At 39.8% G+C, this 245,705-nt stretch overlaps 12 protein-coding genes across 25 annotated transcripts; 5 read left to right on the forward strand and 7 right to left on the reverse strand.

Annotated features, from left to right (window-relative positions):
• Positions 1–756: 756 nt before the first annotated feature.
• Positions 757–9,224, reverse strand: znf592 (zinc finger protein 592). Of its 2 annotated transcripts, none has more exons than XM_082539085.1 (9): positions 9,149–9,224; positions 6,302–8,553; positions 5,670–5,848; positions 5,400–5,573; positions 5,153–5,312; positions 4,366–4,629; positions 3,082–3,194; positions 2,856–2,997; positions 757–2,772 (listed from the first exon to the last, which is right to left on the reverse strand). In XM_082539085.1, exons 2-9 carry the CDS (start codon positions 8,531–8,533, stop codon positions 2,272–2,274), a joined length of 3,765 nt encoding a protein of 1,254 aa, XP_082395211.1. In that variant the 5' UTR covers positions 8,534–8,553; positions 9,149–9,224; the 3' UTR covers positions 757–2,271. The 2 variants fall into 2 exon arrangements, with proteins under 2 accessions (XP_082395211.1, XP_082395210.1); XM_082539084.1 differs by lacking the exon at positions 9,149–9,224 and adding an exon at positions 8,965–9,138.
• Positions 6,729–20,158, forward strand: slc28a1 (solute carrier family 28 member 1). 2 transcript variants are annotated; one of them, XM_082539086.1, is made up of 19 exons: positions 6,729–6,765; positions 9,114–9,262; positions 11,715–11,794; positions 11,868–11,950; positions 12,740–12,831; positions 14,690–14,879; positions 14,976–15,117; positions 15,327–15,440; positions 15,894–15,968; positions 16,054–16,134; positions 16,233–16,313; positions 16,429–16,554; positions 17,509–17,639; positions 17,743–17,911; positions 18,461–18,658; positions 18,750–18,831; positions 18,932–19,030; positions 19,124–19,229; positions 19,372–20,158. In XM_082539086.1, exons 1-19 carry the CDS (start codon positions 6,734–6,736, stop codon positions 19,490–19,492), a joined length of 2,151 nt encoding a protein of 716 aa, XP_082395212.1. In that variant the 5' UTR covers positions 6,729–6,733; the 3' UTR covers positions 19,493–20,158. The 2 variants fall into 2 exon arrangements, with proteins under 2 accessions (XP_082395212.1, XP_082395213.1); XM_082539087.1 differs by lacking the exon at positions 6,729–6,765 and adding an exon at positions 11,200–11,439 and having other exon boundaries at positions 9,245–9,262.
• Positions 20,159–20,309: 151 nt separating this feature from the next.
• Positions 20,310–33,964, reverse strand: alpk3a (alpha-kinase 3a). The gene is made up of 15 exons (XM_082540432.1): positions 33,673–33,964; positions 33,088–33,358; positions 32,142–32,263; positions 31,620–31,737; positions 30,184–31,531; positions 24,494–26,849; positions 23,919–24,066; positions 23,242–23,369; positions 23,102–23,137; positions 22,736–23,010; positions 22,543–22,631; positions 22,216–22,433; positions 22,066–22,114; positions 21,636–21,974; positions 20,310–21,379 (listed from the first exon to the last, which is right to left on the reverse strand). Exons 2-15 carry the CDS (start codon positions 33,213–33,215, stop codon positions 21,346–21,348), a joined length of 5,388 nt encoding a protein of 1,795 aa, XP_082396558.1. The 5' UTR covers positions 33,216–33,358; positions 33,673–33,964; the 3' UTR covers positions 20,310–21,345.
• Positions 33,965–35,099: 1,135 nt separating this feature from the next.
• Positions 35,100–44,239, forward strand: malt3 (MALT paracaspase 3). 2 transcript variants are annotated; one of them, XM_082542537.1, is made up of 15 exons: positions 35,100–35,226; positions 35,419–35,498; positions 35,622–35,749; positions 35,849–35,987; positions 36,072–36,247; positions 36,378–36,474; positions 36,961–37,008; positions 37,130–37,333; positions 37,881–38,058; positions 38,177–38,251; positions 38,416–38,543; positions 39,890–40,039; positions 41,037–41,191; positions 41,808–41,924; positions 42,012–44,239. In XM_082542537.1, the coding sequence occupies exons 2-15, from the start codon at positions 35,462–35,464 to the stop codon at positions 42,333–42,335; spliced, it is 1,956 nt and encodes a 651-aa protein (XP_082398663.1). In that variant the 5' UTR covers positions 35,100–35,226; positions 35,419–35,461; the 3' UTR covers positions 42,336–44,239. The 2 variants fall into 2 exon arrangements, with proteins under 2 accessions (XP_082398663.1, XP_082398662.1); XM_082542536.1 differs by having other exon boundaries at positions 35,101–35,226; positions 35,437–35,498.
• A 363-nt stretch (positions 44,240–44,602) lies between these two features.
• On the forward strand, positions 44,603–115,805 carry frmd5a (FERM domain containing 5a). Of its 5 annotated transcripts, XM_082541799.1 has the most exons (17): positions 44,603–44,699; positions 44,796–45,034; positions 45,496–45,627; positions 92,543–92,647; positions 95,506–95,548; positions 96,351–96,429; positions 99,078–99,175; positions 99,802–99,925; positions 100,821–100,908; positions 101,062–101,150; positions 101,825–101,888; positions 102,001–102,092; positions 102,876–102,950; positions 104,956–105,024; positions 105,203–105,309; positions 110,508–110,860; positions 111,040–115,805. In XM_082541799.1, the coding sequence occupies exons 2-17, from the start codon at positions 45,026–45,028 to the stop codon at positions 111,085–111,087; spliced, it is 1,575 nt and encodes a 524-aa protein (XP_082397925.1). In that variant the 5' UTR covers positions 44,603–44,699; positions 44,796–45,025; the 3' UTR covers positions 111,088–115,805. The 5 variants fall into 5 exon arrangements, with proteins under 5 accessions (XP_082397925.1, XP_082397921.1, XP_082397924.1 ...); XM_082541795.1 differs by having other exon boundaries at positions 44,604–44,699; positions 110,508–115,805; XM_082541798.1 differs by having other exon boundaries at positions 44,604–44,699; positions 102,010–102,092; positions 110,508–115,805.
• Positions 115,806–115,853: 48 nt separating this feature from the next.
• On the reverse strand, positions 115,854–124,789 carry blm (BLM RecQ like helicase). Of its 2 annotated transcripts, XM_082541779.1 has the most exons (22): positions 124,426–124,789; positions 124,134–124,194; positions 123,461–124,043; positions 123,234–123,369; positions 122,693–122,793; positions 122,469–122,583; positions 121,735–122,378; positions 121,299–121,475; positions 121,099–121,217; positions 119,951–120,064; positions 119,732–119,830; positions 119,486–119,634; positions 119,254–119,360; positions 118,803–118,963; positions 118,457–118,652; positions 118,179–118,369; positions 117,950–118,094; positions 117,631–117,830; positions 117,167–117,362; positions 116,958–117,080; positions 116,384–116,582; positions 115,854–116,252 (listed from the first exon to the last, which is right to left on the reverse strand). In XM_082541779.1, the coding sequence occupies exons 1-22, from the start codon at positions 124,518–124,520 to the stop codon at positions 116,075–116,077; spliced, it is 4,089 nt and encodes a 1,362-aa protein (XP_082397905.1). In that variant the 5' UTR covers positions 124,521–124,789; the 3' UTR covers positions 115,854–116,074. The 2 variants fall into 2 exon arrangements, with proteins under 2 accessions (XP_082397905.1, XP_082397904.1); XM_082541778.1 differs by having other exon boundaries at positions 123,461–124,194.
• Positions 124,790–127,129: 2,340 nt separating this feature from the next.
• On the reverse strand, positions 127,130–130,296 carry ctsh (cathepsin H). Its single transcript, XM_082541810.1, has 12 exons — positions 130,093–130,296; positions 129,875–129,906; positions 129,610–129,715; positions 129,452–129,522; positions 129,266–129,370; positions 128,794–128,880; positions 128,646–128,701; positions 128,476–128,557; positions 128,298–128,366; positions 128,109–128,215; positions 127,560–127,685; positions 127,130–127,472 (listed from the first exon to the last, which is right to left on the reverse strand). Exons 1-12 carry the CDS (start codon positions 130,154–130,156, stop codon positions 127,403–127,405), a joined length of 975 nt encoding a protein of 324 aa, XP_082397936.1. The 5' UTR covers positions 130,157–130,296; the 3' UTR covers positions 127,130–127,402.
• A 552-nt stretch (positions 130,297–130,848) lies between these two features.
• On the reverse strand, positions 130,849–156,222 carry LOC309711449 (ras-specific guanine nucleotide-releasing factor 1). 2 transcript variants are annotated; one of them, XM_082541780.1, is made up of 27 exons: positions 155,081–156,222; positions 150,567–150,673; positions 150,191–150,338; positions 147,906–147,998; positions 147,578–147,831; positions 145,853–145,932; positions 145,546–145,739; positions 143,843–143,952; positions 143,443–143,561; positions 142,834–142,994; positions 142,094–142,157; positions 141,681–141,823; positions 141,499–141,581; positions 141,162–141,410; positions 139,326–139,696; positions 139,101–139,220; positions 137,591–137,761; positions 137,402–137,508; positions 137,073–137,185; positions 136,899–136,968; positions 136,121–136,224; positions 135,953–136,037; positions 135,657–135,854; positions 135,491–135,570; positions 135,276–135,393; positions 135,127–135,195; positions 130,849–133,728 (listed from the first exon to the last, which is right to left on the reverse strand). In XM_082541780.1, exons 1-27 carry the CDS (start codon positions 155,354–155,356, stop codon positions 133,636–133,638), a joined length of 3,780 nt encoding a protein of 1,259 aa, XP_082397906.1. In that variant the 5' UTR covers positions 155,357–156,222; the 3' UTR covers positions 130,849–133,635. The 2 variants fall into 2 exon arrangements, with proteins under 2 accessions (XP_082397906.1, XP_082397907.1); XM_082541781.1 differs by having other exon boundaries at positions 136,908–136,968; positions 155,081–156,221.
• Positions 156,223–194,495: 38,273 nt separating this feature from the next.
• ankrd34c (ankyrin repeat domain 34C) lies at positions 194,496–206,658 on the forward strand. 3 transcript variants are annotated; one of them, XM_082541804.1, is made up of 3 exons: positions 194,496–194,551; positions 203,582–203,631; positions 204,526–206,658. In XM_082541804.1, exon 3 carries the CDS (start codon positions 204,576–204,578, stop codon positions 206,163–206,165), a length of 1,590 nt encoding a protein of 529 aa, XP_082397930.1. In that variant the 5' UTR covers positions 194,496–194,551; positions 203,582–203,631; positions 204,526–204,575; the 3' UTR covers positions 206,166–206,658. The 3 variants fall into 3 exon arrangements, with proteins under 3 accessions (XP_082397930.1, XP_082397929.1, XP_082397931.1); XM_082541803.1 differs by lacking the exon at positions 194,496–194,551 and adding an exon at positions 203,290–203,311; XM_082541805.1 differs by lacking the exons at positions 194,496–194,551; positions 203,582–203,631 and adding an exon at positions 203,946–204,049.
• A 78-nt stretch (positions 206,659–206,736) lies between these two features.
• LOC309711459 (retinol dehydrogenase 13-like) lies at positions 206,737–216,520 on the reverse strand. Of its 2 annotated transcripts, none has more exons than XM_082541809.1 (7): positions 216,443–216,520; positions 212,110–212,250; positions 211,835–212,026; positions 211,327–211,488; positions 211,067–211,183; positions 210,759–210,963; positions 206,737–207,492 (listed from the first exon to the last, which is right to left on the reverse strand). In XM_082541809.1, the coding sequence occupies exons 2-7, from the start codon at positions 212,219–212,221 to the stop codon at positions 207,396–207,398; spliced, it is 885 nt and encodes a 294-aa protein (XP_082397935.1). In that variant the 5' UTR covers positions 212,222–212,250; positions 216,443–216,520; the 3' UTR covers positions 206,737–207,395. The 2 variants fall into 2 exon arrangements, with proteins under 2 accessions (XP_082397935.1, XP_082397934.1); XM_082541808.1 differs by lacking the exon at positions 216,443–216,520 and adding an exon at positions 213,496–213,735.
• Positions 216,521–216,590: 70 nt separating this feature from the next.
• idh2 (isocitrate dehydrogenase (NADP(+)) 2) lies at positions 216,591–234,192 on the forward strand. Its single transcript, XM_082541807.1, has 11 exons — positions 216,591–216,807; positions 221,582–221,673; positions 225,532–225,697; positions 228,619–228,779; positions 228,872–229,015; positions 231,092–231,228; positions 231,456–231,607; positions 231,723–231,835; positions 232,047–232,144; positions 232,231–232,323; positions 233,789–234,192. Exons 1-11 carry the CDS (start codon positions 216,690–216,692, stop codon positions 233,871–233,873), a joined length of 1,359 nt encoding a protein of 452 aa, XP_082397933.1. The 5' UTR covers positions 216,591–216,689; the 3' UTR covers positions 233,874–234,192.
• Positions 234,193–235,037: 845 nt separating this feature from the next.
• Positions 235,038–241,274, reverse strand: znf710a (zinc finger protein 710a). 2 transcript variants are annotated; one of them, XM_082541789.1, is made up of 5 exons: positions 241,212–241,274; positions 237,671–239,167; positions 236,693–236,884; positions 236,424–236,598; positions 235,038–236,021 (listed from the first exon to the last, which is right to left on the reverse strand). In XM_082541789.1, exons 1-5 carry the CDS (start codon positions 241,254–241,256, stop codon positions 235,852–235,854), a joined length of 2,079 nt encoding a protein of 692 aa, XP_082397915.1. In that variant the 5' UTR covers positions 241,257–241,274; the 3' UTR covers positions 235,038–235,851. The 2 variants fall into 2 exon arrangements, with proteins under 2 accessions (XP_082397915.1, XP_082397914.1); XM_082541788.1 differs by having other exon boundaries at positions 237,641–239,167.
• Positions 241,275–245,705: the final 4,431 nt, after the last annotated feature.

A 245,705-nucleotide genomic window follows, 5' to 3' on the forward strand; every position in this document is an offset into this window, starting at 1 on the left:
ATACATAACTCACCTGTCTAGTGCCTGCTCTCCTTGTGTTTGTTGGGCAGTTTTCAGAATATGGATGAGGAGCGCCTGCAGGTCTTCCACTCCGTGCAGAGGTCTCACATCTCTGCCTTCAGCTGTATCTTTTATATTCTCAAAGGCAGAATTCACAAAGGAACTATCCACAATGCTCTTCTTGCCCATGAAATGTCCTTATTAAATGAAACATGCAAACTCTCTGTAAATATTGCATTTTCAAACAGAACAAAGAAACAATCATTCAGCAGTGTAATTTTTAACTTACCCGTTGCCCACAGATTCCCCCTGGGATTCACCTTGAGCTTTGAAACTTTATTTCTCAGCTCAGTCAAATCAAGAGTCATTGAAGTTGTCAAAGCAATGTATGAGATAAGGATGAAAGAAGACAGGAGTCCTCCCCTGCACATCTTTGTCACAGTGCCTTTCATTTCTCAGATGTGCTTCCAATTAATTTGGAGCTGGTCAATTAAAAGAAATCTCTTCTGTTACTTTGGGTACAGGCAGTTATACTGAGACAGGATCGGCTTAATATTCTAATGGGATGAAGTCATCCATCTGTGGTTGTTGCTTATTGGATGCATGATGCACATTAGAGTGCCTTGTGCCTTTCTGACTTGCTGTGACGATTTTAAGCACGTGACCTCGTCGCAAAACTACTGATTATCACACCCCGATTACATTAAATTCTTTCAACCCAGCAGGTCTGTAATGAAAGACAAGACAGAGCAGATCTGTAATTAAATGCACCAATTTATTTGTAAGTACTTTAATGTAACAGCAAGGCACGTAGACCACTGCATGCTGAACAGATGAAATGGCTTAAGAAATGCTGTAAATCCAAGTTTAATTGGCTACTGTAGGTACACAAATTCTTAACCAAGTCCTCACTGTACACAGTATCAAAAAGTACAAATATCTTTCGACAAGCATTACAAAAAGACAAACAGTGAACAAGTAATTCCTCTCAGCCCCTGCAGGTAAGCAGCTGCAGTGTGGTGATTCGAGGGCTTACAGAGAATCAAAGAGCTCACACAGCACTTTCATAGAAAAGTTCACTTGTCAGTTGAGTCAATATGACCATAAAAAGACTTAATGTCATTCCCAAAATAATTTATAAAATTTATTAATGTGGGATAATACATTTTTAAAACTAATTTTTTTACATTGCACTGAGATTAACTGCAACTTCTCGAAGCCTTTCGACGTTTAACAATCACTGCCATTTACCACGGAGGTAGGAACTGTCACGTAGTCAATACAAAACGAGGTGTCGCTTCACATATCAGAGCCTGCAACCGAAAAGTATCCCCCTTTTGCCAAGTGCTAATCTAAGATATTTTTTTATTTTAAGTCACTGCATTCCCATTCATGTTCCCAGGTGCTGATTCATAAAACATTAACTCTGACATGCTGATGAATTTCACTCTCACACCTTCTCTGGATCATCCTCAACAAATGTACCCTGATTTGACGTAACATTGACCGTTCACTTGCTGGAAAAAAAAAACCCCAAAAAAACAAAACAAAACACTTCTGGCAATTTGAGGTATTTTCAATACAGCAATACTGCTGCAGAACACATGTAATACCTCTTCGTTTCTCCCAAACACGTGAAAGAACACCCCCAAAACAGACAGTATAAAATTGTTTTGTTTTTTTTAAAAAAAAAAAGGCCAAACCATGAACTTGTAATTACTGCTTTTACATGAACAATCAATTATACTGTGTTTCGTAAAAAATAAAAACCTACTAATATTAAAAAAGCAGCCTGAATCCTTCAGGATTTAGTGTGAGGCATTAAATAATTTGAAACAATACCTGAAACTCTACCAATACACTGTTACAATAATCAATACCAGACCGTAAAACAAACACACATTCCTGAGTCTCCTGCCAGGGTGGATGGAAAATGTTAAGCAAAAAATTTTGACGAAAAAAGAAAAAAACAGAAGGGGGAAATGTTTAACCGTAGTATGAGTGATGAGTGCAGTTATATGTGAAAGGCAAGATTAATATATTACCAACATACAAGGTTAAATTAAAAAACAAAAAAATAATATGAAAATATTTGTTCTGTATTAAATATATGTATCTGCTGGAATATACTGCACCGCCTCTAAATAGGTTGTCCAAATTAAAGGCATTACATCTTTGTACCACCTGCCTAAAAACATCAAGCATCCCTTATGACTTTCACATGAAAACTGAGGATATTAAAGCAGCTTTAAACAGGAGCTGAGGTGGCTCTCACTGCTGGAGAGAGACTGCTTGTGTCTGAGAGTGAGTGCTCAGATTTAAGTTACAGTCTGTGCTCGTGGAGCAGTGCGGACTTTCTTGCTCTCCGGCCGGTGAGGGATCAGATTTGTTTAGCTGGTGAAACAAATCGTTTTCCTCATCAGATTCTGCTGATCCAGCCAGCTGATTATCCTGCTCCTTCTCTTTAATATCTCCCTCTACTTTTTTCTCCTCTTCCTCTGGATCTTTGACTTTGTGTACGATGAAAAGATGTCTATTGAGAGACAGCACGGACGTGAAACACAGGCCACAGTGAAGGCACTGAGGAGTGTTCTCGTCGGTTTTATGCTGAGGTATATGCTGCTGGAACTCTGTGCTGTTGTCTGTGACGAAGCCACACTTCGAACAGCGGAACTGAGTTTTCAGACGCTTAGCTGAAGGAGCCTCGAGACTACCCGCAGGATCCTGAACCTCCATCTGTGTGCCCACATCAGGTGTTGCTGATACAAGCCTCTGGAAATCACAAGTTATGCAGTTTAGACCAGTGAGCAGATTGGAAGCATTTATGTTTGTGTTGAGAAATAATAAATTGCTACCTTGTCCAAAGCATTTTTGTCTACTTGGATGGGCATTTTTGGCATTTGGCTAAGATCAGGATTTTTTATTCCATGCATAAGGCTGATGTGGTTCTTCAACATCACACTTGACGTGAATATTGTCTTCTTGTCCATGCAATACCTAACAAACAGGGATGGAGCAACAATTAAAAACTGCTTTGTGGCCAAAGTTACTATTATTATTTATACATTTTCAAAATCTTACCAACAGGTATAAGTCCTCTTTTTCCCATCATGATCATTGCGAATGTGTCGTCTCAGACTGATTGCAGTGTTGAAAGACAACACACAGTGTCGACAGGGATACTTCTTCACGGACTGTTGACAAAAAAATAAAAATAAATAATTTGTAGGAATGACAAGATGAGCTTAAGTGAATTATTTAAGCATCAGCCTTGAAACAGACAATTTTGGATCTAACTGGGAATTCAAACCAGAATAAAAATGCATCTTGCTTATACTGGTTGACCTAAAAACTCTGACTTAGAGGTACAGGACTCATTTCTGCCCTACTGCTCGTTGGCTACTCACAGCTGTGAAATACTACTGGTCCAACTAATAGTATTTCCCAAACACGTACTCAACTAAGTATTTTTTTCTACTGGTTCAATTACTTTATTTCCATTACGCACAAAAACAAAATATGTTCATAATAAACATAATAAACCTCACCCACCCCTTCTATTTTTTTATTTTTATTTAACTTGAGTCACAGTTTACAGCACAGGGGACTCTCATCACTTCTGTTATTTTTATCTACTATATTTTTATTTTATTCTGTATTTCATTCTAACAGAACAAACTAGGAAAAAGTGTTTGCTTTGAGAACGTTATTGTTTCAGTTTCTTGAGCTGGAAATTCTGTGCTATTTTGGTGTAGTGATGAAAGCTCTACAGCTTTCTCCATGATCCATCTCGAGCTAAACGTGTTGCATAGTAATATGTATAACAGTATGGTAAAATATGTAAAGCAGTATAGTAAAAAGAAAATAAACAAAACAGAGCAGTGTGTATGGGGAATAATTTTGCATTTGTACTCATTTGGTAGCAGGGTAAGACGATTTCTACTCAGTGTGAACTGAGGCCCAATGAGTCTAAAAACTCACTGTGTATCCTGGAGAAAGCAGAGGGCATGGGAAAAAAAGGAGGGTGGTGGTAATTGGCAAGCTGCTCCAGAGTAATACTGTATATTCTACATGACCCAGTTTCAATTCAAAACACAAATTTTACATTCTTAAAAAAATAAAAATAATTGTGTTTATATGGAAAAATGCCAATTCAAGGCATCTAAACCCAGGTACCACAGTTTTAATACAGGAACCCAGACAAGGCTTTACATGATTTACTGATGTTGCTGTCTGAGCGGTCTTCTGTGGCACACTGTCGGTATATCTGTCAAGATTTTAAGACACCAACTCAAGACATAAGAGCGCAACACTCAGTAATGTTTTGCATCAGCAGACGTCAGTGCGGGGTCAGTGCACCCTTACCTTTCCGTGTGTGGTCTTCAAATGGGAAACGTAGGCATCTCGCTCAGTGAACTGCTGCAGGCACTCGTTACATGTCCATCCAGCGGGTTTCACACGATTTAGGATTTTGCTGTCTTGCTCAGATTTCTCTCTAGTAGCAACTGTTTGTTTAATAGGGTAGTGACTCTTCTGTTTTTGGATAGACTGAGACTCCTGGTGCAAGTCAGCATGCTTAGTTTCTTTCTTCTTCTCTGTCTCTTCAATCGTGTTTCCTACATGCACACCCTGCAGAACAGGAAACACAAAATTCACATTATTATGCTCAAACGTATTTACACAGTAACATTTAACTGTTTCTTTGCTGGTGTTTTAACAAAAGAACACTACTGCTGGAGCATAAGTTAATGATTTCCCGTGTTGATTGATCTGTATCAGGTGTATGGTTTTAAAGGTTTTAAAAAAAAAAAAAAAAAAAAAAAAACCAAAAAAGTAAACATGATAGGACACAGCACCTTACTTTTACTGGATGCACTTTATAACTCTTCTATGGACTAAGGAACCTTTTTTTCCCCAGATGTCTGACAACTTTAGCACAAATCATTTTAGATAAGAAGTGTGGCCGCAAATATAAACTCCTATAGACATCCTAAACTCCTAAAGGATCACTTGCAGGGAATATATTAAAAAAAATACTGACAACCATCAGTGCTACACCTCACCAGTGCTTACTGACCACTTTTTATGTCTGAGAGGTAAAAATGATAAACATGTAAAACATCTAAATAAAATGCATATATTTAATTCTAACCTTGAAATGCTGCATTAATAGCAGCTTTTGTGGAAAGACTGAGTTGCATTCTGGACACTTAAATACAGACGTAACACGCTTGCTGGAATTCTGATAGAAATGCTGAAACAGTAGCTGCTTTTTCTTGAACATTTTCTCACAGGAACACTTTAAGATTAACCTGCAAAAAGAAAGCAAAAACTGTTAAAGCAGCCTATGAGGAGAAGCCCACAGTTTTCAACCGTCAGGTCATGAGATGTTAACTTACTCTGGAGTTGTTTTGCTAGTACTGTGTTTATTTTTCAAATGCAGTTCACAGTTGTCGGAGGTCTTGAATGCAACCGGGCAGATGGAGCACTTGTACAAGACCTCACAGTGTTTTTCTTCGATATGAGTCTTTTGTCCTTGAAGGGTCCGGAAAACCATATCACAGTGAAGACATCTGGAAGAAAAGGAAAACATAATTGTTGCAACAGTGCACTGTACACTGTGGGTTTTTTTTAAAAAAAAAACCTGCATTTCTTGCCAAGTTACTCACTTGTACCAAGCCTTGCGAGCATAGTGCAGGCAGTTTTCCCTGACGTGCTTTTGGATGTCTGCAGAACGACACAGGGAACCACACTCAGGGCAGCAGTAAGGGGACTTATGTGCATGAATGCGTAGGTGAGCTCTGAAACTGCACTTGTTGGGCAGCAGCATTGAGCAACCTTTACAGATCTGGTATTTCACAACAGAACAGAACAAAAAGACAGTTTTGAGTGGAAAACAAACAAACAGTGGTGCCATTAAAAAGGACAAATCTGGTGATAGAGAAAATACATTTGTTTTTATAGAAAACAATCCAATTAACAGCTACAATGAAGTAAGTAATTATACAAAGCAGTATTCTCTCTTTAGCTAGAATAAGCTTACTCATCTGTACCTCAGTAATCAATCAGAAACAGATCAGATAAATTATCTACAAAGTGGCACCAGGCATCGTGTTGCTTCATTATGATAAATCTATGCCCTGAAGCGCACTTTTCTACTTTGATTTGAGTGACTTTTACAGATTAAAAACATTTAAGAGTAAGCACTAATAGGCTTAGATACTTGCTAAATTCTGCAAGGTGGTCTTCTCAAGTGATTTGTTGTCACCCTTATACTTGAAAATGTCAATTAGCTACTCACCAGTTCTTCTGTATCTTCTGACAGCTTCTGGTAATGGCCTGCGAGTGCTTTGTAGTCAGGCAACTGCTTGTTACACTCCAAACAACGGAGTCGATGGCGGATGACGCTTTCTGGATACAAGGGCAGGACAGGCTCACTTTTAGGCAAGACTAATGGCGAGGAGTAAGTGCCCACACTAACCAGTTCACTACTCAGGGGTACAAACATTTTTTCTTCTGCTATGGGCTTCAAATTGAGCTGTGTGCACTGCATCACTGTGCCACCGTTCTTGTGTTCCCTTGCATGAGCCAACAAGGCACACTTGTTAAAAAACACCAAAGTCTTTGCGCAGTGTGTACATCCTACTTCAATGTGGACACTCCTCCTACTGTAATGAAATGCGAGGCTCTTCTCCACCCCAAAGGAGTCCCCACACTCGAGGCAGCAGTATCCATGTGGTGGAAGGTTGATATTGGTTCCCGGAGGTGGGTTCAAGTTTGGCACATATGTAGGCACAGGGTTGGCACTGTTCAACAGTCTGTTTAAAGTTCCCGCAGATGGGTTCGGATTAGACAGGTGGGGATAAGAATTGGCTGTTTTGACCTGATGCACTAATGGGACAGTACTGTACACTGTGGAGGAGAGTGTGCGTTGACTTTGTTGATAGGAGGTGGTTCGTGCAGCTACTGAAGCAGCAACGCTGTGAGGGACAAGGTTTAGACTAGCTAAGTGCATTGCTTTTGGAAGGAAGTTTGTGGTAGTTGCATGGCCTGTAGTGGCTGATACTCTCTTTGGTTTGTGCACTTGATGTGCGGCAGATCTTTTGACTTTAGTATTACGGACTACTGGTGCAGAGCGCATTACACCTGACCTCCGGGAGTTTTCCTCCGACTTCCTGTTTGAAACTTTTGCCGAAGCTGTATTGGCTGCATTACCTTTACTTGGCACCCCAACAACACCATCAGGAGCTTGAGACTGATGTGGAGATGCATTACAGTATGAATCATCACTAATCATACTCTGCGATGGAGAGGATTCGTAGGCAGAATGCACGTCTTCATTTTCTGAATCTGGGAGCACACTGGTGACGGTACGCTTGATCTGCCCAGATGTGGTTTTAATGGTCTTAATCCTGACCTTAGGTATGGCTGGAGGTGAACCAGATACCACTGCAGGGGATGCTTTGCCACTACTGTCACTGCAGATACTCACAGGGCTATCAGGTGGTTTCCTTAATCGTTTTACTGCTTCAAGTGGACTTCTGGGGCTTCGTGGGGATATGGGGACCTTGGGGCTAGCTTTCATGCAGTCACTTTGAACAGCTGGGGATTCTCTGTGATCTGTCTGCTCATTGGGATCTTTTCTAGCATTCAGAGCCACCAGAGCATCAAGACAAGAGGATAATTTACATGTCTGTGACTTGACATGTGGATAAGGGGCAATAAGGGATAAGGGAACAGTCACTGGTGCTCCTGAATTCCAGTTGGTTTCAGTGAAGTTCTGGTTTCCTAATTGTGGAGGAAATTCACTGTGTAGTCCAGGTGTTTTCTCTGCTTCACTACTACCACAGATGTCAGAAAGCTCCTCGCTTCTACTACTTTCTGCTCCTTTAATCCTCTGTATGCTTTCGTAATTATTAGAGTCCTTGGAAGAGTTATCAAACATGCTAAGGTCCATTCTTTTGGGATTGTGACAGACTGAAGTGTCCAAAACTGAAGCTTCTGGGAAACATAGTCTGTCTTCGTTTGGAAGTATTTCCTCTCTGCTTGATTGGGTGTTTTCATGCTCAGGACTGGAGACTGGACTTAAATCTGAAAGTGCCTGAGGAAACAATGGTGCCTCATCTGGTATAGGTGGCTTTCCAGAAAGCTCACTTGAAGCCTTCCCATTCAATGTGGACACAAATGATTTGGAGAAGCTGGTATTAGTTGTCTCAGCAGAGGTCACAGAAGTGTCTTGTCCCCTAAATCCATTTTGCAATGTTGGTCCCGAGTGAAGTCTATCACTAAATTCTTCAAGTAACTCCTGCCGACTTGTATTTTTCACAATAACACTTACAGCTGGGACATCTGAGGGTGGTATAGCTTGGTTAGTCAGTAAGCTGTCATCCAGACACATCTCTGTGTGTTTCAGCTGACTTTCTGTTTCCTCATGACTCCCCTGGATGGGCTCTTTGGCATCCAATCCAGTGGCATCTGGGATGTCAAAAGCTGCCAGGAGATCATCAAAATCTGGGGTCTTCATGTCACCCATGGCCGTACAGTCTCACAAACCTACAGAAAGACGCAGCTGTGACTTAGCATGAGCATAAAGAACTGTTACAATAAAAAACTAAAAGAGAAAAAAAGCTGTTTTATAAACTGAAGAGTAACTATTTAGCAAATGAGACGCGTCATATGTCAACGCTAGCTTTAGCCAGCAAGCTAAACGTGGGCAACATCTCCAGCGCTAATGCTAAATATGCAATAAAACACGCACAACACAAGCGATTTAACAGATAGCACAAACTTTAAACCCACTCACTGGACAAATTATATGACAGATGCACACAGGAGCCAGCTAACAAGCTAGCTGTAAAATGGAGCTAAGCTAGCGAGTTATCCCCCATCTTAGCAACATGCTACAGCGTAAATAATTCAGCCAAACGAGTAAAGTCGCCACGTAATGATACACAGGGTGCTCACCATTTGATCCGAGTGTGTTAAACAGCTCTAGTAAACTAGCTACTCAGCCATTTAACTGTCTGCACTAAATATTCGCAGGCTAGGCTGTTTTAATGTTTCATAGCTAGGCTACAAGCTACTAACGTTAACTTCGTTTTCCTTTTCCTCAGTGGGAAATTGAAACCCTCGGCGCTGTCTTACAGACCTGAGGTTGCAGCGGGAGTGACTGCTTTCAACGACAGTACTAAAGGTCCACCAAAATATTTATTCAGGTTCAGGACGGAGTTGCAACTCACAAACGACGAAGCTTCGGTGTTCGGTAAGGTTGGGTAATGCTAACAATATTAAAATTTAATGCAAATAAAAACCTTGAGTCCGGGTGAATGTATAATGAGGCACTAAATCCTACTAATAATATTGAAAATGCAAACAAATAACATTATTATAGGTGTCGGAAAGCTTGTTTCGAATTCCCTAAAGCTCTTGTCTTTGGTTAATGAAAAGTAAACACAGAAATATAGCCTTGTCCTCCTAATTTGGGTGAATTTAAAAGAAAAATTCAAGCCCCAAACGACCCAAAATGCAAAAACAGTGCCTTTCATCAGACACGTCTGCCTGGCAAAGATCTCTCAGCTTCAGGGGATGTGCAAAATACTATGTATGCTCAAAATACCTTTAAATTACGGTTTTGTAAACCGTGATATCTGTATACAGCTATTCATAGACATAAAACTAATCCTATCAGAAATATATAAACATCCCTATAACCACCAATTACCAAGTTCATTTGGCTTCCAGTTATTTGTTAAAGTGTTCATCAGATCCATGCTGTGAAATGTCACAAATCATGCTCTAAACTGGAAGTCATCCCAATATGTCTGTGGTATTAACACTTTATGGGCTAATAATGGGTTTTTGGCTGTAATTAAGATGATAATTTGGTGAGGAGGGTGATCTTCTCTAAAGATCCATGACCTCAGCAGCCTCTGATTTGGGAAACTGCCAGTATTTTAGTGAAGAAGCTATATAAACGTCCTGTAAGACATAACTGAGGGCATTAAAGCTCTACAGCTTCCTTCCCGCAAGTCAAGGTTTCCAGAAGTGACAGCAGTTCGCATTAAATTTATAGGCGCATGCACTTAGTCATCAGCTAACAATAAATAAATAAAGGCTTTATTTAGTGTAAACGTAATAGAAGTAACATGCTATTGATTGTATGCATTTAAGAGATGAAACAAACTTATTTTGCTGGTTTAAAAAAAAAAAGATACTTAAATATAAATTGACAGACTTATCAAACTCAGTTTAATGCTGGATGAAGTAGAGGGCTTCTTATTGAATTAATGGTACATTATTCCCACTCCACTGCCAATCTGAGCTTGCTAGGGAAATTAACATAAAAACAACTCCTCGGGCTGCTGATTCAGTCTATTTAATGTTGCGTCACAAAATCTGTTACTGATCATTAATATCTGTTAATGGATTTCAGGGTGCCAAGCTTTCTAACTGAAGGCAAATGGGCTGCACTTTTAAATATTAATTATTCTTTATCACTTCCTCCAGACAGACTGAGTCCCCACTGAGTGTCACCAAGCATGCACTAACTCTATTTCAAAGGAATCATAATTTTTTATGTGTTAGACAAGATTATATTTAACCAGGTGAAAGCGGAACAAACAGCTGCCACTACACCCAATCGTGAATCATCACCATGAAAGTAAAGTACGGGTTGCGCTGCAATATACTTAATTGACCAGATAACAGCTGCAGCTGAATTCCAGGCTCTCTGATTCTGAAGTACTCAGTGTGCTTACTCTTCAAAATAATCATAAAAAAAAGGAAGAAAAAAGATTTAATACAAGTTAACTTGACACTGCTGACGCTGACTTACCAAAAAGTGTCTTATATATCAAAGCCTTTCAGGGATAAAATAGTTGCAGTCAAATGTAAAGTGTTCACTTTTTGAGAGTTATGCTATTTTTGAAGGGTTATCAGCCACATATTGAGCTTTATTTTTAAGGTAGGCTAATATAACTATAGACTTATTCTGTTTGTGATATAAGGGCTCCTTTCTGTTATTAATCATGTTGATTATTCAGAAGCTTGTGACAAATGTATTTTTAGATACCCAATTTTAGTTTTCTATGACTTATAGGTGCTAACAACCTCCCAAAGATAAAGTCATGCCTGACCTACTGTGTTTCTTAGGAAATGCCTCTTAAGAGTCAATTCAAGACTCATCTTCTGTCGTTCCAGCAACTTAGGAAATGCAAAACATGGTCAGCTTCACGTCTCAAAGTATTGCTTCATAAGGCACATTAAATCATTCCTCCTGAATGACACAAACGTCTCCGTTGTGTACTTCCTGAGAGATTGGAGAAGTACGCTACGTGTCTGTTAATTAATGATAAGATGTTTCATTGAGGGCAGAGTATTCCCTGCGGTGTATTTTACAGCACAGCATTTGACAGCTGGGTCTAGGAGGACGCACAATGAGTAAGCCATTAACTCTGCTTTTCCTTGTATTAAGCTGTTTGTTCTGCAGTTGTGAATTTGTATTTTTGTGGAACAATTTTCATATAGATTCGCATAAGATTTCAGGATTATGTGGACATATGTTAAGCTTTCTTTATCTCACAGAGCAAAAAGCAAAAAAACCAAAAAAATCGAGATTTGATTTGTCACTTATTGTTCCTGCTCCTGCTTGTTCAAGTTGCAGCTGCTTTCCCACAGGCAGCTGGATAGAAGTGAATAATGATCCTGTTTTTCAGCGGACCAATACGATGTCCACCTCGAAAAGATAAGCCAGAACAATGGAAGCGGAGTGGACAACCATGCTTATGAAATAGAGGTATGTGTTATGTTGTCCTGTATTTTACTTTCAAATGAAACATGCTTTTAATAAATTACCTGTATTTTCCTAGGAGAATGACATTAATCACTACAGCAGCATAAAAAGTGAGACCAAAAAGCCTAAAAAAAGACTGGAACTGGGATCATACGTAAGGTGTGTCAGTTCAAGTTGTTTCTGTTTATAGAACTAGTCCTACAGTTTTATTGTGAGCGCTGTAATGTAAGTTTTTATAGCATGTGCCTTAGGCCTCTGTGCTGTATTTGTTTACTCGACAGTTTGTGTGTATACTTTACACACATACAAAACAAAATCTGTAATGGATAAGATTCTTTTAATCCAGTATATGGCTAAGATTTATCTAATGTTGTATAAAATAACCTGTGTGGACAAAAGTATTTGTGCCACACCGCTTAATCTTTGAATTCACGTGTTTTCAGTCTAATTGCCGCTGCTAAAGTTGTTGAAATAAACACCTGTTCGTGCATTCTGCCTTTAAAAACATCTGTTGAAGACAATTTTAAAGAGTTCACTGAATTTGACCATAGTACTGGAACACAAGGTCCATTTGTGAAATTTCCTCTGAAAGTATTTATTGCACTATTTATTGCATTGGTTTTTAGGAAACGTAGTTCAGCAACAAAGTGGCTAAAGAGTGGGGTAACCAAGAGCTCTAAAGATCACCAGCACCACTCAGTAACAGCACAGCTCCTCTGCCATTAATGTCAGCACAAGAACTGTGTGCAGGGAACTTCATGGCCTGGGTTTCCATAGGTCGAGCAGCTCGTGTAGGAGTAGCGTGTAGCTGACCTAGTACTTTTGTCAATATACTGTATACACAACTTGAAAATAATTTGAAATATGATTCTACTTACTCAAGAGAATTGCAGTGAACAATTGCTTTTGACTTTACTTCTGATTTTTGATTTTATTTCTCTACTTCAGCAAAGTTTCCGGACCAATCAATGCCACAGAGAATTACATCAAGGCTCATTCAAAACTCTTCAAATACATTGTCCTGGGTGTACTCGGAGCAGGTAATAATTTATGAAACATCAGTTTATTCAGCAGATATGCATCAGAATCAGAATCAGCTTTATTGACCAAGTATGTGTAGATGTGCAAAGAATGGGGCTTCATTTTTTTTTTTTTTTTTTGCTCTCACTCTATTTACCCAAATAAACAAACATACAATAGCAACCTGTACAGCACATTTATATTCATATATACAGTGGTGCAGAGTGCAAAGATGTTGGAATACATTATGGAATAAATAAAAGATTGATTACAACAACAACAACAACAATCATTATTTATAGAGCACATTAAAAGCCAGGGGCATGCCAAAGTGCTTTACATAAAACAATAAAATGATTTACACTAAAACATCGGAGTCATATAAGTGTGGGATTATGTTCACAGGTAAAAACCACTAATAGGAATAATCTATAGCACACAGCTATAGCAAAGTAGAACTGTACCATCATACACAGTGATAGAGAACATAGACAACGCAACAATAAAATAATAAAATAATTAGCACTATAACGTCAGAGTCATATAAGTGTGAGATTATGTTCACAGGTAAAGACCACTAATAAGAATAAACTATAGCACACAGCTATAGCAGAGTAAAGCTGTACCATCAAACACAGTGATAGAAAACATTGACAGTGCAGGACAATGCAAAACAACCAGACACATTAATAGAATAACTCACAAGAAGCGAGGCGAGAATTTAACTAGTAGAAAAAGCAAGTTCAAACAAATATGTTTTAAGCCGTGATTTAAAAGATTGAATAGAATCAGACGCCCGGATGCCAATCGGGAGATTGTTCCACAGCTCAGGTGCGGCTAGAGCAAACGCTCGATCACCTCTAGACTTCAAGCGAGATCTGGGCTGAACCAACAATAACTGTGAGGAAGATCTTAAGGCCCTCGTAGGAAGATATGAATTTAAGGGTTCCTTAAGATAACTTGGCCCTGTGTTATTAGTAATTTTAAAAGTAAACAACAGAATTTTGAATTGAATACGAAATTTCACAGGCAACCAGTGCAGATCAGCAAGGACGGGAGTGATGTGAGCAAACTTCTTAGTTTTAGTTAGAATGCGTGCAGCGGCATTCTGGACTGTCTGTAATCTATGTAAAAGGGTAGAGTGGAGACCATAATAAAGTGAATTACAGTAATCTAGTCTTGACGTTACAAAGGCATGGATAAGCCATGGACAAGTCATTGTGCGGGATGTAGTGTTTGGCCTTGGAAATAAGGCGAAGTTGGTAGAAACTAGATCTGACGACAGCAGATACTTGTTTATCAAGTTTAAATGAGCTGTCAAGTAGCACACCCAAATTCCTAACAGTGTCAGGGAAAGAACTAGTGAGAAAACCAAAAGCATCATGAAGTTTGGCACGAAGAGCGTCACTGCCAAAGATCATAATTTCAGTTTTCTTATCGTTAAGGATAAGAAAATTTGCCAGAAGCCATTGCTTGACCTCACACATGCACTCTCGAAAGTTACTCACGGACATAGCTAGATCATCATTCAGCTCAAAATAGATCTGGATGTCATCGGCATAATAGTGAAAGGCAATGTGGTATTTCTCAAAAATGACACTTAAAGGAAGCATATACAGTGAAGAACAGGGTAGGGCCTAACACAGATCCCTGGGGGACACCACAGCAAACAGGTACTACTGCTCTACATGCAATATGCGATATGCATGGGAAATGACAGTATTATGAATAGTATATAGGTATCTACAATGGTATATAGATATATACAGCAGGGTTCTGCATGGTATCCTTTACACAGGCAAAGTTTGTGACTTTTCTTTGAGTAAACTAATTTCAGTATAGACAGTGATCATGATGAATTGCTTTTCTCTTCTGTAGGTTATGTGGCGTACTTCATTGCGGCATGTGTCCTGGATTTCAAGAGGGCTACTGCCCTTGTAGTCCTGACCTGTTTGGCTGTTGCTGCTGTATCACTGGAACTTTTGAACAAGTACAAGGGGAAAAGCATCAGTCGCTTTTTCAAGCCCGCCGTCAGATGGTTTAAATCAAACTTGAAATGGATAAAATGGTGAGTGAATTTAAAGTTGGTGAAAGAACAGACTCTTTGTGAAGAAACTCCTTGTGACTATTAAGTCATGATGTGTGGCTTTAATGTGTTTTCCAGGGTTTTCATTTTGGTGGTTGTGGTCTTGCTTGTGGTGTGGCTCGCTTTAGACACAAGCAAGCGTCCTACCCAGCTTATCTCATTTGGCGGAGTTTGCGTGTTCATCATGCTTATATTCCTTTTCTCAGCACACAGGACAATGGTTAGTTTTCCACTGAGTCACAGCCTTTACTGTGATGACATCTCTTTCGAAACATTTTTGGGCATCGTATCTCAGATTATCTCTGTCCTTGTGCCCCTATCATCTTACAATTTAGTTGAGTTGCTTGCATGGAATAATTCTGAATTATATGGAGACTGCTTTATGTATCTCATGGCCAAAGCATTTCTTTTTTTCACATTTTGTTTTAGGTATCATGGAGGCCTGTGTTTTGGGGTCTCGGGATACAGTTCTGCCTTGGCCTTTTTATTATACGAACGGAGCCTGGATTTATAGCTTTCGACTGGCTTGGAAAACAAGTGCAGGTATTATATGACGATGAGCATTTCATTGTCAATCAAATTATAATTTAGACACCACAACTATTCAGCATAACACTTCCAAGTAACATTAACACTCATTCAGTTCTTTTATCATTTATTTACCTTCCATTTAAATTGTAGATGTTCCTTTTATGACACAACAGTGTGGACTCATGTTATTTTATTTACCACACATGCTTATCTTTAGACCTGCTTTATTACAGTATTCACCTTTACTCTTTGGTCCTCCGAGGGTTGAGTGTGTACACGCACGTGGCCTGCTAATTAATATACAGTGTGTTTGACAGCTTATAATCTCTAATAATTGGCGACTTTATTTACCTTAATAAAATGTATTGGTATGTGCATCAAAAATGTCATGAATTCATTTACTAAGCAAATGAATAATATATGAAATCTTATCCTGAGTTTCCATTTTTACAATTGTAATTTCAGATATTTCTCGACTACACCAAAGAAGGTTCATCGTTCGTTTTTGGCGATCTGATTGGAAACATTTTTGCCTTTCAAGTAAGTAAATGATTGGACCCTCAACCATGATTATGAATTATTTAACTTGAGCATTGCTAACCCGAGTTTTATGATTTTCCCTCAGGCTTTGCCCATTGTTATTTTCTTTAGCAGCGTGATGTCGGTCCTTTACTACTTGGGGATTATGCAGTGGTTCATTTTGAAGGTAAAATACACTGCTTGCAGCATCTTCAATGCTTCTGTGCTCCTATTGCTCATGTAGTAATAATCTGCTACTAAGGGCCACGATTTTTGTCCATGCAGATCTCGTGGGTTATGCAGATAACAATGGGAACGTCTTCCACAGAGACCTTGAGTGTGGCAGGCAATATATTTGTTGGGCAGGTACTTCTTGCTTCAACATTTTATTCAACACTATTTTACGAACATCATTGTTTGAACTTTTGTGCATGTACCTGTGAATAAGTGCAGAAAAAATTAAATGTTTTTTGTACATTAGACAGAAGCACCGCTGCTGATCCGCCCCTATTTGAAGGATATGACCAAATCAGAGATCCATGCTGTTATGACTGGTGGATTTGCCACAATTGCGGGCAGTGTTATGGGGGCATTCATCTCATTTGGGGTGAGATAAAACTTTTAAGATAAACCTATTTTCATACTAGCATAATGTATCTTATCCCATACAGAAGCATACAATAAAAACGTAACATGCACAAAAAAAGACAAAGATTCAACTGTAAGTTAAAGAAAACCCAAAGCAATTTAAGCTCTGAGTGCAAAACAACATCTTAAAAAAGTTGCAGTGAGGGGCATAGCCAGTACTGATTTCTGGCTCAAGGACCTTTGTTGTTTTATTTAAACTCCTGAGAGGGAACAAGCACAGCACTGTTTCTCAGTTACTGTAGGAACACAAACTGTGATAAGGCACCTGATTACTCTGGACTGAGGCTATGAAGTTAGTTGCAAACAATTTTATATAAAGAAACATTAAAAACCCTCATGGCAGTATTAAAAAGAAAAAGGAAAAAAATGGGCCCCAAAACTGAACACATACTTAGAAATACACCTGAATACCTAATGCAGATTTAACTCATTCCACTTTGGTCTTAGAGCTGAGAGAAAAACAGCCTTTGAGGTTTCTGAGAGTACAGAGTAATTTAAAGTTTTCAGTAGTTCTGCTGACAAGCATCATGACCCAGATTTATATAGGAAAAGATGGTAGCTGGTAGAGACATAGGTGTGGCTCCTTATCTTATCTAACGTGAGGTTTCTATCTGGGTAAAAAGCTGAATGAGCATTACAAAAGGATAATGAGGACTAATATCAGTGATTGTGTTTACCCAGGTTTTTCTTATAGCAACAGCTTTATTGCTGTCAGCAATTTGTGATATAAGAAAAAGGGAACCTTAAAAACAATTTACATGACTTGATATGTGGTATGTGTCTGTCTCGTTGATGGGTGGTTTTAATAAGTCACAACATATTCAAAGCATGCAAATGTATATTACCGACAGCGTTGCTAATCACTGCTGTAATTACCCTAATCAGTTACATGTTATTTAATTGTGTTTCACAGATTGATGCATCTTCCTTGATATCAGCCTCTGTGATGGCTGCTCCGTGTGCTCTGGCAATCTCTAAGCTTTCTTACCCAGAAACAGAGGAGAGTCGCTTTAAATCAAAGCAGAACATCAAAGTGGCTTCTGGGTGTGTACACAATTGAATTTCTTCTCATGATGTTGTCTTTTCTTTTTTGTGTGTGTTCGGTTCAGAATATCTTGTCTACATTTATTTATTTTTAACATTTCAGTGATGAGCAGAACATTTTGGAAGCAGTCAGCAGTGGAGCATCTGCATCAATAGGGCTTGTTGCTAACATTGCAGCAAATCTTATAGCCTTTCTTGCTATCCTCGGATTCATAAATTCAGCTTTGAAATGGCTTGGAGGAATGGTGGGATATCCTGATGTCACATTTCAGGTATGTTTTAGCAACAGAAAGTTAATGTGGTATCTTGATCATTTTGTAAACTCCTTAGATTTTAGAATTATATTTTTATATTATAACATTACAATGAAAATTAAGCTAAGTAAAGTTATCTAATAATAAATACTTGTGTTTGATCATTTAAATAATTATATCATAACTGTATGACGTGTAGTATTTTAATATACTTTGACTTGTATTATGACAGTGTAAAATAAATACCCAACTACTTATTCTGACAAATGTATTTAGATAAGTTAAGAATTTACAGCATAAACTTCCTATAATAGTGATTAATGTTTCTGACCCCACCCAACAAAGATAAACCATCTCTGGCTTGTGTTTGCTGGGTGGGGTGAATATGAGAAAGAAACCATAAAGTTAAAGTTGTCTGCTTATTTCCGTGTGTTTTATCTTAGGGAAACATTAGTCCGTTATGCACACAAACTTTGCTTGACATTCTGATTTACTGTGCTTTCCTTTTTCTGAGAATTTAAGATATCAGTCTAACAAATTTCAAATAACCTTATCTGGTCTTTGTAGTTAATTTGCTCTTACGTGTTTATGCCTGTGGCCTTTATGATGGGAGTGACATACGACGAGAGTTTCGTTGTGGCTAAGCTAATTGGGACAAAGCTCTTCCTCAATGAGTTTGTGGCGTATGAGGAATTATCTAAATTGAAGCAAAACAGGCTCGACGGACTTGCTGAGGTTATTGGAGATGAAAGGCAGTGGATATCTGTGAGTATATGTTTTTAGTTCTGAATATATTTTAAATTTTGTCAGTATGAATGTGAGCTGGAAATCTTTTTTTTTTTTTTTCTTGTTTCAGGTCCGATCAGAAATCATCACCACTTATGCTCTTTGTGGGTTTGCCAATTTCAGCTCACTGGGCATTGTGATTGGAGGTCTTTGTGAGTATTAAATCATATTATTGTCACATTTTTGCCTTGATCCAGAATGTGTTCTCTCAGTAATGGATTCTCTAACACTGTGTGTTTTCTTTTCTCCAAGCATCTATATGCCCATTAAGAAGAAATGACATCTCATCTCTGGTGTTTAGAGCCATGATCACCGGGACATGTGTATCTCTCATCAATGCTTGCATTGCAGGTAAAGTTCTGTTAGTTTGTTTTGTTTCCAGTGTATCTCCACAGCATCTTTCTGTGCAGTTTTTACAGAGCAGCTCTCACTCTGATTTTTCAGGCATCCTCTTTGTTCCTCCATTGGACTGTGTGGAGGTTTTTAACGGATCACCCTTCAATGCCACACTTTCAGACGTTGCAGAATGCTGTCAAGAGCTCTTTCAAAGGTATGCATTTACATTTTCATTAAAAAGAAGCTTGCGGGTGGCTAAACTAATTGGAAGAAATCAGATATGCACTCAGGCTATTAAGTATGACTTTGTGATATCTCGTTATTTTTATTTACATGTAAAATTAATTATTTTGCAGCACCATAAACAACGGGACCGTCTCATTTGAAGGATTCTGGGGCAATGTAGCAAACGCCACCATATTTCTCTCCAAATGTTGTCAGTGTTGTGGCTTTCCCGATGTGGATGTTTGTATTTAAAGAACAACCCGTAGCAGTCGTATGCAAACCACATGCAAAACATTTCTACAAGTATTTTCAACCTCTGTTCAGCTTTCCTGTGAGGTTTGTAAGTACAATTTGCTTGACTCACCAGTCTCTAATTGGACAAAGTTGTTGTGAATCACCACAGAAATTGGCAACGGGCCACCTGATCCACTTTGATGAGTTTAACACTGTCAAAAGTCATATTAAAGTACCAAAACAATAAAATATTAACTGAGTGGATTGACATAAAATGCCTTTCTATGTGTTTTGTAAACAGATATGAGCTGTTACCAGAAGTCACGGCCATTAGTACATCAAAAGCAAAAAGATTACAGTATATTGTGCCACATTAAAAAAAACAGCGAAACAAACAACCTCTTAGTAAACTGTCACATAGCTGTGGTGATTCATGTGCTGGTAAACAAGTTTCCCCCACTGGAGCTCATTTGCATACTAGTTTGTGTATTTGTGTCACATTTATTGTAAAATTGTAAAGCCTGCAGTACATGCATAACGTTTTTGAGCTGATTTTATCTTTTATGTATTATATTGTAAATCGGTCTTATAAAAGCCAAACTGGGAATCAAAACAAATATTTTAATATATATTTTAATAAATATTCTCAAAGCATTTTGATTAATGTAAATTTGTAAATTAATGTAAATTATATCTATATCTATCTATCTATCTATCTATCTATCTATCTATCTATCTATCTATCTATCTATCTATCTATATATATATATATATATATATATATATATATATATAACTACTATAAAACATATGGAAATAAAACTCATGACTGGACTTGTTTTATATATTTATTTCTTTAGAAAAGCGAACACAGTGTGACATACCAAACATACCAAAGACACATTTATTCATTCACTCAGTCATTCACTCGCACCCTCACTCATTTATTATTGTTCTTCATGTTACTTTGCATATTTACTCCATTTATTTATGTACACATTATGTATTATTATTTTGTTTTTTTTCACATATTCAATTTAAAATATTTCCGTGCTTTCTTTTCCTTCATCTATAAGGCTTCATGCAGTTAGTGAATACACAAATGACACCAGCTGACATGTGCTAGTTTGGACTCTTCTGAATATCCTTATTAATCATTAATCAAGACACAAATTCCCAAAGCTTGCTTTTCACACAGGTTTGGTGTTATTTGTAGGAGAGAACTGACCTCTGTTGGACTTTAACCAAGAATACAAAGTTAATGTGATAACTGAGCGGGTTTTCATCTTTATCGTCTCCAAATGTCCCTGCTGGCCTTGCGCAAAATAAGAATAAAAAGGTTATGTTAATGAAGTTTCTGCCTAATACTGACCAGCGGTACACTCCCAAAACAGCTCTTTTCTTTGAGATAAAGTATAGTTTTGCCATCTAAAATGTGAAAATAATGGAAAGGGACTGGAAAAACAACAATCAGTCACAATAACTAAAAAAAAAGCCCAAAACAAAGTGCACACAAACATTTTTTTTATCTAAAAATGGTGCTGTTAATCCACAGCATGAGCTCAACTTTGCTGTGAAGAAAGTTTAAATACTAGCAATAAATATTAACCCAGAAATGAGCACACCTTTTACTTGATACACATTCTGTACATGACGTGAACATGCAGCATCTACGTATAATACTTATAATACATTCTAGAAAGCGAGTGAAACATACATACATTGTGGCCATGTACATTTTATACACGACATTTAAATGAAAACACCTTAATGTTGACATCTCCTGTTGGCTTATTTGGCAAATATTGCTTGGAGAGTTGTTTGTCCACTCATAGAGCTGATAATACTCTGAGGCAGGTGTTCAAAGATTCTTAGAAAAGCTGTGTCAGTTCAGTGATTCCTCTTCTATAAAAGTAGAAAAGCAGACTATGAGGTTTAAAAATCGCTGTGCCCGTCATGCCAAACATTCTCACAAACCTTTTAACTACGCTGAGGATGGACGTCTCCTCACAGGGGCCAGATATTCATAATACGTTTTTACCACGTCAAGCTGACAAATGACTCTTTTTCTCTTGCCGCCTTTGATAACTGGAAAGTAACACTTAACACTAAACCAATAAAAGCAATGAGATATTGCTAGAACAAAAGCCCTTTTTCCTACCTTTTTTCAACAGTGGCATCAGTAATTTCTGCTGGCTTTGGTTTTGCACTTGATTTATTGTCCTCTGTCTCCTGACCCTTTCTAGTCACCTTTGGGCTAGAATTAGCTTTTCTAGCAATTTGAGGGCTGTGTCCTTTTCGCTGGAGCTGTGGGCTGGTAGACCCCGCTTTGCGGCTGAGCAGAGGGCTTTTTGAGCCCTTCGCTTTGGCGGGCTGCTGCAGACTGTCCATAGTCTTAAGCGGGCGCAGGCCAAGAAGCCCGCAGTAGTAGTTGCATTGATGGAGTGTCAGGAACTGGTTGAACACCTCAGGTGAGCCACACTCAGTTAATCCTTGGTATCTGAAGAACAAAGGGAGGTGGGGGAGGGGTTATTGCAGCTATTTAGCAGCAAACAAACAATAATTTTGCATGTAGGGACTGCGATACAAACCCTTTTGACTTGGTGACAACTCTCACGTTTGTAATCTTTGTTTCAACACCTAGAAAAAAAAAACAAGCCTTAGAGAATCTTTAATGGTCATGATCCCGCTAATATTCACTTTAAATGATTGCCTTCGTGATTATTTTATGTGTGGCGTACCCTCGAGCTGAGTGACCAACAAATTGCCATGTGTCCACTGATGGATCCAGTGCTGGAAGCTGCAGCATTTCTGCTCTATCTCAGAAATCTTTTGCATAACCAGTTTCCCTTTAGCATCCATTGTGCAATACTTAAGGAATAAACCAGTAAGATCAGCCTCCACTGTGGCATACGGCACAGAATTTGCTGGCCGGTACATCAAATAGCGAGGAATCACTCTGTGGGCAACATGAAGTAACAGTGGGATGATCACAAGCAGTAATATACTGTGTATAGTATAATTTTAATGGATTTAATTATCAGAACAAAAATATATCTGTTGCTTACTCTAGTGAAGGCCCAAAGGTTTCAATAACTCTTGCTTCAGCTGAGAAGATTTTGCAGTATTCTCGAATCATGTTTTGGACTTTGCATTCCTAGAAAACAGAGATTTAAAAAATAAATAAATAAATAAAGCAGAAGGAAGCACTATTTAACCATATATACTAAAATGTAACAAAAGTTCCTCAGTGAAACTCACGTGCTTAGTAATTTCTAGATTTCTCTCTGCAAGGTTGCTCTCCTGTTTGGTCCCATAAGTGATGGGGCTTTGAACTTTAATAATACAAGTGCTTCCGGACTCAAAGACGGGATCCAGGCCATAGATGACCTTCACCTGGCTGGCTTTGTGCATGCAGCCCTCCCCAAGGTGCAACCTCTCTGTCATGATCCGACCAAAGTACTTGTCACCCCAAGTGCCAGAGTCGACCAAGCCTTTGGTGAACAGGAGCGGGGTCATCTCTATCTCTTCTCCAACTGAAGCAAAAACAGAGTTACTCTGGGAATCCAGTTAAAAATAGTGTATAAACAAAGGCTCAGATGCATATAGTGTTTAACCAAAAAGTACCTTCCAAATCATCTTTTAGCAGTATTTCAGACATAACTGTAAGAGAGAAAACAGACAAAACCTTGAATAAATTGAATTTAATATTAGTAAAACACTCTAAATTTCAATTTCGATTTTTTTCTATACATGCTGTTTCTTACTGTCTATACTGAGGAGGAAGTCAGTACTGTCCGTCCCGTATTCATTAGTGATCGTGCAGCCATATACACCACAGTCTTGGTTGGACGCGAGAACAATTGCCAGTGCTACTTGGCTTTCATCTCCTCCACTTGAGCATAAAATAAAGAAAAAATAAAGAAAAAAAATCCACACACACAGTCATGAACGCATTCAATCGAGAGACTCCAATTCCCCAACAACCCACAAGATGTCACTGTGAGACAGATGCTCGTGCTGTGTGGCAGCAGACTGCTGACACAGCAACCATTCGCACATATATAGACTTTTAATGCACCCTGGAGATGGGAAAAATATTGTGTCAGATTACAGTTTCTGTGTCTAGCCAGAGATTCACCTCTCTGTGTCACAGCTGTGGGGTTCACAGTCACATGAGCTGGACATCTTTTGCAGTGAGAATATGAGAATGACAGAAGACCATGGGATGCACTCAGGCCCAAATAAATCCTGCTTATCCTTGAAGCATTATTGTTTCATATTTGGAACCCGCCCATTTGTCATTTTGGCTGGAAATCCTCAGAATAATAGCAATGGCAAAGGTGAAAAGTAGCTCTTTTAATACCTAAAACAAATTGAACATGTGATTTTACAGATAGGTAGGGTGGTTATGACCATAAAATGAGTAAAGGTGAAAACTAACCTTCTTTTCACCTCTAGAATTTCTTCCTCATCTCTGTACCACTTAATGGTGGAGTCGCCGAGCACGTTAAAGAACTGGCACCAAAGCTTCAGGTGTCCAGAGGCATCTGGGAATGGCTCTCCCCGCATCTTACGGATAACCTGCGGAGCTGGTGATGCATGGAAAGGAGAGTCGAGCTCATGTGATGTTTCTTGTTTCTTAAGTGGCAGTTTATTTCACATTTTTTGCACTGATGATATATTTAATATAAATGATATATTTTGAGAAAAGTATGAAAACAAGGAAATTAGACAGTCCACTGTGATTTAATAGATAATTGCTTGTAACTCCATAGAGGCTAATTATCCATCTATCCATCCATCCATCCATCCATTTGTCTCCATCCATCCATCCATCCATTTGTCTCCATCCATCCATTTGTCTCCACTTATCCAATCCATGGTTATGGGGGGAAACTGGACAGGTTGCCTCATTATTTATTTATATTCCACGCATATATTTAGTTAATATGATAAAAAAAAAAACCCTCTTCATTTCATTATACCTTTGCTAAATTAAACAAAAGAAGACTTTACCTTTCAAAGGATCTATCTTTTTTTCAGCAGGTTTCTCTTCTCGTTTGGTGCTGGCCGGCTCTTCTGTGGGAGTCTCCCCCACCACTTTTGGCACCTCCAAGGTGGACTTTCGGCGATTCAGCAGCGGGGAGCGTCTCTCGATAGGTGGGGTTTTTTGAGCCTGCAGTAACGATGCCCTGCGGGCCTGGCTGGGTGACATGTAACTCAAGATCCCTTGAGTATCTAGTGCTAGTGTCCCATCTATGTCTTCTTTAGGTTTTGGGATGAAGATTTTGCGACGAGCTCCAGAGGCCAACTCCTCAGGGGTGGCAGAGCGTATGAGAGTTAGACTGTCTCTGCGTTTCATTCGGGGACTGCTTTCACAGGAAAGGGATGACGTTGGTGTAGACCCTCCGCTTAGATCTTCAACTGCCGCAGCCTCGTTGTCTGAGTCTGCAGCAGCTTTGGATATTAATTTGCGGAGACTAGCTGGACTTGTCGGGGGCTTGGAGCTGAGTCTCTCAACAGAAAATCTATTTTTCTGGGGATCTTCAACTGACACTGAATTCTCTGTCTTGGCATCTTTGAGGGATTTGGGTTTCAAAGTTTCAGGGACAAGGACGTCCACTGTTGTTTTGCTGAATAACGAAACACTGTCACCGACTTTTGGTTTCAGAGCTTCATATAGCACAGTGGGAGTGTTCTCTTTGACACTTCTTTCGTCAAAGTTAGGTCTTCTATTTTGAGCACTTTCAGGCTTCACAGCCTCATTTTTGTCACTGTCATTCTTTGTTCCGCTTTGCGTGCCAGCTGAAGTTTCCATTTCTGTCGGCTCAGTGTAAGTGGGCAGGCTGAGTTGTGGTAGATCACTTTCATGACAAGTGACAGAAATTGGTGGTACCACAAACAAAGGCCCCTTTGGAGTTTCAACAGCCTGCTTTGTGTCTGACACATGGTTGTTTAAACATGCATCACCCTCCTTATCATCAGTGAATGAAACATTTATAACAGGAATTAATGCATAGCTCATCTGAGGGGGCTCTTCCCTCCCTTCCACCTGTGTATTTTCTGTCTTGCCGTCTAATTGTGCAACATCTTCTACTTTCTCCGTAGGTGAAATGTGATCATCTTTCTGCATACCTTTCTGCGTGGGCAACAAGTCAGAAGCAGGAGTTGCATCATGTTTTTGCAAATTGCTTGAGTCTGGCTTGTCTAGGGCCAAAATAGTTAGTGGCAAAGTAGACTCTTTGAGCTCAGCCTCCATTATTTCAATTTTGGGGATTAGAAATTGCTCACTTGGGCTCAGATCTGGCACATTTGGTTTACTATCAGGGATATCTTCAATAGTCGATATCTGGATTGCTGGAATATTCTCTGAATGCACACCACTCCAGCCACTCCCACTCATGTTTTGATGTGCAGTATTACTCTGCTCCTCCATTTGCTTTATCTTTGAGTGAATCGGCTCTTCTGCGTTCACTGGAGTCTGCTTTTCTGTCTCCGCTTCAACCTGTAAACTCTCATTCTTCACTTCAGCGCTCTCCACTTCTAAACACACTTGCTCCTGTGTTTTTAGACTGTCACACAGATTATTATGTCCTTCTTTCTCTAAAATAGAATTTGCCGCTTTGTTTTGCTCATATCTTCCCCCGCTTCTTGTAAAACCAGAGCTTGAACTTTGTGTAGCACTAACATCGCCGACTTCTGTGATTTCCTGTGACCTAGTACGAGTGGGTTTATGTTGCATTTTTAGGTCAACCTTGTCTAAACTCTCAGGGAGTGTAGTGGGCGGAAATCCTGTATTCATTTCCTGAATCAGTGAAGTACATTTGGTCTCCTCTTTTAGACAATGTGTCTCTGCACTGAATGATTCCACATCAGGAAAGTATGAAAGCACCTGATCAGGCTTTTTAGATTCGCACGCCTCTATTTGGCTTTCCAGAGAAGATGTTGACAATTTAGTCATCTCAGATCCGTTTATACCTGAAAATCCCTGCTTCTTTGATTTCACTTCGGCTTTCTCTTCCTCATGTAACTCATTAAAAGAGCTAGCCTCCTCCATGTCAACTTCACCTTGCTTCCCCTCTTCTTGCAAAGTTTCAGTGGGCGTTTCTCCAGGACTGTGGCTTTCCGCTGCTGAGACGATGCTGTGAGGGGGAGTCCAGCATTCTCCCAAGCTGGTGAGGGTGGGCGTTGGGGTGCCCCCTTCTTTATCAGCCAAGTCTTGGGTCTGTGGCAAGGCAGACTTATCATCCTCTGGAACAGACTCATCTTTCTCAGCCTGCTGATTACGCTGTGGTGAATCTAGCTCTTGCTCAGTGACGTGAACCTCTTTGATAACCGAGAGCACCTCAGTGTCTTTATCTTTAAAGTCAGCCTGATTGAAAATAGAAAAATCATCGTAATGGCATTTTCAAGTATAAGTCACAGTCAAAGTCACATTTATTTATATAGCACATTTAAAACAACACCTGTTGACCAAGATGCTGTACATGTATTATTATGTTATGTTTCAGAACTCCCTCTAAAGATGCATTATGTTGCATGCTATGGATGCAAATATTTTTACCACTTTCATTTACTAGTTATAGAGGAACTGTATGTGTTTCGGTCTCAAGTGTTTTTTTTTTCTTCTTGTTTTTAAGAATCTTGTTAAAGCGAATTTACACCTCTAACTTGTGACTATGTGTCATAGATTCTGACAAGTTTTTGTGCCATGAATTACAAAACAACTACAGGAAATCTGAATATTTGTAACTTTTTTGACCGGTTAGCTTCTTTTAGCCACATTTTTTTTTTAAACTGCCTACAATGTGCAAGACAGCAGTTTACATTTGTGAGGGTCCACTAAAATTGCTAAAAAAGTTTTTTATTCTTTCCTTTGGAGCTTTAACTGATTAACATTTTACGCCAACCTTCACTAACCTTCTGGATGAAACACTTCAAAGTTATGAAGTGAAATTCCACTGGCTTTGAAAGTGCACTTGTTTTGCTCTGAGGTTGAAAGATAAACAGGGGATTTCCCGCATAAGCTGACATTGATGTGCAGTTTACACAAAAGTATTTGCTAGGTGGTGAATGAATGATAGCTTGTAGCTCAGCCAAAGAGCAGTCACACATGACAGATAGAAATCTAATGTAAATATTGGGTAGCCTCAAGCCTCAACAATAGCCGATAATTAAAAAAAGAACAGAATTTGACTCTGAAGAGCAAAAGTCCTAATTAGAAAGCATAGATCACAGAGTGGTCAAGCTTTGAGTTACATAAAAAAGTGTCATTAGTTTCCTTTTGTTTTTTCCCGCTTAGAGCGCGTTTCCCCTCTGTCCTCATCATTAAAATGTATACATAGCTGTAAAGCAACCATGTGATGCCTCGTGACAATAAGTGTGGCCGGCAGTGACTGCCAAAAAAAAAAGAAGTTGCAGCTTTCGATGGAAGGGAACTGGAGTCGCATTCAAATTAAAGCTGAAGCTATTTGTCACCATTGTGTACATTGTGTGTTAAAAAAAGGTCACAATCATGTGAGAAAAGATTGTTCAGATAATAGTTACAACTTCCTCTCATTATTCATTTAAAGAGCCTTGTACCTAACCACAACATAGCAAAGGTACAGTTGTAGTTCCACATTATGGATATGCAATCACTCAGCAGGTGGATGTTTAAACATAGCTACTTCAGTTCCCTTTTCCACATATCATTGTGCACCGCTTGGACATTAATGCTACGTTACAATTAACAAAAACACACACAGGAAATTTATGAATACAACTACAAACATTTGTTTGCAACCGAAGAAGTTGTAATTACTTACTTGTCAAAGCTATTAATACTTAGTGGCATTTTAATGCGGCTCATAATACCCATATAAGGCTTCTTAAGTTATCACATATTATCCCATAAATATTCCCCTTCTTCTCAAGCAAACAAAACATTTAAAAAATGCACAGAAAAACAAAAGCTGAATAAATAAGAGATTAAAAAGTGCAACTAAAACTATGTAACTGTCACTGTTCTGGGTCGGTGACCCAGTGTTTTGAGTTTCTTGTGTCTCTGAGTTTTTGTATTACGATCTTAGTTCTCTTTGTTGCCCCAGTTTATTCTTTAGTCTCGTGTCTTAGTTTGGCTTTCTTGTATTCTCTTTAGTTTTCTGATTATTTAGTTAGCCGCCCTCTGTGTCTCCCTGTTATTGTTCTCTGTGTTTCTTAGTTGCTCTGTCTCCCCTAGTCAAGTCTGTGTCTATGTTACATTTCCTGTTTTACTTTGAAGGACTGTGTCCTACGTGAATGTATTGCGTTTCGCTTCCCTTGGGTCTCGTTATGTTCGATTTCTCCCAGCTGTGCTCCCTTTCTGTGTCTCATTCCCCTCGTTATTTCCCAGTGTATTTAAGCCCTGTGTTTCTCTGTATCAGTGTCGTGATCTCCTTCATGCTGTGTGTTTCGCCCTGTGACTCTTGTTAGCGTCTTCTCAGTTTAGGTTTTGTAGATGTTGTTTGTTCAGCAATAAAAGCTGCCATTTTGAGTTCAATCCTGTTTCTAGTGAGTTTGCGTTTGGGTCCAATTCCTGCCTGCACACAGCCGAAACATGACAGTAACACCTTTTTCTAGTCTGAAACCTTTAAAGGTAACAGTGTAATGCTTATTGGGTAATTTCAGGTAAATATCAATACACTTGTGCTACATATTTAACTGTGTAACTGATAAGACAAACTACTAATGAAAAACTTCACTTAAAATCAAAGAATTGTGTGGTGATCAGTTTAAGGCTGCTTGCTGTAAAGGCCAAAGGTCAGACACATAGACTGTATCAGTTTAACTCTAAAAAAAAACACATTTCTAACATACATGTAGCTATTTGACAAGTTGGACAGTGAGATGACAGAAGTGCTGCCTTCCTCTCTCTTGTCTCGATGAGGAAAGGGTTTATTTTAAGGTATGGGGGGCAGTGAGGAATGTGTCCCTTCCTTTCATGCCGAGACCTGCCGCCGGACTCACTATACTACCGCTGAACCTCTTTAAAGCAAAGCCCTGTTTGTAATGTGAGACCCGCATCTGACATTCAGGTTTCATCATGATCTCTGACGCACTCCTGGCCCCATTCACCACAGCCAACATGCGAAACCCAACATGCAGCCTATCTTACAGTGCAGATGCACAACATCCCCTGCCCCTGCATGTAACTAGTGAAATGCATCTTAAGCTTCCCTGTTTCTCCCACACTGTTTTTGTGTGGTTTATCTTTGCAGCAAAACAGTTGTGTCACACCCTTATGCTGACTCACTCCTAAAAGTTGCTGATCACTAATATTATGCGTGTTTTTAACTGTCTAGAGACTCATGATTACAACATCTAATCATCGTTTTTGCTTCTTTACCACTTCTAAAAACTTTGTGTATAAATCTGATTGAAAACTGAAAGTTGATTTTTTTTTTCAAGGATGTTAAAAAAACTTAAAAACTGATAAAATTTTGTTCTATAGTGAAATCTTAATCATTTTATCTAGGTGTTAATTTTTAGTACAACTCACTGATACTTTATTTGGAGATGAAATAACCACGATCAGACACTCACACAAAGGCACTTCTTTCCCTCTAATTTTCTTTTTAACGATTTTTGTGTGGGGTGGTGAGGAAGTTCATTTTGTGCTCAACTCGTGCTCTTTTGTATTACACGAGTGGATCTAACGTGCTGCTGTGGAAGACCCCTGTACATACCTCTGTGACAAATTGAAGCCTGGGCAGTGGCACTTCTTCACCTGCGCTGCTGCTCTCCATCCCCACAGATACCTCCATGGCTTCCACGGCTTCCTCACTTTCTGTCACACTCGGACTTGTGGACTCCACTTGTGGCAGTTCATGTGATGGTGGCAGGGCCGAGTGTTGTGCATGGTCTTCATACTTAAATGTATCTGGCTTTACTGACGGTGGCTCGTGTTCTGTAGCCACGGTAGTTTCTGAAGGCTCTCTGGGTTTATCCATTTCCACAGGCGCGACTTCCTCTGTAGGAGGTTTGGACATGTCTGGACTGTGTTCTTCTTGCAGCTGAAATGATGGTGGCATTTCTGGTTCAGGAGCCTCCACTGAGTGCTCAAAATCAGCCTCTTCATTCTCAGTGTGACCATGAGTGCTTTTCTTACTCTTACCAAAGAAGAAGTCTTTGACTGAGTGGAGCATAGAGGAAATGGAGGTCTGGATGTGGTGGTGGTCGTGATCCTTATGGCCCTTGCTGTGATGTTTGATGTCTGGGCCATGTTTGCCATGGGCTGCTGTGTGCGACACCTGGGGTTGCCTTTCTCTTTCTTTTTCCCTTCTGATGGCCAGTTCTTCCTCTCTTCTTTTCTCTTTTTCATATTCCTCCTGTAGAGCTTTTTCTTCTTCTTCTCTCTTTTTTTGCAGCTCCTCTTCCTCCTTCTCTTTCTCTTGATTGTCACACAAAACAGCTTCTTCCACTTCTTTATCTTTCTCGGCTTGAGATGAATTCTGTTTTTCCTCCACAGCCTGGGACTGAAGAGTCTCTGCCAAAAACTGTGCCAAACTGATTCCTCCATCATAACAGTTTTCACCTCCAACTCCCATCATATGGCTTCGGCTACTATTAATTCCAGCATCTATACCATTTGACATCTTTATTCTTTTAGTGGCCAACGTCTCGTCTGATGGACCTGTCTCGTCCTCAAGACCTCTGTCCCGGGATGCCAAAGAAGCTGTTTCCTCATTTTCTGAGCTAATTCCATTAGGTTCTGCAGTAGCTCCCAGTTCCTCTATAGCCTCAGACTCTTTGGCTACTTCCCTCTCCTCTGGTGGTGGGACAGCCCGTTTCCTCTGAGGGTGTTCTGGACTAATCAGTGGTTTCACTTTCTGAACATTTTCTTTATTCTCCATCTTGATCTGCTCCTCTGCATCTTTTCTCTTCTTTTCTGCTTTTTGTTTCAGCTTAGCAAAGAAGCGCTGGTGGATTTTGTACTCATTCATGGTGCCAACCTCCAAAACACCAGAGCAGGAGACAATACCTTTGCTATTGCTGGCTGAGACTTGGTAGATGGCTGCATCGTCTACTGTGCAGCTAGAAACAGAAGCTCTTGTTAATGTCATTAAAACAAACAAAGAGCTACCTCTCTGCAGTATGATTAATGCAAGCCTGTCTTACATACTTGTAAATATGAAGGGTATGAGTTTTTCCATTTCGACGAATTTCATATTTCGGGAGTCCACAGTAGCGATCCATTTCCATATCGTCTTTATACCACTTTAGTTCTGGAGCTGGGTAACCTGACATGGAAATGATATAATGAACACCTTTCCTCTGGCTTGTAAACATTACACTCCCTGTGCTACACTGTGCTGTTAATGTGCAACAGCTAAATTTCTCATATATTAAAAATAATGACATGCTTAATAAAACACAGTGTGGAAGCGTTCACTTGAATGTATTTTGGTTATTGCATCATGTTGGCCCAACCATCTAGCTTGCCTGAGGCCCAAAAATTCTTGAAAAACGAGCTCAAAATTAAGCTGTGCTGAAAAAGTAATACAGGAAGAAGTGCTGCCTTCGAAGCAAAATCCTTTGTTTTCATATTAGTCACATCCTGCCACTTCACACCCAGCTCAGTCTGAGAGGTTTCAGTTATTCCGGAAAACAACAGGGCACAGACGCTACCTTGACGTAAGCCTACCTGTTACCACACAGGTGAATTTCACATTGCAGTTCTCTGAGACTGCCTTTGACTTCAAGGTGGTCTCGAAAGATGGCTGTATGTCCTCAGTCAGCTGAGCCATGACACTGCACAACGTGCTCCTGAAAGGAATTGCTGATCCATTAGAAAGTCAGCTTCTTGCTTCAAATAGAAATAGTGGATACTTTTATAATTTATCTCAGTTAATCAGGTGAACCCTTTCATCTTTAACTAGTAGGCTCCAATTACTTTATTTCTAATTTTTAAATTAAAACAACAGGAAAGGATGTTAATGGGAATTTCTGGTAGTGACATGGATGTCAAAGGTTGACACAAACTTGTGAGATGTCAAGCAAAACAAACTTGCCAACCCAGCACTGAAACCAATGTTGGTCAGTCAAAACTTGTGTGGGTTTCATTCGTGGAGTAAACCAGTTTTTGCAGTTAAGATGTTAGTGGGTAGAAGTGTTTTAAAATAGAGATTACCTCGCCGGCCTGTAGTGAGAATACCTTGAATAGCTATTCAGAGAGGAGGCAAACGAAGCAACGACAGTGATTAATTAGGGTCTGCGTATTGGGACTCTACCCCAGTAAAATTGTTTCACAGCTGTCCTCCTCCTACAGTTTATAGATAATGCACATGCAATTATTTGTGTGATATATCTGATTTTATCTGAAAACTTAAGTGGTTGTGTTTAATTTGGCAAACTTCATCTAATGGGTCTAGTTTGATCAAGTGTTATACCAGTTAAATGACATAAAAGATACAAAGAAATGTTTATTATATTTTATGATTTTTTTATTCGACCTGCCAGACCAAGACTCTTTTTCTTGATCACTGTGCACTTTATATCTTCTTCTTGTATCAATCTGTATCAATACAATATCAATCTGCTTCACCAACATGATCTACAAACACATAAAGAATACAGATAAGACTGTCTACCTGTTTTCAGGCCGGACATTTGAGAGGTAAGTATTGCGGCCATTGAAAGATGGAGCCTCGTCTTCACTGAAGCTGCTTGTCCTCCCATTGCCAGAAAAAGATCGAGTCATCAGCCTTCTAGAAGTCATTGTCCACTATGGTAGCGCACCAAAAACTTACAATCCGAGATAGCTGAGATAAATCACCCAGGCTAAAAAAGCACTCTGCTTTCACATCCACAGCTTTCCAAGATCAAGGCTCAGATTAAATGTTGCTGTCCATGCAGAAGCTCCTGGAGAAGATAAAAGAAACACTTCAGAATTACAACAAAACCTGTTGGTTGTTAATTAAAGAAAGCAAACGACACACTCTGTGTTATTTACCCATACAAAACTCAAACACACATTTCAGCCCTAGTGCTCGTCCTTTCTGACCAAGCAAAGCAATTGCATTGGAGCAAGTTATAAATAGGATCATGCTATCGGGTTGTGAAAGCGCTGTTAGTGGTCAAACACAAACCTAAGAGAAGTAATTTACTTGTATGTCTTAGGAATACAAGAGATGTCTTTCTTGTTCACGGCAAAACTCTCTAAATTTCCAACTTACCATTAAGGTGTTGTCAGTGTTACTTTGGAGCCAGAGTCTGTGAAGAAATTCTCTGTAACCTCCTATCATAGACATGCATGTGTTGCCAGAGTGGCCCTATTTATAGCAGGCCCACAAATAGGTTCAAGAGCACATCAGATTTTCCGAAACTAGACTTTAGACTTTAGCAAAGAAATCTACAAACAAACTGAATTCAGATCAAAATGTTACCCATTTAACCTAGAACACATTTTCCTCAAATCTATCTTTTCATTAACATTCACAATGCAAAAATCTCACTGCAGTGTTTGGATCCGGCTCAACAAGCTGGAAAAACTTAACCATCTTGGTGAGACACCCTTGTGGATTATATGTAGACTCGATTCATGATGTAGCTGATAACAGCCAATGGTCTAAGTCCAATGCTTTGCTCAGGAGTTCCTAAAGGACAGCCCCTCTACCCCCCACCCCTCCAACACACATATACACTTTGTATTGCAACACATGGTTAAATCACATTGACCTCCTTGTTGCTCATATGGCCTAAGGGGAAAAAAAGGCTTACAAAACCTGCACTTTGATTTAATAATGTTAGGAAGGAAGGAATAGCTATTGATGACTCATTTTTAAAACATTAAAATTACTGTCAGGATTGCTACATTTTACTCTTTCCTCTCAAATGTCTGTCTCTGTTCTCTGTGGGGGTTTTTTTCCCTATCACATTTTATTACATTTATATAAAATGTAGCATTAACAAGCAAATATCCCAAAATTAAGCCAGTATATGTATTAAAACCTAATGCCCCTTTAAAAAAAAATAGAACATAGGCATTCAATCGTACATTTTATTGTGTACTTTACAAAAATAAAACCACATATTATAGATTAGTAAACAAATTGTTGGAATATGTTGTAATTAAATGCTTATAAACAGCCAATAAGCGTTCATGGTCGACCATAATATCTACTGAAACATATAAAGAGACATTTTAAACACTCCGTATTTCAGATTTGTGCTATGACGCAAGGTTTTTGAAGCTTGCTTGTCTTCAACGTGACATTTTTTATTCGCGTTGCACCACGAACAGACATCTAGTAAAGTTTGAGTTAGCCTAACTAACTAACTAACTAACTAGAACTGAAAAACACCGTTTTACTTTGCTGCTCTCCAGACTCTGACCTCAGACAGTGATTATGCATCAGCTGAAAAGGGCCAGATTGCTCATTACCGTAATGCCAGAAAAAGAAGTTTGGCTTTTAATTTAAATAATTTACATCGCTCTAACAGGCACAGAAATGCTCTCTTTTGTTTCTTAAGTGTAAGATATGCTTCAGTATTATAACTAAAAGGAGACTTGGGTTTGTTTTTAGCATGATATGGATTGGGCTTTACTGCTTTGTTGTAAGGGTGCTCCAGTATTACAGACATAACGGTAATGTGTGCGTGCGCCTTCTCGTTCCGGGAAAGGGAGGAAGAGTTCGGGCTATAAATTTGAAGTTATGAAGCCTGAGAACAGGAAAACATATTCTGGCCGAGGGGTGACAGCTTCTCAACTAGTCCGAGGTTGACGGCAGGTATGCAGTAAAACACGTAATAGTTACGGTCATATTAAACACCTAATTACTCAGTTAGGACGTTTTTAAATATATCCTGGAGTTTTTGTACGGTTAACAGCTGACCTGACTAGAAATGAGAGGTTAAATACATCGTTTTCCTTTTCATGCCATTCATTTGGAGTTTCTTTTCTGTACGTGGGGATATTATAGGCAGTGATTTTCTTACAGTTCGGCAGAAGAAGAAAATGCACAGATGACTGGATCCTTCCCCAAGCACACAATGATCAGTGGTATGTTTTAATCTCAGCACCAGCACTGTTTCACTAGTGTTATTTTTTCCAGCGAAACAGAACTAAGTTTGGTTTTATGAAACTGAAGTTGTCGCTTTTTTGTTTTGTTTTTTTCCTCACTAGAAATTGTGATAGTGCGTCATCCTGTCTCTGTGTGTGTACCTGTGAACCATAAGGTGACTCTGAGTGTCCGTGCTCAGGGCACGGGCATCCTCAACTACCAATGGTTTACAGATGGTGCAAAAAAAGAAGTATGTGAATTTAACTTTCAAGAAGTTAGTTTTCAAGCACTCTTGTTGGATTTAGTGTGCAAATGACCGTTTGTTGCTGTCAATGATTTCCTCCCTAAGGTACCTAATGGCACTCTAGCTGATCTGACCATCAGAGCTCAACAAACTCAGCTCTATGTGTGCCGAGTGAATGACCAGTACTATAAATGTGTGTTCAGCAACTGGGTGAAGGTCAAGGTGTTGGACATTGATAAATCAGGTAAATCATCATGCTGGTTGCATGTCATTTTTGTCGTATAGATGCAGTTTTCATTTCAACCCGTCTTTTTCTTTGAATTGTCAGGCTTGCCCATAGACTGGCAAGGTGAGCCTCACATTGCCACCAACCCCAAGCCGCAAAAGATTCAACCAGGTACAAAACTTGTTCTACAATGCGCTGCCTTTGGTGTCCCAGCTCCTTCCTACCAGTGGTACAGAAATGGACAGCCACTGCTGGACATGAAAAGCGGTACACTGCAGGTAAGGAGGAACGGCGGTGAAGATGGAGTGTTTTCTTACCTCTGATCCCACTGTGTAATTCATTAAACAATGTAGTTAATATTTCACTTTTGGACAGAGACACGAACAATGTGATTTATTATATTTGCAGATTGAGCGCGCGACAGCTGAACACAGTGGAACATACCTGTGCTCGCTATCTAACACACTAGGAGAGAGGTGGACTGAGCCCGTCGATGTTGACATTGGTAAGCTGAAAGTGAAACCTAAAACAAAAATCAGTACAGTGATACCTGTCTTATCCCAGTTTCAGGACTGTATTCTTTCCCATTCCTTTACTTTCTCTATTACTAATAAAATGTGTCAAGGAGAAAAATAAATGCTTCACACTCCTTTCATTCCACTGGTTTAGCTCTAAGGCACTAAGTTGTTTCCATTATGCTGGAGGTACTTTCCCATTTCTACAGACTAAAAAGGAAGTTGTTCTCCAAATAGTGCTGGGCTCAAGCCTTATACACAAAACAGGAAAGTGATGTAAAGTGAAACTAGTTCTTGAAGCGATTCTCCTGTTTATAACTTACTTGGAATAAAAGTGACTTTCACAGAGAATACTATTGAATCTTTGAGTTCTATTGTTCTCTATATGCTCCCCAGACAGAAATGCTACTTTAGGTCAGTTTTTTGTTTAACATGAACTGATTTTGTGCTTCCTTTTTCTGTTTTCTTTTTTTAAGCACAATCTCTAGTGAAGAGTGATCAACCTCCTCCAGCAGCGCTCACAGGTAAAGTTTAATGGAAAGAAACATCTTGTCATTTGATGTGTGGAGAGGAAAACTGTCAGAGTGTTTGAGAATTTTCTTGTGTTGGAGTGATTTTTGAATCAGACATTGAACTTTCTTGCAGCCACTGATAAGGTCGCCTTACTTATTGGCAACTTGAATTACTCCAACCACCCGGCCTTGATGGCACCCGTCATGGATGTTCATGAGCTCGGCAACCTCTTGCGGCAGCTTGGCTTCAGAGTCGTCTCCTTGCTGGATCTGACCAGAGAGGAGATGCTTACTGCTATTGAGAAGTTCATTCATCTCCTTGACAAAGGCGTTTACGGTGAGCGTTATAATTTTTTTTTCCTGCCTATTTCTTTTGGAAAAAGCTTTTGTCATTAGCTGAATTTCAGTATTCAGCTGCTGTTCTTAGAAAATGCTGATGCTATTATTTAGAGGTTTATGTGGCACCTAAAGCACTGTAACTTCCTTCGTCATATTCCGTGGTTCTTATCTTGTCATCAATGTTAGATAACGGCTGTATGACTTCATACGTATGTGGGACGGTGTGGCTATTTCCACGTGCTTGTTAAATAACTCGTTCTTTTTATGTTTTACTGTTCCACTTGTAACAGTGTGTTAGTGTTATTAAAAAATAAATAAATAAAAAAGTGTTGGTGTCAATAGCACAGTTTGGAGCTGTGAGGTGATATTATCTGCTTCTATTCTCTCTTTCTGTTGTTAATAATGAAACAAATGTGATTAGAAGTCAGGCATCTTTATGATGATGTGTTACCTCCTCAGATTGACTGTCATGTATTCCAGGACTGCAGAATTACTGCAGCACTTTTGTTATTGTCGTAGTAATCAGATGTGTATTCTCTCTACAGGCCTTTTCTACTATGCGGGCCATGGTTATGAGCATGCGGGAAGGAATTACTTGGTGTCCGTCGATGCTCCGCAACCGTACGGAACCGAAAACTGTGTCTGTGTGCAGAGGATCATGCTCAGCATGCAGGAAAGGCAGACTGCACTGAGTGTAATCCTGCTGGACACCTGTAGAAAATGGTAAGTGCAATAATTAATTTCTGCACGGAGCCGATATCTGGATATGTAAATTTCTTTGTAAAAGCTCAGTTAACATGACATAGATTTGTTATTTGTTTAACTTCATTTCACTCTGTAGGTACAACCAGGGTTCCTTACTATCTGCCATCAAGCCACTGGCACCCAGCGGGAACACAGTTTACGGTTATGCCACGTATGTAGTATTAATTGTTTTGTATTCAACTGCAAATGGGGGGGAAATCAATTAATTGATTTCATGTGCAGCTTGTTTTTGGTTTATAGCATAAAATTTTAGAAAGTCACTGTTGTAGAAAGTCATGCAAAATAAAAATAACCCCTCTCCTTTAATTATTACAGGTGCGAAGATGCTGAAGCATTCGAGGTCCAGGACGGGGGCAAGAGTACTGGGATCTTTACAAAGTACTTGAACAAGCACGTCCTGCAAGCTGAGAAAGTCACGCATGTTTTAGAGAAGGTTTCAGAGGGTAAGAGTTAAATTGGAAAATTAAGAATGGGGTTTTTACTTTGTTTACATGATGATTCATTTCCAAAATGCCTAATATAAAGGGCTGCTATATCAATAGAAATGGCTTTGACTGAGTGAGACATTAATGTGGCTGACACCAAAATCATTTGTTTCATTTTTAAGAAAACCATACATATCAATTAAAAATGTACATTTCCTTCTTTTTGTTTCTGTTCAGTTTATTAGGGATATAAACACATAATTCAGTAGGCTGACAGTTAGAGATGAAGGGTAAACAGCACCGAGGGGAACAGGTTGCCCTTTGGTATACACCACGGACCACAGACAACTTTTGGAATCGCTTGTATCTCATTTTAATGTTGTTTACTCGGGTCCTGTAAGTAAAGCGATGACTGTGCCGATGAAGGGAAGCTGTTCAGTGTGTTTGTCAGTTTGATGGGCCCCCGGTAGAAGAAATTTTCAAAATGCCATTAGCATGTGACCTCATTCTTTGGAAATTCACACTGTTGGATAGAGAAGAGCAAGAAACCTGAGAGCTGCAGAGTGCAAGACAGCTGCTCTGCAGTTTGGGCACTCCCTGCCACTGCTCTCATGGGCTCACTAACAAATTAGACTTACCAGAACAGGACATCCTGCTGACAGCCCTGTCTCGGTGTGTGAAAATATTTAAATGAATAAGTGTGGTGTTGGATATGAAAATTGTTCTTTTTTTTAACTTATTTATTTATTTATTTATTTTAAATTTGTGAGCCTCTTTAAGCCTCTCGTTTGGTTGTTTGTGTTATAGCAATAACCCTCTCATTAAAGGAGTGTACTTGCTTTATTCAGATGACAACTCTAAATTTGTGTCCTATTCTGTGAGCATAGTTTTAGTTCTCCCTGAATATCCCCCGTTTAGTCCTATTAATGACTTTTGTTTTGCATGCTTGACATCTTGTGAATAGGGTTTTTTCCCAAAACTCGTGTCATCAGTAACAGTGAATTTTAAAAATGCCTTTTTTTTAAAAATATCCCAGAGTTCCTCAAATACAACCATGAGATTCTGATGAATCTCTCATATTTGTTTCTGGAACATTCCTCACTCACTGCTGTCCTAAGATGAACAGACCACTAGGACAATTGCAAGGTTGCCAAAGTTTCAAATCAAATCAAATCACTTTTTATTGTCACATCACATGTGCAGGCACACTGGCACAGCACAAGTTTTCAAGCAGTGCTGATTTTCTTAAAGTTGTTTAAACAGGACCGAGTTAAAGGAAGGGGCCAAAGAAACGCTAAAAACGTGTGTAGCTGCTGTATTTCATTGTATTTACCTCCATCTGAACCCCTCCTTTTCTCCACCAGATCTGGGCAGAGATCCTCTAATCACAGGCAAACAGGCGGTGGAGATCAAACACACACTGAAGGAACCACGATCCCTTGCAGATCCAGTTCGAACCACCGGCCACACAAAAGAGCTTCACCTGCGAGATGCCTGCTGGAGACAAGCAAATGGTGAGATGGGAGAACATTTTCCTTCTTTTTTTTTTTTTGTCTTTATCGATGTTACTGCTGGTGACAGAATATGTGCAAATATGCTTTATTTTCCTCTGAAGCAAAACAAATTAACATGCGGCCATGTCGCAGTCTTTAATAAACTGCACAAGCCATGATAGGAAAAAAAATACTCCTCTTTGTCACGGTCAGTGTTTTTCACGGTCAAACATATCTGTTCCTCTAGTTTTTGCACTTGTTTGTAAATTCCCTGACGTCCATTCCGATATTTCAGCAATCCTCCTCCAGGAATTTGCTGACATTTGAGAGCACTTATATCGAGGCCATGATTGTTAGTCTCATGCTGATGAATTCAAAAAAGCAGCTGGAAATGTACAAGAGGGAAGCGACTGTGCCGAACGGGCCAGTAACAATAGTGGCTGTGGGCTTCGTTGACCCGACGTGCTGTTAGTTACATCGGAGGTGTTTGCGGTCATGACGTAGATTTCTCTCGCTGAAACATAAATCCCCACAAAGAGAGTGACTGATACTATTTAACCTTTTTCTCACCTCCTACTCAACAATGTGTGACAAACTAAATCTGCACACTGTAGTTTAAGATTTTTTCAGCATAATTCATGATTCCGTTTGATTAATGCAAAGAGGGAAATGGTTTATTTTACGCTGTGCATTTTCCCCTTTGATGGAAGGAAGTCTGTTTTGACAACTCAGACTTCCTCGTATTTTCTTCTTGCACATTTGCTCAAACTGAATCTTGATATTGTGGATTAATCTAAGAACTCTTCCTAGATGGAAGATAAAAGTCTGTGGCTTGAGATAAATGAGTTGCTGAAAGTCCTAATTTGGTCATGGGCTCTGCAAAATCCTCCTTAAGTAAATAGCATCATGATTTAAAAAAAAAAAATGAAATGTCGAATAAGTTTTGGAACATGTTTTTATGCATGCTTTTTTTCCCTTCTATTTAAAAAAACCAAAAACGTTTCACATCTGCTTTCAGAGCTACCACGGAAGAAGCGGCTGATGTTTCTTTGCAGAGTAGAAGTGGAAGTCAGCTTCTCAGCTTTGTACTCTAATGTTCTCGTAGCTTTTGCCACTGTAAAGACCACAGGCCCCCATACCCAGGACTGCGTGGTCACACTAAGCAGTATACCTGTAAGTATTTCTTATTTTCCACTTCACTGTCAGACTTTTTCACCAAATTCGGCTATCCGAACAAGCCTAAGTAGGCCCTGGAGTACAAAGGCAGGGGCATTGTTAATGGCAGTATGTCTAAATTGCAATACACTGAAATGTAACTGTTACATAACTGCTTTTGATTTTTGGCAAAGCCTATCAGTAAACTCAGGATTTGGATAAAATTCTCAGCTTGTCCCTACACGACAAATTCCACATGGCTCATGGCAAAATGCTTGTCAGTTTCCACTAGACAAAATGAATTTCTCAATGATGACCATTCACACCCACATTTCACATGTGTGAGGAAGTTCTGCCCATATATAGGCTTCCAGCATGCTGCAACCGCAGATGACTCAGGAAGCAGTAATGGTTATGAGCAGCTCTGCTCTTGTGAAATAATTCCGTCAGTTTGGCTGACTTTGACTCTTGCGTAATCCTGACATCTAGTGGCTGATTTTTGAATGTGATACTGCACTTTTTTAGCAACGATTCAGTGCCAAACCACTGTAAATACAGCTGTTTATTTATATTGATGAAGATGGTTTACATATATAATAATAATAATAACATTATTTGTGCTTTTAATCCTCAGACAATGGAAGACATATTTTCCAGGTCTGGCAGGTCAGAGGAGATGGACTCACTACTACTTATGAATAATGTTAACCCAGACTGTACTCTGAGGCTCTGTGCTCTTCAGAAGCTCAAGGTATGTCTCCATATATCTATACTAATACCTTTCTCTAATAGTGTTTACTCCTTACAATAATTGTTTTTGTTTTTTTGTTTTTTTTAGGAGTCTATGGTCATAAAGGTGGATCTACACTATACTCACAGAGACAGTAAACTGCGTCAGACAGAAAGCCAGCAGGTGGACATAGGAAAGCCTCTCGTGGCTTCCTGCAAGCTGTACAGGAGGAATCATGGAGCAGCAGGCAGGACACGAGAAGGCGCTTTTGCTAAAAGCATGGGCAACATCGCTAGCAGCAATCCCCCGCTGCATCAGACTGGGTCATGCCGCCCTTTCACTAGAAAGGCGGTGTGTGCTGCTAAAATTCCTGTTACGTGGAGCAATGAACCTGAAGAGAATGATGAGAACGACTTCAGCTGTCCACATTAAAACTTTCTGGTACTACTTTTGTAAATACTGGTTGGAAATCTCTTGTTTTGTTTACAGTTGCTGTAAACATGTTTGTACTTGTCTATGAATGATGATGATAATGTATAAGTGAGTAAGTGATTGAGGTTTGTTTTTGTCTTACCAGCCTTCAGCTGTTAGATTAGTAGGCACAATAACACTGTAAGCTGATTTTCATCATAAATTATATGCTTAGAAAACATTAATTGTATATAACACTTTTGTTTTTTCCATCAGTGGCAAGCTGGCTGGCCTAAATTATTAAATGAAGACAATACTGTCAGTAATTTATCTAATGAAGAATACTACGTTGATCACTTTTTAAAAAAAACAAAAACAAACAAGCAATTTATTATATCAATATGTTTTGCTGTTGAACTTTAAAATCTACATTTTAATTGTTTTGGGGTTGTTGTTTTTTTTGTTTGTTTGTTTTTCTCAAGGAGCATTTTCACAGTGATGCTTAATTCAAGTTTGTAGAATAAATTAAAATATGTCAGTTTTAACTTCGCTAGTACTGGGTTGGGCCGTCTTTTGCCTTTGGATTGTCTAAATTCTTCATGGCATTAATTCAATAAGGTGCTGGAAACATTCAGTTAATATCTGTTGTCTGTCTTAAGTCTTAAACCTAACGTACATTATCAGATTGTCACTATATTTGAGTAAAATTTGCTTTTAGCTCAAAACGAAGAATTAAAATCTCAAGTAGCTGCTAAGTCTGGAAAAATCAAAGTAGATTTTTTTTCCTTTAGTGCATAGCCTATACCTAACAGATAAATTAATTTTGTCGTATACAGTCTAAAAAATGCTGTGGGTTGCATTATTCGATATATTACTGTGCAAAAGTCTCAAGCCACCCCTCAGTTCTTTATATTGTTTTCAGTAAACTGGGATATGGGTGCTCTGATTTATTGGAACATGGAAATACAGCAAATAAGACAAAAACAGAGTTTGTTCAATTCTGTTGAGCTTGAAAGACAATATTTGCTATGATCACCTTTATTCATCGAAAAAAGTCTGAACTGTCTTAGGCAGCTTTCTTGTAATTTCTTTAGGTAGTCTTCAGTTTATGATTTCATCAACTTTGTTTTTTTCTGTTTTGTTTTGTTTTTTTCATATTTCTTAAGAACATGAGTTTGAGATACTGCTCATCTGCCATGTTTTTGTTTTGCTTTTTAAGCTCACCACTTCTGCCTTCGTCCTCCACTTTTTCAGTTTCCTCTTTTTAAAATGTTATTTTAGTGCAGCTATAAGCCAAGTTTTCAGCTGTCAGGTTTTTGGGAATCACCTTGTTGGTGCAAAAAATATCTTATGGATCCTGTCAAACTGTTCTATCTTTGGCAATTTCTGCAGATTCTGGTAAAGAAATGGGAATAAATTATGTGTTTTTACAACAGGCTGCTATAAACAGCTTAAAAGTGCTTAAAGATGCAATTTAAGATTGCTGAGTCTGTCATTTGTAGACCCAACACTGGTTTGTGCCTTTGGCTAGTTGCATTTTCTTATGCTTGAATGGTTCACTGGTCAGTGTTAAGTGGCAGAACAAGCAAATGGAACAATAGAACAAACAAAAAACCATGGTCTAAAAAAAAAGCTGAAAATGGTGTGAAAATGAGTGTCCAAAAAACTTTGACTCGAGATTATTGCTCAAGATCTTCTTTTTTTTAAACTTACAAAAAGTCTGGCGAACTGGAAACAAAATAGAAATAAGGGGTGACTCGTGAGTTGTATAGTACTGTACTTCTACAATAATGTGATTACATTTTACCATATAGCAGGTGGACATAATGCCCACGGGGGGGCAATTCTAGCTCTCCGACTTCCTGCATAAGAAACGGATATTGTAGTCTTGACCTTGCTAGTAAAAATATCAACCGCACTATTAATTATTGTATATATGTGTGTGTTTATTGGTACATGCTTTTTTTTATATCTCAAGTAGTCTGTTAGTTATGAAAGAAAATGTAAAAAAAAAACAACCCCAAAAAACCAATTACAATTGCAGCTCAAAATAGTCTAGATCTCCTCTAACCTCTGAGCAAGGCACTTTCACCAGACAATTTAGATTTGTGATCCAACAACAATTAGCTTCAAGTGTTTGATTATGAAAAACTCATGTCTTGGACATAAATGTGGATTAGTGGATTAGGCGACGGTTAAAATAAATCAATTTTCGACCTCGAAGCATCGTGATGACGTACTCTACTTAAAGACAAAAATAAGCGGGGTGCAGTCAGTCCCCGTTAGCTCGCCGTGATCGTATAGTGGTTAGTACTCTGCGTTGTGGCCGCAGCAACCCCGGTTCGAATCCGGGTCACGGCAGAGATGTACGTCATCCTCCGGACGGTTTGTTTTTATCGATTTAAATTGTTAATACACTCTTACGCCACTTTAACGTGATTTTGTTGTTGTTGTAATACAAGCTTTGCATTTCCGTTTTAGGCTGACGAAACATTTTCACTCAATTTGCTTGCCGCAATGACAACGAATGGCCTGCAGGTGGCAGCCCAACACATTTAATATCCACCACCTGGGAAGTTGTGTGACACCCGACGCCGCTGGTTTTAGGTCAGCCAGGCAGGAGCAGCTTGATTTCTCTCCAACGTTTCATCGTGAACCTGAAGTCTACCTCCAAAGACCCATTAAAGGATTCACACTGCTCCTCGCACAGCATGATTTGGGTGAATAATTTTAACTTCATACTGAGGGAGTCATAAAAAGAAGCTAACCTTTTAAAAGTTTTCTAATGCATAATTGCTGGTCATGGGAAAATTAGGCGTAAGAAAAGAAAATCAGTATATACTGAAACTTCACACTCCCGTTGGCTCTCTTTGACGTCAGTTTTCATTTGGACCCGCCCGCTTGCTCAAGTGGCAGCAGTGAATGGTGAGAGATAATCCTCAGCTCCACACAGACACACACACAGAGCAGCAGGGCTGAGCAGCCTCTGGATCTGGATGCGGGCATCCTTGGATTTCGCTCTCAGCACGGGCCCACAGCACGGAAAACTTAACGGGACAACAATGGTGCTTGCCTCGGCGGCTGAATCCGTGGCTGCTGGTCGTTCAGGGGACCGGGAAATGCGGTCAATGTGACATTCACTTGCATGCTGGTGTTCGAGTTTATTGTTCTGGTCCTGTAGACGCAGAGCGGCGAAACCTGGGAGAGAAAGATGTTGAGCCGATTTATGAGTGGCAGCGTCAGGAATCTTGAGCGGGAATACAACTGCACGGTCAGGCTGCTGGACGACACGGAATATACGTGCACCATTCAGGTTAGTCACCTGTTTATTCAGTCCACAGCGCGCTGCGATTGTGTCTGACCTGGCAGACAGAAAAGCAAGTGTTTTATCAGGGGGGGTGGCAGCAAGTGCCTGAATGCCCCGCTGCTGCTCCTGCTCCTGCTGCTGGTGTCAACCAAGATAAATTAGACCTAAAATAGAAACGTGTAGTTATTTATTTTGCCATCCCGAATAGGCTTGTGCAAACCTTTTTTCTCCCCCTTTCATGACCTACTATTACCTCAACCATCAGAGAATTCGGTCGTGGGATTAGAGACGTCAGGGAGCCTTGTAGTACAGACATAACTCAAGCTCGGATTGAGTGGTTGCCAGAAGCTCACTATCCTCTTAAAGTAATGAATGAAAGCAGTTCCCCTCCCTCTGTATAATAATAATAATAATAATAATAATAATAATAATAATAATATCCTCTCCAATCTTGAGAAGGGAGGCTGTTGGTAACGCTGTCCATGCAGTTTCCAGCAATGCACATAGGGTATCCCATGAAACATGCCCCCTCAGTTGCACAATGTGCCACTACACTGATAAAACCAAAGATGTGCCATGTGCTGTTGATGCAGGGTTGGATGTGATGATTAAATGGCTGCAGCTTCCCGGTGTTCACGAACGGCACATGTCCTCTTTTAAGAGGGATTTTCCAGAACCCAAAACAAACGATTGATATTGTCAGCGCAGGCATATTTCTTTAAAAACTTAAAACATAATAACCGTCTTTCCCTCCCTTTGGTCTCTCTCTACTCCCAGCGTTGCTTTGATGATGGTGCAGTTTTATGTTCATGCTGATTTTAGTAGTAGGTGAGAGGGCCTGTCACTTCAATTACAAGACAGCAACTGCTCTGTTTGTGGATGCTGTGGAGTTGTGGTGAAGTGATGTAAGGAAACCCTGGGAGAATTCTCCTGATTAGTCAGCGACATGTAGATAAACACACAGCAAAACCATCTTGCAGCATACCGAGGAATTGTTTAACCTGTAATGGGAACAACGAAACCCTAATAAGACGCGTGATTGTTGTCACTTTAGTGTCTGCTGTCACCAGCGGGCTACAGAGCCACCACTCCTCTTTCCCCCAGCGAGCAAGCGTGAAATGCAAACCGCAGCTACTATAGGATCGTGACTGTGTGCCCAGGTTGTAAACAGATCTGCATTTCTGCTCGGAGAGCTGAGCAAGACATGGAGCGGGGCCAGATGGACTGTGAAGCCAGCAGGTGTGCTGTTTGCAGCAGAGTCGTGTGGTCTAGGGGGCTGACGTCACCAGGGTGGAAAAGAGAAGAGTGGAGTGCAAGAGGAGAATGCTGTAGCTCTGCTGTGATTGTCTGGCATCCTGGTTATCTTTCTGCCTAACCTGGCCCAGGGAGGGAGGAGTAAAATCCACCTGACTAGCCACATCGGTTTCATGGCCCACCAGGAAAACAAAAACAGGGGATGCAAACTAGCTCAGGTCATATACTCGTTGAGCCTCTCTTTTACCTGATTTTTTTTTCAATGCCCTTTCAAACTTTTCAAAGGCTCCATATTCATATTTTTACCCTTCTTCCATTCCCTGGCATCCAATCAGGTGACATTAATTCAGTGGAGTGTAACCACCCCCATGGTGTCTGCATAATAAAACCACCTTCAGCAGAAATTAAAAGCACAAAGTACGCATGCACCAGAGCAAAGCAGGGCACCAAGGGCTTTCAGAAGAAGGGCAGGAAATGTGTCCGTCTTTTTAAAGCGGTGGCAGCTGTAATGCACGAACATAAGTTTTGCTTTAATGAATTATGGATCTTTCCACTATGTTTGGGAAGGGAAAGTGAGCACATCTCATTAGACCGCCCTGTAAGATGAGTTCTTGTCTCCATGCAGGTTGATGGAAGTGCCTGAAATCCTCTTTGCCCTCAGGCTTTTTCTGCTCTGTGATTTTAATGTTGCAATGCAATGTTGCCACACAGAGTCAGCCTGAGAATTAGCTGTCTCTCATTTTTGTCATTTCCTGAGAATAAAACATGAATCACATTTTAAAAAAAAAAGCTGTATTATTTTTCAAGGACAGTGGGTGTGCCCACTGTGAAAAGAGAATATACTGTCATTTTTTTTTTACCTTCTACTGAAGCAAAACTCCAGCATTATTATCAGCTTACAGTCGTGTAGCTGATATTGCTTTCACACCATGAACCTCTGTGTGTGTGTGTGTGTGTGTATGTGGGGATATAACACTTGTCACTGGGAAAACAGATTTAGGTCCCGGTAATATTATGTCACCTTTAAAGGACATCACTGTAAAATACACCATGTGAAAAGGACCTTACACCCTCTTTCAGTTATATGGTTTTATGATGAGGACATGATGAAAAAAATCATCTGGTCCTAACAGTTTGAGAAGTGGATAAAACCAACCTCCAGTCAACAACCCCTCAAGGAATATTAAACTGTGTCATTATATATTTAACAAATTTTATCCAAAATGTAGAAGCAGAATGTGGTAGCACAGATTAGGTTTGCATCTAAAAGAACCACAAGACCTCTGGAACAATGTCCTTTGGGCAGACAAGAGCAAAGTGGACATGTTTGGCCATAATACAAAGCACCATGTTTGGCAAAAACCAAACACAGCATATCAACTGACAAGCATGGTGGTGGAGGGGTGATGATTTGGACTTGTTTTGCAGCCACAGGACCTGGGCACCTTGCTGTCATTGAGTCAACAATGAACTCATCAGTATACCAAAGTATTCTAGAGCGTGAGGTCATCTGTCCAAAAGCCAAAGCTTGGCCATAATTTTGTCATGACAGTGATCTCAAGCTCTAAATCTACAGCTCAGTGACAGTCCATCTCAAAACACCATTGAAATTTCCTGAAATGGTGGGACGTTAAGAGAGCTGTGCATAAACCTCAATGAACTGAAGCAATGTTGTAAAAAATAGTGGGCCAACATTACTTCACTACAATCCGGGGGGGCTGAATCGATCCATCTTTAGTTTAGTGTCACAGGGAGCTATCTCGTTTATTTTGGCTGTTAAAGAACAAAAAAACACAAGCATATATCCATTAAGTTGTTATAGTATGAAAGGTCGAGACTGCTGTCCTGTCCACAGACAGGAGAGAGACAAATAGCCATTGGATCCAATTTAGAATTTTCAAACATGACTGATTTTAGACAGTCGAAGGAAGTCAAAGTATCTTAGGGTGCCGTAGCCATCCAGTGCATTCAAACTCAGGTCCTCCATGCTGTACGTGCACAGTGCTAACCACTGTGCTACCAACGTGACTATGAATTCAATTTTATTTGTAGTTACAGTTTTGCAGAAGTCCATTATTTACATTCTCTCTTTGCAGTCTTGTTGGCCACTTCTGGATCTGCAGATCTATCTGTGGTGGAGGCTGTGGGTTGACAGTCAGACACACACTGTTGGCTAGGTCCCCCCACCATCTCCACCATCTTTTTAGTTGAATTCTATTTAAAGTTCAAGGAGTGCAGAAAAATGTGATTGCTTTTTTGGCACAGTGGAGCAACTGCACAACTCCTCCACTGATAAAGTAAATTATAGCTTATCTTCTTAGAAACCTATGCTTATCCTTTTTTTTTCTAACAGCTGTTTTGTTATTTGAAAACACAGCCAGTCGCTCACAGTCCAGTCTCAATTCTATCACCTACGAGAAAAAAATATGCTAAGAAAATAAAGAGTTTGCTGAAGTTTTATATTCTTTAACCAAAATGAATACAAAGTGAATACAATCAATCCTCTGGAAGTTTTCCTGAGATTTGCTGACCTCTTGGTGAGGAGGCTGCAGGGGGATGGTAGCCTTATTGAGGGTGCTTCACTTTGAAACACAGTGCCAGCAGCTCAGCTGTTGCTACGGGGACTCCACAGTTACTCTAACAAAATGTGAGATCACTCAGTGGTCAGGATTTCTCTTCCAAAAGGCCACAGACAAAGATGTAGCCGTTAGCAGTTACAGGAAGGTAATTTATTCCCTGAGTACTCCCAGAGGACCCTAGTAGTGATTTGACTGTTGTCATGTTTGTCTACAACAGGACTATCATGGGACTGCTCCACTGATGCATATTTACTCTTGTTATTCCCATCTGGTGTTTAGATATTTTATGAAGTCTAAAAGGAATGAAATGGTTTTATTGATCTCCTTATTGCTAATATTTTTGGCCCGTGTTCAAATGCAGTAGCTGATTTTATGCACCTTTTTTCTTGTTTAAACATCTTTGTCAGTAATAAAATTAATTGATGAATTGGTCACTGTTGTGTTTTAGTGGGACAAGTCAAGAATTCTGCTGCAGGAAAAAAGTCTGAGCTAGAATAATACAATCCAACTTTTAATTTAATAATAATGAACAGAGTTATAAAATGTAAATAAACATACTGATATATTGTTTATACCGGTTTGAACAGGTGTTTGATACCATATATTTAATGGATATATTCTTTTGAAATGGTGGGATGTAAAGAGAGCTGTGCATAAACAAATGTCCGTTAGCATGTGGTTTCTTATATTAATTTGAAAGTATTTCAGATTTAAAAAAAATAATAGTCAGGATAAGTTCATCTCAAGTAAAAATCTTCATTGGGGAATGTGGCTAGCTCGAAAACAAATGTTTATTTGCAGCAAGGGGTGGAAAATGTGGCTTTCTGATAGAAAAAGATACTAAACAGTGGATTATTAATGCTTCCATCCAGCTTCATTTACAAATGTAAGTAAATAGAGGGAATGTCCCATCCTTCTTTTCCAATGAGCTTTTGTCACTAATGACACACTTCCTAATTTGAAGTGTGAGTCTACTGAAACAGTGCCAGCAGCACTATGCAATAATAGTGGCACAGCTTTATATGCAGTGACCCAGCATGAAAAATGTAGAAGCACAAGGGTGTGTCTAGGGCAGCGGTCCCCAACCTTTTTTGCGCCACGGACCGGTTTATGCCCGACAATATTTTCAAGGACCGGCCTTTAAGGTGTCGCGGATAAATACAACAAAATAAAACTAGTACCGGTACCGAAAAAAAGAATATTTATTCATAACACACGTGAAAAGACCCAGGAAAACAGAGTTAACGATAAAAATGATAACAAAATAACGCTGAAAAATGATTAAAAACCCCAAAAACCATACATTTCACACCTGAGCCTCAACTCTCGTGGCCCGGTACCAAACGACTCACGGACCGGTACCAGTCCAAGGCCCGGGGGTTGAAGACCGCTGGTCTAGTGAGTGTTCTCTCTCGGTATTTCACGTAAAAGTGTAAAATAACTGGTTAGCACTTCAGTTTGACAATAGCTAAAGTAACTAAACTTTGTAACATGTCTGGAGCTACATAAAATTGCAAAAATAAAATTGCAAAAATATGCTATATAAAATATAAATGGCACTATATAAAATGTTTCTTGCATATTTTTTGTGCTTTGTTGGAAGTTGTTGACATACCAAACCTCCTAAATTGTAGTTGGAAGATGAGATGTTGCTCTTGCTCTCAGACATGCCTGGGCTTGTCCTGTTGCACAGAACATAGATTCATGGCATTGCTATTGATATGACATCACAATATGACATTTTTATATCATGCAAAAATTTATCAAAGATTATACGATATGGCATAAAACTATTCATAGCTATTATAGTTTACGTTATCCAGCATGAAAACACCGTGTGGAGTTTTTGTGTTCTTCCTGTGCCTGTGTGGTTTCCCTCCGAGTACTAAGGCTTCTTCCCACATCCCCCAAACCTGCTTTTTAGGTTAACTGGTGATTCCAAACTGGCCTTGGGTGTGAATGTGAGTGTGAACGGTTATTTGTTTCTGTGTGCTTGCCCTTTGACAGACTGGCGACCTTTTCAGTGTGTACCCCGCTTCTCGCCCTGTGACAGCTGGGATGGGCTCCAGCCCCAGAGCGACCCTGAGCTGGATAAGCAGAAATAAATGGATGGATGGTGTGAAAACTCAGTGATCTGTGATGTCTGCAGTTCGGTCTCTTGACTGACTTTACATTGTGAGGACCCTCAGAAGTGTCCAGCCCAGGCTTAATACACATAGAACCTGTGTATTAGAGATGAAAGATATGCATATGTCTGTGTGCTCCGATCTCATAGAGGCTGATGCTGTTGCAATACTTCATATAAATCATTAAAATCTCTGCTAGGTCTAAATGTTTCATGAGACGTAATCTGTCATTTCTGTTTACCACCATCGGTGCACGCCAGTGTCATGATTGGCTGAACAGATTACCTCGCTATACTGTCTGTCTGTCTATAGTGGCATTCTACAGTCCCCTTGCTGAGGATTTGATACGTGGAAGCAGCTTCTTTTCAGTCACACTTTATCAGTCAGTTTTTGCTGATAATGAAAGAGCTGGTGCGTTGTGTAAAGACTGCAAAGGGCCATTGCTCCGTTGGTACCCTCTGGATGAGGTCTTTGTCTTTCATTGCTGTTTCACACTCGGCTCAGGTGCCCCAACAGAGCGTTACAGTACCTGGATTTTAAACTTAGCCTGACCTGCATTGGCTTGCTGGGATACATGAAAGAGCGTAGCAGAAGACAAGATGCCAGAAGCTTTTGCTACACACTCGTTGAAGTATGAGCTCACACACGAGCAGTTTATGCTTTCTTATAATTGTCAACAGGCCGCTAAATGTGGGTGTATAGCATAGCCTGTTTGGGTCGGTCTAACCGAATGGCTTTCTTATATTCTCCAGTGTCTCTTTGTGTGTGTGTGTGTGTGTGTGTGTGTGTGGGGTGGGGGTCTGAATGGAGAGCAGGGAGGCAGTCTGTCAGTGTGTCAGGAGCAGTGCTGCCTTTGTGTTGTCTGGGATGCCTTGTGTGACAAAGAGAAACAGAGGGGGCTCGAGGTTGTGCTCCACCTGAAAGCATGAATATTAAAACACACTACTACAGCAATATATCCTCGTGGTGACTGGTCTGCTAATGAGAGAAGTGGATGCGAGTAGAGCAGCTAATGATCCCATTCCTCTCTCAGGATTAGGTTCACTTTAAAGGGAGATGGCCTACAGCTATATTAATGCAAACAGATTGCACAGCTTGTTACTTTGATTTACATACTTCACTGGCCTCATTAATGAAATAGTTTGGTGCAAGAAACTCTTGGTAGAGACTGAATTCGAGAGCCTTGGAATATTTACAAGGGGAGAAACAAAGCTTTGATCAATTACAGATAGGGAAGGATGTTTGTAACCTGCAGTCATGACTCAACAGGAATGATGCACCACCACCACCACCACAAGCCTTGGAACTAATCAGATAAGTTCCGCCTTCAAGCAGTGACCTTAAAAAAATGTGCAAGTGCAATATATAATCAAACAGAATTTTAATTGCAATGTTGTAGCGGGCAAGCTTGGGATTTACTGGAGGAGGACAGCAACCTTAATATTTGGATATTGGGTTATCTTTTGTAATGAGAGGGATTTTTGGGGGGGCGGGGGTGAGAGTTGTGTTGTGTAACTGCCTTCTTGTTTTTGTTCTGGGGCCACTACATGCGCAACCACAACTTTGCAAATAGCTGCAAAGGGTATACAATATAAGATTTTATTAATTTTGCAGGGCTTTCACTTAGTACAGAACAAGTTTGAAAATTTTAAATTGAAATTCAGAATATCTCTATAATTGGAACTGGACCTTACTCGGATTGCTTCTGAAAGTTCAGTTAAGCACGTTGCAGAATGCTGCTTCCCATACTCAGGCTTTATTTGTTGTCCTCTCTGCCATGCTTCCTTCATGCTTTCTCTCCATTGCCCTGCTCCTGTTTGTCTTTGGGCCTCAGGGCTCTCTGCTGTATGAGAGAATCAGCCTTTGTCTCACTCTGTACTTCAAGGCCCTGTGCCTCTGCAGACTAATGAGGAAGCGCAGGGACAGGACTCGGACTACTACAATGCAAGTGAAATTAGCACAATGTTGCTTTTTGACTTGGGTTGCACAACAGCAAGTAAAAATGTTTAGTATCTGCAGTAAATTCTTTGCATTTAATATTATTGACATATTGTCTGCACATTAAAACAGGACATAATATAGTTGGTCTTTGTCAGGACAACCGTTATTCTGCTCGTGAGTGATCTCTTCTCCAGCACAAAAGTTGCTTTGTGATGGAGATTTATACCAGAGTGGGTGTCATCAGCATATAGGTCAGGTGCTGAGCTTAAATCAGATGTGATCTGACAGCCGTGACAGTTTTCTGTTGGCCGACGAGCCAACGAAACAGTAAAAATACAGCCGGAGCAGAACTGATGGACAATATGGTAGTGATTAGTTTACTCTTCAGCTCTTAGTTCAGTATTCATCGTACTCAAGATTGATGTGTTACAAAGGAGCATATTTGTCATTTTTTTCATCTTCCACATTTTTCCCCATGTCTCTTTTTTCATCCTGACCTCATCTGCTCCACAGGTCACCTCTTTCTCTCTGTGTCATCGGGATTGTGGTTCAGCTTCACACCGTCTCACTGCAGGATTTTTATGAGCTAATGATTGCCGTTCCTTCCCTCCGTTCTTCATCTCACCTTGCCTCCATCATTGTGTTTTAGTTGTCTTATTTGTCTCTTCAGCAGATTTACATTCTCGCTGTGCTCTGTGAGGCCTCGTCTCTGTAATGTGTCGACTGTTCTTTGCCATTAAAGAAATGGATGATTTGCTGTTGTTGTTCTGAAGGGCATAGCAAGGACTAGTTTATTTTTCTGTCCAGCTCTGTGGTTGCACGTGTGCTGTCATTCAAGTAGACAAGAAAACATCAACAAAAAAACATGATATGATTATCGGACTAGAAGTGGTATCATTTACAGTACTGGGGAAAAATCTTGGGCCACCACTCACTTCTTGATATTGTTCGAGGAAATAAGTAACGATTTCTGATTAAACTTTAGTGAATACTAGATGACTCAGTTGAAGCGTCAGGTACATCTCTCAGGTCCTGTGTCAGGCCTTTGCTTAATTTTTGTCCTGTTTCTTAATGACAGACTTTCAGAAACTTTTCATTTGCTGTAGTTCTTTTAAGGCCTGTCACTTGCTCAGATTCACATTTAGGACAGATATATGTCAAGTTTTCAGCTAAAAGCTTTTTGGGAATCACCTTTTCTGTGAAAAAAATGTTTTATGCCTGTCAGACTGTGTTATCTTTGACATCTTTCATATATTCTGCTAAAAAAACAGGAACAAATTGTTTTGTTTTTTTTTTGTTGTTTTTTACAGCCTAAAAGCCTAAAGGTACAATTTCAAATTGGTTCTTTGCTGCTGTCCAAAGAAAAACTATGAAAGACCATCAGAAAGCTTGGAGAAGCGTTGCTCAAGGCCACTATAAAAAATTACAAGAAAGTCTGGCTCCTTGGAAGCAAAATGTAATGAAGCAAAGAGTGGGTCAAGACTTCTGCACAGCACTGTAATGCCGTTTACTGTTTTTTTTGTTTTCAGTAGGAAGGCCAAGGATGACTTCCTATTTTTCCAAGTTAATGTAAATGTTTTGTGATTCAGAAAGCTCATTTCAAGGATCCTGATCCCTGGAATATAGCTCCAGAAAACTGAAGTATTACTTAACACGTATTAATTTAAAAGGAGGGATGACTTTGCTTTGTCACATGTAATGTATTCAAGAGCTGGAATGTTTATCTTACGGTCTCGTAACGCATTTTCAGACAGTATTCATACACCGCAAATGTGTGGCATCAGTGCGCATTTTGTAAATGGTTCTGTTCACGCAGTTTTTCAGATAGTGAGTTTTGTATAAAGAAATCATAAGTACAAATGTTTCAAGCAATATTTTGTGAGAGCTTCTGAAATCTGAGACATTACTGGCATCCTGAGATTCGATGCACAGCATTTGCCAAGAGTCTGTGTGATTAACAAGGAGCATACTGTGTCAGGTGCCTCTGAATGCACAACCCAGCTACTACCCACTGCAGCTGGAAAAGATTAAACATTTTTCTGATCCTGCAGAGTAACTGTTGCCAGACTGGAATAACTGAATGGGTAACCTGGGATTCATGATCTAAGTATTTATCTGTCCATACCAGAGATTGTTGAAAAGAAAAAAGATGGATAGGCCTACAAGTGAAGCAAATGTGGAATGCCTTACATGTGTATTCTGTCTAATGAAAGCAGAGGACGACCGCTCTGGCTGCAAAAACACTAAAGTGTTGAAGTCTATTTAAAAAATACTTCTCACTTGATTTATAACATCAGGACACATTTTCCCAAGGTTCTTCTTATTAATTGTTAGTTTTACATCTTTTACACCAGTCACACAGATGTAGAAATGAGTCATTAGGGACAAATTTGTATTTTTTTTTTTATCTGGTTTGGTGAGTGGTTGCTCATTGTCACTTATTGTTATGGAGAGGGGTTGCAAAAATGGTTCTGCACCAAAAACATCCTTGTTATTGCTTTGGTGGCCAGCAGATTGCTGCAGCTGAGTATAGATAGCATGGATCACGCCGACTTGTCTGCAAACACACTCAGATACTTTCTGAGTGGTAATAAAACCTGAAAAAGCCTGATGCAAACTAAAAACAGAGAGTGCTCTCATTGAAAGAAAGGAAAAAAGCCTTACTATATTAAAATCAACATATTGTGATGACTGTTTCTGGGTGTGAATTCTCTTATTGAACTGTGGATGACTGAGGCAATCTGCTATTGACCAAAGTAATTGCATATCACGTAGCAGCTTCCAGCAACCTCCAGGAACCACTTGCTGACTGATTGGCAAATACACATTTTTCCCTCTCAACTTGCGCTTGCCTGGGAATCGCCAACCACTCTGCAGGCCAGTATGACGGGAACCAAAAGTGAAACAGAGTAAAATTCATTTCTTAATCCAACAGAATCAGAAGCTTGTGACACAGCCAATGTTTGCAAATAATTGCTTTCTCATGTAATCATTTCTGCAGATAAATTACCAACATGCTGCCATCAGTCTGAATGAACAAAACAATACTATTGACATTAATTTATCGATATGAAATGGTGAAAGAATTGCAGCACTTTGTCCCTAGTCACATTAGCAGTGTTCGGCAGAGTGTGTTTTACAGTTTTGTTTCGTTTACCAGGAAGAAGGCGGCTGGTCTTGTGCGTCATAATGAAAGTGATCATTAAGGAAAAACCATCTGTACTCCAGCCCAACAGTGTGTAGCTCTCCGAGAAATACACGATCCTGTCATCATCCTGCAGACGTGGCTGGGTGCCTGTAATGAGGGCTACTTGAGCTGCACTTAGGGAGTGCAGGGTCTGTTTATTCTGATATCCTCTCCTTTAGTGTCTTTTATCTGTGACAATATACGCTTTCTGTCAGATGTGCGATGACACACAGTTGATGAAAATAACAAAGATAGAGTAGGAGAGCTTTGAGCCAGCTGTGTCCAGCGGTACAGGAAGATGCTGAGATGAGGCGGAGCGGTTGTTTTTGGCGTTTAGAGTTGAAAATTTACGCTTTCAGTGTTTAATTCATCTTTGTCTTATTTTCCACCCACTCTGGATAATTTTCCTCGAGAGAAAGAATTTTCTTTTCCAGTGGGTAGTTCGATGAGTTGCTTTATGAGCGTCAGTATTTTTCTGGATTGTTTGCATTGTTTGTGTTAGCATTTGTACATCATATTTACACGACAAATCGCTGATCTGTCAATATTTTAGTCCATCTTAGGATCAAATAAAAGCCTGGGTGGCTCCTGTTGTTCCACGTGTGTCAGGGACTGCAGATTACATGGACAGCTATTCATGCATGCAATCGGTCTCTTTTTTTCCTTTGTGTGTGTGTCAGCGCAGCAGTCAGAAAAGATGAGCGTCTCTGGAGAGGACATAGATGAACACACACACAGGGGGACAAAGAGGCTGGCCAATGAAAATACACAACAACCCCAACACACAAAGACAGCTGTCCAGTGCAGGTCCTGGTTCAATTCAGCAAATGTGTTTTTATTAAAAGCAGCAACAGTACTGCAGTGTTTGCCATTAAAAGGCTGCTCTGTCTAGTGCAAGAATAATTTTTTTTTTCCCTAATAGTTCGATCCTATTTTGCCCTCTGAACTGCTTTTATTTTTTTACAGCGTTGATTCAACCTGGAAACATTCTTAAGACTCGGTTTCTGTTTCCTGTGTCTGACAGAAAAAATTTCTGATTTCTAAATCACCAAATATCGGTATCGGTCTTAAAAATCCAGTGTATGTCAGGAACTACTTGGTATTACTTGGTAATAGATTTTCTATCACCGAGAGCATCACAAAGACAAATAATTGACATCAACTTTGTCCCATTATGTCTCTACATTACTCCAGTGCAGTGCATTTCCGAGTCATATATTGAGTTTGATTAGCTGACAAAGCTGGAACGAGCTCTGAGACTGCAGCAACAACTGATGCCCGTCACAGTGAATTTCACTGTTTTCTTTTTCCCTCTGCTAACAGCTGGTAGAAATCAGTTAAGGAAAAAGACGTTCTCATTATTTCTGGTTCATTAGTTGTGTGTCTTGCTATAATAGACAACAAGCCAGGATCAGTATATGCCATTTGTCTGTCTTTGTCTGTCGCTCACTATGGTAGAGTCAGTTAAAAGCACCTTTTTGTTAGGTTCAGAAAATGTCACGGCGTGCTCTGTAATGTATGTAAGTATGTAACGAGAAACCATCCTCAGAGCTGACACATGTTAGTGCTAAACGCTTGCACTGCCGTCGTGAGGAAAATGGGTTTTCAGGACAAGTGGTAGGCTCCTAGTGATAAGGGTTTCATGTCTCACGTTTCATGTTTAGCTCTTGTGCATATAATCTTCAGTGTGTGCGTTTCTCTGGGGATGTTTGTTCCATTATTACTGACCGAACTCGTGTTTTCTGCGATTTCCTGGTAAAACTAGATATGGGCCTTGTTTTATTGTTGTTGTTGTTCTTTGCTTTCTAACAAAATCTTGAGAACTCTGATAGCTTGTATACAGTCAGTGTAATGTGTCACTGGAGGAGTGGGTATGAAATAATTGTACCTGACATCTGGAGTTCTTACAGAGAAAATTGTTTGGGAACTGACTATAAAACTGAGATGTGAGACATAAACAGTACTGAAGCTGTTCATGTGTTCAGTCCAGACCAGCTATGAACTATGACGTGCCTCACTCTGTTAATGAATCAGTCTGATAATAAAGCCTAAGAAGTAATAGAAGAAAATAAATAACCTGCAATAATAAACATTTTAATTGAATAAATTAATGAAAAAACATCAAAGAAGTAAGTTTGAATTTGTAATGGGCCAGAATACGAGTACATCAAATAAAACTGAGGACAATGAAATAATAATAAATGTGAATTAATTAAAAAATAAAGAAAGGGTAGATGAAACAAATGGAAAAGACGCATGCGTCATAAAATAGAATAATGTGAACAATCGTGAAAAAGCTACAATCACTGAATAATAATTACTTACAGAAGTTGTTAAATGTTAATACTGGTATGAAACATACACATGGCCACTTCATTAGGTGCACCTTAATAGTACCAAGTTGCCTCCAGAACTGCCTTTATTCTTAATGACACAGAATTGACAAGGTTCTGGAAACACAGGGAGGCTGTGGTGTTTTAACAATGTTCAGTTGGTACTTAGGGGCCCAAAGTGTCCCAAGAATATATTCCTACAGAGTTATGCCACCATCACCACACTGAACTGCTGCTACAAAGCAGGATGGATTCATGCTTTTATGTTGTTTTATCCAAATTCTGACCCTACCATCCAAATTTCACAGCAGAAATTGAGGCTCATCAGACCAAGCACAGTTTCCTGTTTTTGGCTGTGTCACCCAGTGTGGTTTTCTACTACTATACCCTATCTGCTCCAAGGTTCCTCATCCTGTTCTATCAGACATGCTCTTCTGCATACTTTGGTTTTACTTGCTGATTATTTAAGTTGCTGTTGCCTTACTACAAGCTCAAAGCAGTCTGAATATGCAAAGAATATGCTTTTTTGGGGGGGGGGTACATTGGTGCCTCTTCAAGAGTTTGTGCACAAAAGATGAGGAAATGGTTTTAGCTTTTAGTGGCAGCTCTCTCTTTGTTCTGACTTAGAAGACAGACAGAGGTGTGCCATATGGTAGCATAATAGCAGTCTGGAGGGCACTATTTAAACAGTGGTGCTATCCTCTCAATATGTGGGGTTTGCAGAAATCCCCCACTACCCCAAGGGTGGGAGACATGTGCCATTGAGGGAAATAAAGAACTGTTTGCACAGCTACACAGACTGTGCATCTCCCCTCCTATAAAGGGATGAGATTGTGCTACAGTATTGTGAGGAGAAAAAAACGTGTAGTGCTTCCGATACTAACAGCTTAAAAAACCTTACATGTTGCTATACTTTGAATAAATATGCAGCTTTGTTTGTCTTTAAAGGGTCTTTAATGGTTTCTCCTATTCCAGAGGCTTCCCTCTTGCCTATTTCTCATCATAACAGTCCATTGGAAAGCAATTAGGTGTGAATCTTTTTAATCAATATGGTGATCAATAGATATCCTGTGGACTGATGATGCTACAGTCTGGTTTGTGGTGAGCTTAGCTATTTTTAGCAGCAGTCATTCCTGTGCAGGTTTGAAGAGTAAACTCAACAGAAGAGATGGCCTCGGCACCCCCCAGCCCACATGGTGCCTCAAGCACAATGCAAAGGCCATGAATCATGAAAAACATCTGCAACTATCAATATCCAACCTGTCGGTGCCCTGAGCACAAGCGCTCTGGGAAAATTCACTCATATATCTTGGATTGATTGAATTGTTCATACTATGCTGGTGTTTGATTCTCTTTCAAGATAAAGGTATCTAAGAAAATGTTTACCAGGTTACATAACACGTAGCCTATGGCCTCTTTCTCTGATGAATGACACAAAGCGGGTGCACATGCTGCAGGGATGATTGTGACATAATATGAACAGCACGATTGTGATCTAAAGAAACAAGTTGCAAATAAGAAACGCCAAGTGGAGTTACAAGTCCAGCAAAATGGAAAATGTCCAGGCGGTGTTGGAAACAAGCTAAAAATATTTACTACACTCAACCTGCTGCTAATCGCGAGTCTTTTGTTGCTTAGTTTAATTGCTGCGCTTTTATGTTTACTTTACTTGAGTTACAGTGGAGTTTGGTCGTTCAGACATTTACAACAATAGATACAAGTTATTTTAAACTGGCAAAGCTAACGCTTTTCTGTAGGTACTGTAAACAGACGGAGAGCCGCTGAAAACAGGAGTCAAAGCCCTTGTGTGTGTCAGAGCTTTTGGACACCAGAGTTAAGTCAATTGTTGTACACACACTCAGTAGTTAGATCTTTTGTAACACTGCAATGAAGTGGTATTTCTGTAAAGAAGACTGCTTCTGATGCATCTTGTTTTATTATCATCACACAGCTGTTTTACAGGCATTATGGCATCACCTGACTAGTAGTACTGAGGTTTATTTATTTCATTGCTTGCACCTTCTCTCTTTCTCTTCTTGAACAGGAGGGAGTCAGATTTCCCTCCTGAATGAATTGCTGAGTTTAGAGCAGTGGTCATTGAGCCAGCTGACTGCCACCTCCTTTGGGCTTTCCTGAAAGGCTTCTCTATACTATGCTAGGCTTTAACTGGCCTCTATAATTAATGAGGGTAACTAACTGTGGTAGGAGTGCTTTATAGAAAGCCCCTAGGTAGAAGTCTCCTTCAGGACATCCTATTACGACCCCTTTCCTGTTGTTTCTGGCTTGGTAATGTTTGTTGTGTAGTCACAATTAAGGCTAAGGAGTGAGGTAGCCTGTAGGAAAGACAGCTGTACAATGAAGCTTTGATTATGCTCAAAGTACATTTTTCTTCATTAATATACTGGTTATTGATATTTATTCCATGATACAGTTTCCATCCCTCAATCACTAATCTGTATTATCGGTGAAACTTTATAAAAAAGTTTCTGTCCTTGCTCTTTTTGAGATTTTATTATTAAAAAACAGTAGAATGTGTTTAAAAGTTACAATTTCAGCCACCAGGGACTGCATGTAATAGACGATGTGGTTTCTTTCTTGTTATTTTGCATTAATTACGTAATTGCCTTAGTAGACTGTGCCATAAAGTTGCGAGTGGCTGAATAATAGATGAAGGATATGAATTATGTATTGGGCACTGAATGCTGAGGATGTTGCATATTAAGATATCACTGCATTTTAGTAGGAAAGAGTGCTGGCTGCATTAATAAAACTAAATTAGTGTCACTTTGTCATAACTAAGGCTGATTACTGCTAATTGAGCAGAAATCAGCATATTGCCTATCTGTAACATTGAACTGACTTGTAACCTTTTAGTGTGGTGTGAACTCAGTGGTAGTGTTTGAGTCTTTGCCAAGACGTTGTCCTTCTGTGAATGGTGCAGTAATTACCACCCAGCTGTCAGGCCCTGTTGACTCTGTGAATGTTGGCCAGACTCTGCAGTCAATATTTCACTGCCCATTTCATTCAGTGCAAACATCACCTTGGTTTAATGCAAGTGTTTTCATTGTCATGGAAAATGCTCACTATCTACACAAATAAGTATTTCTTTATGTTCGGTGTTGCTTGCTCATATTCTTTGTGCCGCTTGCTTCTTTCCTGTTTTTAGTTTTTGTGGGTCAGTTTTTACCTCAGTATTTGTCTATTGCCACCGTGCATTTTAGAAACTGGAGGCAGGCTTTTTATTGGCTGTTATGCCACTCAGTGGAGTTGCCCTGTAGCATCCAGCTGATTTTCCTCTGGCTGCTTCTGGCAGGATCTTCTAATGAGACCAAGTGCACACGCTCTTCAGCTCTGACTGACTGTGTAACTACAGTGCTCCTCTGCCCTGTAATAGCCAAGCCAATATGAAGATCATGCTGTTAAGAAAGCTGCATGATTCAATATATTTTCATAAAGGCTGAGCAGGGCCTTTTCTGTGGCAGTGGTAGCCAAAGCCCATTTGTTGTTTTTCTAATCATTTGAATCATCCAGCATGCCAAGCATGTACAATTTTTCACAAAGTTAATATGCTAATAATGCTAATGCTATAGGATCATTATCAAGGGTATCATAAAAAGAAGATGGGTGAAATATGAGCAGGTGATCTTTAGATATATATTAGAATCTCTGTTTACTGGTGCATGTGTTGCTAAGCAAATCAAATTCCCGATTTCTCAATTTGTGTGAAGTCGTAATTCAGCGCACGACTTCAATTCTATGCAGATGGCACAAAATCACAACTTCACTAATGTCATATCAGGGCAATTACATTATTGTACAGATAAACTTGAGTTTGCCTCTGAGCAAGTTCGATGACTGTGGGAAGGACGTCTCCTCTGATAGATGCAGGTTCTGCCTCGCCGGAATAAGAAATTAAGTCTTTGTTAATTCTCTCACGTTGTGACTCAAAGTGTTACACTTTAATCATTTTATTTACACCGCGTGTGTATAAAAACATTAGATGGAAACTTGGTAGTCTATCCATTCTGGTTAAAACTGTTTAGCAACCATAAAATCATTGCTGAAAGGGTGTCTTCAGTTTCTTTAATGCATTTGCATTAGATATCCTTCTCCAGCTTGGCTCAGTTGCCTGCTGGGCCACATGACTCATATAGAAGAATAACATTACATTTTTAATGTGATCAGCACTAAGTCTTGTAATAAATAAAGGTGGATCAAGCTTTCTGGACTTCACACTGACATATAGAGACCTGTGTGAGAGAATCAGATTACTTGGTGATGGGAAAATATAATAATTAGTCTTACTATTGAGAATACTGACTCAAATGAATGATTCAGTGATTTGCAGTGACGTGCTCACACATTTAAACAGAAGCACTGCTTCATCTTAGACCATGAGTTCTTTATGAATTCTGTATTGTTTCAACAGTTTACACCTGTACATTTTTTTTTCCACTTTTAAATAGTCTGCTCCTTTTCTCTAAGAACCTGGCCTGCTAATTATCTCACAACATATCATTTACAATTCAAAAATAGGACTCCCTGCAAGACTCCTTACTACCTACAATGCTGGTTATAATTTCCTCTGAGGCTTTTTTGGCCCACGGATGCTTGGCAGTAAAACATACTGCACATTGCATTTGTCTCTCAGGACAGTGGTTGGCATATTGCACTGTGGTGACAGATATTAGTGGAATCGATTGGGCAATGGTAATCCTTTTTAATTTTAAACATGACTATTAAGAACTATTACAGGCCTGTGTTGAAGGTTAACAAGCCAGTCAAGAAGACTGTGCAGGCTCTTTAACCGGCTCGGTACACCATGATCTTGCAGCTAATACTGTATTGAATCTGGCAGTAATATGCTGTATTGCACCAACCAGTGAATCATTAGTATATAAATGCTCGGAGACCTACATAATTGGGAAGATGACAGATGGAGGAAAATGAAGGCCAATGCTAAAGTGCTTTGTAAATCTTGTCAGTGTTGCTATGCCGAGTGTGGGCGCTGAAGGTCGTTTTTCAAGGTTATGGCCTGATGAGTCACCGTGGGGAGGCAGTAAGCGAAAGGGAGTGGGGGCACAGCAAACTGCCATGCCAACAAGATAATATTATTTAAGCACAGTCAGAAATCCTTCAGGATGTCATCACCAAAGAAAGCCAGATGGATGTCTCACTTCTCGTAGAGAATAGAGTCACAGCCAGGCTCCAGGAATACAATACACAAAGAATCACATGTGAGCGATATTAGAAGCTAGTTTCTATTATTCGGCTGTCTTCCATATATGTGATAGATGATAAGGCCACATCCAATATTAAATCACATGCACTCAGTAAATTTCTGCTTTAAAGTTGCAGCTGTGCAGGTTTTAATGCAGGTTTTCTAGCTGTTTCTGCCTCCATCTGCACTTCTGCGCATGGTCCCTTATGTTTAGATCACGGCCCACTCTTCAGGTTTATTTCTCTGTGACCCTGTTCTCATATCCAGTAGTGGGTTATTTCTCTCAATCAAGATGTTTTATGTAACTGCTAGCCTGAGAGGATTATAGAAAAACACGCTGCTTTTAGATTTCAGTCCAACGAGCTGTGAAGATGTGGCCCTACTTTCTGTCGCATGACGAATGTGAATAATAATTCTTCTGGTGTAAAATGTGGTCCATTTAATGTTTCAGGCTCATTCGCGATATCCTTAAACACATCTTTACCTGATTCCTTGATCTTTTGTATTTGCACAGACAGTTCAGTTGAAACTGAGCAGTGCTGTATTGTAATTGCTGTATTATTAATATTATTTTTTCCATCTTTGGTGTTTCTGGAGTGGCAGCCAAGGGGAAAAGAATTACATTTTCTCGTCCTTCGAGTTCTTCGAGGCTGTGCAACTTGATCACCATGGCAACTGCTCATTTCGTCATTGCTTCCCAGGTGTGCTGTGTAGTGTTTGCCCAAAACTATCTCTGCACACAAATATGTCACACTTCCTGTTGCATTTCCTCACTCGCCTCCTCTCTTTATCGTGACAGATCTTCGCGTTATGACAGTCAAGATAAGGCTTAGCTTTTCCCTGCTATTTTCCCACCACATTACCCGGTTTGTGAGCCAAAATTTCAGTTTAGCTGTGCTCTTTCATTCCTTTATGTCCAAAATCGGCATACCAGTAAAGACTGGAGAGTGACAGCAGTTGGCAGGGCGGCAAAGCGAACAATGCATCAGCCAGATGAATATCTGCTTGTTCTGGTACAGTAATTAGAGCCTGAAGGGTGCAGCATTAGCACATTCTGCTAATCCAGCCCCAATGCTCCAGTGGGCTCAGCGCTAGGAGAGTAGGACTGAATCCCAGTGGAGCAGATTGATGACGTAATGTGTAGGGAAGGCTGAAAGGGGGCCCGAATCATTAAAAGGGCTGATTACATGGTAGTAATGAGATCAGCGTTTTGGACTCATGGGCGGTGGGTTTGCAAAAGATCCAGTTCTCTCTGGGTGCCTAAAGTACGGTTTAGGGAACTATTTTGTTATAAAAGGCTTTTTTCAAGTGAATCTCATTCAAGGTTATGTATCTCTTTAGGGAGTTTGTTACCCTCCATGCACTGTGTTATGACATTGCCTCGATCACAGGACATAATCCATGTCATCACTGGATATTAACCAGTCACCTATTGCTTGGGTTACATTTACCAGCCTGAGATTGGTTGGGGTTTGGTTCCTTGTTCAGGGACGGTACAAAGAATCAAAAGGGCCAGACTTAGAAATAATTACGACCTTCTCTTTCCTCTGAGGAATAGCTACTGCTTATGTCTTTTTATGAAGGACAGATTTTTTCCTCATGAAATGTTACCCTAATTTATCACCATCATTCAACCAGCCATACAATGATGGCTGCCTGATGTTTGGGTGTGTGTGTGCGTGTATGCTTTGGATTGCTCGTCTAACTGAATATCCACTGAACCAAACCTACACATGCATGACCTGTGTCCCTCTGGCATTCCCCGACTCCGGTGTAATCATACATGTTTGTGTTTTGTTTCTTTCTTTGACTCCTGTTGCACAGAAATGTGTTTCATGAACGATACATCAGCGTTTCTCTCTTCTTCTTGACATTTAATTTAAAACCCTTGGTAAAGAATAATCGCATACACCCACATTTATTCCAGAAAAGGAATTATAGTTGGATTACAAGTATTTATTAATTAGGAAAACCTTAAAAAAAGAGGCAAGAGCCTTGTTTGGTATGATTAAAACCGCTTAAGTGGCTCTGTTGTTTCAGCTGAACTAAAATAATTTCAATATATTCCTTTTTAAAAAATTCTGTCTTATATTCCTTTAGTTAAAAAAAACATCACAGGATTGAATGTGCCAAAGTGTTTCAATTTTCCTGTACATATTCTTTGTTTTTCATTCATGTATCTTTTTTAATGCAGTAAACCTTTTTCTCCCATTGCTAGTCTTTGTCATTTGCTTGTTATGTAGCCTGGATCATGCTAGAGTCATAAATTTAGGTATGCTGACACATCTACCTGCACATTTCCAGTTGTAGTTTTACTTTGCTGACTAAGGAGATCTTCATCTTATTGTTGATGAGGTTTTCATTTTAGAATAGCTCATCCATCTAGAGCAGAAGAGTAGCAGCAGCAGAGTGGGAGAAAGCGTGTGCCCTTTCCTGCCTGCTTCTTGTTGCTTTATTCTGAAATGATCGCTGTCCGCCTCGGTCACCACATCATATAGGGGTTTTTCCAGTTATAGTATGTGGTATACATTCATATTTAGCCTTTTGGAAGATATATAGCTGAGATTCCTGCCCAGTAATTTTGTGGACAGATGGAATTTCTAGCTTCTCTGGCTCACGTTGCAATTTTCTGTTGATGGCACTTGCTAATTAGTTTTCTAACCGTCTTCCTGTGGGATTTGAGGGAAATGTTTATGCATGTAAGAACACAACAAATGCATCGCAGGTTCACACTGAAGATGAGAAGACAAATTGCTCTCATTTAACTTGTGGAAGGGAACTCGTATTATGTTTGCAGCATTTTTATCAAGTGGAAAGTGTAGGAAACACATCTGTCTCTAAGGCTTTTTTGAATATTTTTTTCTTCTATTTTATGAGAGCCAGTGGGGAGGCTGCACGCTGCCTACAGCATTACATCATTGCACCTAGAGTTGCATGACTGAGTAGATGCTGGAAAGACAGAGGGGGGAAAACCTACAGCAAAGAGCGCAGCCTCCCATGCCGCCTTGGTTCCAGTTACACCGGACCACATGCCATCCTGTGCAGATGAGCCGCGCCATTCTAGCTTCCCCGGAGCAAACAAAGACCCTTTTCAGGACGGTCCCTACTGTGATCATGCAGAGCAGAAGCAATCTGTTCCTCTTCGCTGCTCACTGTGAAGTGGCCCAGCCTTTGTTTTGCACAAGCGGCCAGACCGGTTCTGCTTTTTTGATTCATTTATTTATTTTTTCTTCTTGGACCTGTCTGTCTTGAAAAGGGCACTGAAGCAGCGATGAACCATCACCTCAACTGTCTGTGGCGGTGTGGAGACTCATGGTTTTTGACCTTTAAAGAAAACCATAAATCACAAAAACTATAGTAGGATAATTGGAGAAAGGAAATACCGTGTAGCTGTTGTAAATTGAGTACTTTTTGTAAAAGTTCTTTTTACAGTTTTTAAATGCATTTAATATAGAATTTACTGAGCCGCATATCATTTTCTAGCAGTGGATACTGACATCTAAATCCTGAAGTTTTTTGGTGATATGGAATCTCTTTGTGAGAAAGTGGAATAGAAGCTGAAGGAACTTTACTAATATTTGAGTGACTCTCTTAAACCCACGGTCCTTTTAATGGTTTAGGATGCTCCAGGGCCAGAGTGCTTTTTTGTTTAACTGACAAGATCCAAAGTGGGCAGGCAGGACCAGCATGCACCTGCACTCCAACCAGCCCTCCAGGGCAATGTCATCTCTCCACTGTGTCAGTCAGCAGACTCCTGCATCTTTCTACCTGCAGCATCAATCCACTAACCTCATTCAGTCACGATCAAGCTTTTCAAAAAGCTTTGACCTGCAACAAAAAAAAAAAGGCTTTGAGCCCCGAAAACACAACAAAAAAGCTGCCAGGAAACTTTTTGTTTGCAGGTTCATGATGAAAAAGTATCATTTTCATTAGCAAGGCAAAGGAAAAGTTATAGTGTTATGATGATGTTTAAATATCATTGGTTTCGAGCCTTTGTTAAAAAAAAAAATGAATAGCTGGATAAAACGTATGTTCTATGGATTGATCAATAAGAAAAACTTTCTCCTTGTCAATTTGCAAAAAATTAATGTCTCAGACTGAAAATTGTACATGACATTATCTTTTATCATTTCTTTGGACCAGGTAACTTTTCATGAGACAGGTTAGCATGACAACAAAATTGCAAAACAAAAACCAACCAACCCAGCAATCTGTGAAATCTGCTGTTTTACTCATACTATCTTTGTAGGAGTTGGATATACAAAAGGGGAATACAAGAGTCTCTCTATTTTTGGTCTTACTGACATCACATTTTTTCCACTGTGGGGAAGAGTCTCATTATACCCAGTAGAATGCATTAATTCAGCTTTTCATTGATGTTTAATGATTTTCGTGCTCAGAAAAGATTGAAGGAAGGCAGCAGAGTTATTTGTGCTTCATGTTTCTCCTTCCATAAATCGCTGTTAGATATGTACTGTTCTCTGAGAGTATATGCTTTCAAAATGCCTTAATACTTATGCAAAGTTTCATAGACCAGTGATCTAAAAACAAATCTAAAAAACCTCAAAACTAATCCTTATTTAATCAATCAATCAATCAATCAATCAATCAATCTTTATTTATAAAGCACTTTTCATACAGAAAAAATGTAGCACAAAGTGCTTTACATAGTTAAAAGCAGCCCAGCCCACCCTCCAACTCACTCCCCACACTCTCAATACACATATATCCCCCCACCCCCACCCACACACACATACACACACGCGCACACTTAAAGAGTAAAAATTGGGCTGGGCTCGCATGAGCCAAGTGAGGAAACATTATAACAGAGAGCCGTCTGCACCGGGAGCCGGTCACAGACCGCAGCCTCCGGGCTGGGCACACAGCAGGAGGGAGGCCAAGGAGCCCCCCAACCAGGCTGAGAGGACCCCAGAGACCCAGCAGCCACGGTCAATAACAGCCCCAGTGCAGAGAGCGCCCTCCAAGGAAACACTGGAGATATGACGCAATACGATATATACAGGGTAAAATGATAAAATAAATAAGAACAGGATACAATATAAATATAAATAGAGTAAGAAGATTAAAAAATGAATAAGAATAAAATCAAAAAATATTAGGTAAATCCTAAATTAATAATAGAATAACAGGATAGAATAAATAAGCATAAAAAATAAATAAACGCTAAGTAAAAGCTAAATTAAAAAGGTGGGTCTTGAGCCTGTTCTTAAAAACATGTACGTTCTCTGCGGCCCTGAGCTCCTCCGGCAGGCTGTTCCACAGACGAGGACCATACCACTGAAAAGCTGCCTCTCCGTGAGTATGTGTCCTGACTTTAGGGACAATCAAAAGGCCAGTACCAGAGGACCTCGGGGTCCGCGAGGGTTCGTATGGTAAAAGCAGATCTGAGAGATAAGAAGGCCCAAGACCATTAAGACATTTAAAAACCAATAAAAGAACTTTAAAATCGATCCTGAAACACACGGGGAGCCAGTGCAGCGATTCTAAAACCGGTGTAATGTGGGCCCGCCCTCTGGTCTTCGTCAGCACACGAGCTGCCGAGTTTTGCAAGAGTTGTAAAGTTGAAATATTCTTCTTAGGAAGACCAGAGAGCAGGGCATTACAGTAATCAATGCGACTGGTAATAAAAGCATGCATCAGCATCTCCGTGTTGGCCCGAGAGAGAATAGGGCGGACTCTGGCTATATTTTTTAGATGATAAAATCCAATTTTGGTTACATGTTTAACATGTGGGATAAAACCAAGCTCAGAGTCAAAAATAACACCCAGGTTTTTCACTTGTAGCGAAGGACATAGTGAAAATGCCTCTAATTTAGACAAGAGTTTCTCTCTCTGAGCCTCAGGACCGACAATTAAAACTTCAGTTTTGTCCTGGTTAAGCTGTAAAAAGTTTTCTGCCATCCAAGATCTTATATCCAAGATACAGTTAAAAAGGGCATCCATTGGTCTGGTGTCATCAGGAGACACGGAGATGTACAGCTGCGTGTCATCAGCGTAACTGTGGAAGTTCACTCCATGCCTCCTGATGACACTGCCGAGAGGCAACATATACAAATTAAAAAGTACAGGGCCTAGAACCGACCCTTGAGGCACACCACATGTCATTTTATGGATCTTAGAGGAGCATGTATCCATACTCACCATAAAAGATCTGTCAGAGAGATAGGAAGTGAACCAGTTGTGTACAGCACCAGAGAGGCCCACCATGTGTTTTAGTCTGTTTAAAAGAATAGCGTGGTCTACTGTATCAAAGGCTGCGCTTAGATCCAGTAGCACCAGGACTGAGAGCTTTTGGGAGTCCCAGTTACATCTAAGATCATTTAAAACCTTTAGGAGAGCCGTCTCTGTGCTGTGGTTCACCCTAAATCCAGACTGGAATATCTCCAGGATCTGTCTATCATTGAGAAAATCAGTAATCTGAGTAAAAACAAGTTTTTCTAAGACTTTACTTAAAAATGGTAAGTTGGATACAGGTCTGTAGTTATTAAAATCATTACAATCCAAATTGCTCTTCTTCAGAAGGGGCCTCACCACCGCCGTTTTAAAGGCAGCAGGGAAGACACCCAACTGAAGAGAGCAATTCATCATGTATAAAAGCTCAGCCTCAAAAAATCCATAAAGTGTTTTAAAGAGTGAAGAAGGAATTGGATCTAAAAGACATGTGGTGGGTCTCACTGTGGAGAAAACCTTCTGAAAGTTCTCAGCATTAACCAGGACAAAGCTGTCCAGTGTCTCCTCAGGTACAATCGAGCCCTCAGATGTGTTTACAATCATATCGCGATTAGATAAAATATCAGATCTGATGGCGCTGATCTTTCCCCTGAAGTGGTCTGCAAACTGCTCACAGAGCGAGTCTGTGGGGGTTCTTTTGGAGCTTTTAAAATCAGGGTTAAATAAATGATCTATGGTGGAAAAGAGGACCTTGGGATTATTTTTGTTAATACTGATTATTTTGGTGAAGTATGAATTTCTTGACTTCCTTAATGTATTATTGTACATTTTAAGTTGCTCGGAAAATATTTGATGGTTGATATTATTTGGTTGATATATTATAATGCCCTTAAACAACATTTTGTTAAAAATCTGCTTTCTGTAGTAATGATTCTGCATATTAAAGCAACACGAAAATGCAGTGTGGGTCAGTTTTTAAGTGCAAGCAGCAGTCCTGTATGCTGCACAGTGTATCTGGAAGTTGTGTTCTTCAGTTTTCCAAATCGCCTTAAAAAGCATTTGGCTGCATGCACGCTGCATCTTTAGAGGCTCACTGGGCTGAGCCAAACTAGCATGACAGCACTTGGAGGGTGACAAGCTGAACTGAGAATGTCTGCTTTTTCTGCCAGCGTGATTACTACAGATATATGCGCTCCTCAGAGCAACAACAACATGCTGAAGGTATTGTTTCACTATTTATTATTTTTTTAATTCTGAGCATTATTGCAATAAACAAAGTGAGGAAGCTTAAGACGAGGATACTTTTGAACAAAAAGCAGCTTAAGAGGTTAGTAGAGCACAGCTGTCTCTGTGCCAGCAACAGCTGTGGCTGGAGGCATTATATTTTTGGGCTGTCCCTCTTATCATATTTTTCATTTTACTGAACTCCTTTTGTGCTATTTATTTTGTACCTGTTTTAGCTATTTTGTTTTATGATATTCAATTTATTTGTATTGAGGAAGGAATATAAATGAATGTTGTTTTTTTATGCTTTTGGCTGCTGTGATGAAGTATATCTTAATCTTTATTCTTGTGAAAGTGATACCTCATGAATACTCTAAGGCGGGGGTGTATAACATAAGGCCCGGGGGCCACAATTGGGCAGGCAAAGACTGCAATCTGGCCCATTGGATGGCTTTGGAAAATGTACGGGAAGAAATAAACTTTGGACTACAGCAGCATTTCTTTTTTCATGTAGAAAAAGTGAGACATACTGTTTTGATTAAATGTGTAGTTAAATTTCTGCAGTGACAGAAAGGGGCGTTTCATTGGTCCAGCCCACATAAGCTCAGAGTGGGCTGTATGTTGCCTGCATTTTAAAATGAGTTTGACATCCATTTAATTGGGAAAAAGAAATCTCAGATGAACAACAATTACACTGTATCATTATTTATTTAAGGTATCTAATCCAAAATGCATAATATGTGTGTGAAAAATTAGATACACCTTTTCTATAGGAATCAGGAGGGTAAGTAGCAACAAGTTGCTGCTAATCAAATCCATTAGCATTATTCACAAGTAGTAAACATTGCGGACAGCTGCCAGTATTCCCAGGAGTGGAAATCCAAGCAAATCCGCCCCAAGGTCAGACTGTGTAATGCTCAGAGAACCAAGCACTACATCTCAGACTCCAAAGGTCTCGATTAGTATGTTACATTTTAAAATTCATGACAACACAATTAGTAAAAGACTGAACAAGTATGGCTTATTTATTAGGTTTGATAAGAGAAAATTTCCTCTCTCTAAAAGGAAAATTGCAGCAGATGCAAAGTTGCATCTGAACAAACCACACATTTTCTGGAACACTGTCCAAAGTTGAGGTGTTTCTTCTTAACACACAGCACCATGTTTGTCGAAAACTAAACACAGCATATTAGCGCAAACACCTCATACCAACTGTCAGGCCACGGTTGTGGAAGGGTGATGATTGGTATTGATCTATGGCCGCTGGGCACCTTCCTGTCATTGAGTCGACCATACCAACGTGTTGTAGAGTCATACGGAAGGCCATCTGTCTGACAGCTAAAGATTGAACTGAAACTGGGTCAGGCAACTGGACTCAAGCATGGGAGCAAATCTACAACAGAAAGCTGGAAAAAAGAAAAGCATCAAGGAATTGAATTGGAGGGGGTGTGCCTTTGTTGACATGGCTCTACATGATTTGAAAATAATTTACATAAAAATGTTTTTATGTTGTCCTTTTTATATCATAGCACCTGCTTGTCTCATGATGCTTTACTTCAGTTTTTGGGTTTTTTATGTTTACTAGACTTTGTTGCTCTTTTTCACCGCAAGGTGTCAATTGGCTCTGTGATGTTGAGTTACTAATCTTTGTTTTGGATAAATCTTTAAAATTTTATTTGTTAAAGCTATTCAGAGTTGCTTCTTACTCACTTGTTTTTCCATTTGAAGTCTGGCACACTCAAATCAATACCTTATGTAAGCTGTGTGGGAGACAGCTGAAGATGAATTTGAGACTGAGGAAGACTGAGTGCTATCTTTACATTGTACGTGTCCTGCAACAAGTTGCCTACCTTCATTCAAAGGGCATGAAATAAAGAGCATGGGCCGGACTAAGAGAGGCTAAAAGAGTGCTGCTCATGGATACGGCTGTTGCTATGAGACTGTCAAAGACGTGTTTGAAGCAGGGCACCGTTGTGATGAAAGTTAAAACATATTTGCCATCTATGCTTTGCCTGTTATGTGCTATAATTATGTTAAGCCTTCTTCTGTGACCATTCATCTGCACACTCTCTTGTATTCAAAGGAGCAAGAATAAGAGACTGGTGCTGTAAAAGTACAGAAAGGTTCTGCTCGGCTCTTCTCCTCTCTCATCTTCACTGTCAGCTACTTTATCATCCGCTTTAAGGAACGCTAATGTCACAGGAATACCAGGGAGAGAAAAGGATTGATTTATCCATCAAGGTTTATATTAGATCCTTGAGGGCAGGGCTGCTTAGTTATGGTAAAAATCATAAACACGACTGCTTTGGTCAATACTGAACTCATGATTACTGAACACAATTACTCGTTGGCTTTTTGTACATTATGAATTTTTAAATGTAATGGATAATTTTTAAATGTAAAATCACCTCTCTCACTGACCAAAGCCTTTTTTTTTTTTTTTCTTTTTTGCTATCTTGGCTCAAGCCAAATTTAAGCTGCCACATCCTTGGAGTTTCAGCAAGAAGTGAAGGCGTACTATTTTAAAGGAAAGGTCTATGCTGGATTCATAGCATGAGACAAAATGTTAGGATCATCGCACTATATGTAGTTTAGTGTGATGTTCATTTTGTCTTTCTTTGGTTTCTTGGACATTATCTGTCATGGCTGTGTGGAAACATGGTTACTTGTTTTAGCAGTGCGGTTCCCCGTCTTCTATTGAAAAACGTCTTGATTGCTTACAAACTCATTTAAACACTGCTTTGTCTTATCACATGGTGTACTGGACCCCAGTATGAAACATTTCTAACCTTTAGCTTCTGTGGCTTTTAAGACAATCAGCACTGTGTCTCCCCCAGGAGATCAAGCAAAGCTGCGTGGAAGTGAAAGACAGCCAGAAGAGTTCTCACAGCTACTTTTGAAATTTCTATTTTTTGCTCCCCTCCTGGAGATTCATCCTAAGAGGCTTAATTTATATTAGCTGTACAATCAGATTGCTCTCAAAATACCAGCTTTTAATTAAGCATGCAAACTAATTATGTTCCGGGGTTCTTCATTTTCCTTGCGGTTAACCTCCGGCAAGGTTAGCCACTGAGGCTTGTGCTGTCAAAGGCTGAGACTCTGAGACCTGAACAAGCTGAAGTCAACTTACAGAAAAGTTCTTTCAAGCTGTCCACACAGATGACACAGACATGTGCATCAAAAGATCCCTCACAGCTAGGTGTTTCCTATGACACTTACATGACAGCAGCACGGCTTTTTGCAAATCATCTGTCAAACACGTGTAAAAGCACATTCAGTGCTGTAGTTGTTGTTCTTACTCTTAATAGTTCGCATTTTCTGTCTGTAGAAAATAGTGAAAAATGTCTATTCCCATTTGTAATGATTACTTTTTTTTTAAGATGTCAGCTGCTTAAGAAAAATTCTTAATCCCAGCATGATAGGTTTACTTTCAGAGAAGACGAAAAGGAAGGACTGTGAAGGAATTTGATGGGCTTGAACCAATCATTGCCATTTTTTTCCATGGAAAATGAAAGGGTTGAAAGATTGAGTCAAAGGGTAGAACAGTGGTTGGCACCATTGTCTCATAGTGAAATGATCTTGGGTTCAAATGCAGACTGGAGCCTTTCTGTGTGGAGGTTGCATGTTCCCCCTGTTTGGCGTTATCTTTGGATACGTCAGCTTCCTCCTCCATGTATATCCAAAGATATACGTGGGCTTTGGTTAGGTTAATTGGTCGTAAATTGGTCATTGGTGTGAATGTTTCTCTATTTCATCCTCGCAGACTGGCAGCCTGTCCAGAGTGTACCCCATCTCTTGCCCTGTGGCAGCATGGATAGGCTTCAGCACTCCCATGATTGTGAATTTGATTTTTGTTTGCAAATTGTTTTTTTTTTTCTTTTCTTTTTAAAAAAAAATGCATATATCAATCACCTGGGTCACCTGCTGAGAAAGAAAAAAGAAAACAAGCAGAAGAGAACAAGAGTAATAGAATAAACAACATCACAATGATATATGGGAATATGACAGTAAATACTAAATATTAAACATTATTGTGCAGCACATAAGATCAACAGAAGTGTGCTTTGAGGTAGGAGCCAAAAAGGGTGTAGTTTGTGGGTGTGATCACCCGTGTGTACACCTGTGAGCATGGACGCGCTTGTTTTTTTTTTTTTTTTAAAAGGTTCCTTCATGTAATGATCTGCTAGAGGGTGTGGGGGGGCCACAGCCCCGTCCTCCAGGGCATGAAGCAGGTAAAACTCCAGACATCCAGAGGCCCCCAGAACACAAGAGACCAAGGAAGACCAACAGAGGGGCAGCCGCGCCACTGTCCCAGAAAGAGCTGAGGAGAGTCCCAGATGAGGGCTCACTCAGCAGCCGCGGAGCAGAAGCCAGGGGGAGTTGCAATGACGCGTCCGTGAGCTCCGCCGGCAGCCAGCCGTGCCTGAGTGACCGAGCCCCAGGCCGAGAGGCCGGGGGCACCCCACCTCCGAAGTGGCCCGAGCGAGCCCCAGGCTCCAGGCCCCGATATGCGGCCGCCAAGGAGTGAGCCAGTGTGTACCTGGACGCCCATCCCCAGACACAAAGAACCACCAACGCACCGATGTCTGAGGGAGTCCGCCACTGGCAGGGGAAGTGGTGGTAGGGGGAGATAGGCCTCCAAACCTTGGAGGGCCTAAGATGTCCCCAGAGAGGTGGCGCCTGACACCCAACCTGACATATAGACACAGAAATACAGACACACACATATACAAACATCCATCCCACCCTCATGCTCTCATATGCACTTACTCCACACTCAACCAACGTGGAGACAGACATAAAGAGACGCTGTACACACGATCACACTCCCCAAGCGTACTCTACAAACCGGGTCTAGGTACCCTTGCCCCTGGAGGGGGTTGTTTGCAAATTGTTAATGTTGATTATTAAACTGTTTCAGTTCTATTTTATTTTTAAGAGAGATTAAGAATTTTCACTACAAACTACATTTACTTCAATTTTCGAGTGTTGGTTGGGCCAATTTATTGAAGATGGCATTCGTAAAGCTAAAAAGTTCAAATTTAACAAATAAAGAAAAGATGGGAGAAACACCCTTCAGCCGTGTGATGAGCATTGACTCCACCAGAAGAAGTCACTCTGCACCTTCTTTGTTAGGAGCACATGAGTTTGAAGTGCCACAAACACAACTGTGGAGTCCTTGAGTGCCAAATTCAATAAAAACATAATTAAATGATATTGAATTAAATGTATTAAATAATTCAATGTGCCATTATGTAAAGAACCCACAGCAGACCTGATGACATTCTTATGCTTTTCAGCATTGTTTATTCACACACACTTTTGCACATCGTTGCTGTTGCAAAGACACTCTGTCGGCTGCCACACACATCAACAACACAACAACATTAAACAGTCAGACTTTTAAGCCGCCAAGGCGCGATTGCAATTGCTGTGCAGGTGCGTCCATCTCACCTGCAACATCATCGCAGACTGCGTCCCGCCACACATTACTAAATTAAAATCAATTAATTAATTAAATATGAATAATTGTCAATTCATTTTGTTTAAAACTTTTATTAATTTATTTATTTACAGTTTTAATCAATTGACACTTAATTAATTATTTACATATTTAATTAATTATTGAATTATGTATTTCATTCATGTATTTTGACAGTCAAGGCCCTCCATAAACAATCAGTTGGTTCAAGCAGAACTTGGTGGTAAATCTGTTTGTTTGGCCAAAATATCGGCCAATATATTGGACCAGTTAAATAATCAAATATCAGTATTGCTATTGGTCTTAAAAGTCCCATATTGGCTGGGTTCTCTAGAGAACATTACTTTGAGGGACCATATTATTGATAATGCAATTTTATTTATATTGATCCATTTGGCGTGTACACAGTGATCCAATGAATGAAGGATTTTTGTTTTCACACTTGAAGTTATGGGAGAAGAAATCAGATTTTTTGCGCAATGGATTCCTATTTGTCCAGTGTGTCCAGTTTGGGAGACTCCTCCTTGAAGCTCTATAAATGACACCACAGGAAATCTCTCAAATAGACTGTCACTATAAATCCTGGGCCTAACACTCAAAAGCACCTCTTTAAGTTGGCTCTTTAGTTGCCAAGTACAGAACAGCGGGGCTGCAAGCTTCATGGCTGTCACACTACATAGTCGACCAACGTCACAGTCTAAAAGAGATTGTTCTTAATCTGTGGTAAAAGTAAGTAGAGACGTGCTGGGCTCTCATACAAACTCAGTAAGTAAATTTAATGAGTTTGAAGTTCGTAAAGTCCACCATGAAAATAACCATAACAGCTGATAGGGAAGAACAGATGACATAAAAGCAAATAGTGTAGTATAGTGGGACTATTGCGGGTAAATCTTATGAAATGTCTCATTCACCTTTATCTTCAGTGTACCTGTTGTTTTTGCAGGACACTTTATAAGTATATCAACTGTGTAATGTCATAAAATTGTCATCACAATGGGATCGATGAAGCCTTGTGGCTGTGTTTCCTACAGGGGAAAGATTTGCTACATGTCCTTTTGGCATTTTCAATGACAGGTCAGTTTTATGACACCCCAGAGAGTTCATTGGCATTGAAACGGCCCTTTTGTTTCCCAGAGGGTGAGCAAGCTGTGTATGACCAAAAGATGATTTCCTAATTTTCTATATTATGGTGGAGCCTAACATTACTTAACTTTAATGAGAGCCTGTGATATTTAGTGTAAGATTTCAGGGATAGCCTATAAACTACTCTGAGAGCATGTATGCTTATTCTTTATTTCTTCATTACATCGATTGATAATTTGGTCTGAAAATGGAAAGCTATTGTGCTTGTTTTTTGTAGAAATGCTTCAAACGTTCCAACATTTAGTTTGTTGGAGGTTTAAACTTGAGAATCTACAACTAGTGAGTTTTTACGTGTCAGGTGCTCTGCAAAATCTGCGCATTAAAAAAATCATTAAATCCCAATTACAAAAGCTGTCTCTGTAATTTCTTTTCTGAACTGTTTGAATCAGTCTTCACTACAAGGTATCGACGGGAAGTTTGATGACCCACCTTTGGCATCATTTAAACTTGTCAAACTACACAGAGCAGCATTCAACAAAAACTGTTTCTCTGAATCATTTATTGAAAAGATTGCGCCTCCCTTGGGACTCCATTAGAGCGTTGACACACTGAGGCAGTGGTGGGTCTTTCACGCCTCTGTGCTCAGGCAGCCGGTCTCCGGGGCCAAACAGCTCTCTGCATTTTTATGGCTGGATTCACCACTGTAAAGTGATATTTCCTTGGGCTCTAGAGACAATGGTGAGGGTGAAGTGGTATCACAGAGGGTCACTCTATTAAGCACGAGACATTTTAAATAGCTCAAGGGTGGTAATTCCTTAGCATCTTTTCTCCAGTCAGCCAGCTTCTGTGCTAGTGTGGTTGAGGACTGCTCTTACACACATAGATATCTGGGTATTCAGATCTGTGCACGTTCCTGTAAGTCTGCAAATTAGGCAAATAACTCTAGTAGCTGCTATATAGCCTAGCAGTGGAAGTCTAATTCACCAAGCTCAACAGGCTGTGATTGAAGGGCGATTTAAGGGAAATCCAGGTGTTACTACAATTGTGTTGTTAAATGCCTTTTACAAAGAAGCACTGCTTCTCATCCAGATTGTGTTATATTATTAAGAGCTATCTAAATTTGCATACGTTTACTGTATTGTAGTGTTGTCTTTCTCTCTGTTCCTGTTCTGGAGCCAGAGTTTCTTGTAACTCTCAAGTGGTCTTGAGAGTTTTTCTTTTGACATTGGCTGCTTTTTCACTCATTTTCAGTCCAGTCCTGATCATTTTCACAGGAGGCATTTTTGTTTGGTAAGCCACTTAATACTGACCTATGACTTATTTAAGCTTGAAGAGGCACCAAAATCAAAGGATGAACCAGTGTTGTCTATATATAACAAACAGCTTAGCAAAGAACTTATTTTAAATGGTGTCCTTAGCCTTTATATGTTACTTTGTTACTAGCAAAGTAGCTGTTACTGTTTTTGCACCAGCAAGTTATTTCCCCAAAATGCTTGGTGTATTTTGGCATGGTGTGCAGTGTCCTTAAAAAAAAAAAAAAATAGACAAGTGATGGACAAGAGGAAAGTGTCATACAATAGTATTTTTGCAATATGCCCTTAAAAGAATGTAAGGAAATTGAACAGCTGGAGGGAAAAGAAAAGGTGCCAGGCCTAAAAAACAATCTATAGCAGATGAGCAATATCTGAAAGTCATATCCTAAAGAAATAGGAAAAACATCCAGAAAAGACCCCACACAGAACCTGAGAGATGCATCAGGCCCTTCAGTTGATCTGTTTACTGTCCACTGAAGCTTAAGGTGTCAGCTTTTGATCCACCACACAGTACCATCTTGAAATAGTATGACTGACAGTGGCTTTTTTTTTTTTTTTTTTTTTTAGCAACACATTCCCAAAGCAGTAAATGCATACAGAGTAGATTGGCCTCCCTAGAGCCTGGACCTCATTATTGTAGCAGTGTGGGATCATCTTGACAGAGAACAGAATGAAAGGAGGCCAACATCCAAAGAAGAGCTTTGAATGTCCTTCAGGCTTGCCTAAGTGAGTTCAGCATGTCTTGAAGAATTAAGATGGCCGTGCAACAGATAGTATATTAAATGGACGTCCACTGTGATGTAGCCCATTGGTTATATAAGATCTGTTGTGAAAATTTCTGCCATCACTGTCTTGGTGTTTTAAAAGTGTACATGACCAGTGAGGTAGTGACCAGTAGATCTGACTGAAAAACCAAGGACACTGTATGATTGTTGACTTGATAGACAAGTCATAAGTACTTTGACTTCACATGCAATCTATTTAATTAGATGAGTTTTGTTAAATTGTGTTTTCTTTCTTTGCTTTCCAGCAACTTAACTGTATGCTTTTATATGTCTACTTGGACATGTAAAATGACTTATATCTTACCAATATTAATATAATATAATTACCCATGTAGTGGAGTGTTAAAAATACTAAAAGAGAGAATTTTATTTGGTCTGAAAAGTTGTTTTTGTTGATTGACAGCAACTTCCCACCATCTCTTAAAAAAACAAGTGTGACTCTCGAGCACGTATTATCATCCATCTGGATGTGACTTTATGAGCAGAGCCAGAAAAATGAAGCTTCCGCCTACTCACCAGAGAAAAGCTTGACTTCACTGTCAAGCGTCTCCCTCTTTATACTGACTTTGATGTTTTGCCTTTTGACTTTACAGAAACAATCCTATCACTGTGCTGTTGTTTTTTTTGGTGGAAGATGTGCAGTTTGCTTGCAATTAGGATGCCTCTTTGTATTTGAGGAAGCAGGGGAATGATATCACAAAAACACTTTTAGATGTTTTTTTTAAAGACCTCTGTCAGTAAGCTGGTGTGTTATCAGTGTGCTTTTTGGAATGTAAGGACACTGGATAAGTTGTTTGTGGAAGTAAATATATAAGAGAGTTGTATTAATTAAGTTTCATGGACTATTTTGTATGTGATAAATTAGTCACTCAGTGACTGTTGTCATTGTCTTTGTGATTAGCAGTTATGCCAGAGACAATGAGTCTGTATTTGTGTGCCTTTGTTGGTTTCCTCCTGAGAAAACAATGGTAACCAGCTACATTAGAAGACAGGAAAATGTTATATTGCAAAGCTTCCTATCTAGAACTTCTTCAATTATAATTTAATTCTTATTTGTTTTACTACACCTGCTGTGAAACACAACTCCATCCTAACTCCATTCTTTTTTCATGCTTACTGCTTAACACCCCACCTGTCATCACCTTTCTGGTGGTTGGCTTTATGACAACATGAATGCTTTGGACAAGGTAGCGTCACATAAGACTAACTAGATGTGGCACAGGAAGAGGAGTGAATCCTGGGAACTAAAATCTCTATTGATGGGGCCCTGGGGCTTGTGTGCTACTGCAGTCCAGCTGACTGTGAATCTATCTTCACAGGTATCCAAACAACACAAAGTGATAGCTCTGGATTTTTTTTTTTTTGTAAACTTCTGTGTCTAAGAGTTCACAATCCGCATGTGATATTAAACAAATAATAACTGTATGTATGTTGACCAAATGTTTTTTCTATATCTAAACCACTTTTTTAGATACTCATGGTGTTTGTGAAGTATTACACTCTAGTTTAAATCCCATTATGTCACTGAGACAATACTTTTGACAGTTGTGCTGTTGTAGTTCTCTTCAGTTCTTTTAGTTTTTTTATGAAGTCTTTGACACAGGTGGGTGCAGCATTCAAGACTTGAACTTGAACCAACTTGTTGTTGGTCTTAAAGGCACAGCTCCTTAGCCCCTATTTGGTGTGCTGTACCTCAAGGCTCCATCTTGGGTTATTGTGTGTTTTTTTTTTTTTAATTTATGTTTCCTTATTGATTTCCATGAAGTACAATATTCCCGTTCATGTTATGTTGATGACATTCAAATTTACTTTCTTTCCCATTAAATACATTCCTATTTGGATGCTTGAATCAAACTGCAGCCTGTGTTTGACTGTTTAACTAAATAAGATTGGTTAACACACAATTTTCTTACCCTTAGTAAAAACAAGACTGAAAATATTGTCTCTGGAAATCAAACCTGTCTAAATGGGTTAACTGATACCCTTGGCCCTCTTACTTATTATTTTTCTTATTACTTGTTATTTATCTATTTACTTATTATCTTGGATTGTTTTTAGAAAGTCCTTTTAAATTAGAGAAGCAAGTGACCACAGTTGTTAAGACCAATTTTTACCCCTCAAGCATAAAAGGATGATGGGGTGTTGTCATCACCCTACTAGGTAGATGGGTGGTTGAATTCAGTGATTTTCATACATTAGGATTCATACAATAGGTGCTGCTATTAAAAATCTAGGATGAGTTTGAATATCAGTGACCTCCACCTCAAAGTAAAAAAAAATTGCCAAATTAAAATCCTATCTTTCTCCCATAGACTTTGAAAATATAATTCATGCTTCCATGATCAAAAAAATAAAAATGATACTAATTTGTCATTATTAGTGATGTGGTCACTTTGTGGTTCAAAAGATTATTTTCAATTTGTTTCCTAGCACCTAATTATGCTAAACTCCAGAAATCCTGGTAGATATAACACAAGTCTGCTGACATAAAACAGTCCACTTAAATGATACACGAGCTTCTTTGTTTTATCTTTTATAGAATCTCCGATATTTTCACCATTCGATGGTAATTCTGGTGCATTCAGTCAAATGCACATGTGCAAACGGGCCGTTCCCTTTTGATGTTTTCTCCTGTGCCTTCAGATTCAATCAGCCCACTTGACAAAAATAGAAGAGGCGGCTGGGAAATATCCCTCTGCGGTGGTAACAGAAAAAGACCAAGAATTCAGAAGGGAAATTGCAGTTTGACAGTAAAAAGATATGGCATCTGAGTGAACCCAGAAGTCCCTATTTTCTTCATGCTCTCTGTCTTGTGTGGTCTTGCTTTTCATTAAGGATCTGACAGTAGCGGTGTTATCACAGTAGATACAAATGCTTTCAGCAGCTGTTTTGTTTGTGTCAGCAGATTGTTTTAGTAGGAGCAGAGAAGCAGTTTTGCAAGACAGCTCTTGAAATAGAGAAAAAGGGAGAGAGAGTCATGAAATCTATAAAATGTGTGCACTGCCAAAGAAAAGGGGTAAATATTATTAGCATGTGCTGCTGATAATCACACCAAAAAGAAGGTGCATGGTCATGAAATAACAGGCCTTAAGGGGGCATTCGCATATTTTTAGAGATGGCAGGCTTGAAAGAGTCATTGGTGAAGACGGCCTGAAAGGCTCCGGCTGCCTTTGCCTGATAGGGGGTTAGTGCTGGCAAAGAGAAGGATAATGGAGAAATGATCTAGCTGCCTTATTGTTTAGAAAAAGCCCACGGCTGAGTCTGGTGCTGAGGCACACTGTAGAAGAAGCCTGGGAACAGTGACAGGTAGTAAACCGTGCAGTGCAGCTTTTAACACTTCTGACACGCTCTGGGGTACGTTCTTTTAAAGCCCAGTGTTCCTAGATGCCATCTATGGATTAAAAGGCTGACAGGCACTAAACAGCTGCCCTTTTTCAAGAAATCTATAGAGCAGTACTTATGGCTACACACCCAGTGTAACGACAGATGTCAGTCAATGTGTGAATGAGTCTTCGCCAGCGGCCCAAATGGGCACGTCCGGTAAAATGTGTCATCCTGTGAGCCAGACCTACATGTAGTTGTGATAACGCTGCATGCTATAAGACTGCCCAGTTGTTTCCTTTAGAGGTTAACATTGCATGGGAATAAATGTCAGGGCCGCGGGGTTGATGTAGTCTGAATTTGCCACACTGAGTCATTGCTCGACAGGCTCTCTCTACAGTGGGGGAGACTGCACTGGCACATCACCACCAGAGCTGTGCAAATGCCAAAAAAAAAAATCAAAATAAATAAAACGGGCATTGTTTTCATTATGCTAATCCCAAGCATGACACCAATTGTGCTGCTCATTCAGTTTTGGGGGTATTTGTCACACTTTTTAGTAAATGTTACGCAGTGGGGGAACAACTCCAAGATAACACGAATGTTGTAGTAACCAGGGGATGTACGAAAGAAAATAAAATGTTTGGTTTCAAATAAAGACAACATTTTTTGCTTTGTTTTCTTGCATTGTATTCTTTAAAACCTTCCCTGCACAGTGGTCTAAAGTAGCTGTACGAAGTAAAACCTGGTATCTGCAATATTCACTTGTATGTACAGCTGAGAAATGTGACAGAAAGGCCATTAGAGCAGAGCTGGCAATGAAATCCATCACTGGTGGGCTGAAGGACTAATGACTCAGAAACATATTCATTTCCTTGTCCCCGCAGGCACATTTAGGCACATGCTACAAACAAATCTCCATCAAATATACTTCTAGAGACACTTCAGGTCTAGGGTGCATCGTTTTTGTCACCCAGAAAGCATGTTTGTATAACTAATCATTAATCATACAGTATTGTTATGGATGATGTTCACTTTAAAGTAAGGACATAACCGAAGACTCTTTGCGATCTCCTTAAACAGTCTCCATCCAAACCCTTGTGTTTGTACGGTATAGAAAGAAAAACTCTGGTAAAGAATGAAACCAGAACTGGCTGAAGTGTCACAAAGTTACAATATATGTCCTTATACTTTATATTTTTTTCACCTTAACGCAGTAAATGAATAAAAATAAGCGATTAAAGTGGTAAAAAAGTAAATGCTTTAGAAATTGCTACATTTTAAAGTATAATGTATGAGCAATACATGAATGTATGTGAGCAGCCAACCAAACCAGCCTGTGGTGTTCTGCCAGGAGCATTTTCACGCTACATGCATTTGCATTTGACACCCTAATGGCTATCTAAGGCTTCCCTATTGTTCACAAGTCTCAAACTTTGTCTATAATTACATTTTTCCCACTTCTCCAATCCAAGAAAATCTCTGTTAGTGAGTTTCTACATGGAATAGCCTTCATTAAGTGTAATTTGATTGACAGCTTTGATGATTTTATTCTTCATTATGTTGATTTCTTGACTTAAAAAAATAAATGCACGCTTAAATTTATAATAAACACTCCTGATGGTCTAATGCAAATTTTGATTTTCGCAGAGCATTTGTTACATTAATAATTTAGTTTTTGTGAAATTTTAAAATTTGTGCATTTAAATATCATGTAATATTTTTACATATAAAAGAAGGCATTATAGATATTGTACATCAAGCTGCCTTATATTTAGCAAACCCAGTAAGTCCAGTATTAATGCATTGTAATAGATGTTTTTGTACCAAAGTGCACCTCATAGTGGGAATATTTCATAGAAAATGTTTTTGTGGCCAGGTCAACACTTTTGGTTAATGATGGAATACTTAAAAATCTGGCTGTGTGTTAGTGTTAGTGGTAACTCACCAATGATTAACTAGAAGAAAATTTCACAAATAAATAAACACCTGATTTACTGCTGCTGTGGCTAATAAATTACCCTGTTGAGCTTGTCGTTTGCAGTTTTTCTTACTTGACTTCATTATAATTTTACTTACACTGTGATTCCTTTTTTCCTTTTATAAATACTTAATATCCCAAAGCTTTACAGTGGTTCCTTTTATCACAAATTGGATGATGTAACTTAAGAAATACAGTCTCCCAGGCTGTTGTTGTTGACCTAAATAGTAAGCAGAATGCCAGATAGGTTGCATTTTGCAGACGTATAAAGCACTTCATCTTTTCTTTTCTTTTGTGTGAAAGTGCAGCAGTGTAAGTCAGAACATTAGGAGGAGAACAGCTTCATCCAGGGTCACCTATTCAGGGTCAATTGTGAATAATTTGGGTGCAGTCTTCAGCATTGTGCTAAATACAACATTCTCTCTTATGAGATCCGCTTTCAAATGCGAACTCAACTGTCACCCATTCAGCTGCTGAGAGAGCTTTAAAAGCAATTGTCCGTATCTCTCTATCCGTAGCTCCCTTTTGCTTTGCTTATTCTCCTGATTCCTCCCATTTCTGGGGCAAATCCTTGCACATTCCCATCATGTTTTGATGGCCCACTTTTCTGCTAGTGAGACTTTACTGCAAACTGTTTCCTGGGTTTTGTACAAAGACTCATTACTGTAATGCTGTGTTGCATTATATTAGTGTGTGTTGCTAAACTGCTTCAAAGCTAATGCAGACCCGCTAGTAAGAAAAGAATCTGTATGTTTACTTGCTGTATGTCAACAGAGCAAGTTTTTAGAGATGTTCTTTAAACACTCGTTCATCTCAAAGAGTCTTTTTAGTTTTTTGACCTCAGCTGTCAGTGAATTTTCACTTTTTCTAGGCTTGTAATTAGTCTTTTGTATGATTTTTACAATAGAGCACTGATTTCTTGATATTGTATATTAAATTATTGCTGGGGAAGAAGTCTGATTGTTTCAATTCACACTGGTTGTATTTTTAATCACTTACTCATAGGAAGAACTATGAACAAATCTCCACATGTTCCCAAATTTTGGGACCTAATCTATTCCCATTATCACTCAATGTCACTCACTGGCTTTGTGAGGTCCAAATTGAACTCTTGCCATTTCTTTTTTTGCACTCAGTAGATTTATAGAGAACGAGCACTTTTCCTGTCCTATTCAGCTTCAAACTACTAATTAATAACTCTTTTGAATGATAAAGCTTTATTTCTAAAATCATCCTTGGATACTTCTCTTTATTTTCTGCAACTGAAGTTTAAAACAGTGTAAAATAATCAGAAATGACCTACACCCAACAAATAATCTGCTGCTCCTTGAAGCAAAGACCTGCTAGAAGCAGACTTGATTTCAAACGTGCTGTAAGGATTTGCTTCTTACTAACTGTTAGCGGTTGTGGGTTGCCCTTTGTGCACTCCTTTCCCAGCTGAAGCGGCGGGGTCATGACTTGAACTACAGCAGGAGTCTGAATCTGTCTGAAACATTAACCAGTGCAATACCTCAATCTGCTGGGACGAAAGAAAGCAATCTGCCTATGAAACCAAAGAAATCACCTCACGCCAAAAAGTATCTTTAAGGTTACACTTCTCAAATGCACACACACACACACACACACACACACACACACACTAAATGGCTTTTTTTGTGTTTCCACTCCTCTCACTATAAAGTGATATAATCTTTTATTGATGGTCAGTGCTTATCTGGTGACATGGAGACCGTTTTAATGATTAATCTGAAGAGGAAGTGCTCATTGTACACAGGGAGATCTTTAGGATCTTGGAGAACCACTGTGCTGTTTTCAGTTAAAGACGTGAGAAAGATTGTATTAATTAGAACAGACCATCAGATTGGTTAGAAAGCCTGCGAGAGATCAGGACACAGTCAAAGAGAGGTAACTTTTATCCATTCACTTTCCTAACTGCTTTTAAAATTTAGGAGCCTATCCCACCTCTCATCAGGCAATAAGCAGAGTACCCTCGACAGGTTATCGGTCTACCAGAGAGCTAACAAAGCTCAAATTCTCACATTCACACCAGTGGCCAGTTTAGAATCACAGATTAACCTGACATGCATCCAGACTAGTACCAACCTTGAAATTTTAAAGTTGTTTAACAGCGTTCATTTTGAAAGTTGTCCAAAAGCTAGAATATTAAAAATGCCTGACAAAGGCCTTAAAAATTCATTAAGTAAGCAACCAGAGCGAGCAGCTCCCTAAACCACGTCTTATTATCGATAAATTCAGCATTTTCAAAAGAAGACTGAGGCTGTTAAGCTAAAGCTGAGCTCTACTTTTTGCCTCACCCTCAAGAAACAGCATCTTTATGCAAATTCACCAGTAAGGCTGAAGCAATGAATTGTGAATTTTTAAAATATTTTTAAATATATGTATCACACATTTGGCCACATGCGATTTTTCCTACTAAACAAATTTTCAAAATGACGTGTTCTTACTCCTCTGATTATTTCTAGATTTTTTTTTGTTTTGTTTTCAGAGTTTCAAACTGGGCGGCACGACACGATCAGGCGTCAGAGATCTCAGGGTCACACCTGCTTCCCTGGCTGTGTTGAAACTCTTTCTGCCACAGGTTTATATCAATAAAACCTTTTGTAAGTCTGCTGTGGCTCTTGTAATGCTATATTAAAATTGCAGTCAAAGCGAGGAAGTGGTTCATTAGAATTAATTAGAAATTTCAGGACATTCTTTCTCTCTTGCAATCACCTCTATCTTGTAATTAGAGCGAGTGGTGGGAGGATAATGCAGCTGTGCTGTGTAGAGGGCACCAGGGAGCAAGAGAGATGCATGAGATTGCTGCTGAATACTAAACAAACTTGCTCTTTCCATGTAACAAAAGAACAGATGTCCTGTCTGACTCTTCTGTTAAAGAAGCTTTTTTTTAATGTGTTTGGGTTCTTGCTGTCTGTGGTTTCCTTGAGCTTGGCTCTAGGATCCAGTAATAAAACCAAGATTTGGAATGGTGCCTAAACGCTTTAGTCATTTAGATCATTGTTGCTTTACTTGTGTGTCTGTTTAAGGACTGAAACTCTGAATTTTGAACTCTTGGGAAACCGTGTTTATCCCTAACCCCAAACGCATTTTTGGTGGCATGGATTGGCTCCAGGGCCACTGCAAATCAATATAAAGTTATTCTAAGTGATCAGAGGTCACAGCCACAGTGGTCACTGATTGGGTCAACATATAGGGGAGATTGTGGCGCCATTAAAACGTCAAATGAGTGAATATATTTTGGGAGAATGGTATTAATCCCTCCAGGAGAGATCCAGACTCTTGGAGAATCAGTTTCACAGCACACTTAAAAATTTCTTCCTAAGGCATGTTATTATTGGTTTTTCCATTAATTTGTCAGCCAATGTGTGATAGTGTCCAGGCAGACTGAGGGGTTCCTGCTGTTCCATTTTTCAAACAGGCACGTCAGATCGGTTAGTGATAATACAACAAAGTAATAATCTTGAAGTGACAGTGGCGAGCACCCGTGCAACCCCCCAGTCTCGCTGCATAAAGGTCAGCTACCCTCAGTCGCAGAACTCCAGTGGGCATTTGGCACACAGTCATGGTGGGTAAGCGACAAGCTCGGCATTGACAAGCCTTTTCCTAATGAAGTGCCTGTTATCTGCAGCCGGAGTAATGACATGCAGGGGTGTGCTGCCAGGAACGCTTCTACTTGCCTTCACGGGGCAAAGGAGGAGGAGGAATAAGACAGACGGCTGACTGTGGGTGCTCAACCTTCACCTCAGCTGACCCCCTCATTAGTCACTGTGAGCACTGAGACTTGAATACTAGGAAGACTTCAGTCAATTAGATTCAGGCACAGACACGAGCTGGGTGTTTTTTTTTTTTTTTTTTTAGATTTGATTGCTTTCTTTTAGAGGCTGCCCCCCCCCCCAAAAAACAAACAAACAAACAAATCCATCAAACTAGTTATAAACTAGTTCATAATGAATTCAAATCTGTAATTGCGACTAACAATCTAAAGTTGAAACACCAGAAACGCAGCGGAATTAGAATTAATTTGCCTTGATATTTCCAGCCCCGATGGATATGAAAATACCAATATTTACCGTCCTAGTAGGCCCGTTTGGCTTTGAAACAGCACTCGGGGAAAATATCTGGCCTTTTTGCTTCTAAAAGCTTTCATCAACACACAACTGTGTTGTAGTTCCACTGAATGGCAGTAAATATTAGCAATAAGATACTAAAAGCTTGCAGACGAACATTGTGATCTACCAGTGGGCTTCTTTTATCTGACCTACATTTGTTGTAAAAATAAATAAATAAATAGTGGAAATGTAAGATTTGCTAGGGAACAGCTTTTTTTTTTCTCTGCAGAAGAAGAGCTTTTCACCAGCTTGTCTCTCATTTTTTTCTTATTATTTTGGGTTTTGTGAACAGTGTCCATAGGATTTATTAGCTGAAAAGCATTACGCTCTGCACGTAGACACTGTACAATATGATGTGTAATTTGTAATGCAACTAAAGCAGTGAAGTTATGGTCTAAAGCAGCGGTCCCCAACCTTTTTTGCGCCACGGACCGGTTTATGCCCGACAATAGTTTCACGGACCGGCCTTTAAGGTGTCGCGGATAAATACAACAAAATAAAACTAGTACCGGTACCGAAAAAAAGAAGATTTATTCATAACACACGTGAAAAGACCCAGGAAAACAGAGTTAACAATAAAAACGATAACAAAATAACTGAAAACCGATAAAAACCCTGAAAACCATATTTCACACCTGAGCCTCAACTCTTGCGGCCTGGTACCAAACGACTCACGGACCGGTACTGGTCCGAGGCCCGTGGGTTGGGGACCGCTGGTCTAAAGAACCAAAATAAGATGAAGATAAGAAATGTCAAGCTGAGTTTTGTGTGTCACAAGAGTTGCTCTCTTTTTTCTCTTTTTTGCTCTCTAAGTTCCACAGTTTCACCGATTCCTTTATTTATGGTAAATGGTCTGTATTTGTATAGCGCTTTACTTGGTCCTAAGGACCCCAAAGCGCTTTACACTATACACAATCATCCACCCATTCACACACACATTCACACACTGGTGATGGCAAGCTACAGTGTAGCCACAGCCACCCTGGGGCGCACTGACAGAGGCGACCACCACCAGTAGACAACAGGTGAAGTGTCTTGCCCAAGGACACAACGACCGAGACTGTCGGAGCCGGGGCTCGAACCGGCAACCTTCCGATTACAAGACGAACACCCAACTCTTGAGCCACGATTGCTGTGTTTACAGCATGTTTTAAAGATTCTGTGCTGGAATATGTTTTATACTGCTGGAACTACAGCTACAAGAACACAGAACACACACCAAGAATACCCGTTCAATCAATGAAATTTCGCTTTGATCTGCAGACAACCTAAAGCTACTTCCACATCTGCTTTATGAGGCTGTGGTACAGCAGAGTTTAAATGTATCCAATTTAAAAGTTAAGAACTCTAGTGTGCAACCATCACCTTAGCATTAAGCAGCAGCACCGTGTGCGCACTGAGCAGTAAAATAATTCACTGAAACGTTAATTTCCAGGATTATTATATGTTCTTTAGATTTTTTTTTTTTTTAAATTTAGATTTTATCATCGTCATCTGGTAAGCTCTTTGATTGGAGTAGGCGGAGCTCAAAGGGGTCATACATCAAAGAGTGATATGATGTGTAAAATGCCCATTTATATATGAGTGCGCACAGAGCCTGAAGGAGAGAGAAATTAAATAACCACCATCATTATACCCGTTATCTCCAACTAGAGGTTTAGGTGTAGTGGAATCGCTAAGTCAAAGAAAGCCTGACTTGGTTTGTTTTATACCTTTCTGGACTTGAGGTTTAGGCTTGCAAAAGTTCCACATTAAGTCAACCCTGTGATCTTGTACCTGGCCTCATGTTTCCCAGTCAGGGTGGTAGTTGTTGAGCAGTGACAGCACTGGAGTAGCCTTAGGATTAATGGTGCTGTCTTCCCGATATTGATTAATCACCAACCTTTTAACCTCGTCACATTTACTAGGCGTATGCTCTGATGTAACGCGTTAATACCACAGAAGCCGAGACACTGAAGTGTCGTAGACAGCTCAGTTTCACATGCTTAATTAAAACTTTTTAAATGTACTTGACCTCCTGCCATTTAAGGATTTTGAATCTGCTTAAAATTTCAGCTCTGCTATTTGAGGTTATTTGAGTTTAGCTGCTCAGTTCTTCTGTATTTCCCACGAAATATGCCATGATATTGTACCGTATGTCACCCACGCACTCAATTATTACCCTGCCTGGCTTTCTGTAGCGATGCACACAGTTGTAATAATCACTTTTAATGTATTGGTAAATTAAATCTGCAGGTGTCTGCAGTTGTGTAAAACACTTCCAGTGCTAAACAATTATACTGAGAAACTCTCAGTTTGTTCTTTTGCTTCTTTCCAAACAGCGTGTTCAGAAAGAAAGTCCCCCAATCATCATATTTATTCACTGTTCACTCCACATTTTCCCCCTGGTCTTCAGCGTCCCACCTGTAGTGGCTCTATGCCCCACCAGTGGGCCCTGCTGCACAGTTTGAGAACCATTGCTCTGAGGGAAGCTTCATTGTGAGACTCAGAAATATAAGCAAACCCGAGAAAGACCTCATCACTTTTAATCCTTTCTCTTTTTAAGCTGTGTGATGGGGTTTATTCCAGACACTTCAGATGGCTCTGGCTTCGTATTAATATTAGATGAATCCAAGATATATCTGCTGGAGTGAGCAAAGCATTCTTCTAGCAGGAAATATTTCTCATTTTAAAGGCTTAGCTTTTCTTGGCTGAATTTTTTTGGGGCCATGTGCTCGAATATGTGATTTGCTGCTTTTGAATTTCAGTTTTTCTGCTCTTCTATTGCAGCGGGATGCAAAGGGACAATATCTGTTTGACCTCATCTGCCATAACCTCAACTTACTGGAAAAAGACTATTTTGGCATCAGATATGTGGATCCAGACAAGCAGCGGGTAAGTGTTTACATCTGTGAGTGTGGCAAGAGGTTTTTTGTGTTTATACTAATGTGCATTTCATTTATGGTTTTCTTAGTGAGGTACTTTTCACAAAATTAAAATCTAGTCTGAGAGAAAGAAATGCTCATCCTTGAAATACACAATATCATTAAGGTGAAAGGCATCTGTTTCTTCCTGGAGGTCAGATGAGATTATCTTTAATTAGTCTCATGTCTTTGCACGAGCTTTGAGTCTTGATAGAAAGTTCAGCTAATGCCTAATGGGCCCATTGTTTTACTAGAGAGGGAAATAGAGAACCAGTTAAAGTTGAGATGTTAAAAATTATTTAATTTACTGGAATCATAAACCTCAAATATTTAAAACGTTTTCTATAAATGGTAGTATGTTTGTGTGACATGAAACTCGCCTCATCTGAGTCACACGTTAGTCTGTTGCTAAGAAAGCTGTATTGATGTTGAAAACTTTTGCATTCCTACTTTTTGTGCACATAAAAAAAATGATCAGGGGACAATAAGGGGATTGGAAGATGATCTGACCTTAATAGTGCCAGTGAAATGGTATTAACATCCATCCGTACTTCTTATATGTTATGACATATACATTAACGTGTTTGCGTTAGTTATTGTTAAATTGAAATTGTTCATAAGAAAGGAAATTTTCAGCTCCTCAGACAATTCCTCCTTTGGTATTTTAGATAATTTTCAATTTTATTCAATCTTATTTATATAGCCTCAGGGGAATATATATTGTAATTTGACAGAAAACCCCAACACTCAGACAACTGTGCAAGAACTTAGTGATAGTGAGCGACAGTGGGACGGAAAAACACTCTTTTAACAGGAAGTAGCTTTAGGTTCAGAGAGAGAGCATCTGCAGCAAGTGATCGGAGATGAGAGAAGGGAAACAGGAGACAAAACAGTCTGTGGAAGAGATCCAGAGATTAAGAATTACTAATCATTAAATGCAAAGTGGCTTATAAACTCAAAGTGGGTGAAAAGAGGTAAATGGAGAAGAAACGCTCAGTTCATCATGGGAAGCCCCCAGCAATCAAGGCCTATTGCAGCATAACTAAGGGAGGATTCAGGGCCACCTGATCCTGCTCTAACCATATGCTTTATTGAAAAGGTCAGTGTGGCAGGGTGTGGTTTGTGGCTCAGCTGCAGGGGAGGGGTCGAGCAGTGGGTTTAGGGTGTGGTGTCAGGGGAGGCCGGCTCGCACACCTGACCTCATCACCTAATCAAGTCTACCCTGTTAAGGATGTTGCTGGGACTGGAGGGGTGAGCGGTGTGTGCTACAGAAATGGGGCAGCTGGAAAGACGGAACTTTAAAAACTGGAAAATAAAAGACGCTGAAAAACTGCAACACTGTGGTCGTCGAGTCCTTCATTGTCACAGAACGTTTTAAGCCTAATCTTAAAAGTAGAGAGGCAGTTCCTACTTCTGGTGAAAGAGTATATAGTCTTTGAGTTGAAACTAGAGTGCTAAGTTTTTAAACTGCCTTGTTTTATCTCTGGCTTCCAAACTTTTAAAAGCAGAAGCTGTTGAATGTGAACTAAGAGTGACTTTTTTGCACACATTACTGTGTTGCGTTGTGTCAAAACGACGTGCATGCCTGCAGTTTAAAATTTGAATGTTTTTGATTTAGAGCGAGATTGTGGTCCAGAGTGAAAAGTTGTGTTCTTCGGTGTCTCTTACTCACGCCACCTTGCAGACTGAAGGCCGTCCCAACAGGCGCTTCTGCTGTGAGGCATATAGTTGCACTGCTGGATTCATGAAGTATTAACATGTTCACAGATCGTGTTGTAGCTCTTCAGACAAGAACCAATTTCTGCTGATGCTGCATTTCCTATGCTGTCACTCAGGGCTATTTTGGTGGTTGTTGCTGTGGGTGGGTTGGGTTGGCGAGAAGACAACACCGGAGAAAGATGGAGAGAGAATACGATTCCAGTGAAATGCAGGATCTGAATCTCGCTCTAGAAACACACAAGTGTAGCCACCAGAGCCCGGTATTAGTATTATTGTCATGTGTGTATTTTATTAAATTTTATAATGTAACGTGATAATAATAATAATAATAATAATAATAATAATAATAATAAAAGATCATCAATGTGGCATATTATTTAAAAAATGCAAATAAACAAAACAAAATTAAAGTCTGATTTTTTGGGTAGATAAAATATTACCAAAGCTGCTGAAAAATGTTATTATGATTATTAGTATTTAAATGAAGTATTAAAATGAGATATATTTCTATTGTTGAAACCACATTATGGATCAATTTTAATTATAATAAAATAAAACTGTGTCATTTGTGTTGCTTTTCAAAAATTCTCTTTTACAGGTATAATTTATTTTTTCATCTTTTGAGTACAAGAGTGTAGCTTTAAAATGTTTCTGGCTATTCCTGCCTGCTCAGCCACATTTTTATGCACAAACTGTAAACTTTGTTTAAACTGCTTAACTTGCGGTCATTAATTTATTATGTCAGATGACTGAATAAACTAATTGAAGTATTATTCTATGGAGTAAATCAGAGTTATATATATCTTTGAATGCTTTAATAAAGAATAAACATTTAATATTAAAGGGAATGGGAAACATTATCTATTACTTTTCCATAATTATTTTATTTACCTGAAGTATTTGATGATGTCATTAAAGAAACCTCTGGAAATTCTTTAGGTTCAATGCAGCATTCGCTTATTGCACTGATCAATCTGTACCGCTCTGACACTATACATGGTGTTAGCAGGTTTTCCCACGTAAAACTGTCAGCAGTAACAGCTGATGTGTGGATTACTCTCAGGGGATGTTTGTGACATTTGTATCTGTCTGTTTTTCTGTCAAATGCAGCATTGGTTGGAGTTCACAAAGTCAATTGCAAAGCAAATGAAATGTAAGTACTTCAGTTACTTTTTGTGTCTTTATAATTAAAGAAGCTATTAAGCAAGAAAGCTATTAAGCTATTAAGAAATTAAGTTGGGAAATCTTTTAAAATCGCATACATTATGTAGCAATATGATGTACATTTGATGTAGCAACAGAAAAAGCTAGTTGCTTAGTTTATTAAATTTAAGTAATTTAATGCAATGAAAAAAGATCAATAGTTATTTGTCAGTCTGATCGGGGGAATGTAAACAGTTTGTTCAAGTCTGAAGAACTGTGCTTTACATTTTAGTCATTTGGTCTGATGTATCAGTTGTATTTCTATTGTTATGTTTCTAATAGTTAAATCTTTGCTGCTTCCTTGTTCAGGTTACTCTATACAATGTTTTTATTATCTCAGTAAGACTTTCATCTGGATAAAAAAAAAGAGATTATTATAGATTATAATTGTTATAATCTAAGTTTCCTCGTGGAAACCGTTAAAAGGAGGACTTTCTAACAGTATTTTTTGTACAATATTGCATGTAGATCTGAATATTTCTCCCAAAAAGTCTTCTGCCTTGTATAGTTGAAGAGGTTATATTTTTATTGTACCTGGCCTCATTAAATTGATTAAATTGTTGGTTGATTTTTTTATTTTTAGCAGAGTTACAGAGTGTATGCATCGATCAAGAGACACAAAGACCTATAAATTAATTTGACCAAAGACATTTCTAAAAGCACTTGTCAGATTTCACGTTTCTGCTGATTGTTGGCAATTATTGAAGTTATCCTCGCACATGTCTCAAATATTTCCTGTTTGTTTCCTCCAGCTCAGCCTCCGTTCACCATGTGTCTGAGAGTTAAGTTCTACCCTCCTGATCCTGCTTCTCTCAAGGAGGAAATCACTAGGTATGACCCACTGTGGTGGCTTTCACTTCAGATGAGTTGATAAAGGCTGTTTGTGTTTTCTTGTTTTTCTAAAGCTAAAGTTTGCTAAAGAGGGAAAGAAGAGAGATGGCAGCTGTGCTGGGGCGTTGTTTTGTTTCTTCGGATTAGATTTGTGCTGTGAAACTTCTAGACTGAGCAAACATGCCTCTTTCTGAAACATTATTCATGTGCCTTCATAATTAAAATGCTTGAGCACTTTACCGTCTAAAACGTTATGATGAATATTACACAGAACACCATTACAGAGGAATGTAACAGCCTTCTCTGGCAGTGCTGAAAGTTAATGGTTGGAAGATTAAAAGCAACATCATGCAAGATTTTTGTGCAAACGCACACATTCTCCATGTAATAATCCTCTTCAAATATAGTCCTGTCTTAATAACGTATCACTTTAAATTGGTGAAAGTAACACTTTCACTCGGACCGAACAGCTGTGAGTTCACACGGCGTCAGTTTGCACTTGTATTCATTACTGACAGGAGAGAGGTCCGCTCCGTCTCTCTCTCTGCTGTGTAATAAGATGCATTCATGTTTTCTATTGTACCTAAAGAATAGATGAGTAGATGAGATGGGGGCAAAGGTTTCTAATTGAAAGTGGAAATGAATTAGAGAGAAAGGAGTGAGTTCATGGTTATTATTATAGTGCAGTGGGCAGAGCATGGTGCAGACCACAGACAAGACAAATAATCAGTTGCATGCTCATTCACTGCGTACGCCCACTCATTGAAATTGGACTGTTTGGACACTATGTTAATACCAAATTAAATTCAAGGCAAAATAGGCAGCTTTTTGATAAGAGATAAAAATACACTCACCTGCCACTTCATTAGGTATACCCTTTCAACTGCTTGTTAAGGAGCTATTTCAATAACTCAGTGTATTTCAGCAGTTAAGACGACCCGCTGAAGTTCAAACTAAGCGTCAGAATTGGGAAAAAATGTGATTTAAGTGACTTTGAGGATCGACTATCTTGTTTTAGCTCATTCCGATTGATCGTCTCATTTAGTGTTTGACATTATGTTGACATTAGCTTGTCATTTTTCAGATGCTCATTGTTTTTAGAGTTTTCAGCTTTAAGTGACTAACGCTGCCTTACACACAGTGAAACTGGACTAGATTGCTTTGAGCTTGACCAGCTCGGTCTGATTAGTCTGGATTTCTGCTGTAACATCCAGATCAGAACTTGGTGTAAACAACATGAAAGGATGGATCCATACTGCCTTGCATCACCGGTTCAAGCTTTTGGTTGTGGTGTAATGGTGTAAGAGGACACTTTGGGACATTATGGGCCCCTTAGTGCCAACTGAGCGTTGTGTAAATGTCACACCTTACACAAGTATTGTTGATGACCATGGCCATCCCTTTATGAGCCCGTCAGTATGGACCTCTGTGTGAGGAATGTTTTCAGCACTTTGTTGAATCTATACCACAGTGGACCTTATGAAGTGTCCAGTGAGTGTTATTTGTAGTTACAGGTTATCTTTATTGCAGCATGGTGTTGATTTTCACCACCTACAATAAAACAAAAAAACAACAGCAAAAAGAGCAAAAATGGGAGTACCAGATTAACAACATGGTCGGTTGAATTTATTTTGTAATAACAGACTGGTTTGACATCAGCCTACAGTTTTATTTGCCTCCTGTTTCCTTTTTGGTTTGTTTATTGATGGCAGATGTGAGTCCTTGTGGCTATTCCATGTATAAGCTAATGCAGTGGCGTTTCAATGTCCATTATGCAGAACTGTTCTTTTAGCACAGTTTGGTATGGTTATGGTTATAGCATCTCTCTTCACCTGTCTGCACTTCTACTTTGATTCTAACTTACTAAATATAGGCAATATTTTTTATCCCAGTAACATCCTTGACATCCTTCTTTCAGCCCTTTATAATCACGAGTGAAAATCTGCTATTATGTATAAAAGAATTAGTTGGCTATGCTCATTAGTGCTCATATCAGTGTGCAGATGTTTTGAAGTGTAATCAAAAGATCAGCAGCCATCAGCACCAAATAGCTGGGGATGTTGTTGTGCGTGCAGTTTACTCATCATATTTTTAAAAGGGTCTGTGAATCTGCTGCCATGTGAATAACATGGGATGTCTCCATTTAAAAAAAAAAAAAAAACATTGTGGAAATGTTCTAGACACTAAAAAGAAAGCAGGTCTTGGGGGTTTTTTAGTGTTTTTTCACCTCTAACTATAACAACAGTAATGATAATGGTAGTAATAATAATATTCATCTCTACTATTATTCATCATCATCTTTGCTGCAAATCATTAAGGTTCGCGATTCAGGAGCTGATTGGTTCGATGAGCCTGAAACTAGGCAGGAGATTTTAAGAAAAGCACAGCGGCATCAGTAGCAGCTTCTCCCTCGGGGTCTTTCTGCCATTATTTCACCCAAAACAAAACCCTCATTTCAACTAAATCAAAAAGAAATATTCAAACCACCCATGGGGAACACGAACACAACATGTAGCCTTTGCTCGGGTTTGCCATGCCTGCTTGCTTCATCGTTTACCTGCTAATGTTCACTGAGAAAATCAGCTGTATTTATGACCAGTTTTCTTATAATCAGTGAGAGCAGCTGACGTGGTTTTTGTCCTTTGTAGATATCTTGTCTTCCTGCAACTCAAGAGAGACCTCTATCACGGTCGGCTCCTGTGCAAAACCTCGGATGCGGCTATGCTGGCTGCCTACATCCTTCAAGGTAATGAAAAGTGACAGATGGAAATTACTTGTACCACTCTCTGCTTCTCACTGTGTTCTCAACCTCTGTTTTACTGTGCCTCATAGAGCACCGTCCTGATAAACACCACCAGCCAAGCAAAATAGATTTTCTGAGGATTTTTTCACAAGAACGAAAAATACTCCTCAGAGAGTTCCCTAACGTGATGCAATGAACTTTTCGCTCTATGTGATTTAGCAAACTACTCAGAAACAATGAAAGCTTGTTCTGTACCGTATGATAATTACGTCAGTTGCGAGGTAATGAACAAGAAAATTGCACTCTGTTATAAAGTCTTTGAAGCTGTTATCTGGCATCTTGTCATCTTTGAACCACACACACAGTCTCAGCTGGCTTCACAGGGAGGCAGGTCCTCCTGAGGAGGATGGCCTGATGAATTAAACATAGGCTGCCTGGTCAGCTCCTCTTTGCAGAGAGGAATCAACGTCAGGGTCATCTAAGGGAGAACAAAACGGCAAGAACCACAAACAAATCTGGCCATGTTTAGCCCGACTCCCCTGGCATTTAAATCTAACGTCTATCTGATATGAATGTCTGTGGACATGTTTAAAATGTAAATCTTTTTTATTTTGTTATTCCCCCTCCAGCTGAGATCGGTGATTACGACCCTGGGAAGCATCCTGAAGGTTATAGCTCCAAGTTCCAGTTCTTTCCTAAACATTCTGAGAAGTTGGAGCGAAGGATTGCAGACATACACAAGACGGAGCTGATGTAAGAGCCAAAATATATGACCTGCAATCGCTCAGCCAAAAGAAACACTAGACTTGCTTTGACATTTATGTAATTGACTGGCTTGATGAGGTATCAATGGTTTGCGCTGGGCTGGATAGACAGATTATCATCTGTTATTTGAGCAGATAGCGGAGAAAAGCACTTAGACTGTAGCTTGCCCTTTATTTGAACAATTATTAGCGACGGGTCCTAGCCACAGCATTAACCTGATAAGTAGCAGTGAAAGTGATCTGATGGAGCGGGTTCATGAAGAGGCACAGGAAAAAACACTTTGGAGACAGCTGCTGAGCTGATTAAGCATTTCATTCATTCATCTGCATCATTTTTAAAAATGAATGAATGAGCCACCGTGTTATCTTGCATTATTTTGAGGTTGTTTAATAGTTAAAGGTGTCTGGAACAAATAGGGGGCAAGTAAAACAAAAATTAAAAAATAAAAATCAGTTTAAAGAAATAATCTGAGTCACAGTAGAGATAGAATTGCAAAAGCCTACTTTAGATGCTGTGGGAGGACAAACCATATGAGACACTGCTGCCCACTAGTGGTGTGTCTTTTACTTAATACCATGTAAGCACAGAGCTGCCCTGAATACTTAGGTTAATGTGACAGCCAGAAAGAAGCTGACATCAATAATAAGTGTTTCTTTTTGTTTTTTGTCATCCTATAGTTTATTTGCTTCAATTGATCTTGTGTTCATATTTGATCTGTTTGGGCGCTTATTCATCTTTACCTCTTTTAGTCTCACTAAACGAGTAGATCTCATTATTGGAAATGTATTTGTTCGTTCCTCTCTTCCAAGCCTTTTCACATTTAGACATCTCGATATTTAATTTTTAATGTTTGTGGTGGACTGACACAGAAAATCTCTCTTAGTGGACAGAAACCTGAAACATCAGAGCGAAATTTCCTACAGAAAGCTCAGATGCTGGAGACGTATGGTGTTGATCCACATCCATGCAAGGTTGGGTGGCATTTTTTTAAAATTACTATTTTGCTCTCTTTAGACATGTTGTAAATGCTTTTCTGTCCATTTTGAATGGTTAAATATTCCTTTGGAATCCTCTTCGGTTTTATCTCATTAAGTTTTATTTTGAAATTGTTTTGTGTGCTTCAGGATGTATCTGGGAACCCTGCTTTTCTCGCCTTCACGCCGTTCGGTTTTGTGGTGCTTCAGGGAAACAAGAGAGTTCATTTTCTCAAATGGTGAGCCAAATGTGAAACATTTTCTCATGTGAGCCAATCGCAGCGCACTCCTCGAGTACTCAACTCACAGCAGATCTGTGAGAAGACAAGCATTTTTACTGCGGGCCTTTAGTTAATCTTATTTGACATACATGCTTTTTATGCAGAGTAATCTACATGAAACAGCGTGTGCACAGCAGCTGGATGTACAGTCACAGTCAACAGAGCGACTCCATCTGCCTCTACCTGTGACACGTGCCGGGGGCTCGCATGAACACAGATGGCTAATTACAGCAGCTAAACTGCAAACTAGATCAAGAAAAGATACTAGGAGCTTGTACTTGCAGCTGATTTGAGCTTAATTTAATTCAGGAAAATGCCTCATTGGTTAAATGAAAGTCTACACAGCATGGTGCATTTCTGTTAAACTTTTACCTGCATGCTTTTAAGTCAAGAGGTTACCGTCATGATTATGCAGCCAGACTTATTATGTAATATGTTTGCAGCATTTAGGCTAATGGCTTTGTTTGCTTGCCATCAGCAGCACTCAGATTTCCCTTGCTCTCCATTCCCTGTCTGCAGGGAATATTAACACTTTTTTATTTTGGCATCCAAAACATATCTGTGACTGTTTATGCGAACTATAATGAATATTTAAAGAGGCTGTGGCTTTGTGTGCATTGTCTTTCGGACAGGAACGAGGTGACCAAACTCAAGTTTGAAGGCAAGACTTTTCACATATATGCAAATCAGAAGGAGGTGAGAGCATGAATTGTTGGAAAAAGCATGTTTTGATGACAGTGTGTCTGTAGAAAGTTTCCATCAGAATTTGTTATATTGTCCTGCACGCCCACTTATTTTCAACGTGCAGGACAAAAAGATCATCTTGACATACTTTGCACCCACACCGGAGGCATGCAAGCACCTTTGGAAGTGTGGAGTGGAGAATCAAGCTTTCTATAAGTAAGTCATTTAATTGTTCTTTTCAACCTTTCATCATGATGTAGTTGCTCTGACAGGCAGGGTAGGATTATGGTACCTCAGTATCCTCAGAGCACGTCCCTTCCTGGTTGTTTTTCAGCGAGAAAATGAGGTGTGAGCTGCTGCTGACCTGTAGTGAACGACTGTGCACTGGCACGAGACCACAAGCACTTTCGTGCTCCTTCTGAGATATGGATCCCCTGACTTAGCCATGAGTAACTGTGCGAGTCTCCTCTGTTCTCTGCAGCCCAGGAATCATGGTTAACAGAAAAAAAACCCCCAAAAGCTCAGTGTGTGAGCTCAGAGGCTCCCAGCGTGACCCTTTCAATGACTCCCTGAAGTGGCAGACTGTTAATCTCTTATCAGCCTTCCATTTATTAAAATCTTACTGTTCTTGGAAGTCTGTGGGAGCAAAAGAGGACACACGATAGAAGCAAAAATATCCCTAGAAAGCAACACTTAGTATGACAATATAAACATTGAGTCCTGTATGGAGCCGTGTTGAGGATGCACTGCCCAAAGTGCAAAGAGATGAGATGCATAATTTAATAAAAAGAATATTTGATCCTAGTTTCTCGTTTGTTCTGAGATTCAGAAAACAAAAGATCACAGGCATTCGGGGTTTAACTGTGTGTTCGTATTAGGGTCATATTCTCCCTAGAATATATGGGATATTGTCATTGCTTTCCTTCTTGCTGTCTTTGATTGAATGCTTTACTTTTACTTTTTTGTTTTGTTTTTCTCTTCTTTTCCTTTTTCCATCAGGCTTGAGAAGTCAAGTCAGGTTCGCACTGTGTCCAGCAGCAACCTATTCTTCAAGGGCAGCCGTTTCCGCTACAGGTAGAGTACACGACAAGGCAATATGACTGATGACAGGGAGGGGAGGACACTGCAGAAAACCCCCAGCTGGAGTGGAGAGAAGTGTTCCCAGAAGACTTGGCCCTCCTGGCCTTCTGTGCTTTAAAGTCAGGGTACCTTTGCCTGGAGGAAAGGACTGACACCTACCAAGACAGAGGACACAGAGGGGGAAATGAAGGGGACTGATGTCATGACACGCTTTTTTCTTTGGATCTGTTTTAAATCTATATTACGACATAAAAATTACGGAATATTTAGATACTTGCCAGCCACTTTATTAGGTACACTGTGCTAGTAGCGGGTTTGATTCCCTTTTGCTTCTGTTTTAAATCTTCATGGCAGATTCAATAAGGTGCTGGAAACATTGGAAATAAGGTTTAAATGATACTTAATAAGTACCACGGGGCTTAAAATGAATATCCCCCACAACATTACACCACTGTCGCCGTTGGTACGCAGCAGGATGAATCAATATTTTCATGTTGTCTACACCAAATTTTGAATCTACCTGCTAAATGTCTCATGAGACATTGAGACTGATCAGACCAGGCAATGTTTTTCCAGTCGTCTGTTCTGAGCCTGCCCAAACTGTAGCCTCGGTTTCCTGTTATTAGCTGACAGGAGTGGCCTGTGTGGTTTTTCTGCTGCTGTACCCATCTGCTTCAACATTGTGATGTGCATTCAGAGATGCTCTTTTTTTATACTTTGCTTGTAACGAGTGGTTATCTGAGCTACTGTTGCCTTGCTATTGGCTCGAAGCAGTCTGGCCACTGTCCTCTGACATCAACGGGACTTTTTTTCACTGGAGAACTGATGCTCACTGGGTATTTTCTCTCTTTTAATCCATTCTCTGTAAACCCTAGAGATGGTTGCGTGGGAAAATCCCAGTAGATCAGCCCGTCTAGCACCGACAGCATTCAAAGTCACTTAAATCCCCTTTCTTTCCCATTCCTATGCTCAGTCTTAACCATGCCTACATGCAGTGAATTTAGATATTTGCGTTTGAACAGTTGAACAGGTGTACCTAATTAAGTGGCCAAAGAGTCTAGTTTATTACTCCTGTCTACATTAATCTAATTATAATTCTTGTATTTTTGTTTATACTGTTTTTCAGATATCGATTTTAAGATTTCTGACTCTTTAGTTTGTAATGAAAAATTACATTTAAAATTTGTCTCTTTTTGCAAACATTGTTCTGTTTAAATCTTCTTTTGAAAAGTTATTAGTAAAGCTCCTTACACCAGCGATAAGGAAGCATTTTGGCCATAGTAGAAAATCTTAAACTCTAAGAAAATAAACTTAAACCTGTCTGCATAAATACAGCTGAAGGAATGTGACAAAGCAGTCATAGAGAACTTCTGGGTCTGCAAAAGAAAGCCAATGAGGAAGTGCCTTTAAAATGGCATTTCAATTTTTTTCTCATGACCAGAAAGCATGACACTCCTCTAGTTGCAAAAAAAACAACAAAAAGTATTGAGTTTACAGAAAAGCCTGCTTCTTAATTTATGACCTTTTTATAAAAATTTTCATAATGCATTTATTGTCTTAATCACCAGTTTTAAGTCTTGGTTAATACAACATCATGTTCATTTTGTAAATTATAATCCCATTTAGAAAACAAAGGAGTGTGTATGCTTAAAAGCATGGCTACTTTTAGATTGACCTCAGTTTCTCAGTGACAAGATGGCGAAAACACTCGAGTCAGTTAAATGTGGAGTTCACTTTTAAAGGGCAAACCATGATCATTGTTTTTATATTTTTTGCCAAGAAGTCTGTGTGTGCATTTGTCTTACTGGGTGTAATTCAGTTACAAACTGCTGAATTCACCAGGACAAAATCAATCATGATGCTCATCTACTATACTCATCCACTGCAGTTATAGCTTTCATAGCATTGGGTGAGACCGTGGTGGGTGAATGGTTTTGTGCGTGTGAGCGTGCGTGTATGTGGAACTCATCCTGAGCATCGTCTCTGTGCTTTATAACAGTGGGCGAGTGGCAAAAGAGGTGATGGAGCAGAGTGCCAAAATCAAACGCGAACCTCCAGAAATACACAGGTAGAGTTATGAACTCAGGAGAGGTCAGAATGTTTGATCACAATTTTCTTTAATTTCCTCCATTTTCTTAGGAACCAAGCTACTGTAGATGTCTTTATATCAGCAGCGCCTACTGGCCACAGTACCTTCACTCACAGCTCAGATGTTTACGCATTCCTGTCTGTGTTTGTCTCTGCAGGGCTGGCCTCGTGCCTAGCAGAAGTTGTCCATCCATCACCCACGGGCCGCGGCTCAGCAGCGTACCGCGCACGCGTCGGAGGGCTGTGCACATATCTATCATGGAGGGTAAGAACTGAGTTCCTCACTATTACCGTACCAAGTGCCAGGGGCTGTTCACTTCAATAACTGACATGCAAAATTTGAAATCGTCAATATGAAGATCTAATCTCGATCTTATGGGTGAGATCCTCCTCTTCTTGAGAAATTAAAAAAAAAAAAAAAATGCTTGTACACACAAGCACATGATGTAACTAGAGCTGTTTGGAGCAGTCCATGCTGGTGGGACGTGCTGCAGGTGTGTGCGTCCGTCAGCGTGCCTCACTTCAGTGCAGCATTTTGGAGATGTGTGTATGTTTGACCGCATGTTGTGCCAACACTGTGGCAACTAAAGTCACTTATTCAGCCCACCTGCAGGCCTGCTGGCCCTGAACAGGTGGCTTGAGTGTTTCTGTTATCTGAGATGGACACAGCAGGTGTACACCCCTTTTGTGGGTTAGGGTTAGACCTGGTCTGCCTGCCTGGCTTTTAAGTACATACCACCACTCAGTGGACTCAGAGGTCAGAAGCAGGTGTACCGTCTTAGAGGGTCTTTTGCTGTGGGTTGAAGAAAGCTTCCCGCACCCCTCCTCACCCACCCACCAGTGTGTGTGCTGACTGGGTGACTTGCAGCGGTATTAATACGCCAGCTGAAAATAACCTGGGTCTTTTACTCCATTTATGTCACTGGGTTGGGTGGGGCCAAACCAGGCCAGGCCAATGCTAGTGATTGTAGTACTGGTGTAGGAACCCACTCTTTCACCTCCGCAACTAAAGCAGAACCCTTCGGCCTAACACAAACACACCCTGTGGCCTGGACTCTGGAAAGGGACCATAAGGACAGGATAAGCACGCGCACGCTGCAGCCATGGTGAAGTGTCTGATCCGCATCACCACACGGGTGAATGTCCACCTGCGTATGATCAATCATTGCTACCGGGATGTGAAAGTTCGCGTGCTGAGCCTGGGGCCTCGACTGCTGGGGAAGGCCCTGGGCGTCCTGCCCCTCTACCCTGCCCTGACTGGGCTGCAGGGGTCTGACAAGATTACCCCTCTTTCTGGCGCTTCGCTACCTTCCGTTCAGCCCAGCAATCCTCCAGGTAAACTCACCACAGAACCAGCCAGGAGTGTGCTTTACATGGACTGGCCGGTTCTCTATTCTAAATTAGTCTCTGCCTCCTGAGCGAGGTGAAAGTGATACAAGTCCTGTGGTCTTCTGCGCTTCCAGCTTATTGGACAGGCAAATTTAAGTCGCTGTTGTCATATTTCAAGAGTACAGCACGATAATGTGGTGTGTGTGGTTTCTGTAAAAGTTTTATTATGCTAGAGTGTTCAAAATTTAGAGCTCTAAATATGGCAGATACAAATGGCAAACACATTTTCTACTCACTGGCTCGCTGCTGTAAGCAGAACACAGGATAAGCTGAGGCAGATCTACTCTGAGTAAAGATAGCCGCTGACATTCACACAGCCTTTATGCTGCTTTCTTTTCACTTGACTTAAGTTTCATGTCCGCAGAGGCTTAGGTGCCGGGCATAATCTGCCCTACTTTCTTACAGTTTTTAAAAGGTCCTTTTCGTGTTGTGCTTCCTCATCAAAAGCTGATTTTTAATCCCTTCTCTTTATAGTAAAGGTGTAATGTTGCTGCTTTGACACTGTGGGGAATGTGATTACGTCAGCAAAGATCTCAGCAGCTCGTCTTCACTGACATCTATACTGTGCCTCTCTTGTACTGCACTATGACCAGTTCAGCTGCAGTACTGTATATCTGGCTCGTCTTTGAACCTCTGTTCAATAGTTGCTTGTAGCACTATGGGATGATAGTGTTTTTAGTCAAGTAGCAGCTCTGCTACTGCTAATAAAATGATTTCACAAAAAAAGAAAAATATCACTAGAATAACAGAAAAACTTACACAGATAAGAACCAAATTTCAAAATCAGAGTTGAACCTCAATGTGAGTAGAATTGAAATGAAATCAAAATAAGAATAGAAAAAACTCAACTGTGGGAAATGTGTAGCAGATTAGTGATTTTGACCCAGAAATGGTGGGTTGAAAGAAAATAGTAAACACACAGTAGGACTAGGAGTCGATCATTAGTAGAAAACCATAGTCGATCAGTATAACACGAAGTCAGTTAAACTTCGGGGATATCAGTCTGTCCAGTTAGGAAACAAAAACCATTTTAAATTCTGCTTTGGTGCAAATAAAAGAGACAGCAGGTGCAGTGGGGAGGCAACAACCAGGTGCCACTAAAGAAGGTCTGGACCTCATGCCACCCTCATAGAGTCTGATTCTGGTCTGGAAACATGCATGAGGAGCCTGCTTTGAGTTCATTTTGTATTGCTCTGCCAGTGGTCCTCCTGGGCCTTGTCACCGAAATGAGAAGATACCGCTCCTGCTGTTGGGTTGATACCCTTCACTCTCCAACCCTCTTTGTGTAAGAGCCCGTGTGGGTTGTTTGCTTTGTTGTTGAAGGATATATACATTACATTTGGATTGGATTCAAAATGAGTATGTTAGTAATGTTGGTAATATTGGAATTTCAAAGAGCAAAACAAACAAACTTTATTAGTGCTCATTTGTGTTAATGCACACTGGGTGGAGAGGAGGATCCATATGATATGTTGGCCATGGTTATTTCTATAGTTTGTGTAGACAGACTTTGAAAACACATCTCCCCCTGGGACAATACAGACACTCTAAAATGATTCACATTAACTGCTTGACTGTGGAGAAAGCGTGATCAAATTTCAGCTCTCAAAGTGGAGCCTGTGTGTCTGCATGTCGTAACAGACCTCTGCTGGTCAAACAGAAACCTTTCAACAGTACCAGAACTACAGTAAAGGGTGTGTGTGAGTGCCTCATTAGATGGAAAGTATAACTGACCGCTTACTTTAATAGTAACAAGAGCAAGAAGAAGAACAACAACAAGAACAAGTGAAGAAAAAGTAATTAAAACATTTAAGAGGAGTTAAAAGTTAACATATTAGGTGTAGGAATACTCACAGCACAATGAGGTTAACGGTGAGGAATAAAGAAAATTATAATTCAAAAAACAGTTAAATTAAAACAAATGTGAGGAAGAAGTTAGATGTGAAAACTATGGATGATCTATTCCAGGGATAACATGTGGAGAAAGAAAAAACAGGAGAGGGCCGAGGACAGATCCCTGAGGAACTCCACAGGTCATTTTCATTAAGGATGACTGTGATTTGCCAATATCAACACTAAAAGAGTTATCCTATAAATAAGAATAAAACCACCTTAAAACTGACTGTACCAGAGATGCCAACCTAATGTTGGAGACCATTCAGTAAAATGCAGTGAGTCACATTGTCAAATGTAGCACTCAGATCTAATAAAATACTTTGTATCAATAGGTAACTTCACATCTGAGCAGACAATCATCACATGTGGAGTTCCCCAAGGTTCCATCTTGGGACCCCCTCTGTTTAACATTTACATGCTCCCACTGGCACAGATTATAAAGAACAACAAAATAAACTATCATAGCTATGCAGATGACACACAAATATATATCACAATGTCACCAGGAGACCGAGGCCCTGTACAGGCTCTTGGTAAATGCATTGAGGAAATCAATGACTGGTTGTGCCACAATTTTCTCCAACTAAACAAAAACAAAACTGAAGTAATAGTCTTTGGCGCCAAAGAAAAACGATTACAGGTCACCAGAGAACTTCAATCTATACATCTAAAAACCACAAACCAGGCGAGAAATTTGGGTGTAGTGATGGATGCAGACCTAAACTTAGAAAAACACATTAAGACAATAACAAAATCAGCTTACTATCACCTCAAGAATATTTCAAGGATAAAAGATCTGATGTCTCAACAGGACCTGGAAAAACTAGTCCATGCATTCATTTTTAGTAGGCTTGATTACTGTAACAGCATCTTTACAGGTCTACCTAAAAAATCAGTCAGACAACTACAGCTCATTCAGAACTCTGCTGCTCATGTCCTCACTAAGACCAAAAAAGTGGACCACATCAGTCCAGCTCTGAGGTCTTTACACTGGCTGCCTGTCCGTCAGAGCATAGACTTTAAAGTTCTGATGCTGGCCTATAAAGCTCTGAATGGTTTAGGACCAAAATACATCAGTGACCTCCTGACCCAGTATGAACCTTCCAGATCCCTCAGGTCATCTGGATCCGGTCTTTTATCAGTTCCCAGAGTCAGAACCAGACACGGAGAAGCTGCATTCAGCTTTTATGCTCCTTATATCTGGAACAAACTCCCAGAAAGCCTCAGATCAGCTGAAACACTCAGTTTATTTAAATCCAGGTTGAAGACTCACCTATTCTCAGCTGCATTTGAATAAAGCACCAAATCCACACTTTTAAGCTTAAATTTCAAAACTTACACTAACTACTGATCTTATCTATTTCTGATTTTATCTGTTTTGATTTTATATACTGTTTTGTTTGTTTGTTTGTTTGTTAAGTGGGTTTAGAGCTCTGGGTAGCTCCCCAACTGGGTCTAGACTGGGTCTAGAGAGTATTTTAAATTCAGGGAATTTAAAATAGAAAGTAGCTCGTCCACAGAAGGACTGGTAGCTCCCCTTACGATAAGGGTTCAGATCGTGCGAACAGGTGTGGGATTAGAGCTCTGGGTAGCTCCCCAACTGGGTCTAGACTGGGTCTAGAGAGTATTTTAAATTCAGGGAATTTAAAATAGAAAGTAGCTCGTCCACAGAAGGACTGGTAGCTCCCCTTACGATAAGGGTTCAGATCGCGCGAACAGGTGTGAAATGTGTGTGTTTAGTTAGTTTGTTTGTTTGCTTGTTTTAATCAATTTTAAATCATGCTTTTTATTTGTTTTTGTTTCTAATGTCTCTGTGAAGCACTTTGAATCACCTTGTTGTTGAATTGTGCTATACAAATAAATTTACCTTGCCTTGCCTAATAAAACTAAAATAGGATTTACAAGCATCAGCAGCATCCAACAGATATCACTCTGGGGAGTCTTGTCTCTGTGCTGTGGTTTCCACTAATTTCAGTTAAAAAGACCAATCAAAACTTGGAGTGACAGGCAGGTTTGGAAATTTGTATAAAATAGTCTCAAAATTATTCACGATTGTGCCACTATCATAAAGCCCCTTTATAGCCAAGTTTATATAAGTTCTTTATGTCTAAAATGTGTGTAATATTTCCTACTTCATGTGATTCCCTTGTTTTATTTCCTCTTTGAACTCCTCTGCAGGTCTGGAGTCCTTGCGTGACAGTGCCCACTCTACACCGGTGCGTTCAGTGTCCCACGGGGAATCCTTTATACCACGCTCCCGGAGCCAGGTCGCAGATACCAGCGAGGGGATGGCAGTCATCTCTGACGAGGCCTACAGCCCCTCTGACAGCGTCCTGCCCACGCCGGTGGCTGAGCACAGCATGGAACTAGCCGTATCACGCCAAATCAATGGAGCGCCCTGCAGCATTGAGGAGGAAAAGGAGTCGGAAGCGAGCACCCCTATGCATGGGGAACGGGGTGATTTTGGTGCGGACAGTAGATCTGCACAGGAGGGCGCAGGGGGGGACTCAGCCCTCAGCGAGGTGGAACAGGTGAATAAGTTTGTCTTAAGTGTCCTCCGTTTGCTCCTTGTGACCATTGGACTCCTCTTTGTGTTGCTCCTCCTCCTCATCATCCTCACCGAGTCAGACCTTGACATTGCATTTTTAACTGATATCCGCCAGACCCCCGAATTTGAGCAGTTCCATTACGAATACTTTTGTCCCCTCAGGCGGTGGTTTGCCTGCAAGCTCCGCTGGGTGGGCGGGTTGCTCATTAACAAGTGAGAGTGAGGTCGTAGAGTCCATAAACCTGTTCGGGGGTCTGACAAGACGGTTAGGACTCCGGAGTGATGGAGGGCAGCCTCGTCCCAACCATGAACCCTGCTTCTCTCATCCTCCTCCTGCAGACAGACATACAGCTTGGACCACTCCTGGTAACACCGGGCCAGGATCTCTCTCCCCCTCCTCCACTTTAAGTTGCCCTCACCCACTCAACCCCCTCCTCGTTTCGCTTACGTTGTTCTTTTTTTCCTTTTTTTTTTTTCTACAAAAGCCAGGACACCTTTTTTCTGCAATTTTTTTTTAAATTTTAAGCCATTTCAGGTATTTTATTTTTTCAAATAAAACAAAGGAAAAAAAATTAAAGAGAAAAGCAAAGAACTAAAGGATTTTAAACAGTTCCTTTTACCGGAACAGAAGATGTTTTTTTTGTCGCAACAGATGAACGTTGCCTTCGTTTCTTATTTATTGCTTTTAAACACGATTAGCAGAAGGAGAAGGGGTCGTGAATGGTGATCAAGGAAGTTGATTTTGTCAGTAAAAGATGAAAGTGAGTCACGTCAGAGTCAAAGGGCCTTCTGCTGTGAACCATACATGAGTCAAAGTGGTGTAATAGCGCTTGATATCGATTCATCCCCATCAGAAGTCGGCAGCAGATTAACCTCATTAGAAAAACAAAGCAGTTTGACGGGAATAATAGTGAAGGCGTGTGGAATGGAAAACAGAAAGTGTGGTTAATGAGTTTTTTTTGGGAATATAGAAATTATCGATAGCTTAAGACACAGTTAGACTTCAGTATACATTTGTATACAAGGTTCGCAAGGTTATTTTCTAACACTTTATAAGGATACGGTGAAATAAGTACCAATACCTGTAGTGTTATTTTCCCAGTAGTGTCAGACGTGGTTAGAAAAACGCTCACAATGAGCAAAGATTCACTGGCACCAGTAGATGATAGTCTAGGTAGATGTGCAATGCTGACATGGTTTTAATAATTAAGAACTTTGAATGTGCTCGTTGGTTCAGTTCTTTTGTTATTTCTTCATTTTAATTTGATTTGCTTTTTTTTTTTTTTTCATCACGTTGAAATTCGATGAATTTCAATGATTTCTTTGTATGAAGAATTCTTGATTTATTTTGGTTTCATATCAACCTTGCTCTGACTATATTATTATTATTGTTAGAATAAGAGTAATACTGTACTTTTTGTACAAATTAGTTTGTTTCCTAATATATATTGACACGTTTTCCATGTATATTTTAACAGAACTGAAATGTTATTTTGTTATTGAGATTAAATTATACCTTTTTTAGCGCTGTAAGGTCAGAAGCATTTATGGAAAGATGGAAGGAGGTCTGAAAAAGAAAAAAGAAAAAACAACAAAAACAACAACAAAAAAACAACAACAAAAAACAAACAAACAGGGCTTTTATCCAGATCCACTCAACACTAATCATGCCTCCCATCACTCCACCAGCAGAGTGTGTGCAACTTTAATGACCGTTTAGATTGAATTAAATCTGGAATGTCATTGTACCACCAATACTAAATAATTCAAAAACATATGTCCGACTTTCATAACTTTATCATATCTTATTTTACTTGAAGAATTTGGAGAAGTGATGGAGCCTGACTGACTGGATCTACGTTAAAGGGGACCTGTTTTTTGATATTTAAATATGCTGGATTCTCATGTTTAAGATAGTTGAGTATACAAATGTGCAAATAATCCATGTGAGACAGAAGCTCAGACTTCAGGCTGCTGACAGTTTGATTTTTTTTGTTTTGTTTTGTTTTGTTTTGTTTTTGGGGGTTTTTTGGACCCTTGGACCTGCATGATGTCAGTAAGAGCGGATGTCCCTAATATGGTCATGTTTAGGCACACAGTGCTGGTTGTGTGCGCACATAACCACCACTCACCTGATGGAGTGGGGGAGCTGAAATAGCTCATTTCAGACAGAAGATAAGCTGAAGGGCTGCACTAAAGCACAGAATGAGGTAAATAATAATTATTTTAAGCTGTTTTTCATGCAAAGCTACTCTTAAGGATATAAAAGGTCCTCTTAAAAAAACAAACACAAAGTAATTTGACATTCTTAAAAATTTAACATTTAAAAAAAACTAGGAGGCTGTTTTGATAAAATGAATATTGCATAAAATTAGCTACTATTAATGCAATAATTATCTTTTCTCTGCATTTATAAATACAGTATCTGTTGGTCAGATTAAGGAAAATCGCACTGAAACAATAAATTAATCTAGAATTAACTAATGTGAAACCAGAAATCTCGACTTTGGTGGAGACAGACTGCATACAGGAATCTTTTCTTTATCTGGAGTTTTATATCAGATAACATCTGCTCCTTGATGTCTTGGTCAGGCTTGAGGCTCTTCCGTCTCACAGCTCAAGGGAGCAATAACTGTCGCGGCTGCTGGATTCTGGTTAAAATCGGGGGGGTTGTACCTCCTGCACCAAATGCAGGTGTATGTGTTAGTGTGTCATTATGTAGGAGTGGAAGCAAGAGTGGAGGCTTGGACAGACTAAAGCAGAGAAGGAGGAGAAGTGAGAGGGGTGACGAGAAAGAGATGTAGAGAAGTTCTGAAGGATTAATTACCATGTAAATTCGAAATTGAAGGCTGATCAACGGCTGTACAGGGTTAATGTTTTCTTTTCTTCTTTGTTTTCTTTTTTGGTTTTTTTACACACACCCTCCTGCAGCTGCTCCACTAAAGGCTTGATGGTGCTACTTGATTTGTTTGCTCCTGTGTAATCTGAGCATATAAGTCCTCGGCTATGGCCTGACTGCAGACAGAGTAGCTTGCACACTGGCATTGTGGCTGGATCCACTCCTTTGGCTAATTGTCTTTCACAGGCCATAGTTATCTCTGGTGGAGGTAACAGCACTGACATTTCTCAGCACAATGCTAAAAGGAAACATGGAATCAATACAGCAACACTAGCAAGAACGCTGTTGATGTAGGAGCTTATTTAAGTGAAGAAAAGAAAAAAAAGCACATTTTTTCCTACCAGGGGGTGGAGCGGGGCGGGTGGGTTGACTTTTTTGGTGTACTTTCATACTTCATATTTATTACTTTTTCACTGAGGTCAGTATGACCCTTTAGTCCAGCCAGGCTGCATTGTTGTAGACATCTTTTTTTAAAAGTGTTCCTTTTACATCTCTCAGCATTATGTAGCTTAAGCGGTCTCTCTGAACATGCAACAATTTAAAAAAAAAAGAAAAAGAAAAAGGCAGCATTATTCATGAAGCAATAAACAGCTGTAAGAGCAAAAAGTATGAAAAACATGTATACTAAGATCTAATGATGACTAATGTTTGATGAGCCAAATTTATTCGCCCAATTTGCTGTTGTGCTCACTCAAACAACGATGCTTGGACTCGAATGCTTAGACGCTCAGTTACCTTTGCAATCAGTAATCACAGTTTCTAAAATGGCATTTTCCTTAGAGACCTCTTGTGTGGATGTTTGTTCTGCTGTTTTCTGTTGTTTCACTGTTAAGCAAAACATTGCTCCCTGTGCCTGGATCCTCACTCTGCAGTTTACCAAAGTGGCAAAGATGAAGGAATGGAGACAGAGAGGCGCGACATCTCTTTCGGCTACAGACTTCTCCATCCTTAAATCTCCCAAACCAAGAGGGGAAAAACACTTTTCAGCTCTGTCTTAGACTCTAGTGTTCAACAGGCAGGCAAAACTCTTTGCAAGCTTGTTTCCTGTGACTAACCTGACATTACATTGCAGTTGTGGTGCCACGTTTCCATTTTCTGCAGTTACTTTACTTCATGGGAGATGACAGAAGCTATATCTGTCATTTATGGTTCATAAGGAAAATTGGCTTGTTTGTACTTTTTGAAAAAATATGTGGTTGCAGTGGAAGATGAAACATGAATTTTAGTAAAAGTAAAATACACGTGATGAGAATTAACCCAGTAACATAAGCTGCATGGATTTAAAATGCAATTTCATATGACAGCCAACCACCAGATTTCTGTAAACTTTTGATCGATTGTTATGAAGGCTGTAACAAAAAGATCTTAAGTTTCATGCCTGAGGTTGCTTTTTTTTCATTCTACTGGACTGCACTTTACTGTGACGTGTTATGTTGTCTACATATCTGAGTCATTATTAGCTAAAACAGCTAAAAAAAAATAAATTTAAAAAAATAATCAGAATTTAAGATTTCTGTTGCAATCACTTAAACCAACTTACCTGACCACAATTAGGTGGTTTGTTCTTAATTGGCTTGAGTTCCTCCCTGGCCAGAGCCCCTGTCACATTAATGTGAATGGTGCTTTTCGCACTAAGGGTTTAATGAAACTAACCCAAGACAGCTTGCTCTGCTTTTTGCCCTTTGCTCGCTCCCAGTACAGACCTTCACACAACTGTGCATACACGTCAATGAGTGTATATGCATATCCATGTCTGGTGGCGTGTTCTCTAGTCTGCCTCATTCTATCCTCAGATCGCAGATTGCTGTTTAATTATGTTAAATATAAAAGTATATATACATATATATATATATATCTCCATGTGCCAAATCCAGTTCTTGTTCAGTCTGATCCATTCCAAAACCAATGTTTGTACTGTAGGTAACCTTCTGTACAAGTCAGTATAAAATATTGTTTCTCTCCAATAGTCCCTTGTAACTGGTGCCATTAAATAAGACACTTCAAACTTGAAATAAATGTTAAAAACGGATGCAGCTGCTCGTGTGGTTTTGTGTAAAAACAAAACAAGTTACATCGATACTCATGAATAAAATTTTAATTTATTTTTATTATGAAATAAGATAAGCACAAAAGTGCAGGGAAGGATTCCATCCACAGAAAGTAAAAATGTACAACAATATAAACATGCGATAACTGTACAGAAAATGCAGTTTTAGCTGGTCCAATATGAAGCAGCAGCTTGGTGGATTAGAAAATTAGCTTACTAGTCTACAAAGTCAGATACGGGATGAAGGAGTCCTAGCTCAAGTGTGAAAATACTGGCTTTAAGAACGGACGCTGGCTGCTTTGAGGCATCGGGGCTGCCAATAATCCTGGTCTCCTGGCTGCTGATGCATCACCTGCTGAGCTCCTGGACCCTCGACCTCCACCCCTGGAGCTGGAGGACGACCAGGATTTATTGCTGCTGTAGCCACGGCTAAATCCACAAAAATCACCACAGCAAGACAAAAGAAAGCAAAAAAGAAAAATAGTTCAGTTACAAGGGACGCCTATTGGCAAATATGATCCCCAACTGGATGATGAAATGTGAGACAACACTCTACAGACCCTTTAGAACTGGAGCTTGTGTTGCCACATCCTTTTTTCTTCTTGGAATACTTGAAGAACGGAGCCTTCTTTCTCTTCTGTCCCTGTGCAGACTTATTACGGAAGTAGGTGGAGGATTCAGTGTCATCCTCATCATTTCCACGAGTGCGACCTCGTGCCGTGTCTATCCACCCGTCGCCTCCACTGTCAGCCTGCTCCTCTGATACACAGAAGACATTTAACTTTATTTTTAAATTCACACAAATTGTGTTAAATTAAAAAAAAAAAAAAAAAACTACAGGCAACCACTAGTGCTAGTGGTCAGCCTCCTCATAGACATGCCAAAATCTTAGATGTCTTGATCACATTCACAAGATTTTAAGAAACCTTGACCTCTGACATTGAGGTCACAAATTTAAACTGGTCTGAGATTTTAAGTAGATACAATTTGATATAACTGGAAGCTCCTATGCCGCCTCATTTTCAAGTTATCTTATTCACAAACTCAGGTGAAAATGCTGCCCACCTGCCTGTTAGCACACCATCATGTGATTCAAAAAGTTACAATGTGCAAAACTTCAGTAGGATCTCTTACCAGGTAGCTGCCACTCAGAATATTTCTGTAGGACCTGAATGACTTCAGCTCCATACTTGTCCAGTTTATCTTCTGTTACACCATCAATTTGCAGGAGGACTTCAGGGTCAGAAGAAAGCTTTTCTGAATGTGACAAAAAGTGTGTTAAGTTATAAAATGTTTGCTTTTGAAATTAAATAAAAAGTTCTGTGTCTGAGAAGTTTAATTACCAGCTATCTTTTTCAATGTGGCAGTGGAGAAAATGTTGTAATAATGAAGGCCAAATGCTTTCCCCAGCTGCTTGCAGAGATCCAACAGCTCCTTAAGACACTCCTGCACCATTGCCTCTCTCCGGGAGACGTTCTTCGCCGTGGCAGCTTTATGTTTCCTGATGGTGGACGCGCTCTCAGTCTCATAAAACTCCACCTGGGAAATGATGAGAGCCAGTAGTGTTTTCATTGACTGGCAGCACTTCATTGCATTTTCCTACTCTACCTCTCTTCATGACACTTAAAACGATTGGTGTACAAAGGGCTTTAAAGTAAAAATGACACAAATTCCGATGTTTTAGCATATGAATTTCTAATACACACTGCAAGCAAATTAAAAAGCACCAAGAAAAACAATTGATAATTGATTTCATCATGCCTGTCAGGTCTGTAAAGGCCTTAAACGCTGATGTGCGACCTCTTACCTGCATGTGTCCAGACAGCACATTCATTGCCTTTGTTCCAGCGGAGATATAAGACACAGCTTGCCCACCATTGGTGATGTAGAGGTCTTCAACCAGGACGTTATCCAGAACCAGCTTTTTAAAAAGACGGTCAGCATTGTGTCTGGAGTAGGCTGCTCCAATGCCAAACATTCCTGTCTGTACCTTGGCAGCTTTAGAGCCTGACATAAAAGAACATTTACAGTTTTTAACCACACATAATTCAAACAACTGTACTGGGAATATCAACTTGTCTAGCTGCCAAATGCATTTTTACTGCTTGCTTGTGTATGTACTGTACCTATGAAGATATCCACAAGCATGTTGAGGGTCAGTCTGTTTTGGTTAGCAGTCTTGCCAAACCTTGCTCCGACTTTCTCACAGTTCTCCTGGACAAACCTCACGATCTTTTTCACGTCTTCAGTCACGTTTCGCATCTTGTATTGCTGTTTTTAGGAACATTGATGGCCAATTACAAACAGCTGGCGGTAGGTTACATACATCATCAACATAGAAGAAATGATTCCTACGTTGGGTTTGGTACAGTTGTCGCAGCTGACGTCTGGATGGTCCTTACAAAAGTTTCTGTTGAACTTCAGCTCTCCGAAGTAAGCGAGCAGCTGAATTCTTCTGCACTCCATCACGTTCTCACAGAAGTGCACCATGCTGTGTAGGTTGTTGTAGTGAGTTGCCTTGGTGTGTCTGTCACCTTCTCTGTCCACTGCGATAATGCAAGAAGCCAAAAAGACACTGTGTAAACATGTTAGGAGCTGAACTGGCCTGGACGGTTTGATTTTCTATCACTTACTGCTGATAATCCTCTTGATGCGCTGGACATCGGTGTAGGAGTAAAAGAGAATGCAGTGAGAGATCTCTCCATCCCTGCCAGCTCTCCCCGACTCCTGGTAGTATCCTTCCATTGATTTAGGCAGACTAGCGTGGATCACATAGCGCACATCAGGCTTGTCAATGCCCATGCCAAAGGCTATGGTGGCACAGATGACCTGTTGGCAGCAAATGAAAAAAAGAGGATTTCAAGCATGACTCGAAACCATGATTTAAATTACGCAACCATCTAGTGATCTCGTCTTTGTGGCCGGTACCCAGACTGCTGGTTATGTTCATAATATCTATAATTTGAGTTTTGAGCTGACCTGGCAACCATCCTGATTGATCCATTTGGTCTGCACATACTCTCGGTCACTGTCACTGAGTCCTGCGTGATACGACAGGGCTGATAACCCTGCTCTCTGAAGACTCTCGGCCATGGCATCACAGTCATTACGAGACAGGCAGTACACGATGCCAGAGTCACCTGCATCAGAACAACAGACAGATGCATATAACCCCCGACAAAACACAGATTTAAAAGAACTTAGGGATTTCATTTCTATCCAAAATAACATCCAACAACTTGATATAATAAAATTCTACACAGTAATCCACTTGGCTTGTTGTCTGCAAACTGTTTTGATTTCCCACCTACTGTTCCAGACATGTGAGGGCTTAAAGTGTTCATATACAGTTAAAAATTTAACACAGCAGTTATGACAGTGTTCTGAAAATAGCATGCACCGGGATCAGAGAAAGTACTGAATTATTTACGTGGGTAGTGCTTCTTGATCCAGCTGGTGCAGTCCTCATCCACCTTTTTGGGTTTCTTGGGCAGCACTGAGTACTTCAGGTTTGTTCTGTTGAAGCTCATCGTAAACCTGAAAACACATTAGAAGAAAAATGTTCAGTTACTGTTTTGCTTTTTGATCCAGCAAGAAGAAGAAAAACACGCACGCACACACACGTTTTAAATCTAAGCCAGAGGCTGAAAGTGAAGACATACACTTGGGGTCGACTCATGTTCAGCTGGTTGAGGATGTCTTTCTGCACTCGGGGAGTAGCTGTGGCTGTCAGAGCCATCATTGCCACATTAGGGAACTTCTGACGTAGTTCATGCAGCTTCTTGTAGTCTGGGCGGAAATCGTGGCCCCACTGAAAGATTTAAAATGATGGAATGATTCAAAATGGCTGCTGCTAAAAATAAAAGCATACAGCAGGATTGGGTGTGCATGAAAGCAAAGGAGCATACCTGACTGACACAATGGGCTTCATCTATGACAAACCGAGCCAGAAGGCCTCGCTCGTACAAGTTCTGCAGTGCGGAGATTAACCTGTTACTCGCACTCACCTTTTGGGGGGGGAGTGAGGAATAAGTCAGTTTTAAGCATTACAGAATTTATAGTTACAGACATGTTTAATTATGCAATTAAATCTTTCAAAATTAGTTTACAAGTCACAAAAAGCTCACCTTTTCAGGTGTGGCATAGAGCAGTTTAATAATGGGATCTTTCCTTGAAAGCTGCATATAAATCCTCGATGCTTCACTATCACTTTTATCACCAGATAGACTTGTTGCTGGAATCTGAAATGTAGAGCAATACAATAAAAACAAAAATTAAAAACCAAAAACACAAAACAAACCACAACAACAACACAAAAAACCCCAAAAAAAACCAAAACAAAACAGCAGAAGTATAAAAAACTTCCTAAACCAAGACTGAAATTACTATTCACAATATTGACTCGCAGTTCCATTTCCCATGTAGTGAGGAGCTGTTAGTGAAAACATTAATGCAAGTGGGCTGGACAAGCAAAACTTTTGGTCAGTCTAAGGAAGTTTAACTACACAGTTAATCCCTCCGATATCTTAATATAAGCAAATCAAATGCAGTCTCTACATGACAAAGAAATGCTGCTGTAGTAAATTAAAGACATTTGTCAGCTCGACTCTTTGGACTTAACTTGTGAGAAATAAATGTGTAAAATTTTAGAAAAGGCTGTGGCACTTCATTTCTCAGGCTGTGATTTAACCATAAAGCAGAAAACGTATGCACCGGGATGTCTGTTTTTTCAAAATAATTACTTATTTTGAAAAAAACATTTGTTTCAATTGTAGACAGGATTTTTTCTGTTGTTATTTAATTGTTTATACGTTACCTAATTACTTTTTTCTAATTGAATGGCCATAGGGGAGGTGTTTATCAACAGGAAAAACAAAACTTATTTAAAAAAACAAAAAACAAAAAACAAAACCAAAAAACACAGTTAACAGTACAAAAATGATGCCCTCCTTCACACTTTCCAAGACCTTACTTTGGGCCAAACTGGAGTCTTTGCCTGACAAGTTCTGGCCCCTGGGCCTTATATTGAGATGCATGTTATAATCCAATTATTATCAAGTAATCAAGTGGCAGACAGGGGCCAACTGGTGAAATGAACCAAATCTGACTGCCAAAAGTTAAGATATGAACTGACCCATAGTTTTGAAAAACTGTTAAAATGAAAATACTTTTTAAACCTATTAAATTAACTTATTAAATACATTTTCCAAGTACACGCATAAGCACTTCACACTTTTCTCTGATCAAATATACGAGTGGAAACAAGCATACTTACATCCAGAGTGGTGAGTTTCTGAACTTGGTCTACGATGAGTGATTTGAGTGGAGAAACCACCACAGTGACCCCCAGCGAGACACACGCAGGCAGCTGATAGCACAAACTTTTCCCTCCACCTAAAAAATACAACAGTTTAAGATACCTGGACATCTTCACAGCAAACGCTGCACTGCTACTGTAAGCATGCTTTTACAAACCTGTGGGCATTAAAACAAACGCATCTTCACCCAGCAGTGCAGCATTAATCGCTTCTAGTTGATTAAACCTGAACTGATGAAGTCCAAAACGCTTGTGAAAGATCTTCATCATCTCTTGTGAATGAGGGAAGTTAAAGCCTCTGAAGCGATCATGAGCTGGGTTTTTGAAGGTGGGTTCTGCAAATAGAGACACAAAAAAGACAAGTTCCTTAAAAATCAAATCCTGTGTTTATCAGGTATGACAGACCACCTTTAAAAACATACGTTTTCTGTTAAATATGTAATTCATATGGAGTTTTGCATTTCAGGAGAATGAAATCAGTACACATGGAATGTGTAACAATCTAGAACTGTATGAGATTTGTGGACCAGAGGGACACAATAGGCTGTTCTCAGATGCCTCAAAAACAGATTCAGTGAGTACAAAATGACTTGCCTGGAGAACAAATTGTTGACGGCTTTGGAGCAGAAGTAGGTGTTGTTGGTTTCTTTTCCCATGAGGACTTGCTCGGCCCCCCCTCTTTCACTGCTGTAGTCACAGCTGATGAAGTTTGTGGTTCGTCAAAGTAATCTGGGATATCAGAGTCATTAAAGTCATCTATATCAAAGTCGTCATTATAGAAGTCATCCATTTCTTCATCTTCAGCAGCTACAAACGTTGGGGTGTTGTTCGATTTCTTCTGCGCACCACTCTCTGAGTCCTTGGGTGAGAAGAAGAGGTCTGAGCCATCAAGATCAATGCTTGATTTCTCAGATATATTAAAAGATGGCTTTGTGAACCTGTGTGCTGATGGAGAGTCACAGATACTGTCAGTTTCAACACCTATTGCCCTGCTGTCCTTATTATCCAAGGGCTTTATATCAATAACACTGTCAGAGTGATCAGAGTCATAGTCCACAGAGATGACTGAAGATCTTCTATGCTGAGGAGGCTTCTTGGAGTCCACAGGCACAGAGCAGTTGGATGAAACACCGTTGCTAGAAAAAGATGTTTCTTTGAAGCTGGGTTCAGAAATCACTGTGCTGTCTGGCTGCTGCATCCTAAACAAACAGTCACCGCCAGTTGCAAGAATTCTCTTCCTGCAGGATAAAAGCAGGTGATTATGGTCATAAAGACATTTAATTAAAACACCATGAATAATACCAAAACTACACACAAAGCTAACACACCTCTGGGCCCTCTTCAGTAAAAGTTCATCTCCACAGGACAAAGCAATTAATTCATGTTCAGGGATGGAGTCAACCAGAGCACAAATGGACTCCATGATAGCAAAAAGTTTTTCATCTGAAAAGAATTCAATACATGGAAGAAAAAAAACAACAAAACATACTTTTGAATAAAATGAAGTATAGGATTTTTTTTTTTTTTTTTTTTTTAAAGGTACAACACTCACTTGTTTTGTCTTTTAAGCAGAGCTCGGATGGTTCATGCAGTGCGACGGGGCTCTTTGATTTCACAGCATTGTCTCCAATTTGAGCATCAGCTGATTCAGCTCTGTTTGAAAATAAAGAAAGTCATGTGATACGTTTCTAACTCTTAGAACAACCGTAATTTTTAAAATGACTTTCTTGTTATAATAAATATGACCTGAAAGAGTGATTAAGTTCATCAGCTAAGTATTTATTAAGGTCAAAGATGAGAAACCCACAGATCTTTTCCCCCACAGATAGGAAGTTCAGAGGAACCAAACTTGCTGGCCATTAAAGAAATTCAAGTTTACGCCTTTTGCTCACTGGCACCATCTCTGAAGCCAAGGCTGTCTTATATACTGTCTATATTTAAAACTTTCCCCATCAATCTAACTATTATCACTACAGAGAAGCGATTGCTGGCAGTAACAACTTTTTACAGGATGAAAGAGAACATTCGAGCATTTTGGCTGCTACAAACACAAGTATGATTGGTAAAATATGCAGACAAGTCTAAATTCTGACCTTGTCTCCAGTGCTGAGCCTGCGTAAATGATCTCATCAGGGATGGGTGAAGGTGGAATGCAATCAAGGTCATCTTCAGGCTCAGAGTTGTCATCTATCTCTATTGTCTTTGGGTCAATCCATATTTTCTTGTTACCTATAGAGTAACACATGGTAGCACATAGCGTTTTTTTGTTTTTAAATGTAATCTGTTGACCAGTGTATACCTAAAATAAACACCCAGTTACCTGTGCTTCCTGTAAAAGGTTCCAGCTCAGCATTATTATCTTCTTCACTGTCACTCAAGATATGCTTTAGATGTGCAGGATGTTTTCTGTTCATCTTAATGGCAAGTTCCTCCTCATCTGACCAGTCTGCTGGTTCCTGGTTTAAACTGGGTCCTGGTGAAACTGCAGCGGTGTTGACATTTTCCTCTGGCTCATCTGTTTCCATGCAGGTTTGCTTACCACTCTTGCTAGTTAATTTGGATGTTTTAAATAAGGAATCATAGTTTAGTTTGCCACTTTTCTCTGATACTTCTGAACTGAATGAGTTGTTTTTTCCCTTGGCTGGTGTTTCAAAGTCATCTAAATCATCCCAGTTGTCCACAGGAAAACTACGTGACACATCCAGAGCTGTGAAATTGAATGAATTACTGCTACAAGATAGGCTGTCAGATTTAGCTGGAGCTGGTGCCGACTTAATATCAGAGACCACTGAAGGTGTTTGGGATGCAGGAGAGGCAATATCTGCTGGGCTGATGGTATCCGACTTGCATTTTGAACTTACAGAGAAGTAGTTGTTGATTTTGGATTTTTGAGGTCTCTCAAGCTTGTTTGAAAATGTCAAAGGAGATGGAGTCACCAAACCGCTCTTGTGGACATTGACATTCCTGTTTGCCAAAACATTTGAGCTGATTACCTTGGTAGGGACTTCCACCTTGGTCGTACCTGATGAGGACTTCTTTTTGAAAGAAAAAGCCCTGAAAATTACACACAAAAGGAGCTGAATTATAAAAACAATATGACTGTTAAGACAGCTAGTCTAACAGACAGTCTTACAGACTTTGAGGTGAAAGTGTCGCAATTCGAAACCATATCGCATGCCCAGCACTGTCACCCTAAACAGAGTGTACAGTAAATAACAAAACGTATCCATCCTTTTGCTGTTAGCAAAGCTTACAGTTAGCTAGCAGTTTTTTGGCCATACTTACCCCGGTTTAGGTTTAGCAACAGACTGCTTGCTTTGAGCAGCATTGCTGTGCCTCGCTAGCTGTTCCTTCAAGTTATTTTGTGGTAGACTGGACATTGTTTGTAAGAGGCAGCGCTAACGTGTTAGCTGGCTAGCAATAAGAGCTCAATTCATGAAGTAGCAGCGAGCAGTTTGTTTAGCATTACGCTAGACACGACGTGCGACCTGTCTCCCGGAGAGTCGCTCTTCACTCGTACCCCTCGTTGGAGTAAAGCTCAGTAACGTTCATTACAGTTAAATATTTTTCCCTTTGTTTTGACCGGAGATTAACTCTCTCAATGTGTACCTGTAAACCCAGACAACAGATTTTTGCGCCCATTCAACAAACGGACTTCTTATTGGCCGAGGCTGATTTGGCGTGAGTATCATGGGGAATGTAGTCTTCCGCGTGCACGAAACACATTGGGCCGGTTTCACACGCACATTTTATACTTGTTTATAATGCAAAAGCAGCCTAAAATGTAACTTTGAGCTGATCTAATACCGTCTACGATCGTGTTACATAAAACGCAATGATTTTATGAATACAAATTATCATCCCACCACTGGCTATAGTAGACCGAAGACCTACCTAATAGCGACCTCTGCTGCCCAGTTGCATTAAAAAAACAAAAAAAATCAGAAACCCTAACCCAACAAAATCAAGCTACCGGGTAAATGTTTGCAGCACTGATAATCAGTGTTGGGACTAACGCGTTATTAAGTAACGCGTTACAGTAACTACGTTATTATTGTGGTAACGAGCACGGTAACTAGTTATTATGCCAAAATCAGGAACGCGTTAGTCGTTACTGGGATTTAGATAGGGTCGTTACTCGTTACTTCGTGTGGTGGCTATCGCGGAGCTTCCACAGATTCAGTAACATTAGCAAGTGGTGGAGGCCAGCAGGTGGATGAAGGAAAAGGGACGCAGAAGGAAAAGAGACCCGAGGCAGCCGCCGGTCCAAGTGTGAACTGAACTTCAGGTAAGAAGTTATGACCTGCAGTCTATCTGGGTCAGATATGAACCATGTTTAGGTGGAGTTTATTTTCGTTATTCTGACTTTTTCTGTACTGCGTGCTAGCTAGCATGACGGAGTTTCTATATAGCTGGGTGGGTGCTATGAAGTTAATGATGTTGAACTTTATTTTGTTCATAAGTTATTAGAGTTGCCAACCGTCCCGTCTGGTATTCAGAGAAAATATTACGCGTTTCTTATTGAGGTGAAAAGGAACAGTTTGTCCCGTAATTCAGCTACAATGAAAAAGACACAAAGCTGGAGTTATTCTGTCTTTGCTGCACAGCTGCCTCTTCTTCTCTCTCCTCTCCCCCTCCCTCTCCCGTTTCTACTTCAATCATGAAAACTGATCAATGATCAGCTGATCGTCTCTCTTGTTTGTTTATCGCCCACTTTGCGCCGAAAGAGGAAACCAGCCGATGTCGCGCTAAACAACAGCAGCACTTTTAAGCTTGATCAGCTGTTGTTAGAATTTATTTAATATTAATTTCTAGTATCAGCTGATGTTTGCTGGAGCCACAGCTGTAAACCTGCTGGTCATGATACGGTTTGGATATGTGGTGAGAGGGAAACATGAAGATGAAACCAGGAGATGTCCTTACTGGATCATCAGAGCTGAACAGGTGATGGAGAAACAGGTTTACCTTTTAGGTGACATGAATGAGTTGAAGGGAAGTTATGAACTGTTTCTGAGAGACAAATAACACCAGGATCCTTTTTTAGGTAGCTGACAGCTGGTAACTGTGCAGGGGCGGGTCTAGCAAAGTGTTGCCAGGGGGCAGGTAGGGCATTAACAGGGAAAGGGGGGCACAAGGAAATACTTTCTTATTCTCATTTAAAATGTCTAGCTTTTAAAAAATAATTATCTGAATCTTTCAACAAACGATTGATAGATTGATGCATATATACCATCGAAACAGTGTACATCACTGTCACAACAGTGTTTATTTTCATTCAAAGGCTTTATGATTTTTCCTATAATGGTGGGCCGGTCTCTAGTCAAATTCTCCGGGCCAATTTTCTGTCCCAGTCCAGCCCTGTATGCAGCTCATCTGCAGTCTGGTGTTACCTACATCTTCCTATTCAGAAGGCAGAATTTCTGAGTTCTGAGTACAATCGAAAGCACCACGACTGCAGTTTTTGTGTTGGATGTAAAAGGCGCACATGACTCTGTGACGTAGGCTAGAATCATGGCAGCAGTCAATGACGGTCCAGGCGTGGAATTTCTCTCGTGGGAATATGCACATTATCTTTTCCTTTCTATTGGTAGGTGGCACAGTGCACTTGTGGCAAGTAAGCAAGCTAGAAGACTGGCAAAGTTATGGAAGAAACACATTAACAAGAGAATTCTGAGTAAAACCAAAGTTACTTTCCCTAGTAACTAGTTACTTTGAAAGTAACGAGTAACTTGAAGTAACTGAGTTACTTTTGAGAGAAGTAACTAGTAATGTAACTAAGTTACTATTTTAAAGTAACTTACCCAACACTGCTGATAATGCCCTTCATACCCTGCAACATTCCTGTCACAGTGGTCTAATTAAACCAATGGATAGAATCTCCGATTTTTTTTTAAATATTTACAATAAAATTGTCACAGAGGGGTGTAACATTTGTGTCTCTTTGTTTTCTGTGACTTTTTACTGCAGTGCATTGTGAATAACAACTCGACATATTTAATAGAGTTTATTTGCAAATTTTATCAGAACAGTTTGAATGATTTTCAATGAAGTGATAATTTCAGTTACATTTATTTCATAGTGTAGTGACCTTGATCTTTCTGTCATAGTGCTTGAATGGGGGTTAAGACTTCTTCCCTTTTTTGGAAAAACAACACATCTGTAGATGCACAGGCAGCTGATTTTAAAACAAACTCTATACAAACAATATAAAAAGGAACTGGCTTCATCGTCGGCCCTTTTGTAATGTGCAAACATGTAATAATCACACCACTGGGAATGATGCGCAGGCAGCAAGTCCACACATGTTCTTCCCACGTTCAATGAGGAAATACCTGTGAGAGGACAAAACTGTTACTCTGTTTCTTTGGTTCATAATATTTAGGGAAATTTTTCTACATGTGACTGATTAGAAAAATTACCCGTTCATGCCCCAACTCGATCCCCATGAGTTCTTTACTATCCAGTGAGGAGTACCATTTTCTTGTCCATAGCCGACAGCCAGAACTGCATGGTTCACTTTGTCAGTGGTGTTGTGGCATTCAGTGCTGAAAGCAGAACATGTTTCTTCTGACTCTATATCTTTTATTCAGAAAGAGGAACTAAACCTCTCAAATGTCTGAAAGTAACAGCTTTACTGACATTTTAAACTGAATGAAATACTCTAAACCCTCTTTTCTCAGTTCTTATTTTAGCAGCAGTGGTTGTGGTAAACTTGCTGTCCAAATGAAAAACAGGTTTTGACCATGTGTGTTTATGTGAGCATCAAAAGAATAATAGACTTGATCAGTAGGTTCAAGTAAAGGTCTGCCCCATTCATTTCATGGACACTGCAGGGGAAAAATGATGGGAGCAAACATGCAGGAATCTGCTTACATTTGGTTATAGCAAATATAGTGATCATATAAACACTTAGTATGTTTTAATAAATGTGAAAAAAAGACAAAATTGAAATTATGACATCTTCTTACCTGGTGTACACACCCTGGTGGTAACTCATAAAGTCAGAGGTCACCTCAAAAGCAAAGCTGACAGGATTGTGTGTCCCGACAGCGTCCACCAACTCCATCTCATTGTACTGACAGACGGCAGAAAAATGTCATCATTCACTCGCTTCACTAAAGACTTTTCCTTGATGAAAATCCCTGATGGATACTCACTGCTGTTATGTTCACCACACTATTCACAAAAGCAGCTGCCCTTTCTGGTTTGTACACACACTTACCCTCCTAAAATGACAAAAAGACACAGTTAAAATAAATTAAGCCATTAAACACAACTGTTTGTAACTGAAAAGTCTCTTTTGTTTAATGTTTCTTTTTTTTAGTTGATAGTTACAAAAGCCGTGTATGGATAGTCCTGCTCGGTCATCAGTCCCTTGTTGTACATGATGTATTCAAATGCTTGACTGGGAAGACCACTGAAAGACAAATTAATATGTTATTAAACGAGTGAGCAATTACACGTAATTTTCTTTTAAAGGGGAAGGTAGGAAATGTTTGACTCGCCCATTGCATCCATGGTTGTTGAAATCTTGAGCGCAGTCTACCAGCTGTTGTTCTGACTAGTTAACGCAATAGGCAGTAAAGTTAGTCATTATGCTTTGTCATGAAGTGCAATTTTTGATACGTAATCAGCTAATAAAAAACAAGTCACCAGCGGTACAAGCTTCCCCTTGTTGATGGCAGTTACAGACTCCAAACAGCCAGTGGTGGAAAACGTCCAGCAACTACCACAGCCTCCCTTTGCCGTAAACACACACACACACACACACACACACACACACACACACAAAGATTTTAGGAAAGATTTTATGCACTGAAAGAAATACTAAAAAAACTCAACTTAACACTGGGCCTTTTTCTTACAGCAGACCTGTTGACATGTTTTGTTTGGAGGAACACTGGATAAACTATTTAAGGGCAAACAGTTTTTGCAATGCCACTCAGCAAGTAAGTTTAGTTAACCTGTTATCGACATGCAACAGTAACATTTTTCACTGCATTGTGGGGAAACTGCATCCCCTTAAAGGCTTTCCTTTTTCCTTTTACTATTACTATAATGTTTTTTTTTAATCTACTGTCTGACTGAGCAACCATGCATGTGGATGTCTGAGGTTCAGACTCACCTGATTCTTCACTGGGGTCACATAATTCCCTTTCTTTCTCCAGTCGATGGAGTCTGGTAGCGGCCCATTGCTGCTGAAGTAGTTCCCTTTGGTGGCAGAGCAGTTCTGCAAAAATCAACTTGTCAAAAAACCCCCAACAACAGCTTAATCATCATTGCAAAATGCTTCTTGTATGAGCATCATTACCTGAGGCTCAGACATGAGGAAGGACTTTCGAAATTCACTGAATGTCATGTCTGAAAACTGGTTCAGTGCCACTGCAGGAAGAGAGGAAATGCAGGTGAAAGCACTTTAGGATGAGCCACGTGAAACAAAACGTTAATGCAAACACAAAGAGGTCTTACTTGTGAACGAGTGGTTTCCTTCATTGTGTTTGTCAATCCTCTTCTTGTTCTCTGTGAATATCTGCAGTCTTTGGTAGTACTCCTTCAAGTTGTACCCTTTGTTGTACTGTACATGGAGGAAGGGTGTTGATTTAGACATTTATTTTTAAGTTTGATGCAGTACCCACTTGAGCCACGTTGTTACTATGATTTTCTCACCAGACAACTTCCTCGTAACAACATACTGAGCGCAATCTTTTGCTTATGTCACGGCGCTATAACCTACCTGTGCCATCCATGACTTGAAGTGAAACTCGTCTGTAAATAATCCATGTTAAAAAAAAAATGTTAAAAAGTGTCCGATAAAGAACATGAAACAATAGAACAGACGCCGTGGCCGTAAATATGAAAGCGAAAGCTGGTGTAGCGCAAATGTCAAAGCAAAAAAGCACTAAAGGAATAAGAATGTAAAGCGGACTTTACCAAACAAAAGAAGCGACTTACCTTGATCAGACAGGCGAAAAGCTGACGTTACAGAGGCCGCAAAGAGCACAAGAAAAACGAACATTGTGTCGACTGTTCCAAGTGCCAGTATTTGCAGCAGGAGTGTGAAAGTGAAGTGAAACAGATGAGGCGAGTCACGAGGTGAACAGCTGCTGTTACAACCATGTGGCTATAGTTCTGCGATCCACGGGTAAATGTTTGATGGTTCACGGACTGCGTTTTGCTTTAAGCTATAGTTATTAAAAAATGGAGAGCACTGCAATAAATAATCATCACAATGCACAACAACTGCCTTCGTACAAAATGGTTAAAATAAACATAAAATAAGCGGCGTCTCAACTGTGGCTAAAGTGACATTGTGGCATTAAAGAAATGGAAATTATGTACTAAATGTATAAAGCAGCAGGAAAATAAACGTATATAATCTGTTAGTAATATTTTAGCCCCAGTTTATAGCATGAGCATGCTATAAAACATGTTTAATAGCGTCCTCCTTTTTAATCTGTGTTTGAATATTTTTAATGTGTCTACATTTAAGAATGTCGCTACAAGGGCATATTTTGGTGAAATAATATGGTTTGTATGACTTGAAGCAATCATTTTTAAATAAATAAACAAGATAAACATATGCCATCAAGTTCACTGCTAGAGTCAGACCTGCGTTATTACCAAGTCTTTTGTGATGTTAGTAAATGAAATAAGGAAATCAATAAAATCTAAGTAGACCAGGTATTAAGCTGGTCCCAGGTTTCATGAAAGTTATGATGTGATTGCAACTTGGATTTTAACATTTATTGAATCAGAAAACAATTTATGTCATGTTTAGTTTGTGCATTTGTGAAAATTCTAATTATGATCATAAATATTTTTTTTCATATTAATTCCGGATTTTGCCGGATCACGGTAGGCCGCTGAGCACAGTTGCTTCCTAGGACAGAGAGCTGCTTATAAAGCTAAGAACTTTCAGACTGTATTTTATTTCATCATATTAGATGAGCATGTCAACTGATACAAGATCTACAAAAACACTTGAGACAAAATGCCCCTGAGATAAAATGAATTTATTATCAAGAGGTAACTGGGAAACATATTTTTGTTTATTTGTTGTTATGTTCTTCATCTTCTTTTAATCTTTTTTTTCCTTACAAAACTGGGAATATTTCTTAAGCTGTGGAAACATGAGGGTTGAAAGATAATTTTCATACCATTGGGTATTGCTTACAGCAAAATGTTTATTTGTTTATATACCTTATAAGAGTATGTGCATTTATAAGTGTATACAGTATAAGTATATAGTATTATTCTGTCTGTGAAGGTGTTGCATGCCTACCACATTAGCTTCAAAAGTGTACTGTACATACATAGTAAAAATACATACAAATATTCACAGAATAAGCACTACGTTACTATATTCCTGCTAACAGAAATGGTTATAGACAGGATTACAGTATAAATGCAAAACACTTTGAATTGCTCTCCTACCTCTAAGTTATGGTTTCAAGACCACACTGTTGTAGCGTTTTGTGTTAAGCTTGTGATATAAGTTGTTTTTGAGAGGATTACACTGTTCCACATTGAGAAATATGCCAGGTTGCATGTACAAAATGTACAGCGCATCTCAGTGAAGTGAATTAACAACAAAGTACAAAATACTTTCCCATGTTCATATAAAGAGCAGGTCACTCTCTCTTATACTACTACAAAAATAGTGTTTGAATGCTGCAGGCAGAGGTCATTCACATACATTTTATCATAGTTTTTAACAGCAATGCATATAACAGAGTGATATACAGTCATGTTCCACAATCACTGGAACAGCAAAAAGGACAGATTGTCTTTTGATTACAGAAGAGCAACAAACTTTTACTCTACAGAAGTAGAACCCGAACCTGAAGGTACAACACTTAACCACTGCGTGTGATTTTTTTTTTTTTTCCATGAGTTTCAATTTAACAAGTCAAGACCAAAAAGTTCAAGCATAAAGGGGGAAACTCGTTGAACTGTACTGGTGCACTTCAAGTGTAACAAAAATGCAGGTGACAAATCCGTCACCTTAAACCTCACAAACCTCACTTCTTTAACACTCTATGTTGTTACACAGCTTATAAGTGAACTCAGCAGACTTTAGGCACCTCGTGTGCCAACTGAGAAACTGTATTATCCTATAGCTAAACTTAACTTAAAGAAGAGGTTCCCAACCTATGGATTGTTTATCATTACCAGCTTTAGAACATTTACTACTTGACAGAAAGAAGAAGAAGAAAAAAACTCTACAGGTAATTAAGTGTGTACAGATTGTGTCTGCACATCATGTCCCATTTGTCACATTTGGTCTATATGTATCAGCTATATGTATCAGTATAAATATGTAGACTGAGCTGATGGTTCTAGCAACAAGAGTGCGATTTTTCGCAGCTCAGCCTGAAATATTTTGGCACATCTCAGCACATTTGCTTCTGATTTCAATGATGTCGACAGGGTAAAGCTTACATTAGTGATTTACATCAGTGGATGTTAATAAAATGTCTCAACAACAACAGAGGATAAACTGGTCCATTAACTTTCCAACTTTTAGAACAATATTTACAATTTTTGGTGAATACTTGACTGATTTTTGCAAAACCAATAACATTTCTGTAAGCTTTCAATATACGTTTAGTGCTAATTAGAAAATGTGAGCATGCTAACAAGTTAAGCTACAGTGGTGAGCTTGTTGTTCAGTTAACTTCGCAAATATAGCATGCAAATTTTAGCATTTAGCTCACAGAGTTGACCTTCCTGTGGACTGTATTCATTTTTCTCATTCAGCCAATAACTTCAACAAGAACCTTTACCTTGTATTCACTTTCATATCTGGTTGGACATACTGGACTGCTCCACAGTTACACTGTAGGAAAACATTCAGTGTGGTAAGCACAGTTGGGAACCCCTGTCTTTAGAATAGTGAGCAGAAATGAAGAAACAAATCCTTCTTGTTTTGGTTCGGGAAGCACAGAGACACATATGCTTTGGATACCTTGCTGTCAGTTGCACTGATCACTGTTGTCTACCTTTAATTATATTCTCTGTGCTCTTTTACCTGATTTTATGGAGTATTTTTTTGTTTTAGTTTTTTTTTACAATGCTACATTGGTTGCAGAGAACTTCAGTCATCAATAAAACTCAAGCCAAGAGAACAACAGCCAGCAACACGAGTGCTCGAAGTGCAAATTTGATACAGTATGGCATGATGCAAAATAATGTCATTGGTCACAGTAGAAGACACGGTTGCATGCAGCTAAAGTGACCTCTATTATTGTTCTTGAAATACTCATAGAAATTAAAAAAAAATCCTTCAAGCAGGTGTCATTGTGGAAATGGCAACAACAAAAATCATACACGGAAAAATATACACTAAAATGTTTTATGTTGTCAAACAACTTTAAACATCTACTGTACAGAGGAGCAAGATCTTAAGCATGTACAGCTATACAAATGTTGATGTGCATGTTAACTGATGTGTAATATTAACAAAGAAAATACTATGGAGGGCCACCTTCCCCATCAGTTGGGCACTTTAGGCTCAATTCTGAGTGAGGCTTCATACATGCTTTCTTCATCCAGAACAAAGCTTTTGTCCAGCAGATACTGGGCTACCTAGAATATGGGGGGGGGGGAAAGCAAATTTAAGGACTTTTTTTATTTGATTATATTTACTATTTTCACAGTTTAAACAATACTAAACAGAAGCAAGTTACTAGTTGCAACCCTCAGTATCATTATGTTTATACTGTAAATTTTGATTATGTGAACTAATGAGTTACTTTGGCCTGATTTTGATTTATTTGAATAATATAATACAAACAAGAACACAAAACATTAATCATTATTTGGGCAAAACAGTGCTATGCAATATATCTAAAAGGGTCCCAAGCATTCATAACTTATCTTTTTGAAGCATTTCCACCTTGAAAATTAAAAACTAACATCCCACGTTTTTGCTGTTATTGGAGGACTTTACCTGTTTCTTTCTAAAAAATACTTTGCAAAGATATAGAGGAACTTAGCCTTTGCATTTACAAGATGCAATCAAAAAAGCTCAGAGAGTGCCTATATGAAAGCAAAAAAATGCACCTTATTTAATTTTTTTTTAACCTCTATTCAATGGTGTCTCCTTGCATGGCGATAAACTGCTTCCTGCTATTTTTTGTCCCACTTTATCCAACTTTTATTTATGACTTCATCATTAAACTCAAATCCGTGCTGTGACCAAATGTCAATTTTAGAACACAGGAATTCATTCCTGCTTGTGGCTAACTCGCTGTACAATTCCTCCATTCTCCACACGCTTAATATCACATCATCTACAAAGAAAATTACAAAGTCAATACGATAAAAAGGGCACCTCAATGTCAACTATATATTTAATTTGTGTAATATACTGAGATATTTATATTTAGAGCTAGACTTATTCTGTTATAATTTGTAAGTTTGTATTATCAAATTTAAGTTAGTTATTTCCTGTTCTTACTGTCTTGGAGCAACTGTGACCACATCATTTCCTCAGAGATTAATAAAGTATTCTGATTCTTATTCTGAAATAAGTTCAGTTCATTCCCAAAAACGACACATTAGGTCAGGAGAGACCAAGAGCAATTTTTCTACATTTATGCTTTGTGCACTTTAAGAAGTTTTCTGTCAGTATTTTTAATGTTCTTAAAAATACACTACTTTCACTCTGTGTGTATATACATCACTCTGCATTTAATCTCTATCTCCCTCCTCTCACCCCAACTGATCACAGCAGATGGCTGCCCCTCCCTGATCCTGGTTCTGCTGGAAGTTTCTTCCTGTTAAAAGGGAGTTTTTTGTTTCCACTGTTGCCAAGTGCTTCCTTTGCCCAGGTTTAATTCAGGTACCACTGTTACTTTCTACAGGCCCAGTCTCTGAAATTTTTGATTGCAGCTCGTATATTAGAAATAGCTTCTTCAAGTAGTCAGTTGTCAGAGAGGTTGGGAACTACTGCTCTGTGGTCTTTGCGATTAATTAATTTACCTTTGGTTGCAAGTCAATCTTATATGCTGTTTGTTGAAACTGTCTGATTTCTCTGATGATGTGAGAAATCTGGAAAAAAGGGAAGCAAGGATGTCAGTGACACAAACTTAGCGCAAGTCTTTCATATCAGGAATCGCCTAACATCTCACCATCCTCATCTTTGAGAAGTTGACCAAGTTGTCCTCGGTGTAGTTCGGCGTTCCCTCCTCAATGAAAGCCAGATCAGTGAGATACATCCCCAGATAGGGCACACAGGGAGGATCGCAACTAGAATAAAAAAAAAGAGAATAAAAACCACTTATCATCCACTTGTGCTGCTTGTTTGCTTTGTTGATCCAGTCTGAAACTATGTCCTTGAACTCACTTCTTCAAAGCCTCTCTGAGGTTTTTGAACCTCCCCTCTGATGAGACCAGCTTCTGCAGTTTGTCAATCAGTGCTTTAGTCTAGAAAAAAATGGTGATAATGAACACGTTCAGTGACAATACCATGCACTTCAGGGACTAGCAGCAATGCATATAGAGACACGCACCTGCTTGGAAACTTTGAGCCAAGTTTTCTTGAGACGGAAAACAGAGCTGCGGTTCAGTGATGAGGTGATCTCGAGAACGGCGTTGTAGTTATGTAGACAACGGCAGATATCGGCCACAGCTACCCATTTTTCGATGACTGCTACCCGGGTTACAACATCATCACAGCGGAGGATCTCCGTGGCAATAAGGTTGCTCATCTGACAAAAAAAACGAGAAACAAGTAGTTTAGACTTCATGTTACGTTTGGATAGAAGGGTTCAATATGTGATAAGAGCTCTTTTTGACTGGAGCGTACGTCATTGAAGTGCTTCGTTGTCCTCATGATATACGGCGTCTTCTCATTTTTGTCATTCTTCATCCAGCCTTGGCCAAAGAATTCCCTGTGAGGCAAACCAAGAAAGAAGAAGTGAAGCATGTATTGGTGTGTTCGTGCTTCCTGGCTGTGTGGTGTGATGACACTCACTCGTATGGAATGACCTTGAACACCAGGTGGTCCAACAGAGTGAGCTGCTCTGCAATTTCCATTGCTGAGTGATTCTCGAAGGTCTCAGCTTTCCCTCCTCCCACCTGAAAGACACAAACAGTCCAAAAAAACAATAAAACAGATCCCAAATGATCTAAATTAGCTAACTTGACTTTAGTTTTTTTAACATGACAATAAATAATCTACCAAACAAGGTATTTCTGTAGGTTTTGATGCACCTTCGCCTCTAAATTTTAATTTTTTTTTACTTTTACATCTTCAATTTGTCAAGTGCTGGTAAAATGACTTTTAACTAGACTGAAATGTGCTATTGACTGTCTTATTTTCATAAAAGTTTCTGTGATCAAGGACACCAAAATATATACAAAAGAAATCTTTAACTGTTTTATTGTATTTCAATATTTATTTTTGAATTTGTCATCTTTTCAGGCAGAACCCCCTCCCCCCCCCGTCTAGCTGATAGTATTATAATAAATATACTCAATTACACTTCCTGCAGCTGTATCTAAAAATACTTTGTGGCATTTGTGAAATCACTGCTTGTCACTCTTGAGCAACATTTACATATGTGCAAATTCACGCACCGTCAAGATTCCAGTCTAATGAATCCCATCTGCTAACTATCACATAATGCATTAATTGTTTGCTGAATTTATGTCTCATAACTGATCAAAAATATTCAGCATCTATTATCATGGGAGCAGCCAAGTGAGCAGAGGATTGATTTCAAATAGAGCCACGAACAGCAGCTACTCACTTCACTTACCAGTTGTGTCACGTCTTCTATCGCGATCTGATTGTCACCGTGATCTTCCTGAGTTATAGTCCTGATGACATGAAAAAGAAGGTCAACCTCTGAAAGATGTACAGCTTAATGACCCAGTAAAATGCCTTTTAATCCCTCTTTCACTCAAACAGCACTCAGCGGTACCTGATGATGTTGGCTGCCGCTTTCCTCTCCTGGGTCAACAGCTCAGGGTCATGCATCACTTCCTCCAAAAAGGCAATAACCTTCGTTTTCAGCTCATTGTTGCTCTCAAAGTCCTAGAGAGGCACACACAGCACACACGGATGATAGAAAACTGTAGATTTTGTCATTGATCATCACTGCTCATGAGGTTAGTTTTGAATTAGTTGTATTCTGTGTGGATAATATTCTCAAATTTTTATTAAGTTATTTTCCAAAACAATTTCTTTCCTCTGTTAAGGAGAAAATATGCCAAGATGCTGTGTTAACATCTCTGCTATGAAATGCGTTACCGGAGAGTGTTTGGACACCCAGTGCCGAAGCACATTCAGGACTCTGTTGGTTGCCGCTCGTCTGATCACAAACTCTTTGTCTCCATTTCTCTGATCTGTTGGAAAACCTGCAAAAAAATACATTAAATGAGAGGCACCGAAGGAGAATAAAGTTTAGAGAATTGCCCAACACTTTCTTGGTGAATATACCTGTACTGGCAAGGGACATCCGTCTATATTTTTCCTTGGTAGGGGTACCCTCATTGGCTCCAGCAGTAGCAATAGCAAAGGCGGAGGCAGCAGATAGAGCACTGCGGTTGTTGTCCAGCTCTCGACATGATGACATCACCATGCCGTTGTTGTAGGAAAACAGGGAAAACTCTACACACAAGGACAGTTAAAAAAAATACAAGCCGTAAATGTATATTTATTATTATAACTCAATATACACATAAAGCTGGATGGCCTGTTTTTTTCATTTCACAAACCTCCACTAGGGAGCACTGCAGGCCAATGCAAAAGTTTCCCTCCAGACTTTCCTTTACAAGAGGCTTTGATATTCAAGATGGTTGCAGCTAAATATAGCCACTAAATATCAGCATAACAGAGGAATCAACAGATTCTCTGCACTCCTCGATGTATAAATCCCGGGAACACGGATCATAGGCTGCTAATAATCCCACACATTGCCTCACTATTCCAGTTATTTCACATATTCCAGATAATGCTTCGTTTTAAAAACTTATATTGTATAATTCTGTCATAAGATTTGAAAGGCAAAGATAATCTTGGCTCCAGTGAAACAGCCTCATTACTGGGGGCGGTAGGGAAAACACGCTCTCAGTGTAGTTGCTATGACACAAGTTTCCCTAACACCTACTGAAGCCAAGCGTTGGCTTTCCCCACATATTCATAACCATCGAACGACTGATATTTCATGTTACTTATGTTCCACAGTGGCATATTTTTTTTCAGATAGAAATATGACAGCATATGGCTAAACGGGGTTATTTAAAGAGTAAAACAATTCATCATTCTCCTACAGATGGTAAAATATGCTTGACGGCAAGTATTGTCAGCTGCAAGGGTTTTTTTTTGTCAAGTGCCATCTGTCTATCTGCAAGGTTACACAAAAACAGTTAATCAACATTTTATGAAATTTGGTCAAGACATGGAGCCTGTGCTGAGGAATAAGCTGATAAAAACTGTTGTGGATCTAGATTACTTAAAAGAAAAAGAAGAAGCAACAAGTCATTACTTTTGGCAGAATTTTCTTTCTCTGAGTAACTCTGCAGTTTTTTTAATCTGTCTGTGTAATCAAATGTATTTTGCTCTAGTTCTTTAGTTCTTAAGACTCTATGTGAACAGTTTTGCATTTTTCAAAACTCAAAATAATCTTATTTTATATGGGATAAATAAGGGCCTTGGTGTTGGCCCTCTTTCTGAAAGAAGCCACTTTAGCTCTGCTTACTTTAATTCAACTTTCTTCTGATTGGCTGCTGATTTTTAACAGCAGGCGAGTGTGGTACATGTGCTCTCGTTGAAACAGAATTTTGTGTGTTTTGTATTTTGACACAAGTATTATTTGCGCACATCCTGATCTCATTATTTAGAAATGTAGCTAGGTTAAATACAAGTATTTCCCAGTGTAACAATATAAAGTGATTTATAAGCTCGACATTTCATTTTAAATCATGTACAAGACTAAGACACAATCTACCTGAGGAGTTTTTGCATTTGATATTTTTTGGTGTAGTTGGAGATTTGGTAGGAGAAGCTTCTGGATCCCCGTCATCGCTCTGGTTTTGATCATTATCACTTTCTTCTCGTACAGAGAGATCTGTATTGTAACAAGCAAACAGCAGTAAGTATTAAGCTCTTTTAAAGACATTATTGTAGCAAAGCAGAGTTCAAATTATACTCTGAATGGCTACAAGTCACCCACCTTGTTTGCATGCCGAGGGGTCGTCCACCTTTTCCTTCTTGTCTTCTCCCTCATCAGAGATTTTGCTCGCGATCGGGCTGGACACATACAGTTTGTTGATGTCCAAGGTGGTCTTGCTGAATGGAGACATGGAGGAATACATGCTTGCATAGCCATTTGAGGAGCAGCTAAGGGCAGCCAGGTCAAGAGCTTTGCCCCCAGTGATGATGGGGATATTGAGAGAGAGCTTGCGACGGCGGTTGGGGGATGAGTTCTTGGCAATAGCGAGAGGAGGAGGGGAGGAGAACTTTCTGCTAGCCCTGGGGGAGCTGGGTGGCTCGCCATAAAGAAGTTTATTATTTTGACTGCTGGCAAAGAATAACTCCAGTGACCTGCATCAGGGGAGGATAAACATTAGACGTTAGGGCACGTATTTATTTATTTGGTTAAGTATACTCTATATTTTAGGAGCTTAGCTAAACAAACAGAACCTCTGAAATAATTTATGCAAACCAAGTCAGCCCTGCAACCAGAAGTCTCTTTTCAACTATGTCTCGGCTGACTGCAGTGTTTCAGAAAACCCTCTCCCACTCCCTGTCAGCCTCCTGGCGACCTCACAGGTTCCCATAAATAGCACAGTGAGCGATAGTGCGCATGGCCGCTGCTGACACAAGCAGCCAAGAGTAGGTGTCTCTCAGTGACATGACAAGCGCCACGGGAGAGCATAATGCAGGGTGTGGATATAGAGAGCCCTGATCTGAGCTCCACAGCAGGGCCCTTACTCTAGGCATGCAGAGCAGAGAGTTAGCACCAGTGCAATCTTTTGCAGGAGGGTGGGGTCCTGCAGCACCGAGGCTGATTGCCATAGAGTGACAGAGCCCGGCTGAGACACTCCCACACAAGCAGGATGGACTGGACCAATACAAACTGATATGTACATAACATACAGTGAAACAGAGTCACCATAGCCTTGTAGCAGTGCCACATCTGCTAAGTCTCTGTGTTTGGATTTAACCAATAAAACAAGCTCTATATATACACACGCTAAGCTCAAAAGATCAATAGACTTAATCGTTTCAGTGTCACATACAGTGTCTATGTACACAAACACAGAGAAACAAATACCCGTGAACACTACACGCATGCTGCACCCTCTACATGTCCAGCCACTAATTCATGATCAAACTTAAATTTGCACCATACAATGAAAGCAACTATAACCACTACTGTCAAGTTTAAAAGATTATTGAAAAATAATTAATTATGGGGTACCTTACTGACTGAATTTGCACTTAGGAGGATGTGCGAGAAACAACAAAACAAACACAGCAAACCACCAAGCTCCATGCTCATTTAACATGAGAGCACTGGAAAATATGGATATTTGGATGTTGCTTGGAATGCTTTTTAAAGTCAGTGACTCCTAAGTTGCAATATATATATATATATATATATATATATATATATATATATTGTTAACTGTGTAAAAGTATAGTTTATGCATTTTGCAACACAAACCCAGCAATTAAGAAAAGAAAATGCAGCACCCATCTCATCAAATTAGTCAATATCTTTTTATAGTTTTCCTGTCATGTTTTGTGTAATTTCATGAAATTCTATGAATAAAACAAACAAAAAAATTTCTGTATAATAACCACAGAACTTTTGTTCCTATATGTGCCTCACATTGATTAGAGGATGACAAAGCTTCACATCCTAATAAATCAATTCCATCTTTATGCAGGCTGGCAAGGTCTGAAGGGATGCCACACACTTCAAATAAGATTTGTTTGTCTGTGGTAAGCGCTGTCAACAACCTTGCAACATTCAAGTCTGTCCAAATGTAAAGTGACTGACCGGGCCGGAATGGCACTGATGGGTTTCTTGTAGATGGTGATGAGTTTATCCAGCACCACATCAGCAGTGGTGAACACACGATAGGAATGCAGGAAGGTGTTGAGGAAGTCGATTGAAAGGAAACGGAGATCAGTAAGTCTCTCGAGCAGACGCTCCACGCTGGCGTAGCGGATCTGCAGCACCTTGCAGGAGTTCATCATCTTACTGAAACGGATGTCCACGTCATCACAGTACAGACTTGAATCTGACCTGTTAAGAAAACAAATACAAATCTAAAAAAAAAGAAAAAGAAAAATGGGAGCAGCTTCACCAAGTTACATGTAAAGAAGCAGCTTACTTGATCATCTGCGGCACTGTGACTTTGGAGTTGTCTTCAAAGGCGTTCATCATCAGGCCATTGCAGCGGATGTTGTCTATGCACTGCAGGACACATGCAGTTGAAGTAAAGAAATAGGACAGAGGAAATGTTAGTGATTTCTGTAACTGACTGCTGGAAGACTGTGATGTGCGTTGACATGCCTGGCTGATGTCACTAGTCCATGCAGACTTCTCCTGCCTTGAGGAGGCTACCAGGATGACTGTGAATGACTGGCTGTCCTTTGGCTCCACAACAATCTTGAAGTCCAGGTGCTCCATGTCCTGACCACTCTTGTCTGATTTAGCTTTGAGGCAAACACAAAGACTTTTTGTCATTTTCCTTATATATTTCATTTATAGCCAGTAAAGACATAAACATGTCATATGTGATTGTACAGTGCCAGATTTTTACCCAAAACAAGTAGTGCATTTCATAGTACTGCCTGCCTTTACTGGAGCATTATTTTTCATTTGTTCTAACAAAGCTAGCATCCTCTAGTATTCATCAGTTATTTAAACCATGAAACAGAGTACATATGAAGCACATTTCTATAAGAAAATATTTAAACACTCACACTCATCATCTGTCCCCTCAGGATCTTCCACAAGAGTGCAGTCTATAAGCGAAACTACTCCGTTCTGCAAACAGCATACAATACACATGTAGATGTAGTAAATGTAGTGCATACATAAAAAAAATCAGTTCCATCAGCATAAAAATATGTGTCATTCATATATAGAGGTGATAAATGTCCTCATCTTCATCCTATTCTCCAAAGTATCCTTAACTTCAGCTTGGCAAAACACACAAAGCCTTCAAAAAGGTACATCTGATGCTATTTAGGGCATCTTTACTATTAGTTTATCCTTTCAGAATATTTAGGTTTAAGTTTAAATACATAAAAGGAAGTTTGTTTTTATTCCAAATATTTAAGCTGGACAAAGAAGGGTTTTAGATATCATCTGGATCTCTTATATGGGCAAACCTTATCACTAAAAATGAAGACTTCATACATGCTGCATAAAGAAGCAACAGCTTTGAATGATTATTGTGGAAAAACCACAGACGGTATTAAAAGAAGGGTTCAGTTTCATAAAAATCTGGCATATTATTATGTAAAATATTTGAAAACCTCTCAGTAAACGTTTGGGATGGAGGGGTTTGCTAATCTCACACATGTTAATGAGCCTACAGTATCTGAGCAAATGTAGTGAATATTCCATCGAGTGTTGGTTAATTCATTTATTTTAGGTCAGGTGTCCCAGACTTTTGCAGAAAAGTTGTGATGCTGCCAGCTCAGCAGCTCAGGCCCACCTTGGTGAGATGAAGCTTTCCCCCAGACCCCCTGGTGCAGATGATTAAATGCTTGGAGAAGAGAAAGCACTGCCTCTCCCCTTCTTTCTTTAGAGACAGAGAACCCAGTCGCCCACGGGTGATCTTGCCCTTCTCGCTCATTGGCACCTGGATGAGGGACCCTTTATGTAGAAAAAAGGGGTCCAAACAGAATGAAGGAGGAGCAAAGAAGAGACACATGTAGACAAAAATGAAAAGGCATATGCACATCCCTCTGTACATGACTATATGTACAGAGGAATAATAATCGACCACGTCTCTTTTCTCTTTTCTTATCCATCACGGCCTGTTGGGGACATTTGACATTTGCAGTTGCAGATTCATCATCAGTTTGCCACAGACCCGTCTAATTACACTTAGAAATTAAAAGCTCTTATAGCGAGGAGTACGTGTTGTTCCCCAGAGAGAGACCGAGAGGAGGAGAGAGCCAGCCCTGTGCCACGCTGCACAATAAAGTGCCGGAAATGTAAAATCTGGCTGTCAGAAATGTGGAGGGACAGGAAACCTCTCTCTGTTGTGACCCTGCTGTCTGCTGGGATCCAAAGTACAACACTTAAAGATGAGAGTTACCTTGTCTTACAAACGTCTGGCTGGTGTCAAGGAGAATCTCGCAGCCCTCTACAATCATGCGCTCTATTGCCAAGTTTTTCCTGATGTTCTCGGTCTCGCTCACTTCATCATGCATTATTCTAAGAAAGCACAAAAACAACACAAAAAAAGCGCCTTTTTGTCATTCTCATTTGGAGCTTATACATCAAATAGAAAAAAGCTGAAATTGGGTCTTTATATGTTTGGTTAAATAAAAAATGTATCTGTTTATCTTTACAGTTAATATCTCTTCATGCTTTTTTGGTTATTCTAAAAAAAAATTCAACAGCTTTTAGACTGATCTATTATTTGTGTTCATATGAATTAAAAAGACGTTACTCTCATATAAGATACCACGCCCATCTGGGGCTATGGGTTATACCTGGAAAGCTCCTCCAGCTTAGATTTGGCATAGTCCAGACTATTTCTCTCTACATGTTCATGGGGTGTGTGGGCCAGCAGCTCATGGAGAGTCAGGATGTAGCGAGGAATCTGGAGAGGCAGAACAGAAAGCAGCAGGAGAGTCGTGCTCACTTGCGAGATCTTTCATGTGCACAGCACAAGCGTACAAACACAGGGATAAATATGTGCCAGCACGATGAGAAGAAGATCAGTAGAGAGCACAATCTACACTCATCAGCAAAATTTATTATCAACACAGCACAGCCTGCAGCAGGCCCCAGCAGAGTGGACTGTTGGGGAAAATGCGTGCCTTGCCAGAAAGGAGCGTGAGCTCCGAGACCAACCATTTTTATAGACATGAAAACATAATCAAGACATCCTGAGACACTGCAGACGAATGCCTGCTAATTCTTTTGTTAATGAGCCATGCTACAATATGTATATTTGAAGCCAAATTCTGTCTGAGCCACAATGTCCAGTAAACAGGCCAGAGAATATTAATGAAAACACTGGTTTAGCTCAAGTGGAAATCAGTCAAATCTGGTTACACAGCTTTTAATAAATGCCACTGCCTCTTCAGAATGTAGTCACCTGTTTCATGTGTTGCACTCAGTGCAGCATTTTGAACATTTGGCAGCCATTACAGCTTTAGAGAAGTCAAATCCCTCCTGGATGTGAGCAATTTTGCCAATTCTTCGTGGGTGACCCTCTCAAGTTTCTGCAGAGTGGATGAAAAGTGCACACGAACTACCATCTTCAGGTCCTTCTAAAGATGTTATACTGGGGTGAATTCTAGCGGGAGACAGTCAGAGACTTGGCCTGATGTCACTCCAGTATTGTTTTGGCTGCTTTGCTTCAGGTCATTCTAACACTGAAAGGTGACCTGTTGAACCAGTTTCACATCACTTGTACTAGCAGTTTTTCTTCAAGGACCTCGCTGTATGTGACTGCACTCAACATTCCCAGTTCTCACTGGTCTTTTTGAATCTTTGACTGTGAAGATTGTGCTTCACTGCAGGATGGAATAAGACAGATCAGAGACTTGCAGATGATAGGTGATCACCTTTTTTTCGCCTCATCACGAAAAAAACCAATCATTTCAATCTGTAGCAGGTGGACTAATCAGGTTTTAAACATATTTACATAATTATTAAAGCATTTTTACCACAGTTTGGAGTACCAGCATAAAAAGGGTCTAACTTCTATTCTAAAGGGGGATTTCAGTTATTACTCTTTAAGATCACCCACTAAGAACGTGCTTTTACTTTGTAATTAAGTATTTCTTAGAGATTAACAGGGATAAATACTGTACCAGTTTTATAGGTGACACATAGGAACAGTCTACATCATAAAGAAAAGGAGAAAAGATTAACATTTTGCCTTTTAGATTTTTAGTGATGACCCTTTTGTTTACATTTGACTCACAGGCAGTGCAATCGCAAAACAAAGTGGCCGACTGCTTTGCAAACCGCCACAGCTGGGCATCATTGGCATAGCAAAAGGCATCTAGTTTTAGGTTGGTGAAATATATGGCTCAAGGGTGACATTTATGGAGAAAAGAACTTGGCTCAAGCTGCGAGAGCACAAAATTAACAACAAAAGCTGGCTCCAGGCTGCACCTATGCAGCAAACAAATGGGCCTGCCTTTATTCCTGTGTATATCAGTGAGACAAATGAGCTAACCTGGAACATAGGGTAGGTAAGGAAGGTCTCCAGGGTCCTTTCCTCACAGTCGGGCTTGGCCTCATACTGCTTCAGCAATTTATCAAAGTCTCGGTTCTGCTTGCAATGTGCCAGGATCTGCAGGCTGTATTGGTGGTTCCTCACAAACTCCTGGTAGATGTTCAGCATGGGCAGCAAGATGTCGAACAGGTCAGCTGCAGACACATCAAACTTTTTTAATCACATTTCATCACGTGCACTCTGACAAACATCTGAATGAGTGCATTATGAATAAAGTAATGAAATTCAACAAAGACATGACTCTTACCAAGGACTAATGTTGGCCAGCTTGCTATTCTGGCTTTCAGGCCCTGGTAAAAGATCTGATGCAGAAACATGATGGTTTCACTGAAATAAAGTAGAGATTGAAAAAAACATTTATTAGGGAAACTAATCTCACACTATAAAGATTTTAAGAGTAATAATCCTAATTTTAATCTGAGCAGTTATTACGTTTGACTGCATATTTAAAGAGATCCATTTATGTCTTGAAAAGACCATAAAAAAATAACAGTTCTAAAAACAATCACAGAAATTTAGTTGTCTTTAAATACCAGTGTACTGTTGAGAAGTTGCATTGTTCATAGGTATAAATAATTAATAACTAGGGTATCCATGCTGTGCCAGGTGTGTGTAAGCTGTGCAGGGCTTGAAGAGGTGTGACATCCAAGGTGTCTTATCAAAAGTAAACATTAATGATCCAAATTCTATGAGGAATAACTCTTCCTCAAACCAGGCATGGTGCTTCTGCCTCTGTAATCTGCATTTATCATTATTGTATTTACATTTATGATTCTTGTTTTAGACCACTGATAATATCCAGAGGCCCAAACCTCTCTTTACTGCTCAGCATGTCGCTCTGAGCCAGTATACACACTGCATTTATTTGATCTCATTCTATTAGTTTGGGCGTTGTACTGTGCACTTTGACTTTTATTGCATACAGTGTTTAAACAACACACTGAACCAGTATTTACTTTAACAGACTTGTTATCAGGATTACTGCTAACAAATAAGATTTCTACATAATCTGTTACAATATTATTGCACATTAAATGTACGGAGATCTGCTTTGAAGATTCAAACCAATACACAGGGAGTATGTAGCTCTTTACAAGTTGTTGCAAGCTGCTCACTTATCAAACACAAATTCAGGCACTTGAGGTTACCAGTATATTAATGCAGATGATATTCCATTTTAAAATTTTAAAAAGTATCTTAATGCTTCAGATGCATCATTCTGCAGTAGATTTAAAACTTATGCATGGCAAAACGCTCACAACTAATGTAATCTATTAAAAGATATCTATGCATGAATATGCAGAATATGTAGACAAGGGGAAGGAATTGTGGTACCTGATCCTTCTGGTTTTTGTTTGTGGCCTGAATTCTATAGACCAATGACAGATGAGACAATAGCTTCAAAGTTTTCAAAAAATTTAAATTAAAGATACGGTAGTTTTTTTTAAGGTGTACCAGCTAAAGCCACATAAACTGCCCCATGTCTGCATTTGCAATAACAGGTAATCTGAGTGTATTATAACACAAATTCAGATTTGTGCCAAAATGATGACCAGAACTGCACAGTGCTTCCTCATCAGCATAACCAGTGTCTCAGCAGTGCCTTTCCTCTCAACTCGGCACAAACCTGACTGGATGATGCCAAGAAATTACCAAACAGGTGCAGAAACAAAAAACAAATAGACACAAGGAAAATTCTATGAAAGCTGTGTTTGCCCGAGTGCTTGTTTGAGGTCAGTGTGACCAGTGTGTGTCTTTTTTGTCTGATTTTATTTTGTTTTTTGTTGTTTAGTAAAAAAGCTTTGGTTGCCATAAAAACCACAAAAAAGTAAAAGCTATGGCTAACAATCATCAGGTTTTGCATTATTATCTGGTTGCCAGTATGCTGTTCTTCACTGTGAAGTGAAGGCTTATATGTATGTGTCCTTGTGATTATGTTCTTTATCTAGAGAAGAACTCTGGATGAGCCAACCTGTTGAGGAATATGCTGCTGACATCATCGTGGGTGATGGGAGGCTTCTTAGAGCTGGCGGCCATGCGCAGCGGCCTCAAGAAGTTGTTCACCAGAATATGAAGCTGCTGGACGTACTCTGCCTCCGAGTCCAACATGCTGAACACCACCTGGTTCCTCTTCCTCATGCTCTCTGCATGAGGCGAGCGGATATAATCCTGGATGATGGTTTTCCACTTCCTCCTGCAAATCCAGCCTCGCAGAAAGCTCTGGACCTGCAATAGACCGTGCATTCTCAGAACATGAAAATGCATGAAATCAAGGCAGAAGTTCAGACTGCTTGCTTTACCTTTTTGATCTTCTTAATTTCAGAGTCATCGTCAGTTGGAGCGGCTGCAGGGCTGGCATGGATCTTCTCGTTGTCTTTGAGCAGCCCAGCAATCTGTCACGGAAGCAACCACAAAAAAGACCAGTCATTCCCACTTACACACTCCTCTTCTTCTCACTTACTGTAACAGCATGTAAACAAAGTGACTGAATCGACAGGACAGGACCTGTCAGCACTGTCAACACTAAAACATTAGCCTGACTAAACTAGCTGTGCTCACTTGGCTGCTCCTCTGTAGCGTTGATTAATATTTATTTACATCGGTCATAACGTTGATCATTTTAATGCAATATGTATCAGTCAAACTGTCCTGTGTGTATGCTGACTGGGCGGTAGACAGAGTGCCAAAAAAATAAAACAGAAAAAACCCAGACTCGGCTTTGTAGACAGAGAGAGTTAATTGTCATTGAATTTCATAGTAGAGATGCAACATGAAGCATAGTCCATGCATATTCAGGGCCTAATTCAATTTCAAGCATCACATTTGCACATTAAAGTAAAATGACTATTGGATCTGAAGAATACAGCTGGGGACATGGCCCTACTGAAGGCATTGTTCCTGAAAGGAGATGCAAAGTGGAGAGAGGTTGGCCTGAACATGATTCTTCTCTGCGACGGGGGGCGTGCTTTCATTTCTGTCCTCTCACACTAGTCTCCGCATATGAGACAAACAGAACAATAATCAGCATAATCCATCGTTTTCCCACTGGCTCAGCTGTTATTTGTTGAGCTGGCAGGTCGGAGCGAGGATAGAAAGCAGACAAATTTTTGGAAAGGAATGAGAGTGCAAAGTAAGAATCAGTTATAATATAGTGCTATTGTGCCAGGATGTCTATTTACAGCAGGTCTGACTGATATTTTGTGTGACTGCCACACATTTGCCTGACGATGGAAAAGCCTGTAATCCTGGGCTATTTGTGATCCAGACAGAGAGTTACAAAATCCTGGATATTTTAACAATGCTCCCTTTAGTATTGAGGGTGCTGGTAAGGTCATAAAAAGCCCCAAACTGTCCAAACAGTTACTCCTGAGAGGGGACATGTGTAGCTTATTTAGATCTACTATAAATTTGTAGTTCTCATATTAAAGATAGGTAATCAATAATTATTTTTAAACATTTAATATTTAGATGCCATACGTGATATTGAAACAATAATAGGAGCAGGTAACAGCAAGGAAATGAGTTTTAGCTCATAATTGAGTATTCTTTAGGTCTTAATGCATGAATATTACTCTAAAAACTAGAAGTAATGTAAATAATTGAAAGTAGTACTTATGACATGCCCTGTACAGTTAACAGTTTCAGATGTTGATGAAACACAATGGCTTTGACCTATTTTCTGTCATATATGTTGTGACAGTGGTGAATACTCACAATATGCATGACACTGAAGTCTCAAGTATGAGCACATGAGCAAAAACCCCCTGGTTTGAGACTGCTCTAAATGTTCAGTTTTTATAATTGTTGCTTGTACGATGTCATTCTCAGCTGCAAAAGTGCTGCTTAAATCTTTAGTTTATGAGGCACAGCCAATCAGAAAAAAGCTGTCCGTGGGGAGCAGGGCGTCTCAAACAGTGGAGGGCAGACCACACTGGCCACCAAATACAAAGTGAAGCTAATGTGACTGATGTGAATATATTTTAAGGAACTGTCAAGAATTTGCTGATGCTATTGTGCTGAAATTAGATTAGATTAGATGAAGATTAGATGAAACTTTATTAATCCCTCGGGTGGGTTTCTCCGGGAAATTCAGTTTCCAGTAGCACAGCACCAACAGAAGTTGCATGTTACAGATACAATAAAGGGGAATGATAGCAAGGATATAAGCATAAATATACCATATATACACATATACACATTTATAAATACAGAATATATAATATGAATAAATAGGAATACATATTTATTAATTAAAATAAATGTGTACCTTTATTTTAATAAAATCCAACATTTATCCATTTTTGCTAGGGTGAACTAGGGGGCATGACCCAGTATATCATAAATAGGGATTACTGTAACTGTGAATCACGCCTAGCAGAGTCCAAGAATAAAATAATGTAATTGAAAATAAATACAGGAGATGTTCTTTAAGGACTCTACTGGAATAAATGAATTTAGCTGATGGTGCGTTTTGGTTTGACTGAGGAGGATGAGCAAAGTGGAGGGGGTTAGCATGTATGACCGAGTATTTGTTTACATTCCTACTCTTGAGAAGTACTAAGAATGAAATCACAGTGAATATTACCTCTGACTTGAGCCTTTCAATCTCTATTTCCCCATCCTCTATCTGTTGTCGAAGTTGCTTAGCAACTGTTTTCTCCGTCTCCACAATCTGAAGCAGATGAAGATACTTCTGCATGAGAGCCTCATGCTCTGTAGCCAAGTTTCTGTAACTGTAAAAACATGAAAACACACAAACCACATGGTTTTGTATATCAGCTGGAGTGATGAATGTCATCTAACTGCACACTGTCTCGTCTCACTAAATAAATCAAGAAAGCAACGAGGACTTTCTTATAAATAAAGCGTTATTCCGTGAAGTTTTTCAAATTTTAACCAAACTTTTGAAACTTTTACTAATTTACCATCTGATGCGCTGATATGCCTTTGCATGGCTTTACCTGGCGTGTGATATGGCAGCCACCCATTCATCGCAGTCCTTTACATCCTCCGTGCGCAACTCAAGGGCCTTTTGGTTTTCGTGGTTGAAGCTGACTGTGAAATAGTACTGAAACAAAAAGCGAGGAGAGGGTGAGGAGCTCCGGTTAGAACCAACACACAACAACAATGCACATGCTGCGCGCAGGAAGGAGCACTCGTTATCAGATACCTTTCGGATAAATCTGTTATATATAGTAGCATGACTGAAGCTTCTCCTCTGCTTTGTTTGTTTCACTGCCTCGCTGCTGCAGACATCAAGTGGGTGATTTAAAAACCACACAGAGCCTGGGGAAGCCACATCTTCCTCGCCCACCAGTGCAGTTGATGGAGCACACTGAGGGAAGCCTCCCCCAGCTCAGTTCCTGGGATGCCTCTGGTTCCCAGGAGGAAATGCCACAAGACATGGAGGCTGGAGCCACGGCCAATTACATAACTGTGCAATACCTGTTTCCTAGCAACTCCAGTCATTGTGAACAGTTGTTCACAGCTGTTTTTTTCACTGTCACTTGATTTTAGATCACCATTCTCCCTTTCACGCTGTACTGGTTGTGACTGGTGAAATGAAGAGCTTTTGTGCTTTTCGTTTTGTTACAGATCCTGAATTCTGCTTGTTAAAAAGTTAATACTTCTGGCTGCTTTTACGTGACTCCTCTGTTAGCCAGCTTCCCTAGCCTTTATACAAAAAAACTACAATAAAAGGTGATTGTATATTACTACTTAGAATATCTCAGATACCTCTGAGTACCACTTATCAATTAGAATAACCATTAACTTCTTATTTCCGCTATTCAGCCACTACTTTTAGCTACTACTCTATTTAACAGCAATTTACTGTGTATAAAATTGCATCTATTCTTATGTTAACCCAGCAAAGTATTTCAGCTACATCTCTGTACTTTTATCTAGCCACTTCAACTGCTAATTCAGTTACATATCAGTTTAAATGCAATTTTAGCTAACTAGCTTCTGTTTATCATTTATGTTTACCCAATGTTTAAATTTGTCCTGTTAGCAAACTATTTCAACTTCTACTAGCACTAGCAGCTAACTATGGAAGCTTGTTTCTGCCACTATTTTTGTTCTGTTAATACAAAAAAAAAAAAAAAAAAAAAAAGGAAGGCATCTGACCTAAAATATTGAGATAACCTAAATTTCAGCTTAGCTCTGCCTGACATTCATTCTGTCTGTCTTTCTTTTTTTATTTTAATGGCAGAAAAAATCTAGCATAATTATCAGTCTATTGCTCAAGAATTTATTTTCCATCTTGATGCATGCTCAATCATCCAGGTAAGTAAATCTCCAAAAGTTGATTCTGTTCATCTGGACCCAGCGTTTTTGTGGGAGAAATGTTTTGTCACTCATCCAAGTGACAAAACATTTCTCCCACAAAAACGCCACAAAACGCTACGTCCAGATGAACAGAATCAACTTTTGGAAATTTATTTTGCAGTTTATCTGTAATTTAAGGCTAACAATTAATACGTTAGCAATTTTCCTCAATATTTCAACCATGTATCATCTTTTTGTATATTAGTCATCTATCGTAATCATTAATATCTAGTCTATCTAATACTGGTTATCCGTTTGTCTAATTTTTAGCTAACTTTTCTGCTTAAACCTGCTTAGATCTTTTTAATTAATTAATTTCCAGTTTGTCCAGTTTGTCCACACCTATCCCTGACTGCTGCATAACTATCCGCAGTGGGCATTGAATTGTTGAATATCACTAGCTCGTTTGCAGTATTCAAATATACAATATATCCAAACACAAATGAACAGTTAGGATACAATGGAAACATCTTCTTCATCAGCTGAAAGAATTGTGGTAGTATCACAGGATATGTTTAATTGCTAATATTTCTGTGTTTTTATTTAAATGTGATTGTAAAACTGAACTTATAATAGATTATTTTAACACTTCAAGAGAATCCGTACACAATACTAAAATTCAGAATCAGCTGCTTCTTTTTTTTATTTTAATCTCATATCTACATATTCTACCTGTAAACACTTGTTTAGATGAGAGTTTATTATATAAAATCAACATCACAATTCAGTTAATTGAACTGTCATCATTCTTCTGAACTGTTCCAGCCACGCTGAGTCTGACCAGACTCTAATCTTTGGCCTGCAGATGTTCAACAGGCACCTATCAACATGCAACTGATCATTATTCACGGCTGACTGCTCTTTCATCTTCACATTCATTAGGTATTCATCCTACCGTCAAAGAAAATCTATTTCTGGCAGAGAGGCATGTATGTTGTTGTAGTTTTCCCTCATGATCTATCTAAGACTGTCTGGTGTGAAGTCATGTTAAGCATTTTGTATTTATTCTGATTTATGTTCATGTCCCAGTCAAGCACCTTTAAATATTGTTACTGATCTAAACAGGTATGAGATGCGATACAGCACTAAGGCTTGTCTATCATTTACTTTCAGCTGTATACAGATAAGTTAATTTAGATACGGATTTGCAGCTCACTTCTCAGTCCTGCTGTGTGGTGTACATAAGTGAGTGGTAAATAATTAATTAGGCATTTTGCGATAAATTATAGAATATTTTTTACACCCTTTCGAGTTACTTCTGACTGACAAGCAGCTTTATTGCAGAAATATTTTTGTTAATGTATACCCATTAGACTGAAGAGTTAGAACTCAACCTTCTTTCAGCTTCATGACGAGTTTTAATTACAAACACCACTGACCCCAGAGTGTCTTTTCTTAATCAGATCGCCTGATTTACATTACAGTTTAGATCCTGCCGTCAGAGGCTGCCTGTGATACTGGTTGATGCGATGCTGTTACCCAGTGTGAGCAAGCTGTGTTTTCTATAATTGGACCCTGACCCCTCCAAGGTACTGCGAGGAACAAATTTAGCTCAGATAGCGCTCACATTAATAGGAGAGATGAGACACACTGCTTCTCTCCTCGCTGTTACCCCGCCTCTTCTAACTGCATCATTCTTTAGGATGCAAATAAGGGTTGCCATAGAAACCTCGGGCTCAAACGCATTATCATTTTCACACTAACTGCATTTCAGGATAAATGTAATGTGGGGATTATGGCAGGTTGCTAAAATGTTGCCATTAAACAACAAATCTATAGGTAAGGTTAGGGGATGCAGGTGATTTCTCCTGATTAAAATATTTGTATACAGTGAGAAGCAATGCTTCAGATATCAGATATTAGTGCACCCCATATTGCTGCACTGTGCAAACAGGTTTCACAAGAAACAAGAGATGTCGTAAAAGAGCACTGCTGACATTGTTTTTTTTATCTTTAAGGAGGGTTTTTTCTTTCTTTGGGGTGCTTTTAAAGCAATTGTGCAAGCACAACATTTACCAGTGTGCATGCATTCTGCTTTGTCAGCACAAGGGCAGCTGTTCACAGGAAGAGCCTGGACTCACATTGGATTGCAGCCCTACCTACAGAGTCAGGCACAGAGCCTGGAGTGAGCAAAGGAAAGCCGACAGCATTGGAGCATCGTGTTCCTCGACTGTTTAATCACAATAACGGTGTTAACAAGCCTGTTAACCTTTCCACCCTAAAATAATTGAACAAGGAGCCAGAGGAAATCAAGCAGGATTAAATAAATATTTCATCTGCAGTTATCTGGACTCAAATTTGAAAAATCTTATGGCCTACTTTAGAGTGAAAGGCTCTGGTAAAATATGACAGCTGTCACCTTTAATGCAAATGTAACCTCCAGCATTACACTCCACACTGAACCATTTCATTCAGGTCACAGAGATCAGTGCTGACTGATCACGGGCACCCTGCTGTTTCCTGACCCATAAGTGTAATTTCAAAATATTACCACAGGATGGAAACCTTGAGGCCACAACTTTTATTTTTAATTTTTATTTTTTGCACGTTTTATTGGATGGGGCATTAGGTAGGATATAGCACTCTCCGCCCTGAAACGTCAAAAACATGATGGCTGGAAGTCAAAAAGCAAAATATGAGACCAACCAAAAATGCAAATGCATCGTTTTCACGAGGCTAGAAATCCATTTGCATTTCATGCACTCATGCACCGCTGAACTACCCTACAAGCCCCCCCCCCCCTTTTTTTTTTTCTTTTTTTAGGTCGAGCGCAGGTTTGGTGCAACCCAAAGCAAAACACTGCACCACATTGCTTACTGCCAGGGCTGCCGTAACATCATTAGGTGTTAATATTGTTACCTCATCATTAATGTCATGCATGGATTACATAACGTGCAATACAGCAAACCTCATGCTATTCTGCTGCACTGGATTTGGGGTCATCATGCGATGCGATATATGAAGAATGAATGTATAAGAGAAGCGCTTGGGGAGTTCAGAGGCATCCGAGAAAAGAAAAACAATAATGCATGTATTGCTGCACCTCATTGGTGTTTAAAGCTGGAAGTCTGCAAAACAATAAAGCAGAAAAAGACGGTGCGTGTGTATCTGTTTGTGCGTGATCGCACGCGCACGCTCTCCGTACCTGCTTTTCCAAACACTCCTTGGCTGACAGCGAAGGTTTAGGTGAAGGCGCCCTGTCGCATGTGCATCCCTCCAACAGGTATAATCCCGAGGGTCGAGAACTGGACTCGTTCTCAAAATAAAAGAGCATATTCTGTAACAAAGCGAACCACTTTGTGTGCCATTTCGTGTTGTCTGAGCTCTTTTTGCTCAAGCACCCTCGTCTTGTACCATCCTTCTTTGCCAAAAGCCCCAGGTAGGTGACATGACCATCATTAAGTCGTATTCCCTTCTGCATTTTGATGAGGACACTTCAGATGCGCAAGGTGGATCGGTCGTTACATCCTTCTGAAGTCGCTCAGGGGGAAAAAATCAAATAAAGAAAGGCAAGATGTTGACTTTCTCAATGCGGACCTCTAGCAGCAGGCTTGTCCACTCTGTCCGACGCATTCACCGTGTTGGCATTTAACTAAACAAAACAAAACGAGGAGCACAAGTCCAGCATCCTAAAATCTTTTGTCATACTCCGAGCGCTTTGAAGGTCCACATTATCCGATGGTGTGGGGGGGAAAGATGAGGTAAAAAGGTAAAAAAACAAACAAACCCCAAAACTGTCTCAGACTGAACGATAAGAGGAAAAGGGGTTCGAGGTTTGTCCTTTTCTCACATGAAATATCCAGAAACCAGTAGGCTTGGTGCTCAGCCAGGCAGTGCTGGGTGAAGTCACGTGACGCATGCTTGGGAAAGCAGATTTCAGGTCCCTGGACAGGGACGTCTCGACGAGATGCCGCATAAGTTGGGTTTCGTCTCAAGACGATCAAGGAGGCCCAACGGAGAGGAAAATGGAAAATACGAAGCTTTCAAAACAGAACAACAACTTTAGAGGAGAGCAGCCGTTTAGGCTGCAGATGAATCTACACCTACATTCTCCGTGACATATTTTCTAGCTTTAGGTGGTTTTATGCAACACTTAAAGTTACTCTTTGACTCTCATGAGCACATTTCAGCGCCTGCAGGCGAGAAATTGCTTTGCTTTTAAATTGCTTTCAAATTGCTTTTAAATAATAACAACAAAAACCCACAAAAAAGCAATATATGGTGTCTTTTATTTGCACTTAAATGGCTGCTCAGCATGGTCCTAGCACGTGTGGTCTGAATGTGATCAGCTGCTGCATTTTAAAGTTGAAGTACTGTAAATCAGGATGCAGGCAATGACAGGAAGTAGGTCAAAAATAATTTGCTGGCCAGCATCCTCTGCTGTGTCATATAGGCTCTGTTTGTAAATATGCTCTAGTCACAGATTCACTTCATGTTCAGTTACGGGTACAGGTTAAACTATAAGATATGAAAAGTAGTAAAAATAAAAGAATGCAGGATGTTACTGTTTAATAATTTGAAAATGTAAATAAAGCATCTATAAAAACAGAATTTATGGTGATCTGAGGACTGAGGACATCCCTGTGTGTGTTTGTGTATGGTAGTTAAAATAATTCCATAGCATGTAAAGATGTGTTATATTGTGCAAATTTTTGTGCAAATGTGCAAATTTCCATCTAGTTTATAGCTTTATTAAAAGCAGGGGTTTCATCACCTGCACAAAGGGTTCAATCCCCTTTTTTGTTTTGATCTTCCTAGCTTTGGACTCCACCCTTGTGTGTCTCTGTGGTAATGAGCCAGACAGTAAAACAAGCTCAAGAATAAAACTAATACACATCTTTGAGCATCCAATTCATTGAAAAGGCACATGGTGTAATCTCCCACTGTCAGTCCTTCAGCTAATTCTTAGAGAGGAGATTTATTTATTACTCCATCTTCATTGTTATCTCTGATCTACCCTGCCATAAATCCCTTTAGGTCCTGGAGCATCTTCCTCAACAACCCCCCCCCAATCTTCTTCAATCAGCCACTCACACTTAAATTTTAACTGAATGTAAAAAAGTGATCAGTGAATCCTTGGCTTAGATGTGAAAGTAGAAAGCGTGTGATGACAGCTTTTCTGATAACTGACCCACCATTGCATATATGTGCTGTGACTGAGCAGTTAGAGCTGCCCAGTTTTTGAATAGATTTGCATTGACACACACGCAAGCAGCTGATAACACTGCAGGAATTGTTAGTGTAGACGTTCTGAGTCAAGCTACAACACACCAGGGCTGCCTTGTGTTTATTGTAGGAATTTTCAGTCCACCCTGCTCCGTGGATCAGTGAAGTCTTTCCTAAAATGATATGTGTGTTAGTTTCCAGGAGATTAAATCAAAAATGATGCTCAGTTTTTTGTCTCGGAGCCTCAGAGACAAAACATCTCACTGAGATGAGAATTAGCGTGTTGTTTACGAGGGTCAGTGATGACAGAGTCTGTTTATAGGAAATGACCGTTTGTGCTGATCAAGCTTGAAGGTTATTTCCTTTATTGGATAATCAGAATAAAACAATGTTGGATTTAAACACTGAGCGGTAAAGTTAAGGTCTGCAAAATGACAAATGATTGTATAACATTCCCCTAAATTTCTTGTGGTGTTCAAAAAGCAGTTTCATAGTAAATGTACACGTATTCGCCAATTTATTAGGTGCAGATTGTTAGTATTGGGTTGGACTGTCTTTTGCCTTCAGGAATGGCTTAATTTTTCAACAAAGTGCTGGAAATCTTCAGAGCTTTTGGACCATATCAACATGATAACATCACACAGCTGCTGCAGATTTGTCAGCTCCACGTCCCAAAGGTGCTCTATTGGATTGATATCTGGTGACTGTGGAGGCCATTTGAGTACAGTGACCTCACTGTCATGTTCAAGAAACCAGTTTGAGATGATTTCAGCTTTGTGACATCATTCCTTATTCTGAAGCAGGCAGATGAAGATGACACATGTAAGGCAAGGCAAGGCAAGGCAAGGCAAGGCAAGGCAAATTTATTTGTATGGCACAATTCAACAACAAGGTGATTCAAAGTGCTTTACAGAGACATTAGAAACAAAAACAAATAAAAAGCATGATTTAAAATTGATTAAAACAAGCAAACAAACAAACTAATTAAACACACACATTTCACACCTGTTCGCGCGATCTGAACCCTTATCGTAAGGGGAGCTACCAGTCCTTCTGTGGACGAGCTACTTTCTATTTTAAATTCCCTGAATTTAAAATACTCTCTAGACCCAGTTGGGGAGCTACCCAGAGCTCTAATCCCACACCTGTTCGCGCGATCTGAACCCTTATCGTAAGGGGAGCTACCAGTCCTTCTGTGGACGAGCTACTTTCTATTTTAAATTCCCTGAATTTAAAATACTCTCTAGACCCAGTCTAGACCCAGTTGGGGAGCTACCCAGAGCTCTAAACCCACTTAACAAACAAACAAACAAACAAAACAGTATATAAAATCAAAACAGATAAAATCAGAAATAGATAAGATCAGTAGTTAGTGTAAGTTTTGAAATTTAAGCTTAAAAGTGTGGATTTGGTGCTTTATTCAAATGCAGCTGAGAACAGGTGAGTCTTCAACCTGGATTTAAATAAACTGAGTGTTTCAGCTGATCTGAGGCTTTCTGGGAGTTTGTTCCAGATATAAGGAGCATAGAAGCTGAATGCAGCTTCTCCGTGTCTGGTTCTGACTCTGGGAACTGATAAAAGACCGGATCCAGATGACCTGAGGGATCTGGAAGGTTCATACTGGGTCAGGAGGTCACTGATGTATTTTGGTCCTAAACCATTCAGAGCTTTATAGGCCAGCATCAGAACTTTAAAGTCTATGCTCTGACGGACAGGCAGCCAGTGTAAAGACCTCAGAGCTGGACTGATGTGGTCCACTTTTTTGGTCTTAGTGAGGACTCGAGCAGCAGAGTTCTGGATGAGCTGTAGTTGTCTGACTGATTTTTTTAGGTAGACCTGTAAAGATGCTGTTACAGTAATCAAGCCTACTAAAGATGAATGCATGGACTAGTTTTTCCAGGTCCTGTTGAGACATCAGATCTTTTATCCTTGAAATATTCTTGAGGTGATAGTAAGCTGACTTTGTTATTGTCTTAATGTGTTTTTCTAAGTTTAGGTCTGCATCCATCACTACACCCAAATTTCTCGCCTGGTTTGTGGTTTTTAGATGTATAGATTGAAGTTCTCTGGTGACCTGTAATCGTTTTTCTTTGGCACCAAAGACTATTACTTCAGTTTTGTTTTTGTTTAGTTGGAGAAAATTGTGGCACAACCAGTCATTGATTTCCTCAATGCATTTACCAAGAGCCTGTACAGGGCCTCGGTCTCCTGGTGACATTGTGATATATATTTGTGTGTCATCTGCATAGCTATGATAGTTTATTTTGTTGTTCTTTATAATCTGTGCCAGTGGGAGCATGTAAATGTTAAACAGAGGGGGTCCCAAGATGGAACCTTGGGGAACTCCACATGTGATGATTGTCTGCTCAGATGTGAAGTTACCTATTGATACAAAGTATTTCCTGTTTTCTAAGTATGTTTTGAACCAGTTTAGTACAGTTCCTGAAAGACCTGCCCAGTTCTCTAGTCGTTTGAGTAATATGTTGTGGTCAACTGTATCAAATGCTGCACTGAGATCCAGTAAAACTAGGACTGACATTTTTCCACTGTCTGTATTCAGACATATGTCATTAAACACTTTGGTCAGAGCGGTTTCAGTGCTGTGGTTCTGTCTAAAACCTGACTGGAAGGCATCGTAGCAGTTATTCTGTTTTAAGAAGTAACTGAGCTGTTGAGAAACTGCTTTTTCAATGATCTTACTTAAAAATGGGAGATTTGAGATCGGCCTGTAGTTGTTCATTTGTGTCTTGTCAAGATTGTCCTTTTTCAGTATAGGTTTGATTACAGCAGTTTTTAGTGATTCTGGAAACACACCTGATATTAAAGAAAAGTTGACGATCTGTAACAGGTCTGACTCTAAAGTCTTTGAGACCTTTTTGAAAAAACTTGTTGGCAGGACATCTAAACAGCAAGAGGAGGAGTTCAGTTGACCTAAGATGTCCTCCAGGTCTTTGCTGTTAATAGGGTGAAACTGTAGTCACAGAGGGATTGATGTGGTTAGCAATGATATTATATGCTGTGGTGTTTAAACAATGCTCAGTTAGAACTATTCCTCGCACTATTACACCGCCGCCAGCATGAACCATACCAACCACACCACCCAATTTCCCTGTTCTTAGCTGACAGGAGTGACACCTGGCTGGTTTTCTGAGTTACTGTTGCCTTCCTGAGAGCTTGAAGCAGTCAGGACTTTCAACATTTTCAATCAGAGAACTGCTGCTCAATAGATATTTTCTTTCATTCTCTGTAAACCCTACAGATGATTGTGTGGGGAAAATCCCAGAAGAGAACATCACCAGTGTGCGAAATACTTTTGCCGTGCGTACATTACTAAAAGCATGCCATGCGATTGGCTGAGTAGATATTTGCAATAATAAGGATTTGTTGTACCTTGTTGTACCAAACGAGGTAGATATCTATAAGTCATGCAAAAGTATCATATACTCATATATGAGAATCAAAAACCATCAAATTATTATTATACTTTATTTTACAAATTATTTTAAAGACAAGTGAATTCTCAAAATTGCTTTTGGAAAGGGCCAAACTGACACCTGAAATGAAAACCCGGCCTTTTTTTTGGTTTTAGACATGAAAATATGAACATTAATTGATTTATGTTCCACGTGTACCTATAAATTATATTATTATTATTATTATTATTATTATTATTACTTCAGATATTATAGTAATATATATATATATATATATATATATATATATATATATATATATATATATATATATATATATATATATATATATATATATATATATATATATATATATATATATATATATATATTTTTTTTTTTTTTTTTTTTTTTTTAATGATATAGTAATATGTTTATAGGCTTCCTGTACTGCAGGAGGACTATTAAAACAATAAAACACATTCATTTTAAATTGTCATGTAAAATCTGAAGCTTACAGGAAATTAAGTCGTTCTTAAAACATCAAACTCTATGTTTTGTACACTGCACACTATTTTTCACATGTGACATCTGTCACATGTAAAGAGAGCAACGGTCATGTATCACTGTCAGCCTTGCTTGACATTGTGATCTGTGTCTGCATGCAGAAATGTGTGTCCGTGTGTGTGTGTGTGTGTGTGTGTGTGTGTGTGTGTGTGTGTGTGTGTGTGTGTGTGAAACAGAGAGAGAGTATTTGTGTGTGTCAAATGGTGTTTTCTGCAACAGCTCACAGTGCTGTCAGCAGAGGATGCTGCTGTGGTGTCCTCGTCCTTCCCTGAGCCGCCTATGAAAAGGCTCCAGTCCTAATTACATGATCCACCAGGCTTCTAATTCGCCATACTCCTCTCAAATGACATTTACTAATTACTCCTTCCGTTTTTAGAAACAGCTTTCTGGATTTTATCCAGCCCCCCTCATGCTCATTGTCATGTAGGAACAAACAAGTTGGCTGTTGTGGCAGTCATAGCCTATTTGATTGAAAGTGAGTAAGCAAACATACAAACAGACATCTTAAATCCCTTTAAAGCATGATGTTTTGTTAAATAATCTGGATTAGCTGAACAGAGGAATTAAATAAAAAGAGAAAGATGTAGTGGGGAAATCTGCAATGCGGTGATACTGGGACGTAAAGCAGAGGCCCTCTTCAAGAAAGGCAAGTGCACTTTCTTCCCAGAGTGCAACAGTCCTTCCCTATATGTCAAAGAAACTAACTGTCATTTGCACAACTGGCAAAATAAAATTATAAGACGTTAATGATAAAGCATATTTCAGATTAATTATTAACAGAAATACAAACAGGCTTGCAGTTTTACAATAGATTTACAACACTCTCAGGCCGGCAGCTGCTAATTTATTAAATTCCTATTAAATTCAATTTGATCCAGATGTGCTGTGTCATTCCCCACCAGTGGGTCAAAGATCAAAGAGATTGCTGATGGTCTTCCAAAACCTCAGTTTATTTGATTTATGGTTATGATGACAGTTAGTGGATGATTATATAAAGCATCGCAAAAAAGCTTATTTGAGAGCATTAGTGGGTACTTTCAGGTTACATGAAAGTGGTACTTGAACTAAAAAGAGGAAACTTTTGGGAGTTCTTGGATTACTTAAATATCTCTTGAGTGACCTCTTAAATGGTTAAATACTTTAATGCTAATTTCCATGAATGGCAACAAGAGTGCAAGCATCGTCCGTGTGTATGTTTTCTGTTGTTTGATTGTTAGGTATGATTGCATAGGGGCGATCGTGGCTCAAGAGTTGGGAGTTCGCCTGGTAATCGGAAGGCTGCCAGCTCGAGCCCCGGCTTGGACAGTCTTGCTCGTTGTGTCCTTGGGCAAGACACTTCACCCGTTGCCTACTGGTGGTCAGAGGCCCGGTGGCGCCAGTGACCGGCAGCCTCTGTCAGTGTGCCCCAGGGTGGCTGTGGCTACATTGTAGCTTGCCATCACCAGTGTGTGAATGTGTGGGTGGATGACTGGATGTGTAAAGTGCTTTGGGGTCCTTAGGGACTAGTAAAGCGCTATACAAATACAGGCCATTTACCATTTAGGTTTATCTGTTGCTGGATTGCCGTACAATACGACACGACTTTGGACTTGAGCTGGAATGGAGGCTGACACGTCTTGCTGATGGTCTCCAATGTGGCAGGCAGACATTGCTCCCACGGCTGCTCCCTCTCAACTCAGGCTGATTCTGCCGTGTCAAGCCCGGTTAGCTGGTCTGCCACTCACAGCTCATGAGTGGGGGGAATGGGAGAAGCTGAAGCCACGACAGCTCCATTATGTTCTGACAGTACAGTGGTACTGCAAACTATCATTTAAATCTTTAAATCACACGCATCCAGGGCTTTGCATTTAAAGGACATACACTTTGGTTTTCATCTTGTCACTGGAGATAGCCATATGTTGTTCACTGACACTCCTATCATTTCCAGCTGTTGTGTAACAACAGCAGAGAGATGTTGCAGGATCCTCCCCATGGCCACTGAGTCGCGGCCACATGCAGGAAGTCTGGGTCTGTGCACATGCAGATTTCATGACTGCCTGGGTGATTCTTTACCAACCTGAAATACCCCCACCCACCTCACCCCAGTGTCACACTGCTGTCCAGTTGTATAAATTAAAGGATGACCACACAGCTGCCACACTGTTTACCTAACATCTAACATGGCAGAATTGCAGAGATATGCATCACATGGTACCTAACACCCAAAACCCCAGAAACCCCAGTGAGCTCTCTCATGAATCTAAAAATATGCAGCTTTTTGCTCTACATGCATGCTTCTATTTTTGCAGGCACCGATAAAACAGTGCATACAATTTGAGTACTCTACTTTAGGTGCAGGACATGAATTATAGAGCAAAGTGGCCAACAATGTGTACTGCAATCCCTTTCCACTGACCTGAGTACATTGAAAGAGAGGCAGAGAGAGAGGGAGAGAGCGAGATGCACAGAGAGTGTCTGTGATGAGTGACCATGAGCTGCTCTTGGAGTGTTGGTGGGCTGTGTGATGGCAGAAACCCAGCTCTTGGCAGCAGCCCAGGCCATTGTGATTTGTGCTCGCTGCTGCCTACAGGGTCGCCACCTGGCTGCTGCTTCCTTCAATCTCCCTGGGTTACACAGAGTGCATTCACAGCAGGTCTGTAATTGAATTTCGCACATGTCACGGGCAGCTTAACTGTGTTTTCTGCAAGGCACATGGACAGCACCTTCAAAGATTTTATCTTGAGGTGCTTGAGAATTATCATGATGTCAGAGGGTGGATTTTAGCTCCTGTGCGCACTTTGAACTACATTGGAGCTATAAATTCACTGCTTGTGGTACTAAAACATGAAAAAAAGGAGAGTTGACCTTAATCTGCCAAAGGTACAGTATGTAATTTATTTGGATATGTTAATAAATAAATAATTTGCAACCTTTGCTAAGCCCTTCTATCTCATACACAACATACAACAATCAGTGCATGGATAGAAGGACATACTGCTCTGCACCAAATGGGTAAGGTGAGGCTTTTGGCCGTTGCTGGCAGTTATTTCGGGTAACCTTGGTTCCATTCAACCCCAACAAAATGAATGTATTTCTTTGAATAGAAATAGTGGTTCTTTAAAATGCTTTTATGTCTCCTTTTTTGTTTTTTCAAATACTGATTTTGGAAGAAAGTGTACCTAAAAAGAAAAGGTTGAATGTTTGCCAAGTTTTGTTTTGTTTTGTTCTTCTTCCCCTCAGATTGAACGTGCCCCAGGTGGAGGCCGGATGTGAGCTCAGTGTGAAAGAGAAGTGTGCCTCGAAGGCTTAACTTTGTGCAAAATGTCCCTTTGCTTGAGCGTTTCCAGCTGTGTTTCTAAGGTGTTAGCTGATTTTTTTTTAAACTTTCAGCTTCTACATTACCAAATAAAGAAATAAAACAAAGAAAGCCTATCTTAACCATATCTTGTATCTTAACCATGTTTATGAAATGCAGAGTTGGAAATGTTTAGAAATGAAGCACAGATCACTTATGCTGACTGATTTCTTTTCTTTTTTTCTCTATATTTGTAATATTTAAAAAAAGATAACCTGAGTATATACATGATAATTAATATGATATCATAATTAAATGAAAATTAGATTTATTAAGGGCAAAAAAGGCCATCCAAGCCTACCTAACCCTGGGTGAAAAAGTAATTAGGACAGTAAAAAGGATTCTTATGATGAACATTAGATCTCCTTTGGGTCTTATCAGCTGCTGCTAAGCTAAACACTCCACCTTGCTCACCATTAAGTTCCATATTTTGTAGTATTAATCGCTGTAAAGCATTTTAAAGAAGTGAAACTCAAAACATAAATGAGTGCTTTCAGCTGAACAAAAAAAGACTGAACTTTGGTTGAAGAATTAGCTCAAAGTCATCTTATGAAAACAAGCTGGATGTAAAACAACGACTCAAGAAGTGCTTAGTTGCATTGCTGCGTGACTTTGTAAGACTTCCCTGTCTTTTGCCTTTTTTCTCAGTTTGATGAGCAGCAACAAAATTAAGTACAAAGACAACAAGTAAAAACGTCTTCCAGCTCTGTAAATGTGCGTGAGTGTGGACACTGAATCTTAGCCATAAGATTCATTGTTAACATTGTTTTTATGATTAAGGTAAACAATAACAACATTGGCTTATTTTGAAATGCCATCATATATGTTTTCTTTAAACTATGATAAGGATGAGCAAAGATCTCCACCCAGGCTATGGTAGCTACAACATGAGCTGGAGCTGCTGTGGGTCTGCACAGGTTTATAAGTTATTTAACTTCAACATTTGTGTTTGCCTGTTCAGCTAAGTGGAACCTTAGGACAGTGGTTGCCATCTCTTTTCCTTACTGTACAACTCCACATAAGAGACCAACACTCGCCTCAAAGTAGGCCAATTACCAGTCACTATGAATACAGACATTAATGCAATGTGGCAGAGCCCAAGAAGCAAAGGCAGGGTGTCTTCCTTCAGCTAATATGAACTCAGAGGGGACATGTAAACAAGTCCTTCCATTACACAATCAGTCCCTTTCTCCTTAAAGCATCTTCTCTTATTTTACACTCACATTCCTCCTCGTATTTTCCGTCTTAGTCACTGATTAGTGCGGAGACCAAATATTGTACTTCCCCTGGCATTCACTATGTAATGCTGCCACACTGACCATCCATTGCTCATGGGAGAGCACAGATCTTCGCTGTTTACAGCAGTGCAAACACTTGATCTATAACTTTGGATAAGGATGACTATTCTTAATAAGTAGAAGGTGGATTGCCATTACATTTTTGGCAAACAATCTTGGAATCAAAGTGAATTTAGGAAGCCCTTAACTTTGTTTTATACATATCACTAAGTCCTGTTAAAAGGCAGTTTTTCCTTCCCACGGTTACCAAGTGGATGTTGAAAGGGGCTCATTTGATTGTTGGGGTTCTCTCTCTATTATTGTAGGATATTTACTTTACAATATAAAGCATCTTAATGCAACTATTATGATTTGGTGTTATGTAAATAAAATTGAGTTGTACTGAATAACAATGGGAACCGTGCTTATCTATTTCAAACACTTACAAATAATAAAATAAAATACCGCTCTTACCTGAGCTTGGTGACACATGTTTTGAAGAGCAAATTGACTAAAAATGAAATTGTTTTTAAAGGGCTGTTATGGGAAACAAGCAGAATTTGACACAGCGGGTGAACAGCCCAGCATGAGACCCGGGCACAGGAAACAATTGTGGCATAAAAGGGGCAGCAGGCAGAGCTATCATCTGGAAGGACGCAGGCTATGAAATAGCCTGCAGGGGTTATTGCCAATATGGTCTCCGCAGCACTCAATCACTGTTAAATTAAATCTAAGGATGACAGATGCTGCCAATCAGTGACGGGTTAGTGAGGTCAAATTAAGATCCATTTGCTGACCTTTTCCTTGGCTGCCTCATTTCACAGTGCCTATCATCGGGGCTATCAATGGGGACTAATGAGTCTTAATGGTCTGATCCTAGTGGAGGGCCATCACTTACACTACAGCACAACGCTCACCAGGCCCAGGCAAGGTTATACAACTGTTGACGAGTGCTCTCAATAAAAACACTATTATCTCAGCTATTGCAGTGTATCAGCAACCCCTTCAACACAATTGGGCCACCCAGGAAGAACCTTCCCTCAAGCATCTTTCCTGTGTAGGGCCCCAGTGTTGTCTGGGTAAAATTCCACACTTCCACACTGAATAGTATTTCTATTCTTGTTATTTCTGGCACATTGTGAGAAAAGACCAAATACCAACAATTAATTGGGTTTTAAAAGGACTGTCTGTCCGGACAAAAGCTTGCTCTTCCTTACTGTGGACTGCGGCTGTCGTCTAAAGACTATTAAAAACACATCAGCGAGGAACACTGTTGCACTGGCTTCATTATGAAGAACCTGGGGACTTTTCAGATCACACATTTAAACGGCAAAATGTGTTTTAATTCACACTTTGAAACAGTTCCCCTACACATGCACTATTTCCTCCACCATTGAGTAGCGTTAGCTAAAGATATGAACTGCTGAAATTATTATTATTTTTTTGTTACTCTCTTTTTATTAAACAACCTATATAAACACAAATAATCCAAAATAAACATATAATCAAAAACAGACGTAAAATTAAAAAAAAAAAAAAAAAAAAGAGAGAAAAAAAACCCCAGACGGGTGTACCCTCTAGTGTGTATGTACTCACACGCACATATTCACTCACACACCCATATTCTTAGGCTTACATACACATACCTACTTACATATGTGTTCACTTATAGTCTCATACATACTAACATATACATATAAACACATAACGATTCAAAAATGTAGCATATATAGTTACAGAGATTCAAACAAGATCGGGTCTCCTTAACCGGATGTAGTGTTTCCATTTACCCCAAATTTCACTAAATATATCAAACTGGAGTCTTTTAATGAAGGTAATTCTTTCCATTTTAAATATCCCATGTACAGTCTCATGCCAATCACCCAGTGATGGAATTTTCGCACTAAGCCATTTCTTGGTAATAATTTTACGGGCAGCCAAACTCAGGATACCATACAACTGCTTAAACATTTTATCTACATTTACTGAGTATAAATATCCAAACAAAAGTTCGTCCCAATTAAAGGGAAGCTGCTTACCAAAAATAATCTGCAACTCAGAGTGGATCAATACCCAAAAAATGTTGATCCTTGGGCAAGACCAGAACAGATGGAAATGTTTTACTCCTTGGGCCCCACAATTTCTCCAGCAATTAGAGTGATTAAAATAATATTTACTTTGTGCAGGGGTAATAAAAAACCTACAGATACTCTTCCAACCATAACATCTCCATGTATTAGAACTAGAAATTCTCCACTGAAAAGCGCACTGCTCATACCAAATGTTATCTGATATTGCTATATTTGTTTCGCTTTCCCATTTTTTTTTGATGTAGGTATTATTCCACTTCTTAACCTCTTGTATACCCTTGTACAATCTTGAAATCACCTTAAGGCCTGTGTCAGCCTGATAAGCCTTGACAAATATACTCAGAACAGGTAAAGAAAAAAGATCTGTTCTCTTAGGTATAAAATTATATAGATGATGCCTAATTTGTAAGAACCTAAAAAAGTCCGTTTTACTTAACTGGTATTGATCTTTTATTGATTGGAAGTCCCTAAGAATTCCCTTATCGTAAAACATACAATATGCCGTTAAACCTTGTCCAGACCATTTTTTATATCTTACGTCTAATTCATTAGGTAAAAAAATCACTGTCAAAAGCGCACCATCTTAAAATCCTAACCTCTTCAATCCAATCATTCTTATTAAGAAATTGTAACCAGAGTTTTAAAGGTAGGTTAATCCATTGGCTTCCTTGATGAATTTGTTTTTTAATAAGTGTCACATCCCCTAGAATTGCCTGAATTGGGGAATCTTTTAGGGTCACTGTTTCTAGTTCTAGTTCTTTCCATCTCGCTTGATAATCTACATTACACCAACACACTAATGTCCTCAATTGAGCAGAAATATAATAGTCTTTCAAACATGGAAACCCCAACCCTCCTTTGTCTTTAGCCAACTGAATAGTTTGGTACTTAATCCGTGGTTTTTTTCCCCTGCCATATAAACCTAGAGATTATTTTGTCCCATTCCCGAAATTGTTTGTCAGTTATTTCTACAGGGAGTGTTTGGAACAGGTAGAGCATCCTAGGCAAGATATTCATTTTAACTGTATCTATACGTGATTCAAAATTTAAAAATGGTAATAAATTCCATCTTTTAATATCCTCATTTATTTTATAACTTAAAGGATTAAAGTTTGCATTGTATATCTTAGATAGATCTTTAGTAATATTTACTCCAAGATACTTCATCTGCTCCGTCTCACATTTCAAATTGGCTTTAGCCTTAATTTCATAATTGGGCTCATAATTAAAAGTTAATATCTGAGTCTTCGATATATTTAGTTTATAACCTGATATTGAACTAAAGATCTCCAGAAGTGACAATAGCTTGGGAAGAGTAGTGTTTGGATTTGTCAAATAAATCAAAATATCGTCAGCAAACAAGGAAATCTTATGCTCTCGACCCCTAATCTTGACTCCAGTGATAGTATTGCTTTGTGTCACCCTTTGACTCAGGGCCTCTATGAAGAGAGCGAAGAGTGAGGGGCTTAGAGGACAACCCTGACGTGTCCCTCTCTGTAGGTTAAAAACATTCGAAAGCGCCCCGTTAACTTTAATTCTTGCCCTTGGTGATTTATATAATGCTTGTATAATCCTGATAAACGATTGATGGAATCCGAATTTACCCATGACTTTGTATAAAAATTCCCAATTAACCCGATCAAAGGCCTTTTCTGCATCTAAGCTCATAAGGGCCATCTGAATTTTATTTTTCTTAACATAATCAATAAGGTGTAGTGTTCGGCGAACATTATCTTGCGTTTGTCTCTGCTTAATAAAACCAGTCTGATCCAAACTAATTATCTGAACAAGAATATTTTCAATTCTTTTGGCAAGAATATATGTAAATATCTTAAAGTCCTGGTTAAGAACACTAATGGGGCGGTAATTTCCACAGTCAAGCCTGTCCTTTCCTTCTTTAGCTATTATAGAAATAGAAGCCTCATTCCAAGATGGGGGAATTACTCCCGTCTTTAAAATATAATTGAATGATGTTCTCATCAAAGGAATCAGTACCTCTTTCATTTCTTTATACCAGTCTGATGGAAATCCATCTGGACCTGGGCATTTATTCGATTTCAATTTTGTAATAGCTTTTTTAATTTCAAATTCAGATATGTCCTTGATTAGGGTTATATTTTGTTTTTCATTCAACTTTGGTAAGTCGAATGAATCTAAAAAAGATATCATACCTTTAGTGTCCACTCTAGGTTGTGTATATAGTTCTTTATAGAATTTTAGGAAGGCTGACTGAATATCTTCATTTTATATATTGTATTTTCTAATTGTTGTTTTTTTAATTTATAAGTCAATAATTTAGCAGATTTGCCTCCTACCTCATAGTGTCTTTGTTTTAAAAAAACATTTTTTTGTATTTCACTTGAAAAAATTTCATCGATTTCGTTTTTCTTCTTTTGTATTTCTAATTGTAAGTTTGTAACTGCGCTTATTTTATGGGCCTCTTCAAGATATTGTAGTTGTGTCTGGAGTTTTAAGTGCTCATTTCTCTTCTTTTTTTAAATTAGCGCTGTAACCTATGAGTTTTCCTCTTATCACTGCTTTTAGGGCGTCCCATAGAATACTCGGGGAAACTTCTTCATTATTATTTTCCGCTATATAATCTATTATATCTTGACTAATTTGCTCTTTCATCGTGCTTAGAATACTTGTATTTAATCTCCAGGATGTAACTCTTCTTTCATATCCAAGCGCTACTTCCAGGTACAGTGGGGCATGGTCCGATAAATCCATCACTCCTATCCTGCAATTGATCACCCTGCTAATGTCTTTTTGGTACATAAAAAAATAATCCAATCTAGAATAGAATGAATGAGGGTGAGAAAAAAAGGTATAGTCCTTCTTGTTGGGGTTTAGTTCTCTCCATACATCTATGAGCCCTACGTCCTTTAGAATTAATTTGATGGTTTTGGTTGTTTTATTCAATCCCGGAGCATGTGGGTTTGATGAGTCCAAGGACGGGTTGAGGCGAACATTCAAATCTCCTCCCAAAATCAGAGTACCTTGTGCCTCTCCAACAATCAATTCAAAAACCTTTTAAATTTTTTTTTTATCTCTGATCCTGGGGGAGCATACATTTATAAAAGTAATCAGTATACCCTCCAGGTACCCTTTGACTAACACAAACCTCCCCTCCTTATCACTGATTTCTTGAATACATTCAAAATTTAACCTACTAGAGATTAGAATTACCACACCCCTTTTAGAGCTCTGAGGGCAGGACGAGGAATACTGATTAAATTTCCATTTCTTTAATTTATCATGTTCGAGCTTCGATAAGTGAGATTCCTGTATAAAGGCAACTTCTATTTGTTCTCTTTTTATTTTTGACATAATTTTACTTCTTTTAATATGGCTCCCCAGACCATTTACATTAAATGACGCTATTTTAGTTACCTTACAGGGCATTGATGTACGACCTTATATAATTCCAATCTCTGTACATAGTCAAAGATCGAAAAGTACTCCCCCAAAACAGAAAAAAAAAAGAAAAAAGAAAGAAAAAAAAAAACATTGTACAACGAAAACATATAATCATGTTGACTTCCAAAAACATAATCGCTATATTAGCTATATTTGGTGAGGGAAAAACTCTTCTGTCCACTTGTGGAAGAGTGCCCTCTCCGGCACACAGGCCGAAAGCCCAGTGGTCTGTAGGGTCCAACTTATTGTGCAAATAGATGACCCGACTTTAATGTAATTTTATATGCCCTCTTTATAAGGTTAACTAATTATATAACAAAACAAGTTAATCGAAATAAAATTCATATTCTCAGTTGATCTTAGGTCTCAATATTCTTGAGTTTACCTCTAGTATAGTGCTCCGTCACACACTTGCTGTTTGTCCACTATCATCTTGGTGCCTAAATATCTGAAGGCGTTCCTTGAAACCCAACTTTGGGGTCGAGTTTCCACCTTTCTTCTTCGTACTTGTTTGCCAAGTGTGCTGTTTTATTTGATCCAAGAATGAGTCTCTGACTTTCACAACTTCTACCGATAATCCCCTCTTCACCATATCGGTAGTCGCTTCGTGCGCCGTGTTGTATGTCACAATTCCCTCTCTGTAGAACACCCTTAGCTTGGCCGGGAAAGAAAAGAAAGAAAGTGTACTTTATTGGTCCCCGTGGGGAAAATCCCACTCTGCATTTAACCCATTCACTCAGTGAAGCAGTGGGCAGCCACTGGGCGCCCGGGGAGCAGTGTGTAGGGACGGTACCTTGCTCAGGGGTACCTCAGGGTAGCTGTTCAAGGGAATCGAACCCCCGACCTTCCGATCATGGGGCCACCACTCTACCTACTGAGCTATCCCTGCTCTGGAAGCGAATATTGTTCTCTTTAAGCACCTTCTTCGCTGTCGCATATTCCTTTCTTCTTCTTTGTATCTCCGGGGCGTAGTCATTGTCCACATATATCCTAGAATCCTTAAAGTTGAAGCCCTTAACCTGCCAGGCCTTCTTAATGATGTCTTCTTTGTTACGATAACTTGCGAGTTTAACTACAATTGAGCGTGGAGGGGCTCCTTCCGGGGGTTTTTGCCACCGGCTCGATGTGCTCTTTCAATTCCCAACACCGTGGGGCGGGAGAGACTCATTGTCTTTTCAAATAGAACCTCTACGAAATTGACAACGGATGGAAATTTGTCCTCTTCCCCTTCCCTCACGCCATATATTCTAAGATTCTTGCGACGTGACCGTCCCTCTAAATCCAGTAGCTTAGATTCGCATTGCAACTGAAAATTTGCCATTTCAATTAGCAGCTCCTCCGAGGCCTGGATTCGAGTCTCCATTACGTCTATGCGTCCCTCTGCTTCGTCGAGTCTTATACCAATGCCGACGACCTTCTCCCTTATGGCATTAAACTGATCATTTGTGTCTTTTCTAAAAGCACGTAATTCTTTTAATATCATGTCCATCGTAGCTGGGTGGTCCTTCGCTGTGGCGTTAGCATCGGGTTGCTGGTCTTCTTCCATATTGCTGCTAGCTTGCGACGAAGCATCTTCTTCCGCTTCAGTACGTTCTCCTATATCCTTTTTCTTGAATTTTCTGGGCATTTCTATTCCTTGGTATAATACCCCACAAAAATAAATCCAAACTTTTTATGTTTCGAGTTAGGTAAATTGGGGTAGAAAAAATGTCGGGAGCAACTGTCCTACACAGCCATCACACGACCCGCCAAACCGGAAGTCCTGAAATTATTTTTTAAAAATAATTTATACCTTAAGCTGAACGTTACAGCCTCACGCTCTCCACCTGTAAGTGATGCCCCAAATTCAGAAACCATCTACCTCCCAGTAATAGCGCACCATGCTCAGAACCTAATCCCTGTATTGACTATTGACTGTCCCTGATCAACTCCACCTGTAAACCAATTCACGGGGCCACAATATTCACCAACCTCGATCTACGCAATGCTTACCATCTGATCTGATGAATGGAAGACCACATTCAAAACACCCCTAAGACACTTTAAATATTTAGTTATGCCATTTGGCCTCACTAACACGTCAGCAGCTTTTCTGGCACTGTAAATGATGTTCTGAGGGACTTCCTGAATATCTTTGTGTTTAGACTTAGAGACTTAAAGCTTTTTATTGTCATTGTGCAGTTTCTTGCACAGCGAAATTGGGTAGCTGAACCACAAAGGTGCTAAAGTAAGAAGAAGAGAAACCAATATACAACGAAGGCGGAAAATAAATAAATAATTAAATAAATAGAATAAAATAAAAAACAGTGTATATGTATACATATGTGAGTGGAACTATATACATGGTGTATGTGTAGGAAACATTGAAAAAGACTGGGACCAAAATAATTGCACATGAGCCAAAAATATTGCACAGAACATGGAAAGACTGAGATATTGCACATAGGTTTGCGTACCTAGTTGACATCCTGATTTTCTCCAGGATGCTGGAGCAGCACCGAGTCCACTCTGTATTGCAACTTCTCTCTATAAGAATCAGTCATATGTCAAGGCAGAAAAATGTGAGTTCCATTCTTTTTCAGTCACCTTTCTTGGTTATATTCTGGCAGGAGGGCAGGTCAAGACCAACCCAGCAAAGATCTGAGCCATGAGCGAATGGCCCACTCCACGTCATGGAAACACCTTCAAAGATTCCTTGTTTTTGCCAACTTCTACCAATGTTTTATTCAGATAGCTGCACCAGCGAGGTAGTTGCACCTTTCACTCACCTGAACTCAACTAAGATTCCATTTATCTGGTCCCCAGAAGCCGTTGAGTTAAAACAGCTATTGACTTCTGCATGATACCACGAAACCATTCACTGTAGAAGTAGATGCCTCTGATTCTGGAGTTGGGGGCCGTACTCTCTCAACATTCATGGACCCAAGGTAAGCTGCAACCTTTTGTCTTTTTCTTGCCTGCAACTATCCTACCAGCCACCTGCAATGTGGGTTCTGTGGGTTCCACTAGGCCCTTCAGAATCAGCCAGACCCAAGTAACAGCCCACCAAATCACACTATGTACCAACTCCTGCCTGTTCAACAGTCATTCATTGGGCTCACACTGCCAAATTCACCTGTCACCCTGCAGTAAATGAAATTAAATATGAAATATTTAGACCAGCCTGCCTGGCACCAATAACCATGTAATGTTCAGAGTCACTTAAATCATCTTTCTTCCCCATTTTGATGCTTCCTTCAGCAGGTCATCTTGACCATGCCTACATGGCTAAATGCACTACCATGTTATTGGCTGATTAGATATTTGCTTTAACAAGCAGTTGAGCAGGTGTAACTAACAAAGTCGCCAGTTAGTGTAGCTTTTTACCACAGTGACTTTGATGTGATTAATTCTTCTTCTTTTTCTCATTCTTCTGTTTTGATATCTTCCCTCTCTGACTGATCCCAGCAGCGGTAATTGTGGAAGTAGAAACCTTGCTGTTTGCTTTCACCTCAGATGGCTGGTTATCTTTAGCTTCTTCTTGACTTTGAAACACAGTTATGAACAAATTTGGACACTTGACAGAGCTTTTATGTATCCTAATGCAAATGTGCAAGCTCACCAAGGCTTGCAAAGAGTGATTGAGCCACGAACCGTGAAAATGTCAGGCCCTATTAATAACAATACTGGTTCAAGCATGTAGATCATAATGTCTGCACTTCATATTGTATAGTTAGATGGCCAACATTAGATGTCTATTTATTTCGCAGAGTGAGTGCATTTTTTTTTTCAGATTGAAGCTGCAGCCCTGGGATTAATAAGCCTCTCTCGGTCTGCCTCAGTTAGACTCAAAGCCACAAAGCCACAAGCAAGCTGAGCAGCAGCCGCCTGCAGTGCATAACAACGGCTCCAAATCTGATAGAAATGGACAAGTCAGTGTGAGGGTGTAAAAAAAATCTGCTTCCATTTACATGTTCATGCACTGTGGCAGAAAAAAATGGGTAGTTTTGCACAGTTACAAATAATGACTGAATGATGGAATCAAAGCTTTAAAAAAAGAAATTAAAAAAAGCTGAAAATGCACCTCGTGATTAATTATACTATCAATCCCAACCACAGAAATTAGGTTTAGCATTTCATAGCACAAAGCTTAGAACTGGAAAGCAGAATTAGCAACTGAAATCAGAACAGAGCTTTTAAATATTAAACAATTAATCTTTTGTAGGCAAATTCATTTCATAATCTTTGTAACATGCACTGAAAATACTGAGTATGTGTGCTTGTAAAACACCCAAGGCTGTGGTCAGTGAATGTGGTACTGAGCATCTAAACACAAAAATCAATACTGCAGCCACATACTGTAAACACTGTTTTTTTTAAGGTTATAAATTAAGTAATTATATTAGATCTTTCTTTTTGCATGATGCACCTACCAAAACCAAGTGCTTCTTGAATATACTGGAAAAACAAACCTGCATTTTTGGAAGTAGTCACATCACATCTTGCCAGGTCAGATCTTTTCAGCTTTTCAAACTGGATTTCGTCCAATGGCTCTGATGCACAGCAATGCCATCTCGGTTCACTGAATATCTCCTTGCAGTATTTGGATGCATGCATGTATTTAATGGGTTTGCACCATGCACACCGTGCCCCAGGGCTAATTACACTCACACAATTCTGAGGTCTTCTATTGTCGCCCTTTGAAAGACTCCTCTGACACAATGGCATTAGAAAATAATGTGGTGAGAACTGAGAACAATCAGGCTTGTTTTGATGTGCTGCTGCCGATGCACATATGCATAGAAAGTTTTTTTAAAAAGTGCACACTGTGTAAGAGTATTTACACGCAGCTCAGGGTTAATCATTAAGGCTGTTTTTTAGCATGTGTGAAAGGCAGACACACGCTAACATGCATTGACACAAGCGGTGGGGACCATGTAAGATACAGAGGAGCAGAAAGCAACACAGAGAAGGAAGCACAGTTGACTTCCTCTGTCGTTACTCACACCTGCAGTAGGATGCAATCTCCATAGCAACAAGACTTGGCAACACTGTGCAGAGTTGATATTTGAGGTTGTGATCTTTAATACCCCCTTTATCTCCTTTTTTCCCCTTCTTTTTTGTTAATGCAGTATGTTGTAGAAATGCATTTGTCCCTGTGTTTTTGTTCCCACCGCCTTCGTTCTTGATGCATAAGAATTAGCCCTATGCTGATTTGCTGCTGTCATTAACCTATCATGGATAAAGGGTCATTAAAATGGAACAATTGCCTCAGATGAAGCTGTTTGACTGTTTAACATACAGGGATGTGTAGATTAAATTAGCATGATGTGCTGGTTAAATGATATGATTTAATATAGTGTAATATAGTTTGCAATAAGTTAAACCTTGCTGATTCCAACCTTGAGTACTGAGATGACCAGTCAATAGAGCAAGTATAATTAATATTTTCTATTTCATTTTCCCTCTTTTATATATTTGCTACTCATCATTTCAAATAGATTTCAAAATGCTTTATGTCATTGAAAAAAGTTTATTTCATGAGTCTCATTTAGTAGTTAATGATTAGTTGCTGGATACGTCTGTAGCTGGTCTTTCCTCCTTTGTAGTCATGTGCAAAACCTGTGTGATTTCAAGTGTAATCAGCTCAAAGACCAAAGAGATAACTGAAAATACACTGACAAGATCTTTGCACAAGAAATGTGACACTGTTAAAATGAACAACACTCAAAACACAAACCATATTCACACCTTGAAACCATCTATATATTATTTTTCAAAGGAATACAAAAGCTGCTGAGCTGAGAGCCTCAGGGGTGGCTGTCTTATTTCACAGTGACCTTGGATGTCCACTTCTTTTGAATTTGTTGCTTCTCAGTTTGTTTCTTTTATTCCTCTTAAATATTCATGTAGTAACCTACATTTGCTTCCCTGAAGAAGTGCAGCCTCATCATGTGCTAATAATGAGCCTGGTGGCCACACAGTCCCAATCAGGTAATGGTTAACTTGACACTGCCATCTAGTGGTTGTGCAAAAGGAGCTTTTAATTAATTAATTATTATTACTTTTTCATTTAAAGGATTCATCATTGGTAACTTTTTTTTAATTCCCTTTTTTTTTTTACTCAGTCATGTTACATCTAAATGACAAAAGAGATTTCCTCAGTGTGTGTTGGCAGCTACAACTCAACCACAAACAGTTATGAATTCACACTAAATTATATTTTATAATGTTGTACTTTTAGGAGTGTTGAATGCATTTATAACTGGCTTTGTGAAGAACTTTCAAATGTGTATTAATAGACAATAAAATTAATTTAATACAAAATTAATCAAATATTTGGTATTAAATATTCAGTCTTTATGAACACGTTATTACGGAGCCCCGCAGGGGACATGGGAGAAAAAAAAATTAAGACGGACTTTTGCGAGATCTCGCAGAACAAACTCGGGATCTCGCAAAACTTTTGCGAGATCTTGCAAAACCTTTAGCCACATTCTTCGGACGCCGGCTCGAAGCCGACCGGGAGGTCGAGGCACGATGTGCCGGGAAAGCGGTGTTCCTCCCGGCTGTAGTAGGTCTCGACCTCCCGTTAGCTTCGAGCTAACGGGAGAATGCGGCTAAAACTTTTGCGAGATCCCGAGATAGTTTTGCGAGATCTTGCAAAAGTCCGTCTTAATTTTTTTTTCTCCAATGTCCCCTGCGGGGCTCCGTACCGTTATAAATGCAAACAAGCACCATAAACATATTCTTGCATGTGTTACATATATTACATATTTATATCTATAAATGATCAAAAGGAGTGTTCAGTTTTTATGTTTGAATCATTCTCACAAGGACGTTATATCTGGTGCCACCATCCAAATGGAGTGAAGAATGCATTGATTAGAATCTGGTTCCTAAAGGTCAAAGGTTTCTGTGACCTGCTAAACATGGCTTTGCCTGTAAGTAAAAAATAAATAAAATAAAACAGAACGAAAACATGATCTCTAAAGGGATTAAATTCATTTTGACATTAACATTTTCTGCAAAAACACTAACTCAAAAGCATGGGGCTATCCATATTGCACTGTTGGCGTTGATTGAGTGTGTCCTCTGGGACAACTGTGCAGATTTTTTTTTAAATGTACTATATTACTTCTAATCTTTAGAACAGCTGCACAAAATAGAGCTGGATACATTAAAAATTGTCTGTGTTCACATTCAATGAAAATATAAACTGTAATATGATTGCATTTTATGTTGCACGCACCCATTTTGACAAATGCATGAATAAAAATTATATTTGCTACACTCTCTTTATGTTCTTAGTGATAATGGTGTTTGCAGCTATATTATGTTTTCTTAGTTGGACACAGAGAGAACAGAGAGAATGATTTTTATTCAGTTTTACAAAAGGTGATTATTTCATTTGACACAACACCTTAAATCACTTTAAATAGATATTCCACTCTTCTGTCCACCTTCATCCTGAGCTTAGGTTTCTAGAGATCAAGATAGTCAGTGACAGGTCAGTGCATGCACACCTGTGTTAAATGCATCTATATTTAGCCATCATCTGTAAAAAAAAAAAAAAAAAACCACTGGAGAAAATCTCTGATTTCAAAAGAAAGCTGTCACAGGAAATATAACTGTGATGTTTTTTTCTCTACAATTTGAATTGACAGCAAAATAAAAGCACTTAAAAAGGGATCTTGTCAGAATCTTGAGACATAGCAAATATCTTACATAATATGACATTTTTGGATAAAACGATTAGAAGTTTCCCTCAGATATCTAAATAATTGTTTTAATATCAAAATGCATTCCCAGTGGTGGCTTGACATAGTGTAATTAATGAAGTCATTAACCTTCCTCTTTTCCCGGCATCTGAAAATGCATACCATTTCCTGTAAAAGCCATTTTGTTGTCATGGACACAGACAGGAAAAAAAGGTTGAAAAAAAAAAAAACCCCGAAAAGGAAAACATCATCTGTGTCCATGGCAACTGAGTCAAGTTTAGTGCTGCCAAAAATGGTTTAGGCAAAAAAATCTTCTCAGAGATGTGAGATATGTGCATCAGACTGCACCTTGCATGCTACAGCGAGCTACAAGTAAACAAAGCAAACACGTGCTATGTTTTAAAATGACCAGACTCAAAAGCACCTATTCTACAGCCAACAGAAAGATCAGATTAAAGCTCTTAATGGTGATAATTTTGCAATCAGTGCTGCTGATCAATAATATGGAATGAATACGTGCCTATTGTAAAATCTCCTGCTAGTTCTCAGTCATAGAAAATAGCTTATTTTCCCTGAAAACAGAGCAAGGCATCCTCAGGAAGCCTCTAATCCCCTTTAGAAATCTTAGTCAACTACTAAAAATAGAAAGCATCCATGGTGCCCTCTGCTGGAGATTAATTCAAGCTGCTGATGTGAACTGTACTCTATTTTGGAGCATCAGGCAGTGCTGCAGGGCTCTTCGCAGTGACTGTTCACTCTTCCATGTAAACAAGACTTTGCTGATTGAGCTGGCAACTCTAATTTTACTGCAGCACTGATCTACTGTTGCTGTCTTCTGACAATGCTGAAAGCCAGTTTGCTCACCATAGCCTGATTTTCTCTCCTGCATGACTTTATCGTCCTACTGTCTTGTCCCTACTTCCTCTCAGGGTTCAAGGTTGTAGGAATTACCTGGTGTTCCAAGAAAAAGCCCAATCAAGCCTGCTTGTTTTATTTAAGCTAATCCTCTGGGGGTTTTTTTTTTGGTTTTTGGTTTTTAATGAGAGAGGAGGTACAAGACAACCACTGGGATTTGTCCACTTCTTTGCTCAGATAAATAGTGATAGTTGGCTGATCATGGTAGAATAAAGGAGGGAAGCCTAATTTATTTCACCATACGTGATAGAAATCTTTTCAAAAGGATCAACTTCATCAATTAGAATAGGATTAAAAACTTACAGTGGGACCTTTAAGAACATTTTTACAAAGATTAATGGTATTTTTTTTTTTTGCACTTTTTTATTTGTTCAACATAAGCTACGTTCTTGTATCATGTGTGCTGACTTCAGTGCCACCAATACCTCTGTCCTGTCATTGCAACAATGTAGCAACTTTTGAAAAGTTTTGTTGTCCTACAGAATCGCACTGTCTCTTTGAGGCAACACCATATGCATCGCAGTGAACCAGTGGATGCTGCTGTAAGCTGATTCTGGGCCTAAGTGTGTACAGGCTTTTGAGTAAAAGAGATAAAGCTTGGGACCTAGTGAGAAACAGTAAAGGTAAAACCAGACTGGCTTGAGTCTGCGAGAGACAGAAAGACAAAGAGGAAAAACAAAGGAATTTATGTGTTTGTTTGTGCAGACAACACTACTGCTGCCTGCAATGAATGTGTATGTGTGTGTCTTTGTGTGTGTGTGTGCGTGCGCATGATGGCCCTGGTGCTGCTGACACTGGGAATGCAGCGCAGCTAATCCCAGAGGAGAACAGAGCACTGCAGAGGAGATGCTTGGCAGATCTCCCCTCATCCGTGTGACTGCTGTTGGCGGCTGGTGTGGAGAAGAAATCCGGAACTGGATCAGAAAGTGAGTCAGCCGTGTTTAATTTGCGCGGGACTTTCACGCTGAAGAGAGGAACTAGGCAGAGATAACCAGCACCAAAGCATACAGAGATGTCTGCTCCCCTTCCCCTGCCAACTGCATGCCCCAGGAGTGACTATAGATAACAGCCAAAAGGGTCAAAGCGTGTCACATATTGGCTCACTCACCCCGACTGATCCAGATTTAAAAGACTGAGCCGCAATGACCTACTGTCAGCTCATTTTAAATAATCTATGTACAAAATGTGGAAGTCATTTTTGATATTTATTCACAAAATTCATTTGTTAACACACACATTTCCTCTTTAGTTTTCCCCAAATGTGGCTTTAGGGTTGTTTCTGACGACTTGTGCCATGCAGCGATTACACTGACAGCAACTGGATAAAGTTTTGATAAACACAGATGAACTGCCAGCAGTGCACTGCTATACATGATCTCAACACACTTAAAGTTATGGAGTTAAAACTTTCATGTATGAAATATATCGACAACTGATCACATTTCTGTGTAAGTATTAGGAAAAAATCAGTTAAACATAGATGGCATTAAATTACCCAAAAGTCCGACATCCTGAACCTCAGATTACAGAGTGATGAATAACTACTGCACCTCTACACTCAGTTGTACATTAGTTGTGATCTTTTTTTGCGTGAACCTGAGGCCAGTCCCCTTCCACAACACTAGCTGATAATGACTGAGAAGGCACAACATTAGGGATTACAAAGATAATCTGGGTATTCACTTTTAACAGGACAGCACCAGGGATGAGGTGGAGCCAGACGGGCCTTAAAACTGCTGATGAGCGATGTTCTCAAAGTTACTTCAGCGGTTGGATGCAGGAGTAGTTGAAGTTGGACTGCTGGTTTGGTTCTGATGCAGTGACGCAGCTCTCAGCTTCCCCCCCTGGAGACGTTTGTGATTTTCTGCGTTAAACTGTGGACAAAAAAAAATTCATAACAGCTCTGGATTACAGTTACGTGGCAATAAGGGAACAATGTGAGACCTTTTTGTTGCTTTCACACTTCTTTTCATTTGTAAGTCCTTCTTGAGGTTTAAGTTGCTTTTGCTTTACTTTTTCATGCGATCGTGTTGTTTTATTACAAAAAAGGCTTTAACATTGTCAAGCACATATCCTTATCACTTTTCCAGCCCAGCTATCTATTAAATGTTTGTTGGACGGAGAACTGATAAGGGTATGAGTCTGACACTTTCCATCACTGATAAGTGGAAGCAATATGCTGCCACTGGGGCCAAAAAGTTCCTCGCAGATTTTAACCTTCAGCCAAAATATGCTTTAATAATCAAAAATGTATTTTGACCACATCTTTATGGCTGTCTTGCATTATTTTTTATGATTTCTTTAATATTTCACTATTTCTAACCAGTGCTATGATATTAATTTTATGCTTTTTCTTCTTTTTTTAAAATTTTTCTACTGGATTAATTTTTTCTCTCAAGAAAAATGTGCAAATGCAGTTTTCTTTTCCAAACTGTGAGGATTTACAAAAAAAATGTTTAATTTTGTGGAGGCATATTGTCTATCAGGCTTGGCAGGTTTGTCAAGCAGAGCACAAATGTTGTAGATATAATAATAAGAAAGTGTAATAATTTTAACAGATTGAAGGGAAAAAAGGCTGAAATAGTTGCTTGTTTTAAAAAAAGTGAACGTTTTTCTCTTTGTCTAGATACCGAAACCCAAATTTTCCTCTGGTGTTTCATGTATTTGTGTGATTAAAAAAAGGTGTGAATGCAACATAAAGCACTCTGAAGGGCTGAAAAGACTAGAAAAGCAATACATAAATCCCCTGTGTGGCCTCATATGTTCAAAATCACTCTGAGGCCTTTACTTTTTTAAAAATTCTTTGTTTTGTTTTCAAAAACTGAGTTCAGTTTTCATGGAAGATGCTACGGAAAGGAGGATCCCTAAAAAGAGAAGCCAAATAAGAAATTTTGATTTTATTCCCCAAACTTTTCTTTGAATTCAAAAACAACTGTGTCATAACAATGTGTAATAACATATGTAAATATTATCATTATTATTAACGTATTTCAGGCATACGTTACTCTCAGGAACTGAAATACTGGGATAAGATGGGATACACAAATAAGACAGAACAAATATCACCTCTAACATCACGTTCAGTGAGTTGTGAGTCTGTGTGAAACTTTTGATTTTAAACAACACGATCGCACTTGTGTTGCAGTGTAGATTACAAAGAGTGCGACTGCATGAGCCAACACAAGAGGGTATTCTTGCTCTACTTTTGCTGAGCAGCTGCAGTTGTCACATATCTGTGGAGGGAATCTTCTACACGCAGGACACACCGATGATACACCCACACCTCTACATTTAATGACATCCCTGAGAAGAGAGAAAGCAATCAGCATGAGATTAGCCAAACCTAACAAAATGACTATCGAGCACGTCAAATGTGAAGGTCAGCAAATGCTGCCTGAAGCTGATCTGTGGAGCTGTGCAGACTTTAGATATACAGATTATTAACCTGTGTTTCAAGCATCCTCACCTGTCGCGTAAAGGACCCTTCTGCTTTTGTGTTGCCTGTTCAACCCGATTGGTTTGACAAATCTTTAAAGGAACAGTCATTCTCGATGGTCAAGACACGGCTTTTGGGTGTTTTCATGTAATCTCTGTGAGCTCCGCAGAGCGATAATTAAAGTGTGAGACCCCTTCTAATGGGAGAAACAAAGATGACGTCTCTGCTTACGTTATGAAATATTATATTTTATACACTTTATTTTTGGACTGTGTTTATAGTTGCATAATTATAGCTCAAGTTTGGATTGTGAAGTTTCTCCAAATTGTTGTATTGTATTAAAAACTAATAAAAGCGTAGGCTCAAATAAAAAATAAAAAGGTGCTATGTTATGAAAATGAAATAGAACTCATTGAAATCATGAAAGGCTGGGAAGTACTCCCATACAATTTCCAATTTTCCTGCTAGCTGTGAACACTTATGCTGACATGATCTGGGAAAACCTTGAATTTTTTAACACTTCCAAAAAGATTTATATTGCTAAAAATAAATAAATAAACTGTTTACTGACGCCAGCATGTGCCAGCAAGGGTCACGCAGAGTTTCTCTATGAAAGAGTTTATCACAAGACAAAGAATCTTCCCTGAAAGCAACAAATCAAGAGTAGTTTGAATAAATGCCAGCATGTGATCGCCCCTGTTTCTGATGCTCTTCTATTCCATCTGCATGCTCTCAGTATGTTGTAGCTGCATGCTTGCTTCTAATTAAAGATTAACCGTTTGACGACATGGGGAAAGTTATTGGGAGAGAGGTGTTCTGTGATCTGAAATAGTCAATACATCTAAAGCTCTCTCTTTAATTAGACACAAAGACGAAAACCCATCACCATGACGACACAATGAAGAGATAGAGGCGAATGAAGACGGGTTGGTCTCTAAGAAGCAGAAAGGGCACTGCATATTGCCATACATCAGGCTATATATTTTTCTTTTCAAACTCGGCTTCATTTTTTTAGATTTGCTGCTAATGTATTTTAGACGTGAAACCGTCTGTGGGCTCAGCGTGACACTTGACGTCCGTTTGAATAGATGACTGTTCTCCCTTAGTGAAGATGTAAAACAGCTAATGAGATATGATTATGTCTGGGATATAGAAGAGCTGAAAAATAGCCTGCTCACAATTTTCATGTGGAGAAAAAGAGGAGAGAGAGAGAGCAGTAGAGAGATGAAGCACACCTTTAAGCGAGTGAAGTGAGAAACACACAGCCCAAACTAACAGCTGACCTGTTTGGACCTCCACGCCACCATCTGTTGCCATGTGGCAACTGTTTACCAAGGCATCCAGCACCTCAGATGCTTCTCAGACCTGCACCATCTGTACACCGGCAAACCACGGGGGACCGGCTGACTGACGGGCCTCCTTGAAACAAAATGGGTTCAGGACACCTGGGTGAAGGAGCCCGGCAGCTTTGTCTTGGCGTGCCACACTGCATGTTAGGACTAGTTTGTTTCCATGTGCTTGATAAGGAGCTCAGCAGTTACTACGGCTTGACATGGAGCAAAGCGACTGGCGACACTAATTGCCGTGAGCTCCTGATGGTGATCTATGAATATGAAGACGAATCTGCAGAGCAATCAAACTGAGAGTAGAATAAACACCAGACTAGAATGACTTTATTCACTTTAAATACAATTGGAGGCCCGTGTAGCTCCATATTCATTTCTGTGATTTGTTCCAGTTTCTTCTGGATGCACGCAGTGGTCCCCTGTTGGCTCGTGACTCTGCTGACAAGATGTAAAAAGGTGGTTTATGACATACCATGAGTGTATCACCACATATGATGCTGTACAAATGGTGCCAAATGATGTTCTTATTATATATTGCTGTTTGCCACAAGCCCATGAGCTGTGATAAGGCAATGAAAACAAATTCACACCCAATGATGAGCCAGCACAAAGGCCCTACTGAAACGGCAGTTCTCTCTGATTCCCACTAGTTAAGGAAACAAACCAGGATGCAGGGCATTTGCTATTTATCTTCATGACCTTTCTAAAACCACAGCTCCATATGACATACACGGCACAGGTGAAGTTCTGTAAGTCTGCAAACTGGCAAAATTCTCACAGTGTAACACAACACAAAAAATGTGAAATATACCATTTCTGTAATGCTACAGAGGTGTGTGTTTGCTGTAATTAGCAAACTGAATTTAGGTAAACAGAATTCAGGCTTTCCTTTCACGCCTGCCACAGATAATGAGAAATGCTGTAACATCATTTGAGAGTGAAGCAGAGTAGTAAAGTTGTCACACATTACAAAGCAGTCTGCCCCTGATGTCAGCGAACACGCTTTGCTAACCTTATATCTGGAAGAGGAAACAGTTTCAGCGCATAGTCTTAGTTTAATTAGTTATAATGATTCGAACTGGCAAACTGCACTCTAAGGCAGGCTGTCCACTGGGTTGGTGGTGCAAGCTCCACGGTCCCTCTACGTGATTGACAAAGACACTGAACCCTAAGCTGCTCTGGTGTGTAAATGCATGCGTGTGAATGAAAATTTTTTTGCAAAGCACTTTCCTGAACCTAGCTAGGGTTAAAAGGTGCCACATAAGAGCAGACCATTTACTGTTCGTTAGAGTTAATTAGAGATTCATAAGAGGACATGAGTCACAACCTCTTTTACAGACATCAAAAAAAAAAAACAGGCAGCCTCATGGTCACTAAAAGGACGCAGTTGTTATAAACACTTAACGTGTAGGAACATGGCTGTCACGTGCACACTCGCTCCAAACCATAAAGTTATTTAATGAATGGCATTTCAAACCCAGCTGTGTAAAAATGATGACCATGCTTCATGCTGTGCACTTGCTTTGAATGTTACCCCCCCTTTAGTATCTGTTATCAGTGAAGTCACTCTCATAGATATTCACTCCACACATCTTACAGTAGTGTAAATAAGTTCATGGAAAATCTGCAACGACCTCTGGTAGCCAGAAAAATATAACGTCGTTTCTAAAATGTGGTGAATATGAAAGTATTTATGTGAATCGAGGCTAAGATCTTTTTCTCGTCTAACTAGTTTTTAGTTTTATGCCTAAACTTAAAACCAAAAAAGTAAGAGTTGAGATGTCTTAAGTCTCCTGGGTGAAGGTTGGAGGCTTCAGTCCTCATAGAGATCTTTGATAGCTCTGGATGTAGAAAGACTTCTGAATTATTATTTTTAGTAACGCAGAACTGATCATGACTAGATGAGGTGATAACAGCACACTGAACCTACTAGCTGTTTAAAAAGGCAGTTTGCTGATGACATTTACTGATAACAACTGGCAACAATGAATAAATGAATAATGAAAACAGGTTAAATAAATTCTTCTATAGCATTTTTCTACTCAACTTGCCTCATTGACCCATTCATACAAGCACTCTCTCGACACCTAAGTGTTTTCAATCGACTTCTATTCACACTCAAAAGAATGCAACTGAAAGTAAGATTCCATCTTACTTTCCCTCTTTCTTTTCTCTCCCTGTGAAATACAGCAGCTGGACCTTTAGCTAGCAACACACTGTGCCACAAACTGTACACAAACTCTTACTCCTGTTATACTCATTCCTCTTCTGCACTCATTCTGGCCAATTTTAACCCCCGGGTATAAATGCTACAGATGACACTGTTGTGGAGTAGAAAGTACAGATATTTGTTTTAAAACGTAGGGAGTAAAAGTAAAAGTTGTCAGAAAAATAAATGCTTAAGTAAAGTACAGATACCAAAAAATACAGTAACAGAGTACTTGTACTTCATTATTCCCACCTCTGCCACACACCCACACAAACCCTCATCCTAATAAGGTCACCTTTACAATCTTTCTCTTAGTATTTAGGTATAAACACAAAGCATAAATAAAAACCATTAAAAAAAAGACAAAATGATCAGCACAGTGCTTTAGAAACATGAACAGGTAGAAACAGAGACACCTGACTAATCATCTGTTTCTCACCTGTTGACGTTCAGGGTCTGGCTGCTGGCCTGGGATCAGCATCACCCTGGGTTCTTGGCTAGCTTAGCATTAGCATGCTTTCTGCGCAGGTGCTTGCAAAAAGCTGAAGTTGTGTTAGCAGTATAAGAATAGTTGTCTCTGTCTTGGATGCAGTTTGCACTTTACCATCATTCTCTTATCCATTTGTGCAATAAAAATAAAAGTAATGTCAATATTTACAATGTAGACTGCACCACCATTTTCCTCCACAGCTGATTGTACATCAGCTGATTGTAGCACATGCGCAAGTGGAACCGACTGATAGGCAACCAGGCTAATGACCTCTGCATGAACTGGTTTCTTGAGTCCCATCCCAACCTAAGTGTACGTTATACAGGACTTGGTGTAATTTGCATTAAAGAACAGAAGTGTTTGTTAGAATGTCAGTCAACATCTCTGAGGTGACCAAATCTTTATGACTGATGATAAGAGTTGAACCTATGGCTATGACCCAGAGACCAAGTCTTCATAGTGAAGGCATCACTGTTAGACGCTCAGTTGGGATTCATGGGAATTTTCACTACATTTGTATCGTTGTTGTTGTTTTTTCTTTTTTGGTCACTTGGGTCCTCTGGTCAGATTGTTGGAGTTCAAGTTTTAAGGTTGCTGTTATGACACAGTGAAGAAGCACAGTAATTGCAGCAGGAGGAGGCCAGCAGTATAATACTACTCCAGTTGTTTTATTTAAAACAGGTTCTTTGCTTTTTATAGGATGCATTCCTATCAGCCAAAAACATGTCTAAGATATTAAATATAGATGTTTCGTTAAAAAAAAAGCACGAGAATAGTGAAAAGCACTAAAACTGCATCAGAAGTGTACAACTGGATGTTTATTGTCACGGTCCGCTGTGACAGACCGTGTGGAGAGTGCGTGGAGGACTCAGGTGCAGACACGAGTGACACGGGAGTAAACTTTAAACAAAAGCGAGCCTTTTATTGTGGCTGGTAACGCAAGAGAAACAAACAAGAATAAGGGCAGCACAAAAGCAATAACTAAACAGAAACCTAAACTGGGAATGAACTAAGGTAAGGCTATGACTTAGAATACAACAGACCGGGCATGGAAACATGGAGGGTGGGAACACAGACGACGCGACACAGACTGTAAGAAACACAGAGACTAAATACACATGAGGGATGATCAGGGGAAGTGGCCACACATGGGAACGCAGCTGATATACATGAACTTAACGACAGGACAGGAGGAGTGAAACTGAATACACTGACAGTGAATGCAGGCCTTCAAAGTAAAACAGGAAACATGGGACATGAACCGGGGAGACGTAGTACAGGGGGAGGTGACAGACGCGACAGCATGAACTTGACAATACAAGACACACAGACATAAACACACGAAGGGCAAGGGAGGCTTGATACAAGGGTAACATAACTACCAAAGGACTGGACTACCTTAAAGAACCTAAACAATCAATAAACATCAAAATAGACTAAACACAAAACACTGGGTCGCACGACCCAGGACCATGACAGTTTATGACTACAGTATATTACCAAAGCACCCAAACTCATATTAAATTCCATTCATATCCTTAGCTTGCTACAGCTTGCTGTCCTGTGTTATTGTCTATATAGTCTGTTTTACACCAACAATAAAAGAGCACAACAACTTTGTGTTTAATTTAACCAAAAATGAGCTGATTAGGAGGAAAGCAGCGGCAGTTCCAGTAACGAAAGTGCTTGATGTCACAGCTGGGTGTGAAGCATCTCTGAGGGATCAGTGTCAGCACAACACAGGGCCGCCACCTCTCTCGCTTCTCAACATTAACTAGCCTATAAATATAGATTCTCCATAATTTACCATCAGGTCTAAAAGACTCTCATTTCTTTTAGTCAATACTGACTAATGCATCTCATCAATAAAGTAGCATGTGTTCAATTTTTGCAGCATTTAAACTCCTGCTGTTAATAATCCTTTCTGGATCTTAGATCTACAGCCCTGCATTCTTAATGCTCCTGTTTTTACTTTTTTTTCTTACCCAATACCTGCGGTAGCACAAAAAAATGATCATCAGCTCTGAAAAATATATCGACACTCAATGATTGTGGATAAAAAAAACTTGGAAAAATGGCAGACTTGCACGCAAAAACAGCAATGATTGAAAAAAACTAAAAAAAAATCTCTTGTCTTTTTAAGGATATTTTTTTTTACATTTTGGAAAAATGAGCATTGTCTATCGGAGCCGATAGATTGCTGACATATGCAGAGAAACAGACAGCAGTTTTCCTCTGTGAAGGTTTTTCTTTTGTAAAATCATTGATAAAAAATCATTTGGAAATAGCTATGTATGTATGCTATGTGTACCTTGCCTCTCACCCTATGGTACCTGGGATAGACTCCAGCCTCCTGCAACCCTGAATTGGGTAAGTGGAGGAGAATGGATAGATGGATGATTATGTTAAGTTGTAATTGCTCTCATTTATGCCCTCTACGTGGTGCAGTTATTTTCTCCTTTCAAAAAACTTCCATCTGCAAAGATGGAGATAAAACTGCAACAACACAGAGTCAGTCTGCTACCAGTCTGCAGTCAATGTGTGGCTGAATGAGTTCATGTTGGTATTTGACATGCAGTTTGTTGCTCTTTTCTGCAAATCTGTTGTTTAAAAACACAGAAATTCACATAAACTACTTACAGTCAGAGTCCAGCCAGAACCTCATAAATTTGAAACAGAACTTCAGAAATTCCTCCACAAATATCGACGTAGTTGCTGCAGGATTTAACTGCGAAATGTCTAGCACAATGTATAACATCAGTGCAGACTGACCCACACTGATTGCAACATGTTGGCAGTCTGTCTATTTTTTTAAATTACATAAAAATCATCTGCAGACCTTCACCAATCAACAGGCCTAGTTGGGCTACGATTTCGCAAATGGATGCTGCAGCTACTTGCAATCGCAATTGACTTTTCCCAGTTGCGAGAGGCTGAAATGAAGAACACTAACTGCTGGGAGCTTGAAACTTACCATATAGACATAAGAGAGGTATGCATCTACAAATCTGATGCTTGGCAGGAATCTCAATGAAAACAAAATTACAGAAATATCAAAGTATTTCATATTAAACATTAAACACCGGTTTCTTTTAATTTCCCAATTTACAATTTTGAAAATTCTGTTGTGATTATGTATGAACACACACATTGTCCAAATCAATAATAGCTAATGATTTGTTGCGTTTTCTGATCCAACAGTTATCGTGGATGCTGTAATATCCTTGTGTAAAATGGCTCTAGATGACTATTTGTGCGAGAGAGGGGTAATGATAGCTTTGGCAAGCTAACACATCATTAACCAACAATAGATGGCTGATAGATGTTTTTTTTCTCTTTTTTTCCTGAGATTGTCACCATGACAATTGACTGTAACACAATACAGTACGTGTTTTTTTTTTTTCCTATTTTAAAGCCTGCATACACGCCCGGGTTTCTGTTTGCAGAAACAGATTGTTTTGCTTGGCTGCTGGCTCTGTGTGTTTCTTGGTGGTCTTGCCTGGATGCGTGGTGCTGCATGGTCATCTCCCCTCAGAGACATGATCAGAACGATGCTTCTCTCTAATGATGCTGGGCTGACTCACCTCCCAGTTGACAGACAGTGCTTTATTAGTTTCTTCAGGATAAACGTCTGCCTTTCCAGCCTTTCCAAAGCCACATCTCAGGGGTCACTGACACAACCGTTTCTTTATTTGGTTTATTTATAAACCCTGTCCCTGTGCCTCACTGAGCTTCACCACACACCTGGCTGTGCATGGCTGATCACATTGATCAAGTCAAACCTCTAATAAGAACGAGCACTAAACAACAACAGCAGCACCGGCAGCATACACCGAGCACTTCAAATCCAGCGTCTTATTTCTTTTTTTTATATGTCTGCACACAAAACGTCAATAATAGCTGTTTATTAAAAATGTCAGTGGCACATTTCTTGAGTGTTAGATGCCAGGCCACATTTTTGGCTAAAGCCAGACTGTCCCGCAGCTCTAGAAGAACTCGTCTGGAAGGAAGCTACAGGATTTCCTTTAACTTCCACTAAATTATGGGTCCAGGTAAAAACGTGTTGTAAAAACCAAAACCAAGGGGAAGGTGTGATTCTTTTATTTTAGCTGCATCCATTGTTTCCTGAAGTGCACAATAACACGCAGCAGGCTTCTGTCTGACTGTCCGAGCCAGAGGGGGAAGAAAAAACAGCAAAGGTGAAGTTTGGTGACATCAAAGAGCTACAAAATGATCAGAGACAGGTGGGATAGGCAACAAAACACAGGCAGTTACTCATCTAAACACCACTGACTGCTCAAATGGAAACAAGATGCATAATACTGTTTGTGAAAATTTGGATTATGGAAGTTTCAGTAGATAAGTGAAAGTCACAGGCCATACTTATAATCCTAGACACAGCTGTCCACTGATTCTGCAACTTTATTACAGAGCTTCACATCTGATGCACCAGATGGTTTGTTCCACAGAAAACCTGTGATCGCGCAACTCTAACAAGGTAAGCTAAGTTTCAGCTTGGTTTATTTATACATCTTGTTCAGTTTATTTATAGCATAGTTTTTGGTGTCAGCAGGCAGCTGTTTTCTGAGTTAACGCTGTTAAGCAGCCTGCTCAGCACCAAAAAGAAGACAGACGCAGACACTACGGGTTAACATATTGGAGCACTGAGTAGCTAAAGTGCCTTATATTTCCCTTTGGAGCTAGTGGAGAGGAAAAACAACAGCAAAAATAAATAATTAATTCACGACTTACCAGCGGTGACAGTCTCTAACCTTAACTGTAACCCTTAAAATTTACATAAGGAAAAAAATAAAAGACAAACATATTTGATTCATTTAAAATCTAAAAACATAAACGCATATTCACCGCGGCGCATACACCAAACACACGATTTTTTCTTTTGGATGACCCCATTCAGTTCTAGCCACAGTCCCTTAAGGATTGTGTTCTCTAGTCGGCTGTCCTGGATTGGGAATCACATTAATCATCCCTAAAAATACACAAAGACATTACTCTTGCTGGTGTTCCTTCTGCTGGTGTGAAAAGTTATTTTTGTAATCAGCACAAATACACCCAACTCTGCGGACCTGATTTTTATGTATTTATTTTTTATTTTAAGTGAAGAATGAATATGAGCCCCCTTTTCTTTCTAACTTCATGTTTCAGCAGCTTCTTCCTTTGCCTGCGAGGACAGTTGCGTGCTGGAGAGAAGAGTTGTGCATTGAAATACATGAACCGTTCGCAGCTCGCACCAGAAACCTCTTTGTGCTGACTAGTTTGCACTAGGAACATTTCAATTGAGGCATTTGGGCTTAAATGAGCAATTAGATCAATAGCATCAGCAGAAGCAGCAGGAGGAGCAGGAACCCAGCATGGCTACTTACATATTTATTTAGGGCACATCCCCTTCATCTGTGCCTGTATTAACATGGACACTGTAAACCGGTGACAGGAACAGAAATATCTCGTTGCCGTCAAGGAGCAACACTTATGATACAGATTTTAAGCTGACACATAAAACAGCTTTTAACCAGTGATGCATCAAAACATTTATGGGGGGGTTTTCTGCCAATTTTGCCAACCTTCTGGTGTACATAGTGCAGCACTCAAAATCACAGCAGATGTGAATCCAGTTAATTCTGCAGTAGCACCAAAGTGGAGCTCCTATGATGTGATAAATCACAGGTTGGAAGCTGTTTTGTTGTCACTGCCCCCAAATGTACTCCCTTATATCTACTAAAACCCCGATGCTTTGTCCAGATGTACACCTCTCAGAACTGTGCTTAGTTTAAATGCCTGTGCATGCATGCTTGTGGAGATATTTTGGATGTACAGGAGTGTATGCAAGGCTAAATAAATGACTAAGATTATCTTCTGTGTTCAGTAATGTCTTAACTGCTGCATCATTTCCTTGGAAACACAGTTCATTGTCCTCTCACTCAGATCAGATCTGTTGCTGTGATATCACAGCTGCTACCGATTATGCTCTGTGACCATTTTGTCAAGGCACACTCGCACAATGCAATGCGATGAAATGAAACCTTTGATCAGCACTAATTAAATCAGGTTCCCTCTCCATTTAGCGTTCATCGAGTCCTACTGAATAGAGAACAACATCGCAGGCTTAGTCAGAGGACAGCACACAGCTAATGTGTTCCCAGCAGTGAAAAGACCATGACATTCAATTTTTATTAAAATGGACTGATTAAAGACACAGAGTTCTAACGTAAACACAAACACTGACAAAGATATTGACATGTACACTCATGATTTTGGCCATGTTCTTCAAAACTCACACGAGGAGGAGGCACAACAGGCGAGAAGGTGATAAACATGACTCACTACATTGTGATACTGACACAATCGTGCCATGGAAAACATCCCAGCAGCATCCTGGGCGTCTCCAGCTCCAAGGGATGTGTGCCATTTGCAGTGTGGCTTAGAAGAAAAAGGAGATTGGGAATCCCCCAAAATAAGTGCGTCTTTGTTATGTTTAAAATTAGAATTTGATGAGTCATAAAGGATATAACGTGAAAAAAGCAGAACAGACAGAGATGCGTATGATATCGACGAGACCTTTATTTGAGAAGAATATCTTCATTTTACATTTCTCCTTCTCTCCTTTCGCTAGTTTTGATGTCAAAGCAGAGAAGAGGCTGATCCAACACTTGCCCTGTCTTACCCTGCAGACCGAGGCAGTACTCCACACTGAGCACACAGGAAGTCTTTATCTGGACAGTTGCACCTCTGAAAGCCTTCCAAACCAAGATACAATTCCGTCATCCTACCACACAAGATATTGTTCTCAAAATGTGCCAGCTGGAGTGCCGTCTTTGAGTTTGCAGCCAAACTAAACTGAATCCACTTTACACAAAGGCTGTGAGCGCCTGGAGCAATAAAAAGGGCTTACACCGGTTCATCCTCCAGCTGCTCAAAGACTGAGTCATTAAAACAAATATAAACCTACAGAGATCAATATTTTTATTGACATTGAATCAAATAGAGTTCACTCAGTTTAGTTTTATTAACACAGTGCAAACTGACAACAACCGTCACTTCAACTTATTCATAATGTAAGTTACGTACCCTACAATATTAGAGAAAACCCTGATCCCCTATGGGCAGCACGTGGTGACAGTGGGAAGAAAAAACTCCTTGTAAACAGGAAGAAACCTCTGGCAGAACCAGGCACATGAAGAGGCAGGCATCAAAACAGAGAATATAGAGTGACAAGGATGAAACAGAAGCTATGGGTGAGACAAATGACTATATATCATCATATATTATTTACATGCAGACAGGTGAACTGTCACTGAACAAGGAAAAAGCAGTGATTGGTGAAGCTTTACTATTTCATGAAAAACATTTAGCTCATTTTGATGATTTTGAATTTGATGGCAGCAGTGCACATAATAAATGAAAGTTGGGAAGGGGGCAACAAAAGGCTGGAAAAGTAAGTGGTACTAAATAGAAACAGCTGGAGGAGCATTTTGCAACTCGTTAGGTTAATTAGCAACAGGTCGGTAGCATGATTGAATAGAAAAGGAGAGGCAGAGTAGAGATGAGTACAAATTGTGGAACAATTTCAGAATAAGGAGCCTCAACATAAAATTGGGAAGACTTTGAAAATCTCCTCATCCAGTACATAAAATCATTTAAAGATTTAGAGAATCTAGAGAAATCTTCCTGTGCACCAGTGAATCACTGGTCTAACTGAGCTCAAGATATCTGAATATGCTTTCTTTACATCGCATCGCTGCACGATAATTGTACACTTTCTGATCCTCTGAAAAAGGAGTCAAAGCCCTCGATTGACAAGTGTGCTTCACTTAGTTTAACATTACAGATCATACATTCAATTGATTTAGGCCAACTTAAGATTTAAGCAGGGAGCATTGAAAATGGTTAACTATTAATTGCATTTTATGCTTTTGAAGTCCTTGTAGGTGGAATTTGGAAAGACACAGTAAATGGTGATATTCTGGTTTCACTGAATCCCAGGCTGCTGCGTCTGCTTAGAGAGGTGATCTCCCTCTGGGATGTGGAGTGCTGTGAGGCAAAGATAACTGGTTCTTATCTCGATCTGCTCAGTCAGGTATGAGAGCTCCTGGCCCAGGGGAACACTAGCAATGGGTCTCACGAGCACAGTGGGAACCAGAATGCAGATGAATTTTCCTTACCTTTAAGAGAGAGTCGAGCATTATATTTATATTGAGTATCGTCAGTCTTTCTTACAAGCAGGCTGGCAGCCAGATCACCCTGGTGGCGTATTATAGTCATGCCTGTTTTGAATTGAAATCAGACAGGAAAACTGATTATTACCTGCACAGTTGTGATTCAAGCAGAGAGAGCCTCACTCACTGTGCCTCCTCTGATACAAGTTCTGCCTAGTCTGTGTGAGTAAACAGCAGGACACAAACACGGGCAGCTCAGCCAAGTGTGTCAGCTAAATCAGTCGGATTCAGAAAGTGAGAGATGCACAGGTGGCACTATGCTTTCAGCACAGTTATGCTGATCTAATACTTTAACAAGACTTCTTGTTTGCAGGGTTACGTAGTCATTTATATATATATATATATATATATATATATAACTATCATGAAGGTGAACTTACCTTTACGATACCGCCATACATTGTTCTTGGTACAGAAGGAGTTAAGCTGAATGTAATAACTACAGTTCACACGACTGTGTTCAGCTAAATCTGGTTAGTCAGGGTGTGTCCAGATCAGATGGAGATCTGGCAAATCAGAAAAATGTGAGCGTAGTAAAGCTAAATCTATATGCTTTATGCTTTTGAGCTGGTACACATGCAAGAGAATGACACAACACTTTAGAAACAATACCAATTAAGCAATCACAAAAATCTAGATAAAATCACCCTTAAAAATAGTAGAAAACTACATTTTGTATTTAACTTGAGAACATAGCTTGACAAGTCGATTTCCCATTAGGTAGATGATTTAAAAAACAACAACAACTGTAAAATGATAGGATGAATGATAATAATGAGTATAGAATATTGAATATATCATATTATATAGAATTATAGATTGGTAGCATCATGATAGAAAATGATCCGCATGAAAAATAACACCTAGCTTAAAAAAACTTCACTGTTGTCTGTTAAACGGTCGACTAGCCTGCCAGATAAAGATTTATTGTGCACCATTAACAGCTATATCAAGTAGAGTATGACAAAAACACCATGATGTCCTATTGCATCCAGTAGCACTTTGCAGTTTACAAGCCAGCATGCTTGTCTGGCTATTCTGACATTCATGTGCAAAACCTGTGCATGTAGTGTTTATTTTTTTTAGTAGGTAACATGCTCCCTCATCATGTCTGCTTGTTTGCGACAGGCTAATTTGTGCTCCTCTTGGTAGATTGCGTTAGTCATTAATGAAATCAACTGGTCGCATCTGTTCTTCCAAATTACAGTATTGTTAGTAGATCACCTGCAGAACTTTCCTCTCTCATTTGTACATTTTTTTGTAATCGTGGCATCACCTTCTCAGACATTTTCAAATTAGAGTATCTGTTTGCCAAACTTTCTAAGGAGTTTTAAAGTATTACATCTGACAGTTTTCATTGTCTTACAGCTCCTTTTTTTTTCACAGCACCCAGCAATAATTACTGACTTGTGTTTGTCCTCATATACTGCCAGGTCATATATTGCCAGCTCATCCCACCTTCTAGCACAGCTGATTAAACCCAGCTGCAACAAGCTTGTGCCATCTTAGACTTGCCAGATTCTTGTAGCAGAACTAAAAGGACAGTTAGCTATTTAAAAATGAAACTCAATTAGCCTTTTATTGCTGGACAAAGATTAAGGCTAAGCACAAATTCTTTACACAGTATAGGATTTTGTGAAAAGTGCATCCTTTGAAAGGTTCACACACTATTTTGGATTTTTTTCTAAAAACAAATCTGCAGCTCCAACAAAGGTCTGGGAAAAGTTTCAGGAAGCTGGTCTTTAGTTTTTTGTGTAAACGGAGAAGCAAACAGTCAAACAAATGGTGCATCTCTTTCCACCACCTTTATCCTGCTATGTTGTTCTAGATTTATAGTCTTCAAATTCATCCACATTAGTCATGGGTGAACCCCTGGATTGACTCTTCAATAAAGGAGGCGGTCGTCCTGCGTTTCCGCCATGTTTCTAAGGCTTCTTAATCTACTCTAAGATCTGTGACCTGACAATTATCTTTCTTTTCTTTTTTTTTAACTGAGGCCAGGCTGGTCCTGTTCGGTCCTGTCATGTCTGATTCTGCTCATCTGCAGACACCCTCAAGGATAGAAAGGAGTGATCTGACGTCACTACCAGCAACATAGACAGAAAAAGCTCTTTCTTCACCTTGTGCTGCAGAGGAGGTGTATTTTGGTCAGAGTGCCTCATGGTGTCAAAGACGTCACAGTCTCAGGGGTGTGAACCGCGAGCAGAGTTCTCTAACTCACTGTCAGAACATCCACTCATCCACACTGATGTACCCACATACTCTGACGAGCCCAAACCTCTGACAGATGCAGCTATGAAACAGTCTGTGATGAATTCGTAGTGGAAAACTCAGTTTTTCACAGAAATTCATTTAACCCCATATCAATATTTGCTTTTACCTTATTCTGAAAAGGATAAAGATACTCCTACAAAAGTAAAACACTGTACATGATACTAAAAATTAGAAAAGATATTTAAGACACGATTACCTCAGTGTAATGGTAGGTAGGCCATATTCCTGGACTTCTATTGATGGCTGTATTTTTCTGTTGTCTTTCATTAGATAACTTATGGCAGGAAGAGTTTCTGCTCTCTACCCAGTGGGAGGCAAGACACACTGTTAAGCTTTTGATTTGGTGGTGTTAAGAGAGGTGTGACAGATCCTACCAAAACATCAATTTTGCCACTAATTACTTTTGTAGTTAGTGAGGCAGCTACACAGAATTTGAAACTCCACCTGAAACTGCACCTAATGAAATTCTCCTAACACTTGTTGATTTAGAGGGCGAAAGGAAAGAAAGCCACGAAACACGAGGGGAAAGTGAGAGTTTTTTGCGAGCGTTCGCCTTTCACATTTTTAACCATGTTAACAAAACTGTCATCCGTAGCTATATATCATGACCACTTTTTACTGACAGACCATTAAGGTGCCTCCTGTTCCAGTATCCAATTAAAGGCTTCACAACAACTACTAATAAGTGGAGTGTAGAGTTGATAAGCAACCAATTCTGAGGCTTCAAGCCCTCTGCTTCATTAGGAGGATGTTGAGCTAAAATAGAAAATTCAACACGGCGGACATCAAAGTGCCCACTCTGCAAAATGAGTAACAAACTCCTTATTAGATATGCACCAATCTCCTAGGATACAGCCAACGTACACAATGATCACCCAGCAAAATTGTTGCCTGTATAATGCTCTTGAATAATGCTCAACTCAATTACTGCTTGCCAGAAGGGCAGGTGTTGGTTTGCAATGCGAGATGAGAAAGAACAGAAGGACTGGTGAAGGAGAAGGAGGCAGAGGAGGAGTGGAACCATTTCAAGATTTCAACTATGAGAAAGTAGCACTTTTCAATATGAAAAGATCAAAGTGTCTGAAAATGTGTTATACTTCACGGGCTATAATCATGAGTGGACGAGGGGAAAGAAAAAAAAATCACTCGCAGCATATGTGAGGGGTGGCAGGTTTTTAAGCTGCACTGGAGGCATTTCCTTAAATCTGCCACGGTAGGAGGGAGACAAGGAGCAGTCCAGTCCAAAGCTGTAGCAGGGTTCGTGCGAGTTAATGCTGTCGCAGCCCACACATTCGCTTGATACAATCGCTGAGACACCAAATGCCATGAGAATGTCAAACTCAGTCTTTAAAGAGACAACCACCACAGAGCTAGAAGCACAACATCAGCACAACAACAGGCGATATATGTGCTAGAAAAAAACACACATGCAGGCTTCGGTGTCTTAATGCAAATGGAGTTATCAGGAAGGAATGGATAAGTGAGATATATATATGTTTTTAAAAAAAAAAGATTTATGGGTTTATTTTAGAAAAGGCAAATGTTATTCGGAATTCCTGTGTTCAGACCGTGGACGTAATTGTTATGGCAGAATTGTTGTGACTTTGGGCTTAATTGAAATTTCTGTAGAGGCAGCTCTCCAATCGTATCTGTATCCTTTATGTCATTTCGTTTATTGTTTATGTGTCCATATGCAAAATGTGATGCGTTCATCTGCAGCTGGCTAACTTAGTCTTCCACAAAGACTAAAAACAGGATCAAACAGCTACACAAATCAAAGTGCGAAAACAGCAAATCAACAGTTTTGGAGGGTGTTATGTATCAGACTATTTCTTGGCTGAGCAGTTTCCCAGCAACCAGTGGTGACTCCGGGAGATTATTGTTCCCAACCAAGTATTCCCAATAAAACAGCAGTTTGCTTTTTTTTTTTTTTTTTTTTTACAATTAGGTATTTGTAAAGAAACTAGCAGCTTCTCAGATGTGACTTTTGTTGCCACTGGAGAGCGCCAGGTAAACTGTGTTCAGTTAATTATTTATTTACATAATTAACAGGCTGTTACGGGGGTCAAGGAATTTTCTTTGACTCCCATAACAGCCATAATATCCCGGTCTCCTTAAGTGCTTTCCCCATTTCCTCAATTATCCAAAACAATTCACACCCTAATGCTAACCTTAAATTTAACTCACGTTATAGTTGGCATTAGTTGGCTAATGCTAGTGTTCAAGATTACTTATGTATACATAAAAAGATATAATGTTCTTCACGTGATGTGCTTGAAAGCAGTCCAATCAGATTCTCTTGAACAATCTGGGTTCACTTTTGTCATAATCATAGCCTGTATATAAAAGATGGATATAAACACTGTGATTAATGTAGTTATGAAGCTTCAAACTGGCAGAGGTCGGTATTTCATAAACCTACACTACAAGCCAGGGGAGGCTCTGATTGATGCTTGTTTTATGGTACCACGGGATTGGCCATTTGCATAGGTATGCACCTGTGGAGAGCCTTCAGAGAGAGGTTTTCAACCTACAAAAAACGCACAGTATTCCAAAAACCGAACAGCATGTAACTGTTGAATGCTAAATGCTGATTGGCTGTGATAGTGGAGCTTAAAAAGAACAGGAGCAGCGTGGAAAAAACATCAGAAATGAAATGATACAGTATTAAAAGTACAGAGAGTGGCAGCACTGGACACTTTTCACTGTTTTTAAAACTCTGTTTCAGTTCATCACTTTACATGTTAGAACTTCTCTCTTCTCTGGGGCTGGCACACAAGCAAGACTAGAAAAAAGTCTTGGTTTGGACACTGCCTACATCTAGCATCAGATGCTCTCTGCAGGTAGAAGGGCTGACGGTTGTACCCTATGGTCTGCCAGTCGATTGCCAACAGATAGCCATGTTCAGCCTACAAGAAATCAAAGGATAACACATATTTCTTGCCTAGCAGCTTGTCAGTAACACAGTAAAGCATGCCCTGCTTTATCCTTGTTTTGGCTTTGTTGTTCTTGTTGTTATTTTAATGTAATGTGACCATATTTATGTACAAGAAGAAAACCAGTGACTGAGATCAGGAATTTGTTTACCGAGGTCACAGATATGGCAGCTCAGTAGCTCTGCTAGAAGTCAGAGAAAGTGCAGGTTAAATGCGTTGGCTAGTTCCAGCCATCTTTTATATACAGTGTATGGTTATGAGACATTTGTAACCTGTTTACAGTCTATGTGCTGAACTCATGAAAGTGATGAAATTATAAAAGACACTTTAAACAGAATAAATGTAACTTTAACAACACTTAAGAATATTTATTTGTTAAAATTACATATCTTTGCCACAATACCAAGATTTGCTCAATTATTTAAATTAGTGTTCTGCAATGAGTTGTCACCTGACATTTCAGAGGAGGATGAAAATTAAACAGTAATCACAGCGAAGAATAAATATGTGCTGACATGTTGCACTATATATTTTTTAGACTTTCCTGTAGCACTTGGCTGTATCTTACTTTCAAATTTTACTGGCTTTGACAACAGCAACTTTCTTTTTCAGTGCAATAAAAAAAACTGAGCATATTTCTATTTGCAGTTTACAAAAACAATTTCCTTTCTTGTTTTCTCAAAACTGAGGCATTATTTGAAATTAAGGTTAGACATGAAGTGCTCTGTTCTTCCCGTCTCCTGGAAAAATTGTGATCAGACTCTAAATTTGAAAACTGCTGATAACTTTTATGTGTCCTTTGTCAGAATATATAAATAGTTTTTGAGCTACTGTAGTCTGATGAGTAAAAAATGTCACAATTCAGACAGAAGAAAAGGTTATATTTAGAACGGAGGGGAGGGAGAGCAGCAGCTGTGGTGTAAGATATCTGAAAATGGAAAGTGCTCCCAGGGGTGATGGCGCTTATTCTCTTCACTTTAATTATTTATTTTTCCTCTATATACTGCAGACGACAGCATCATCGGGGCAAAGATCACCCTCTGTGAGGGCCACTGACGTCCTTTTGGCTCCCAGTGATAATGAATGTGTCTAAACTAGTCAGCTTTGGCCTTTGATCCTTGGATCATCATGATTCTCTGAAGTCTGTCTATAATACAGACCCATATAATTTTTACTCAACAGTATAAAATGTGAAATATACATAATAGCATCTGAATAACAATTTCAGTTTGTGTTTGACAAAAAAAAAAAAAACTTCTTAGAACTTCCTATTCTTAGAATCAAGTTTGACACTTAGAAGAACAGTTTTTACTCATCTACATATAAACCAATATTTTACACAACTCTTTTAGTCATTTCTGGTGAAGAAATGACAATATTTAGCCAGACTGTTAATGCCTCTTGAACAGGAGGGGCATACTCTTTTGAGGTGGTGACTACAGCATGAGCTGCTTTATGAAACTGCCTTCTCCATGTGCCTTGTAAACAACACTTCCTCTGGGACTGAGAAGGCAATCACAGGTGAGAAATCACTGGCAACATTGACAGCTGAAGTCCTGAGACGTCAAGCCTTTGGATAGGTAATAAAGTGATTAGTCTTAGAGTCAGAAAAAAAGAAAAGAAAAAAAGGAGCAGGGGTCAAAGGATTAATGATTGATTGTGGTGGTGGTGACTTACTCATGAGTGGAAAATAGATCCAAAAATAACTGCATAAAAAATGCCATATAATCCTGTCTGTCCGTGGAGGAATGTGTCTGATTTACCTGTTCTTTGCAGGGCTGAGAACATCACTGTTCTCATTAGAAACTGCTTCTGTGCTGTCTCATAGCAACCTAAAAATAGAAATGTCCCTATTAGGCTGTATAGCTGCGATGGCTGCTACAAGTTTTGGCTTCTTTAATTGTACTGTAAATATATAGGTGCAAAATATTTTTGCTCTCTCACATAATTTGTTGAGTACATGACAATGAGAGAAAGAAGCGCTGCAGATATGCATAAACATTAAATATTAACTAATGCTTTGTATCAAAGTGTCACTGCTTAAAAATATGATTTCTGCTTTTTAAAAAAAATGAAAATAAGAAAAGAAAGATAGCTGGTGAATATATCCTATTGGAATTCCCTGCAAGAAGCAGCGTGATGGTGGTCCAGGCACATTTTACAACTGAATTGTTTTCTCTGTGCCCTTTCATACATGGCAGACAGACAACCTGCCTTTATTCCTGTTCCACCCTGCAGAAAGATTAAATCGTATTTATAGCGCAGACTTACTATCTGAAGAAAATTCAAAAAGCAGCCTAAGCACTAGGCTCTAGGAGAAAAAGCAGCCTTCTCATCTTCATCACGTGTAGGCCAAACTGTGCCCACCGTTTTCATTTTCATACTGCTCTTTTGACATAATTAAAATAACACGCGCGCGCAGATCATTTGCATGTCTTTAGGAGGCAGCACTCGTTTTGTTTGTGTCCAGCAGATATAAAGACCGAGACAGAGGTTTTTCATCAGACGCAATTTATTTTGGTCGACTCTGACGTCAAGAGAATACACGTTTCATTCAACCAGCAAGAAAGTAAGTTATTTATAACCCGCAGCATCTCCAGGTTGTGATCCTTGAGTGCGCAGTGAAAGGAATACTCCCCATTGGACTGATGTGGTGTGCCTCCATAACAAAAGCCACACAGCTCATGCGTTATGGTGCCAGAGAGGCACGGCACACTGTAACCTAAACCAAGACGTATTGATGGGAACAGTCACGGCTGCATAACAAAAAAGAAAATAGGATTATTGTGGAGAACTTCAACAAACTTTCTGTTTTGAATCTTTAATTTCGCCCTCGCAGATGGCAGAGCACTGGTTACTTTGAACATGGAAAATCTCCTCTTTGACCAGGTAAGGAAACAACTGTCACACAAACAATATTACACGTGAAGGTTAATTAATTCAACTTTACCTCGCTATCTTGTATCGGTGAAGGCGGAGGCTGTTAAATTAGATCGACAGCTTGTGTTGCATGTGAAATCAAATGTATGTCTAATGTTGGCAAATTAATATTCAAACTGCAGATAAAATGTTTACATTTGGGATTTGAAGCAGAATAAGACGACGAACACCGCAACGTGTAATGGAGCGCGTCTTTCGAGCCAAGTTACCCAAAATGAGAACCGCGGACAGCGACTCTTTGAGCTTAGCGTGACGTTATTTAATGTCGCCAGTTAAAGAGCTTGAACAGATGTTTGGATCACTATTTGAAATTTATATAACAAACATCGCATTTACGCGCAGTCTCTCGTATATTCGTCCCAGAAAGGTGGAAAAATGATGTTTATGCTTACTTGTAGTGAATACTGGAGGCTTTTGTGTCAGTATCAGTATGTTGGGTGGGGGGTGGGGGGCACTGCTGTCTAGATAGAGGTTTAGAAAAAAAAAAATCAACTTTGATTATGACATCATGACACATCTATCAGTAGTGTTTATGACTCTAACAGGTGTGTTACCACGCTGACTTCTGCATGGATATATGTGATCTTTGAGGACGTGCATGAGCATTTTAGGAAAACTGCCAATTTTTTGTACAACACTGATTCAATTTCAATAATTAAACAAACAATATATCCACTATATTTCACAGATCTATAAGAGTAAGTTTTATTTTTATTTTCTTTAGGTTGTAACAGACTGCCACCTGCTGGCAGTGATAACAAATAGAAAAGCAGACAAACAAAGTGGGTATTAATCACTCATTTTACTATGTAAGCTGAACTAATTCCACAAATTTGTTCAAAGGGCTGCGAGCTGTGAGTTCAGTACTGAGAAGATCTGTGATTGGCTGGGTAATGGCAGATATTCTGGAACTGCGGACAGATGGAAACTCACTCCTGAAGGCAGTGTGGCTCAGACGCTTGAGACTCACCAGGCTCTTGTTGGAAGGAGGTGCCTACATCAACGAGAGCAATGAACGTGGGGAAACACCTCTCATGGTGGCCTGCATGTCCACACACACCGACCAGCAGAGTGTAAGTAAGGCAAAGCTCGTAAAATATCTGCTGGACAACCAAGCGGACCCCAACATACAGGACAAAGGAGGTCGGACAGCTTTAATGCACGCCTGCATTCACAAGGCTGGACACAAAGTGGTGGATCACCTACTTAGCAACGGTGCTGATCCCAGCCTGGAAGACAGGAGCGGGGCCTCAGCGCTGGTCTATGCCATAAACGCAGATGACAAGGAGACACTTAAACTGCTCTTGGATGCATGCAAAGCTAAAGGCAAGGAGGTGATCATAATCACCACAGACAAGTCACCATCTGGCACTAAGACTACCAAACAGTATCTAAATGTCCCTCCATCACCAGAGCTGGTTGAGAGATCTTCCCCGGCGTACTGCACTTCTCCCTCTGATATTAACGTCACAGCATCGCCCTCACCTGAGCAAGAGCAACAAAACACAGTCTTCAGTTTCCAGAAAAAGCTAAAAACCTCCAGCTCAGCTTCGAAACTTGCCAATGGGCCCACGTCGCCGACGCGGCGGCCTGCAAACCCCAAACGTGCACGTTTGCCTCAGCTGAAGCGGCTGCAATCAGAGCCTTGGGGGTTGATTGCACCCTCTGTCCTGGCTGCTGCTGCCGCCGCCGCCCATGATGAGAGTAAGAAAGCTAGTTCTGATGAGGATGTTGTTGCAGGGGTAAACGGACTCTCTCTGAGTAAGAGGTCGGCTTTATCTCGACAGAACAGTGTAGACGGGAAGGACAGCTTATTCCCACTAGTGGGAGAACAGCCCTGCAAAATGACCACCTCATTATCAGTTCCTCCAACATCTAAACCATCATATGAGAGAACGCTAGGCCAACACCAGCCACTGGCACGGCGCAGCACGGTGCCTACAGAGCAGGAGAGCAGCAGCTGCAGCAGTGGACTAGCCAGTCTGAGAGACACAATGCATAGGAGACACCTGGGGAATGATCACTATGACTCAGACTCACAGCTCTATTCAGACTCTGCCATGTTAGATTCTCCTAAGGTCCCGGTGGAGCGCAGGAAACTAAACACCTCTCCACTTGTGATGTTAACCAGCTCCAGAGAATCTCTAGACAGCAATGCCAGCACATCCTCTCCCAGCACAGCACGCAGGCGTGCACCTGGTCTCCTAGAGAGAAGAGGCTCAGGCACACTTCTGCTGGATCACATCTCCCACACCAGGCCTGGCCACCTCCCCCCTCTTAACATAAACCCAAACCCTCCCATTCCCGATATCGGGGCTAGCAACAAGCCCTCCTCACCTCTGGCCACAGGTATTAGATCTATAGCTCCAGTAGCACCAAACACACCAAAGAGAGGTGGCCTCAAGTTGAAGAAGAAACTTGTGAGAAGGCACTCTATGCAAGTGGAACAGATGAAACAGCTTTCTGATTTTGAAGAGCATTAGTTAGTTATGAAGTTTATGCAGCAAATATTGTGGAAGTAGAGATGTTAACACCATAGATTGTGAGGAAGTACATCCATAGTCTACACAAGTCATTTGTGTCATTTGTGTAGACTCAGAGCCATCTAGTTGTTGAATTATGTGTAATTAAAAAATATAGATAGAATATATAGATACATTAAAACTGAGCAATATAGGTAGATCTCCTCCCCGTGTCACACTCAACCTTAAGGATAACTATCTTTTGACTTCACAACATCTGCTGTATATGTTTTAGTTTTGAATGTAAATGCCAAGATATGGTACATTTCCTCTGAACTAGCTGATCATGTAACATTAAAGGAACACACAGGGTACATTTGTAGCTGGTGGCAGATAGGGTGCACTTTGTGCATATGTAATTAGCACCATAATGGACATTCTGTCTCACGAAAAAAAAGAAAAAAAGAAAAAGAAAAAAAAATGTGATGCATTTGTCTGAGATGTAGCTTTGGATAAGATGAAATTGGACTGTTTGTAGCAATTCTGTACAAAGTGCCTTTAAAAAGAAACCGAAAAAAGTGATGAGCAGATACAAATTTTGTATAAAGAAAACTTTAATTCATGGTGATGTAACCAACATGTGTTTTGTCTCAGCACTGCTGGTCTCACATGGATCAAAATGAAGACTCGTGATGAATACATAGGATGTGGATAAACAGTATGCCTTAAAAGACAGGTATAACAATGGGCTATGTATAAGAGCACTTTAATGCCCACGAGAAAGAAACTGAATACCACTATTAGCAGTGTTACAAAAAGCTAAAGCACATTCATATATAATTCTTATATGATAAACCCAAGCAACAATAAATGACATTTTAACCCTTAGTCCACACAGATATTGGTGAAACCCATCAATTAAAATGTCATTTCAAGCTAAAGGCAATCAATGCTAAAGATCATACAGCTTCCATGTAACTGACCTGTGAAGCATTGCTTCTGTTTAAGAAAAAACTTAATTTAATTCATAGTATTTTTCCAATTAGTTTGTTGTATATTCTAAATAAATGTCTATCACTTGTGAATTTCTGTCTTTTTTTCATTTGTTGTCCTTAAGCAGGAGCTCAGCTGCTACTAGCAGCGCAGATGTTCACTAGAAAGAGTACCAGTTCTTTCCTCAGGCCACCTGGCAGTCCAGTGGCACCGCGATGATGACAATCATCATCAAAATCATCATCATCGTCGCTGTGACTATGTCAGACCGACCACAGAGGCACTCAGCTCCCACAGCTTCTTGGCAGCTTCATCATCCAGACCCTGAGGGGCTGCTGTTTTAGGGGCGCAGTCGCTGTAATCAGTGCAGACTTTAGTGTTAAACACACAACTTGATCTGTTCATGCTGAGTTGATTAAGTCACAAGAACAAGTTAATCAGTCAGATAAAAAAGGCAAGATATGCAATCAAAGGATAATTTACAAGGCAACAATGTCTTAATATTTTATACTGTTTTCTTAAAGATAATTATAGGAATTTAGATATTTATTAGTTATGTTATTACCCATATAATTTCATACAAAGACCAAAAGAGTCAGTTTTCACTTTATATACAAAAATAACATCAAGTAGAGCCAAACCGATATTTGTTATGTGGCGATATATCGGTATGGTTGACAACTAAAACCTCCAATTATGTTATAAATGTTGATGTTACACAGATATTCCACCAGATGGCACTCCGCAACTTCCCTGTTGGCATCGATAGGAGAAGTGTAAATGAGTAACCCATGACTTGTGGTGACAACAAAGCAACATTCCAAATATGGGTATTGGTCATAAAAGTCCAATATCAGTCAGGTTCTAGTATCAGCAGTTTAAATTAAGATTAAATCATATGCTTTGTAATTGCTAAAAAAAACTATTAAGGAAAATCTTAAAATGTTCTAATTTCAAACAAGAACACTCAGAAAACGGGACTTCCTTTAAAGGGCAAAGGCTATACTAAAACTTTGATGTTTTTTAATTATTATTATTATTATTATTATCATCATTTTATTACAACATCCTGATCTCAGCCTGTTATGGGTTCATTCTGACATCATAGGGTGTCATAGTGGGAGAAAAAAAAGAGGTGTGTTGTAGAGCACTCTTCATGTTCCCTTTCATATGGAACATAATACTTATTATATTGTATTTTTTTCCAAGGTCAACTTTGACCTTGGGCACCAACAATAAAGGTCAAGGTCAAATGTTTAGCCAACCCAGGTACTCATGCCCACCAAGACTTTGTATATTGTTTGAACTTGATCCATAAAACATTGGGGGTAATATAAAGTTTTTACTGACTTTCACATTTGGTACGACATTGACTAGATTTTCACCTAAATTAAATCAGCTCGAGCTGTTGTAGACTGCTAACAAACAGACAGACAAACAAACAAACAGAACAGATTACAGACTCGCTCACTTCAGGGGGAGAATTAATAAATACACAGACTGTGGAGAAACATCAAGACAATCTATTTTTAGGGAAAGCCCTGCTTATTTTAGCAAAACAGTTCTAGATGTGAGCATGGCTCTTTAGTAGATAAATGCTAAACTGTTTGTTACACAGTGTGTTAGGTACAGTGTTAGGTACACAATAAATACAATAAATGAATAGAATGATCTGGTCATTGTGATGTGAAGAGTTAATGGAAAATGATCCTCATCAGGCCTCAGATACTTTAAAATGTGCTGCCAGCATTTATATATACCCTCCATATATATATATATATATATATATATATATATATATATATATATATATATATATATATATATATATATATATATATATATATATATATATATCCTCCACATCTTCTCGAGAGAAGAGCTCGAGAAGATGTGGAGGGTGAAGGTAACGGTGGTCCCAGTGGTAATCGGAGTATTAGGTGCAGCGACTCCCAAGCTAGGCGAGTGGCTCCAGCAGATCCCGGGAACAACTTCGGAGATCTCTGTCCAGAAGAGCACAGTCCTAGGAACAGCTAAGATACTGCGCAGGACCCTCAAGCCGCCAGGCCTCTGGTATATCTATCTATCTGTCTATCTATCTATAAATATAAATATGTGTGTGTGTGAGCATGCAATCAGCTCTTGCCATTTTTAAAATCTTGAACACATGCAGCACCACTTAAATGTCAGTCATTCACTGGTAAATGGCTGAAATGCCTGATAAGATAATGTCAGCAGTAATGAAATACTGGAAATCTGCAAAAGGTGGAAAGCTGTCAGTGTATTGCAGCTGGTTTGTGGCATTTATATTGACTGTGATTTTGTCTAGGCATTTTTTTTCTGGGCATGCACACTGACGCAGCGACCCTGCTGACATGATGATTCCTTTATTTATCATATGATCTTGACTTTCTGTCTCAAAAAGATTCCTTGTATCAAAATCTCATTTTATATTGTGCTAATCCACATTTTTATATTAGTGCTAAATTGCTACTGTAGTATGCTTACAATGTAAAAGGGGTCGCTTGTAGTTGCAAATGAGTCACTCACCAAACACCCCTCACCTCTACAAAGCCTTTAAGTCTCCTTAGATAATTGCTCTGATTTTCCAACCCACAATTCTGGTCTCATCAGCTAAGCTTTCACCTGTAGCACACAGCTATTTCCTGCATAAAAGCCTCGATGAGCCTGCTCTACACTGCTCTACCAGCCCAGAAACAAACAGATGACAGTTAATAGACCAGATTAGATGGTGTTCAGAATTTAGGATTCAGCAGCTAAAAACACAGAATTGTCCCCCAGGAGTAAGACCAGAGTTAAAATGAGAGTGAATAATTATTTAACATTCACGAAAAGGTTAAGTACACGACCCCAAATGAACGTTAATGTGTCTGCTCGTTATGTTTTAGATGTGTCAGTCTAATTCACTGGATTTGAATCAGTGTTCACGCTGACATCATTTACTGGACTTGGACAACATTTTTCATGCATAGAGGAATTATCATGCTGTGGAAAAACCCACAGCATGTTAACACATTAGGTTTTTAAACAGTTGTGTTAACTGGACTTAATTATATTCAACAAATCACAAGAACATTTATTTTACTGTACGCAGATCAACTGTGTTCCCTGTTGTCACCTTTAAAAGGCCCATTGAGAGGTTGGAGAATCCTACTAGACATGACTGACTGGCACTAAGTAGTTTCTTTATCAGTGTTATTAGAAAATTTTTTCTGCTTTTACTATCAGCTACTTGTAGTTTTTTAAAGTGCAAAAGCAATCACTAACTCACGTTCCCTATCATCAAAATGAATCCAATGACTCCCGTGCAATGACGTATTCAGAGTATAATTTTGAAGAAAATAAAGAACTGGTATCAGATTCATTTCCTGTGTCTGCACATCCACTGAGGGAAGATATTGCATTAGACTGCACTGAGAAAGAAGAGTCCAGCTGTTTCATTGCTAATATGCTTCATTACACATTCACAATACCAGTCTCAGTAGAGTATGTTAGTGTTGTTCTCAATATGATCCATTTCCCCCACATGGGCGAGCCGAGCAATATCCCTTTTGGCTGTCTATCAATAAAGAGCCCATCTGTTGAATTACACAGACTGACCTGTAATAGAGTCCACTCTCATTTTGCAGGCTTTCCTCCACAGCGCAGTAGATGGTGGTCTGAGCTCCTTCTGTCGGATTCTTGATGAAAAACACGAAGGGCACATACAAAACCCTCTTCCACAGGGGCACTGTGGGCCAGAAGTGTCGGCCAAGCTCAGTGCGGATGACTCCAGGGTGGAGGCTATATGCTGTTACGCCAGTACCTGCAAAATGACAAGATGCAGAACACAAGTCATTACAAGGACATGAAATCCCATTCAATGTGTAACGACACATAGAAATATAGATATAAAACAGACGCAGCACCTTGCAGCCTGTTGGCCAGCTCTTTTGTAAAGAGGACATTAGCTAGTTTACTTTGAGCGTAGCTTCTCCAAGGCCGGTAATCTTTGTCCTGATTTATGTCATCAAAATGGATTTGACCTGTTGAGAGAAAGCACTTCATCCTTATTCACAGATGTGGTATTTAACATTAAATGAATATAAAAGGATGACATTCCTGAGAGATTTAAAAAAAACAACTAATTCTCTTTATATGAACTAGAAAAAAAGAGGAAAAACTGCACCTCTCTCATGCGCTAAGCTGGAGACATTCACAATGCGGCTCGGCGCTGACTTCTTCAGGAGATCTAACAGACAGTTCGTTAAAAGGAAGTGGCCCAGGTGGTTCACACCAAATTGCATTTCAAAGCCATCTTCAGTCTTCCATTTTGGACAGCTCATTATGCCTAAAGGTAGGAATATCAAAGGAAATGTATTTACCGCCTGTTAAAGTAAAGTGTGCGTGTTAGTCCCCATAGGGAAATAGTTCCTCTGCATTTAACCCATTCACCCAGTGAAGCAGTGGGCAGCCGCCAGTGCAGCGCCCGGGGAGCAGTGTGTAGGGACGGTACCTTGCTCAGGGGCACCTCAGGGAAGCCGTTCAGTGGAGTCGAACCCCCGACCTTCCGATCATGGGGCCACCACTCTACCTACTGAGCTATCCCTGCCTGTTAAACACGAATGCACAGTCACAAAGCTGGCATAATATGCTACATCACACCATAGTGGGTCTGATGTGATTTATACATCCACCTGCATTATTGATGAGAACATCCAGGCGCTCCTCACTTGCTAGGACATCTTTGGCAAGTTGGCGTATTGACTGTAGAGATGCCAAATCCAACTTTCTGACAATCACGCTGTCATTTCCGCTTCTCTTTTTCACTTCTTCTGCAGCTTTATTAGCTCTTTCCATGTCCCTACAAGCCAGAATAACCCTCGCGCCTGCAATGCGGGAGCAAAGTCATTACACCTGAACAGATATTAGATTATAAAATTGGATATATAAATCCTGGCAAATCACCAACCTCTTCTAGCCATGTCAACAGCAGTTTCTTTGCCAATCCCAGTGTTGGCTCCAGTGATCAGGACTGTCTTTCCATCTAAGCGGGCTTTGCTGTGACACACACCACCTGCCATCCACTTCTTCAAACCAAAAAGTCCCACTCCTGTAAAAATGTCCGCATAGTGACAGCTCTAAATCTCCACTGATCAGAGCCATCTTCACCTTCTAGAAAAGGAAACCCCCACCCACCCAAAACAAAACACAACTGCACAGATTCAACAGATGTTTTAGGACCAAGATTTTCTCAAATATAAATTTCTGACCCCTTCTTCCACACCCTGAAGATAATACACTTGAATGAGTTTAACAGAAAAAGCCTTAAAGTGCCTTAAAATAATCTGAGAAATAATTAAAACTGCTTTTTTCTTTGTCCAAATGTGCATAAATATTTTTTTTAAAACATTGTCTCTCTATTTTACATAACTACAAATTGAACAAGTTTGGGTTTTGGGATGGTGATTGTGTAAAAAAGTGTTTTTTAACATCTAAACGAATAAAAACTCAAATAAAAGTCAACACTTTCAAACAATAAAAATACCGGCAAACCAGTAGACACACCTATAGCATCAATTTGAGAATCCTAGGTGACTTCCTTCTCAAATTAATAACATTTTCAGAAAACTATTCCGCTAACCTTTAGGTTGAGTTCACTGAGATTTAAACTCATCTGAGGTATTTAGTAGATGCACCTATGTTATTAATTTGAAGCATTTACAAAATAAACTGAAATGAGCAAACCTACTGGAAACGAACTGAAATTAAACAGAATTAAAAGCAAAAGCAAAAGTCAAAACGAAATAAAAAATAAAAACAAATTAGTAACTATAAAGCTATGATGGCAGACCGTGACCGTGAAAATATCAGGTTCCCTACCTTTTTTTGTAATAAATAAAACAAGCTAGCACAACCACCTAAAAAACAAATATAAACAATATAGGCACATCAAACGTGTGAAAGCTCATTCAAACTGCACTGTAAAGCACCAGGCACACCTAGAACAGTGTGTTAGTGAATATTTAGTTAAGATGTTAATAAGCTGTAGCTTAACAAATTCACTTTAACTATATTCTTATAAACGTGATGCAAAATCAAAGGCACTTGTCATTTTAACGAGCACGTGTGTCCGTGCGCAAAAGGCCTACATGCTTATGCAACGTCAAGTAAACGTCACAGAGTCTGTAAAAGAGCACGAGCTAAGACAGCCATCCGTGTGCTGTTTACAGTCTACACGTATGATCAGACCATTAATGTAAATCAGTGATTAGCTATTATATGAGTTATTTTGTTTTTCTTTTAACACACAACACCTGCTTTTGTGAAAAAGAGCCTGCGTCGGGTCACTTCATACCTGCTACTGTGACCAATGCAGTAGTTTTAGGATACTGGGAAACAAATGAGCGTGCAGCCGAGGAGGTCCGCATTGTCCCTGCTGACCCTGTTACTGTTTATGAATCTGCTTCTCTTAAAGTCCGGTTGGAGAAACGCCGGCGAACTTTCCTGCAAGCGAGACCTTACTGCCTGCTACAAAGTAAACCGCGTCAATAACAGCTACATAACAAGCGGAGCCTTTGCCCAGGAAGTACCGCCCATCGCCGCCCTACACGGGAATCCTATTGGTTCATTTTTGTCAATAGTGTTAATAATATTTTTAAGCAATTTTTTAAAAGCTATTGCCAAAGAAAGCAGCTAGTAAAGTACATTTTGGCTATTTTAGAACTTTTTTTTTTTTAGATTTTTAACAAATCTGAAAAAGTTCAATGCTATTAAACTAAAAACAAACAAACTCCAATATAACAAAATGCAATCAAATCAAACTGTAGTGGTATCTTTAGGATTTAGTAAAAACATCTTTGCTGAAACTATTATCATCTCACAACTTTCCATCTTCTCGTTTCATCTGCTCCCTCTAGAGGTCACCACAGTGGATCATCTGCCTCCATCTCACCCAGCTAGCATCCTCCTTTGACACCAACCTTCTACATATCTGTATCATAACAGGCTGTTAAACATCCTCTTCAATCTTGCTGCTATCTTTCTCTCTCACATCCCCTCAGACACTTGTCTCCACCGACACCCACCCTGCCCACACTCTCTTCTTCACCTCTCTTGTGCACTGACCACTGCCACACCAGGTATTTAAACTCATCTACTTTCACTACTTCTGCTCCTTGCATCTTTACCTTTCCACCGGTCTCCCTCTCATTCACACGCATGTATTATGTCTTACTTGAACTTTATTTCTTTTTCTCAGTGTCATTTGTGAATATCATAGTCCATGGAGTCTCTTTCCTGAAAGGGTGTAAAAATCAAAAAGGGTGTAAATCAGACATGATGATCCACATCTTTCTATGGCAGTAATAAAATTTAATAATCAAATAAAAATAAATAAGGTGTAAATAAGATGTTTTTTTTACACTGAATGTCAGCTGTTTTTTGTTTTGTTTTGTTTTTACAAAATACATTTTTGTTCTAAAATAAAGCCAACTGCATCTCTTAAAGCTGCATTTCCATTTCAGCTTTATTTAGGTATCATCAACTCATAAAATATGCAAGGTCAATGTATGCTGGGCTCAAGATATAATATGTGCAGTTATTATGCAGTGAAGCACAGCTGGTATGCAATAAAGCACTCGTGATTTAAGCTTAATAAACAGACAAATCTATCATCTACAAGGAATACTCATAAATTGTACAGCAGATGTCGCTGTAGGCTCATCAACGCTGTCTTGGTGTATTTTTACGTGATTCTAGCAGATGAGACACATACATCACATTAGCCCTTAAACTAGGCCTATATTTCATTTCTGTTTTAGTCACAGTTGCCAGTCAAGCACAACAAGACGTGTTTTGAAGCTATATAAAACACCTAAGAATCACATGATATCCCAAACTCCTACGAGCACATTAAGAACTGTCTGTGCTGTTGAGTGAGCAGACAAAAGAGGAAACCCACCAGAAGCACCGAGATGACAGTAATAACAGCATCAGCCTACACTATCAGATCTCAATTAAAGCCTAATCAGAGCTGCAGTGGAGCAACTGAATCTGGAATAAAATTTTACTGTGTCAGATCAATAAGGCGTGCTTTCTCTGAACTTTAAAGCATAACACAATGAGTCTAGACAGGGACAATATAGAGAGATTTGACCTTGTAATTCTTGTGACACCTGAGAGTGAATGTTTTCACTGTGGAGAGCTGCGGAGTGTCTGTAAATCGGGGAAGCACAGGCCACAAAGTACATGTGAAAACCTAGAGGTGTTCTGAAGTGGCTGTATAAAGTGAGAGGATTAGCTAACAGCCACCTGACTGCAGTGACCATGCTCTTTATTGCAGCCTCTCATTGAATATGCAGGTCAAAGTTTTGTATTTCAGGGACAACTGAATGACATTCTTATTGCACTGACCTTCTCGACATTGTTATTACACACAGTTTAAGCCATGCTGCTTGGGTAAATACATTATTGTTAAGGCTTTAGAGGTTTTTTCAACCAGCGGAGGCCTGCTATAATCTGAAGAGCACTTTAGAGGTGACCTGGCTGTCTCTTTTACTGGCTCACTACTAAGCCCGTCATGTGACTCCTCTGCAGACCTATCTCCGAGTATGGTAACCTTCCCCTGCTAAAATTAGAGGGCCCTCTGCTGAGACATTGTGGAATGTATCTTTCCCGTACCCATCCTGGAGACAAATCAGGACCTTAATAAATTTTCATAATGACTGTGTTTTTACCTTATGTCGTGACTGCTAAATTACCAATGATTTGTCATGAAAATTGTCAAATAGAAAATATCAAAGATAAATCTGTTATGATTGAGTTTGTTTAGAGCATTATATATCTCAGTCATTGCGATTTGTGTTAATGACGTAGTACTTTTGCCTTAAAACCAAGCAGATTTATTCTGATTTAGTTATTAGGACATTACATTGTTGCTGATTATTTCAGTGGGTTTCCTCTAATATGAAGATATGATCCAGCATGTATTCTACATAATAAATTACAGGCCTACATTAGCTAGATCTTAATGAATATTGGGTGACTGTAAATGCGTAGAGCTTCAGAAATTAATTTAATATATTTAGAAAACAAACAGGTAATATTTCTACAATGACCATTAGATTGGAACTATTTTGTAACAACTGTAAAAAACTTTTAAACTCCGCATTAAGCTTTGAGTAAATGAGCCTGATGACTTTGTTTGGGTTATTATGGTTTGTACAGAAAAGAAAGCCCGCATATACTCAATATTTATCTTGCTTGCAGGCTGTGACCTTTGTGTGGATTACCCCGTAGTTCACCTTGATTCAGTCGGGGTTATCCGGTCTCTATAACGAGCCTCTGTGGTGTTTAACCGCCGTTTTGTTGCGGTCCCTCCTCTGGGTATGTGTGACTCTGACGTAGCACTCAGCGTCTCCCGCCGGGGAGGGGAGAAGGGCGGTGCTGCTGCTGGTGACTATATTGCAGCGAGCCGCGGAGCGTTTGCCCCCCTCTTTAGCTCTGTTTCGTCGAGCGTTCACCGCAAAGTGTTTTCGGTCGCGGGAAGACATGGCTGGATACTTGAAAGTCCTCAGCTCCCTTTCGAGATCTGCTGGAGCTGCTTTTTCCAGAAACCCGGCGGTGCTTGCGCCGGCTGCAAATTGTCAGACTTTGCAACAAAGAAACTGTAAGTGGAGAGATAGCCGGTTCATCCCGAGCATCATTATGTTGACCGTTAACTGCAGCTTGACCTGGCCTGGTGTTAACGTGGCCTCTTAAAAAAACAAAACAAAACATGTAGCTCTGGTTGCATTTAGGTGAGCTAATGCAACGTCAGCGTACATAGAAAAAGCCGATATCAGGTTAGCCGGCTATTTTTACGGAGCTAACGTAGCCGTGCTAGCTGACTGTGCCGCTAGCCAAGTAGGATGCGGTTAATACCTTTAATGGTTTCCTGAGCGCAGGGCACCGATACTTTAAATGCCCACGACCGTTAAATGGCCGTTAACATGTTTGAGTTAACGGAGGCTGTTTAATGATAAAAAATGTAAACGTCGAAAAAAAGATGCGTGCAGCCTCAGCGAGACGACCCGTCTTTGTCTTCCTCCATTCAAACTTTGAGGAACCGTGGAGGACAATGTAAAGATATGCGGACTCAAATGAATTAAAACGGATAAACCCTGGCAGGCTTACATACCTTCTACTCTGACCTAGAATATAAGATTCATAATAAAAGTGGCGGTGCAGTGCAAAAGCTGGCAGTTGATGAATTAAGCGAATCTTCCGTTTTTAGCCGTGTTTGCGGATTTATTTATTTTTTTCCAAAGCTGCTAATCTCTGAGGTGGATAATAAAATAACCACGAGAGGAACCCGGTTAAATTCTGTTGTCCAAAAGGATGAGTTGCCCGTCAGCCGTGAGATCGTCAGTGCGTGATTTACTTGGGTGAAACTTTTCCCAAGGTCAGTTACCGCATACGAGTCTCCGCTATGGAGAGCAATGGCTGCCGCCGCTGCTGCCGTATGGCGCTCTCTGTCCTACATTACGCTTCTCATCTGGGTTGCATCCAGGCTGCTGCTCATAAAGACCACATCTCACCCTGCTATTTAGACTGTAAAACACTGTGCGGCTTGTTACTTTTATGTTCCCTCTAAATGTTAACAAACAAGACTCTAAAAATAAATAAAAAGGGAGACCAGGCTGAATGGATTTGTGTTTTTGCGATTCGGAGAGGAATCCTGTTTTATGACGTGCGCTCTGCAGCAATCCCAGATTAAATGCGGCTGAAATTATAAGATATATAAGATAAAAGAACAAAAACGCACTAGCATGACCAGCTACCGTTCATAAAATAGTGGGTCAGCTGAAGGACGCTGTGGCTCAGATCCGATTGAATCACCGGCATGTACCTCTTTGATGGTGGTTAGGGATCATACCCCAGGACTGTTTATTACAGCAACGCCTCCAAACGCTCTTTATCACGAGGATTCTTATAAAGTGATCGCATGATTTGATAACACTTCCACAGTATGATAGAATCGTGTTTCGTTTTTCCGAGGTGTAAAACCTGCGTGACACACTAAAAGTGGAAGATTGACAGTGTTGATTGGTTTCTTTTGTTCCAGCCACAAATTGCATTGTGGTTTAGTAGCACCTCTTTGCTGGTATGCACTTTTTAAAATTTTAACAGCTCTTATAAAGCTGACCCAACATGTCGTTAAACTTGATTTGAATTTCACAATCCCGTGTAATGCTGCTTTATTTGTAAGCTTCAAAGCTTTTGCATTGACCACTGTCTACTATCGTGATAGTGAATGAAAAGTTCATTACCCGAGCCTCGTAAATGCCTTTTCCAAGTATTGGATTAAAACTTGATGTGGGCTAAGGCTTGTCCTACTGTGTTGAAAGTTAACCAGGCGGGACACCTAATCAATGCTTATTCTGTTGATCTCCTTAAGACACACATCATTTTGGATTGTCCTTGACTGCTTGACCGTAATTTCCACAAGGCACCTCACAGTTCAATTTAAAATTAGTACACTGTGCTAAAAATGAAGGGTATTTAAAAGCTCTAAATACTCCAGTCCCACACTGCAGGCTAGGTGAGGTCATTAGTCTTATTGTTTCCCTCCTTTCCACTATTGAACGTCTTCTGGTTCAAAGTCACAGTTTAAAGATTTCTTTTATCACCTGTAAACAAATTCTTCTCCAACTGATTTCTTTGTCCTTCAAGAAAGAGAAATAATTAAAAAAAAAAAACTCTGAGCCTTCTCAAGTGCATTTTTAGCATTAAAAAAGCCTTATGTGCTTATTTTGAGTCGACAGAAGAGCCAAGTCATTGTGCACGTTTTCAAATGATTATCTTGGTTGCATATTTCTCCAAACACCTGCCTTTGACTTTAGTTACAAGTGGTCGAACAAATCCTGCAGATCTGTCCCCGATGCATGCGCGAGTGATGTGGCATGCAGGCCCACATGACTGTGCTTCAGCTCGCCCTTCAGCCTCCAGTTTGTTGATACGCTCATAAGTTACATAACCTGCTCAGCTCTCTCCTGGGCTCCCCTCCCTCCGCATTGTGAGAGTAAAGTCTTGATATTGCAGTTTTAGGTTGAACAAGTCAGAAATTATGCCTGACAGTAGTTAATGTGTTAACGAAACAATGCTGGAAGAGTCTGTACTCTTCCAAAAGCAGATGGAGGAGGACAAAGTCTGTTATGGAATTGATTTAAAAAAAAAATCAAATCTTGATTTGCTTATGAAATGTGAGAAAATGGTTAAATTATTTGCAATTTCCTAACCAACCATTAAGACATCAGATTACTTGACTGTGCCCTCTGTCTCTTGGAAAGAAAGCAGCTCTTTCTCATATACAGCCTATAGTTTTCCCCATTTTTCTGAAAGAATCACTTAAGTGATTTATTGCAATAGCTTGTTTATTTTGCCAGCAGACTGTTTCAGCTCAAATTGCCGTAAAAGTAATTTCCGGCATGCAATTTTCAAACAGAACTTGGAAATCCATAAAAAGCTTTTCTGTTCGTTTTAACATCGCTGCCAGCTTATTGTTGGGAAGTAACCGAAGTCATATTGATGGATTTGTTTTAAAATAAAACTGCTGACAAGTCATCATCCTAGTTTCCTTTGTTATGTGCCAAAACTGAACATATTTCCTTCTTCAATTTCCAATAGGTTAAGGATTGTGTGATACAGTTGTGTGTCAGAGCCAAAACAACAGCAAGTTAGCAGAACATAATCACTTTTTCACCATTCTTTTACAGACATTGCATTCGTTTCTGTCTGTGTAATATGCTATCCTATAAACATAGTTGTAACATAACACAAAGCCACAACTGTTCTTCCTTAGAGGTCATTTTCAGTGCACGGTCGCCATGTTTCTGTAGTCAGCAGGGTGCGGAGGATAAGAGCAGAGGCTGTTTTGACAGGTGCTACCATGGCTTCAAAATCCCAGCTACATCAGATGTCTTCAGTCTCAGACTAATGCTTGAGTTTTAAATGGATATAATATCTTCCACTCTTAAAAATGTTGGCTGTACCCTGTTTCCATAGGACACCTTGTGTTTACTTGAATTACTTTTAGGGCAGTGGGGGAGCATAAGCTTGGCTTGGGAAATTTGAGTCACTTGATCCTCTGCACCTCCCCCCTGTACTTTCCTATTCACTGAAATGTTCCTGCTGGCAGCACTCGCACACTGAGTAGGCTGAGAGGAGATATGATTAAACATACTAATCCATATCAGTCCTAGTGGACAGAAAAGAAGTAAAGAGACAGTCTTAAAAAGTCAGTGTAAAAATAAAGCACTTTGTTTTCTAATGAGGTTTGATGGTTTTAAGAAAACCTACAAATAAATTATTATTTTTACCTGTAAGAACATATGCATTTCTCAAAATAAAGAATGGCTTTAGAGTAAACCAAAACTTGCTCTAATCAATAATATTTGGTCTTTTATTGAAGTGGTGTTTCTCTAAAATGGCTATTTACCGTGTGGTCAGTTGGCTATTCATGCTAACTACAAACAAGGATGTGTCAAGAAGTATTGAATGGAGCTGTAGTGATTAGCTCATAGAAAATAAAATGTCCAAATTTTTCAGTAATTTTGTTTTATTTACATAGCCCCAAATCACAGTAGTCACCCTAAGGCGCTTTATATCATAAGGTAATGATGCTACAATAATGCGAGAAAACTCCAAGAATCAAATGACGCCCTTTGAGCAAGCACTTGACAACAGTGGGAAGGGAAACCTCCCTTTTAACAGGAAGAAACCTCCAGCAGAACCAGGCTTCTGGATGACTTCCTATATAATCTTTATATATTATCTGTATAGCAAACTAAACATTAAACTAAAAAATCTCATCGATCCAAAAGATACACCGAACCATATGCTCTAGTTTAAAATAAACAGTTTAGATTCACACTCTGTTACATGCAAAGATTTTCTATAAGTTTTCTTGCCAGAAATTGCCAGTTACATTTTTAACTTAAAAAAAAAAAAGTTCCTTTTTGTGGTTCACTTGGCCCAGTTTAGAAGGGAGTTGCATTTAGAGTCAGTATAAATCTGGAGCCATGGATTTTTAGAAATAACCTTCAACATAACATACCAAATCTAAATAAGCACAAATGAGAGATGTCATGCTTCCAGATCCAGGGACTCTCTTCATGCATGTTTTGGATGGAAATTTGAGCTGTGGTTGATGCGAGGAGTCTGCTCTTGTGGATGCAAAATAGAAATAGCCTTGGGTCCAAATTGATTTCAGCTTTTCGTAGCTTTTAAACACATTTAGGATTAAACATTAAATTTTTAAATGTTGGTCTGACCAGACGGGTTTTCATCCTCTTGAGCATAATTCATTTCCTTTTCTTTTTTCCCCTTGATTAATGCATTTATTCTATGATTGGCACACAGCAGTCTCATGTTTTTTGTACTTCACGTTTTATTTTTGACAGATGCCGACAAACGCATCAAAGTGGCGAACCCAGTGGTGGAGATGGACGGAGACGAGATGACCAGGATCATCTGGGAGTTCATTAAAGAGAAGGTGATAAAGTGGCATCCAAGGTTGAAGGGGGAAAACTGAGCCCATGCAGCCTGACTGGCAGGCTGGCAGGTGGCTGTGTGGGAAGTGTTATGTAGAGGATTATGTATGTGTGTTGGGGAGGGGCTTTGGTAATTCAGTGGCTGATTTTCTCCAGAGAGAGCAGATGTTGTTGGCTCAGGAAGAAAACGCAGAATAGCATGAGGTTCAATCATTGAATGTTTTTGACAGCTGATGAGCAGTTTTGTCTTGTTAACAATCAGTGATCCCAAAGTACATTTTATCGTTTTTTTTAGGTACTCTCAAAGGGGAAATGGTACATTTAATTATTCCCTAAAGTCATGCAAATTAAAACTCAGGTCTTTGTGATACAGGCTAGGGGATCTTTAAAATGCTGGTGAAAAAATATCTTCGGGGCAGAACATTTCTGGCTGTTTACACAACGCTCGCTTGCTTGTCAAGTTGTCTTTTAAGATTTTGATGGGGTGCTGAATATGACAGTTAATTGGCTGTTTGGTCCAATCAAAGCCAATTCTATTCATAGTTTCTAAAAGATGTCACATACTTGCAGAAATATCTGTCTGGATTGCAAAACCAGGGTTAATGCGACTCAGTTTTACTGCATTTGTGTAGCCAAACTGATGGGTAGTTGCTCATGTGAATGGCAATGCTTGCAAGCAAACCTTGTCTCACCATGCCATACATGCATGCAGTCAGCCACACCAAACCCACCTTCATCAACAGCACCCCAGGTTGTTAATTGTAGTTGATGTTAGCTACAGGACAGGTTTACCTGCCATTTGATTCAAGTTATGAGATATATATTAATGCCATTAAATATTGTTTATCTTAGCTAACCAGAATGTCACAGATTGATGTTTGTCAGCAAACATTGGCTTATTTGCCCTCACCTTTGCTCTGACAATATCATTAACCTCCAACACAGCAGCACAAACGACCCGTCCAGGTTTAAAGTGAATTTAACTGTATGCATCTCTGTACACTGTCATCCTAGGCGCAGTGTGAGAAGACTCACTGCAGTGAGTGTTGAATATGGATTACAGTTTCCCACAACTTGCAGTTTGTCCGCATAGATTTCTTTTTCTTGGAAGGTGCTCTAAATACCCATGGCTAGAAATTGATGGAAATTTTATAGGATTGTGCTTTAGTTCTCTGGCATGTCCACGATTGGCTGGTGTGTTGTAACAGTGTTTTGCCCTCCGGATCCGATCCTATGACAGAAAACTGTTGTTGGTTCAGTGTGTAAAATATCGCCACTAGAAATCTGAATTCTGTCTTCTTCAATTCAAATGCATAATCCTAGCTATGGTAGGACAAACAAGTCTGTCTACACTTTAACTATAGGGAGTGGAGCCTGGCAGTCTGGTGTTTATGTCGGTTGTCAATATGCCAGGTGTCTGCGTCTATTTACTCTGGAGGAGGCTGTAAAACTTTGTGATAGGAGCCCGTTATATGATGATGCTTCCACTTACTGGCTCCCAAGCCTATCTTTTTTAAAAAAAATTTAATGGGTTCTTTCTAAGATTCTAAGAATCTTTTCTGTTAAGTAACCTGGACGATTTCCACGTTAAATATGTTCTTAAGGCTGCCTGATAGTTTGCTGATTTCATTCTGATCATTTTATTAATATAGCAAACAGGGCTATGTTTATACAGCAGTTTTCACTATCTAGAGAAAACAAACACACCCTGGAACATAATAATTTCAATTAGGCTTGGGGAATTGATACAGCGTGATATTGCTTTTTTTTGAGACAATATTGTATTGCTACAGGGGCACCAAATTGATATTTCATACCTGATAAGATTTATATTGTATTGACTAAATTAAAATACTCTGGCAAGACTACAAAACAAGCGGGCTCATCTCATGCAGCACCACCCTGACACAATGTTAGCTGACCAAACTTGCATTAAATTGGCTCAACTGAAAACACATCCAACACTGGGCACGCTTTGCTTGACAAAGCTACCTTCTAAATCAGTGCAATGGCTCAGTCACATGAGCAAACTCCTTGCTTCTATAAAAAATAAATAAATTGGTGGCTGCCTGGTGATTTTACTGGTGAATAGTTATTTACAGTTAATTGCAGTTTTCACAGTATTAGCTGTGTATTTACAATTAGCTGCTGTATTATCAGAAACTTGACCCCATTCAGTTATAGATTGATGGCAGACTGACTCTTTCTTATTTTGCATTTTGCAGGTTTTAGTGACAGTGTTGGTGTGCTTGATGATCTCATTTTGCAGGAAAAAAATAACTGATATAATCTTATTGGATAAAACGGATACTGACAATGTTTAACTTTGATATGTTGTTGCAATACTTTGTGATTTTTAACATTCCACAATATTTTGCATATTGCAAAATGTTAAACATTACTATCATATTGTGAGTGAAGTATTGCGATATTGTATTGTGGAGTACCTCGTGATTCCCACCTCTAACTTCTATATGCTTTTAGTGGTCTGAAAATTTTGAAGTCTTGAACACCTAATGCCAGGGGTCAGCAACATTTAACACCCAAAGAGCCATTTGGACCTGGTTTCCACGCAAAAGAAAAAACTGGGAGCCGCAAATACTTTTTGACATCTTAAATGAAGATAACACTGTATATATTGTTTTTTACCTTTATGCTTTGTGTGAACAACTAAGGTGTGTTGCTTATGAAATCCATGAAGTGCTACAAAGAAAATTACATTTTATTTATGTAATTAACACATTTTGAACTCTTAAAGAAATATAACAAAAGGAAAGACACCAACCTGAACTAAAAGGATCCATGTAGCAAACAAAAACTGTTTTGAGCTGCCACCCTTATATCGCTTTTGGAGCCTTGACCTGACTTTTAAAAAATAATTGAAAAAAAGCACTATGTTGCTAAAAAATGAAAAGTAGATATTTGCAAAATTCTGCCTAAATATGTATTTTACCAGGTTAATGTGTGTAGCGGGGCGTGGTCTGCAGCGGCGCTGCAGGGGAGGCGGAAGCAACTGAGCGGCACCCGCAATCACGCCTCGACACCTTAACATCTGCGCTATCTCTGCTGCTGTTGGTATATGTTGGGCTGTGAGCTACAGCAACCGTGTGTGAAAAGTGGTCAATAAAGAGATGCTGAAAAGCATGTTCATGGTAACCTCGTCGGGTCTGCCGTGATATGTTTACAATGGGACTTCTGCTCCTGAACCTCTGCACATATCCCATATGAGCACAGCGTCTGCAAATCGGGGCTGTACGAAGTCACTTTCATCTTTACGCAGGACTGTAAGCTGTCATCTGTGAGGCGTGAGCGGTGTTTTTTTTTTTTAACATAGTTCACGAAGGAGAATAGCTGCTGACATAATGTGGATCTGAAGATCCATATTTGGCCTACCTGAAATGCACGGCGTTTCGGCGGGTACACTGGCTTCCGCGAGTGTGACGCTTATTTTGAGCAATGAAAAAATAATAAAATATAATTTTATTTCTATATTTCAACATCACAATCTTCCAATTTAGAACTACAAGTTTTTTTTTTGTTTGTTTCTTTTTTTTTTATTTTAAAAAAGAACTAACATAAATAAAACTCACTTCAGCTAAATACTGCGTCTCCGGAGCCGCAGGTTGCCGACCCCTGTACTTTACAGTACAGTACACTAATGCAGTATTGTTATAACAGTATCTGTTATGCATCAGTGTTTACAAGCAGGTGGTAAGATCTTTTGTGACACATTTGCAAGGCTGCATTTCTGTTCAGACATTACTCTGTCCGTACCTGGTTTTGCATTGTTGGTGCCTTTTTTTTTGGGGGGGGGGGGGTAGTGCCTTTTAATTAATTAATTTTAATTTTTGATTGTTTAGCTCATCCTGACCAATGTTGATGTTGAGCTGAAGTACTTCGACCTGGGTCTGCCATACCGTGACCAGACTGATGACCAGGTCACCATCGACTCCGCCCTGGCTACCAAGAAGTACAGCGTAGCGGTTAAGTGTGCCACCATCACACCTGACGAAGCCAGAGTTGAAGGTCTTTGCCAAATCTTTAATCGCCAATTATTAATTTCTAGTTTCAGAGCACTTTAGACTTAAGATTTTCATTCTCTCAAAGTGATTGCTACATTAATTCTGCATATTTTTGAATACAGCGCTGTAGGGCTGCAACCCAAGATTATTTTTGTAGTCGATTAATCTGCCAGTTTTTCTTCGATTAGTCAACAATTGTTTGTTGTAGTAATTAGTAGGGGTGCAACGATACACAAAATTCACGGTTTGGTTCGATACTTTGGTGTCACGGTTCGATATTTTTTTCGATACAAAAAATGTTCATGCTCTTTTTAATTTGTCATTTATTAAAATGACAAATTAAAAAGTTTTTAAATTTAATGTTGCTGAAACAACAAAGGGATAAAATAATAAATCTATCTTATCGAGAAATCACTCATCTTTGGAAAAGAGAGTTTATTACAGAGAAATGGCTCTTTCCAAAATAAAAGCTATACTATACGCTTCTTCTGGGCTATATTCTCAGCAGCATATTAAACATATCAGGTCCCCATAAGGAGAATTATGTGCTAATGGCTGTCTAAATGACTCAGGTAAAGTTTGTAGCATGCGTGCTTGTTGTTTTTGTCTGCTTCCACTTGCACTAGGATGATGTCGGTGTAAATGTGCAGTCATATTCATTGTGTTCCCACTAGTGCTGTCAGCGTTAACCTGAAATGACATTAACGCCACAACATGGCAAATCTCCGTTAACGAGCATGGGGCTGGACGGTGTCAACACGTTAACGAGCAAACTGCGCTAACGCAGTAGTTCCCACCGATGTAATTGAGCATTGCGTGGCTCATCCAACATACTGTTTTACTTTAGTCCATGACGCGCTTACCTTCAGGGTCATGCTTCACATGAAGACCAAAATAGTTCCAAAGGCCAGATCTGAATGAGGGTGGGGGAGGTTCAATTTGCCGTGTTGCAACGAGCTTAGCTTCTGTCTCGCTAGCTTGCCCTGCGCTCAGTGGATCTGCGCTCGACAGTGCAGCCTAGGCGGAGCAGTCGAAGGCAGACCCACTGAGCTCTCAACACAGACAGCATCTTCAGAAGAAAAGTTGATAAAGTAAATTAAAAATTTTGTATTGTTCGATACATATGCGTACCAAACCAAAAGCACTGTATCGAACGGTTCAATCCCCTAGTAATTAGATATGTTTTTGACATCACTCAATAAGACTGTCAAATAAAAATGAAAAAAATAAAAAATATCAAGTAATATTATTAAATAGTAGTATTTGTGCTAGTAGTATTTTAAACAAAAAACAATGTGATAGTAGAAAAGCAAAGTTGGCTGAGGTCTAAGTTCAAATAAAGCTTCAAATGAAATCAAAAAGATTTTTTTTTCCAGTCCAAAAAAAAAAAGTTTACAGATGGTTCAGTTCATGAATTCATGATTGCAGTGGACATGCTCTGGAGTGAAGCTTGCTCTTATCTTTGAGAATATGTTATCAGCTGTTCATAACAATGCTAAAAATGCTCTCTGTCATGACTTCAGCCATTTGAGAGGCGCATGAGCGTCTTTACAGCACAAACTCATCTGTTTAATGTAACAGCTCTAGGTTGCTGGTGCTCTAAATGCTCGTGCACTGCAGTTGTGCTGTCGTGGAAGGAAAGCTAAACTTTGCACTTTGTTTGTTTTCTGTGAAATGCTTTTACGTTCAAAAAAAAAAAAAAAAAATCTCCATTTTCATTTTCTTTTGTCCCTGTTTTTTGCCGTTCCACTACATTCTCCTTCGTTAGTATTGAATAATAATAATAATGGATTGGATTTATATAGCGCTTTTCAAGGCACCCAAAGCGCTTTACAATACCACTATTCACCTGACACTTGACACCTGAGCAGGTGGAGTTGCAGCTGTTGTAGTCGTGAAATCTGTTTCCATTTCCAACGCATCCGGTCCAAATGAATTCTTTGCATTTTTTATCACTGGAATCATAGTAGTACTTCACACAGTTGCCATTGCATCCACCTTCAGCTCTTTTTTGGAGGCAAGCTTTAGATGCTGTTCAGAGAAAATAATAATGATAATGGATTGGATTTATACAGCGCTTTTCAAGGCACCCAAAGCGCTTTACAATGCCACTATTCATTCACTCTCACATTCATACACTGGTGGAGGCAAGCTACAGTTGTAGCCACAGCTGCCCTGGGGCAGACTGACAGAAGCGAGGCTGCCATATCGTGCCATTGGCCCCTCTGGCCATCACCAGTAGGCAAGTAGGGTAAAGTGTCTTGCCCAAGGACACAACGACCAGGACAGAGAGCCCAGGGATCGAACCAGCGACCTTCCGGTTACAGATGCGATTCCCAACCCCCTGAGCCACGGTCGCCCCGTGAATGCAGTCTTGGCAGACGATATAGGTGATACTGCCCCCATAGCTTCCTGTGTACAAAAACACATTTACGTGGTATTAGTGTATAATGCATTGACAATACAATTCCGCATCGACGACTTTTTAAAGTGGCAATTTTGGGCTTAGTAGATATAGATTAAAAGCAGTGTGAATGGGCACACGTTGTTTAATAAGGCACGTTAAGTGATTAACAAAACCTTCCTTTGACAGGAGGCAGATTGCTTTGAAAAAAAAAAAAAGCCTTCACAGACTAAGATGTCAAGCATCTCTTGTTTCACTTTGTATACCTGTATGCCTTTTTAGAGGATTAATAAAATTAAAAAGAAAAATCATCCCCTACAGGATGGCTACAAATTCAGTTAAATTGTTTATTAATGCATGTTTTCCACAAGTACCCTTTGTAAAAAGGTAGCAACAGGTGTTTTCCCCATATGAATGCAGCTATGATCTTGTAAACTGCAAAGCTAAATAGGTGTTTACCAACACTGCACATGCGTGAATGATTGACTTGCCTATAATTTTTGTTTGTTTTTTATATAAAGAGTTTAGCCTGAAGAAGATGTGGAAGAGTCCCAACGGCACCATCAGGAACATCCTGGGCGGCACAGTCTTCCGTGAGCCAATCATCTGCAAGAACATTCCTCGGCTTGTTCCTGGCTGGACACAGCCCATTACCATTGGCAGACACGCCTTCGGTGATCAGGTGGGGCTTGATTTTGTTTATTTGTTTTTCCCACATTTTGAGCCAGAAGTACTAAATATCTTTCTGTCTAACTTTCTGTGTTTCTTCTACAGTACAGAGCAACAGACTTTGTTGTCGACCAGCCCGGCAAATTCAAGATAATCTTCTCACCTGCTGATGGCAGTTCAAACAAGGAATGGGAGGTCTTTGACTTCCCTGCAGGTGGCTGTGGAATGGGCATGTACAACACAGATGAGGTTAGCAGATACTTCTACTTAAAGAAAACATGCAGATTTTGGTTGTTTTTGTTGTTTAAATTCTTAGAAAATCACAACAAAACTGTAGTCGGCCCGTCGGTACGAGCCCACATTTGTTTCTATTCATGTGTGTTTTGTTTGAGGGCTGTTTTCCACTGGCTAATATTTACAGTAGTAGTACCCTGTTGTGTGTTTAAAAAATTCACAATAAACAACAGTTCCCGCATTTATCTTGAAAAATGACCCAGCCGACTCGTGCCAGTGTGGCTAAATAATCATCAACAACAACAACAAACAACTTTAACAGATCAAGTGTCCATAGCTAGTAACAAAAGAGAAAAGCTTCTTCATGTGAGTAAGATCTTGGTGTTAATGAATTCCTGCCTGTTAATGAAACATTACTGTTGATGGCCAGGGGCTACCAAACGTTGTGCCCTGAGTTTGACTGAGCAGGAAATTTAAATTGGAGCTATAAAATATTAGATTTATGTGGCAAAATACAATGTCATATTATGCTCTTTTAGTTAGCAAAATGTACTGCTTATGGCAACATTTTTTTGAATATTTTGGGCGACCAATTGCAATCTTACACATGGGTTCAGGCAGAAATGTGAATACCAGCAGGACGAGTGAAGTTGTGACAGAACTAGGAAGGTCCAAACTGAAGAAGGACAAAGGAAAGAGCTTGTTCCTAGAAAAAGGCCTCTGTTACATGAATGTGGTTTTGAACCTTCTTCCACGGACCTGGAAACTGTATTTTTGTAAATTATACAGCGCACCGGTCTCCACAATGGGCTTAAACACCATAAACTTCTTCTAACACCTACGTGAGAACCACGGGGACATGCAAAGAAAGAGTAGAACCATCAAATGTTCAAAATATTAGAAATACTGCTATACCATAAACTTTAAAATACAATGTTTACATTTGGTGTTATAAAGCAATATTATATATATAACCTCAATGTCACTAGATTTTAAGAAAGTGTCCAATAGTAATTTTTCTAATGTTACAGAGAAAAAATATAGAACAACATTTGATTGGTTCTTGAAATTAAGCATTGTAGGCTTAAATGAGCAGCATTTTCAATGAGCTATTGTCATTGATGACACACTACCTAATTTGAAGTGCGACTCTTTAAAAAAGCAGCATTATAGTACCATGTTAGTGAAACAAGTCAAATATAAACACACGAGTAGCAGAAGTAGTGTTTTTCCCTGAAAAATGTAAGCAGTAGTGTGAGATGCCTGCTTAACGCACCGGTTAAACAACAACTGCAATAAGTTGATCGAGTTGAAACGAGTTACTCCTTACTGATCATATTGGGGATTTTTTCCCCTCAAGTAGTGGAACACGTTTGTAAAATATGCAAGAGTGTTCCCCCTAAAGGTAGCAATGCTACTATTTCAACAAAGTACTGTACTTTGTTAAAGTAGCTCCTTTTAGGTGCACAATTGCTACTGGAGGCTAACACGTGGCTCTCGCGTGTCAGACCTGTCTGGGCTTGACTGGTTATACAATAATATCGCAACATGACGTTTTTATTGGATGTAAAAATTTATACCAGCATTATTGTGGATGATATCTTAGAACACGGGTCTATTTAGGGTGGCGTGTAAGCAAATGAGAGTACAGGTCTGGTTTTTAAACTTTGCTTGCTCTTTGGTGTAGGCTTCAAATATTTTTTTTCATTGGTTTCTTAAAAAATAGAAGAATTTGTATAAAATTTGGTATTGCAACATCCAGATGGTGTTAAAAGATTTGCTTAATTCTACGCCATAGTTATTTAACATCTGGGTTGTGTGTATTATTGTCCTCATATTGTCTGAACTCTCAAATAAGCTGCTATTGAGTTGTAAAATGCACACCGCAGTCTCTGCAGTCCTCTATCGTCGTTTCAACTCTCTTTGCTACTGTTTTGTTTGCCTTCATCAGCACGGGTCTGTTTGATTTTACAACATCACAGGTCATCGCAAATGACTTTCAACTTGATAAGGGGAAGGTTGTTAGCCCCTGTTCAACTGATAAAGCCTTCAGCAGTCATGAACTGTTTGTTTCTTTATTCCCTTCATCAGTCTATTACAGGCTTTGCACACAGCTGCTTCCAGTACGCTATTGGCAAGAAGTGGCCCCTGTACATGAGCACAAAGAACACCATTCTTAAAGCCTACGACGGCAGATTTAAAGACATCTTCCAGGATATCTTTGAAAAGTGAGTGTCTTCTAGCTTTCTGCTTATGTGTGCACATTTATCAATGACCCATTTGTCCAGTGTCATTTGCACAATTATTGTTAAATCAACAAATGCATTTAATTTAAGCTCAAATTAATTAGTATTAATCTAATTAGTATTTGGTCCAACATTTATAACCATTTTATCACTTTAATGTTCTTTTTAAGAAAAAGAAAAAAACTATCTTATTGTGTTGTCTTCTGCAGGAATTACAAGCCAGAGTTTGACAAACTGAAGATCTGGTATGAGCACAGGCTTATCGACGATATGGTCGCCCAGGTGCTGAAGTCTTCCGGAGCCTTTGTGTGGGCTTGCAAGAACTATGACGGAGACGTTCAGTCCGACATCCTTGCGCAGGGTGAGATATTCGGAAAACATCACTGTCATAAAACACTGAAACCTGCAAGCATATGAGGCGCGTGCCAGTTTTTGGGTAGTTGCACTAAAAGAAGATGGTGCGTTTCCTGTTTTAGGCTTTGGCTCTCTGGGACTCATGACATCAGTTCTTGTCTGTCCTGATGGCAAGACTATTGAGGCTGAGGCAGCCCACGGCACTGTGACCAGGCACTATCGTGAGCACCAGAAGGTTAGTAACCACCAACCCTGTGGGGTCTGTGTTAGTAATCTTAAGTTTCTGCTTGCATAGGCAGTGTCATCTGTAGAGCTACATTGCCATCTTGTGGTGAAGAATGTAATGACAAGTGTCTGCAGACGCTCAGCTCTATTAAATATTTGATGCTGCAGTTGATATGTTTAGTAGTTTTTAATGCACACAGTGTCTCCATCTCTGCTTTCAGGGTAGGCCAACCAGCACTAACCCCATTGCCAGCATCTTTGCCTGGACCCGAGGCCTGGAGCACAGAGGGAAACTTGACGGCAACCCTGACCTCATAAAGTAAGAGAGGTTTAATATTTCAGGAAACTTACTCATGCTAATGTGAAATGTGACCTTTTTTAATAAATGTCTGCATTTTTCTGCAGGTTCGCCCAGACACTGGAGCAGGTGTGTGTCGCGACTGTAGAGAGTGGTACTATGACCAAGGACCTGGCAGGTTGCATCCACGGCCTGTCCAAGTAAGTTTATTTCCCTGCTGACACCTTAGTTTGCAGTGTAGTTGCAGACTTACTGAAATCACAGTATATATACTCAATAATCATTTTGTTAGATAGTTTTTGCTGCTGGAGTTCTGCTTTGCTTCAGAACACTGGAAATATTAAGTAATATATATGAACATTACCACGTTCACTGCAGAACACATTTAATTGATAAATCATTTTAAACTCAACCAATCTAATCAACTAGTTTTACTTTAACCATGTGACATTAAGGGTTTACTGCTTAACCTTTACATTTATTATGTAACAACGGAATAGGATTGAAGGAAGTCTTGATTACCCTAACAAATAGTTGATCAACAAAAGTAATCTGTAGCCATTTTTAATTTTGTTAAATCAAAAATGCCAAACGTGTATCATCTTCAGCATCTAAGGACTTGCTGCTTGTTATTTTTATTATTGCATCAAATAATTTGAAGATATCATCTTGAGCTTTGAGAACTAGTGGCATCCATTTTTCACTGCTGGATGAGATTTTTATAAAACACACAAATTTTCACAGGAGAATTTGCAGATTCATCAGTCATACAAAAAGTCATCAGTTGCTGCATTGATTTTGAAGGATGCTGCCATTCAGGCCTTGGTGCATCTTTATGTTTTGGGACATTAAGCCTATGATGGCAGCCAGAAAATGAATAAGGTTTGACGCTATGGCTTTAATCTTTAATTATTGATAATCGTGTGGATTTAACCTCAAGTTAAACCCAAGACAGCATTTAATCTTTGCCCTGATTCTGACCTGCACTTTATATAAACTTGTCCTCATCTTCCGGAATATTTGCGAGGTTTTAGGCCTCTGCCAGTTTTCATTACTATATATTTTTCAGCAACTTATTTAAAAAGAAAAACACAATTTAAATTTCACTTTCAAGGTTGACAAAAAGCAAGATTTATTTCTTTTTTCTAGGATGGCTTTTAAAGTCAATCAAGGGAATATTAAGTGTGTTTTAATTAAGTGAACGTTTCTGATTTGTAACGAACAAAATAAACTTCACATGTAACGCAGGATTTTCCAAATGCATCTGCTTAAGAATGATTTATGTCGAGCTTGTAAAATGTTTACTCAAGACTTCTGTAGCCTTGTCATCTAGTTCCTCCACGCTTTCGTGCACATTTAGTGTATATACTTATCTGTTTGTTGCATTGACTCATTTGTTTGCTTGAAGGCATTGCGGTTTTCTCATCTGCCGCTGAATGAATGCTTCATATAATACGCTGTTGTCTAAAAGCTACATGCAAAATGAAACGGGCACAACCTTGTAGTACTCAGTTGTAGTCTGTTTAATCATGATATGTAAAATGTATTATTTTAATAATCCCTGTGTAACTAACCAACAGCATTATCTTGTTTGTGTTGCTTGCATGTTTTTACGCTTTTGTTTTTCTGTTGACTTTTCTGATGTGCCGCGTCCTGTCTTTTCAGTGTCAAGCTGAATGAGCATTACGTCAATACTACAGACTTCCTCGACGCCATCAAGACAAATCTGGATAAGGCCCTTGGAAAGTGAAGGACTTGAAAGAATATGATAAGCACGAAGATGGCAATGTCACTCTTCTGTTTTTGTACCTCATTTTTAACTTAAAGGTCAATAAATCCACTCGCAATTTAATCAGAAGGAGAAGAAAGTACTGTCTATAGGATTACGTAGTTCTCTTAGGTTTTTAAATCGTTGAGAATTGTCCTTTGAACCTCATGCCTCCCTTACTGTCTGTCCCATTACTTGCAGGGTTTTATTTTTGTAATGTGAAGTATTCAGTACTATGTAATGCCTTGGGCAAGACTGAAGCCTGTGTCACACACATTTGCCAATAAATCTTTTAAACCACTGTTTGTGTTTTGCGTCTGTACAAACGAGAGCTCTGCCACTTTAAAGGTAAATAAATTTATTATCTTACAGTATTGCCTGGTACACAACATTGTACATACAACTCTATCAACATTATCTCCACACTAATGTCTAATACAGAAAGCCATTTAAGATGAGCGTCTTACTTGTGTCATCACAAAAAAGTGATGGAGTGAACACAGCAGCTGAAAAACTCAAAAATGAGCTTTCTTCTTCTTTTAAATGCACTATATCAACATTGCAAATGGATACCTTATTTGCAGGTTACAAGTTTGAAAAGCTAAACACTGGAGAAACTGAATATATTGAGCATTTCCAAATCATTTTGCACAAGGTCCGTGGCCCTGTCACATGTTGGGAGGTTGTCGTTCATCACTCGAGACCAGTGTACAGCATGATGGATGGCATGCTCGTGCAGACACACTAGGGCACTTAATATTTCTGTCCGAGTTTTTTGGGAGGACAATTCTTGTTGAGATTCATCCATTTAAAAAACAAAAAAAACCACACAACTGCAATACAAATGCGGGGCTTGCTTTTGAAAAATGCTGCAGTCCTGTGAAGGCTTGGATCAGGGAAAAAGGTGAGGTTTTGCTGAAAGAGATGCTGCACCACAGTCTGTTCTCTGTGGTAATCTTTTGAAAAGATCTACAGATGGGTGGGAGGGAAACCTGAATGTAATTTCTGGAGGTCTGTGATTGGACCCCTAGAAATTCAATGTCCCAGCTCAACACAGCAGCAAGGAAAGGAATCCAATGGCACCAGTAGCTCTGAGATTTTGATCTAATTCTTTGGTAAAAGGGATCCAACCATTTTTTTTAAAAAGTGTTTTTCTTCACGTTTTTATTAGCATCTTAAAACGTTCCACATAAACAGTTACATTCATAGACTAGAGATCAATACAGGGTGACGCTTGTTAATGCAGTAATGTAAAAAGTAGACACAGTGGTCCTCAGTGCAACGCACTGATTGCAGTACCAGCCAGCGTACTAGAGGGCTGATACATTCTGTACAATAATATACAATAAAACACAGATTGCAAATCCAGTGGCATTTTCAGTTGTTTTGCAGTTTGTCACAGTTTAAATCAAAGTGAATCATTAAGTTCTGCAACTTTATTAGCTTTGGCAAGTGAAATGAACAGCAACACCTGTTTCCTTCTTTAACCCATGAGCTGACCACAGAGAGGGGGACTGGGATTGTCTGAATGAGGATGTGCAGTGAGACATCAACATATGCACCTATGCCTGTAGCTAAGCTTGTGCTTTTCAAATTGGGCTCAGATGATGTTTAACTGTTGTTAAACAACTCACAACATATACAAATGTGTGTAGATATATATATATTTTTTAAATCCTTTGCTCCTATTTTAGGCTGTCCATTTCCTTCAAATATATTTATCTGTAATTATTTTTAAATGTTTTAGAGATGAAAAATATGTAATTAGATTAAAAAAGTATATATTTTTTTAGATTCCAGTGCATACTGATGTGCAGCTTTGCTAGGCTTCTTCACGTCCTTGAAGAGGAGCCCAAGCACTTTGCCTTTAACAGCAAAAAAACAAAACAAAACAAAACAAAAAGCAATCCTATTTTCATTAGGTCACACCTATATTCAAATTTGGGTCATTTTTAATAATTCACGCAGTGTTGAAGCGTCCGGCGCCCTTTCCGAAGGTGCTGTAATACTCCATTTGAGAGAGTTTAGAGATGTCAGGTGTGTTGGTGTTGTTGGCCCGGTTTTCTCGCTCACTGAATTCAAAGCTCTCCTCTTCGTAGTCCTCCTGGCCTTCTGTCTCTTGGGGGGGCTCTGAAGAAGGGACAAAGGAGGATACAAATATAATTCTAGTTTCACCACATACACACACACGCGGAGCTCTTCCTAAAGACATATGGCCACATTTAGGACAGCCTGTAGATTGCCCCTCCTCGGTATCAGTCTCTACTGATAGAGACAGGCATGTCTAATCCAGGCACTGCTATATTAACTGAGCACACGAGGAGAGAGTGACAGAAACATCAAAATGCTCGAATACTAGATTATAGTACATGCTGAGTCAAAGTGCATTAGGGACAGACTGAGTGACAATAATGCGACATGAAGCTCACCCCAAACAGTCCCACTGGGAAATTTGCCACACATCACCCATCAACAAATTCAAATAGCATCTGTTTTAATTCAGAGTTTAATTAAAGTCACCAAGGCACTCACCGTGTCCATCTATCGTGGTGTCCATGATGCCGTGTTTGACTTTCATGTGTCGACTCAGGTTGCCCTTCAGGTTGAACTTGCTGGTGCAGTAAGGGCACTTGAAGGGCTTGCTGCCAGCGTGGAGATGCATGTGACCGAGGAGGTTGTACATTCTGTTAAACGACTTCCCGCATACCTGAAAGACACGAGTACAAAAGTGAGTATCGCTCCGTGCTTCATCCCAGCGAGATCCAGGTGATTTTGCGAAAGGTGCCACTTGCTTCCCCCACCTTGCATTTGAAAGGCTTCACCGGCAGGTGGACAATCATATGCGTTTTCAGGGTCTGCTTCTGGACAAAGGTCTTGAAGCAGACATGGCACTGGAAGGGCCTCACGCTGGCGTGGATCAACATGTGTCTCTTCAGGTTGGCAGACAGGGTGAATTCTCTGGCACAGACATCACACTTGAATTCTTTCATGCCCTGGGGACACAAAAAAAGTGTTTGCGTCCTTTTAATTAATTTGGCTTAAATATATGGTCGGGTGGAAAATAAATAATGAGTCACAGAGAGGAAAAAAAAAATCACAAGGCGCTCACATGTGTGCCTGTTTGCTGCAATTGAGCATTTGTATTCTGGCTTTTTGATCCTACTCGTGTAGATTATATTTCTCCCCACCCCCACTTGTTGAGTGACAAAGATGAAAAACCCTGGCAATGGGAAGAATAAACTAAAAGTTTTTTACCATGTTTTTGACTTTTATTTTAATATTCAACAAAGCGTGTTTTATGAATAGAAGGGCTTTTTTAAAAAAAAAAAAATTTAGTCTAAAGTAGACTATACAATGAAATGGAGAGAAAGACTAGAGTGATTCATCTGACACAAAGGGAAGTAGCTTTGCGAATGACACACGACACAAAACACATGCTAGTGGGGGGTTGAGACGCATACAAAAACTCAAGGTCTTTGAAGGCTATGTTTACAAAGCAACTGGTTTTGGAGAAAAGGATGTGATGCCATATACCCTGTTTTTTTCCATGAGAATTCATACTGCAGACTCTTATTGAAAGAGTCCAAAATACTTCCCTTTTAACCCATAAATCTCTTTTGTGCTCATGTTGATAATCACATTTTTCTGCTTTTAAATAGTGATGTGTTGCTGCATGAAGCTAGCATACTCCTGAGTGTATTTTGAACACATCAACTGGTAGACAAAGGCACATCATTGGGTTTCAGTACCTTAAGTGGGAGGGCGTGCGCTGCCAGTACCTTGTGAGTGAGAGCGTGCTGTCGGAGGTGGTGGATCTGGACGAACTCCATGCCGCACTCGGGGCAAACGTAAGGCCGCACGTTCTGGTGCTTCATCAAGTGGTTCTGCAGCTGGCTGCGGTAGGCGAAGGACTTGTTGCACTCTGTGCACTGGTACGTCGTGGGTCCCTGATGGCTGGTCAGGTGACGCTTCAGGTGCGCATAGGTTGGAAACTCGAGGCCGCACTGAGTGCAGACATGGCACTGGCCGTTCTCGTGTTTGTTCTCGTGGGTCCTCAGTTCACTGGGGTAGGCAAAGCCACGGCCACAGAAACGACAGCTGTAGGGTTTCACGTCTGAATGTTGCAGCATGTGCCTCTTCAGGTGGCTCGTCTGCGTGAAGGCCTTCTCACAGACGGTACACTTGTGCGGTCGAGTTCCCTGGTGCGTGAGCAGGTGAGTCTGGAGGTGACTTGGCTGCTTGAAAAGCTTTCCGCAGTGTATACATTCATGAGGCTTAATTCCATTGTGGCCCAAGATATGTGTTACCAGGTTGTATTTGGATGTGTATGACTTCTCGCACATGCGGCACTTCCAGCGCTTCAAGCCCTCGCCTACGTCTACGCAGTAAGACTCATCGATCTGCACGTTGATGTCCAGTCGGTCAATCTGCATTCGTCTTGCGAGACCCTCTGGGTCTGACCACAGCATGGCTTGGTTGTTCTCCTCATACTCTGTTGGCATTGCCATATCTGCAGACTCATAGGCCACCTCACTGGAATCATAATAACGATTCTGCACAGGACTGCTTGTTTCTCCGGTGGTCTTAAGGTTCAGTGCCTCCTCCTCTTCTTCTTCTTCCTCTACTACTAACTCTTCTTCCTTCCTCACTCTTTCCCTACCAGAGCTTTCATCTTGTTCAGCCTCTGGCTGTCCATCTGTTTGTGGCCTGGATGTGTCTCTCACACATGAAGGACAGTTTCCACAGGCTTGCTCCTCTTTCAGAGTACCTTGCTGGATGACTGGATCATCTGACTTGCCAGGACTACCCCTGCTGTTCATGTGAATACACGAAGGAGGGGTATCAGAGTCAAGTCTTTCACCTTTAACCTGAGGCTGTGGACTGGGTACATTGTGCGGATGACCCTCTAATTCCCCATCAATCCTGGGCCTTTTGGTTCTCCCACGGGGCCCGGGCCGTCTTCTCTCACTGCAGTGGGGCTGCGGCTCTAGCTCCCCAGCAGGCTCAGCCAGGTAGTCCCCATTGGCCCCTATCAGCTGGTCAGCATACTCATACTCCACTGACTCTGGTGGTGGAGGGGGGCATTCTCTGGGTTCCCCTGTGTAAAAGCCATTAGGAGCAATAGTCGCCCCAAATATTTCATTCTGGGAGATGAGGCCAAGAACGGCAGCCTGAGCCAGAGATAGCACGACCACAGGCTCCGTCTGTGTGCCCACATCTACTTGGCCCTCAGTCATCTTTGGGTATGTCCGCACCAAGCGGCCACTCTCCTCCTCCTGGAAGAAAACACACACACAGACATACACCATAAGTCAAAATGAACTAGAGGCAAAACTGCATCTGTGTCCCTGTGTGCTTTCTATTATTCCGTTGTTTCAAAACCTGTTGCACAATTTCTCCTCGCATATTCTCGCTTCCTCATTTGCAATCTATCAGGTCAAAGGTAACGCAACCATACAATTTAGCCTTTAAGGTTCAGCATGTCAGACTGACCCCAGCAGCTATAGAGTCTTCCTTAGCTGGGAATTAGGGGAGAGTATTAAGAGAAGGATTCAGTGCTACTCCGTGAAAGCTGCGTTCGGACTACGCCTTGTGTCTTTGCTCTGAATCCAGAGAACATTAGATTGAGGAGATAAGACAGATCTGTGTTAGCACCCGGCTTCCTTCCTTGACAGGCTTTAGAATAACAAAGAACACAACAAGGGATGCAGGTCCAGCCAGGATGTTGACTTCCGTGGACTGGCCTCAGCACTTCCTGTGGGGTCCTGGGACAGCCTTGCTGACCAAAGTTAGCTCATCACTGGAGCTATCTCTGCCATTCATAAAGGTGAAAAGTATCTCAACTCTATACCAAGAGATCCCGCCGTAGCCAACTTTATAATGCCTGCCACACTGGGCTTCTTTAACAAGATGATATATGCCGGCAGGCAGTCTCATATCCATAACAGACATTCGATTGAGCTTAGAGCTCATTCTGTATTCCAGACCAATGCATAAGATTCGCTAACTTAATTGTATGGTTCGGATGTGTTTCAGACCCAGACGCGCATGTTTATCCTGCCGCCTGTAAAAGCAGAACAGTGAAACTATGGGGAAGAAATTGTGGTATGACCAGAATTGGCCCTCTGTGGTAAAAGAGAAGCGGGTATTGCATGCCACTAGTTTCAGGTTATTTCTCAGCATGGCTCCGATGAGTAGGAAAATGTATAGTGAGAAGCTGACCCCTGGTTTCTTTGCAGACAGCACTCTAGCCTTCACACTGCCATATAAATAAGAGCTGCTTCCTTTCCTGACACAATACTGAGAGAAAAGAAAAGAGTGGATGGAGAAAGGAAGAGGAGATAGAGAGCAGGAATAAAGGTGTATGTGTGAGTGAGTGTGTGTTGGGAGAGGGGAGTAGACCTGGATGCCCTGATAACCACGTCATTTATAATTACTGCTTTTAAAGTAGTCAGACAGAGACAGACTGTGTGTTTGTGAGAAAGAAAAGGAAAGAGACTGGGTGTGTATTTGAAAGCGCGCGCGTGTGTGTGTGTGTGTGTGTGTGTGTGTGTCTGTGTGTGTGTGTGTGTGTGTGAAAGAGAGAGAGAAAAGAGGGAGGGAGGTTTGAAGAGAAGGAGAAAGAGCTGTGGGCGGGGGAGGAGTGGAGGGAGGGAGACAGAGAGAGAAATGAGATGGAGGGGCTGAAAGATAAAGAAAGAGGGGAGGGGAGGGAGGGGAGGGAAGGGTAACGAGAGATTGAGTGAGCATGTGAGAGGAGGGAAGAGAGAAAGGAAAAGGATAGGGAGGGGGTGTGTGCGAGGGGGGAGCCGGAGAAAGACAGAAAGACAGAGTGAGTGAGTGAGAGAGAAAGAGGGGAAGGAGGAGGAGGAGCGGGGGGGGGGGGGGGGGAGAGCTGTAGAGAGAAGAAAAAGCACAGCAAAATGAAAGGCTGACAAAATGAAAGAGAAAAAGACAAATGACAAGTAGACAGAGAAGGTAGGGTAATAATTGCAAGAGTCCGTACTTTCACATTTAAAGTTGCAACTGAAAGACACCTAAGGACAAACAGAGCAGAAGCAGAAGCGTGCAGCACAGAGATAGAAACACAACTATTATTATGATATTTTTTTTTTAAAAAAGAAGGATGTTCCTACTGCAGCACTCATGTGAATGTGGAGGGGGAAAAGTAATCTTGCTTCCCCTCAAAACACACAAAGACAGACAAGAGTGCAAACAGCTCACTAACAAACTGCAAAACAAGTAATCGCCACCTCCTCCTCCCCCCCGCCACCCCTCTCCCCTCTAAAATCTTCCCCTATTTTTTGGTTACAAACTCACCACATTGTTCCTTGAGTGATGTTTAAGGTGTTTCAGGGATCTCATCCTTCAGGAGAAATGAGTGGAGTAAAAAAATCCACCTCCTATTTATATCTGTGGGAGAGTGGGGCGGTCCCACGGCTCATCCTCCTCCTACTGTTGCTGTTATCAGAACTGACTGTGCCTGCCCCCCCTCACTTCCAACAGCCCTCCACCCCCCCCACACACACACACACATGCACACAACACACACAGCATCACCCCATTTCTTTCTCTTCCTCCCACCCTCTCCTTCCCATCTCACTTCTCTTTCTCTCCTCTTTTCTCTTACAAACACACACACACATCTTATCTCCCTTTCTCACTACGTACAATTCAGCATGACCCTTCAACACACATTTCTGTTTAAGGCACCCAGAGACACGGGCTCTATCGTTTCTTGATCACACTTCATACTTTGCATTTCCTTCTTTCTTTTTTTTTTATGAGTATGTGCTCAAGCGCACAAACAATTATAAAATCTAATCAGCAGTTCCTCTCTGTGCATGCACACAGATATACGTGGAAAAACACACACAGAGACATGTTTATAGATGCGCGCGTGTGTAAGCGTGCACAGATAGAGGCATGTGCACACTTTCACAGCAACACACAAACCACTCAGAGACACTATGGGTGGAGGTGTGTCTGTCAGTGGCAAAACAGTCAGACAGATAATGTCTGAGAAATGTTCAAATTTGTAACTTTCCAGAGAATGTGTAGTTTGCTGCCGTTGTTTCTAGATTCAAACTAATTAACTATTGAGACAGCCTGAAGTATACTGTCTGAGAAATTCAGAAACAAAAAAAAAGAGTGACAAAAGAAAAGAGAAGGAGAAAGAAAAGGAGAGAAAAAAACATTAAGGAGAGAGGGAGGGAGGGAGACAGACGTGGGGGAGAAAGAATAAGGAAGAAAGAAGCAGAGGGAGGGGGAGTGAAGCTGGGAGAGGAAGAACAGGGAGGGAGTGGTGGTGGTGGTGTTGGTGTTGGGGGGGGGGGGTGAAAGAGACAGAAAGAAAAAGGGAGAGAGGAAAGAGAGCTGGGGTGGGGGAGGGAAGGAGAGAATGCAGCAAAAAAAAGGAGGAAGAAGGGAAAGGAGAACTGGGGGTGGTGGGGGTGGTGGGGGGTTGGAGGCAGGGGCATAAGAAAGGATGTGGCAAAAGAAAGAGAAAGAATAAAAGAGAGAAAAAGAAAGAGGGGAGGGGGAGTGGTGGAGAGGGGGTGGGGATGGGAAGAGAGATAGAGGGAGGGTTGAAAGAAAACGCAGTGAAAGAAAAGAGTGCGGGGGGGGGGGGGGGGGGGGTGTGCTGGAGGAAAGGAGAGAGAAAAAGAGAGAAGAAAAAAAGGGGGGATGGTGGAGTGTGAAAATAAAAAAGAAGAGTCCATCAGCAAGAGAAAAGAGAAGGGGTGGGTGGGGGTGTTGGGGGGGGGGGGGGGGGGGTGCAGAACAGAATGAAGGAGGAGAGGAGGAGGTGGAGGAGGGTGTGGGTGGTGGGGTGGGGAGGGGAGGGTGAGAGCAAAGGGAATGGAGAGAGGAAAGGAGATAGAGAGACGGAGAGAGTGAGGAAAAGGAAAAACAGCAAGGGAAGACATTAACTATTGAACTTCCAGATTTCTTTCAGGCTGTGTTGAGAAACAGTGCGGCAGAGTACCTGCGGGCTGAGTACAGGTTGTGTGCTTAAGTAGTCTTCACTAAAGATGATCCTGATAATTAGACAGGTATTCTGTTATTCCAGTGCTTACCTTACCTTTTTTTTTTCTTTTTGTTACTAGTAAACACATGTGTGTGTGTGTGTGAGTGCGTGTGTGTGTTCGTGTGTGTGTGACAAATGAAAAATAAATAAATAAAAAGTGGATCTGAGATGTGCGTGCGTGTGTGTAGGTGAGGGCGAGTGCGACAAACACTGCGTGGACACATGCCAGTTGTGACTGTAAGACTGAGGACCGTGCATAAACATTTCCTACTAAATAACAGGAAAGGGCAAACCTTGAAAACCTTGATCAATCATCAGCAGCTGGGAGTGCTGCGAGAATGAGAAAGATAGAGAGAAAGGGGAGTGGAGGAGGTGTGGGGGGGAAGATAGGGAATGAGAGTGAGTGCGAGGGGAAGGGGGGGGAAGAGAGAGAGAAAGAGATTGAGTGAGGGTGTGAGTGAGGGGGGGAGAGATAGCAGGAAGTCGAGGGAGAGAATGGGAGAGAAAATAGAAGGAGAGCAAGGGAAGAAACAAAGAGATAAGAGGCTGAAAGACAAAGAAACCACATGGAAGAAACAACAAGGGACACGTACATAAAACAACACAGAACTAGCCTATGGGGAAAATGAAAAAGACACAGACAACAAAAGTTTGTGGAAGAAACACACTGGCTCCTTTCCAGGCCCAAATCTTCATAACAGCAAAAAAAAAAAAAAAAAAAAACCTCGCTCGCTTGTCCATTTACTTAGGGTACGATTGCATGCATAAGTCCACGGAAAACTAGTAGTGGAAAAGGCTGTGGTGATAATAAGCATAAAATTTCATTCACTTCTTAGATTTCTACAGGTTTGCGAGGCAGAGAGAAAGAAAGAGAGGGAGAGAGAAAGGGAAGTAAGCCATTGCCCTGCTCTCAAGTGTACTAACCCTCAACTGGGATTTCAAATGTGTGTTTGTGCGTGGTTGCATGCGCGCATTTGTCTGATGTCTGAGATCAGGGACAAACGCGCGCACACCGACACACACAGAAACACACACCACTGACACCAGCGTGCTTACAGTCCTCCACAGCCCTAAAACAACACACTTCTGACACGGGTATGATTACTGTATTTCTACCAGCAGCTGCTAGTCCATTTCCAGACCTGGCCTGGCTCGGCGCTGTTTATCTATAGGATGACGAGCATGCGGCGCAGTGTCACATCCTCTGTGATATGGGTCAAAGTTAGAACTTTTTTTTTCTTTCCCAACAAGAGAAAGAGAACAAGTCAGAGCGACAGAAAGCTCTGTACTGGAGGAAAGGAGGAAGATGTGTTGGTGTTGGTGGTGGGGAGCAACAGATTCAGATATCAGCTGTCTGTTTTACCCCTGAGAAAATCTCAATGAATCATACAACTGCAGAGGACTCATTGATGACAACTCCCTGTTTTCCTTCTTTCTTTTTTTTGTTTTTCTTTTGTGAGGGGGCGGTGGGGTTAAAACAAATATGAGAACAGAGTCTGGCGAATCCAAATGGCAGCATACTGAAGGCATTTGTGTATCAGCCATAGGTGAGTCTCTCTATATAAGCATATCCCACTCCTTACATTGTCAGTGTTGTTTCTTCATCCAGCCCAGTGACAGGCTGCATACAGCCAGAGTTTGCTCTGACTGTGTGTGTGTGTGTGTGTGAGGGAGAGACGCTGTGCTGGGTGATGGCTATAATTCAACATCCTCTCACTGTCAGGCAAACGGGGAGCTGTGTAGGTTTGTGTGTAGGGATGTTACAGCTCCAGTGTTCAGGTGAGGATTTTCTTATGATCAGAAAGCAGCAGAAAGATAGGAGAGAAATCAGTTTGCTCTGTGTTTTGAACTTTGAGTTATTGGACTGATGTTTTTTAGCTGGCCATTCCTCTCAGACCCCCGTGTGTAAGGCAGCAAGCCCACACACCTTCTGTTATTTCCAGCGCTGGATCAGTCTCACCTCTGTACGGCATGCTGATATAATAGTAAGTCTCAAGCATGATTAGCTGTAATTAAGCTTTCACAAAAAAAAAGGAGAACAAGAAAGAGCAGAGAGCTGACTATCACACAGCTTGAATCTAAGCAATGCAGATGGAGAAGACCTATATCAAAAGTGTATAAAAGCAGCCACACCCTAGTTGCACGCCTCCAGCTTCTTCCATTAAGGTTAGTAAGAATGGAGTGGACACGCAGACAGGAGAAGAAAAACTGAAAAAAGGAGGGAAAAAAAGGAGTCTTTATCAGTATTGCCTCCCTCACTGCCGCAAAGGAGAGCAACTTTAAATGTGGTATATGTGATCACACAAGGCAGAGTATAGGGGAATGCATCTTACCGCAAATAAACAAGATATCTGCAGGATATTCTGCATTTATGATCCATTTCTCACTTTGGCTCGTTCCTACTATACAATTTAAACAAATCGAGAAACCCCCCCCCAAAAAAAATGTTCTTATGCAAACTGCAAGACAGGATGCAGAGATGGCCAGAGCAAAAAAAAAAAAAAAAAAAGAAAGAGAAAAAGAAAAAGAAAGAAAACCCTAAATAAAAGATTACTCTCCCCATTTTGTAGCAGGGGTACTAAATGGAAAGACAGAATATTAGCAATGAAATAGCTCTGCTTGGAGACAACATTGGAGAAAGGAGTGTGGGGAGAGCTTGAAAAAAAAAAGGCTGAATATAAAGGAGAAAAGACAGAGTTGAGGGAGGAGAGGAGAAGAGCATTCAGCAAGGAGGATATAAAAGGAACAGAGAGGGGGGCGAGGGAGTGAGACAGAGAGCTATG

Source organism: Aulonocara stuartgranti, assembly GCF_965226115.1.
Source record: "Aulonocara stuartgranti genome assembly, chromosome: 7".
NCBI classification, from domain to species: domain Eukaryota; kingdom Metazoa; phylum Chordata; class Actinopteri; order Cichliformes; family Cichlidae; genus Aulonocara; species Aulonocara stuartgranti.

What these genes read in the sequence shown, in the direction of transcription:
- malt3 (XM_082542537.1), top strand. Translation starts at nt 35,462, where the DNA reads ATGACTGGATCCTTCCCCAAGCACACAATGATCAGTG. An exon ending in TCCTCCAGCAGCGCTCACAG is followed by an intron (nt 37,009 to 37,129) that starts GTAAAGTTTAAT and finishes ACTTTCTTGCAG; the next exon opens with CCACTGATAAGGTCGCCTTA. An exon ending in GTGCTCTTCAGAAGCTCAAG is followed by an intron (nt 41,925 to 42,011) that starts GTATGTCTCCAT and finishes TGTTTTTTTTAG; the next exon opens with GAGTCTATGGTCATAAAGGT.
- ctsh (XM_082541810.1), bottom strand. Translation starts at nt 130,156, where the DNA reads ATGTTCGTTTTTCTTGTGCTCTTTGCGGCCTCTGTAACGTCAGCTTTT. An exon ending in AACAACCATGGATGCAATGG is followed by an intron (nt 128,558 to 128,645) that starts GCGAGTCAAACA and finishes TTTGTCTTTCAG; the next exon opens with TGGTCTTCCCAGTCAAGCAT. An exon ending in CACCAGGGTGTGTACACCAG is followed by an intron (nt 127,686 to 128,108) that starts GTAAGAAGATGT and finishes TTCTGCTTTCAG; the next exon opens with CACTGAATGCCACAACACCA.
- frmd5a (XM_082541795.1), top strand. An exon ending in GAGAATCAAGCTTTCTATAA is followed by an intron (nt 102,093 to 102,875) that starts GTAAGTCATTTA and finishes TTTTTCCATCAG; the next exon opens with GCTTGAGAAGTCAAGTCAGG. An exon ending in GGCAGCCGTTTCCGCTACAG is followed by an intron (nt 102,951 to 104,955) that starts GTAGAGTACACG and finishes GCTTTATAACAG; the next exon opens with TGGGCGAGTGGCAAAAGAGG.
- alpk3a (XM_082540432.1), bottom strand. Translation starts at nt 33,215, where the DNA reads ATGACTTCTAGAAGGCTGATGACTCGATCTTTTTCTGGCAATGGGAGG. An exon ending in CTTCCTCCTCAGTATAGACA is followed by an intron (nt 23,138 to 23,241) that starts GTAAGAAACAGC and finishes TCTCTCTTACAG; the next exon opens with TTATGTCTGAAATACTGCTA. An exon ending in GATGCCACTGTTGAAAAAAG is followed by an intron (nt 21,380 to 21,635) that starts GTAGGAAAAAGG and finishes CTACTTTTATAG; the next exon opens with AAGAGGAATCACTGAACTGA.
- slc28a1 (XM_082539086.1), top strand. Translation starts at nt 6,734, where the DNA reads ATGTGGTGGAAGGTTGATATTGGTTCCCGGAG. An exon ending in AACTTGAAATGGATAAAATG is followed by an intron (nt 14,880 to 14,975) that starts GTGAGTGAATTT and finishes TGTGTTTTCCAG; the next exon opens with GGTTTTCATTTTGGTGGTTG. An exon ending in AACATCAAAGTGGCTTCTGG is followed by an intron (nt 17,640 to 17,742) that starts GTGTGTACACAA and finishes TTAACATTTCAG; the next exon opens with TGATGAGCAGAACATTTTGG.
- znf710a (XM_082541788.1), bottom strand. Translation starts at nt 241,256, where the DNA reads ATGAGATCCCTGAAACACCTTAAACATCACTCAAGGAACAATGTG. An exon ending in CGCACGCCCTCCCACTTAAG is followed by an intron (nt 236,885 to 237,640) that starts GTACTGAAACCC and finishes TTGTGTCCCCAG; the next exon opens with GGCATGAAAGAATTCAAGTG. An exon ending in CACCACGATAGATGGACACG is followed by an intron (nt 236,022 to 236,423) that starts GTGAGTGCCTTG and finishes TCCCTTCTTCAG; the next exon opens with AGCCCCCCCAAGAGACAGAA.
- LOC309711459 (XM_082541808.1), bottom strand. Translation starts at nt 213,568, where the DNA reads ATGCGGACCTCCTCGGCTGCACGCTCATTTGTTTCCCAGTATCCTAAA. An exon ending in TGTTGACATGGCTAGAAGAG is followed by an intron (nt 212,027 to 212,109) that starts GTTGGTGATTTG and finishes CCCGCATTGCAG; the next exon opens with GCGCGAGGGTTATTCTGGCT. An exon ending in GCTGGCCAACAGGCTGCAAG is followed by an intron (nt 210,964 to 211,066) that starts GTGCTGCGTCTG and finishes GTCATTTTGCAG; the next exon opens with GTACTGGCGTAACAGCATAT.
- idh2 (XM_082541807.1), top strand. Translation starts at nt 216,690, where the DNA reads ATGGCTGGATACTTGAAAGTCCTCAGCTCCCTTTCGAGATCTGCTGGA. An exon ending in TGACGAAGCCAGAGTTGAAG is followed by an intron (nt 225,698 to 228,618) that starts GTCTTTGCCAAA and finishes TTTTATATAAAG; the next exon opens with AGTTTAGCCTGAAGAAGATG. An exon ending in GGCAACCCTGACCTCATAAA is followed by an intron (nt 232,145 to 232,230) that starts GTAAGAGAGGTT and finishes ATTTTTCTGCAG; the next exon opens with GTTCGCCCAGACACTGGAGC.
- blm (XM_082541778.1), bottom strand. Translation starts at nt 124,520, where the DNA reads ATGTCCAGTCTACCACAAAATAACTTGAAGGAACAGCTAGCGAGGCAC. An exon ending in AACATGAGTCGACCCCAAGT is followed by an intron (nt 119,361 to 119,485) that starts GTATGTCTTCAC and finishes ATGTGTTTTCAG; the next exon opens with GTTTACGATGAGCTTCAACA. An exon ending in ACAACTGTACCAAACCCAAC is followed by an intron (nt 118,095 to 118,178) that starts GTAGGAATCATT and finishes TCCTAAAAACAG; the next exon opens with CAATACAAGATGCGAAACGT.
- znf592 (XM_082539085.1), bottom strand. Translation starts at nt 8,533, where the DNA reads ATGGGTGACATGAAGACCCCAGATTTTGATGATCTCCTGGCAGCTTTT. An exon ending in GCTCGCAAGGCTTGGTACAA is followed by an intron (nt 5,574 to 5,669) that starts GTGAGTAACTTG and finishes CTTTTCTTCCAG; the next exon opens with ATGTCTTCACTGTGATATGG. An exon ending in ACTAGCAAAACAACTCCAGA is followed by an intron (nt 5,313 to 5,399) that starts GTAAGTTAACAT and finishes TTCTTTTTGCAG; the next exon opens with GTTAATCTTAAAGTGTTCCT.
- LOC309711449 (XM_082541780.1), bottom strand. Translation starts at nt 155,356, where the DNA reads ATGCAGAAGGGAATACGACTTAATGATGGTCATGTCACCTACCTGGGG. An exon ending in AAATTAAGAAGATCAAAAAG is followed by an intron (nt 147,832 to 147,905) that starts GTAAAGCAAGCA and finishes GGTCTATTGCAG; the next exon opens with GTCCAGAGCTTTCTGCGAGG. An exon ending in TTCAAGGTCATTCCATACGA is followed by an intron (nt 136,038 to 136,120) that starts GTGAGTGTCATC and finishes TTTGCCTCACAG; the next exon opens with GGAATTCTTTGGCCAAGGCT.
- ankrd34c (XM_082541804.1), top strand. Translation starts at nt 204,576, where the DNA reads ATGGCAGATATTCTGGAACTGCGGACAGATGGAAACTCACTCCTGAAG.